Here is a 285,833-nt window from a genome sequence, read left to right as displayed (position 1 = left end):
AGTCCCAAGTGGCTCCTGCAATCTGCCATCCAGAAGTGGGGCAGCTGATTTTTGTTTGCCAGAGAAAAGGTCCGTGGTTTGTTTTTGGGGGCATATGGCTGAGAGTGGCCGGCTGGCCCCTGAAAATCCACGATACACAGGATGGTTCCCAGATCCAAGGTGGCACCTGTGCCAAGTCGGGCTGATTTGATAGTACTAAGTAGCTCCTGCAATCTGCCATGCAGAAGCGGGGCAGCTTACTTTTGTTTGCCAGGGAAACGGGCCGAGGTTTGTGTTTGGGGGCCTATGGCTGAGAGTGACCGGCTGGCTCCTGAAAAGCTACAATAGGCAGGATGGTGACCAGACCCATGGTGGCACCAGTGCCAAGTTGGGCTGGTTTGATAGTACCAAGTGGTTCCTGCAATCTGCCATCCAGAAGCAGGGCAGCTGAGTTTTGTTTGCCAGAGAAAAGGGCCTTGGTTTGTGTTTGGGGGCATATGGCTGGGTGTGGCCAGCTGGCTCCTTAAAATGCACGATATGCAACATGGCTCCCAGACCCAAGGTGGCACAAGTGCCAAGTTGGGCTGGTTTGATAGTACCAAGTGGCTCCTGCAATCTTCCATGATCACGTGGAGAAATACTTTCTGGTTTCAGCCTCATGCTCTTTCTTCTCTCCCTCAACTTCTCTATCACCTCTCATCTGGTTCACATGCGCTGTCTTCAAGGTCCACAGGCTACTTTTCACAGAATCTTCTGGCCTGATGAAGTAAGGATGATGAATAGAACAGAGCTGGGATCTATTTTCCAGTTTGGATAAAATGCATTCTGCACACAAATCCAAGGAGAACGGGCTGCCCCGATGCCCAGAAAATCTTTCACTCCTGCTAGTGTTCTACGTCAACCGCAACTTAGTCTGAAAGAAAAGCTTTTTCTCTGAGAGCATCTGAGAGGTTTGCATGAAGCACTGATATCTGACATATGCAATTTTGAATAGGAGAGGAAAAAGAAAATGGCAAGGAGTTTTTAATTTTAGTGGTTTCAATTTTAATTTCCGTGCACTTTTTCAAAACTTGTCAGCTCAAATGCCCATCAACATCTTTTAGTCATCTGTAAGTCAGTATTCATATAAAATGTGCTTCAAATCCAAAGAATTTCAAATTTGCACTCCAAGCTTCTATGCCTAGATTTATGATTTCCTACACATATTAGATGAAAGGAAGGCCTTTTTTACTGTGGGAGTGCTGGAACACTGGAACAGGTTGCCCAGAGAAGTTGTGGGTGTCCCATCCCTGAAAGTATTCAAGGTCACCCTGGACGGGGCTTGGAGCAGCAACAAAGGAGAAGCTTGATGGTAGAGAAACAAAGTTGGACTATAGAAGAAACTCGGATTGAAGTATAGGATCAAGTTTTCTCTCAGCTCTTGGGGTAAATTCAAAGTTGTACAAAATGACATTTATCTGTGCTATTCACTACTGTAACAGAAAGTTTCATGAAAACTGTACAGAAGATAGTAAATTTTAAAAGAGATCAGAATTACAGCATAAAATCCATGGGATAGGTTACAACATGAGACACTCTCTAAGAGAAAATCTCTGTGTTTCAGCACTTCATCGGGGTAAGATTTCATGAAGTGCCAAAGAAGGCGGCAAAATATCATTCGGGACATTATTTACTGGAATTCAGCCTGGCCATTAGTAGGAACTGCCTTTGAACATATCATGTAGATATACCACACACACTTTCCCTTCACTGAAAAATTACTGTTTACAACAAATAAGCAATTGACAATCAAAATTGATTGAAAGCATCTTAAACATGTCAAGTATTTCATTGTAGATGATCTGTGATCCAAATGCTTCTTCCACCTTCGAGAGGGACAGAAGAATTCTTCCATATCATGATGGTTTAAAATTGTATCAACCAATGTTTTCTGCTGAAAAGATATCATCTATTTTTTTCTATTTTTGGAAGAAAATATTCCTAGACATACAACAGGTGAGAACTAAGTAATTTTAAAGAAACAAATGAAATGAAAATATTCTGTAAATAGAATGAAATGAAAAGCTGTGTTTTAAATAGGAGCTAAATATTAAACAGAATTTTTGTACCAGGCATTTGAATTACTGCACCAGCTCTTTTGCCCATCAAGAGAGGCATTTAGCATTTCAGTCTTTTCCAAGGTGTTCATGATCTGCTATGCTGATCTCTGTGTGTGCCTAGGTGTGTGTGGAGGGGGGGGCATATGAAGGGGAGTGTGTATGTTTGCTTTACAATTGTTGTGGCAGATTCATGCCTCAGCTCCACATTTTGTTTTAAAAAGGTCACACCGAGTGGATATGAAGTTTACTATCAACAAGAGATCGATTCCCAAATCATCCATTTGACTCTCCCTTATAAATCATGTGCTTTGTTGCATATTTTATCAAATATACTTTCAAGCCAGATGGAGGAAGGAGGATGTGGGAATCCCTCCACCATCTTGCAACTTTTATGTAAGTAGGTTTTCAAGAAAATCATCATTTCTCTTTTAAATATGTCTGGAACAGGCATGATGGTAGTGTCAACCTGTTGGAGTTTTTGTTGCTGGAAGAAGTTGTACAAAAGGATTGGTTTTTACATTGACCAGTTACTGAATCAAGCGCAGGAATACATTGGAAATTTAGCTGGGGGTTCCTTTTCCCAGCAGACTACTTCTAGAACGAGCTTGTACACTGAAGCTGACTCTTTTGCTCTCTTTTTGTTTCTTTCCTATTTTCTTGGCTTCTTTGCCACTATCTAGACAATTTTGGAACTTTGTTCCCAACTAAAATGGTTTCAATAGTCTGATTGTGATCATACATTTTTACAAGGAATTTTTAAAATCTTTCCTCGAGTCCAGAAAGTCAAGGACTTAGATCTTTTTCTTCCCTTATCAATATTGCCATGAAATTGATAAATAAAGACCAACTCTTTATTTTTGTTTTTAACCCACGTAGATAATTCCCATCCATTAATCCATTTTGTGGACCAATAGCTGCCATTCTGATGGAAGCTGTCACTTCTTAACAATAGGCATTCTGTGACTATGTTGACAGCACTTTGGGTGAAGATCCTAACTGGTCTTAGATATACATAGGGAGAAATTTGCTCAGCCAGTGTCAGTCTTAAGCATGCGTATCAGAAGATCTTTCTAGAGCTGGGAATTTTCCCATGAAAGGGATTCAGTTAGGGAAGAGACACTTGTGCCAGAGTTTTACATTCTTCTTGAACACTGCTTAAGGAACTTAGATGCCATGTCCATTTGGATCTCTGTCTGCACAGAACTTTGTCATGCCAGCGCTTTGAAATGCATCTTGAAGAGAATTCACTAGCACAGAATGAAAGAGAGTGGAAGGGGTTGGTGGGGCTAACCAGGCCCAACCCCCCTGCCTAAACCAGGATACCTAGAGCCTCTTGCCCAGGATTCTATCTGGGTGTACTTTTAATGTCTTCAAAGATCCAGGCTCCACAATCTTTCTGGGCAGTCTGTGCCGTGGTTCAGTCACCCTGACAGTAAAGAAACATTTACTGATGTTCAAAGGCAATCTCCTGTATTTCAGTGTGTGCCCACTGCCTCTTGTCTTTTCCCTCAGCATCACTGAAAAGACACTGATTCCCTCCCCTTTGCACTATTGCTTCCATATGTATGTGTGATGCCATGTAGAGGTATGTCAAAAACCTCCCTGAAGCCCAGGCAGATAATATTCCCTTCATCTACCAGTCAAGTTGATTCATCAGAGGAGTTTAAAGTGATGTTCAGCATGAAATTCCCCTGAAAAATCATGCTAACTACATTATTTGGTCATCTGTCATGTGCCTGGCAAGGATTTCCAGGAAGAGCTGCTTCATCAACTTCCTGGGGATAAAAAAGAGGCTGGCTGGTTTGTACTATGGCGAGTCCTCTTAATTGCCTTTTTTGAAGATGGGTGTCATTTGCTAACATCCACTCTTTAGCCTCTCTTGTCGTCTACATCTTAGCAAAACGCTTTTCCACTATGTCTGGCTAGGAAAAACTGTGCCAGCACAGAAAACATCTCCCATCGTGTTCTAGAAGTTGCACGGATGTCTGCCAAGTGTTTGGCAGGAAGAAAAGAAAAGTTGTCCAAAACAGCTTCCAATCGAATGTTCCTGTGATTGGAAAAGTCAGGAGAGTGCAAAGTACTGTTTTCTATCAGTTGGCAAGGTGCGCACACAATCCCAGTGTTGTACAGCTTGCTTCTTCACCTTCCCGAAGCTGCCGCTCTCGCCTGCTGCCGGAGCCCAAGAAGCGGCTTCTTCGCGCAAAGACGATTGTGCCGCTCACAGTGCTCTCCTTAGCGCGGCTTCTGCCGAAAGACGCCCGGCAGCGGCTCTTACCTCCGGAGAGCATCCTACCTTCGTCTTTAGCTCCTCTTCTCATCTACACCTCGGCAAAAAGCTTTTCCACTATGTCTGGCTAGGAAAAACTGTGCCAGCACAGAAAACATCTCCCATCGTGTTCTAGACGTTGCACGGATGTCTGCCAAGTGTTTGGCAGGAAGAAAAGAAAAGTTGTCCAAAACAGCTTCCAATCGAATGTTCCTGTGATTGGAAAAGTCAGGAGAGTGCAAAGGTACTGTTTTCTATCAGTTGGCAAGGTGCGCACACAATCCCAGTGTTGTACAGCTTGCTTCTTCACCTTCCCGAAGCTGCCGCTCTCGCCGGCTGCCGGAGCCCAAGAAGCGGCTTCTTCGCGCAAAGACGATTGTGCCTCTCACAGGGCTCTCCTTAGCGCGGCTTCTGCCGAAAGACGCCCGGCAGCGGCTCTTACCTCCGGAGAGCATCCTACCTTCGTCTTTAGCTCCTCTTCTCATCTACACCTCGGCAAAAAGCTTTTCCACTATGTCTGGCTAGGAAAAACTGTGCCAGCACAGAAAACATCTCCCATCGTGTTCTAGAAGTTGCACGGATGTCTGCCAAGTGTTTGGCAGGAAGAAAAGAAAAGTTGTCCAAAACAGCTTCCAATCGAATGTTCCTGTGATTGGAAAAGTCAGGAGAGTGCAAAGGTACTGTTTTCTATCAGTTGGCAAGGTGCGCACACAATCCCAGTGTTGTACAGCTTGCTTCTTCACCTTCCCGAAGCTGCCGCTCTCGCCGGGTGCCGGAGCCGAAGAAGCGGCTTCTTCGCGCAAAGACGATTGTGCCGCTCACAGGGCTCTCCTTAGCGCGGCTTCTGCCGAAAGACACCCGGCAGCGGCTCTTACCTCCGGAGAGCATCCTACCTTCGTCTTTCGCGTCTTTTGTAGTCTACATCTTAGCAAAACGCTTTTCCACTATGTCTGGCTAGGAAAAACTGTGCCAGCACAGAAAACATCTCCCATCGTGTTCTAGAAGTTGCACGGATGTCTGCCAAGTGTTTGGCAGGAAGAAAAGAAAAGTTGTCCAAAACAGCTTCCAATCGAATGTTCCTGTGATTGGAAAAGTCAGGAGAGTGCAAAGGTACTGTTTTCTATCAGTTGGCAAGGTGCGCACACAATCCCAGTGTTGTACAGCTTGCTTCTTCACCTTCCCGAAGCTGCCGCTCTCGCCGGCTGCCGGAGCCCAAGAAGCGGCTTCTTCGCGCAAAGACGATTGTGCCGCTCACAGGGCTCTCCTTAGCGCGGCTTCTGCCGAAAGACGCCCGGCAGCGGCTCTTACCTCCGGAGAGCATCCTACCTTCGTCTTTCGCGTCTTTTGTAGTCTACGTCTTAGCAAAACGCTTTTCCACTATGTCTGGCTAGGAAAAACTGTGCCAGCACAGAAAACATCTCCCATCGTGTTCTAGAAGTTGCACGGATGTCTGCCAAGTGTTTGGCAGGAAGAAAAGAAAAGTTGTCCAAAACAGCTTCCAATCGAATGTTCCTGTGATTGGAAAAGTCAGGAGAGTGCAAAGGTACTGTTTTCTATCAGTTGGCAAGGTGCGCACACAATCCCAGTGTTGTACAGCTTGCTTCTTCACCTTCCCGAAGCTGCCGCTCTCGCCGGCTGCCGGAGCCCAAGAAGCGGCTTCTTCGCGCAAAGACGATTGTGCCGCTCACAGGGCTCTCCTTAGCGCGGCTTCTGCCGAAAGACACCCGGCAGCGGCTCTTACCTCCGGAGAGCATCCTACCTTCGTCTTTCGCGTCTTTTGTAGTCTACATCTTAGCAAAACGCTTTTCCACTATGTCTGGCTAGGAAAAACTGTGCCAGCACAGAAAACATCTCCCATCGTGTTCTAGAAGTTGCACGGATGTCTGCCAAGTGTTTGGCAGGAAGAAAAGAAAAGTTGTCCAAAACGCTTCCAAACAAATGTTCCTGTGATTGGAAAAGTCAGGAGAGTGCAAAGGTACTGTTTTCTATCAGTTGGCAAGGTGCGCACACAATCCCAGTGTTGTACAGCTTGCTTCTTCACCTTCCCGAAGCTGCCGCTCTCGCCGGCTGCCGGAGCCCAAGAAGCGGCTTCTTCGCGCAAAGACGATTGTGCCGCTCACAGTGCTCTCCTTAGCGCGGCTTCTGCCGAAAGACGCCCGGCAGCGGCTCTTACCTCCTGAGAGTGGCAGCTTCGGGAAGGTGAAGAAGCAAGCTGTACAACACTGGGATTGTGTGCGCACCTTGCCAACTGATAGAAAACAGTACCTTTGCACTCCTGACTTTTCCAATCACATGAACATTCGATTGGAAGCTGTTTTGGACAACTTTTCTTTTCTTCCTCCCAAACACTTGGCAGACATCCGTGCAACTTCTAGAAAACGATGGGAGATGTTTTCTGTGCTGGCACGGTTTTTCCTAGCCAGACATAGTGGAAAAGCGTTTTGCTAAGATGTAGACTACAAAAGACGCGAAAGACGAAGGTAGGATGCTCTCCGGAGGTAAGAGCCGCTGCCGGGCGTCTTTCGGCAGAAGCCGCGCTAAGGAGAGCCCTGTGAGCGGCACAATCGTCTTTGCGCGAAGAAGCCGCTTCTTGGGCTCCGGCAGCCGGCGAGAGCGGCAGCTTCGGGAAGGTGAAGAAGCAAGCTGTACAACACTGGGATTGTGTGCGCACCTTGCCAACTGATAGAAAACAGTACCTTTGCACTCTCCTGACTTTTCCAATCACAGGAACATTCGATTGGAAGCTGTTTTGGACAACTTTTCTTTTCTTCCTGCCAAACACTTGGCAGACATCCGTGCAACTTCTAGAACACGATGGGAGATGTTTTCTGTGCTGGCACAGTTTTTCCTAGCCAGACATAGTGGAAAAGCGTTTTGCTAAGATGTAGACGACAAGAGAGGCTAAAGAGTGGATGTTAGCAAATGACACCCATCTTCAAAAAAGGCAATTAAGAGGACTCGCCATAGTACAAACCAGCCAGCCTCTTTTTTATCCCCAGGAAGTTGATGAAGCAGCTCTTCCTGGAAATCCTTGCCAGGCACATGACAGATGACCAAATAATGTAGTTAGCATGATTTTTCAGGGGAATTTCATGCTGAACATCACTTTAAACTCCTCTGATGAATCAACTTGACTGGTAGATGAAGGGAATATTTTCTGCCTGGGCTTCAGGGAGGTTTTTGACATACCTCTACATGGCATCACACATACATATGGAAGCAATAGTGCAAAGGGGAGGGAATCAGTGTCTTTTCAGTGATGCTGAGGGAAAAGACAAGAGGCAGTGGGCACACACTGAAATACAGGAGATTGCCTTTGAACATCAGTAAATGTTTCTTTACTGTCAGGGTGACTGAACCACGGCACAGACTGCCCAGAAAGATTGTGGAGCCTGGATCTTTGAAGACATTAAAAGTACACCCAGATAGAATCCTGGGCAAGAGGCTCTAGGTATCCTGGTTTAGGCAGGGGGGTTGGGCCTGGTTAGCCCCACCAACCCCTTCCACTCTCTTTCATTCTGTGCTAGTGAATTCTCTTCAAGATGCATTTCAAAGCACTGGCATGACAAAGTTCTGTGCAGACAGAGATCCAAATGGACATGGCATCTAAGTTCCTTAAGCAGTGTTCAAGAAGAATGTAAAACTCTGGCACAAGTGTCTCTTCCCTAACTGAATCCCTTTCATGGGAAAATTCCCAGCTCTAGAAAGATCTTCTGATACGCATGCTTAAGACTGACACTGGCTGAGCAAATTTCTCCCTATGTATATCTAAGACCAGTTAGGATCTTCACCCAAAGTGCTGTCAACATAGTCACAGAATGCCTATTGTTAAGAAGTGACAGCTTCCATCAGAATGGCAGCTATTGGTCCACAAAATGGATTAATGGATGGGAATTATCTACGTGGGTTAAAAACAAAAATAAAGAGTTGGTCTTTATTTATCAATTTCATGGCAATATTGATAAGGGAAGAAAAAGATCTAAGTCCTTGACTTTCTGGACTCGAGGAAAGATTTTAAAAATTCCTTGTAAAAATGTATGATCACAATCAGACTATTGAAACCATTTTAGTTGGGAACAAAGTTCCAAAATTGTCTAGATAGTGGCAAAGAAGCCAAGAAAATAGGAAAGAAACAAAAAGAGAGCAAAAGAGTCAGCTTCAGTGTACAAGCTCGTTCTAGAAGTAGTCTGCTGGGAAAAGGAACCCCCAGCTAAATTTCCAATGTATTCCTGCGCTTGATTCAGTAACTGGTCAATGTAAAAACCAATCCTTTTGTACAACTTCTTCCAGCAACAAAAACTCCAACAGGTTGACACTACCATCATGCCTGTTCCAGACATATTTAAAAGAGAAATGATGATTTTCTTGAAAACCTACTTACATAAAAGTTGCAAGATGGTGGAGGGATTCCCACATCCTCCTTCCTCCATCTGGCTTGAAAGTATATTTGATAAAATATGCAACAAAGCACATGATTTATAAGGGAGAGTCAAATGGATGATTTGGGAATCGATCTCTTGTTGATAGTAAACTTCATATCCACTCGGTGTGACCTTTTTAAAACAAAATGTGGAGCTGAGGCATGAATCTGCCACAACAATTGTAAAGCAAACATACACACTCCCCTTCATATGCCCCCCCCTCCACACACACCTAGGCACACACAGAGATCAGCATAGCAGATCATGAACACCTTGGAAAAGACTGAAATGCTAAATGCCTCTCTTGATGGGCAAAAGAGCTGGTGCAGTAATTCAAATGCCTGGTACAAAAATTCTGTTTAATATTTAGCTCCTATTTAAAACACAGCTTTTCATTTCATTCTATTTACAGAATATTTTCATTTCATTTGTTTCTTTAAAATTACTTAGTTCTCACCTGTTGTATGTCTAGGAATATTTTCTTCCAAAAATAGAAAAAAATAGATGATATCTTTTCAGCAGAAAACATTGGTTGATACAATTTTAAACCATCATGATATGGAAGAATTCTTCTGTCCCTCTCGAAGGTGGAAGAAGCATTTGGATCACAGATCATCTACAATGAAATACTTGACATGTTTAAGATGCTTTCAATCAATTTTGATTGTCAATTGCTTATTTGTTGTAAACAGTAATTTTTCAGTGAAGGGAAAGTGTGTGTGGTATATCTACATGATATGTTCAAAGGCAGTTCCTACTAATGGCCAGGCTGAATTCCAGTAAATAATGTCCCGAATGATATTTTGCCGCCTTCTTTGGCACTTCATGAAATCTTACCCCGATGAAGTGCTGAAACACAGAGATTTTCTCTTAGAGAGTGTCTCATGTTGTAACCTATCCCATGGATTTTATGCTGTAATTCTGATCTCTTTTAAAATTTACTATCTTCTGTACAGTTTTCATGAAACTTTCTGTTACAGTAGTGAATAGCACAGATAAATGTCATTTTGTACAACTTTGAATTTACCCCAAGAGCTGAGAGAAAACTTGATCCTATACTTCAATCCGAGTTTCTTCTATAGTCCAACTTTGTTTCTCTACCATCAAGCTTCTCCTTTGTTGCTGCTCCAAGCCCCGTCCAGGGTGACCTTGAATACTTTCAGGGATGGGACACCCACAACTTCTCTGGGCAACCTGTTCCAGTGTTCCAGCACTCCCACAGTAAAAAAGGCCTTCCTTTCATCTAATATGTGTAGGAAATCATAAATCTAGGCATAGAAGCTTGGAGTGCAAATTTGAAATTCTTTGGATTTGAAGCACATTTTATATGAATACTGACTTACAGATGACTAAAAGATGTTGATGGGCATTTGAGCTGACAAGTTTTGAAAAAGTGCACGGAAATTAAAATTGAAACCACTAAAATTAAAAACTCCTTGCCATTTTCTTTTTCCTCTCCTATTCAAAATTGCATATGTCAGATATCAGTGCTTCATGCAAACCTCTCAGATGCTCTCAGAGAAAAAGCTTTTCTTTCAGACTAAGTTGCGGTTGACGTAGAACACTAGCAGGAGTGAAAGATTTTCTGGGCATCGGGGCAGCCCGTTCTCCTTGGATTTGTGTGCAGAATGCATTTTATCCAAACTGGAAAATAGATCCCAGCTCTGTTCTATTCATCATCCTTACTTCATCAGGCCAGAAGATTCTGTGAAAAGTAGCCTGTGGACCTTGAAGACAGCGCATGTGAACCAGATGAGAGGTGATAGAGAAGTTGAGGGAGAGAAGAAAGAGCATGAGGCTGAAACCAGAAAGTATTTCTCCACGTGATCATGGAAGATTGCAGGAGCCACTTGGTACTATCAAACCAGCCCAACTTGGCACTTGTGCCACCTTGGGTCTGGGAGCCATGTTGCATATCGTGCATTTTAAGGAGCCAGCTGGCCACACCCAGCCATATGCCCCCAAACACAAACCAAGGCCCTTTTCTCTGGCAAACAAAACTCAGCTGCCCTGCTTCTGGATGGCAGATTGCAGGAACCACTTGGTACTATCAAACCAGCCCAACTTGGCACTGGTGCCACCATGGGTCTGGTCACCATCCTGCCTATTGTAGCTTTTCAGGAGCCAGCCGGTCACTCTCAGCCATAGGCCCCCAAACACAAACCTCGGCCCGTTTCCCTGGCAAACAAAAGTAAGCTGCCCCGCTTCTGCATGGCAGATTGCAGGAGCTACTTAGTACTATCAAATCAGCCCGACTTGGCACAGGTGCCACCTTGGATCTGGGAACCATCCTGTGTATCGTGGATTTTCAGGGGCCAGCCGGCCACTCTCAGCCATATGCCCCCAAAAACAAACCACGGACCTTTTCTCTGGCAAACAAAAATCAGCTGCCCCACTTCTGGATGGCAGATTGCAGGAGCCACTTGGGACTATCACACCAGCACAACATGGCACTGCTGCCACCTTGGATCTGGGAACAATCCTGCGTATCGTACATATTCAGGAACCAGCCGAACACTCCCAGCCACAGGCCCCCAAACACAAACAACGGCCCTTTTCTCTGGCAAACAAAACTCAACTGCCCCTCTTCTGGATGGCAAATTGCAGGACGCACTTGGTACTACAAAAAGAGCCCGACTTGGCAGTGGTGCCACCTTGGCTCTGGGAACCATCCTGCGTATCGTGCATTTTAAGGAGCCAGCCGGCAATTCCCAGCCGTATGCCCCAAAAAGAAACCATGGACCTTTTCTCTGGCAAAAAAAACTCAGCTGTCCCGCTTCTGGATGGCAGATTGCAGGAGTTACTTTGAACCATACAACCAGCCTTACTTGGCACTGGTGCCACCTTGGATCTGGGAACCATCCTGCCTATCGTTGATTTTCAGGGGCCAGCCGGCCACTCTCAGCCATAGGCCCCCAAACACAAACCACAGCCCTTTTCTCTAGCAAACAAAATTCAACTGCCCCGCTTCTGGATGGCAAATTGCAGGAGCCACTGGGTACTACAAAAACAGCCTGACTTGGCACTGGTGCCACCTTGCGCCTGGTTACCATGCGGCGTATCGTGCATTTTAAGGAGCCAGGTGGCCACTCCCAGCCATATGCCCCCAAACACAACCCACGGCCCTTTTCTCTGGCAAACAAAACTCAGCTGCCCCGCTTCTGGATGGCAGATTGCAGGAGACACTTGGTACTATCAAACCAGCCCGACTTGGCACTGGTGCCACCTTGGGTCTGGGAACCATCCTGCGTATTGTGGATTGTCAGGAGACAGCCGACAACTCTCGGCCACAGAGCCCAATCAAAAACAAAGGTCCGTTTCCCTGGCAAAAAAAACTCAGCTGCCCCGCTTCTGGATGGGAGATTGCAGGAGGCACTTGACACTGTCAAACGAGCCCCACTTGGCACTGGTGCCACCTTGGGTCTGGGAACCATGCTGCGTATCGTGGATTTTCAGGAGCCAGCCGGCCACTGCCAGCCACAGGCCCCCAAACACAAACCACAGCCTTTTTCTCTGGCAAACAAAACTCAGCTGCCCCGCTTCTGGATGGCAGATTGCAGGAGCCACTTGGTACTATCAAACCAGCCCGACTTGGCACTGGTGCCACCTTGGGTCTGGGAACCATCCTGTCTATCGTGGATTTTAAGGAGCCAGCCGGCTACTCCCAGCCACAGGCCCCCAACAAAAACCACGGCCCTTTTTTCTCGCAAACAAAACTTAGCTGCCTCACTTCTGGATGGCAGATTGCAGGAGCCACTTGGTGTAATCAAACCAGCCCGACTTGGCACTGGTGCCACCTTGGGTCTGGGAACCATCCTGCGTATCGTGGATTCTAAGGAGCCACCCGGCCACTCTGAGCCACAGGCCCCCAAACAAAATCAACGGCGCTGTTCCCTGGAAAACAAAACACGCCTGCCAACTTTTTGATGGAGTTTGCAGGAGCCACTTGGTACTATCAAACCAGCCCGACTTGGCACTGGTGCCACCTTGGGTCTGGGAAACATCCTGCGTATCGTGGATTCTTAGGAGCCAGCCGGCCACTCCTAGCCACAGGCCCCCAAACAAAAACCTAGGCCTATTTCTCTGGCAAACAAAAGTAAGCTGCCCTGCTTCTGGATGGCAGATTGCAGGAGACACTTGGTACTATCAAACCAGCCCAACTTGGCACTGGTGCCACCTTGGGTCTGGGAACCATCCTGCGTATCGTGGATTCTAAGGAGCCAGCTGGCCACTCCCAGCCACAGGCCCCCAAACACAAACAACGGCGCTTTTCCCTGGAAAACAAAACTCGCCTGCCAACTTTTTGATGGCAGATTGCAGGAGCCACTTGGTACTATCAAATCAGCCCAACTTGGCACTGGTGCCACCATGGGTCTGGTCACCATCCTGCCTATCGTAGCTTTTCAGGAGCCAGCCGGTCACTCCCAGCCATAGGCCCCCAGACACAAACCTCGGCCCGTTTCCCTGGCAAACAAAAGTAAGCTGCCCCGCTTCTGGATGGCAGATTGCAGTACGCACTTGGTACTATCAAACCAGCCCAACTTGGAAATGGTGCCACCTTGGGTCTGGGAACCATCCTGCGTATCGTGGATTCTAAGGAGCCAGCGGGCCACTCCCAGCCACAGGCCCCCAAATACAAACAACAGCGCTTTTCCCTGGAAAACAAAACTCGCCTGCCAAATTTTTGATGGCAGATTGCAGGAGCCACTTGGTACTATCAAATCAGCCCAACTTGGCACTGGTGCCACCATGGATCTGGTCACCATCCTGCCTATCGTAGCTTTTCAGGAGCCAGCCGGTCACTCCCAGCCATAGGAACCCAGACACAAAGCTCGGCCCGTTTCCCTGGCAAACAAAAGTAAGCTGCCCCGCTTCTGGATGGCAGATTGCAGGAGCCACTTTGCACCATCAAACTGGCCCGACTTGTCACTGGTGCCACCTCAGGTCTGGGAACCCTCCTGCGTATCGTGGATTCCAATTAGCAAGACGGCCACTCCCAGCCACAGGCCCCCAAACACAAACAACGGCGCTTTTCCCTGGAAAACAAAACTCGCCTGCCAACTTTTTGATGGCAGATTGCAGGAGCCACTTGGTACTATCAAACCAGCCCAACTTGGCACTGCTGACACCATGGGTCTGGTCACCATCCTGCCTATCGTAGCTTTTCAGGAGCCAGCCGGTCACTCCCAGCCATAGGCCCCCAGACACAAAGCTCGGCCCGTTTCCCTGGCAAACAAAAGTAAGCTGCCCCGCTTCTGGATGGCAGATTTCAGGATCCACTTGTTATTATCAAACCAGCCCGACTTGGTACTGGTGCCACCTCTGGTCTGGGAACCATCCTGCGTATCTTGGATTCTAAGGAGCCAGCCGGCCACTCCCAGCCACAGGCCCCCAAAAAAAAACATCGGCGCTTTTCCCTGGAAAACAAAACTCCCCTGCCAACATTTTGATTGCAGATTGCAGGAACCACTTGGTACTATCAAACCAGCCCAACTTGGCACTGGTGCCAACTTGGGTCTGGGAACCATCCGGCGTATCGTGTGTTTAAAGGAGCCAGCCGGCCACTCCAGCCACAGGCCCGCAGACACAAACAACGGCGCTTTTCCCTGGAAAACAAAACTCGCCTGCCAACTTTTTGATGGCAGATTGCAGGAGCCACTTGGTACTATCAAACCAGCCCAACTTGGCACTGGTGCCACCATGGGTCTGGTCACCATCCTGCCTATCGTAGCTTTTCAGGAGCCAGCCGGTCACTCCCAGCCATAGGCCCCCAGACACAAACCTCGGCCCGTTTCCCTGGCAAACAAAAGTAATCTGCCCCGCTTCTGGATGGCAGATTGCAGGACGCACTTGGTACTATCAAACCAGCCCGACTTGGCACTGGTGCTACCTCAGGTCTGGGAACCATCCTGCGTATCGTGGATTCTAAGGAGCCAGCCGGCCACTCCCAGCCACAGGCCCCCAAACACAAACATCGGCGCTTTTCCCTGGAAAACAAAACTCGCCTGCCAACTTTTTGATGGCAGATTGCCGGAGCCACTTGGTACTATCAAACCAGCCCAACTTGGCACTGGTGCCACCATGGGTCTGGTCACCATCCTGCCTATCGTAGCTTTTCAGGAGCCAGCCGGTCACTCCCAGCCATAGACCCCAGACACAAACCTCGGCCCGTTTCCCTGGCAAAAAAAAGTAAGCTGCCCCGCTTCTGGATGGCAGATTGCAGGAGCCACTTTGCACCATCAAACTAGCCCGACTTGGCACTGGTGCCACCTCAGGTCTGGGAACCATCCTGCGTATCGTGGATTCTAAGGAGCCAGCCGGACACTCCCAGCCACAGGCCCTCAAACACAAACAGCGGCGCTTTTCCCTGGAAAACAAAACTCGCCTGCCAAATTTTGATGGCAGATTGCCGGAGCAACTTGGTACTATCAAACCAGCCCAACTTGGCACTGGTGCCACCATGGGTCTGGTCACCATCCTGCCTATCGTAGATTTTCAGGACCTAGCCGGTCACTCCCAGCCATAGGCCCCCAGACACAAACCTCGGCCCGTTTCCGTGGCAAACAAAACTAAGCGGCGCCGCTTGTGGATGGCAGATTGCAGGACGCACTTGGTACTATCAAACCAGCCCGACTTGGCACTGGTGCCACCTCTGGTCTGGGAACCATCCTGCGTATCGTGGACTCCAATTAGCAAGCTGGCCACTCCCAGCCACAGGCCCCCAAACACAAACAACGGCGCTTTTCCCTGGAAAACAAAACTTGCCTGCCAACATTTTTATGGCAGATTGCAGGAGCCACTTGGTACTATCAAATCAGCCCAACATGGCACTGGTGCCACCATGGGTCTTGGAACCATCCTGCCTATCGTAGCTGTTCAGGCGCCAGCCGGTCACTCCCAACCATAGGCCCCCAGAGAAAAACCTCGGCCCTTTTCCCTGGAAAACAAAAGTAAGCTGCCCCGCTTCTGGATGGCAGATTGCAGGAGCCACTTTGCACCATCAAACTGGCCCGACTTGTCACTGGTGCCACCTCAGGTCTGGGAACCATCCGGCGTATCGTGGATTCCAATTAGAAGCTGGCCACTCCCAGCCACAGGCACCCAAACACAAACAACGGCGCTTTTCCCTGGAAAACAAAACTCGCCTGCCAACATTTTGATGGCAGATTGCAGGAGCCACTTGGTACTATCAAACCAGCCCAACTTGGCACTGGTGCCACCATGGGTCTGGTCACCATCCTGCCTATCGTAGCTTTTCAGGACCTAGACGGTCACTCCCAGCCATAGGCCCCCAGACACAAAGCTCTGCCCGTTTCCCTGGCAAACAAAAGTAAGCTGCCCCGCTTCTGGATGGCAGATTGCAGTACGCACTTGGTACTATCAAACCAGCCCGACTTGGCACTGGTGCCACCTCTGGTCTGGGAACCATCCTGCGTATCGTGGATTCTAAGGAGCCAGCCGGCCACTCCCAGCCACAGGCCCCCAAACACAAACAACGGCGCTTTTCCCTGGAAAACAAAACTCGCCTGTCAACTTTTTGATGGCAGATTGCAGGAGCCACTTGGTACTATCAAACCAGCCCAACTTGGCACTGGTGCCACCATGGGTCTGGTCACCATCCTGCCTATCGTAGCTTTTCAGGAGCCAGCCGGTCACTCCCAGCCATAGGCCCCCAGACACAAACCTCGGCCCGTTTCCCTGGCAAACAAAAGTAAGCTGCCCCGCTTCTGGATGGCAGATTGCAGGAGCCACTTTGCACCATCAAACTAGCCCGACTTGGCACTGGTGCCACCTCATGTCTGGGAACCATGCTGCGTATCGTGGATTCTAATTAGCCAGCCGGTCACTCCCTGCCATAGGCCCCCAAACACAAACAAGGGCGCTATTCGCTAGAAAACAAAACTCGCCTGCCAACATTTTGATGGCAGATTGCCGGAGCCACTTGGTACTATCAAACCAGCCCAACTTGGCACTGGTGCCACCATGGGTCTGGTCACCATCCTGCCTATCGTAGCTTTTCAGGAGCCAGCCGGTCACTCCCAGCCATAGGCCCCCAGACACAAACCTCGGCCCGTTTCCCTGGCAAACAAAAGTAAGCTGCCCCGCTTCTGGATGGCAGATTGCAGTACGCACTTGGTACTATCAAACCAGCCCGACTTGGCACTGGTGCAACGTCTGGTCTGGGAACCATCCTGCGTATCGTGGATTCTAAGGAGCCAGCCGGCCACTCCCAGCCACAGGCCCCCAAACAAAAACAACGGCGCTTTTCCCTGGAAAACAAAACTCGCCTGCCAACTTTTTGATGGCAGATTGCAGGAGCCACTTGGTACTATCAAACCAGCCCAACTTGGCACTGGTGCCACCATGGGTCTGGTCACCATCCTGCCTATCGTAGCTTTTCAGGACCTAGACGGTCACTCCCAGTCATAGGCCCCCAGACACAAAGCTCTGCCCGTTTCCCTGGCAAACAAAAGTAAGCTGTCCCGCTTCTGGATGGCAGATTGCAGGATCCACTTGGTAGTATCAAACCAGCCCGACTTGGCACTGGTGCCACCTCTGGTCTGGGAACCATCCTGCGTATCGTGGATTCTAAGCAGCCAGCCGGCCACTCCCAGCCACAGGCCCCCAAACACAAACAACGGCGCTTTTCCCTGGAAAACAAAACTCGCCTGCCAACTTTTTGATGGCAGATTGCAGGAGCCACTTGGTACTATCAAACCAGCCCAACTTGGCACTGGTGCCACCATGGGTCTGGTCACCATCCTGCCTATCGTAGCTTTTCAGGAGCCAGCCGGTCACTCCCAGCCATAGGCCCCCAGACACAAACCTCGGCCCGTTTCCCTGGCAAACAAAAGTAAGCTGCCCCGCTTCTGGATGGCAGATTGCAGGAGCCACTTTGCACCATCAAACTAGCCCGACTTGGCACTGGTGCCACCTCAGGTCTGGGAACCATGCTGCGTATCGTGGATTCTAATTAGCCAGCCGGTCACTCCCTGCCATAGGCCCCCCAAACACAAACAAGGGCGCTATTCGCTGGAAAACAAAACTCGCCTGCCAACATTTTGATGGCAGATTGCCGGAGCCACTTGGTACTATCAAACCAGCCCAACTTGGCACTGGTGCCACCATGGGTCTGGTCACCATCCTGCCTATCGTAGCTTTTCAGGAGCCAGCCGGTCACTCCCTGCCATAGGCCCCCAGACACAAACCTCGGCCCGTTTCCCTGGCAAACAAAAGTAAGCTGCCCCGCTTCTGGATGGCAGATTGCAGTACGCACTTGGTACTATCAAACCAGCCCGACTTGGCACTGGTGCCACCTCTGGTCTGGGAACCATCCTGCGTATCGTGGATTCTAAGGAGCCAGCCGGCCACTCCCAGCCACAGGCCCCCAAACACAAACAACGGCGCTTTTCCCTGGAAAACAAAACTCGCCTGCCAACTTTTTGATGGCAGATTGCAGGAGCCACTTGGTACTATCAAACCAGCCCAACTTGGCACTGGTGCCGCCATGGGTCTGGTCACCATCCTGCCTATCGTAGCTTTTCAGGATCTAGACGGTCACTCCCAGCAATAGGCCCCGTGACACAAAGCTCAGCCGGTTTCCCTGACAAAAAAAAGTAAGCTGTCCCGCTTCTGGATGGCAGATTGCAGGATCCACTACGTAGTATCAAACCAGCCCGACTTGGCAGTGGTGCGACCTCTGGTCTGGGAACCATCCTGCGTATCGTGGATTCCAAGCAGCCAGCCGGCCACTCCCAGCCACAGGCCCCCAAACAAAAACAACGGCGCTTTTCCCTGGAAAACAAAACTCGCCTGCCAACATTTTGATGGCAGATTGCAGGAACCACTTGTTACTATCAAACCAGCCCAACTTGGCACTGGTGCCACCATGGGTCTGGTAAACATCCTGCCTATCGTAGCTTTTCAGGAGCCAGCCGGCCACTCCCAGCCATATGCCCCCAAAAACAAACCACGGCCCTTTTCTCTGGCAAACAAAACTCGCCTGCCAACATTTTGATGGCAGATTGCAGGAGCCACTTGGTACTATCAAACCAGCCCGACTTGGCACTGGTGCCACCTCTGGTCTGGGAACCATCCTGCGTATCGTGGATTTTATGGAGCCAGCCGGTCATTCCCAGCCATAGGCCCCCAAACACAAACAACGGTCCGTTTCCCTGGCAAACAAAAGTAAGCTGCCCCGCTTCTGGATGGCAGATTGCAGCAGCCACTTGGTAGTATCAAACCAGCCCAACTTGGCACTGGTGGCACCTCTTGTCTGGGAACCATGCTGCGTATCGTGGTTTCTAAGGAGCCAGCCGGCCACTCCCAACCATAGACCCCCAGACACAAACCTCGGCCCGTTTCCCTGGAAAACAAAAGTAAGCTACTCCGATTCTGGATGGCAGATTGCAGGAGCCACTTGGTACTATCAAATCAGCCCAACTTGGCACTGGTGCCACCATGGGTCTGGTAAACATCCTGCCTATCGTAGCTTTTCAGGAGCCAGCCGGCCACTCTCAGCCATATGCCCCCAAAAACAAACCACGGCCCTTTTCTCTGGCAAACAAAACTCAACTGCCCCTCTTCTGGATGGCAAATTTTAGGACGCACTTTGTACTACGAAAACCGCCCGACGTGGCACTGGTGCCACCTTGTGTCAGGGAACCATCCTGCATATCGAGCTTTTTAAGGAGCCAGCCGGCCACGCCCAGCCATAAACCCCCAAAAACAAACCACGGACCATTTCTCTTGGAAACAAAAATCCGCTGCCCCGCGTCTGGATGGCAGATTGCCGGAGCCACTTTGCACCATCAAACCAGCCCGACTTGGCACTGGTGCCACCTTGGGTCTGGGAACAATCCTGCATATCGTGGATTCTAAGGAGCCAGCCGGCCACTCCCAGCCACAGGCCCCCAAACACAAACAACGGCGCTTTTCCCTGGAAAACAAAATTCGCCTGCCAACTTTTTGATGGCAGATTGCAGGAGCCACTTGGTACTATCAAATCATCCCAACTTGGCACTGGTGCCACTATGGGTCTGGGAACCATCCTGCCTATTGTAGCATTTCAGGAGCCAGCCGGTCACTCCCAGCCATAGGCTCCCAGACACAAACCTCGGACCGTTTCCCTGGCAAACAAAATTAAGCTGCCCCGATTCTGGATGGCAGATTGCAGGAGCCACTTGGTTGTGTCAAACCAGCCCGACTTGGCACTGGTGCCACCTTGGGTCTAGGAACCATCCTGCGTATCGTGGATTCTAAGAAGCCACCCGGCCACTCTGAGCCACAGGCCCCCAAACAAAAACTACGGCGCTTTTCCCTGGAAAACAAAACTCGCCTGCCAACTTTTTGATGGCAGATTGCAGGAGCCACTTGGTACTATCAAACCAGCCCAACTTGGCACTGGTGGCACCTCTTGTCTGGGAACCATCCTGCCTATCGTAGCTTTTCAGGAGCCAGCCGGTCACTCCCAGCCATAGACCCCCAGACACAAACCTCGGCCCGTTTCCCTGGCAAACAAAAGTAAGCTGCCCCGCTTTTGGATGGCAGATTGCAGGAGCCACGTTGCACCATCAAACCAGCCCCACTTGGCACTGGTGCCACCTTGGGTCTGGGAACAAGTTGGGCTGGTTTGATAGTACCAAGTGGCTCCTGCAATCTGCCATCCAGAAGCGGGACAGCTTACTTTTGTTTCCCAGGGAAACGGGCCGAGGTATTTGTCTGGGGGCCTATGGCTGGGAGTGACCGGCTGACTACTGAAAAGCTACGATAGGCAGGATGGTTACCAGACTCATGGTGCCACCAGTGCCAAGTCGGGCTGGTTTGATAATACTAAATAGCTCCTGCAATCTGCCATCCAGACGCGGGGCAGCGGATTTTTGTTTGCTGGAGAAAAGTTCCGTGGTTTTTTTTTGGGGGTATATGACTGGACGTGGCCGGCTGGCTCCTTAAAAAGCTCTATACGCAGGATTGTTCCCTGACCCAAGGTGGCATCAGTGCCAAGTCGGGCTGTTTTCGTAGTACCAAGTGCGTCCTGGAATTTGCCATCCAGAAGCGGGGCAGCCTACTTTTGTTTGCCAGGGAAACGTGCCGAGGTATTTGTCTGGGGGCCGATGGCTGGGAGTGAGCGGCTGGCTCCTGAAAAGCTACGATAGGCAGGATGGTGACCAGACCCATGGTGGCACCAGTGCCAAGTTGGGCTGGTTTGATAGTACCAAGTGGCTCCTGCAATCTGCCATCAAGAAGTTGGCAGGCGAGTTTTGTTTTCCAGGGAAAAGCGCCGTTGTTTTTATTTAGAGGCCTGTGGCTGGGAGTGGCCGCCTGTCCTCGTAGAATCTACGTTACCCAGCATGGTTCCCAGAGCCAAGGTGGCAACAGGGCCAAGTCGGGCTGGTTTGTAAGTACCAAGTGCGTACTGCAATCTGCCATCCAGAAGCGGGGCAGCTTACTTTTGTTTGCCAGGGAAACGGGCAGAGGTTTGTGTCCGGGGGCCTATGGCAGGGAGTGACCGGCTGGCTCCTGAAAAGCTACGATAGGCAGGATGTTTACCAGTCCCATGTTGGCACCAGTGCCAAGTTGGGCTGATTTGATAGTACCAAGTGGCTCCTGCAATCTGCCATCCAGAATCGGGGTAACTTACTTTTGTTTTCCAGGGAAACGGGCCGAGGTTTGTGTCTGGGGGTCTATGGCTGGGAGTGACCGGCTGGCTCCTGAAAAGCTACGATAGGCAGGATGGTTCCCAGACCAGAGGTGGCACCAGTGCCAAGTTGGGCTGGTTTGATAGTACCAAGTGGCTCCTGCAATCTGCCATCAAAAAGTTGGCAGGCGAGTTTTGTTTTCCAGGGAAAAGCGCCGTTGTTTGTGTTTGGGGGCCTGTGGCTCAGAGAGGCCGGGTGGCTGCTTAGAATCCACGTTACGCAGGATGGTTCCCAGATCCAAGATGGCACCAGTGCCAAGTCGGGGTGGTTTGATGGTGCAAAGTGGCTCCTGCAATCTGCCATCCTGACGCGGGGCAGCGGATTTTTGTTTCCAAGAGAAATGGTCCGTGGTTTGTTTTTGGGGGTATATGGCTGGGCGTGGCCTGCTGGCTCCTTAAAAAGCTACGATAGGCAGGATGGTTCCCTGACCCAAGGTGGCACCAGTGCCAAGTCGGGCGGTTTTCGTAGTACAAAGTGCGTCCTAAAATTTGCCATCCAGAAGAGGGGCAGTTGAGTTTTGTTTACCAGAGAAAAGGGCCGTGGTTTGTTTTTGGGGGCATATGGCTGATAGTGGCCGTCTGGCCCCTGAAAATCCACGATGGGCAGGATGGTTCCCAGACCTGAGGTGGCACCAGTGCCAGGTCGGGCTGGTTTGATAGTACTAAATAGCACCTGCAATCTGCCATGCAGAAGCGGGGCAGCTTACTTTTGTTTGCCAGGGAAACGGGCCGAGGTTTGTGTCTGGGGGCCTATGGCTGGGAGTGACCGCCTGGCTCCTGAAAAGCTACGATAGGCAGGATGGTGACCAGACCCATGGTGGCACCAGTGCCAAGTTGGGCTGGTTTGATAGTACCAAGTGGCTCCTGCAATCTGCCATCAAAAAGTTGGCAGGCGAGTTTTGTTTTCCAGGGAAAAGCGCCGTTGTTTGTGTTTGGGGGACTGTGGGTGGGAGTGGCCGGCTGGCTCCTTAGAACACACGATACGCAGGATGGTTCCCAGACCCAAGGTGGCACCAGTGCCACGTCGGGCTGGTTTGATGGTGCCAAGTGGTTCCTGCAATCTGCCATCCTGAAGCGGGTTAGCTTACCTTTGTGTGCCAGGGAAACGGGCCGAGGTTTATGACTGGGGGCCTAGGGCTAGGAGTGACCGGCTGGCTAATTAGAATCCACGATACGCAGCATGGTTCCCAGACATGAGGTGGCACCAGTGCCAAGTCGGGCTAGTTTGATGGTGCAAAGTGGCTCCTGCAATCTGCCATCCAGAAGCGGGGCAGCTTACTTTTGTTTGCCAGGGAAACGGGCCGAGGTTTGTGTCTGGGGGCCTATGGCTGGGAGTGACCGGCTGGCTCCTGAAAAGCTACGATAGGCAGGATGGTGACCAGACCCATGGTGGCACCAGTGCCAAGTTGGGCTGGTTTGATAGTACCAAGTGGCTCCTGCAATCTGCCATCAAAAAGTTGACAGGCGAGTTTTGTTTTCCAGGGAAAAGCGCCGTTGTTTGTGTTTGGGGGCCTGTGGCTGGGAGTGGCCGGCTGGCTGCTTAGAATCCACGATACGCAGGATGGTTCCCAGACCAGAGGTGGCACCAGTGCCAAGTCGGGCTGGTTTGATACTACCAAGTGGATCCTGCAATCTGCCATCCAGAAGCGGGACAGCTTACTTTTGTTTGCCAGGGAAACGGGCAGAGCTTTGTGTCTGGGGGCCTATGGCTGGGAGTGACCGTCTAGGTCCTGAAAAGCTACGATAGGCAGGATGGTGACCAGACCCATGGTGGCACCAGTGCCAAGTTGGGCTGGTTTGATAGTACCAAGTGGCTCCTGCAATCTGCCATCAAAATGTTGGCAGGCGAGTTTTGTTTTCCAGGGAAAAGCGCCGTTGTTTGTGTTTGGGTGCCTGTGGCTGAGAGTGGCCAGCTTCTAATTGGAATCCACGATACGCCGGATGGTTCCCAGACCTGAGGTGGCACCAGTGACAAGTCGGGCCAGTTTGATGGTGCAAAGTGGCTCCTGCAATCTGCCATCCAGAAGCGGGGCAGCTTACTTTTGTTTTCCAGGGAAAAGGGCCGAGGTTTTTCTCTGGGGGCCTATGGCTGGGAGTGACCGGCTGGCGCCTGAACAGCTACGATAGGCAGGATGGTTCCAAGACCCATGGTGGCACCAGTGCCATGTTGGGCTGATTTGATAGTACCAAGTGGCTCCTGCAATCTGCCATCAAAATGTTGGCAGGCGAGTTTTGTTTTCCAGGGAAAAGCGCCGTTGTTTGTGTTTGGGGGCCTGTGGCTGGGAGTGGCCAGCTTGCTAATTGGAATCCACGATACGCAGGATGGTTCCCAGACCAGAGGTGGCACCAGTGCCAAGTCGGGCTGGTTTGATAGTACCAAGTGCGTCCTGCAATCTGCCATCCACAAGCGGCGCCGCTTAGTTTTGTTTGCCACGGAAACGGGCCGAGGTTTGTGTCTGGGGGCCTATGGCTGGGAGTGACCGGCTAGGTCCTGAAAATCTACGATAGACAGGATGGTGACCAGACCCATGGTGGCACCAGTGCCAAGTTGGGCTGGTTTGATAGTACCAAGTTGCTCCGGCAATCTGCCATCAAAATTTGGCAGGCGAGTTTTGTTTTCCAGGGAAAAGCGCCGCTGTTTGTGTTTGAGGGCCTGTGGCTGGGAGTGTCCGGCTGGCTCCTTAGAATCCACGATACGCAGGATGGTTCCCAGACCTGAGGTGGCACCAGTGCCAAGTCGGGCTAGTTTGATGGTGCAAAGTGGCTCCTGCAATCTGCCATCCAGAAGCGGGGCAGCTTACTTTTTTTTGCCAGGGAAACGGGCCGAGGTTTGTGTCTGGGGTCTATGGCTGGGAGTGACCGGCTGGCTCCTGAAAAGCTACGATAGGCAGGATGGTGACCAGACCCATGGTGGCACCAGTGCCAAGTTGGGCTGGTTTGATAGTACCAAGTGGCTCCGGCAATCTGCCATCAAGAAGTTGGCAGGCGAGTTTTGTTTTCCAGGGAAAAGCGCCGATGTTTGTGTTTGGGGGCCTGTGGCTGGGAGTGGCCGGCTGGCTCCTTAGAATCCACGATACGCAGGATGGTTCCCAGACCTGAGGTAGCACCAGTGCCAAGTCGAGCTGGTTTGATAGTGCCAAGTGCGTCCTGCAATCTGCCATCCACAAGCGGCGCCGCTTAGTTTTGTTTGCCACGGAAACGGGCCGAGGTTTGTGTCTGGGGGCCTATGGCTGGGAGTGACCGGCTGGCTCGTGAAAAGCTACGATAGGCAGGATGGTGACCAGACCCATGGTGGCACCAGTGCCAAGTTGGGCTGGTTTGATAGTACCAAGTGGCTCCTGCAATCTGCCATCAAAAGTTGGCAGGCGAGTTTTGTTTTCCAGGGAAAAGCGCCGTTGTTTGTGTCTGCGGGCCTGTGGCTGGAGTGGCCGGCTGGCTCCTTTAAACACACGATACGCCGGATGGTTCCCAGACCCAAGTTGGCACCAGTGCCAAGTTGGGCTGGTTTGATAGTACCAAGTGGTTCCTGCAATCTGCAATCAAAATGTTGGCAGGCGAGTTTTGTTTTCCAGGGAAAAGCGCCGATGTTTTTTTTTGGGGGCCTGTGGCTGGGAGTGGCCGGCTGGCTCCTTAGAATCCAAGATACGCAGGATGGTTCCCAGACCAGAGGTGGCACCAGTACCAAGTCGGGCTGGTTTGATAATAACAAGTGGATCCTGAAATCTGCCATCCAGAAGCGGGGCAGCTTACTTTTGTTTGCCAGGGAAACGGGCCGAGCTTTGTGTCTGGGGGCCTATGGCTGGGAGTGACCGGCTGGCTCCTGAAAAGCTACGATAGGCAGGATGGTGACCAGACCCATGGTGTCAGCAGTGCCAAGTTGGGCTGGTTTGATAGTACCAAGTGGCTCCTGCAATCTGCCATCAAAAAGTTGGCAGGCGAGTTTTGTTTTCCAGGGAAAAACGCCGTTGTTTGTGTTTGGGGGCCTGTGGCTGGGAGTGGCCGTCTTGCTAATTGGAATCCACGATACGCAGGAGGGTTCCCAGACCTGAGGTGGCACCAGTGACAAGTCGGGCCAGTTTGATGGTGCAAAGTGGCTCCTGCAATCTGCCATCCAGAAGCGGGGCAGCTTACTTTTGTTTGCCAGGGAAACGGGCCGAGGTTTGTGTCTGGGTTCCTATGGCTGGGAGTGACCGGCTGGCACCTGAAAAGCTACGATAGGCAGGATGATGACCAGATCCATGGTGGCACCAGTGCCAAGTTGGGCTGATTTGATAGTACCAAGTGGCTCCTGCAATCTGCCATCAAAAATTTGGCAGGCGAGTTTTGTTTTCCAGGGAAAAGCGCCGTTGTTTGTATTTGGGGGCCTGTGGCTGGGAGTGGCCCGCTGGCTCCTTAGAATCCACGATACGCAGGATGGTTCCCAGACCCAAGGTGGCACCATTTCCAAGTTGGGCTGGTTTGATAGTACCAAGTGCGTACTGCAATCTGCCATCCAGAAGCGGGGCAGCTTACTTTTGTTTGCCAGGGAAACGGGCCGAGGTTTTTGTCTGGGGGCCTATGGCTGGGAGTGACCGGCTGGCTCCTGAAAAGCTACGATAGGCAGGATGGTGACCAGACCCATGGTGGCACCAGTGCCAAGTTGGGCTGATTTGATAGTACCAAGTGGCTCCTGCAATCTGCCATCAAAAAGTTGGCAGGCGAGTTTTGTTTTCCAGGGAAAAGCGCCGTTGTTTGTGTTTGGGGGCCTGTGGCTGGGAGTGGCCAGCTGGCTCCTTAGAATCCACGATACGCAGGATGGTTCCCAGACCCAAGGTGGCACCAGTGCCAAGTTGGGCTGGTTTGATAGTACCAAGTGTCTCCTGCAATCTGCCATCCAGAAGCAGGGCAGCTTACTTTTGTTTGCCAGAGAAATAGGCCTAGGTTTTTGTTTGGGGGCCTGTGGCTAGGAGTGGCCGGCTGGCTCCTAAGAATCCACGATACGCAGGATGTTTCCCAGACCCAAGGTGGCACCAGTGCCAAGTCGGGCTGGTTTGATAGTACCAAGTGGCTCCTGCAAACTCCATCAAAAAGTTGGCAGGTGTGTTTTGTTTTCCAGGGAACAGCGCCGTTGATTTTGTTTGGGGGCCTGTGGCTAGGAGTGGCCGGGTGGCTCCTTAGAATCCACGATACGCAGGATGGTTCCCAGACCCAAGGTGGCACCAGTGCCAAGTCGGGCTGGTTTGATTACACCAAGTGGCTCCTGCAATCTGCCATCCAGAAGTGAGGCAGCTAAGTTTTGTTTGCGAGAAAAAAGGGCCGTGGTTTTTGTTGGGGGCCTGTGGCTGGGAGTAGCCGGCTGGCTCCTTAAAATCCACGATAGGCAGGATGGTTCCCAGACCCAAGGTGGCACCAGTGCCAAGTCGGGCTGGTTTGATAGTACCAAGTGGCTCCTGCAATCTGCCATCCAGAAGCGGGGCAGCTGAGTTTTGTTTGCCAGAGAAAAAGGCTGTGGTTTGTGTTTGGGGGCCTGTGGCTGGCAGTGGCCGGCTGGCTCCTGAAAATCCACGATACGCAGCATGGTTCCCAGACCCAAGGTGGCACCAGTGCCAAGTGGGGCTCGTTTGACAGTGCCAAGTGCCTCCTGCAATCTCCCATCCAGAAGCGGGGCAGCTGAGTTTTTTTTGCCAGGGAAACGGACCTTTGTTTTTGATTGGGCTCTGTGGCCGAGAGTGGTCGGCTGTCTCCTGACAATCCACAATACGCAGGATGGTTCCCAGACCCAAGGTGGCACCAGTGCCAAGTCGGGCTGGTTTGATAGTACCAAGTGTCTCCTGCAATCTGCCATCCAGAAGCGGGGCAGCTGAGTTTTGTTTGCCAGAGAAAAGGGCCGTGGGTTGTGTTTGGGGGCATATGGCTGGGAGTGGCCACCTGGCTCCTTAAAATGCACGATACGCCGCATGGTAACCAGGCGCAAGGTGGCACCAGTGCCAAGTCAGGCTGTTTTTGTACTACCCAGTGGCTCCTGCAATTTGCCATCCAGAAGCGGGGCAGTTGAATTTTGTTTGCTAGAGAAAAGGGCTGTGGTTTGTGTTTGGGGGCCTATGGCTGAGAGTGGCCGGCTGGCCCCTGAAAATCAACGATAGGCAGGATGGTTCCCAGATCCAAGGTGGCACCAGTGCCAAGTAAGGCTGGTTGTATGGTTCAAAGTAACTCCTGCAATCTGCCATCCAGAAGCGGGACAGCTGAGTTTTTTTTGCCAGAGAAAAGGTCCATGGTTTCTTTTTGGGGCATACGGCTGGGAATTGCCGGCTGGCTCCTTAAAATGCTCGATACGCAGGATGGTTCCCAGAGCCAAGGTGGCACCACTGCCAAGTCGGGCTCTTTTTGTAGTACCAAGTGCGTCCTGCAATTTGCCATCCAGAAGAGGGGCAGTTGAGTTTTGTTTGCCAGAGAAAAGGGCCGTTGTTTGTGTTTGGGGGCCTGTGGCTGGGAGTGTTCGGCTGGTTCCTGAATATGTACGATACGCAGGATTGTTCCCAGATCCAAGGTGGCAGCAGTGCCATGTTGTGCTGGTGTGATAGTCCCAAGTGGCTCCTGCAATCTGCCATCCAGAAGCGGGGCAGCTGATTTTTGTTTGCCAGAGGAAAGGTCCGTGGTTTGTTTTTGGGGGCATATGGCTGAGAGTGGCCGGCTGGCCCCTGAAAATCCACGATACACAGGATGGTTCCCAGATCCAAGGTGGCACCTGTGCCAAGTCGGGCTGATTTGATAGTACTAAGTAGCTCCTGCAATCTGCCATCCAGAAGCGGGGCAGCTTACTTTTGTTTGCCAGGGAAACGGGCCGAGGTTTGTGTTTGGGGGCCTATGGCTGAGAGTGACCGGCTGGCTCCTGAAAAGCTACAATAGGCAGGATGGTGACCAGACCCATGGTGGCACCAGTGCCAAGTTGGGCTGGTTTGATAGTACCAAGTGGTTCCTGCAATCTGCCATCCAGAAGCAGGGCAGCTGAGTTTTGTTTGCAGAGAAAAGGGCCTTGGTTTGTGTTTGGGGGCATATGGCTGGGTGTGGCCAGCTGGCTCCTTAAAATGCACGATATGCAACATGGCTCCCAGACCCAAGGTGGCACAAGTGCCAAGTTGGGCTGGTTTGATAGTACCAAGTGGCTCCTGCAATCTTCCATGATCACGTGGAGAAATACTTTCTGGTTTCAGCCTCATGCTCTTTCTTCTCTCCCTCAATTTCTCTATCACCTCTCATCTGGTTCACATGCGCTGTCTTCAAGGTCCACAGGCTACTTTTCACAGAATCTTCTGGCCTGATGAAGTAAGGATGATGAATAGAACAGAGCTGGGATCTATTTTCCAGTTTGGATAAAATGCATTCTGCACACAAATCCAAGGAGAACGGGCTGCCCCGATGCCCAGAAAATCTTTCACTCCTGCTAGTGTTCTACGTCAACCGCAACTTAGTCTGAAAGAAAAGCTTTTTCTCTGAGAGCATCTGAGAGGTTTGCATGAAGCACTGATATCTGACATATGCAATTTTGAATAGGAGAGGAAAAAGAAAATGGCAAGGAGTTTTTAATTTTAGTGGTTTCAATTTTAATTTCCGTGCACTTTTTCAAAACTTGTCAGCTCAAATGCCCATCAACATCTTTTAGTCATCTGTAAGTCAGTATTCATATAAAATGTGCTTCAAATCCAAAGAATTTCAAATTTGCACTCCAAGCTTCTATGCCTAGATTTATGATTTCCTACACATATTAGATGAAAGGAAGGCCTTTTTTACTGTGGGAGTGCTGGAACACTGGAACAGGTTGCCCAGAGAAGTTGTGGGTGTCCCATCCCTGAAAGTATTCAAGGTCACCCTGGACGGGGCTTGGAGCAGCAACAAAGGAGAAGCTTGATGGTAGAGAAACAAAGTTGGACTATAGAAGAAACTCGGATTGAAGTATAGGATCAAGTTTTCTCTCAGCTCTTGGGGTAAATTCAAAGTTGTACAAAATGACATTTATCTGTGCTATTCACTACTGTAACAGAAAGTTTCATGAAAACTGTACAGAAGATAGTAAATTTTAAAAGAGATAAGAATTACAGCATAAAATCCATGGGATAGGTTACAACATGAGACACTCTCTAAGAGAAAATCTCTGTGTTTCAGCACTTCATCGGGGTAAGATTTCATGAAGTGCCAAAGAAGGCGGCAAAATATCATTCGGGACATTATTTACTGGAATTCAGCCTGGCCATTAGTAGGAACTGCCTTTGAACATATCATGTAGATATACCACACACACTTTCCCTTCACTGAAAAATTACTGTTTACAACAAATAAGCAATTGACAATCAAAATTGATTGAAAGCATCTTAAACATGTCAAGTATTTCATTGTAGATGATCTGTGATCCAAATGCTTCTTCCACCTTCGAGAGGGACAGAAGAATTCTTCCATATCATGATGGTTTAAAATTGTATCAACCAATGTTTTCTGCTGAAAAGATATCATCTATTTTTTTCTATTTTTGGAAGAAAATATTCCTAGACATACAACAGGTGAGAACTAAGTAATTTTAAAGAAACAAATGAAATGAAAATATTCTGTAAATAGAATGAAATGAAAAGCTGTGTTTTAAATAGGAGCTAAATATTAAACAGAATTTTTGTACCAGGCATTTGAATTACTGCACCAGCTCTTTTGCCCATCAAGAGAGGCATTTAGCATTTCAGTCTTTTCCAAGGTGTTCATGATCTGCTATGCTGATCTCTGTGTGTGCCTAGGTGTGTGTGGAGGGGGGGGCATATGAAGGGGAGTGTGTATGTTTGCTTTACAATTGTTGTGGCAGATTCATGCCTCAGCTCCACATTTTGTTTTAAAAAGGTCACACCGAGTGGATATGAAGTTTACTATCAACAAGAGATCGATTCCCAAATCATCCATTTGACTCTCCCTTATAAATCATGTGCTTTGTTGCATATTTTATCAAATATACTTTCAAGCCAGATGGAGGAAGGAGGATGTGGGAATCCCTCCACCATCTTGCAACTTTTATGTAAGTAGGTTTTCAAGAAAATCATCATTTCTCTTTTAAATATGTCTGGAACAGGCATGATGGTAGTGTCAACCTGTTGGAGTTTTTGTTGCTGGAAGAAGTTGTACAAAAGGATTGGTTTTTACATTGACCAGTTACTGAATCAAGCGCAGGAATACATTGGAAATTTAGCTGGGGGTTCCTTTTCCCAGCAGACTACTTCTAGAACGAGCTTGTACACTGAAGCTGACTCTTTTGCTCTCTTTTTGTTTCTTTCCTATTTTCTTGGCTTCTTTGCCACTATCTAGACAATTTTGGAACTTTGTTCCCAACTAAAATGGTTTCAATAGTCTGATTGTGATCATACATTTTTACAAGGAATTTTTAAAATCTTTCCTCGAGTCCAGAAAGTCAAGGACTTAGATCTTTTTCTTCCCTTATCAATATTGCCATGAAATTGATAAATAAAGACCAACTCTTTATTTTTGTTTTTAACCCACGTAGATAATTCCCATCCATTAATCCATTTTGTGGACCAATAGCTGCCATTCTGATGGAAGCTGTCACTTCTTAACAATAGGCATTCTGTGACTATGTTGACAGCACTTTGGGTGAAGATCCTAACTGGTCTTAGATATACATAGGGAGAAATTTGCTCAGCCAGTGTCAGTCTTAAGCATGCGTATCAGAAGATCTTTCTAGAGCTGGGAATTTTCCCATGAAAGGGATTCAGTTAGGGAAGAGACACTTGTGCCAGAGTTTTACATTCTTCTTGAACACTGCTTAAGGAACTTAGATGCCATGTCCATTTGGATCTCTGTCTGCACAGAACTTTGTCATGCCAGTGCTTTGAAATGCATCTTGAAGAGAATTCACTAGCACAGAATGAAAGAGAGTGGAAGGGGTTGGTGGGGCTAACCAGGCCCAACCCCCCTGCCTAAACCAGGATACCTAGAGCCTCTTGCCCAGGATTCTATCTGGGTGTACTTTTAATGTCTTCAAAGATCCAGGCTCCACAATCTTTCTGGGCAGTCTGTGCCGTGGTTCAGTCACCCTGACAGTAAAGAAACATTTACTGATGTTCAAAGGCAATCTCCTGTATTTCAGTGTGTGCCCACTGCCTCTTGTCTTTTCCCTCAGCATCACTGAAAAGACACTGATTCCCTCCCCTTTGCACTATTGCTTCCATATGTATGTGTGATGCCATGTAGAGGTATGTCAAAAACCTCCCTGAAGCCCAGGCAGATAATATTCCCTTCATCTACCAGTCAAGTTGATTCATCAGAGGAGTTTAAAGTGATGTTCAGCATGAAATTCCCCTGAAAAATCATGCTAACTACATTATTTGGTCATCTGTCATGTGCCTGGCAAGGATTTCCAGGAAGAGCTGCTTCATCAACTTCCTGGGGATAAAAAAGAGGCTGGCTGGTTTGTACTATGGCGAGTCCTCTTAATTGCCTTTTTTGAAGATGGGTGTCATTTGCTAACATCCACTCTTTAGCCTCTCTTGTCGTCTACATCTTAGCAAAATGCTTTTCCACTATGTCTGGCTAGGAAAAACTGTGCCAGCACAGAAAACATCTCCCATCGTGTTCTAGAAGTTGCACGGATGTCTGCCAAGTGTTTGGCAGGAAGAAAAGAAAAGTTGTCCAAAACAGCTTCCAATCGAATGTTCCTGTGATTGGAAAAGTCAGGAGAGTGCAAAGGTACTGTTTTCTATCAGTTGGCAAGGTGCGCACACAATCCCAGTGTTGTACAGCTTGCTTCTTCACCTTCCCGAAGCTGCCGCTCTCGCCGGCTGCCGGAGCCCAAGAAGCGGCTTCTTCGCGCAAAGACGATTGTGCCGCTCACAGGGCTCTCCTTAGCGCGGCTTCTGCCGAAAGACGCCCGGCAGCGGCTCTTACCTCCGGAGAGCATCCTACCTTCGTCTTTAGCTCCTCTTCTCATCTACACCTCGGCAAAAAGCTTTTCCACTATGTCTGGCTAGGAAAAACTGTGCCAGCACAGAAAACATCTCCCATCGTGTTCTAGAAGTTGCACGGATGTCTGCCAAGTGTTTGGCAGGAAGAAAAGAAAAGTTGTCCAAAACAGCTTCCAATCGAATGTTCCTGTGATTGGAAAAGTCAGGAGAGTGCAAAGGTACTGTTTTCTATCAGTTGGCAAGGTGCGCACACAATCCCAGTGTTGTACAGCTTGCTTCTTCACCTTCCCGAAGCTGCCGCTCTCGCCGGCTGCCGGAGCCCAAGAAGCGGCTTCTTCGCGCAAAGACGATTGTGCCGCTCACAGTGCTCACCTTAGCGCGGCTTCTGCCGAAAGACGCCCGGCAGCGGCTCTTACCTCCGGAGAGCATCCTACCTTCGTCTTTCGCGTCTTTTGTAGTCTACATCTTAGCAAAACGCTTTTCCACTATGTCTGGCTAGGAAAAACTGTGCCAGCACAGAAAACATCTCCCATCGTGTTCTAGAAGTTGCACGGATGTCTGCCAAGTGTTTGGCAGGAAGAAAAGAAAAGTTGTCCAAAACAGCTTCCAATCGAATGTTCCTGTGATTGGAAAAGTCAGGAGAGTGCAAAGATACTGTTTTCTATCAGTTGGCAAGGTGCGCACACAATCCCAGTGTTGTACAGCTTGCTTCTTCACCTTCCCGAAGCTGCCGCTCTCGCCGGCTGCCGGAGCCCAAGAAGCGGCTTCTTCGCGCAAAGACGATTGTGCCGCTCACAGGGCTCTCCTTAGCGCGGCTTCTGCCGAAAGACGCCCGGCAGCGGCTCTTACCTCCGGAGAGCATCCTACCTTCGTCTTTCGCGTCTTTTGTAGTCTACATCTTAGCAAAACGCTTTTCCACTATGTCTGGCTAGGAAAAACTGTGCCAGCACAGAAAACATCTCCCATCGTGTTCTAGAAGTTGCACGGATGTCTGCCAAGTGTTTGGCAGGAAGAAAAGAAAAGTTGTCCAAAACAGCTTCCAATCGAATGTTCCTGTGATTGGAAAAGTCAGGAGAGTGCAAAGGTACTGTTTTCTATCAGTTGGCAAGGTGCGCACACAATCCCAGTGTTGTACAGCTTGCTTCTTCACCTTCCCGAAGCTGCCGCTCTCGCCGGCTGCCGGAGCCCAAGAAGCGGCTTCTTCGCGCAAAGACGATTGTGCCGCTCACAGGGCTCTCCTTAGCGCGGCTTCTGCCGAAAGACGCCCGGCAGCGGCTCTTACCTCCGGAGAGCATCCTACCTTCGTCTTTCGCGTCTTTTGTAGTCTACATCTTAGCAAAACGCTTTTCCACTATGTCTGGCTAGGAAAAACTGTGCCAGCACAGAAAACATCTCCCATCGTGTTCTAGAAGTTGCACGGATGTCTGCCAAGTGTTTGGCAGGAAGAAAAGAAAAGTTGTCCAAAACAGCTTCCAATCGAATGTTCCTGTGATTGGAAAAGTCAGGAGAGTGCAAAGGTACTATTTTCTATCAGTTGGCAAGGTGCGCACACAATCCCAGTGTTGTACAGCTTGCTTCTTCACCTTCCCGAAGCTGCCGCTCTCGCCGGCTGCCGGAGCCCAAGAAGCGGCTTCTTCGCGCAAAGACGATTGTGCCGCTCACAGTGCTCTCCTTAGCGCGGCTTCTGCCGAAAGACGCCCGGCAGCGGCTCTTACCTCCGGAGAGCATCCTACCTTCGTCTTTCTCGTCTTTTGTAGTCTACATCTTAGCAAAACGCTTTTCCACTATGTCTGGCTAGGAAAAACTGTGCCAGCACAGAAAACATCTCCCATCGTGTTCTAGAAGTTGCACGGATGTCTGCCAAGTGTTTGGCAGGAAGAAAAGAAAAGTTGTCCAAAACAGCTTCCAATCGAATGTTCCTGTGATTGGAAAAGTCAGGAGAGTGCAAAGGTACTGTTTTCTATCAGTTGGCAAGGTGCGCACACAATCCCAGTGTTGTACAGCTTGCTTCTTCACCTTCCCGAAGCTGCCGCTCTCGCCGGCTGCCGGAGCCCAAGAAGCGGCTTCTTCGCGCAAAGACGATTGTGCCGCTCACAGTGCTCTCCTTAGCGCGGCTTCTGCCGAAAGACGCCCGGCAGCGGCTCTTACCTCCGGAGAGCATCCTACCTTCGTCTTTCGCGTCTTTTGTAGTCTACATCTTAGCAAAACGCTTTTCCACTATGTCTGGCTAGGAAAAACTGTGCCAGCACAGAAAACATCTCCCATCGTGTTCTAGAAGTTGCACGGATGTCTGCCAAGTGTTTGGCAGGAAGAAAAGAAAAGTTGTCCAAAACAGCTTCCAATCGAATGTTCCTGTGATTGGAAAAGTCAGGAGAGTGCAAAGGTACTGTTTTCTATCAGTTGGCAAGGTGCGCACACAATCCCAGTGTTGTACAGCTTGCTTCTTCACCTTCCCGAAGCTGCCGCTCTCGCCGGCTGCCGGAGCCCAAGAAGCGGCTTCTTCGCGCAAAGACAATTGTGCCGCTCACAGGGCTCTCCTTAGCGCGGCTTCTGCCGAAAGACGCCCGGCAGCGGCTCTTACCTCCGGAGAGCATCCTACCTTCGTCTTTCGCGTCTTTTGTAGTCTACATCTTAGCAAAACGCTTTTCCACTATGTCTGGCTAGGAAAAACTGTGCCAGCACAGAAAACATCTCCCATCGTGTTCTAGAAGTTGCACGGATGTCTGCCAAGTGTTTGGCAGGAAGAAAAGAAAAGTTGTCCAAAACAGCTTCCAATCGAATGTTCCTGTGATTGGAAAAGTCAGGAGAGTGCAAAGGTACTGTTTTCTATCAATTGGCAAGGTGCGCACACAATCCCAGTGTTGTACAGCTTGCTTCTTCACCTTCCCGAAGCTGCCGCTCTCGCCGGCTGCCGGAGCCCAAGAAGCGGCTTCTTCGCGCAAAGACGATTGTGCCGCTCACAGTGCTCTCCTTAGCGCAGCTTCTGCCGAAAGACGCCCGGCAGCGGCTCTTACCTCCTGAGAGTGGCAGCTTCGGGAAGGTGAAGAAGCAAGCTGTACAACACTGGGATTGTGTGCGCACCTTGCCAACTGATAGAAAACAGTACCTTTGCACTCTCCTGACTTTTCCAATCACAGGAACATTCGATTGGAAGCTGTTTTGGACAACTTTTCTTTTCTTCCTGCCAAACACTTGGCAGACATCCGTGCAACTTCTAGAAAACGATGGGAGATGTTTTCTGTGCTGGCACGGGTTTTCCTAGCCAGACATAGTGGAAAAGCGTTTTGCTAAGATGTAGACTACAAAAGACGCGAAAGACGAAGGTAGGATGCTCTCCGGAGGTAAGAGCCGCTGCCGGGCGTCTTTCGGCAGAAGCCGCGCTAAGGAGAGCACTGTGAGCGGCACAATCGTCTTTGCGCGAAGAAGCCGCTTCTTGGGCTCCGGCAGCCGGCGAGAGCGGCAGCTTCGGGAAGGTGAAGAAGCAAGCTGTACAACACTGGGATTGTGTGCGCACCTTGCCAACTGATAGAAAACAGTACCTTTGCACTCTCCTGACTTTTCCAATCACAGGAACATTCGATTGGAAGCTGTTTTGGACAACTTTTCTTTTCTTCCTGCCAAACACTTGGCAGACATCCGTGCAACTTCTAGAACACGATGGGAGATGTTTTCTGTGCTGGCACAGTTTTTCCTAGCCAGACATAGTGGAAAAGCGTTTTGCTAAGATGTAGACTACAAAAGACGCGAAAGACGAAGGTAGGATGCTCTCCGGAGGTAAGAGCCGCTGCCGGGCGTCTTTCGGCAGAAGCCGCGCTAAGGAGAGCACTGTGAGCGGCACAATCGTCTTTGCGCGAAGAAGCCGCTTCTTGGGCTCCGGCAGCCGGCGAGAGCGGCAGCTTCGGGAAGGTGAAGAAGCAAGCTGTACAACACTGGGATTGTGTGCGCACCTTGCCAACTGATAGAAAACAGTACCTTTGCACTCTCCTGACTTTTCCAATCACAGGAACATTCGATTGGAAGCTGTTTTGGACAACTTTTCTTTTCTTCCTGCCAAACACTTGGCAGACATCCGTGCAACTTCTAGAACACGATGGGAGATGTTTTCTGTGCTGGCACAGTTTTTACTAGCCAGACATAGTGGAAAAGCGTTTTGCTAAGATGTAGACTACAAAAGACGCGAAAGACGAAGGTAGGATGCTCTCCGGAGGTAAGAGCCGCTGCCGGGCGTCTTTCGGCAGAAGCCGCGCTAAGGAGAGCACTGTGAGCGGCACAATCGTCTTTGCGCGAAGAAGCCGCTTCTTGGGCTCCGGCAGCCGGCGAGAGCGGCAGCTTCGGGAAGGTGAAGAAGCAAGCTGTACAACACTGGGATTGTGTGCGCACCTTGCCAACTGATAGAAAACAGTACCTTTGCACTCTCCTGACTTTTCCAATCACAGGAACATTCGATTGGAAGCTGTTTTGGACAACTTTTCTTTTCTTCCTGCCAAACACTTGGCAGACATCCGTGCAACTTCTAGAACACGATGGGAGATGTTTTCTGTGCTGGCACAGTTTTTCCTAGCCAGACATAGTGGAAAAGCGTTTTGCTAAGATGTAGACTACAAAAGACGCGAAAGACGAAGGTAGGATGCTCTCCGGAGGTAAGAGCCGCTGCCGGGCGTCTTTCGGCAGAAGCCGCGCTAAGGAGAGCACTGTGAGCGGCACAATCGTCTTTGCGCGAAGAAGCCGCTTCTTGGGCTCCGGCAGCCGGCGAGAGCGGCAGCTTCGGGAAGGTGAAGAAGCAAGCTGTACAACACTGGGATTGTGTGCGCACCTTGCCAACTGATAGAAAACAGTACCTTTGCACTCTCCTGACTTTTCCAATCACAGGAACATTCGATTGGAAGCTGTTTTGGACAACTTTTCTTTTCTTCCTGCCAAACACTTGGCAGACATCCGTGCAACTTCTAGAACACGATGGGAGATGTTTTCTGTGCTGGCACAGTTTTTCCTAGCCAGACATAGTGGAAAAGCTTTTTGCCGAGGTGTAGATGAGAAGAGGAGCTAAAGACGAAGGTAGGATGCTCTCCGGAGGTAAGAGCCGCTGCCGGGCGTCTTTCGGCAGAAGCCGCGCTAAGGAGAGCCCTGTGAGCGGCACAATCGTCTTTGCGCGAAGAAGCCGCTTCTTGGGCTCCGGCAGCCGGCGAGAGCGGCAGCTTCGGGAAGGTGAAGAAGCAAGCTGTACAACACTGGGATTGTGTGCGCACCTTGCCAACTGATAGAAAACAGTACCTTTGCACTCTCCTGACTTTTCCAATCACAGGAACATTCGATTGGAAGCTGTTTTGGACAACTTTTCTTTTCTTCCTGCCAAACACTTGGCAGACATCCGTGCAACTTCTAGAACACGATGGGAGATGTTTTCTGTGCTGGCACAGTTTTTCCTAGCCAGACATAGTGGAAAAGCGTTTTGCTAAGATGTAGACTACAAGAGAGGCTAAAGAGTGGATGTTAGCAAATGACACCCATCTTCAAAAAAGGCAATTAAGAGGACTCGCCATAGTACAAACCAGCCAGCCTCTTTTTTATCCCCAGGAAGTTGATGAAGCAGCTCTTCCTGGAAATCCTTGCCAGGCACATGACAGATGACCAAATAATGTAGTTAGCATGATTTTTCAGGGGAATTTCATGCTGAACATCACTTTAAACTCCTCTGATGAATCAACTTGACTGGTAGATGAAGGGAATATTATCTGCCTGGGCTTCAGGGAGGTTTTTGACATACCTCTACATGGCATCACACATACATATGGAAGCAATAGTGCAAAGGGGAGGGAATCAGTGTCTTTTCAGTGATGCTGAGGGAAAAGACAAGAGGCAGTGGGCACACACTGAAATACAGGAGATTGCCTTTGAACATCAGTAAATGTTTCTTTACTGTCAGGGTGACTGAACCACGGCACAGACTGCCCAGAAAGATTGTGGAGCCTGGATCTTTGAAGACATTAAAAGTACACCCAGATAGAATCCTGGGCAAGAGGCTCTAGGTATCCTGGTTTAGGCAGGGGGGTTGGGCCTGGTTAGCCCCACCAACCCCTTCCACTCTCTTTCATTCTGTGCTAGTGAATTCTCTTCAAGATGCATTTCAAAGCACTGGCATGACAAAGTTCTGTGCAGACAGAGATCCAAATGGACATGGCATCTAAGTTCCTTAAGCAGTGTTCAAGAAGAATGTAAAACTCTGGCACAAGTGTCTCTTCCCTAACTGAATCCCTTTCATGGGAAAATTCCCAGCTCTAGAAAGATCTTCTGATACGCATGCTTAAGACTGACACTGGCTGAGCAAATTTCTCCCTATGTATATCTAAGACCAGTTAGGATCTTCACCCAAAGTGCTGTCAACATAGTCACAGAATGCCTATTGTTAAGAAGTGACAGCTTCCATCAGAATGGCAGCTATTGGTCCACAAAATGGATTAATGGATGGGAATTATCTACGTGGGTTAAAAACAAAAATAAAGAGTTGGTCTTTATTTATCAATTTCATGGCAATATTGATAAGGGAAGAAAAAGATCTAAGTCCTTGACTTTCTGGACTCGAGGAAAGATTTTAAAAATTCCTTGTAAAAATGTATGATCACAATCAGACTATTGAAACCATTTTAGTTGGGAACAAAGTTCCAAAATTGTCTAGATAGTGGCAAAGAAGCCAAGAAAATAGGAAAGAAACAAAAAGAGAGCAAAAGAGTCAGCTTCAGTGTACAAGCTCGTTCTAGAAGTAGTCTGCTGGGAAAAGGAACCCCCAGCTAAATTTCCAATGTATTCCTGCGCTTGATTCAGTAACTGGTCAATGTAAAAACCAATCCTTTTGTACAACTTCTTCCAGCAACAAAAACTCCAACAGGTTGACACTACCATCATGCCTGTTCCAGACATATTTAAAAGAGAAATGATGATTTTCTTGAAAACCTACTTACATAAAAGTTGCAAGATGGTGGAGGGATTCCCACATCCTCCTTCCTCCATCTGGCTTGAAAGTATATTTGATAAAATATGCAACAAAGCACATGATTTATAAGGGAGAGTCAAATGGATGATTTGGGAATCGATCTCTTGTTGATAGTAAACTTCATATCCACTCGGTGTGACCTTTTTAAAACAAAATGTGGAGCTGAGGCATGAATCTGCCACAACAATTGTAAAGCAAACATACACACTCCCCTTCATATGCCCCCCCCTCCACACACACCTAGGCACACACAGAGATCAGCATAGCAGATCATGAACACCTTGGAAAAGACTGAAATGCTAAATGCCTCTCTTGATGGGCAAAAGAGCTGGTGCAGTAATTCAAATGCCTGGTACAAAAATTCTGTTTAATATTTAGCTCCTATTTAAAACACAGCTTTTCATTTCATTCTATTTACAGAATATTTTCATTTCATTTGTTTCTTTAAAATTACTTAGTTCTCACCTGTTGTATGTCTAGGAATATTTTCTTCCAAAAATAGAAAAAAATAGATGATATCTTTTCAGCAGAAAACATTGGTTGATACAATTTTAAACCATCATGATATGGAAGAATTCTTCTGTCCCTCTCGAAGGTGGAAGAAGCATTTGGATCACAGATCATCTACAATGAAATACTTGACATGTTTAAGATGCTTTCAATCAATTTTGATCGTCAATTGCTTATTTGTTGTAAACAGTAATTTTTCAGTGAAGGGAAAGTGTGTGTGGTATATCTACATGATATGTTCAAAGGCAGTTCCTACTAATGGCCAGGCTGAATTCCAGTAAATAATGTCCCGAATGATATTTTGCCGCCTTCTTTGGCACTTCATGAAATCTTACCCCGATGAAGTGCTGAAACACAGAGATTTTCTCTTAGAGAGTGTCTCATGTTGTAACCTATCCCATGGATTTTATGCTGTAATTCTTATCTCTTTTAAAATTTACTATCTTCTGTACAGTTTTCATGAAACTTTCTGTTACAGTAGTGAATAGCACAGATAAATGTCATTTTGTACAACTTTGAATTTACCCCAAGAGCTGAGAGAAAACTTGATCCTATACTTCAATCCGAGTTTCTTCTATAGTCCAACTTTGTTTCTCTACCATCAAGCTTCTCCTTTGTTGCTGCTCCAAGCCCCGTCCAGGGTGACCTTGAATACTTTCAGGGATGGGACACCCACAACTTCTCTGGGCAACCTGTTCCAGTGTTCCAGCACTCCCACAGTAAAAAAGGCCTTCCTTTCATCTAATATGTGTAGGAAATCATAAATCTAGGCATAGAAGCTTGGAGTGCAAATTTGAAATTCTTTGGATTTGAAGCACATTTTATATGAATACTGACTTACAGATGACTAAAAGATGTTGATGGGCATTTGAGCTGACAAGTTTTGAAAAAGTGCACGGAAATTAAAATTGAAACCACTAAAATTAAAAACTCCTTGCCATTTTCTTTTTCCTCTCCTATTCAAAATTGCATATGTCAGATATCAGTGCTTCATGCAAACCTCTCAGATGCTCTCAGAGAAAAAGCTTTTCTTTCAGACTAAGTTGCGGTTGACGTAGAACACTAGCAGGAGTGAAAGATTTTCTGGGCATCGGGGCAGCCCGTTCTCCTTGGATTTGTGTGCAGAATGCATTTTATCCAAACTGGAAAATAGATCCCAGCTCTGTTCTATTCATCATCCTTACTTCATCAGGCCAGAAGATTCTGTGAAAAGTAGCCTGTGGACCTTGAAGACAGCGCATGTGAACCAGATGAGAGGTGATAGAGAAGTTGAGGGAGAGAAGAAAGAGCATGAGGCTGAAACCAGAAAGTATTTCTCCACGTGATCATGGAAGATTGCAGGAGCCACTTGGTACTATCAAACCAGCCCAACTTGGCACTTGTGCCACCTTGGGTCTGGGAGCCATGTTGCATATCGTGCATTTTAAGGAGCCAGCTGGCCACACCCAGCCATATGCCCCCAAACACAAACCAAGGCCCTTTTCTCTGGCAAACAAAACTCAGCTGCCCTGCTTCTGGATGGCAGATTGCAGGAACCACTTGGTACTATCAAACCAGCCCAACTTGGCACTGGTGCCACCATGGGTCTGGTCACCATCCTGCCTATTGTAGCTTTTCAGGAGCCAGCCGGTCACTCTCAGCCATAGGCCCCCAAACACAAACCTCGGCCCGTTTCCCTGGCAAACAAAAGTAAGCAGCCCCGCTTCTGCATGGCAGATTGCAGGAGCTACTTAGTACTATCAAATCAGCCCGACTTGGCACAGGTGCCACCTTGGATCTGGGAACCATCCTGTGTATCGTGGATTTTCAGGGGCCAGCCGGCCACTCTCAGCCATATGCCCCCAAAAACAAACCACGGACCTTTTCTCTGGCAAACAAAAATCAGCTGCCCCACTTCTGGATGGCAGATTGCAGGAGCCACTTGGGACTATCACACCAGCACAACATGGCACTGCTGCCACCTTGGATCTGGGAACAATCCTGCGTATCGTACATATTCAGGAACCAGCCGAACACTCCCAGCCACAGGCCCCCAAACAAAAACAACGGCCCTTTTCTCTGGCAAACAAAACTCAACTGCCCCTCTTCTGGATGGCAAATTGCAGGACGCACTTGGTACTACAAAAAGAGCCCGACTTGGCAGTGGTGCCACCTTGGCTCTGGGAACCATCCTGCGTATCGAGCATTTTAAGGAGCCAGCCGGCAATTCCCAGCCGTATGCCCCAAAAAGAAACCATGGACCTTTTCTCTGGCAAAAAAAACTCAGCTGTCCCGCTTCTGGATGGCAGATTGCAGGAGTTACTTTGAACCATACAACCAGCCTTACTTGGCACTGGTGCCACCTTGGATCTGGGAACCATCCTGCCTATCGTTGATTTTCAGGGGCCAGCCGGCCACTCTCAGCCATAGGCCCCCAAACACAAACCACAGCCCTTTTCTCTAGCAAACAAAATTCAACTGCCCCGCTTCTGGATGGCAAATTGCAGGAGCCACTGGGTACTACAAAAACAGCCTGACTTGGCACTGGTGCCACCTTGCGTCTGGTTACCATGCGGCGTATCGTGCATTTTAAGGAGCCAGGTGGCCACTCCCAGCCATATGCCCCCAAACACAACCCACGGCCCTTTTCTCTGGCAAACAAAACTCAGCTGCCCCGCTTCTGGATGGCAGATTGCAGGAGACACTTGGTACTATCAAACCAGCCCGACTTGGCACTGGTGCCACCTTGGGTCTGGGAACCATCCTGCGTATTGTGGATTGTCAGGAGACAGCCAACCACTCTCGGCCACAGAGCCCAATCAAAAACAAAGGTCCGTTTCCCTGGCAAAAAAAACTCAGCTGCCCCGCTTCTGGATGGGAGATTGCAGGAGGCACTTGACACTGTCAAACGAGCCCCACTTGGCACTGGTGCCACCTTGGGTCTGGGAACCATGCTGCGTATCGTGGATTTTCAGGAGCCAGCCGGCCACTGCCAGCCATAGGCCCCCAAACACAAACCACAGCCTTTTTCTCTGGCAAACAAAACTCAGCTGCCCCGCTTCTGGATGGCAGATTGCAGGAGCCACTTGGTACTATCAAACCAGCCCGACTTGGCACTGGTGCCACCTTGGGTCTGGGAACCATCCTGCCTATCGTGGATTTTAAGGAGCCAGCCGGCTACTCCCAGCCACAGGCCCCCAACAAAAACCACGGCCCTTTTTTCTCGCAAACAAAACTTAGCTGCCTCACTTCTGGATGGCAGATTGCAGGAGCCACTTGGTGTAATCAAACCAGCCCGACTTGGCACTGGTGCCACCTTGGGTCTGGGAACCATCCTGCGTATCGTGGATTCTAAGGAGCCAGCCGGCCACTCCTAGCCACAGGCCCCCAAACAAAATCAACGGCGCTGTTCCCTGGAAAACAAAACACGCCTGCCAACTTTTTGATGGAGTTTGCAGGAGCCACTTGGTACTATCAAACCAGCCCGACTTGGCACTGGTGCCACCTTGGGTCTGGGAACCATCCTGCGTATCGTGGATTCTAAGGAGCCAGCCGGCCACTCCTAGCCACAGGCCCCCAAACAAAAACCTAGGCCTATTTCTCTGGCAAACAAAAGTAAGCTGCCCTGCTTCTGGATGGCAGATTGCAGGAGACACTTGGTACTATCAAACCAGCCCAACTTGGCACTGGTGCCACCTTGGATCTGGGAACCATGCTCTGTATCGTGGATATTCAGGGGCCAGCCGGCCGCTCTCAGCCATATGTCCCCAAACAGAAACCTCGGCCCGTTTCTCTGGCAAACAAAACTCAACTGCCCCTCTTCTGGATGGCAAATTGCAGGAGCCACTTGATACTAAAACCGCAGGCCGACTTGGTAGTGGTGACACCTTGGGCCTGGGAATCATCATGCGTATCGAGCATTTTAAGGAGCCAGCCGGCCACTCCCAGCAATATGCCCCCAAAAACAATCCACGGAATTTTCCTCTGGCAAACAAAAATCAGCTGCCTCGCTTCTGGATGGCAGATTGCAGGAGCCACTTTGCACCATCAAACCAGCCCGACTTGGCACTGGTGCCACATTGCATCTGGGAACCATGCTGCCTAGCGTGGATTTTCAGGAGCCAGCCGGCCACTCTCAGCTATATGCCCCCAAACAAAACCCACGGCCCGTTTCCCTGGCAAACAAAATTAAGCTGCCCCGCTTCTGGATGGCAGATTGCAGGACGCACTTGGTAGTATCAAACCAGCCCGAGTTGGCACTGGTGCCACCTTGGGTCTGGGAACCATCCTGCGTATCGTGGGTTCAAAGGAGCCAGCCGGTCACTCCCAGCCACAGGCCCCCAAATACAAACAATGTCGCTTTTCCCTGGAAAACAAAACTCGCCTGCCAACTTTTTGATGGCAGATTGCAGGAGCCACTTGGTACTATCAAACCAGCCCAACTTGGCACTGGTGCCACCATGGGTCTGGTAACCATCCTGCCTATCGTAGCTTTCCAGGAGCCAGCCGGTCACTCCCAGCCATAGGTCCCCAGTCACAAACCTCGGCCCGTTTCCCTGGCAAACAAAAGTAAGCTACCCCGCTTCTGGATGGCAGATTGCAGGAGCCACTTGGTACTATCAAACCAGCCCAACTTGGCACTGGTGCCACCTTGGGTCTGGGAACCATGCTGCGTAACACAGATTCTAAGGCGCCAGTCGGCCACTACGAGCCACAAGCCCCCAAACACAAACAACGGCGCTATTCTCTGGCAAACAAAACTCAACTGCCCCTCTTCTGGATGGCAAATTGCAGGACGCACTTGGTACTATAAAAACAGCCCGACTTGGCACTGGTGCCCCCTTGGGTCTGGGAACCATCCTGCGTATCGATCTTTTTAATGAGACAGCCGGCCACTCCCAGCCATAGGCCCCCAAACACTAACCACAGCCTTTTTCTCTGGCAAACAAAACTCAGCTGCCCCGCTTCTGGATGGCAGATTGCAGGAGCCACTTGGTACTATCAAACCAGCCCGACTTGGCACTGGTGCCACCTTGGGTCTGGGAACCATCCTGCCTATCGTGGATTTTAAGGAGCCAGCCGGCTACTCCCAGCCACAGGCCCCCAACAAAAACCACGGCCCTTTTTTCTCGCAAACAAAACTTAGCTGCCTCACTTCTGGATGGCAGATTGCAGGAGCCACTTGGTGTAATCAAACCAGCCCGACTTGGCACTGGTGCCACCTTGGGTCTGGGAACCATCCTGCGTATCGTGGATTCTAAGGAGCCAGCCGGCCACTCCTAGCCACAGGCCCCCAAACAAAATCAACGGCGCTGTTCCCTGGAAAACAAAACACGCCTGCCAACTTTTTGATGGAGTTTGCAGGAGCCACTTGGTACTATCAAACCAGCCCGACTTGGCACTGGTGCCACCTTGGGTCTGGGAACCATCCTGCGTATCGTGGATTCTAAGGAGCCAGCCGGCCACTCCTAGCCACAGGCCCCCAAACAAAAACCTAGGCCTATTTCTCTGGCAAACAAAAGTAAGCTGCCCTGCTTCTGGATGGCAGATTGCAGGAGACACTTGGTACTATCAAACCAGCCCAACTTGGCACTGGTGCCACCTTGGATCTGGGAACCATGCTCTGTATCGTGGATATTCAGGGGCCAGCCGGCCGCTCTCAGCCATATGTCCCCAAACAGAAACCTCGGCCCGTTTCTCTGGCAAACAAAACTCAACTGCCCCTCTTCTGGATGGCAAATTGCAGGATGAACTTGATACTAAAACCGCAGGCCGACTTGGTAGTGGTGACACCTTGGGCCTGGGAATCATCATGCGTATCGAGCATTTTAAGGAGCCAGCCGGCCACTCCCAGCAATATGCCCCCAAAAACAATCCACGGAATTTTCCTCTGGCAAACAAAAATCAGCTGCCTCGCTTCTGGATGGCAGATTGCAGGAGCCACTTTGCACCATCAAACCAGCCCGACTTGGCACTGGTGCCACATTGCATCTGGGAACCATGCTGCCTAGCGTGGATTTTCAGGAGCCAGCCGGCCACTCTCAGCTATATGCCCCCAAACAAAACCCACGGCCCGTTTCCCTGGCAAACAAAATTAAGCTGCCCCGCTTCTGGATGGCAGATTGCAGGACGCACTTGGTAGTATCAAACCAGCAAAACTTGGCACTGGTGCCACCTTGGGTCTGGGAACCATCCTGCGTATCGTGGGTTCAAAGGAGCCAGCCGGTCACTCCCAGCCACAGGCCCCCAAATACAAACAATGTCGCTTTTCCCTGGAAAACAAAACTCGCCTGCCAACTTTTTGATGGCAGATTGCAGGAGCCACTTGGTACTATCAAACCAGCCCAACTTGGCACTGGTGCCACCATGGGTCTGGTAACCATCCTGCCTATCGTAGCTTTCCAGGAGCCAGCCGGTCACTCCCAGCCATAGGTCCCCAGTCACAAACCTCGGCCCGTTTCCCTGGCAAACAAAAGTAAGCTACCCCGCTTCTGGATGGCAGATTGCAGGAGCCACTTGGTACTATCAAACCAGCCCAACTTGGCACTGGTGCCACCTTGGGTCTGGGAACCATGCTGCGTAACACAGATTCTAAGGCGCCAGTCGGCCACTACGAGCCACAAGCCCCCAAACACAAACAACGGCGCTATTCTCTGGCAAACAAAACTCAACTGCCCCTCTTCTGGATGGCAAATTGCAGGACGCACTTGGTACTATAAAAACAGCCCGACTTGGCACTGGTGCCCCCTTGGGTCTGGGAACCATCCTGCGTATCGATCTTTTTAATGAGACAGCCGGCCACTCCCAGCCATATGCCCCCAAACACAACCCACGGCCCTTTTCTCTGGCAAACAAAACTCAACTGCACCGCTTCTGGATGGCAGATTGCAGGAGCCACTTGGTACTATCAAACCAGCCCGACTTGGCACTGGTGCCACCTTGGGTCTGGGAACCATCCTGCGTATTGTGGGTTGTCAGGAGCCAGCCGAACACTCTCGGCCACAGACCCCAATTAAAAACAACGGCCCGTTTCACAGGCAAACAAAACTCAGCTGCCCCGCTTCTGGATGGGAGATTGCAGGAGCCACTGGGTACTATGAAACCAGCCCTACTTGGCACTGATGCCACCTTGGGTCTGGGAACCATGCTGCGTATCATGGATTTTCAGGAGCCAGCCGGCCACTGCTAGCCACAGGCCCCGAAACACAAACAACAGCCTTTTTGTCTGGCAAACAAAATTCAGCTGCCCCGCTTCTGGATGGCAGATTGCAGGAACCACTTGGTACTAACAAACCAGCCCGACTTGGCACTGATGCCACCTTGGGTCTGGGAACCATCCTGCGTATCGTGGATTCTAAGGAGCCAGCCGGCCACTCCCAGCCACAGGCCCCAAAACACACACAATGGTGCTTTTCCCTGGAAAACAAAACTCGCCTGCCAAACTTTTGATGGCAGATTGCAGGAGCCACTTGGTATTATCAAACCAGCCCAACTTGGCACTGGTGCCACCATGGGTCTGGTCACCATCCTGCCTATCGTAGCTTTTCAGGAGCCAGCCAGCCACCCCCAGCCAGAGGCCCCCAGACAAATATTTCGGCCCGTTTCCCTGGCAAACAAAAGTAAGCTGTCCCGCTTCTGGATGGCAGATTGCAGGAGCCACTTGGTACCATCAAACCAGCCCAACTTGGCACTGGTGCCAACTCAGGTCTGGGAACCATCCTGCCTATCGTGGGTTCTAAGGAGCCAGCTGGCCACTCCCAGCCACAGGCCCCCAAACACAAACAACGGCGCTTTTCCCTGGAAAACAAAACTCGCCTGCCAAATTTTTGATGGCAGATTGCAGGAGCCACTTGGTACTATCAAACCAGCCCAACTTGGCACTGGTGCCACCATGGGTCTGGTCACCATCCTGCCTATCGTAGCTTTTCAGGAGCCAGCCGGCCACTCCCAGCCATAGGCCCCCAGACACAAACCTCGGACCGTTTCCCTGGCAAACAAAAGTAAGCTGCCCCGCTTCTGCATGGCAGATTGCAGGAGCTACTTAGTACTATCAAACCAGCCCGACTTGGCACTGGTGACACCTCTGGTCTGGGAACCATCCTGCCTATCGTGGATTTTCAGGGGCCAGCCGGCCACTCTCAGCCATATGCCCCCAAAAACAAACCACGGCCCTTTTCTCTGGCAAACAAAACTCAACTGCCCCTCTTCTGGATGGCAAATTTTAGGACGCACTTTGTACTACGAAAACCGCCCGACGTGGCACTGGTGCCACCTTGTGTCAGGGAACCATCCTGCATATCGAGCTTTTTAAGGAGCCAGCCGGCCACGCCCAGCCATATACCCCCAAAAACAAACCACGGACCATTTCTCTTGGAAACAAAAATCCGCTGCCCCGCGTCTGGATGGCAGATTGCAGGAGCCACTTTGCACCATCAAACCAGCCCGACTTGGCACTGGTGCCACCTTGGGTCTGGGAACAATCCTGCATATCGTGGATTCTAAGGAGCCAGCCGGCCACTCCCTGCCATAGGCCCCCAAACAAAAACAACGGCGCTTTTCCCTGGAAAACAAAATTCGCCTGCCAGCATTTTGATGGCAGATTGCAGGAGCCACTTGGTACTATCAAATCATCCCAACTTGGCACTGGTGCCACTATGGGTCTGGGAACCATCCTGCCTATTGTAGCATTTCAGGAGCCAGCCGGTCACTCCCAGCCATAGGCCCCCAGACACAAACCTCGGACCGTTTCCCTGGCAAACAAAATTAAGCTGCCCCGATTCTGGATGGCAGATTGCAGGAGCCACTTGGTTGTGTCAAACCAGCCCGACTTGGAACTGGTGCCACCTTGGGTCTGGGAACCATCCTGCGTATCGTGGATTCTAAGCAGCCACCCGGCCACTCTGAGCCACAGGCCCCCAAACACAAACAACGGCGCTTTTCCCTGGAAAACAAAACTCGCCTGCCAACTTTTTGATGGCAGATTGCAGGAGCCACTTGGTACTATCAAACCAGCCCAACTTGGCTCTGGTGCCACCTCTGGTCTGGGAACCATCCTGCCTATCGTAGCTTTTCAGGAGCCAGCCGGTCACTCCCAGCCATAGACCCCCAGACACAAACCTCGGCCCGTTTCCCTGGAAAACAAAAGTAAGTTACCCCGATTCTGGATGGCAGATTGCAGGAGCCACTTGGTACTATCAAATCAGCCCAACTTGGCACTGGTGCCACCATGGGTCTGGTAAACATCCTGCCTATCGTAGCTTTTCAGGAGCCAGCCGGTCACTCCCTGCCATAGGCCCCCGGACACAAACCTCGGCCCGTTTCCCTGGCAAACAAAAGTAAGCTGCCCCGCTTTTGGATGGCAGATTGCAGGATGCAGTTGGTACTTACAAACCAGCCCGACTTGGCCCTGGTGCCACCTCTGGTCTGGGAACCATGCTGCGTAACGTAGATTCTACGAGGACAGGCGGCCACTCCCAGCCACAGGCCTCTAAACAAAAACAACTGCGCTTTTCCCTGGAAAACAAAACTCGCCTGCCAACTTCTTGATGGCAGATTGCAGGAGCCACTTGGTACTATCAAACCAGCCCAACTTGGCACTGGTGCCACCATGGGTCTGGTCACCATCCTGCCTATCGTAGCTTTTCAGGAGCCAGCCGCTCACTCCCAGCCATAGGCCCCCAGACAAATACCTCGGCACGTTTCCCTGGCAAACAAAAGTAGGCTGCCCCGCTTCTGGATGGCAAATTGCAGGACGCACTTGGTACTACGAAAACAGCCCGACTTGGCACTGATGCCACCTTGGGTCAGGGAACAATCCTGTGTATAGAGCTTTTTAAGGAGCCAGCCGGCCACGTCCAGTCATATACCCCCAAAAAAAAAACCACGGAACTTTCCTCCAGCAAACAAAAATCCGCTGCCCCGCGTCTGGATGGCAGATTGCAGGAGCTATTTAGTATTATCAAACCAGCCCGACTTGGCACTGGTGGCACCATGAGTCTGGTAACCATCCTGCCTATCGTAGCTTTTCAGTAGTCAGCCGGTCACTCCCAGCCATAGGCCCCCAGACAAATACCTCGGCCCGTTTCCCTGGGAAACAAAAGTAAGCTGTCCCGCTTCTGGATGGCAGATTGCAGGAGCCACTTGGTACTATCAAACCAGCCCAACTTGTTCCCAGACCCAAGGTGGCACCAGTGCCAAGTGGGGCTGGTTTGATGGTGCAACGTGGCTCCTGCAATCTGCCATCCAAAAGCGGGGCAGCTTACTTTTGTTTGCCAGGGAAACGGGCCGAGGTTTGTGTCTGGGGGTCTATGGCTGGGAGTGACCGGCTGGCTCCTGAAAAGCTACGATAGGCAGGATGGTTCCCAGACCAGTGGTGGCACCAGTGCCAATGTTGGGCTGGTTTGATAGTACCAAGTGGCTCCTGCAATCTGCCATCAAAAAGTTGGCAGGCGAGTTTTGTTTTCCAGGGAAAAGCGCCGTAGTTTTTGTTTGGGGGCCTGTGGCTCAGAGTGGCCGGGTGGCTGCTTAGAATCCACGATACGCAGGATGGTTCCCAGACCCAAGGTGGCACCAGTGCCAAGTCGGGCTGGTTTGACACAACCAAGTGGCTCCTGCAATCTGCCATCCAGAATCGGGGCAGCTTAATTTTGTTTGCCAGGGAAACGGTCCGAGGTTTGTGTCTGGGGGCCTATGGCTGGGAGTGACCGGCTGGCTCCTGAAATGCTACAATAGGCAGGATGGTTCCCAGACCCAGAGTGGCACCAGTGCCAAGTTGGGATGATTTGATAGTACCAAGTGGCTCCTGCAATCTGCCATCAAAATTTGGCAGGCGAGTTTTGTTTTCCAGGGAAAAGCGCCGTTGTTTGTGTTTGGGGGCCTGTGGCTGGGAGTGGCCGGCTGGCTCCTTAGAATCCACGATATGCAGGATTTTTCCCAGACCCAAGGTTGCACCAGTGCCAAGTCGGGCTGGTTTGATGGTGCAAAGTGGCTCCTGCAATCTGCCATACAGACGCGGGGCAGCGGATTTTTGTTTCCAAGAGAAATGGTCCGTGGTTTGTTTTTGGGGGTATATGGCTGGGCGTGGCCGGCTGGCTCCTTAAAAAGCTCGATATGCAGGATGGTTCCCTGACACAAGGTGGCACCAGTGCCACGTCGGGCGGTTTTCGTAGTACAAAGTGCGTCCTAAAATTTGCCATCCAGAAGAGGGGCAGTTGAGATTTGTTTGCCAGAGAAAAGGGCCGTGGTTTGTTTTTGGGGGCATATGGCTGAGAGTGGCCGGCTGGCTCCTGAAAAGCTACGATAGGCAGGATGTTTACCAGACCCATGGTGGCACCAGTGCCAAGTTGGGCTGATTTGATAGTACCAAGTGGCTCCTGCAATCTGCCATCCAGAATCGGGGTAGCTTACTTTTGTTTTCCAGGGAAACGGGCCGAGGTTTGTGTCTGGGGGTCTATGGTTGGGAGTGGCCGGCTGGCTCCTTAGAAACCACGATACGCAGCATGGTTCCCAGACAAGAGGTGCCACCAGTGCCAAGTTGGGCTGGTTTGATACTACCAAGTGGTTCCTGCAATCTGCCATCCAGAAGCGGGGCAGCTTACTTTTGTTTGCCAGGGAAACGGATCGTTGTTTGTGTTTGGGGGCCTATGGCTGGGACTGACCGGCTGGCTCCATAAAATCCACGATACGCAGGATGGTTCCCAGACCAGAGGTGGCACCAGTTCCAAGTCGGGCTGGTTTGATAGTACCAAGTGGATCCTGCAATCTGCCATCCAGAAGCGGGGCAGCTTACTTTTGTTTGCCAGGGAAACGGGCCGAGGTTTTTGTCTGGGGGCCTATGGCTGGGAGTGACCGGCTGGCTCCTGAAAAGCTACGATAGGCAGGATGGTGACCAGACCCATGGTGGCAGCAGTGCCAAGTTGGGCTGGTTTGATAGTACCAAGTGGCTCCTGCAATCTGCCATCAAAAAGTTGGCAGGCGAGTTTTGTTTTCCAGGGAAAAGCGCCGTTGTTTGTGTTTGGCTGCCTGTGGCTGGGAGTGGCCGGCTGGCTCTTTAGAATCCACGATACGCAGGATGGTTCCCAGACCAGTGGTGGCACCAGTGCCAAGTCGGGCGGGTTAGATAGTAACAAGTGCGTCCTACAATCTGCCATCCAGAAGCGGGGCAGCTTACTTTTGTTTGCCAGGGAAACGGGCCGAGGTTTTTGTCTGGGGGCCTATGGCTGGGAGTGACCGGCTGGCTCGTGAAAAGCTACGATAGGCAGGATGGTGACCAGACCCATGGCGGCACCAGTGCCAAGTTGGGCTGGTTTGATAGTAGCAAGTGGCTCCTGCAATCTGCCATCAAAAAGTTGGCAGGCGAGTTTTGTTTTCCAGGGAAAAGCGCCGTTGGTTGTGTTTGGCGGCCTGTGGCTCAGAGTGGCCGGGTGGCTGCTTAGAATCCACGATACGCAGGATGGTTCCCAGACCCAAGGTGGCACCAGTGCCAAGTCGGGCTGGTTTGACACAACCAAGTGGCTCCTGCAATCTGCCATCCAGAATCGGGGCAGCTTAATTTTGTTTGCCAGGGAAACGGTCCGAGGTTTGTGTCTGGGGGCCTATGGCTGGGAGTGACCGGCTGGCTCCTGAAATGCTACAATAGGCAGGATGGTTCCCAGACCCAGAGTGGCACCAGTGCCAAGTTGGGATGATTTGATAGTACCAAGTGGCTCCTGCAATCTGCCATCAAAATTTGGCAGGCGAGTTTTGTTTTCCAGGGAAAAGCGCCGTTGTTTGTGTTTGGGGGCCTGTGGCTGGGAGTGGCCGGCTGGCTCCTTAGAATCCACGATATGCAGGATTGTTCCCAGACCCAAGGTTGCACCAGTGCCAAGTCGGGCTGGTTTGATGGTGCAAAGTGGCTCCTGCAATCTGCCATACAGACGCGGGGCAGCGGATTTTTGTTTCCAAGAGAAATGGTCCGTGGTTTGTTTTTGGGGGTTTATGGCTGGGTGTGGCCGGCTGGCTCCTTAAAAAGCTCGATATGCAGGATGGTTCCCTGACACAAGGTGGCACCAGTGCCACGTCGGGCGGTTTTCGTAGTACAAAGTGCGTCCTAAAATTTGCCATCCAGAAGAGGGGCAGTTGAGTTTTGTTTGCCAGAGAAAAGGGCCGTGGTTTGTTTTTGGGGGCATATGGCTGAGAGTGGCCGGCTGGCTCCTGAAAAGCTACGATAGGCAGGATGTTTACCAGACCCATGGTGGCACCAGTGCCAAGTTGGGCTGATTTGATAGTACCAAGTGGCTCCTGCAATCTGCCATCCAGAATCGGGGTAGCTTACTTTTGTTTTCCAGGGAAACGGGCCGAGGTTTGTGTCTGGGGGTCTATGGTTGGGAGTGGCCGGCTGGCTCCTTAGAAACCACGATACGCAGCATGGTTCCCAGACAAGAGGTGCCACCAGTGCCAAGTTGGGCTGGTTTGATACTACCAAGTGGTTCCTGCAATCTGCCATCCAGAAGCGGGGCAGCTTACTTTTGTTTGCCAGGGAAACGGATCGTTGTTTGTGTTTGGGGGCCTATGGCTGGGACTGACCGGCTGGCTCCATAAAATCCACGATACGCAGGATGGTTCCCAGACCAGAGGTGGCACCAGTTCCAAGTCGGGCTGGTTTGATAGTACCAAGTGGATCCTGCAATCTGCCATCCAGAAGCGGGGCAGCTTACTTTTGTTTGCCAGGGAAACGGGCCGAGGTTTTTGTCTGGGGGCCTATGGCTGGGAGTGACCGGCTGGCTCCTGAAAAGCTACGATAGGCAGGATGGTGACCAGACCCATGGTGGCAGCAGTGCCAAGTTGGGCTGGTTTGATAGTACCAAGTGGCTCCTGCAATCTGCCATCAAAAAGTTGGCAGGCGAGTTTTGTTTTCCAGGGAAAAGCGCCGTTGTTTGTGTTTGGCTGCCTGTGGCTGGGAGTGGCCGGCTGGCTCTTTAGAATCCACGATACGCAGGATGGTTCCCAGACCAGTGGTGGCACCAGTGCCAAGTCGGGCGGGTTAGATAGTAACAAGTGCGTCCTACAATCTGCCATCCAGAAGCGGGGCAGCTTACTTTTGTTTGCCAGGGAAACGGGCCGAGGTTTTTGTCTGGGGGCCTATGGCTGGGAGTGACCGGCTGGCTCGTGAAAAGCTACGATAGGCAGGATGGTGACCAGACCCATGGCGGCACCAGTGCCAAGTTGGGCTGGTTTGATAGTAGCAAGTGGCTCCTGCAATCTGCCATCAAAAAGTTGGCAGGCGAGTTTTGTTTTCCAGGGAAAAGCGCCGTTGTTTGTGTTTGGCGGCCTGTGGCTGGGAGTGGTCGGCTGGCTCCTTAGAATCCACGATACGCAGGATGGTTCCCAGACCAGAGGTGGCACCAGTGCCAAGTCGGGCTGGTTTGATAGTACCAAGTGGCTCCTGCAATCTGCCATCCAGAAGCGGGGCCGCTTACTTTTGTTTGCCAGGGAAACGGGCCGAGCTTTGTGTCTGGGGGCCTATGGCTGGGAGTGACCGGCTGGCTCCTGAAAAGCTACGATAGGCAGGATGGTGACCAGACCCATGGTGGCACCAGTGCCAAGTTGGGCTGGTTTGATAGTACCAAGTGGCTCCTGCAATCTGCCATCAAAAAGTTGGCAGGCAAGTTTTCTTTACCAGGGAAAAGCGCCGTTGTTTTTGTTTGGGGGCCTATGGCTGGGAGTGGCCGGCTGGCTCCTTAGAATCCACGATACGCAGGATGGTTCCTAGACTTGACGTGGCACCAGTGCCAAGTTGGGCTGGTTTGATAGTACCAAGTGCGTCCTGCAATCTGCCATCCAGAAGTGGGGTAGCTTACTTTTGTTTGCCAGGGAAACGGGCCGAGGTTTGTGTCTCGGGGCATATGGCTGGGAGTGACCGGCTGGCTCCTGAAAAGCTACGATAGGCAGGATGGTGACCAGACCCATGGTGGCACCAGTGCCAAGTTGGGCTGGTTTGATAGTACCAAGTGGCTCCTGCAATCTGCCATCAAAAAGTTGGCAGGCGAGTTTGTTATCCAGGGAAAAGCGCCGTTGTTTGTGCCTGGGGCCCTATCGCCTGGAGTGGACGGATGGCTAATTAGAATCCACGATACACAGGATGGTTCCCAGACCCATGGTGGCACCAGTGCCAAGTTGGGCTGGTTTGATAGTACCAAGTGGTTCCTGCAATCTGCCATCCAGAAGCGGGGCAGCTTACTTTTGTTTGCCAGGGAAACGGTCCGAGGTTTGTGTCTGGGGTCCTAAGCCTGGAAGTGACCGGCTGGCTCGTGAAAAGCTACGATAGGCAGGATGGTGACCAGACCCATGACGGCACCAGTGCCAAGTTGGGCTGGTTTGATAGTACCAAGTGGCTCCTGCAATCTGCCATCAAAAACTTGGCAGGCGAGTTTTGTTTTCCAGGGAAAAGCGCCGTTGTTTGTGTTTGGGGGCCTGTGGCTGGGAGTGGCCGGCTGGCTCCTTAGAATCCACGATACGCAGGATGGTTCCCAGACTTGTCGTGGCACCAGTGCCAAGTTGGGCTGGTTTGATAGTACCAAGTGCGTCCTGCAATCTGCCATCCAGAAGCGGGGCAGCTTACATTTGTTGGCCAGGGAAACGGGCCGAGGTTTGTGTCTGGGGGCCTATGGCTGGGAGTGACCGGCTGGCTCCTGAAAAGCTACGATAGGCAGGATGGTGACCAGACCCATGGTGGCACCAGTGCCAAGTTGGGCTGATTTGATTGTACCAAGTGGCTCCTGCAATCTGCCATCAAAAAGTTGGCAGGCGAATTTTGTTTTCCAGGGAAAAGGGCCGTTGTTTGTGTTTGGGGGCCTGTGGCAGGGAGTGGCCGGCTGGCTCCTGAAAAGCTACGATAGGCAGGATGGTGACGAGACCCATGGTGGCACCAGTGCCAAGTTGGGCTGGTTTGATAGTACCAAGTGGCTCCGGCAATCTGCCATCAAAAAGTTGGCAGACGAGATTTGTTTTCAAGGGAAAAGCGCCGTTGTTTGTGTTTGGGGGCCTGTGGCTGGGAGTGGCCGGCTGGCTGCTTAGAATCTACCATACGCAGGATGGTTCCCAGACCAGAGGTGGCACCAGTGCCAAGTCGGGCTGGTTTGATAGTACCAAGTGCGTCCTGCAATCTGCCATCCAGAAGCGGGACAGCTTACTTTTGTTTGTCAGGGTAACGGGCCGAGCTTTGTGTCTGTGGGCCTACGGCTGGGAGTGACCGGCTGGCTCCTGAAAAGCTACGATAGGCAGGATGGTGACCAGACCCATGGTGGCACCAGTGCCAAGTTGGGCTGGTTTGATAGTACCAAGTGGCTCCTGCAATCTGCCATCAAAAATTTGGCAGGCAAGTTTTGTTTTCCAGGGAAAAGTGCCGTTGTTCTTTTTTGGGGGCCTATGGCTGGGAGTGGCCGGCTGGCTCCTTAGAATCCACGATACGCAGGATGGTTCCCAGACCTGAGGTGGCACCAGTGCCAAGTTGGGCTGGTTTGATAGTACCAAGTGCGTCCTGCAATCTGCCATCCAGAAGCGGGGTAGCTTACTTTTGTTTGCCAGGGAAACGGGCCGAGGTTTGTGTCTCGGGGCCTATGGCTGGGAGTGACCGGCTGGCTCCTGAAAAGCTACGATAGGCAGGATGGTGACCAGACCCATGGTGGCACCAGTGCCAAGTTGGGCTGGTTTGATAGTACCAAGTGGCTCCTGCAATCTGCCATCAAAAACTTGGCAGGCGAGTTTGTTATCCAGGGAAAAGCGCCGTTGTTTGTGTTTGGGGGCCTGTGGCTGGGAGTGGCCGGCTGGCTCCTTAGAATCCATGATACGCAGGATGGTTCCCAGACCAGAGGTGGCACCAGTGCCAAGTTGGGCTGGTTTGATGGTGAAAAGTGGCTCCTGCAATCTGCCATCCAGAAGCGGGGCAGCTTACTTTTGTTTGCCAGGGAAACGGGCCGAGGTTTGTGTCTGGGGGCCTATGGCTGGGAGTGACCGGCTGGCTCCTGAAAAGCTACGATAGGCAGGATGGTGACCAGACCCATGGTGGCACCAGTGTCAAGGTGGGCTGGTTTGATAGTACCAAGTGGCTCCGGCAATCTGCCATCAAAATTTGGCAGGCGAGTTTTGTTTTCCAGGGAAAAGCGCCGTTGTTTTTGTTTGGGGGCCTGTGGCTGGGAGTGGCCGGATGGCTAATTAGAATCCACGATACGCAGCATGGTTCCCAGACCTGAGGTGGCATCAGTGCCAAGTCGGGCTAGTTTGATGGTGCAAAGTGGCTCCTGCAATCTGCCATCCAGAAGCGGGGCAGCTTGCTTTTGTTTGCCAGGGAAACGGGCCGAGGTTTGTGTCTGGGGCCTATGGCTGGGAGTGACCGGCTGGCTCCTGAAAAGCTACGATAGGCAGGATGGTGACCAGACCCAAGGTGGCACCAGTGCCAAGTTGGGCTGGTTTGATAGTACCAAGTGGCTCCTGCAATCTGCCATCAAAAACTTGGCAGGCGAGTTTTGTTTTCCAGGGAAAAGCGCCGTTGTTTGTGTTTGGGGGCCTGTGGCTGGGAGTGGCCGGCTGGCTCCTTAGAATCCACGATACCCAGGCTCATTCCCAGACCTGAGGTGGCACCAGTGCCAAGTCGGGCTAGTTTGATGGTGCAAAGTGGCTCCTGCAATCTGCCATCCAGAAGCGGGACAGCTTACTTTTCCTTGCCAGGGAAACGGGCCGAGCTTTGTGTCTGGGGGCCTATGGCTGGGAGTGACCGGCTGGCTCCTGAAAAGCTACGATAGGCAGGATGGTGACCAGACCCATGGTGGCACCAGTGCCAAGTTGGGCTGGTTTGATAGTACCAAGTGGCTCCTGCAATCTGCCATCAAAAATTGGCAGGCGAGTTTTGTTTTCCAGGGAAAAGCGCCGTTGTTTGTGTTTAGGGGCCTGTGGGTGGAAGTGGCCGGCTGGCTGCTTAGAATCTACCATACGCAGGATGGTTCCCAGACCAGAGGTGGCACCAGTGCCAAGTCGGGCTGGTTTGATAGTACCAAGTGCGTCCTGCAATCTGCCATCCAGAAGCGGGACAGCTTACTTTTGTTTGTCAGGGAAACGGGCCGAGGTTTGTGTCTGTGGGCCTACGGCTGGGAGTGACCGGCTGGCTCCTGAAAAGCTACGATAGGCAGGATGGTGACCAGACCCATGGTGGCACCAGTGCCAAGTTGGGCTGGTTTGATAGTACCAAGTGGCTCCTGCAATCTGCCATCAAAAATTTGGCAGGCAAGTTTTGTTTTCCAGGGAAAAGTGCCGTTGTTCTTTTTTGGGGGCCTATGGCTGGGAGTGGCCGGCTGGCTCCTTAGAATCCACGATACGCAGGATGGTTCCCAGACTTGTCGTGGCACCAGTGCCAAGTTGGGCTGGTTTGATAGTACCAAGTGCGTCCTGCAATCTGCCATCCAGAAGCGGGGTAGCTTACTTTTGTTTGCCAGGGAAACGGGCCGAGGTTTGTGTCTGGGGGCCTATGGCTGGGAGTGACCGGCTGGCTCCTGAAAAGCTACGATAGGCAGGATGGTGACCAGACCCATGGTGGCACCAGTGCCAAGTTGGGCTGGTTTGATAGTAGCAAGTGGCTCCTGCAATCTGCCATCAAAAAGTTGGCAGGCGAGTTTGTTATCCAGGGAAAAGCGCCGTTGTTTGTGTTTGGGGGCCTGTGGCTGGGAGTGGCCGGCTGGCTCCTTAGAATCCATGATACGCAGGATGGTTCCCAGACCAGAGGTGGCACCAGTGCCAAGTTGGGCTGGTTTGATGGTGAAAAGTGGCTCCTGCAATCTGCCATCCAGAAGCGGGGCAGCTTACTTTTGTTTGCCAGGGAAACGGGCCGAGCTTTGTGTCTGGGGGCCTATGGCTGGGAGTGACCGGCTGGCTCCTGAAAAGCTACGATAGGCAGGATGGTGACCAGACCCATGGTGGCACCAGTGCCAAGTTGGGCTGGTTTGATAGTACCAAGTGGCTCCTGCAATCTGCCATCAAAAATTGGCAGGCGAGTTTTGTTTTCCAGGGAAAAGCGCCGTTGTTTGTGTTTAGGGGCCTGTGGGTGGAAGTGGCCGGCTGGCTGCTTAGAATCTACCATACGCAGGATGGTTCCCAGACCAGAGGTGGCACCAGTGCCAAGTCGGGCTGGTTTGATAGTACCAAGTGCGTCCTGCAATCTGCCATCCAGAAGCGGGACAGCTTACTTTTGTTTGTCAGGGAAACGGGCCGAGGTTTGTGTCTGTGGGCCTACGGCTGGGAGTGACCGGCTGGCTCCTGAAAAGCTACGATAGGCAGGATGGTGACCAGACCCATGGTGGCACCAGTGCCAAGTTGGGCTGGTTTGATAGTACCAAGTGGCTCCTGCAATCTGCCATCAAAAATTTGGCAGGCAAGTTTTGTTTTCCAGGGAAAAGTGCCGTTGTTCTTTTTTGGGGGCCTATGGCTGGGAGTGGCCGGCTGGCTCCTTAGAATCCACGATACGCAGGATGGTTCCCAGACTTGTCGTGGCACCAGTGCCAAGTTGGGCTGGTTTGATAGTACCAAGTGCGTCCTGCAATCTGCCATCCAGAAGCGGGGTAGCTTACTTTTGTTTGCCAGGGAAACGGGCCGAGGTTTGTGTCTCGGGGCCTATGGCTGGGAGTGACCGGCTGGCTCCTGAAAAGCTACGATAGGCAGGATGGTGACCAGACCCATGGTGGCACCAGTGCCAAGTTGGGCTGGTTTGATAGTACCAAGTGGCTCCTGCAATCTGCCATCAAAAAGTTGGCAGGCGAGTTTGTTATCCAGGGAAAAGCGCCGTTGTTTGTGTTTGGGGGCCTGTGGCTGGGAGTGGCCGGCTGGCTCCTTAGAATCCATGATACGCAGGATGGTTCCCAGACCAGAGGTGGCACCAGTGCCAAGTTGGGCTGGTTTGATGGTGAAAAGTGGCTCCTGCAATCTGCCATCCAGAAGCGGGGCAGCTTACTTTTGTTTGCCAGGGAAACGGGCCGAGGTTTGTGTCTGGGGGCCTATGGCTGGGAGTGACCGGCTGGCTCCTGAAAAGCTACGATAGGCAGGATGGTGACCAGACCCAAGGTGGCACCAGTGCCAAGTTGGGCTGGTTTGATAGTACCAAGTGGCTCCTGCAATCTGCCATCAAAAAGTTGGCAGGCGAGTTTTGTTTTCCAGGGAAAAGCGCCGTTGTTTGTGTTTGGGGGCCTGTGGCTGGGAGTGGCCGGCTGGCTCCTTAGAATCCACGATACCCAGGCTCATTCCCAGACCTGAGGTGGCACCAGTGCCAAGTCGGGCTGGTTTGATGGTGCAAAGTGGCTCCTGCAATCTGCCATCCAGAAGCGGGACAGCTTACTTTTCCTTGCCAGGGAAACGGGCCGAGCTTTGTGTCTGGGGGCCTATGGCTGGGAGTGACCGGCTGGCTCCTGAAAAGCTACGATAGGCAGGATGGTGACCAGACCCATGGTGGCACCAGTGCCAAGTTGGGCTGGTTTGATAGTACCAAGTGGCTCCTGCAATCTGCCATCAAAAATTGGCAGGCGAGTTTTGTTTTCCAGGGAAAAGCGCCGTTGTTTGTGTTTAGGGGCCTGTGGGTGGAAGTGGCCAGATGGCTAATTAGAATCCACGATACGCAGCATGGTTCCCAGACCTGAGGTGGCACCAGTGCCAAGTCGGGCTAGTTGGATGGTGCAAAGTGGCTCCTGCAATCTGCCATCCAGAAGCGGGGCAGCTTACTTTTGTTTTCCAGGGAAAAGTGCCGTTGTTTGTGTTTGGGGGCCTGTGGGTGGGAGTGGCCGGATGGCTCCTTAGAATCCACGATACGCAGGATGGTTCCCAGACCAGAGGTGGCACCAGTGCCAAGTTGGGCTGGTTTGATAGTACCAAGTGGTTCCTGCAATCTGCCATCCAGAAGCGGGGCAGCTTACTTTTGTTTGCCAGGGAAACGGTCCGAGGATTGTGTCTGGGGGCCTAAGCCTGGAAATGACCGGCTGGCTCGCGAAAAGCTACGATAGGCAGGATGGTGACCAGACCCATGACGGCACCAGTGCCAAGTTGGGCTGGTTTGATAGTACCAAGTGGCTCCTGCAATCTGCCATCAAAAACTTGGCAGGCGAGTTTTGTTTTCCAGGGAAAAGCGCCGTTGTTTGTGTTTGGGGGCCTGTGGCTGGGAGTGGCCGGATGGCTCCTTAGAATCCACGATACTCAGCATGGTTCCCAGACCAGAGGTGGCACCAGTGCCAAGTTGGGCTGGTTTGATAGTAGCAAGTGGCTCCTGCAATCTGCCATCCAGAAGCGGGGCAGCTTACTTTTGTTTGCCAGGGAAACGGGCCGAGGTTTGTGTCTGGGGGCCTATGGCTGGGAGTGACCGGCTGGCTCCTGAAAAGCTACGATAGGCAGTATGGTGACCAGACCCATGGTGGCACCAGTGCCAAGTTGGGCTGATTTGATAGTACCAAGTGGCTCCTGCAATCTGCCATCAAAAAATTGGCAGGCGAATTTTGTTATCCAGGGAAAAGCGCCGTTGTTTGTGTTTGGGGGCCTGTGGCAGGGAGTTGCCGGCTGGCTCCTGAAAAGCTACGATAGGCAGGATGGTGACCAGACCCATGGTGGCACCAGTGCCAAGTTGGGCTGGTTTGATAGTACCAAGTGGCTCCGGCAATCTGCCATCAAAATTTGGCAGGCGAGTTTTGTTTTCCAGGGAAAAGCGCCGTTGTTTGTGTTTGGGGGCCTGTGGGTGGGAGTGGCCGGATGGCTAATTAGAATCCACGATACGCAGCATGGTTCCCAGACCTGAGGTGGCACCAGTGCCAAGTCGGGCTAGTTTGATGGTGCGAAGTGGCTCCTGCAATCTGCCATCCAGAAGCGGGGCAGCTTGCTTTTGTTTGCCAGGGAAACGGGCCGAGGTTTGTGTCTGGGGGCCTATGGCTGGGAGTGACCGGCTGGCTCCTGAAAAGCTATGATAGGCAGGATGGTGACCAGACCCATGGTGGCACCAGTGCCAAGTTGGGCTGGTTTGATAGTACCAAGTGGCTCCTGCAATCTGCCATCAAAAAGTTGGCAGGCGAGTTTTGTTTTCCAGGGAAAAGCGCCGTTGTTTGTGTTTGGGGGCCTGTGGCTGGGAGTGGCCGACTGGCTGCTTAGAATCCACGATACGCAGGATGGTTCCCAGACGTGAGGTGGCGCCAGTGCCAAGTCGGGCTGGTTTGATACTACCAAGTGCGTCCTGCAATCTGCCATCCAGAAGCGGGACAGCTTACATTTTTTTGTCAGGGAAACGGGCTGAGCTTTGTGTCACGGGGCCTATGGCTGGGAGTGACCGTCTAGGTCCTGAAAAGCTACGATAGGCAGGATGGTGACCAGACCCATGGTGGCACCAGTGCCAAGTTGGGCTGGTTTGATAGTACCAAGTGGCTCCTGCAATCTGCCATCAAAAATTTGTCAGGCGAGTTTTGTTTTCCAGGGAAAAGCGCCGTTGTTTGTGTTTGGGGGCCTGTGGCTGGGAGTGGCCGGCTTGCTAATTGGAATCCACGATACGCAGCATGGTTCCCAGACTTGAGGTGGCACCAGTGACAAGTCGGGCCAGTTTGATGGTGCAAAGTGGCTCCTGCAATCTGCCATCCAGAAGCGGGGTAGCTTACTTTTCTTTGCCAGGGAAACGGGCCGAGGTTTTTCTCTGGGGGCCTATGGCTGGGAGTGACCGGGTGGCGCCTGAACAGCTACGATAGGCAGGATGGTGACCAGACCCAAGGTGGCACCACTGCCATGTTCGGCTGATTTCATAGTACCAAGTGGCTCCTGCAATCTGCCATCAAAATGTTGGCAGGCGAGTTTTGTTTTCCAGGGAACAGCGCCGTTGATTTTGTTTGGGGGCCTGTGGCTAGGAGTGGCCGGCTGGCTCCTTAGAATCCACGATACGCAGGATGGTTCCCAGACCCAAGGTGGCACCAGTGCCAAGTCGGGCTGGTTTGATTACACCAAGTGGCTCCTGCAATCTGCCATCCAGAAGTGAGGCAGCTAAGTTTTGTTTGCGAGAAAAAAGGGCCGTGGTTTTTGTTGGGGGCCTGTGGCTGGGAGTAGCCGGCTGGCTCCTTAAAATCCACGATAGGCAGGATGGTTCCCAGACCCAAGTTGGCACCAGTGCCAAGTCGGGCTGGTTTGATAGTACCAAGTGGCTCCTGCAATCTGCCATCCAGAAGCGGGGCAGCTGAGTTTTGTTTGCCAGAGAAAAAGGCTGTGGTTTGTGTTTGGGGGCCTATGGCTGGCAGTGGCCGGCTGGCTCCTGAAAATCCACGATACGCAGCATGGTTCCCAGACCCAAGGTGGCACCAGTGCCAAGTGGGGCTCGTTTGACAGTGTCAAGTGCCTCCTGCAATCTCCCATCCAGAAGCGGGGCAGCTGAGTTTTTTTTGCCAGGGAAACGGACCTTTGTTTTTGATTGGGCTCTGTGGCCGAGAGTGGTTGGCTGTCTCCTGACAATCCACAATACGCAGGATGGTTCCCAGACCCAAGGTGGCACCAGTGCCAAGTCGGGCTGGTTTGATAGTACCAAGTGTCTCCTGCAATCTGCCATCCAGAAGCGGGGCAGCTGAGTTTTGTTTGCCAGAGAAAAGGGCCGTGGGTTGTGTTTGGGGGCATATGGCTGGGAGTGGCCACCTGGCTCCTTAAAATGCATGATACGCCGCATGGTAACCAGACGCAAGGTGGCACCAGTGCCAAGTCAGGCTGTTTTTGTAGTACCCAGTGGCTCCTGCAATTTGCCATCCAGAAGCGGGGCAGTTGAATTTTGTTTGCTAGAGAAAAGGGCTGTGGTTTGTGTTTGGGGGCCTATGGCTGAGAGTGGCCGGCTGGCCCCTGAAAATCAACGATAGGCAGGATGGTTCCCAGATCCAAGGTGGCACCAGTGCCAAGTAAGGCTGGTTGTATGGTTCAAAGTAACTCCTGCAATCTGCCATCCAGAAGCGGGACAGCTGAGTTTTTTTTGCCAGAGAAAAGGTCCATGGTTTCTTTTTGGGGCATACGGCTGGGAATTGCCGGCTGGCTCCTTAAAATGCTCGATACGCAGGATGGTTCCCAGAGCCAAGGTGGCACCACTGCCAAGTCGGGCTCTTTTTGTAGTACCAAGTGCGTCCTGCAATTTGCCATCCAGAAGAGGGGCAGTTGAGTTTTGTTTGCCAGAGAAAAGGGCCGTTGTTTGTGTTTGGGGGCCTGTGGCTGGGAGTGTTCGGCTGGTTCCTGAATATGTACGATACGCAGGATTGTTCCCAGATCCAAGGTGGCAGCAGTGCCATGTTGTGCTGGTGTGATAGTCCCAAGTGGCTCCTGCAATCTGCCATCCAGAAGTGGGGCAGCTGATTTTTGTTTGCCAGAGAAAAGGTCCGTGGTTTGTTTTTGGGGGCATATGGCTGAGAGTGGCCGGCTGGCCCCTGAAAATCCACGATACACAGGATGGTTCCCAGATCCAAGGTGGCACCTGTGCCAAGTCGGGCTGATTTGATAGTACTAAGTAGCTCCTGCAATCTGCCATGCAGAAGCGGGGCAGCTTACTTTTGTTTGCCAGGGAAACGGGCCGAGGTTTGTGTTTGGGGGCCTATGGCTGAGAGTGACCGGCTGGCTCCTGAAAAGCTACAATAGGCAGGATGGTGACCAGACCCATGGTGGCACCAGTGCCAAGTTGGGCTGGTTTGATAGTACCAAGTGGTTCCTGCAATCTGCCATCCAGAAGCAGGGCAGCTGAGTTTTGTTTGCCAGAGAAAAGGGCCTTGGTTTGTGTTTGGGGGCATATGGCTGGGTGTGGCCAGCTGGCTCCTTAAAATGCACGATATGCAACATGGCTCCCAGACCCAAGGTGGCACAAGTGCCAAGTTGGGCTGGTTTGATAGTACCAAGTGGCTCCTGCAATCTTCCATGATCACGTGGAGAAATACTTTCTGGTTTCAGCCTCATGCTCTTTCTTCTCTCCCTCAACTTCTCTATCACCTCTCATCTGGTTCACATGCGCTGTCTTCAAGGTCCACAGGCTACTTTTCACAGAATCTTCTGGCCTGATGAAGTAAGGATGATGAATAGAACAGAGCTGGGATCTATTTTCCAGTTTGGATAAAATGCATTCTGCCACAAATCCAAGGAGAACGGGCTGCCCCGATGCCCAGAAAATCTTTCACTCCTGCTAGTGTTCTACGTCAACCGCAACTTAGTCTGAAAGAAAAGCTTTTTCTCTGAGAGCATCTGAGAGGTTTGCATGAAGCACTGATATCTGACATATGCAATTTTGAATAGGAGAGGAAAAAGAAAATGGCAAGGAGTTTTTAATTTTAGTGGTTTCAATTTTAATTTCCGTGCACTTTTTCAAAACTTGTCAGCTCAAATGCCCATCAACATCTTTTAGTCATCTGTAAGTCAGTATTCATATAAAATGTGCTTCAAATCCAAAGAATTTCAAATTTGCACTCCAAGCTTCTATGCCTAGATTTATGATTTCCTACACATATTAGATGAAAGGAAGGCCTTTTTTACTGTGGGAGTGCTGGAACACTGGAACAGGTTGCCCAGAGAAGTTGTGGGTGTCCCATCCCTGAAAGTATTCAAGGTCACCTTGGACGGGGCTTGGAGCAGCAACAAAGGAGAAGCTTGATGGTAGAGAAACAAAGTTGGACTATAGAAGAAACTCGGATTGAAGTATAGGATCAAGTTTTCTCTCAGCTCTTGGGGTAAATTCAAAGTTGTACAAAATGACATTTATCTGTGCTATTCACTACTGTAACAGAAAGTTTCATGAAAACTGTACAGAAGATAGTAAATTTTAAAAGAGATAAGAATTACAGCATAAAATCCATGGGATAGGTTACAACATGAGACACTCTCTAAGAGAAAATCTCTGTGTTTCAGCACTTCATCGGGGTAAGATTTCATGAAGTGCCAAAGAAGGCGGCAAAATATCATTCGGGACATTATTTACTGGAATTCAGCCTGGCCATTAGTAGGAACTGCCTTTGAACATATCATGTAGATATACCACACACACTTTCCCTTCACTGAAAAATTACTGTTTACAACAAATAAGCAATTGACGATCAAAATTGATTGAAAGCATCTTAAACATGTCAAGTATTTCATTGTAGATGATCTGTGATCCAAATGCTTCTTCCACCTTCGAGAGGGACAGAAGAATTCTTCCATATCATGATGGTTTAAAATTGTATCAACCAATGTTTTCTGCTGAAAAGATATCATCTATTTTTTTCTATTTTTGGAAGAAAATATTCCTAGACATACAACAGGTGAGAACTAAGTAATTTTAAAGAAACAAATGAAATGAAAATATTCTGTAAATAGAATGAAATGAAAAGCTGTGTTTTAAATAGGAGCTAAATATTAAACAGAATTTTTGTACCAGGCATTTGAATTACTGCACCAGCTCTTTTGCCCATCAAGAGAGGCATTTAGCATTTCAGTCTTTTCCAAGGTGTTCATGATCTGCTATGCTGATCTCTGTGTGTGCCTAGGTGTGTGTGGAGGGGGGGGCATATGAAGGGGAGTGTGTATGTTTGCTTTACAATTGTTGTGGCAGATTCATGCCTCAGCTCCACATTTTGTTTTAAAAAGGTCACACCGAGTGGATATGAAGTTTACTATCAACAAGAGATCGATTCCCAAATCATCCATTTGACTCTCCCTTATAAATCATGTGCTTTGTTGCATATTTTATCAAATATACTTTCAAGCCAGATGGAGGAAGGAGGATGTGGGAATCCCTCCACCATCTTGCAACTTTTATGTAAGTAGGTTTTCAAGAAAATCATCATTTCTCTTTTAAATATGTCTGGAACAGGCATGATGGTAGTGTCAACCTGTTGGAGTTTTTGTTGCTGGAAGAAGTTGTACAAAAGGATTGGTTTTTACATTGACCAGTTACTGAATCAAGCGCAGGAATACATTGGAAATTTAGCTGGGGGTTCCTTTTCCCAGCAGACTACTTCTAGAACGAGCTTGTACACTGAAGCTGACTCTTTTGCTCTCTTTTTGTTTCTTTCCTATTTTCTTGGCTTCTTTGCCACTATCTAGACAATTTTGGAACTTTGTTCCCAACTAAAATGGTTTCAATAGTCTGATTGTGATCATACATTTTTACAAGGAATTTTTAAAATCTTTCCTCGAGTCCAGAAAGTCAAGGACTTAGATCTTTTTCTTCCCTTATCAATATTGCCATGAAATTGATAAATAAAGACCAACTCTTTATTTTTGTTTTTAACCCACGTAGATAATTCCCATCCATTAATCCATTTTGTGGACCAATAGCTGCCATTCTGATGGAAGCTGTCACTTCTTAACAATAGGCATTCTGTGACTATGTTGACAGCACTTTGGGTGAAGATCCTAACTGGTCTTAGATATACATAGGGAGAAATTTGCTCAGCCAGTGTCAGTCTTAAGCATGCGTATCAGAAGATCTTTCTAGAGCTGGGAATTTTCCCATGAAAGGGATTCAGTTAGGGAAGAGACACTTGTGCCAGAGTTTTACATTCTTCTTGAACACTGCTTAAGGAACTTAGATGCCATGTCCATTTGGATCTCTGTCTGCACAGAACTTTGTCATGCCAGTGCTTTGAAATGCATCTTGAAGAGAATTCACTAGCACAGAATGAAAGAGAGTGGAAGGGGTTGGTGGGGCTAACCAGGCCCAACCCCCCTGCCTAAACCAGGATACCTAGAGCCTCTTGCCCAGGATTCTATCTGGGTGTACTTTTAATGTCTTCAAAGATCCAGGCTCCACAATCTTTCTGGGCAGTCTGTGCCGTGGTTCAGTCACCCTGACAGTAAAGAAACATTTACTGATGTTCAAAGGCAATCTCCTGTATTTCAGTGTGTGCCCACTGCCTCTTGTCTTTTCCCTCAGCATCACTGAAAAGACACTGATTCCCTCCCCTTTGCACTATTGCTTCCATATGTATGTGTGATGCCATGTAGAGGTATGTCAAAAACCTCCCTGAAGCCCAGGCAGATAATATTCCCTTCATCTACCAGTCAAGTTGATTCATCAGAGGAGTTTAAAGTGATGTTCAGCATGAAATTCCCCTGAAAAATCATGCTAACTACATTATTTGGTCATCTGTCATGTGCCTGGCAAGGATTTCCAGGAAGAGCTGCTTCATCAACTTCCTGGGGATAAAAAAGAGGCTGGCTGGTTTGTACTATGGCGAGTCCTCTTAATTGCCTTTTTTGAAGATGGGTGTCATTTGCTAACATCCACTCTTTAGCCTCTCTTGTCGTCTACATCTTAGCAAAACGCTTTTCCACTATGTCTGGCTAGGAAAAACTGTGCCAGCACAGAAAACATCTCCCATCGTGTTCTAGAAGTTGCACGGATGTCTGCCAAGTGTTTGGCAGGAAGAAAAGAAAAGTTGTCCAAAACAGCTTCCAATCGAATGTTCCTGTGATTGGAAAAGTCAGGAGAGTGCAAAGGTACTGTTTTCTATCAGTTGGCAAGGTGCGCACACAATCCCAGTGTTGTACAGCTTGCTTCTTCACCTTCCCGAAGCTGCCGCTCTCGCCGGCTGCCGGAGCCCAAGAAGCGGCTTCTTCGCGCAAAGACGATTGTGCCGCTCACAGGGCTCTCCTTAGCGCGGCTTCTGCCGAAAGACGCCCGGCAGCGGCTCTTACCTCCGGAGAGCATCCTACCTTCGTCTTTAGCTCCTCTTCTCATCTACACCTCGGCAAAAAGCTTTTCCACTATGTCTGGCTAGGAAAAACTGTGCCAGCACAGAAAACATCTCCCATCGTGTTCTAGAAGTTGCACGGATGTCTGCCAAGTGTTTGGCAGGAAGAAAAGAAAAGTTGTCCAAAACAGCTTCCAATCGAATGTTCCTGTGATTGGAAAAGTCAGGAGAGTGCAAAGGTACTGTTTTCTATCAGTTGGCAAGGTGCGCACACAATCCCAGTGTTGTACAGCTTGCTTCTTCACCTTCCCGAAGCTGCCGCTCTCGCCGGCTGCCGGAGCCCAAGAAGCGGCTTCTTCGCGCAAAGACGATTGTGCCGCTCACAGTGCTCACCTTAGCGCGGCTTCTGCCGAAAGACGCCCGGCAGCGGCTCTTACCTCCGGAGAGCATCCTACCTTCGTCTTTCGCGTCTTTTGTAGTCTACATCTTAGCAAAACGCTTTTCCACTATGTCTGGCTAGGAAAAACTGTGCCAGCACAGAAAACATCTCCCATCGTGTTCTAGAAGTTGCACGGATGTCTGCCAAGTGTTTGGCAGGAAGAAAAGAAAAGTTGTCCAAAACAGCTTCCAATCGAATGTTCCTGTGATTGGAAAAGTCAGGAGAGTGCAAAGATACTGTTTTCTATCAGTTGGCAAGGTGCGCACACAATCCCAGTGTTGTACAGCTTGCTTCTTCACCTTCCCGAAGCTGCCGCTCTCGCCGGCTGCCGTAGCCCAAGAAGCGGCTTCTTCGCGCAAAGAAGATTGTGCCGCTCACAGGGCTCTCCTTAGCGCGGCTTCTGCCGAAAGACGCCCGGCAGCGGCTCTTACCTCCGGAGAGCATCCTACCTTCGTCTTTCGCGTCTTTTGTAGTCTACATCTTAGCAAAACGCTTTTCCACTATGTCTGGCTAGGAAAAACTGTGCCAGCACAGAAAACATCTCCCATCGTGTTCTAGCAGTTGCACGGATGTCTGCCAAGTGTTTGGCAGGAAGAAAAGAAAAGTTGTCCAAAACAGCTTCCAATCGAATGTTCCTGTGATTGGAAAAGTCAGGAGAGTGCAAAGGTACTGTTTTCTATCAGTTGGCAAGGTGCGCACACAATCCCAGTGTTGTACAGCTTGCTTCTTCACCTTCCCGAAGCTGCCGCTCTCGCCGGCTGCCGGAGCCCAAGAAGCGGCTTCTTCGCGCAAAGACGATTGTGCCGCTCACAGGGCTCTCCTTAGCGCGGCTTCTGCCGAAAGACGCCCGGCAGCGGCTCTTACCTCCGGAGAGCATCCTACCTTCGTCTTTCGCGTCTTTTGTAGTCTACATCTTAGCAAAACGCTTTTCCACTATGTCTGGCTAGGAAAAACTGTGCCAGCACAGAAAACATCTCCCATCGTGTTCTAGAAGTTGCACGGATGTCTGCCAAGTGTTTGGCAGGAAGAAAAGAAAAGTTGTCCAAAACAGCTTCCAATCGAATGTTCCTGTGATTGGAAAAGTCAGGAGAGTGCAAAGGTACTGTTTTCTATCAGTTGGCAAGGTGCGCACACAATCCCAGTGTTGTACAGCTTGCTTCTTCACCTTCCCGAAGCTGCCGCTCTCGCCGGCTGCCGGAGCCCAAGAAGCGGCTTCTTCGCGCAAAGACGATTGTGCCGCTCACAGTGCTCTCCTTAGCGCGGCTTCCGCCGAAAGACGCCCGGCAGCGGCTCTTACCTCCGGAGAGCATCCTACCTTCGTCTTTCGCGTCTTTTGTAGTCTACATCTTAGCAAAACGCTTTTCCACTATGTCTGGCTAGGAAAAACTGTGCCAGCACAGAAAACATCTCCCATCGTGTTCTAGAAGTTGCACGGATGTCTGCCAAGTGTTTGGCAGGAAGAAAAGAAAAGTTGTCCAAAACAGCTTCCAATCGAATGTTCCTGTGATTGGAAAAGTCAGGAGAGTGCAAAGGTACTGTTTTCTATCAGTTGGCAAGGTGCGCACACAATCCCAGTGTTGTACAGCTTGCTTCTTCACCTTCCCGAAGCTGCCGCTCTCGCCGGCTGCCGGAGCCCAAGAAGCGGCTTCTTCGCGCAAAGACGATTGTGCCGCTCACAGGGCTCTCCTTAGCGCGGCTTCTGCCGAAAGACGCCCGGCAGCGGCTCTTACCTCCGGAGAGCATCCTACCTTCGTCTTTCGCGTCTTTTGTAGTCTACATCTTAGCAAAACGCTTTTCCACTATGTCTGGCTAGGAAAAACTGTGCCAGCACAGAAAACATCTCCCATCGTGTTCTAGAAGTTGCACGGATGTCTGCCAAGTGTTTGGCAGGAAGAAAAGAAAAGTTGTCCAAAACAGCTTCCAATCGAATGTTCCTGTGATTGGAAAAGTCAGGAGAGTGCAAAGGTACTGTTTTCTATCAATTGGCAAGGTGCGCACACAATCCCAGTGTTGTACAGCTTGCTTCTTCACCTTCCCGAAGTTGCCGCTCTCGCCGGCTGCCGGAGCCCAAGAAGCGGCTTCTTCGCGCAAAGACGATTGTGCCGCTCACAGTGCTCTCCTTAGCGCAGCTTCTGCCGAAAGACGCCCGGCAGCGGCTCTTACCTCCTGAGAGTGGCAGCTTCGGGAAGGTGAAGAAGCAAGCTGTACAACACTGGGATTGTGTGCGCACCTTGCCAACTGATAGAAAACAGTACCTTTGCACTCTCCTGACTTTTCCAATCACAGGAACATTCGATTGGAAGCTGTTTTGGACAACTTTTCTTTTCTTCCTGCCAAACACTTGGCAGACATCCGTGCAACTTCTAGAAAACGATGGGAGATGTTTTCTGTGCTGGCACGGGTTTTCCTAGCCAGACATAGTGGAAAAGCGTTTTGCTAAGATGTAGACTACAAAAGACGCGAAAGACGAAGGTAGGATGCTCTCCGGAGGTAAGAGCCGCTGCCGGGCGTCTTTCGGCAGAAGCCGCGCTAAGGAGAGCACTGTGAGCGGCACAATCGTCTTTGCGCGAAGAAGCCGCTTCTTGGGCTCCGGCAGCCGGCGAGAGCGGCAGCTTCGGGAAGGTGAAGAAGCAAGCTGTACAACACTGGGATTGTGTGCGCACCTTGCCAACTGATAGAAAACAGTACCTTTGCACTCTCCTGACTTTTCCAATCACAGGAACATTCGATTGGAAGCTGTTTTGGACAACTTTTCTTTTCTTCCTGCCAAACACTTGGCAGACATCCGTGCAACTTCTAGAAAACGATGGGAGATGTTTTCTGTGCTGGCACGGGTTTTCCTAGCCAGACATAGTGGAAAAGCGTTTTGCTAAGATGTAGACTACAAAAGACGCGAAAGACGAAGGTAGGATGCTCTCCGGAGGTAAGAGCCGCTGCCGGGCGTCTTTCGGCAGAAGCCGCGCTAAGGAGAGCACTGTGAGCGGCACAATCGTCTTTGCGCGAAGAAGCCGCTTCTTGGGCTCCGGCAGCCGGCGAGAGCGGCAGCTTCGGGAAGGTGAAGAAGCAAGCTGTACAACACTGGGATTGTGTGCGCACCTTGCCAACTGATAGAAAACAGTACCTTTGCACTCTCCTGACTTTTCCAATCACAGGAACATTCGATTGGAAGCTGTTTTGGACAACTTTTCTTTTCTTCCTGCCAAACACTTGGCAGACATCCGTGCAACTTCTAGAACACGATGGGAGATGTTTTCTGTGCTGGCACAGTTTTTCCTAGCCAGACATAGTGGAAAAGCGTTTTGCTAAGATGTAGACTACAAAAGACGCGAAAGACGAAGGTAGGATGCTCTCCGGAGGTAAGAGCCGCTGCCGGGCGTCTTTCGGCAGAAGCCGCGCTAAGGAGAGCACTGTGAGCGGCACAATCGTCTTTGCGCGAAGAAGCCGCTTCTTGGGCTCCGGCAGCCGGCGAGAGCGGCAGCTTCGGGAAGGTGAAGAAGCAAGCTGTACAACACTGGGATTGTGTGCGCACCTTGCCAACTGATAGAAAACAGTACCTTTGCACTCTCCTGACTTTTCCAATCACAGGAACATTCGATTGGAAGCTGTTTTGGACAACTTTTCTTTTCTTCCTGCCAAACACTTGGCAGACATCCGTGCAACTTCTAGAACATGATGGGAGATGTTTTCTGTGCTGGCACAGTTTTTCCTAGCCAGACATAGTGGAAAAGCGTTTTGCTAAGATGTAGACTACAAAAGACGCGAAAGACGAAGGTAGGATGCTCTCCGGAGGTAAGAGCCGCTGCCGGGCGTCTTTCGGCAGAAGCCGCGCTAAGGAGAGCACTGTGAGCGGCACAATCGTCTTTGCGCGAAGAAGCCGCTTCTTGGGCTCCGGCAGCCGGCGAGAGCGGCAGCTTCGGGAAGGTGAAGAAGCAAGCTGTACAACACTGGGATTGTGTGCGCACCTTGCCAACTGATAGAAAACAGTACCTTTGCACTCTCCTGACTTTTCCAATCACAGGAACATTCGATTGGAAGCTGTTTTGGACAACTTTTCTTTTCTTCCTGCCAAACACTTGGCAGACATCCGTGCAACTTCTAGAACACGATGGGAGATGTTTTCTGTGCTGGCACAGTTTTTCCTAGCCAGACATAGTGGAAAAGTGTTTTGCTAAGATGTAGACTACAAAAGACGCGAAAGACGAAGGTAGGATGCTCTCCGGAGGTAAGAGCCGCTGCCGGGCGTCTTTCGGCAGAAGCCGCGCTAAGGAGAGCACTGTGAGCGGCACAATCGTCTTTGCGCGAAGAAGCCGCTTCTTGGGCTCCGGCAGCCGGCGAGAGCGGCAGCTTCGGGAAGGTGAAGAAGCAAGCTGTACAACACTGGGATTGTGTGCGCACCTTGCCAACTGATAGAAAACAGTACCTTTGCACTCTCCTGACTTTTCCAATCACAGGAACATTCGATTGGAAGCTGTTTTGGACAACTTTTCTTTTCTTCCTGCCAAACACTTGGCAGACATCCGTGCAACTTCTAGAACACGATGGGAGATGTTTTCTGTGCTGGCACAGTTTTTCCTAGCCAGACATAGTGGAAAAGCGTTTTGCTAAGATGTAGACTACAAAAGACGAGAAAGACGAAGGTAGGATGCTCTCCGGAGGTAAGAGCCGCTGCCGGGCGTCTTTCGGCAGAAGCCGCGCTAAGGATAGCCCTGTGAGCGGCACAATCGTCTTTGCGCGAAGAAGCCGCTTCTTGGGCTCCGGCAGCCGGCGAGAGCGGCAGCTTCGGGAAGGTGAAGAAGCAAGCTGTACAACACTGGGATTGTGTGCGCACCTTGCCAACTGATAGAAAACAGTACCTTTGCACTCTCCTGACTTTTCCAATCACAGGAACATTCGATTGGAAGCTGTTTTGGACAACTTTTCTTTTCTTCCTGCCAAACACTTGGCAGACATCCGTGCAACTTCTAGAACACGATGGGAGATGTTTTCTGTGCTGGCACAGTTTTTCCTAGCCAGACATAGTGGAAAAGCGTTTTGCTAAGATGTAGACTACAAAAGACGAGAAAGACGAAGGTAGGATGCTCTCCGGAGGTAAGAGCCGCTGCCGGGCGTCTTTCGGCAGAAGCCGCGCTAAGGAGAGCCCTGTGAGCGGCACAATCGTCTTTGCGCGAAGAAGCCGCTTCTTGGGCTCCGGCAGCCGGCGAGAGCGGCAGCTTCGGGAAGGTGAAGAAGCAAGCTGTACAACACTGGGATTGTGTGCGCACCTTGCCAACTGATAGAAAACAGTACCTTTGCACTCTCCTGACTTTTCCAATCACAGGAACATTCGATTGGAAGCTGTTTTGGACAACTTTTCTTTTCTTCCTGCCAAACACTTGGCAGACATCCGTGCAACTTCTAGAACACGATGGGAGATGTTTTCTGTGCTGGCACAGTTTTTCCTAGCCAGACATAGTGGAAAAGCTTTTTGCCGAGGTGTAGATGAGAAGAGGAGCTAAAGACGAAGGTAGGATGCTCTCCGGAGGTAAGAGCCGCTGCCGGGCGTCTTTCGGCAGAAGCCGCGCTAAGGAGAGCCCTGTGAGCGGCACAATCGTCTTTGCGCGAAGAAGCCGCTTCTTGGGCTCCGGCAGCCGGCGAGAGCGGCAGCTTCGGGAAGGTGAAGAAGCAAGCTGTACAACACTGGGATTGTGTGCGCACCTTGCCAACTGATAGAAAACAGTACCTTTGCACTCTCCTGACTTTTCCAATCACAGGAACATTCGATTGGAAGCTGTTTTGGACAACTTTTCTTTTCTTCCTGCCAAACACTTGGCAGACATCCGTGCAACTTCTAGAACACGATGGGAGATGTTTTCTGTGCTGGCACAGTTTTTCCTAGCCAGACATAGTGGAAAAGCGTTTTGCTAAGATGTAGACGACAAGAGAGGCTAAAGAGTGGATGTTAGCAAATGACACCCATCTTCAAAAAAGGCAATTAAGAGGACTCGCCATAGTACAAACCAGCCAGCCTCTTTTTTATCCCCAGGAAGTTGATGAAGCAGCTCTTCCTGGAAATCCTTGCCAGGCACATGACAGATGACCAAATAATGTAGTTAGCATGATTTTTCAGGGGAATTTCATGCTGAACATCACTTTAAACTCCTCTGATGAATCAACTTGACTGGTAGATGAAGGGAATATTATCTGCCTGGGCTTCAGGGAGGTTTTTGACATACCTCTACATGGCATCACACATACATATGGAAGCAATAGTGCAAAGGGGAGGGAATCAGTGTCTTTTCAGTGATGCTGAGGGAAAAGACAAGAGGCAGTGGGCACACACTGAAATACAGGAGATTGCCTTTGAACATCAGTAAATGTTTCTTTACTGTCAGGGTGACTGAACCACGGCACAGACTGCCCAGAAAGATTGTGGAGCCTGGATCTTTGAAGACATTAAAAGTACACCCAGATAGAATCCTGGGCAAGAGGCTCTAGGTATCCTGGTTTAGGCAGGGGGGTTGGGCCTGGTTAGCCCCACCAACCCCTTCCACTCTCTTTCATTCTGTGCTAGTGAATTCTCTTCAAGATGCATTTCAAAGCACTGGCATGACAAAGTTCTGTGCAGACAGAGATCCAAATGGACATGGCATCTAAGTTCCTTAAGCAGTGTTCAAGAAGAATGTAAAACTCTGGCACAAGTGTCTCTTCCCTAACTGAATCCCTTTCATGGGAAAATTCCCAGCTCTAGAAAGATCTTCTGATACGCATGCTTAAGACTGACACTGGCTGAGCAAATTTCTCCCTATGTATATCTAAGACCAGTTAGGATCTTCACCCAAAGTGCTGTCAACATAGTCACAGAATGCCTATTGTTAAGAAGTGACAGCTTCCATCAGAATGGCAGCTATTGGTCCACAAAATGGATTAATGGATGGGAATTATCTACGTGGGTTAAAAACAAAAATAAAGAGTTGGTCTTTATTTATCAATTTCATGGCAATATTGATAAGGGAAGAAAAAGATCTAAGTCCTTGACTTTCTGGACTCGAGGAAAGATTTTAAAAATTCCTTGTAAAAATGTATGATCACAATCAGACTATTGAAACCATTTTAGTTGGGAACAAAGTTCCAAAATTGTCTAGATAGTGGCAAAGAAGCCAAGAAAATAGGAAAGAAACAAAAAGAGAGCAAAAGAGTCAGCTTCAGTGTACAAGCTCGTTCTAGAAGTAGTCTGCTGGGAAAAGGAACCCCCAGCTAAATTTCCAATGTATTCCTGCGCTTGATTCAGTAACTGGTCAATGTAAAAACCAATCCTTTTGTACAACTTCTTCCAGCAACAAAAACTCCAACAGGTTGACACTACCATCATGCCTGTTCCAGACATATTTAAAAGAGAAATGATGATTTTCTTGAAAACCTACTTACATAAAAGTTGCAAGATGGTGGAGGGATTCCCACATCCTCCTTCCTCCATCTGGCTTGAAAGTATATTTGATAAAATATGCAACAAAGCACATGATTTATAAGGGAGAGTCAAATGGATGATTTGGGAATCGATCTCTTGTTGATAGTAAACTTCATATCCACTCGGTGTGACCTTTTTAAAACAAAATGTGGAGCTGAGGCATGAATCTGCCACAACAATTGTAAAGCAAACATACACACTCCCCTTCATATGCCCCCCCCTCCACACACACCTAGGCACACACAGAGATCAGCATAGCAGATCATGAACACCTTGGAAAAGACTGAAATGCTAAATGCCTCTCTTGATGGGCAAAAGAGCTGGTGCAGTAATTCAAATGCCTGGTACAAAAATTCTGTTTAATATTTAGCTCCTATTTAAAACACAGCTTTTCATTTCATTCTATTTACAGAATATTTTCATTTCATTTGTTTCTTTAAAATTACTTAGTTCTCACCTGTTGTATGTCTAGGAATATTTTCTTCCAAAAATAGAAAAAAATAGATGATATCTTTTCAGCAGAAAACATTGGTTGATACAATTTTAAACCATCATGATATGGAAGAATTCTTCTGTCCCTCTCGAAGGTGGAAGAAGCATTTGGATCACAGATCATCTACAATGAAATACTTGACATGTTTAAGATGCTTTCAATCAATTTTGATCGTCAATTGCTTATTTGTTGTAAACAGTAATTTTTCAGTGAAGGGAAAGTGTGTGTGGTATATCTACATGATATGTTCAAAGGCAGTTCCTACTAATGGCCAGGCTGAATTCCAGTAAATAATGTCCCGAATGATATTTTGCCGCCTTCTTTGGCACTTCATGAAATCTTACCCCGATGAAGTGCTGAAACACAGAGATTTTCTCTTAGAGAGTGTCTCATGTTGTAACCTATCCCATGGATTTTATGCTGTAATTCTTATCTCTTTTAAAATTTACTATCTTCTGTACAGTTTTCATGAAACTTTCTGTTACAGTAGTGAATAGCACAGATAAATGTCATTTTGTACAACTTTGAATTTACCCCAAGAGCTGAGAGAAAACTTGATCCTATACTTCAATCCGAGTTTCTTCTATAGTCCAACTTTGTTTCTCTACCATCAAGCTTCTCCTTTGTTGCTGCTCCAAGCCCCGTCCAGGGTGACCTTGAATACTTTCAGGGATGGGACACCCACAACTTCTCTGGGCAACCTGTTCCAGTGTTCCAGCACTCCCACAGTAAAAAAGGCCTTCCTTTCATCTAATATGTGTAGGAAATCATAAATCTAGGCATAGAAGCTTGGAGTGCAAATTTGAAATTCTTTGGATTTGAAGCACATTTTATATGAATACTGACTTACAGATGACTAAAAGATGTTGATGGGCATTTGAGCTGACAAGTTTTGAAAAAGTGCACGGAAATTAAAATTGAAACCACTAAAATTAAAAACTCCTTGCCATTTTCTTTTTCCTCTCCTATTCAAAATTGCATATGTCAGATATCAGTGCTTCATGCAAACCTCTCAGATGCTCTCAGAGAAAAAGCTTTTCTTTCAGACTAAGTTGCGGTTGACATAGAACACTAGCAGGAGTGAAAGATTTTCTGGGCATCGGGGCAGCCCGTTCTCCTTGGATTTGTGTGCAGAATGCATTTTATCCAAACTGGAAAATAGATCCCAGCTCTGTTCTATTCATCATCCTTACTTCATCAGGCCAGAAGATTCTGTGAAAAGTAGCCTGTGGACCTTGAAGACAGCGCATGTGAACCAGATGAGAGGTGATAGAGAAGTTGAGGGAGAGAAGAAAGAGCATGAGGCTGAAACCAGAAAGTATTTCTCCACGTGATCATGGAAGATTGCAGGAGCCACTTGGTACTATCAAACCAGCCCAACTTGGCACTTGTGCCACCTTGGGTCTGGGAGCCATGTTGCATATCGTGCATTTTAAGGAGCCAGCTGGCCACACCCAGCCATATGCCCCCAAACACAAACCAAGGCCCTTTTCTCTGGCAAACAAAACTCAGCTGCCCTGCTTCTGGATGGCAGATTGCAGGAACCACTTGGTACTATCAAACCAGCCCAACTTGGCACTGGTGCCACCATGGGTCTGGTCACCATCCTGCCTATCGTAGCTTTTCAGGAGCCAGCCGGTCACTCTCAGCCATAGGCCCCCAAACACAAACCTCGGCCCGTTTCCCTGGCAAACAAAAGTAAGCTGCCCCGCTTCTGGATGGCAGATTGCAGGAGCTACTTAGTACTATCAAATCAGCCCGACTTGGCACAGGTGCCACCTTGGATCTGGGAACCATCCTGTGTATCGTGGATTTTCAGGGGCCAGCCGGCCACTCTCAGCCATATGCCCCCAAAAACAAACCACGGACCTTTTCTCTGGCAAACAAAAATCAGCTGCCCCACTTCTGGATGGCAGATTGCAGGAGCCACTTGGGACTATCACACCAGCACAACATGGCACTGCTGCCACCTTGGATCTGGGAACAATCCTGCGTATCGTACATATTCAGGAACCAGCCGAACACTCCCAGCCACAGGCCCCCAAACACAAACAACGGCCCTTTTCTCTGGCAAACAAAACTCAACTGCCCCTCTTCTGGATGGCAAATTGCAGGACGCACTTGGTACTACAAAAAGAGCCCGACTTGGCAGTGGTGCCACCTTGGCTCTGGGAACCATCCTGCGTATCGAGCATTTTAAGGAGCCAGCCGGCAATTCCCAGCCGTATGCCCCAAAAAGAAACCATGGACCTTTTCTCTGGCAAAAAAAACTCAGCTGTCCCGCTTCTGGATGGCAGATTGCAGGAGTTACTTTGAACCATACAACCAGCCTTACTTGGCACTGGTGCCACCTTGGATCTGGGAACCATCCTGCCTATCGTTGATTTTCAGGGGCCAGCCGGCCACTCTCAGCCATAGGCCCCCAAACACAAACCACAGCCCTTTTCTCTAGCAAACAAAATTCAACTGCCCCGCTTCTGGATGGCAAATTGCAGGAGCCACTGGGTACTACAAAAACAGCCTGACTTGGCACTGGTGCCACCTTGCGCCTGGTTACCATGCGGCGTATCGTGCATTTTAAGGAGCCAGGTGGCCACTCCCAGCCATATGCCCCCAAACAAAACCCACGGCCCTTTTCTCTGGCAAACAAAACTCAGCTGCCCCGCTTCTGGATGGCAGATTGCAGGAGACACTTGGTACTATCAAACCAGCCCGACTTGGCACTGGTGCCACCTTGGGTCTGGGAACCATCCTGCGTATTGTGGATTGTCAGGAGACAGCCGACCACTCTCGGCCACAGAGCCCAATCAAAAACAAAGGTCCGTTTCCCTGGCAAAAAAAACTCAGCTGCCCCGCTTCTGGATGGGAGATTGCAGGAGGCACTTGACACTGTCAAACGAGCCCCACTTGGCACTGGTGCCACCTTGGGTCTGGGAACCATGCTGCGTATCGTGGATTTTCAGGAGCCAGCCGGCCACTGCCAGCCACAGGCCCCCAAACACAAACCACAGCCTTTTTCTCTGGCAAACAAAACTCAGCTGCCCCGCTTCTGGATGGCAGATTGCAGGAGCCACTTGGTACTATCAAACCAGCCCGACTTGGCACTGGTGCCACCTTGGGTCTGGGAACCATCCTGCCTATCGTGGATTTTAAGGAGCCAGCCGGCTACTCCCAGCCACAGGCCCCCAACAAAAACCACGGCCCGTTTTTCTCGCAAACAAAACTTAGCTGCCTCACTTCTGGATGGCAGATTGCAGGAGCCACTTGGTGTAATCAAACCAGCCCCACTTGGCACTGGTGCCACCTTGGGTCTGGGAACCATCCTGCGTATCGTGGATTCTAAGGAGCCACCCGGCCACTCTGAGCCACAGGCCCCCAAACAAAATCAACGGCGCTGTTCCCTGGAAAACAAAACACGCCTGCCAACTTTTTGATGGAGTTTGCAGGAGCCACTTGGTACTATCAAACCAGCCCGACTTGGCACTGGTGCCACCTTGGGTCTGGGAAACATCCTGCGTATCGTGGATTCTTAGGAGCCAGCCGGCCACTCCTAGCCACAGGCCCCCAAACAAAAACCTAGGCCTATTTCTCTGGCAAACAAAAGTAAGCTGCCCTGCTTCTGGATGGCAGCTTGCAGGAGACACTTGGTACTATCAAACCAGCCCAACTTGGCACTGGTGCCACCTTGGGTCTGGGAACCATCCTGCGTATCGTGGATTCTAAGGAGCCAGCGGGCCACTCCCAGCCACAGGCCCCCAAATAAAAACAATGGCGCTTTTCCCTGGAAAACAAAACTCGCCTGCCAAATTTTTGATGGCAGATTGCAGGAGCCACTTGGTACTATCAAATCAGCCCAACTTGGCACTGGTGCCACCATGGATCTGGTCACCATCCTGCCTATCGTAGCTTTTCAGGTGCCAGCCGGTCACTCCCAGCCATAGGAACCCAGACACAAACCTCGGCCCGTTTCCCTGGCAAACAATAGTAAGCTGCCCCGCTTCTGGATGGCAGATTGCAGGAGCCACTTTGCACCATCAAACTGGCCCGACTTGTCACTGGTGCCACCTCAGGTCTGGGAACACTCCTGCGTATCGTGGATTCCAATTAGCAAGACGGCCACTCCCAGCCACAGGCCCCCAAACACAAACAACGGCGCTTTTCCCTGGAAAACAAAACTCGCCTGCCAACTTTTTGATGGCAGATTGCAGGAGCCACTTGGTACTATCAAACCAGCCCAACTTGGCACTGCTGACACCATGGGTCTGGTCACCTTCCTGCCTATCGTAGCTTTTCAGGAGCCAGCCGGTCACTCCCAGCCATAGGCCCCCAGACACAAAGCTCTGCCCGTTTCCCTGGCAAACAAAAGTAAGCTGCCCCGCTTCTGGATGGCAGATTTCAGGATCCACTTGTTATTATCAAACCAGCCCGACTTGGTACTGGTGCCACCTCTGGTCTGGGAACCATCCTGCGTATCTTGGATTCTAAGGAGCCAGCCGGCCACTCCCAGCCACAGGCCCCCAAAAAAAAACATCGGCGCTTTTCCCTGGAAAACAAAACTCGCCTGCCAACATTTTGATTGCAGATTGCAGGAACCACTTGGTACTATCAAACCAGCCCAACTTGGCACTGGTGCCACCTTGGGTCTGGGAACCATCCGGCGTATCGTGTGTTTAAAGGAGCCAGCCGGCCACTCCAGCCACAGGCCCGCAGACACAAACAACGGCGCTTTTCCCTGGAAAACAAAGCTTGCCTGCTGACTTTTGATGGCAGATTGCAGGAGCCACTTTGTACTTTGAAACCAGCCGAACATGGCTCTGGTGCCACCATGGGTCTGGTCACCATCCTGCCTATCGTAGCTTTTCAGGAGCCAGCCGGTCACTCCCAGCCATAGGCCCCCAGACACAAAGCTCGGCCCGTTTCCCTGGCAAACAAAAGTAAGCTACCCCGCTTCTGGATGGCAGATTGCAGGACGCACTTGGTACTATCAAACCAGCCCAACTTATCACTGGTGCCACCTCAGGTCAGGGAACCATCCTGCGTATTGTGGATTCTAAGGAGCCAGCCGGCCACTCCCAGCCACAGGCCCCCAAACACAAACAACGGCGCTTTTCCCTGGAAAACAAAACTCGCCTGCCAACTTTTGATGGCAGATTGCAGGAGCCACTTGGTACTATCAAACCAGCCCAACTTGGCACTGGTGCCACCATGGGTCTGGTCACCATCCTGCCTATCGTAGCTTTTCAGGAGCCAGCCGGTCACTCCCTGCCATAGGCCCCCAGACACAAACCTCGGCCCGTTTCCCTGGCAAACAAAAGTAAGCTGCCCCGCTTCTGGATGGCAGATTGCAGGACGCACTTGGTACTATCAAACCAGCCCGACTTGGCACTGGTGCTACCTCAGGTCTGGGAACCATCCTGCGTATCGTGGATTCTAAGGAGCCAGCCGGTCACTCCCAGCCACAGGCCCCCAAACACAAACATCGGCGCTTTTCCCTGGAAAACAAAACTCGCCTGCCAACTTTTTGATGGCAGATTGCCGGAGCCACTTGGTACTATCAAACCAGCCCAACTTGGCACTGGTGCCACCATGGGTCTGGTCACCATCCTGCCTATCGTAGCTTTTCAGGAGCCAGCCGGTCACTCCCTGCCATAGACCCCAGACACAAACCTCGGCCCGTTTCCCTGGCAAAAAAAAGTAAGCTGCCCCGCTTCTGGATGGCAGATTGCAGGAGCCACTTTGCACCATCAAAGTAGCCCGACTTGGCACTGGTGCCACCTCAGGTCTGGGAACCATCCTGCGTATCGTGGATTCTAAGGAGCCAGCCGGACACTCCCAGCCACAGGCCCTCAAACACAAACAGCGGCGCTTTTCCCTGGAAAACAAAACTCGCCTGCCACATTTTGATGGCAGATTGCCGGAGCAACTTGGTACTATCAAACCAGCCCAACTTGGCACTGGTGCCACCATGGGTCTGGTCACCATCCTGCCTATCGTAGATTTTCAGGACCTAGCCGGTCACTCCCAGCCATAGGCCCCCAGACACAAACCTCGGCCCGTTTCCGAGGCAAACAAAACTAAGCGGCGCCGCTTGTGGATGGCAGATTGCAGGACGCACTTGGTACTATCAAACCAGCCCGACTTGGCACTGGTGCCACCTCTGGTCTGGGAACCATCCTGCGTATCGTGGATTCCAATTAGCAAGCTGGCCACTCCCAGCCACAGGCCCCCAAACACAAACAACGGCGCTTTTCCCTGGAAAACAAAACTCGCCTGCCAACATTTTGATGGCAGATTGCAGGAGCCACTTGGTACTATCAAATCAGCCGAACATGGCACTGGTGCCACCATGGGTCTTGGAACCAACCTGCCTATCGTAGCTGTTCAGGCGCCAGCCGGTCACTCCCAGCCATAGGCCCCCAGAGAAAAACCTCGGCCCTTTTCCCTGGAAAACAAAAGTAAGCTGCCCCGCTTCTGGATGGCAGATTGCAGGAATAACTTGGTATTATCAAACCAGCCCAACTTGGCACTGGTGCCACCTTGGGTCTGGGAACCATCCGGCGTATCGTGGATTCTAAGGAGCCAGCCGGTCACTCCCAGCCACAGGCCCCCAAACACAAACAACGGCGCTTTTCCCTGGAAAACAAAACTCGCCTGCCAACATTTTGATGGCAGATTGCAGGAGCCACTTGCTACTATCAAATCAGCCCAACTTGGCACTGGTGCCACCATGGGTCTGGTCACCATCCTGCCTATCGTAGCTTTTCAGGAGCCAGCCGGTCACTCCCAGCCATAGGCCCCCAGACACAAAGCTCGGCCCGTTTCCCTGGCAAACAAAAGTAAGCTGCCCCGCTTCTGGATGGCAGATTGCAGGACGCGCTTGGTAGTATCAAACCAGCCCGACTTGTCACTGGTGCCAACTCTGGTCTGGGAACCATCCTGCGTATCGTTGATTCTAATTAGCCAGCCGGCCACTCCCAGCCACAGGCCCCCAAACACAAACAAGGGCGCTTTTCCCTGGAAAACAAAACTCGCCTGCCAAATTTTTGATGGCAGATTGCAGGAGCCACTTGGTACTATCAAATCAGCCCAACTCGGCACTGGTGCCACCATGGGTCTGGTCACCATCCTGCCTATCGTAGCTTTTCAGGAGCCAGCCGGTCACCCCCAGCCACAGGCCCCGAGACAAAAACCTCGGCCCGTTTCCCTGGCAAAAAAAAGTAAGCTACCTCGCTTCTGGATGGCAGATTGCAGGAGCCACTTTGCACCATCCAACTAGCCCGACTTGGCACTGGTGCCACCTCAGGTCTGGGAACCATGCTGCGTATCGTGGATTCTAATTAGCCATCCGGCCACTCCCACCCACAGGCCCCTAAACACAAACAACGGCGCTTTTCCCTGGAAAACAAAACTCGCCTGCCAATTTTTGATGGCAGATTGCAGGAGCCACTTGGTACTATCAAACCAGCCCAACTTGGCACTGGTGCCACCATGGGTCTGGTCACCATCCTGCCTATCGTAGCTTTTCAGGAGCCAGCCGGTCACTCCCAGCCATAGGCGCCCAGACCCAAAGCTCGGCCCGTTTCCCTGGCTAGCAAAAGTAAGCTGTCCCGCTTCTGGATGGCAGATTGCAGGACGCACTTGGTAGTATCAAACCAGCCCGACTTGGCACTGGCGCCGCCTCACGTCTGGGAACCATCCTGCGTATCGTGGATTCTAAGCAACCAGCCGGCCACTCCCAGCCACAGGCCCCCAAACACAAACAACGGCGCTTTTCCCTGGAAAACAAAACTCGCCTGCCAACTTTTTGATGGCAGATTGCAGGAGCCACTTGGTACTATCAAACCAGCCCAACTTGGCACTGGTGCCACCTTGGGTCTGGTCACCATCCTGCCTATCATAGCTTTTCAGAGGCAGCCGGTCACTCCCAGCCATAGGCCCCCAGACACAAACCTCGGCCCGTTTCCCTGGCAAACAAAAGCAAGCTGCCCCGCTTCTGGATGGCAGATTGCAGGAGCCACTTTGCACCATCAAACTAGCCCGACTTGGCACTGGTGCCACCTCAGGTCTGGGAACCATGCTGCGTATCGTGGATTCTAATTAGCCATCCGGCCACTCCCACCCACAGGCCCCCAAACAAAAACAACGGCGCTTTTCCCTGGAAAACAAAACTCGCCTGCCAAATTTTGATGGCAGACTGCCGGAGCCACTTGGTACTATCAAACCAGCCCACCTTGACACTGGTGCCACCATGGGTCTGGTCACCATCCTGCCTATCGTAGCTTTTCAGGAGCCAGCCGGTCACTCCCAGCCATAAACCCCCAGACACAAACCTCGGCCCGTTTCCCTGGCAAACAAAAGTAAGCTGCCCCGCTTCTGGATGGCAGATTGCAGGAGCCACTTTTCACCATCAAACCAGCCCGACTTGGCACTGGTGCCACCTCTGGTCTGGGAACCATCCTGCGTATCATGGATTCTAAGGAGCCAGCCGGCCACTCCCAGCCACAGGCCCCCAAACAAAAACAACGGCGCTTTTCCCTGGATAACAAACTCGCCTGCCAAGTTTTTGATGGCAGATTGCAGGAGCCACTTGGTACTATCAAACCAGCCCAACTTGGCACTGGTGCCACCATGGGTCTGGTCACCATCCTGCCTATCGTAGCTTTTCAGGAGCCAGCCAGTCACTCCCAGCCATAGGCCCCGAGACACAAACCTCGGCCCGTTTCCCTGGCAAACAAAAGTAAGCTACCCCGCTTCTGGATGGCAGATTGCAGGACGCACTTGGTACTATCAAACCAGCCCAACTTGGCACTGGTGCCACCTCAGGTCTGGGAACCATCCTGCGTATCGTGGATTCTAAGGAGCCAGCCGGCCACTCCCAGCCATAGGCCCCCAAAAAAAACAACGGCACTTTTCCCTGGAAAACAAAACTTGCCTGCCAAATTTTTGATGGCAGATTGCAGGAGCCACTTGGTACTATCAAACCAGCCCAACTTGGCACTGGTGCCACCATGGGTCTGGTCACCATCCTGCCTATCGTAGCTTTTCAGGAGCCAGCCGGTCACTCCCAGCCGTAGGCCCACAGACACAAAGCTCCGCCTGTTTCCCTGACAAACAATAGTAAGCTACCCCGCTTCTGGATGGCAGATTGCAGGACGCACTTGGTACTATCAAACCAGCCCGACTTGGCACTGGTGCCACCTCTGGTCTGGGAACCATCCTGCGTATGGTAGCTTCTAAGCAGCCAGCCGGCCACTCCCAGCCACAGGCCCCCAAACACAAACAACGGCGCTTATCCCTTGAAAACAAAACTCGTCTGCCAACTTTTTGATGGCAGATTGCCGGAGCCACTTGGTACTATCAAACCAACCCAAATTGGCACTGGTGCCACCATGGGTCTCGTCACCATCCTGCCTATCGTAGCTTTTCAGGAGCCAGCCGGCCACTCCCTGCCACAGGCCCCCAAACACAAACAACGGCGCTTTTCCCTGGAAAACAAAATTCGCCTGCCAAGTTTTTGATGGCAGATTGCAGGAGCCACTTGGTACAATCAAATCAGCCCAACTTGCCACTGGTGCCACCATGGGTCTGGTCACCATCCTGCCTATCGTAGCTTTTCAGGAGCCAGCCGGTCACTCCCAGCCATAGGCCCCCAGACACAAACCTCGGCCCGTTTCCCTGGCCAACAAAAGTAAGCTGCCCCGCTTCTGGATGGCAGATTGCAGGAACCACTTGGTACTATCCAACCAGCCGAACTTGGCACTGGTGCCACCTTTGGTCTGGGAACCATGCTGAGTATCGTGGATTCTAAGGAGCCAGCCGGCCACTCCCAGCCACAGGCCCCCAAACACAAACAACGGCGCTTTTCCCTGGAAAACAAAACTCGCCTGCCAACTTCTTGATGGCAGATTGCAGGAGCCACTTGGTACTATCAAACCAGCCCAACTTGGCACTGGTGCCGTCATGGGTCTGGTCACCATCCTGCCTATCGTAGCTTTTCACGAGCCAGCCGGTCACTCCCAGCCATAGGCCCCCAGACACAATCCTCGGACCGTTTCCCTGGCAAACAAAAGTAAGCTGCCCCGCTTCTGGATGGCAGATTGCAGGAACCACTTGGTAGTATCAAACCAGCCCAACTTGGCACTGGTGCCACCATGGGTCTGGGAACCATCCTGTGTATCGTGGATTCTAATTAGCCATCCGGCCACTCCCAGCCACAGGCCCCCAAACACAAACAAGGGCGCTTTTCCCTGGAAAACAAAACTCGCCTGCCAAATTTTTGATGGCAGATTGCAGGAGCCACTTGGTACTATCAAATCAGCCCAACTCGGCACTGGTGCCACCATGGGTCTGGTCACCATCCTGCCTATCGTAGCTTTTCAGGAGCCAGCCGGTCACCCCCAGCCACAGGCCCCGAGACAAAAACCTCGGCCCGTTTCCCTGGCAAAAAAAAGTAAGCTACCTCGCTTCTGGATGGCAGATTGCAGGAGCCACTTTGCACCATCCAACTAGCCCGACTTGGCACTGTTGCCACCTCAGGTCTGGGAACCATGCTGCGTATCGTGGATTCTAATTAGCCATCCGGCCACTCCCACCCACAGGCCCCTAAACACAAACAACGGCGCTTTTCCCTGGAAAACAAAACTCGCCTGCCAATTTTTGATGGCAGATTGCAGGAGCCACTTGGTACTATCAAACCAGCCCAACTTGGCACTGGTGCCACCATGGGTCTGGTCACCATCCTGCCTATCGTAGCTTTTCAGGAGCCAGCCGGTCACTCCCAGCCATAGGCGCCCAGACCCAAAGCTCGGCCCGTTTCCCTGGCTAGCAAAAGTAAGCTGTCCCGCTTCTGGATGGCAGATTGCAGGACGCACTTGGTAGTATCAAACCAGCCCGACTTGGCACTGGCGCCGCCTCACGTCTGGGAACCATCCTGCGTATCGTGGATTCTAAGCAACCAGCCGGCCACTCCCAGCCACAGGCCCCCAAACACAAACAACGGCGCTTTTCCCTGGAAAACAAAACTCGCCTGCCAAATTTTTGATGGCAGATTGCAGGAGCCACTTGGTACTATCAAACCAGCCCAACTTGGCACTGGTGCCACCTTGGGTCTGGTCACCATCCTGCCTATCATAGCTTTTCAGAGGCAGCCGGTCACTCCCAGCCATAGGCCCCCAGACACAAACCTCGGCCCGTTTCCCTGGCAAACAAAAGCAAGCTGCCCCGCTTCTGGATGGCAGATTGCAGGAGCCACTTGGTGTAATCAAACTAGCCCGACTTGGCACTGGTGCCACCTCAGGTCTGGGAACCATGCTGCGTATCGTGGATTCTAATTAGCCATCCGGCCACTCCCACCCACAGGCCCCCAAACAAAAACAACGGCGCTTTTCCCTGGAAAACAAAACTCGCCTGCCAAGTTTTTGATGGCAGATTGCAGGAGCCACTTGGTACTATCAAACCAGCCCAACTTGGCACTGGTGCCACCATGGGTCTGGTCACCATCCTGCCTATCGTAGCTTTTCAGGAGCCAGCCGGTCACTCCCAGCCATAGGCCCCGAGACACAAACCTCGGCCCGTTTCCCTGGCAAACAAAAGTAAGCTACCCCGCTTCTGGATGGCAGATTGCAGGACGCACTTGGTACTATCAAACCAGCCCAACTTGGCACTGGTGCCACCTCAGGTCTGGGAACCATCCTGCGTATCGTGGATTCTAAGGAGCCAGCCGGCCACTCCCAGCCATAGGCCCCCAAAAAAAACAACGGCACTTTTCCCTGGAAAACAAAACTTGCCTGCCAAATTTTTGATGGCAGATTGCAGGAGCCACTTGGTACTATCAAACCAGCCCAACTTGGCACTGGTTCCACCATGGGTCTGGTCACCATCCTGCCTATCGTAGCTTTTCAGGAGCCAGCCGGTCACTCCCAGCCGTAGGCCCACAGACACAAAGCTCGGCCCGTTTCCCTGACAAACAATAGTAAGCTACCCCGCTTCTGGATGGCAGATTGCAGGACGCACTTGGTACTATCAAACCAGCCCGACTTGGCACTGGTGCCACCTCTGGTCTGGGAACCATCCTGCGTATGGTAGCTTCTAAGCAGCCAGCCGGCCACTCCCAGCCACAGGCCCCCAAACGCAAACAACGGCGCTTTTCCCTTGAAAACAAAACTCGTCTGCCAACTTTTTGATGGCAGATTGCCGGAGCCACTTGGTACTATCAAACCAACCCAACTTGGCACTGGTGCCACCATGGGTCTCGTCACCATCCTGCCTATCGTAGCTTTTCAGGAGCCAGCCGGCCACTCCCTGCCACAGGCCCCCAAACACAAACAACGGCGCTTTTCCCTGGAAAACAAAATTCGCCTGCCAAGTTTTTGATGGCAGATTGCAGGAGCCACTTGGTACAATCAAATCAGCCCAACTTGCCACTGGTGCCACCATGGGTCTGGTCACCATCCTGCCTATCGTAGCTTTTCAGGAGCCAGCCGGTCACTCCCAGCCATAGGCCCCCAGACACAAACCTCGGCCCGTTTCCCTGGCCAACAAAAGTAAGCTGCCCCGCTTCTGGATGGCAGATTGCAGGAACCACTTGGTACTATCCAACCAGCCGAACTTGGCACTGGTGCCACCTTTGGTCTGGGAACCATGCTGAGTATCGTGGATTCTAAGGAGCCAGCCGGCCACTCCCAGCCACAGGCCCCCAAACACAAACAACGGCGCTTTTCCCTGGAAAACAAAACTCGCCTGCCAACTTCTTGATGGCAGATTGCAGGAGCCACTTGGTACTATCAAACCAGCCCAACTTGGCACTGGTGCCGTCATGGGTCTGGTCACCATCCTGCCTATCGTAGCTTTTCACGAGCCAGCCGGTCACTCCCAGCCATAGGCCCCCAGACACAATCCTCGGACCGTTTCCCTGGCAAACAAAAGTAAGCTGCCCCGCTTCTGGATGGCAGATTGCAGGAACCACTTGGTAGTATCAAACCAGCCCAACTTGGCACTGGTGCCACCATGGGTCTGGGAACCATCCTGTGTATCGTGGATTCTAATTAGCCATCCGTCCACTCCAGGCGATAGGGCCCCAGGCACAAACAACGGCGCTTTTCCCTGGATAACAAACTCGCCTGCCAACTTTTTGATGGCAGATTGCAGGAGCCACTTGGTACTATCAAACCAGCCCAACTTGGCACTGGTGCCACCATGGGTCTGGTCACCATCCTGCCTATCGTAGCTTTTCAGGAGCCAGCCGGTCACTCCCAGCCATACGCCCCGAGACACAAACCTCGGCCCGTTTCCCTGGCAAACAAAAGTAAGCTACCCCACTTCTGGATGGCAGATTGCAGGACGCACTTGGTACTATCAAACCAGCCCAACTTGGCACTGGTGCCACGTCAAGTCTAGGAACCATCCTGCGTATCGTGGATTCTAAGGAGCCAGCCGGCCACTCCCAGCCATAGGCCCCCAAACAAAAACAACGGCGCTTTTCCCTGGTAAAGAAAACTACCCTGCCAACTTTTTGATGGCAGATTGCAGGAGCCACTTGGTACTATCAAACCAGCCCAACTTGGCACTGGTGCCACCATGGGTCTGGTCACCATCCTGCCTATCGTAGCTTTTCAGGAGCCAGCCGGTCACTCCCAGCCATAGGCCCCCAGACACAAAGCTCGGCCCGTTCCCCTGGCAAACAAAAGTAAGCTGCCCCGCTTCTGGATGGCAGATTGCAGGAGCCACTTGGTACTATCAAACCAGCCCGACTTGGCACTGGTGCCACCTCTGGTCTGGGAACCATCCTGCGTATCGTGGATTCTAAGGAGCCAGCCGGCCACTCCCAGCCACAGGCCCCCAAACACAAACAACGGCGCTTTTCCCTGGAAAACAAAACTCGCCTGCCAACTTTTTGATGGCAGATTGCAGGAGCCACTTGGTACTATCAAACCAGCCCAACTTGGCACTGGTGCCGCCATGGGTCTGGTCACCATCCTGCCTATCGTAGCTTTTCACGAGCCAGCCGGTCACTCCAAGCCATAGGCCCCCAGACAAAAACCTCGGCCCGTTTCCCTGGAAAACAAAAGTAAGCTGCCCCGCTTCTGGATGGCAGATTGTAGGACGCACTTGTTACTATCAAACCCGCCCGACTTGGCACTCGTGCCACCACTGGTCTGGGAACCATCCTGCGTATCGTGGATTCTAAAGAGCCAGCCGGCCACTCCCAGCCACAGGCACCCAAACACAAACAACGGCGCTTTTCCCTGGAAAACAAAACTCGCCTGCCAACTTTTTGATGGCAGATTGCAGGAGCCACTTGGTACTATCAAACCAGCCCAACTTGGCACTGCTGCCACCATGGGTCTGGTCACCATCCTGCCTATCGTAGCTTTTCAGGAGCCAGCCGGTCACTCCCAGCCATAGGCCCCCAGACAAAAACCTCGGCCCGTTTCCCTGGCAAACAAAAGTAAGCTGCCCCGCTTCTGGATGGCAGATTGCAGGATCCACTTGGTACTATCAAACCAGCCGGACTTGGCACTGGTGCCACGACAAGTCTGGGAACCATCCTGCGTATCGTGGATTCTAAGGAGCCAGCCGGCCACTCACAGCCACAGGCCCCCAAACACAAACAACGGCGCTTTTCCCTGGAAAACAAAACTCGCCTACCAACGTTTTGATGGCAGATTGCAGGAGCCACTTGGTACTATCAAATCAGCCCAACTTGGCACTCGTGCCACCATGGGTCTGGTCACCATCCTGCCTATCGTAACTTTTCAGGAGCCAGCCGGTCACTCCCAGCCATAGGCCCCCAGACACAAATCTCGGCCCGTTTCCCTGACAAAGAAAATTAAGCTGCCCCGCTTCTGGATGGCAGATTGCAGGAGCCACTTGGTACTATCAAACCAGCCCGACTTGGCACTGGTGCCACCTCTGGTCTGGGAACCATCCTGCGTATCGTGGATTCTAAGGAGCCAGTCGGCCACTCCCAGCCACAGGCCCCCAAACACAAACAACGGCCCGTTTCCGTGGCAAACAAAAGTAAGCTGCCCCGCTTCTGGATGGCAGATTGCAGGAGCCACTTGGTACTATCAAACCAGCCCGACTTGGCACTGGTGCCACCTCTGGTCTGGGAACCATCCTGCGTATCGTGGTTTCTAAGGAGCCAGCCGGCCACTCCCAAACACAGGCCCCCAAACACAAACAACGGCGCTTTTCCCTGGAAAACAAAACTCGCCTGCCAACTTCTTGATGGCAGATTGCAGGAGCCACTTGGTACTATCAAACCAGCCCAACTTGGCACTGGTGCCACCATGGGTCTGGTCACCATCCTGCCTATCGTAGTTTTCAGGACCCAGCCGGTCACTCCCAGCCATAGGCCCCCAGACACAAAGCTCGGCCCGTTTCCCTGGCAAACAAAAGTAAGCTGCCCCGCTTCTGGATGGCAGATTGCAGGAGCCACTTGGTACTATCAAACCAGCCCGACTTGGCACTGGTGCCACCTCTGGTCTGGGAACCATCCTGCGTATCGTGGATTCTAAGGAGCCAGCCGGCCACTCCCAGCCACAGGCCCCCAAACACAAACAACGGCGCTTTTCCCAGGAAAACAAAACTCGCCTGCCAACTTTTTGATGGCAGATTGCAGGAGCCACTTGGTACTATCAAACCAGCCCAACTTGGCACTGGTGCCGCCATGGGTCTGGTCACCATCCTGCCTATCGTAGCTTTTCACGAGCCAGCCGGTCACTCCCAGCCATAGGCCCCCAGACAAAAACCTCGGCCCGTTTCCCTGGCAAACAAAAGTAAGCTGCCCCGCTTCTGGATGGCAGATTGTAGGACGCACTTGTTACTATCAAACCCGCCCGACTTGGCACTGGTGCCACCACTGGTCTGGGAACCATCCTGCGTATCGTGGATTCTAAAGAGCCAGCCGGCCACTCCCACCACAGGCACCCAAACACAAACAACGGCGCTTTTCCCTGGAAAACAAAACTCGCCTGCCAACTTTTTGATGGCAGATTGCAGGAGCCACTTGGTACTATCAAACCAGCCCAACTTGGCACTGCTGCCACCATGGGTCTGGTCACCATCCTGCCTATCGTAGCTTTTCAGGAGCCAGCCGGTCACTCCCAGCCATAGGCCCCCAGACAAAAACCTCGGCCCGTTTCCCTGGCAAACAAAAGTAAGCTGCCCCGCTTCTGGATGGCAGATTGCAGGACGCACTTGGTACTATCAAACCAGCCGGACTTGGCACTGGTGCCACGACAAGTCTGGGAACCATCCTGCGTATCGTGGATTCTAAGGAGCCAGCCGGCCACTCACAGCCACAGGCCCCCAAACACAAACAACGGCGCTTTTCCCGGGAAAACAAAACTCGCCTACCAACGCTTTGATGGCAGATTGCAGGAGCCACTTGGTACTATCAAATCAGCCCAACTTGGCACTGGTGCCACCATGGGTCTGGTCACCATCCTGCCTATCGTAACTTTTCAGGAGCCAGCCGGTCACTCCCAGCCATAGGCCCCCAGACACAAAGCTCGGCCCGTTTCCCTGGCAAAGAAAATTAAGCTGCCCCGCTTCTGGATGGCAGATTGCAGGAGCCACTTGGTACTATCAAACCAGCCCGACTTGGCACTGGTGCCACCTCTGGTCTGGGAACCATCCTGCGTATCGTGGATTCTAAGGAGCCAGTCGGCCACTCCCAGCCACAGGCCCCCAAACACAAACAACGGCCCGTTTCCGTGGCAAACAAAAGTAAGCTGCCCTGCTTCTGGATGGCAGATTGCAGGAGCCACTTGGTACTATCAAACCAGCCCGACTTGGCACTGGTGCCACCTCTGGTCTGGGAACCATCCTGCGTATCGTGGTTTCTAAGGAGCCAGCCGGCCACTCCCAACCACAGGCCCCCAAACACAAACAACGGCGCTTTTCCCTGGAAAACAAAACTCGCCTGCCAACTTTTTGATGGCAGATTGCAGGAGCAACTTGGTACTATCAAACCAGCCCAACTTGGCACTGGTGCCACCATGGGTCTGGTCACCATCCTGCCTATCGTAGCTTTTCAGGAGCCAGCCGGTCACTGCCTGCCATAGGCCCCGAGACACAAACCTCGGCCCGTTTCCCTGGCAAACAAAAGTAAGCTGCCCCGCTTCTGGATGGCAGATTGCAGGAGCCACTTGGTACTATCAAACCAGCCCGACTTGGCACTGGTGCCACCTCTGGTCTGGGAACCATCCTGCGTATCGTGGATTTTATGGAGCCAGCCGGTCAGTCCCAGCCATAGGCCCCCAAACACAAACAACGATCCGTTTCCCTGGCAAACAAAAGTAAGCTGCCCCGCTTCTGGATGGCAGATTGCAGGAACCACTTGGTAGTATCAAACCAGCCCAACTTGGCACTGGTGGCACCTCTTGTCTGGGAACCATGCTGCGTATCGTGGTTTCTAAGGAGCCAGCCGGCCACTCCCAACCATAGACCCCCAGACACAAACCTCGGCCCGTTTCCCTGGCAAACAAAAGTAAGCTACCCCGATTCTGGATGGCAGATTGCAGGAGCCACTTGGTACTATCAAATCAGCCCAACTTGGCACTGGTGCCACCATGGGTCTGGTAAACATCCTGCCTATCGTAGCTTTTCAGGAGCCAGCCGGCCACTCTCAGCCATATGCCCCCAAAAACAAACCACGGCCCTTTTCTCTGGCAAACAAAACTCAACTGCCCCTCTTCTGGATGGCAAATTTTAGGACGCACTTTGTACTACGAAAACCGCCCGACGTGGCACTGGTGCCACCTTGTGTCAGGGAACCATCCTGCATATCGAGCTTTTTAAGGAGCCAGCCGGCCACGCCCAGCCATAAACCCCCAAAAACAAACCACGGACCATTTCTCTTGGAAACAAAAATCCGCTGCCCCGCGTCTGTATGGCATATTGCACGAGCCACTTTGCACCATCAAACCAGCCCGACTTGGCACTGGTGCCACCTTGGGTCTGGGAACAATCCTGCATATCGTGGATTCTAAGGAGCCAGCCGGCCACTCCCAGCCACAGGCCCCCAAACACAAACAACGGCGCTTTTCCCTGGAAAACAAAATTCGCCTGCCAAATTTTGATGGCAGATTGCAGGAGCCACTTGGTACTATCAAATCATCCCAACTTGGCACTGGTGCCACTCTGGGTCTGGGAACCATCCTGCCTATTGTAGCATTTCAGGAGCCAGCCGGTCACTCCCAGCCATAGGCCCCCAGACACAAACCTCGGACCGTTTCCCTGGTAAACAAAATTAAGCTGCCCCGATTCTGGATGGCAGATTGCAGGAGCCACTTGGTTGTGTCAAACCAGCCCGACTTGGCACTGGTGCCACCTTGGGTCTGGGAACCATCCTGCGTATCGTGGATTCTAAGCAGCCACCCGGCCACTCTGAGCCACAGGCCCCCAAACAAAATCTACGGCGCTTTTCCCTGGAAAACAAAACTCGCCTGCCAACTTTTTGATGGCAGATTGCAGGAGCCACTTGGTACTATCAAACCAGCCCAACTTGGCACTGGTGCCACCTCTGGTCTGGGAACCATCCTGCCTATCGTAGATTTTCAGGAGCCAGCCGGTCACTCCCAGCCATAGACCCCCAGACACAAACCTCGGCCCGTTTCCCTGGCAAACAAAAGTAAGCTGCCCCGCTTTTGGATGGCAGATTGCAGGAGCCACGTTGCACCATCAAACCAGCCCCACTTGGCACTGGTGCCACCTTGGGTCTGGGAACAAGTTGGGCTGGTTTGATAGTACCAAGTGGCTCCTGCAATCTGCCATCCAGAAGCGGGACAGCTTACTTTTGTTTCCCAGGGAAACGGGCCGAGGTATTTGTCTGGGGGCCTATGGCTGGGAGTGACCGGCTGACTACTGAAAAGCTACGATAGGCAGGATGGTTACCAGACTCATGGTGCCACCAGTGCCAAGTCGGGCTGGTTTGATAATACTAAATAGCTCCTGCAATCTGCCATCCAGACGCGGGGCAGCGGATTTTTGTTTGCTGGAGAAAAGTTCCGTGGTTTTTTTTTTGGGGGTATATGACTGGACGTGGCCGGCTGGCTCCTTAAAAAGCTCTATACACAGGATTGTTCCCTGACCCAAGGTGGCATCAGTGCCAAGTCGGGCTGTTTCCGTAGTACCAAGTGCGTCCTGCAATTTGCCATCCAGAAGCGGGGCAGCCTACTTTTGTTTGCCAGGGAAACGTGCCGAGGTATTTGTCTGGGGGCCTATGGCTGGGAGTGAGCGGCTGGCTCCTGAAAAGCTACGATAGGCAGGATGGTGACCAGACCCATGGTGGCACCAGTGCCAAGTTGGGCTGGTTTGATAGTACCAAGTGGCTCCTGCAATCTGCCATCAAGAAGTTGGCAGGCGAGTTTTGTTTTCCAGGGAAAAGCGCCGTTGTTTTTGTTTAGAGGCCTGTGGCTGGGAGTGGCCGCCTGTCCTCGTAGAATCTACGTTACGCAGCATGGTTCCCAGAGCCAAGGTGGCACCAGGGCCAAGTCGGGCTGGTTTGTAAGTACCAAGTGCATCCTGCAATCTGCCATCCAAAAGCGGGGCAGCTTACTTTTGTTTGCCAGGGAAACGGGCCGAGGTTTGTGTCCGGGGGCCTATGGCAGGGAGTGACCGGCTGGCTCCTGAAAAGCTACGATAGGCAGGATGTTTACCAGACCCATGGTGGCACCAGTGCCAAGTTGGGCTGATTTGATAGTACCAAGTGGCTCCTGCAATCTGCCATCCAGAAGCGGGGTAACTTACTTTTGTTTTCCAGGGAAACGGGCCGAGGTTTGTGTCTGGGTGTCTATGGCTGGGAGTGACCGGCTGGCTCCTGAAAAGCTACGATAGGCAGGATGGTTCCCAGACCAGAGGTGGCACCAGTGCCAAGTTGGGCTGGTTTGATAGTACCATGTGGCTCCTGCAATCTGCCATCAAAAAGTTGGCAGGCGAGTTTTGTTTTCCAGGGAAAAGCGCCGTTGTTTGTGTTTGGGGGCCTGTGGCAGGGAGTGGCCGGCTGGCTCCTTAGAATCCACGATATGCAGGATTGTTCCCAGACCCAAGGTGGCACCAGTGCCAAGTCGGGCTGGTTTGATGGTGCAAAGTGGCTCCTGCAATCTGCCATCCAGACGCGGGGCAGCGGATTTTTGTTTCCAAGAGAAATGGTCCGTGGTTTGTTTTTGTGGGTATATAGCTGGGCGTGGCCGGCTGGCTCCTTAAAAAGCTCGATATGCAGGATGGTTCCCTGACACAAGGTGGCACCAGTGCCACGTCGGGCGGTTTTCGTAGTACAAAGTGCGTCCTAAAATTTGCCATCCAGAAGAGGGGCAGTTGAGTTTTGTTTGCCAGAGAAAAGGGCCGTGGTTTGTTTTTGGGGCATATGGCTGAGAGTGGCCGGCTGGCCCCTGAAAATCCACGATAGGCAGGATGGTTCCCAGACCACAGGTGTCACCAGTGCCAAGTCGGGCTGGTTTGATAGTACTAAGTAGCTCCTGCAATCTGCCATGCAGAAGCGGGGCAGCTTACTTTTGTTTGCCAGGGAAACGGGCCGAGGTTTGTGTCTGGGGGCCTATGGCTGGGAGTGACCGGCTGGCTCCTGAAAAGCTACGATAGGCAGGATGGTGACCAGACCCATGGTGGCACCAGCTCCAAGTTGGGCTGGTTTGATAGTACCAAGTGGCTCCTGCAATCTGCCATCAAAAAGTTGGCAGGCGAGTTTTGTTTTCCAGGGAAAAGCGCCGTTGTTTGTGTTTGGGTGCCTGTGGCTGGGAGTGGCCAGCTGGCTCCTTAGAACCCACGATACGCAGGATGGTTCCCAGACCTGAGTTGGCACCAGTGCCAAGTTGGGCTGGTTTGATGGTACCAAGTGGCTCCTGCAATCTGCCATCCAGAAGCGGGGCAGCTTACTTTTGTTTGCCAGGGAAACGGGCCGAAATATTTGTCTGGGGGCCTCTGGCTGGGGGTGGCTGGCTGGCTCCTGAAAAGCTACGATAGGCAGGATGGTGACCAGACCCATGGTGGCACCAGTGCCAAGTTGGGCTGGTTTGATAATACCAAGTGGCTCCTGCAATCTGCCATCAAAAGTTTGGCAGGCGAGTTTTGTTTTCCAGGGAAAAGCACCGTTGTGTGTGTTTTGGGGCCTGTGGCTGGGAGTGGCCAGCTGGCTCCTTAGAATCCACGATACGCAGGATGGTTCCCAGACCCAAGGTGGCATCAGTGCCAAGTCGGGCTGGTTTGTTAGTACCAAGTGGTTCCTGCAATCTGCCATCCAGAAGCGGGGCAGCTGAATTTTGTTTGCCATAGAAAAAGGCTCTTTTTTGTGTTTCGGGGCCTGTGGCTGGCAGTGGCCGGCTGGCTCCTGAAAATCCATGATACGCAGCATGGTTCCCAGACCCAAGGTGGCATCAGTGCCAAGTAGGGCTGGTTTCATAGTACCCAGTGGCTCCTGCAATCTCCCATCCAGAAGCGGGGCAGCTGAGTTTTGTTTGCCTGTGAAACGGGCCGTTATTTTTAATTGGGGTCTGTGGCCGAGAGTGTTCGGCTGGCTCCTGACAACCCACAATACGCAGGATGGTTCCCAGACCCAAGGTGGCACCAGTGCCAAGTTGGGCTGGTTTGATAGTACCAAGTGGCTCCTGCAATCTGCCATCCAGAAGCGGTGCAGTTGAGTTTTGTTTGCCAGAGAAAAGGGCCGTGGGTTGTGTTTGGGGGCATATGGCTGGGAGTGGCCGGCTGTCTCATTAAAAAGTTCGATACGCAGGATGGTTCCCAGACCCAAGAGGGCACCAGTGCCAAGTCGGGCTGTTTTTATAGTACCAAGTGCGTCCTGCAATTTGCCATCCAGAAGAGGGGCAGTTGAGTTTTGTTTGCCAGAGAATAGCGCCGTTGTTTGTGTTTGGGGGCTTGTGGCTCGTAGTGGCCGACTGGCGCCTTAGAATCTGTGTTACGCAGCATGGTTCCCAGACCCAAGGTGGCACCAGTGCCAAGTTGGGCTGGTTTGATAGTACCAAGTGGCTCCTGCAATCTGCCATCCAGAAGCGGGGTAGCTTACTTTTGTTTGCCAGGGAAACGGGCCGAGGTTTGTGACTGGGGACCTATGGCTGGGAGTGACCGGCTGGCTCCTGGAAAGCTACGATAGGCAGGATGGTTACCAGACCCATGGTGGCACCAGTGCCAAGTTGGGCTGGTTTGATAGTACCAAGTGGCTCCTGCAATCTGCCATCAAAAAGTTGGCAGGCGAGTTTTGTTTTCCAGGGAAAAGCGACATTGTTTGTATTTGGGGGCCTGTGGCTGGGAGTGACCGGCTGGCTCCTTTGAACCCACGATACGCAGGATGGTTCCCAGACCCAAGGTGGCACCAGTGCCAAGTTTTGCTGGTTTGATACTACCAAGTGCGTCCTGCAATCTGCCATCCAGAAGCGGGGCAGCTTAATTTTGCTTGCCAGGGAAACGGGCCGTGGGTTTTGTTTGGGGGCATATAGCTGAGAGTGGCCGGCTGGCTCCTGAAAATCCACGCTAGGCAGCATGGTTCCCAGATGCAATGTGGCACCAGTGCCAAGTCGGGCTGGTTTGATGGTGCAAAGTGGCTCCTGCAATCTGCCATCCAGAAGCGAGGCAGCTGATTTTTGTTTGCCAGAGGAAAATTCCGTGGATTGTTTTTGGGGGCATATTGCTGGGAGTGGCCGGCTGGCTCCTTAAAATGCTCGATACGCATGATGGTTCCCAGGCCCAAGGTGTCACCACTACCAAGTCGGCCTGCGGTTTTAGTATCAAGTTCATCCTGCAATTTGCCATCCAGAAGAGGGGCAGTTGAGTTTTGTTTGCCAGAGAAACGGGCCGAGGTTTCTGTTTGGGGACATATGGCTGAGAGTGGCCGGCTGGCCCCTGAATATCCACGATACAGAGCATGGTTCCCAGATCCAAGGTGGCACCAGTGCCAAGTCGGGCTGGTTTGATAGTACCAAGTGTCTCCTGCAATCTGCCATCCAGAAGCAGGGCAGCTTACTTTTGTTTGCCAGAGAAATAGGCCTAGGTTTTTGTTTGGGGGCCTGTGGCTAGGAGTGGCCGGCTGGCTCCTTAGAATCCACGATACGCAGCATGGTTCCCAGACCCAAGGTGGCACCAGTGCCAAGTCGGGCTGGTTTGATTACACCAAGTGCCTCCTGCAATCTCCCATCCAGAAGCGGGGCAGCTGAGTTTTGTTTCCCTGTGAAACGGGCCGTTGTTTTTAATTGGGGTCTGTGGCCGAGAGTGTTCGGCTGGCTCCTGACAACCCACAATACGCAGGATGGTTCCAAGACCCAAGGTGGCACCAGTGCCAAGTCGGGCTGGTTTGATAGTACCAAGTGGCTCCTGCAATCTGCCATCCAGAAGCGGTGCAGTTGAGTTTTGTTTGCCAGAGAAAAGGGCCGTGGGTTGTGTTTGGGGGCATATGGCTGGGAGTGGCCGGCTGTCTCATTAAAAAGATCGATACGCAGGATGGTTCCCAGACCCAAGGGGGCACCAGTGCCAAGTCGGGCTGTTTTTATAGTACCAAGTGCGTCCTGCAATTTGCCATCCAGAAGAGGGGCAGTTGAGTTTTGTTTGCCAGAGAATAGCGCCGTTGTTTGTGTTTGGGGGCTTGTGGCTCGTAGTGGCTGACTGGCGCCTTAGAATCTGTGTTACGCAGCATGGTTCCCAGACCCAAGGTGGCACCAGTGCCAAGTTGGGCTGGTTTGATAGTACCAAGTGTCTCCTGCAATCTGCCATCCAGAAGCGGGGTAGCTTACTTTTGTTTGCCAGGGAAACGGGCCGAGGTTTGTGACTGGGGACCTATGGCTGGGAGTGAGCGGCTGGCTCCTGGAAAGCTACAATAGGCAGGATGGTTACCAGACCCATGGTGGCACCAGTGCCAAGTTGGGCTGGTTTGATAGTACCAAGTGGCTCCTGCAATCTGCCATCAAAAAGTTGGCAGGCGAGTTTTGTTTTCCAGGGAAAAGCGACATTGTTTGTATTTGGGGGCCTGTGGCTGGGAGTGACCGGCTGGCTCCTTTGAACCCACGATACGCAGGATGGTTCCCAGACCAGTGGTGGCACCAGTGCCAAGTTTTGCTGGTTTGATACTACCAAGTGCGTCCTGCAATCTGCCATCCAGAAGCGGGGCAGCTTAATTTTGTTTGCCAGGGAAACAGGCCGTGGGTTTTGTTTGGGGGCATATAGCTGAGAGTGGCCGGCTGGCTCCTGAAAATCCACGCTAGGCAGCATGGTTCCCAGATCCAATGTGGCACCAGTGCCAAGTCGGGCTGGTTTGATGGTGCAAAGTGGCTCCTGCAATCTGCCATCCAGAAGCGAGGCAGCTGATTTTTGTTTGCCAGAGGAAAATTCCGTGGATTGTTTTTGGGGGCATATTGCTGGGAGTGGCCGGCTGGCTCCTTAAAATGCTCGATACGCATGATGGTTCCCAGGCCCAAGGTGTCACCACTACCAAGTCGGCCTGCGGTTTTAGTATCAAGTGGCTCCTGCAATTTGCCATCCAGAAGAGGGGCAGTTGAGTTTTGTTTGCCAGAGAAACGGGCCGAGGTTTCTGTTTGGGGACATATGGCTGAGAGTGGCCGGCTGGCCCCTGAATATCCACGATACAGAGCATGGTTCCCAGATCCAAGGTGGCACCAGTGCCAAGTTGGGCTGGTTTGATAGTACCAAGTGTCTCCTGCAATCTGCCATCCAGAAGCAGGGCAGCTTACTTTTGTTTGCCAGAGAAATAGGCCTAGGTTTTTGTTTGGGGGCCTGTGGCTAGGAGTGGCCGGCTGGCTCCTTAGAATCCACGATACGCAGGATGGTTCCCAGACCCAAGGTGGCACCAGTGCCAAGTTGTGCTGGTTTGATAGTACCAAGTGGCTCCTGCAAACTCCATCAAAAAGTTGGCAGGCGTGTTTTGTTTTCCAGGGAACAGCGCCGTTGATTTTGTTTGGGGGCCTGTGGCTGGGAGTGGCCGGCTGGCTCCTTAGAATCCACGATACGCAGGATGGTTCCCAGACCCAAGGTGGCACCAGTGCCAAGTCGGGCTGGTTTGATTACACCAAGTGGCTCCTGCAATCTGCCATCCAGAAGTGAGGCAGCTAAGTTTTGTTTGCGAGAAAAAAGGGCCGTGGTTTTTGTTGGGGGCCTGTGGCTGGGAGTAGCCGGCTGGCTCCTTAAAATCCACGATAGGCAGGATGGTTCCCAGACCCAAGGTGGCACCAGTGCCAAGTCGGGCTGGTTTGATAGTACCAAGTGGCTCCTGCAATCTGCCATCCAGAAGCGGGGCAGCTGAGTTTTGTTTGCCAGAGAAAAAGGCTGTGGTTTGTGTTTGGGGGCCTGTGGCTGGCAGTGGCCGGCTGGCTCCTGAAAATCCACGATACGCAGCATGGTTCCCAGACCCAAGGTGGCACCAGTGCCAAGTGGGGCTCGTTTGACAGTGTCAAGTGCCTCCTGCAATCTCCCATCCAGAAGCGGGGCAGCTGAGTTTTTTTTGCCAGGGAAACGGACCTTTGTTTTTGATTGGGCTCTGTGGCCGAGAGTGGTTGGCTGTCTCCTGACAATCCACAATACGCAGGATGGTTCCCAGACCCAAGGTGGCACCAGTGCCAAGTCGGGCTGGTTTGATAGTACCAAGTGTCTCCTGCAATCTGCCATCCAGAAGCGGGGCAGCTGAGTTTTGTTTGCCAGAGAAAAGGGCCGTGGGTTGTGTTTGGGGGCATATGGCTGGGAGTGGCCACCTGGCTCCTTAAAATGCACGATACGCCGCATGGTAACCAGACGCAAGGTGGCACCAGTGCCAAGTCAGGCTGTTTTTGTAGTACCCAGTGGCTCCTGCAATTTGCCATCCAGAAGCGGGGCAGTTGAATTTTTTTTGCTAGAGAAAAGGGCTGTGGTTTGTGTTTGGGGGCCTATGGCTGAGAGTGGCCGGCTGGCCCCTGAAAATCAACGATAGGCAGGATGGTGCCCAGATCCAAGGTGGCACCAGTGCCAAGTAAGGCTGGTTGTATGGTTCAAAGTAACTCCTGCAATCTGCCATCCAGAAGCGGGACAGCTGAGTTTTTTTTGCCAGAGAAAAGGTCCATGGTTTCTTTTTGGGGCATACGGCTGGGAATTGCCGGCTGGCTCCTTAAAATGCTCGATACGCAGGATGGTTCCCAGAGCCAAGGTGGCACCACTGCCAAGTCGGGCTCTTTTTGTAGTACCAAGTGCGTCCTGCAATTTGCCATCCAGAAGAGGGGCAGTTGAGTTTTGTTTGCCAGAGAAAAGGGCCGTTGTTTGTGTTTGGGGGCCTGTGGCTGGGAGTGTTCGGCTGGTTCCTGAATATGTACGATACGCAGGATTGTTCCCAGATCCAAGGTGGCAGCAGTGCCATGTTGTGCTGGTGTGATAGTACCAAGTGGCTCCTGCAATCTGCCATCCAGAAGTGGGGCAGCTGATTTTTGTTTGCCAGAGAAAAGGTCCGTGGTTTGTTTTTGGGGGCATATGGCTGAGAGTGGCCGGCTGGCCCCTGAATATCCACGATACAGAGCATGGTTCCCAGATCCAAGGTGGCACCAGTGCCAAGTTGGGCTGGTTTGATAGTACCAAGTGTCTCCTGCAATCTGCCATCCAGAAGCAGGGCAGCTTACTTTTGTTTGCCAGAGAAATAGGCCTAGGTTTTTGTTTGGGGGCCTGTGGCTAGGAGTGGCCGGCTGGCTCCTTAGAATCCACGATACGCAGGATGGTTCCCAGACCCAAGGTGGCACCAGTGCCAAGTCGGGCTGGTTTGATAGTACCAAGTGGCTCCTGCAAACTCCATCAAAAAGTTGGCAGGCGTGTTTTGTTTTCCAGGGAACAGCGCCGTTGATTTTGTTTGGGGGCCTGTGGCTGGGAGTGGCCGGCTGGCTCCTTAGAATCCACGATACGCAGGATGGTTCCCAGACCCAAGGTGGCACCAGTGCCAAGTCGGGCTGGTTTGATTACACCAAGTGGCTCCTGCAATCTGCCATCCAGAAGTGAGGCAGCTAAGTTTTGTTTGCGAGAAAAAAGGGCCGTGGTTTTTGTTGGGGGCCTGTGGCTGGGAGTAGCCGGCTGGCTCCTTAAAATCCACGATAGGCAGGATGGTTCCCAGACCCAAGGTGGCACCAGTGCCAAGTCGGGCTGGTTTGATAGTACCAAGTGGCTCCTGCAATCTGCCATCCAGAAGCGGGGCAGCTGAGTTTTGTTTGCCAGAGAAAAAGGCTGTGGTTTGTGTTTGGGGGCCTGTGGCTGGCAGTGGCCGGCTGGCTCCTGAAAATCCACGATACGCAGCATGGTTCCCAGACCCAAGGTGGCACCAGTGCCAAGTGGGGCTCGTTTGACAGTGTCAAGTGCCTCCTGCAATCTCCCATCCAGAAGCGGGGCAGCTGAGTTTTTTTTGCCAGGGAAACGGACCTTTGTTTTTGATTGGGCTCTGTGGCCGAGAGTGGTTGGCTGTCTCCTGACAATCCACAATACGCAGGATGGTTCCCAGACCCAAGGTGGCACCAGTGCCAAGTCGGGCTGGTTTGATAGTACCAAGTGTCTCCTGCAATCTGCCATCCAGAAGCGGGGCAGCTGAGTTTTGTTTGCCAGAGAAAAGGGCCGTGGGTTGTGTTTGGGGGCATATGGCTGGGAGTGGCCACCTGGCTCCTTAAAATGCACGATACGCCGCATGGTAACCAGACGCAAGGTGGCACCAGTGCCAAGTCAGGCTGTTTTTGTAGTACCCAGTGGCTCCTGCAATTTGCCATCCAGAAGCGGGGCAGTTGAATTTTGTTTGCTAGAGAAAAGGGCTGTGGTTTGTGTTTGGGGGCCTATGGCTGAGAGTGGCCGGCTGGCCCCTGAAAATCAACGATAGGCAGGATGGTTCCCAGATCCAAGGTGGCACCAGTGCCAAGTAAGGCTGGTTGTATGGTTCAAAGTAACTCCTGCAATCTGCCATCCAGAAGCGGGACAGCTGAGTTTTTTTTGCCAGAGAAAAGGTCCATGGTTTCTTTTTGGGGCATACGGCTGGGAATTGCCGGCTGGCTCCTTAAAATGCTCGATACGCAGGATGGTTCCCAGAGCCAAGGTGGCACCACTGCCAAGTCGGGCTCTTTTTGTAGTACCAAGTGCGTCCTGCAATTTGCCATCCAGAAGAGGGGCAGTTGAGTTTTGTTTGCCAGAGAAAAGGGCCGTTGTTTGTGTTTGGGGGCCTGTGGCTGGGAGTGTTCGGCTGGTTCCTGAATATGTACGATACGCAGGATTGTTCCCAGATCCAAGGTGGCAGCAGTGCCATGTTGTGCTGGTGTGATAGTCCCAAGTGGCTCCTGCAATCTGCCATCCAGAAGTGGGGCAGCTGATTTTTGTTTGCCAGAGGAAAGGTCCGTGGTTTGTTTTTGGGGGCATATGGCTGAGAGTGGCCGGCTGGCCCCTGAAAATCCACGATACACAGGATGGTTCCCAGATCCAAGGTGGCACCTGTGCCAAGTCGGGCTGATTTGATAGTACTAAGTAGCTCCTGCAATCTGCCATGCAGAAGCGGGGCAGCTTACTTTTGTTTGCCAGGGAAACGGGCCGAGGTTTGTGTTTGGGGGCCTATGGCTGAGAGTGACCGGCTGGCTCCTGAAAAGCTACAATAGGCAGGATGGTGACCAGACCCATGGTGGCACCAGTGCCAAGTTGGGCTGGTTTGATAGTACCAAGTGGTTCCTGCAATCTGCCATCCAGAAGCAGGGCAGCTGAGTTTTGTTTGCCAGAGAAAAGGGCCTTGGTTTGTGTTTGGGGGCATATGGCTGGGTGTGGCCAGCTGGCTCCTTAAAATGCACGATATGCAACATGGCTCCCAGACCCAAGGTGGCACAAGTGCCAAGTTGGGCTGGTTTGATAGTACCAAGTGGCTCCTGCAATCTTCCATGATCACGTGGAGAAATACTTTCTGGTTTCAGCCTCATGCTCTTTCTTCTCTCCCTCAACTTCTCTATCACCTCTCATCTGGTTCACATGCGCTGTCTTCAAGGTCCACAGGCTACTTTTCACAGAATCTTCTGGCCTGATGAAGTAAGGATGATGAATAGAACAGAGCTGGGATCTATTTTCCAGTTTGGATAAAATGCATTCTGCACACAAATCCAAGGAGAACGGGCTGCCCCGATGCCCAGAAAATCTTTCACTCCTGCTAGTGTTCTACGTCAACCGCAACTTAGTCTGAAAGAAAAGCTTTTTCTCTGAGAGCATCTGAGAGGTTTGCATGAAGCACTGATATCTGACATATGCAATTTTGAATAGGAGAGGAAAAAGAAAATGGCAAGGAGTTTTTAATTTTAGTGGTTTCAATTTTAATTTCCGTGCACTTTTTCAAAACTTGTCAGCTCAAATGCCCATCAACATCTTTTAGTCATCTGTAAGTCAGTATTCATATAAAATGTGCTTCAAATCCAAAGAATTTCAAATTTGCACTCCAAGCTTCTATGCCTAGATTTATGATTTCCTACACATATTAGATGAAAGGAAGGCCTTTTTTACTGTGGGAGTGCTGGAACACTGGAACAGGTTGCCCAGAGAAGTTGTGGGTGTCCCATCCCTGAAAGTATTCAAGGTCACCTTGGACGGGGCTTGGAGCAGCAACAAAGGAGAAGCTTGATGGTAGAGAAACAAAGTTGGACTATAGAAGAAACTCGGATTGAAGTATAGGATCAAGTTTTCTCTCAGCTCTTGGGGTAAATTCAAAGTTGTACAAAATGACATTTATCTGTGCTATTCACTACTGTAACAGAAAGTTTCATGAAAACTGTACAGAAGATAGTAAATTTTAAAAGAGATAAGAATTACAGCATAAAATCCATGGGATAGGTTACAACATGAGACACTCTCTAAGAGAAAATCTCTGTGTTTCAGCACTTCATCGGGGTAAGATTTCATGAAGTGCCAAAGAAGGCGGCAAAATATCATTCGGGACATTATTTACTGGGATTCAGCCTGGCCATTAGTAGGAACTGCCTTTGAACATATCATGTAGATATACCACACACACTTTCCCTTCACTGAAAAATTACTGTTTACAACAAATAAGCAATTGACGATCAAAATTGATTGAAAGCATCTTAAACATGTCAAGTATTTCATTGTAGATGATCTGTGATCCAAATGCTTCTTCCACCTTCGAGAGGGACAGAAGAATTCTTCCATATCATGATGGTTTAAAATTGTATCAACCAATGTTTTCTGCTGAAAAGATATCATCTATTTTTTTCTATTTTTGGAAGAAAATATTCCTAGACATACAACAGGTGAGAACTAAGTAATTTTAAAGAAACAAATGAAATGAAAATATTCTGTAAATAGAATGAAATGAAAAGCTGTGTTTTAAATAGGAGCTAAATATTAAACAGAATTTTTGTACCAGGCATTTGAATTACTGCACCAGCTCTTTTGCCCATCAAGAGAGGCATTTAGCATTTCAGTCTTTTCCAAGGTGTTCATGATCTGCTATGCTGATCTCTGTGTGTGCCTAGGTGTGTGTGGAGGGGGGGGCATATGAAGGGGAGTGTGTATGTTTGCTTTACAATTGTTGTGGCAGATTCATGCCTCAGCTCCACATTTTGTTTTAAAAAGGTCACACCGAGTGGATATGAAGTTTACTATCAACAAGAGATCGATTCCCAAATCATCCATTTGACTCTCCCTTATAAATCATGTGCTTTGTTGCATATTTTATCAAATATACTTTCAAGCCAGATGGAGGAAGGAGGATGTGGGAATCCCTCCACCATCTTGCAACTTTTATGTAAGTAGGTTTTCAAGAAAATCATCATTTCTCTTTTAAATATGTCTGGAACAGGCATGATGGTAGTGTCAACCTGTTGGAGTTTTTGTTGCTGGAAGAAGTTGTACAAAAGGATTGGTTTTTACATTGACCAGTTACTGAATCAAGCGCAGGAATACATTGGAAATTTAGCTGGGGGTTCCTTTTCCCAGCAGACTACTTCTAGAACGAGCTTGTACACTGAAGCTGACTCTTTTGCTCTCTTTTTGTTTCTTTCCTATTTTCTTGGCTTCTTTGCCACTATCTAGACAATTTTGGAACTTTGTTCCCAACTAAAATGGTTTCAATAGTCTGATTGTGATCATACATTTTTACAAGGAATTTTTAAAATCTTTCCTCGAGTCCAGAAAGTCAAGGACTTAGATCTTTTTCTTCCCTTATCAATATTGCCATGAAATTGATAAATAAAGACCAACTCTTTATTTTTGTTTTTAACCCACGTAGATAATTCCCATCCATTAATCCATTTTGTGGACCAATAGCTGCCATTCTGATGGAAGCTGTCACTTCTTAACAATAGGCATTCTGTGACTATGTTGACAGCACTTTGGGTGAAGATCCTAACTGGTCTTAGATATACATAGGGAGAAATTTGCTCAGCCAGTGTCAGTCTTAAGCATGCGTATCAGAAGATCTTTCTAGAGCTGGGAATTTTCCCATGAAAGGGATTCAGTTAGGGAAGAGACACTTGTGCCAGAGTTTTACATTCTTCTTGAACACTGCTTAAGGAACTTAGATGCCATGTCCATTTGGATCTCTGTCTGCACAGAACTTTGTCATGCCAGTGCTTTGAAATGCATCTTGAAGAGAATTCACTAGCACAGAATGAAAGAGAGTGGAAGGGGTTGGTGGGGCTAACCAGGCCCAACCCCCCTGCCTAAACCAGGATACCTAGAGCCTCTTGCCCAGGATTCTATCTGGGTGTACTTTTAATGTCTTCAAAGATCCAGGCTCCACAATCTTTCTGGGCAGTCTGTGCCGTGGTTCAGTCACCCTGACAGTAAAGAAACATTTACTGATGTTCAAAGGCAATCTCCTGTATTTCAGTGTGTGCCCACTGCCTCTTGTCTTTTCCCTCAGCATCACTGAAAAGACACTGATTCCCTCCCCTTTGCACTATTGCTTCCATATGTATGTGTGATGCCATGTAGAGGTATGTCAAAAACCTCCCTGAAGCCCAGGCAGATAATATTCCCTTCATCTACCAGTCAAGTTGATTCATCAGAGGAGTTTAAAGTGATGTTCAGCATGAAATTCCCCTGAAAAATCATGCTAACTACATTATTTGGTCATCTGTCATGTGCCTGGCAAGGATTTCCAGGAAGAGCTGCTTCATCAACTTCCTGGGGATAAAAAAGAGGCTGGCTGGTTTGTACTATGGCGAGTCCTCTTAATTGCCTTTTTTGAAGATGGGTGTCATTTGCTAACATCCACTCTTTAGCCTCTCTTGTCGTCTACATCTTAGCAAAACGCTTTTCCACTATGTCTGGCTAGGAAAAACTGTGCCAGCACAGAAAACATCTCCCATCGTGTTCTAGAAGTTGCACGGATGTCTGCCAAGTGTTTGGCAGGAAGAAAAGAAAAGTTGTCCAAAACAGCTTCCAATCGAATGTTCCTGTGATTGGAAAAGTCAGGAGAGTGCAAAGGTACTGTTTTCTATCAGTTGGCAAGGTGCGCACACAATCCCAGTGTTGTACAGCTTGCTTCTTCACCTTCCCGAAGCTGCCGCTCTCGCCGGCTGCCGGAGCCCAAGAAGCGGCTTCTTCGCGCAAAGACGATTGTGCCGCTCACAGTGCTCTCCTTAGCGCGGCTTCTGCCGAAAGACGCCCGGCAGCGGCTCTTACCTCCGGAGAGCATCCTACCTTCGTCTTTCGCGTCTTTTGTAGTCTACATCTTAGCAAAACGCTTTTCCACTATGTCTGGCTAGGAAAAACTGTGCCAGCACAGAAAACATCTCCCATCGTGTTCTAGAAGTTGCACGGATGTCTGCCAAGTGTTTGGCAGGAAGAAAAGAAAAGTTGTCCAAAACAGCTTCCAATCGAATGTTCCTGTGATTGGAAAAGTCAGGAGAGTGCAAAGGTACTGTTTTCTATCAGTTGGCAAGGTGCGCACACAATCCCAGTGTTGTACAGCTTGCTTCTTCACCTTCCCGAAGCTGCCGCTCTCGCCGGCTGCCGGAGCCCAAGAAGCGGCTTCTTCGCGCAAAGACGATTGTGCCGCTCACAGTGCTCTCCTTAGCGCGGCTTCTGCCGAAAGACGCCCGGCAGCGGCTCTTACCTCCGGAGAGCATCCTACCTTCGTCTTTCTCGTCTTTTGTAGTCTACATCTTAGCAAAACGCTTTTCCACTATGTCTGGCTAGGAAAAACTGTGCCAGCACAGAAAACATCTCCCATCGTGTTCTAGAAGTTGCACGGATGTCTGCCAAGTGTTTGGCAGGAAGAAAAGAAAAGTTGTCCAAAACAGCTTCCAATCGAATGTTCCTGTGATTGGAAAAGTCAGGAGAGTGCAAAGGTACTGTTTTCTATCAGTTGGCAAGGTGCGCACACAATCCCAGTGTTGTACAGCTTGCTTCTTCACCTTCCCGAAGCTGCCGCTCTCGCCGGCTGCCGGAGCCCAAGAAGCGGCTTCTTCGCGCAAAGACGATTGTGCCGCTCACAGTGCTCTCCTTAGCGCGGCTTCTGCCGAAAGACGCCCGGCAGCGGCTCTTACCTCCGGAGAGCATCCTACCTTCGTCTTTCGCGTCTTTTGTAGTCTACATCTTAGCAAAACGCTTTTCCACTATGTCTGGCTAGGAAAAACTGTGCCAGCACAGAAAACATCTCCCATCGTGTTCTAGAAGTTGCACGGATGTCTGCCAAGTGTTTGGCAGGAAGAAAAGAAAAGTTGTCCAAAACAGCTTCCAATCGAATGTTCCTGTGATTGGAAAAGTCAGGAGAGTGCAAAGGTACTGTTTTCTATCAGTTGGCAAGGTGCGCACACAATCCCAGTGTTGTACAGCTTGCTTCTTCACCTTCCCGAAGCTGCCGCTCTCGCCGGCTGCCGGAGCCCAAGAAGCGGCTTCTTCGCGCAAAGACGATTGTGCCGCTCACAGTGCTCTCCTTAGCGCGGCTTCTGCCGAAAGACGCCCGGCAGCGGCTCTTACCTCCGGAGAGCATCCTACCTTCGTCTTTCGCGTCTTTTGTAGTCTACATCTTAGCAAAACGCTTTTCCACTATGTCTGGCTAGGAAAAACTGTGCCAGCACAGAAAACATCTCCCATCGTGTTCTAGAAGTTGCACGGATGTCTGCCAAGTGTTTGGCAGGAAGAAAAGAAAAGTTGTCCAAAACAGCTTCCAATCGAATGTTCCTGTGATTGGAAAAGTCAGGAGAGTGCAAAGGTACTGTTTTCTATCAGTTGGCAAGGTGCGCACACAATCCCAGTGTTGTACAGCTTGCTTCTTCACCTTCCCGAAGCTGCCGCTCTCGCCGGCTGCCGGAGCCCAAGAAGCGGCTTCTTCGCGCAAAGACGATTGTGCCGCTCACAGTGCTCTCCTTAGCGCGGCTTCTGCCGAAAGACGCCCGGCAGCGGCTCTTACCTCCGGAGAGCATCCTACCTTCGTCTTTCGCGTCTTTTGTAGTCTACATCTTAGCAAAACGCTTTTCCACTATGTCTGGCTAGGAAAAACTGTGCCAGCACAGAAAACATCTCCCATCGTGTTCTAGAAGTTGCACGGATGTCTGCCAAGTGTTTGGCAGGAAGAAAAGAAAAGTTGTCCAAAACAGCTTCCAATCGAATGTTCCTGTGATTGGAAAAGTCAGGAGAGTGCAAAGGTACTGTTTTCTATCAGTTGGCAAGGTGCGCACACAATCCCAGTGTTGTACAGCTTGCTTCTTCACCTTCCCGAAGCTGCCGCTCTCGCCGGCTGCCGGAGCCCAAGAAGCGGCTTCTTCGCGCAAAGACGATTGTGCCGCTCACAGTGCTCTCCTTAGCGCGGCTTCTGCCGAAAGACGCCCGGCAGCGGCTCTTACCTCCGGAGAGCATCCTACCTTCGTCTTTCTCGTCTTTTGTAGTCTACATCTTAGCAAAACGCTTTTCCACTATGTCTGGCTAGGAAAAACTGTGCCAGCACAGAAAACATCTCCCATCGTGTTCTAGAAGTTGCACGGATGTCTGCCAAGTGTTTGGCAGGAAGAAAAGAAAAGTTGTCCAAAACAGCTTCCAATCGAATGTTCCTGTGATTGGAAAAGTCAGGAGAGTGCAAAGGTACTGTTTTCTATCAGTTGGCAAGGTGCGCACACAATCCCAGTGTTGTACAGCTTGCTTCTTCACCTTCCCGAAGCTGCCGCTCTCGCCGGCTGCCGGAGCCCAAGAAGCGGCTTCTTCGCGCAAAGACGATTGTGCCGCTCACAGTGCTCTCCTTAGCGCGGCTTCTGCCGAAAGACGCCCGGCAGCGGCTCTTACCTCCGGAGAGCATCCTACCTTCGTCTTTCGCGTCTTTTGTAGTCTACATCTTAGCAAAACGCTTTTCCACTATGTCTGGCTAGGAAAAACTGTGCCAGCACAGAAAACATCTCCCATCGTGTTCTAGAAGTTGCACGGATGTCTGCCAAGTGTTTGGCAGGAAGAAAAGAAAAGTTGTCCAAAACAGCTTCCAATCGAATGTTCCTGTGATTGGAAAAGTCAGGAGAGTGCAAAGGTACTGTTTTCTATCAGTTGGCAAGGTGCGCACACAATCCCAGTGTTGTACAGCTTGCTTCTTCACCTTCCCGAAGCTGCCGCTCTCGCCGGCTGCCGGAGCCCAAGAAGCGGCTTCTTCGCGCAAAGACGATTGTGCCGCTCACAGTGCTCTCCTTAGCGCGGCTTCTGCCGAAAGACGCCCGGCAGCGGCTCTTACCTCCGGAGAGCATCCTACCTTCGTCTTTCGCGTCTTTTGTAGTCTACATCTTAGCAAAACGCTTTTCCACTATGTCTGGCTAGGAAAAACTGTGCCAGCACAGAAAACATCTCCCATCGTGTTCTAGAAGTTGCACGGATGTCTGCCAAGTGTTTGGCAGGAAGAAAAGAAAAGTTGTCCAAAACAGCTTCCAATCGAATGTTCCTGTGATTGGAAAAGTCAGGAGAGTGCAAAGGTACTGTTTTCTATCAGTTGGCAAGGTGCGCACACAATCCCAGTGTTGTACAGCTTGCTTCTTCACCTTCCCGAAGCTGCCGCTCTCGCCGGCTGCCGGAGCCCAAGAAGCGGCTTCTTCGCGCAAAGACGATTGTGCCGCTCACAGTGCTCTCCTTAGCGCGGCTTCTGCCGAAAGACGCCCGGCAGCGGCTCTTACCTCCGGAGAGCATCCTACCTTCGTCTTTCTCGTCTTTTGTAGTCTACATCTTAGCAAAACGCTTTTCCACTATGTCTGGCTAGGAAAAACTGTGCCAGCACAGAAAACATCTCCCATCGTGTTCTAGAAGTTGCACGGATGTCTGCCAAGTGTTTGGCAGGAAGAAAAGAAAAGTTGTCCAAAAAAGCTTCCAATCGAATGTTCCTGTGATTGGAAAAGTCAGGAGAGTGCAAAGGTACTGTTTTCTATCAATTGGCAAGGTGCGCACACAATCCCAGTGTTGTACAGCTTGCTTCTTCACCTTCCCGAAGCTGCCGCTCTCGCCGGCTGCCGGAGCCCAAGAAGCGGCTTCTTCGCGCAAAGACGATTGTGCCGCTCACAGTGCTCTCCTTAGCGCGGCTTCTGCCGAAAGACGCCCGGCAGCGGCTCTTACCTCCTGAGAGTGGCAGCTTCGGGAAGGTGAAGAAGCAAGCTGTACAACACTGGGATTGTGTGCGCACCTTGCCAACTGATAGAAAACAGTACCTTTGCACTCTCCTGACTTTTCCAATCACAGGAACATTCGATTGGAAGCTGTTTTGGACAACTTTTCTTTTCTTCCTGCCAAACACTTGGCAGACATCCGTGCAACTTCTAGAAAACGATGGGAGATGTTTTCTGTGCTGGCACGGGTTTTCCTAGCCAGACATAGTGGAAAAGCGTTTTGCTAAGATGTAGACTACAAAAGACGCGAAAGACGAAGGTAGGATGCTCTCCGGAGGTAAGAGCCGCTGCCGGGCGTCTTTCGGCAGAAGCCGCGCTAAGGAGAGCACTGTGAGCGGCACAATCGTCTTTGCGCGAAGAAGCCGCTTCTTGGGCTCCGGCAGCCGGCGAGAGCGGCAGCTTCGGGAAGGTGAAGAAGCAAGCTGTACAACACTGGGATTGTGTGCGCACCTTGCCAACTGATAGAAAACAGTACCTTTGCACTCTCCTGACTTTTCCAATCACAGGAACATTCGATTGGAAGCTGTTTTGGACAACTTTTCTTTTCTTCCTGCCAAACACTTGGCAGACATCCGTGCAACTTCTAGAACACGATGGGAGATGTTTTCTGTGCTGGCACAGTTTTTCCTAGCCAGACATAGTGGAAAAGCGTTTTGCTAAGATGTAGACTACAAAAGACGCGAAAGACGAAGGTAGGATGCTCTCCGGAGGTAAGAGCCGCTGCCGGGCGTCTTTCGGCAGAAGCCGCGCTAAGGAGAGCACTGTGAGCGGCACAATCGTCTTTGCGCGAAGAAGCCGCTTCTTGGGCTCCGGCAGCCGGCGAGAGCGGCAGCTTCGGGAAGGTGAAGAAGCAAGCTGTACAACACTGGGATTGTGTGCGCACCTTGCCAACTGATAGAAAACAGTACCTTTGCACTCTCCTGACTTTTCCAATCACAGGAACATTCGATTGGAAGCTGTTTTGGACAACTTTTCTTTTCTTCCTGCCAAACACTTGGCAGACATCCGTGCAACTTCTAGAACACGATGGGAGATGTTTTCTGTGCTGGCACAGTTTTTACTAGCCAGACATAGTGGAAAAGCGTTTTGCTAAGATGTAGACTACAAAAGACGCGAAAGACGAAGGTAGGATGCTCTCCGGAGGTAAGAGCCGCTGCCGGGCGTCTTTCGGCAGAAGCCGCGCTAAGGAGAGCACTGTGAGCGGCACAATCGTCTTTGCGCGAAGAAGCCGCTTCTTGGGCTCCGGCAGCCGGCGAGAGCGGCAGCTTCGGGAAGGTGAAGAAGCAAGCTGTACAACACTGGGATTGTGTGCGCACCTTGCCAACTGATAGAAAACAGTACCTTTGCACTCTCCTGACTTTTCCAATCACAGGAACATTCGATTGGAAGCTGTTTTGGACAACTTTTCTTTTCTTCCTGCCAAACACTTGGCAGACATCCGTGCAACTTCTAGAACACGATGGGAGATGTTTTCTGTGCTGGCACAGTTTTTCCTAGCCAGACATAGTGGAAAAGCGTTTTGCTAAGATGTAGACTACAAAAGACGAGAAAGACGAAGGTAGGATGCTCTCCGGAGGTAAGAGCCGCTGCCGGGCGTCTTTCGGCAGAAGCCGCGCTAAGGAGAGCCCTGTGAGCGGCACAATCGTCTTTGCGCGAAGAAGCCGCTTCTTGGGCTCCGGCAGCCGGCGAGAGCGGCAGCTTCGGGAAGGTGAAGAAGCAAGCTGTACAACACTGGGATTGTGTGCGCACCTTGCCAACTGATAGAAAACAGTACCTTTGCACTCTCCTGACTTTTCCAATCACAGGAACATTCGATTGGAAGCTGTTTTGGACAACTTTTCTTTTCTTCCTGCCAAACACTTGGCAGACATCCGTGCAACTTCTAGAACACGATGGGAGATGTTTTCTGTGCTGGCACAGTTTTTCCTAGCCAGACATAGTGGAAAAGCGTTTTGCTAAGATGTAGACGACAAGAGAGGCTAAAGAGTGGATGTTAGCAAATGACACCCATCTTCAAAAAAGGCAATTAAGAGGACTCGCCATAGTACAAACCAGCCAGCCTCTTTTTTATCCCCAGGAAGTTGATGAAGCAGCTCTTCCTGGAAATCCTTGCCAGGCACATGACAGATGACCAAATAATGTAGTTAGCATGATTTTTCAGGGGAATTTCATGCTGAACATCACTTTAAACTCCTCTGATGAATCAACTTGACTGGTAGATGAAGGGAATATTATCTGCCTGGGCTTCAGGGAGGTTTTTGACATACCTCTACATGGCATCACACATACATATGGAAGCAATAGTGCAAAGGGGAGGGAATCAGTGTCTTTTCAGTGATGCTGAGGGAAAAGACAAGAGGCAGTGGGCACACACTGAAATACAGGAGATTGCCTTTGAACATCAGTAAATGTTTCTTTACTGTCAGGGTGACTGAACCACGGCACAGACTGCCCAGAAAGATTGTGGAGCCTGGATCTTTGAAGACATTAAAAGTACACCCAGATAGAATCCTGGGCAAGAGGCTCTAGGTATCCTGGTTTAGGCAGGGGGGTTGGGCCTGGTTAGCCCCACCAACCCCTTCCACTCTCTTTCATTCTGTGCTAGTGAATTCTCTTCAAGATGCATTTCAAAGCACTGGCATGACAAAGTTCTGTGCATACAGAGATCCAAATGGACATGGCATCTAAGTTCCTTAAGCAGTGTTCAAGAAGAATGTAAAACTCTGGCACAAGTGTCTCTTCCCTAACTGAATCCCTTTCATGGGAAAATTCCCAGCTCTAGAAAGATCTTCTGATACGCATGCTTAAGACTGACACTGGCTGAGCAAATTTCTCCCTATGTATATCTAAGACCAGTTAGGATCTTCACCCAAAGTGCTGTCAACATAGTCACAGAATGCCTATTGTTAAGAAGTGACAGCTTCCATCAGAATGGCAGCTATTGGTCCACAAAATGGATTAATGGATGGGAATTATCTACGTGGGTTAAAAACAAAAATAAAGAGTTGGTCTTTATTTATCAATTTCATGGCAATATTGATAAGGGAAGAAAAAGATCTAAGTCCTTGACTTTCTGGACTCGAGGAAAGATTTTAAAAATTCCTTGTAAAAATGTATGATCACAATCAGACTATTGAAACCATTTTAGTTGGGAACAAAGTTCCAAAATTGTCTAGATAGTGGCAAAGAAGCCAAGAAAATAGGAAAGAAACAAAAAGAGAGCAAAAGAGTCAGCTTCAGTGTACAAGCTCGTTCTAGAAGTAGTCTGCTGGGAAAAGGAACCCCCAGCTAAATTTCCAATGTATTCCTGCGCTTGATTCAGTAACTGGTCAATGTAAAAACCAATCCTTTTGTACAACTTCTTCCAGCAACAAAAACTCCAACAGGTTGACACTACCATCATGCCTGTTCCAGACATATTTAAAAGAGAAATGATGATTTTCTTGAAAACCTACTTACATAAAAGTTGCAAGATGGTGGAGGGATTCCCACATCCTCCTTCCTCCATCTGGCTTGAAAGTATATTTGATAAAATATGCAACAAAGCACATGATTTATAAGGGAGAGTCAAATGGATGATTTGGGAATCGATCTCTTGTTGATAGTAAACTTCATATCCACTCGGTGTGACCTTTTTAAAACAAAATGTGGAGCTGAGGCATGAATCTGCCACAACAATTGTAAAGCAAACATACACACTCCCCTTCATATGCCCCCCCCTCCACACACACCTAGGCACACACAGAGATCAGCATAGCAGATCATGAACACCTTGGAAAAGACTGAAATGCTAAATGCCTCTCTTGATGGGCAAAAGAGCTGGTGCAGTAATTCAAATGCCTGGTACAAAAATTCTGTTTAATATTTAGCTCCTATTTAAAACACAGCTTTTCATTTCATTCTATTTACAGAATATTTTCATTTCATTTGTTTCTTTAAAATTACTTAGTTCTCACCTGTTGTATGTCTAGGAATATTTTCTTCCAAAAATAGAAAAAAATAGATGATATCTTTTCAGCAGAAAACATTGGTTGATACAATTTTAAACCATCATGATATGGAAGAATTCTTCTGTCCCTCTCGAAGGTGGAAGAAGCATTTGGATCACAGATCATCTACAATGAAATACTTGACATGTTTAAGATGCTTTCAATCAATTTTGATCGTCAATTGCTTATTTGTTGTAAACAGTAATTTTTCAGTGAAGGGAAAGTGTGTGTGGTATATCTACATGATATGTTCAAAGGCAGTTCCTACTAATGGCCAGGCTGAATTCCAGTAAATAATGTCCCGAATGATATTTTGCCGCCTTCTTTGGCACTTCATGAAATCTTACCCCGATGAAGTGCTGAAACACAGAGATTTTCTCTTAGAGAGTGTCTCATGTTGTAACCTATCCCATGGATTTTATGCTGTAATTCTTATCTCTTTTAAAATTTACTATCTTCTGTACAGTTTTCATGAAACTTTCTGTTACAGTAGTGAATAGCACAGATAAATGTCATTTTGTACAACTTTGAATTTACCCCAAGAGCTGAGAGAAAACTTGATCCTATACTTCAATCCGAGTTTCTTCTATAGTCCAACTTTGTTTCTCTACCATCAAGCTTCTCCTTTGTTGCTGCTCCAAGCCCCGTCCAGGGTGACCTTGAATACTTTCAGGGATGGGACACCCACAACTTCTCTGGGCAACCTGTTCCAGTGTTCCAGCACTCCCACAGTAAAAAAGGCCTTCCTTTCATCTAATATGTGTAGGAAATCATAAATCTAGGCATAGAAGCTTGGAGTGCAAATTTGAAATTCTTTGGATTTGAAGCACATTTTATATGAATACTGACTTACAGATGACTAAAAGATGTTGATGGGCATTTGAGCTGACAAGTTTTGAAAAAGTGCACGGAAATTAAAATTGAAACCACTAAAATTAAAAACTCCTTGCCATTTTCTTTTTCCTCTCCTATTCAAAATTGCATATGTCAGATATCAGTGCTTCATGCAAACCTCTCAGATGCTCTCAGAGAAAAAGCTTTTCTTTCAGACTAAGTTGCGGTTGACGTAGAACACTAGCAGGAGTGAAAGATTTTCTGGGCATCGGGGCAGCCCGTTCTCCTTGGATTTGTGTGCAGAATGCATTTTATCCAAACTGGAAAATAGATCCCAGCTCTGTTCTATTCATCATCCTTACTTCATCAGGCCAGAAGATTCTGTGAAAAGTAGCCTGTGGACCTTGAAGACAGCGCATGTGAACCAGATGAGAGGTGATAGAGAAGTTGAGGGAGAGAAGAAAGAGCATGAGGCTGAAACCAGAAAGTATTTCTCCACGTGATCATGGAAGATTGCAGGAGCCACTTGGTACTATCAAACCAGCCCAACTTGGCACTTGTGCCACCTTGGGTCTGGGAGCCATGTTGCATATCGTGCATTTTAAGGAGCCAGCTGGCCACACCCAGCCATATGCCCCCAAACACAAACCAAGGCCCTTTTCTCTGGCAAACAAAACTCAGCTGCCCTGCTTCTGGATGGCAGATTGCAGGAACCACTTGGTACTATCAAACCAGCCCAACTTGGCACTGGTGCCACCATGGGTCTGGTCACCATCCTGCCTATTGTAGCTTTTCAGGAGCCAGCCGGTCACTCTCAGCCATAGGCCCCCAAACACAAACCTCGGCCCGTTTCCCTGGCAAACAAAAGTAAGCTGCCCCGCTTCTGCATGGCAGATTGCAGGAGCTACTTAGTACTATCAAATCAGCCCGACTTGGCACAGGTGCCACCTTGGATCTGGGAACCATCCTGTGTATCGTGGATTTTCAGGGGCCAGCCGGCCACTCTCAGCCATATGCCCCCAAAAACAAACCACGGACCTTTTCTCTGGCAAACAAAAATCAGCTGCCCCACTTCTGGATGGCAGATTGCAGGAGCCACTTGGGACTATCACACCAGCACAACATGGCACTGCTGCCACCTTGGATCTGGGAACAATCCTGCGTATCGTACATATTCAGGAACCAGCCGAACACTCCCAGCCACAGGCCCCCAAACACAAACAACGGCCCTTTTCTCTGGCAAACAAAACTCAACTGCCCCTCTTCTGGATGGCAAATTGCAGGACGCACTTGGTACTACAAAAAGAGCCCGACTTGGCAGTGGTGCCACCTTGGCTCTGGGAACCATCCTGTGTATCGAGCATTTTAAGGAGCCAGCCGGCAATTCCCAGCCGTATGCCCCAAAAAGAAACCATGGACCTTTTCTCTGGCAAAAAAAACTCAGCTGTCCCGCTTCTGGATGGCAGATTGCAGGAGTTACTTTGAACCATACAACCAGCCTTACTTGGCACTGGTGCCACCTTGGATCTGGGAACCATCCTGCCTATCGTTGATTTTCAGGGGCCAGCCGGCCACTCTCAGCCATAGGCCCCCAAACACAAACCACAGCCCTTTTCTCTAGCAAACAAAATTCAACTGCCCCGCTTCTGGATGGCAAATTGCAGGAGCCACTGGGTACTACAAAAACAGCCTGACTTGGCACTGGTGCCACCTTGCGCCTGGTTACCATGCGGCGTATCGTGCATTTTAAGGAGCCAGGTGGCCACTCCCAGCCATATGCCCCCAAACACAACCCACGGCCCTTTTCTCTGGCAAACAAAACTCAGCTGCCCCGCTTCTGGATGGCAGATTGCAGGAGACACTTGGTACTATCAAACCAGCCCGACTTGGCACTGGTGCCACCTTGGGTCTGGGAACCATCCTGCGTATTGTGGATTGTCAGGAGACAGCCGACCACTCTCGGCCACAGAGCCCAATCAAAAACAAAGGTCCGTTTCCCTGGCAAAAAAAACTCAGCTGCCCCGCTTCTGGATGGGAGATTGCAGGAGGCACTTGACACTGTCAAACGAGCCCCACTTGGCACTGGTGCCACCTTGGGTCTGGGAACCATGCTGCGTATCGTGGATTTTCAGGAGCCAGCCGGCCACTGCCAGCCACAGGCCCCCAAACACAAACCACAGCCTTTTTCTCTGGCAAACAAAACTCAGCTGCCCCGCTTCTGGATGGCAGATTGCAGGAGCCACTTGGTACTATCAAACCAGCCCGACTTGGCACTGGTGCCACCTTGGGTCTGGGAACCATCCTGCCTATCGTGGATTTTAAGGAGCCAGCCGGCTACTCCCAGCCACAGGCCCCCAACAAAAACCACGGCCCTTTTTTCTCGCAAACAAAACTTAGCTGCCTCACTTCTGGATGGCAGATTGCAGGAGCCACTTGGTGTAATCAAACCAGCCCGACTTGGCACTGGTGCCACCTTGGGTCTGGGAACCATCCTGCGTATCGTGGATTCTAAGGAGCCACCCGGCCACTCTGAGCCACAGGCCCCCAAACAACATCAACGGCGCTGTTCCCTGGAAAACAAAACACGCCTGCCAACTTTTTGATGGAGTTTGCAGGAGCCACTTGGTACTATCAAACCAGCCCGACTTGGCACTGGTGCCACCTTGGGTCTGGGAAACATCCTGCGTATCGTGGATTCTTAGGAGCCAGCCGGCCACTCCTAGCCACAGGCCCCCAAACAAAAACCTAGGCCTATTTCTCTGGCAAACAAAAGTAAGCTGCCCTGCTTCTGGATGGCAGATTGCAGGAGACACTTGGTACTATCAAACCAGCCCAACTTGGCACTGGTGCCACCTTGGGTCTGGGAACCATCCTGCGTATCGTGGATTCTAAGGAGCCAGCTGGCCACTCCCAGCCACAGGCCCCCAAACACAAACAACGGCGCTTTTCCCTGGAAAACAAAACTCGCCTGCCAACTTTTTGATGGCAGATTGCAGGAGCCACTTGGTACTATCAAATCAGCCCAACTTGGCACTGGTGCCACCATGGGTCTGGTCACCATCCTGCGTATCGTAGCTTTTCAGGAGCCAGCCGGTCACTCCCAGCCATAGGCCCCCAGACACAAACCTCGGCCCGTTTCCCTGGCAAACAAAAGTAAGCTGCCCCGCTTCTGGATGGCAGATTACAGTACGCACTTGGTACTATCAAACCAGCCCAACTTGGAAATGGTGCCACCTTGGGTCTGGGAACCATCCTGCGTATCGTGGATTCTAAGGAGCCAGCGGGCCACTCCCAGCCACAGGCCCCCAAATACAAACAACGGCGCTTTTCCCTGGAAAACAAAACTCGCCTGCCAAATTTTTGATGGCAGATTGCAGGAGCCACTTGGTACTATCAAATCAGCCCAACTTGGCACTGGTGCCACCATGGATCTGGTCACCATCCTGCCTATCGTAGCTTTTCAGGTGCCAGCCGGTCACTCCCAGCCATAGGAACCCAGACATAAACCTCGGCCCGTTTCCCTGGCAAACAAAAGTAAGCTGCCCCGCTTCTGGATGGCAGATTGCAGGAGCCACTTTGCACCATCAAACTGGCCCGACTTGTCACTGGTGCCACCTCAGGTCTGGGAACCCTCCTGCGTATCGTGGATTCCAATTAGCAAGACGGCCACTCCCAGCCACAGGCCCCCAAACACAAACAACGGCGCTTTTCCCTGGAAAACAAAACTCGCCTGCCAAATTTTGATGGCAGATTGCAGGAGCCACTTGGTACTATCAAACCAGCCCAACTTGGCACTGCTGACACCATGGGTCTGGTCACCATCCTGCCTATCGTAGCTTTTCAGGAGCCAGCCGGTCACTCCCAGCCATAGGCCCCCAGACACAAAGCTCGGCCCGTTTCCCTGGCAAACAAAAGTAAGCTGCCCCGCTTCTGGATGGCAGATTTCAGGATCCACTTGTTATTATCAAACCAGCCCGACTTGGTACTGGTGCCACCTCTGGTCTGGGAACCATCCTGCGTATCTTGGATTCTAAGGAGCCAGCCGGCCACTCCCAGCCACAGGCCCCCAAAAAAAAACATCGGCGCTTTTCCCTGGAAAACAAAACTCGCCTGCCAACATTTTGATTGCAGATTGCAGGAACCACTTGGTACTATCAAACCAGCCCAACTTGGCACTGGTGCCACCTTGGGTCTGGGAACCATCCGGCGTATCGTGTGTTTAAAGGAGCCAGCCGGCCACTCCAGCCACAGGCCCGCAGACACAAACAACGGCGCTTTTCCCTGGAAAACAAAGCTTGCCTGCTGACTTTTGATGGCAGATTGCAGGAGCCACTTTGTACTTTGAAATCAGCCGAACATGGCTCTGGTGCCACCATGGGTCTGGTCACCATCCTGCCTATCGTAGCTTTTCAGGAGCCAGCCGGTCACTCCCAGCCATAGGCCCCCAGACACAAAGCTCGGCCTGTTTCCCTGGCAAACAAAAGTAAGCTACCCCGCTTCTGGATGGCAGATTGCAGGACGCACTTGGTACTATCAAACCAGCCCAACTTATCACTGGTGCCACCTCAGGTCAGGGAACCATCCTGCGTATTGTGGATTCTAAGGAGCCAGCCGGCCACTCCCAGCCACAGGCCCCCAAACACAAACAACGGCGCTTTTCCCTGGAAAACAAAACTCGCCTGCCAACTTTTGATGGCAGATTGCAGGAGCCACTTGGTACTATCAAACCAGCCCAACTTGGCACTGGTGCCACCATGGGTCTGGTCACCATCCTGCCTATCGTAGCTTTTCAGGAGCCAGCCGGTCACTCCCTGCCATAGGCCCCCAGACACAAACCTCGGCCCGTTACCCTGGCAAACAAAAGTAAGCTGCCCCGCTTCTGGATGGCAGATTGCAGGACGCACTTGGTACTATCAAACCAGCCCGACTTGGCACTGGTGCTACCTCAGGTCTGGGAACCATCCTGCGTATCGTGGATTCTAAGGAGCCAGCCGGCCACTCCCAGCCACAGGCCCCCAAACACAAACATCGGCGCTTTTCCCTGGAAAACAAAACTCGCCTGCCAACTTTTTGATGGCAGATTGCCGGAGCCACTTGGTACTATCAAACCAGCCCAACTTGGCACTGGTGCCACCATGGGTCTGGTCACCATCCTGCCTATCGTAGCTTTTCAGGAGCCAGCCGGTCACTCCCAGCCATAGACCCCAGACACAAACCTCGGCCCGTTTCCCTGGCAAAAAAAAGTAAGCTGCCCCGCTTCTGGATGGCAGATTGCAGGAGCCACTTTGCACCATCAAACTAGCCCGACTTGGCACTGGTGCCACCTCAGGTCTGGGAACCATCCTGCGTATCGTGGATTCTAAGGAGCCAGCCGGACACTCCCAGCCACAGGCCCTCAAACACAAACAGCGGCGCTTTTCCCTGGAAAACAAAACTCGCCTGCCAAATTTTGATGGCAGATTGCCGGAGCAACTTGGTACTATCAAACCAGCCCAACTTGGCACTGGTGCCACCATGGGTCTGGTCACCATCCTGCCTATCGTAGATTTTCAGGACCTAGCCGGTCACTCCCAGCCATAGGCCCCCAGACACAAACCTCGGCCCGTTTCCGTGGCAAACAAAACTAAGCGGCGCCGCTTGTGGATGGCAGATTGCAGGACGCACTTGGTACTATCAAACCAGCCCGACTTGGCACTGGTGCCACCTCTGGTCTGGGAACCATCCTGCGTATCGTGGATTCCAATTAGCAAGCTGGCCACTCCCAGCCACAGGCCCCCAAACACAAACAACGGCGCTTTTCCCTGGAAAACAAAACTCGCCTGCCAACATTTTGATGGCAGATTGCAGGAGCCACTTGGTACTATCAAATCAGCCGAACATGGCACTGGTGCCACCATGGGTCTTGGAACCATCCTGCCTATCGTAGCTGTTCAGGCGCCAGCCGGTCACTCCCAGCCATAGGCCCCCAGAGAAAAACCTCGGCCCTTTTCCCTGGAAAACAAAAGTAAGCTGCCCCGCTTCTGGATGGCAGATTGCAGGAATAACTTGGTACTATCAAACCAGCCCAACTTGGCACTGGTGCCACCTTGGGTCTGGGAACCATCCGGCGTATCGTGGATTCTAAGGAGCCAGCCGGTCACTCCCAGCCACAGGCCCCCAAACACAAACAACGGCGCTTTTCCCTGGAAAACAAAACTCGCCTGCCAACATTTTGATGGCAGATTGCAGGAGCCACTTGCTACTATCAAATCAGCCCAACTTGGCACTGGTGCCACCATGGGTCTGGTCACCATCCTGCCTATCGTAGCTTTTCAGGAGCCAGCCGGTCACTCCCAGCCATAGGCCCCCAGACACAAAGCTCGGCCCGTTTCCCTGGCAAACAAAAGTAAGCTGCCCCGCTTCTGGATGGCAGATTGCAGGACGCGCTTGGTAGTATCAAACCAGCCCGACTTGTCACTGGTGCCAACTCTGGTCTGGGAACCATCCTGCGTATCGTTGATTCTAATTAGCCAGCCGGCCACTCCCAGCCACAGGCCCCCAAACACAAACAAGGGCGCTTTTCCCTGGAAAACAAAACTCGCCTGCCAAATTTTTGATGGCAGATTGCAGGAGCCACTTGGTACTATCAAACCAGCCCAACTTGGCACTGGTGCCACCATGGGTCTGGTCACCATCCTGCCTATCGTAGCTTTTCAGGAGCCAGCAGGTCACCCCCAGCCACAGGCCCCGAGACAAAAACCTCGGCCCGTTTCCCTGGCAAAAAAAAGTAAGCTACCCCGCTTCTGGATGGCAGATTGCAGGACGCACTTCGTAATATCAAACCAGCCCAACTTGGCACTGGTGCCACCTTGGGTCTGGGAACCATCCTGCGTATCGTGGATTCTAAGCAGCCAGCCGGCCACTCCCTGCCACAGGCACTCAAACACAAACAACGGCGCTTTTCCCTGGAAAACAAAACTCGCCTGCCAACTTTTTGATGGCGGATTGCAGGAGCCACTTGATACTATCAAACCAGCCCAACTTGGCACTGGTGCCACCATGGGTCTGGTCACCATCCTGCCTATCGTAGCTTTTCAGGAGCCAGCCGGTCACCCCCAGCCACAGGCGCCGAGACAAACACCTCGGCCCGTTTCCCTGGCAAACAATAGTAAGCTACCCCGCTTCTGGATGGCAGATTGCAGGACGCACTTGGTAGTATCAAACCAGCCCGACTTGTCACTGGGGTCACCTCTGGTCTGGGAACCATCCTGCGTATCGTGGATTCTAATTAGCCAGCCGGCCACTCCCAGCCACAGGCCCCCAAACACAAACAACGGCGCTTTTCCCTGGAAAACAAAACTCGCCTGCCAAATTTTTGATGGCAGATTGCAGGAGCCACTTGGTACTATCAAACCAGCCCAACTTGGCACTGGTGCCACCATGGGTCTGGTCACCATCCTGCCTATCGTAGCTTTTCAGGAGCCAGCCGGTCACCCCCAGCCTTATACCCCGAGACAAAAACCTCGGCCCGTTTCCCTGGCAAAAAAAAGTAAGCTACCCCGCTTCTGGATGGCAGATTGCAGGACGCACTTGGTAGTATCAAACCAGCCCAACTTGGCACTGGTGCCACCTTGGGTCTGGGAACCATCCTGCGTATCGTGGATTCTAAGGAGCCAGCCGGCCACTCCCTGCCACAGGCACCCAAACACAAACAACGGCGCTTTTCCCTGGAAAACAAAACTCGCCTGCCAACTTTTTCATGGCGGATTGCAGGAGCCACTTGGTACTATCAAACCAGCCCAACTTGGCACTGGTGCCACCATGGATGTGGTCACCATCCTGCCTATCGTAGCTTTTCAGTACCTAGCAGGTCACTCCCAGCCATAGGCGCCCAGACACAAAGCTCGGCCCGTTTCCCTGGCAAACAAAATTAAGCTGCCCCGCTTCTGGATGGCAGATTGCATGAAACACTTGGTACTATAAAACCAGCCCGACTTGGCACTGGTGCCACCTCTGGTCTGGGAACCATCCTGCGTATCGTGGATTCTAAGGAGCCAGCCGGTCACTCCCAGCCACAGGCCCCCAAACACAAACAACAGCGCTTTTCCCTGGAAAACAAAACTCGCCTGCCAACATTTTGATGGCAGATTGCAGGAGCCACTTGGTACTATCAAACCAGCCCAACTTGGCACTGGTGCCACCATGGGTCTGGTCACCATCCTGCCTATCGTAGCTGTTCAGGCGCCACCCGGTCACTCCCAGCCATAGGCCCCCAGAGAAAAACCTCGGCCCGTTTCCCTGGCAAAGAAAAGTAAGCTACCCCGCTTCTGGATGGCAGATTGCAGGAGCCACTTTGCACCATCAAACTGGCCCGACTTGTCACTGGTGCCACCTCAAGTCTGGGAACCATCCTGCGTATCGTGGATTCTAAGGAGCCAGCCGGTCACTCCCACCCACAGGCCCCCAGTCACAAACAACGGCGCTTTTCCCTGGAAAACAAAACTCGCCTGCCGACTATTTGATGGCAGATTGCAGGAGCCACTTGGTACTATCAAATCAGCCCAACTTGGCTCTGGTGCCACCATGGGTCTGGTCACCATCCTGCCTATCGTAGCTTTTCAGGAGCCAGCCGGTCACTCCCAGCCATAGGCCCCCAGACACAAACCTCGGCCAGTTTCCCTGGAAAACAAAAGTAAGCTGCCCCGCTTCTGGATGGCAGATTGCAGGAGCCACTTTTCACCATCCAACTAGCCCGACTTGGCACTGGTGCCACCTCAGGTCTGGGAACCATGCTGCGTATCGTGGATTCTAATTAGCCATCCGGCCACTCCCACCCACAGGCCCCTAAACACAAACAACGGCGCTTTTCCCTGGAAAACAAAACTCGCCTGCCAATTTTTGATGGCAGATTGCAGGAGCCACTTGGTACTATCAAACCAGCCCAACTTGGCACTGGTGCCACCATGGGTCTGGTCACCATCCTGCCTATCGTAGCTTTTCAGGAGCCAGCCGGTCACTCCCAGCCATAGGCGCCCAGACCCAAAGCTCGGCCCGTTTCCCTGGCAAGCAAAAGTAAGCTGTCCCGCTTCTGGATGGCAGAATGCAGGACGCACTTGGTAGTATCAAACCAGCCCGACTTGGCACTGGCGCCGCCTCACGTCTGGGAACCATCCTGCGTATCGTGGATTCTAAGCAACCAGCCGGCCACTCCCAGCCACAGGCCCCCAAACACAAACAACGGCGCTTTTCCCTGGAAAACAAAACTCGCCTGCCAAGTTTTTGATGGCAGATTGCAGGAGCCACTTGGTACTATCAAACCAGCCCAACTTGGCACTGGTGCCACCTTGGGTCTGGTCACCATCCTGCCTATCATAGCTTTTCAGGAGCCAGCCGGTCACTCCCAGCCATAGGCCCCCAGACACAAACCTCGGCCCGTTTCCCTGGCAAACAAAAGCAAGCTGCCCCGCTTCTGGATGGCAGATTGCAGGAGCCACTTTGCAACATCAAACTAGCCCGACTTGGCACTGGTGCCACCTCAGGTCTGGGAACCATGCTGCGTATCGTGGATTCTAATTAGCCATCCGGCCACTCCCACCCACAGGCCCCTAAACAAAAACAACGGCGCTTTTCCCTGGAAAACAAAACTCGCCTGCCAAATTTTGATGGCAGACTGCCGGAGCCACTTGGTACTATCAAACCAGCCCACCTTGACACTGGTGCCACCATGGGTCTGGTCACCATCCTGCCTATCGTAGCTTTTCAGGAGCCAGCCGGTCACTCCCAGCCATAAACCCCCAGACACAAACCTCGGCCCGTTTCCCTGGCAAACAAAAGTAAGCTGCCCCGCTTCTGGATGGCAGATTGCAGGAGCCACTTTTCACCATCAAACCAGCCCGACTTGGCACTGGTGCCACCTCTGGTCTGGGAACCATCCTGCGTATCATGGATTCTAAGGAGCCAGCCGGCCACTCCCAGCCACAGGCCCCCAAACAAAAACAACGGCGCTTTTCCCTGGATAACAAACTCGCCTGCCAAGTTTTTGATGGCAGATTGCAGGAGCCACTTGGTACTATCAAACCAGCCCAACTTGGCACTGGTGCCACCATGGGTCTGGTCACCATCCTGCCTATCGTAGCTTTTCAGGAGCCAGCCGGTCACTCCCAGCCATAGGCCCCGAGACACAAAGCTCGGCCCGTTTCCCTGGCAAACAAAAGTAAGCTACCCCGCTTCTGGATGGCAGATTGCAGGACGCACTTGGTACCATCAAACCAGCCCAACTTGGCACTGGTGCCACCTCAGGTCTGGGAACCATCCTGCGTATCGTGGATTCTAAGGAGCCAGCCGGCCACTCCCAGCCATAGGCCCCCAAACAAAACAACGGCACTTTTCCCTGGAAAACAAAACTTGCCTGCCAAATTTTTGATGGCAGATTGCAGGAGCCACTTGGTACTATCAAACCAGCCCAACTTGGCACTGGTTCCACCATGGGTCTGGTCACCATCCTGCCTATCGTAGCTTTTCAGGAGCCAGCCGGTCACTCCCAGCCGTAGGCCCACAGACACAAAGCTCGGCCCGTTTCCCTGACAAACAAAAGTAAGCTGTCCCGCTTCTGGATGGCAGATTGCAGGACGCACTTGGTACTATCAAACCAGCCCGACTTGGCACTGGTGCCACCTCTGGTCTGGGAACCATCCTGCGTATGGTAGATTCTAAGCAGCCAGCCGGCCACTCCCAGCCACAGGCCCCCAAACACAAACAACGGCGCTTTTCCCTTGAAAACAAAACTCGTCTGCCAACTTTTGGATGGCAGATTGCCGGAGCCACTTGGTACTATCAAACCAACCCAACTTGGCACTGGTGCCACCATGGGTCTCGTCACCATCCTGCCTATCGTAGCTTTTCAGGAGCCAGCCGGCCACTCCCTGCCACAGGCCCCCAAACACAAACAACGGCGCTTTTCCCTGGAAAACAAAATTCGCCTGCCAACTTTTTGATGGCAGATTGCAGGAGCCACTTGGTACAATCAAATCAGCCCAACTTGCCACTGGTGCCACCATGGGTCTGGTCACCATCCTGCCTATCGTAGCTTTTCAGGAGCCAGCCGGTCACTCCCAGCCATAGGCCCCCAGACACAAACCTCGGCCCGTTTCCCTGGCCAACAAAAGTAAGCTGCCCCGCTTCTGGATGGCAGATTGCAGGAACCACTTGGTACTATCCAACCAGCCCAACTTGGCACTGGTGCCACCTTTGGTCTGGGAACCATGCTGAGTATCGTGGATTCTAAGGAGCCAGCCGGCCACTCCCAGCCACAGGCCCCCAAACACAAACAACGGCGCTTTTCCCTGGAAAACAAAACTCGCCTGCCAACTTTTTGATGGCAGATTGCAGGAGCCACTTGGTACTATCAAACCAGCCCAACTTGGCACTGGTGCCACCATGGGTCTGGTCACCATCCTGCCTATCGTAGCTTTTCAGGAGCCAGCCGGTCACTGCCTGCCATAAACCCCCAGACACAAACCTCGGCCCGTTTCCCTGGCAAACAAAAGTAAGCTGCCCCGCTTCTGGATGGCAGATTGCAGGAGCCACTTTTCACCATCAAACCAGCCCGACTTGGCACTGGTGCCACCTCTGGTCTGGGAACCATCCTGCGTATCATGGATTCTAAGGAGCCAGCCGGCCACTCCCAGCCACAGGCCCCCAAACAAAAACAACGGCGCTTTTCCCTGGATAACAAACTCGCCTGCCAAGTTTTTGATGGCAGATTGCAGGAGCCACTTGGTACTATCAAACCAGCCCAACTTGGCACTGGTGCCACCATGGGTCTGGTCACCATCCTGCCTATCGTAGCTTTTCAGGAGCCAGCCGGTCACTCCCAGCCATAGGCCCCCAGACAAAAACCTCGGCCCGTTTCCCTGGCAAACAAAAGTAAGCTGCCCCGCTTCTGGATGGCAGATTGCAGGAGCCACTTGGTACTATCAAACCAGCCGGACTTGGCACTGGTGCCACGACAAGTCTGGGAACCATCCTGCGTATCGTGGATTCTAAGGAGCCAGCCGGCCACTCACAGCCACAGGCCCCCAAACACAAACAACGGCGCTTTTCCCTGGAAAACAAAACTCGCCTACCAACGTTTTGATGGCAGATTGCAGGAGCCACTTGGTACTATCAAATCAGCCCAACTTGGCACTGGTGCCACCATGGGTCTGGTCACCATCCTGCCTATCGTAACTTTTCAGGAGCCAGCCGGTCACTCCCAGCCATAGGCCCCCAGACACAAATCTCGGCCTGTTTCCCTGGCAAAGAAAATTAAGCTGCCCCGCTTCTGGATGGCAGATTGCAGGAGCCACTTGGTACTATCAAACCAGCCCGACTTGGCACTGGTGCCACCTCTGGTCTGGGAACCATCATGCGTATCGTGGATTCTAAGGAGCCAGTCGGCCACTCCCAGCCACAGGCCCCCAAACACAAACAACGGCCCGTTTCCGTGGCAAACAAAAGTAAGCTGCCCCGCTTCTGGATGGCAGATTGCAGGAGCCACTTGGTACTATCAAACCAGCCCGACTTGGCACTGGTGCCACCTCTGGTCTGGGAACCATCCTGCGTATCGTGGTTTCTAAGGAGCCAGCCGGCCACTCCCAACCACAGGCCCCCAAACACAAACAACGGCGCTTTTCCCTGGAAAACAAAACTCGCCTGCCAACTTTTTGATGGCAGATTGCAGGAGCCACTTGGTACTATCAAACCAGCCCAACTTGGCACTGGTGCCACCATGGGTCTGGTCACCATCCTGCCTATCGTAGCTTTTCAGGAGCCAGCCGGTCACTGCCTGCCATAGGCCCCGAGACACAAACCTCGGCCCGTTTCCCTGGCAAACAAAAGTAAGCTGCCCCGCTTCTGGATGGCAGATTGCAGGAGCCACTTGGTACTATCAAACCAGCCCGACTTGGCACTGGTGCCACCTCTGGTCTGGGAACCATCCTGCGTATCGTGGATTTTATGGAGCCAGCCGGTCAGTCCCAGCCATAGGCCCCCAAACACAACCAACGATCCGTTTCCCTGGCAAACAAAAGTAAGCTGCCCCGCTTCTGGATGGCAGATTGCAGGAACCACTTGGTAGTATCAAACCAGCCCAACTTGGCACTGGTGGCACCTCTTGTCTGGGAACCATGCTGCGTATCGTGGTTTCTAAGGAGCCAGCCGGCCACTCCCAACCATAGACCCCCAGACACAAACCTCGGCCCGTTTCCCTGGAAAACAAAAGTAAGCTACCCCGATTCTGGATGGCAGATTGCAGGAGCCACTTGGTACTATCAAATCAGCCCAACTCGGCACTGGTGCCACCATGGGTCTGGTAAACATCCTGCCTATCGTAGCTTTTCAGGAGCCAGCCGGCCACTCTCAGCCATATGCCCCCAAAAACAAACCACGGCCCTTTTCTCTGGCAAACAAAACTCAACTGCCCCTCTTCTGGATGGCAAATTTTAGGACGCACTTTGTACTACGAAAACCGCCCGACGTGGCACTGGTGCCACCTTGTGTCAGGGAACCATCCTGCATATCGAGCTTTTTAAGGAGCCAGCCGGCCACGCCCAGCCATAAACCCCCAAAAACAAACCACGGACCATTTCTCTTGGAAACAAAAATCCGCTGCCCCGCGTCTGTATGGCAGATTGCAGGAGCCACTTTGCACCATCAAACCAGCCCGACTTGGCACTGGTGCCACCTTGGGTCTGGGAACAATCCTGCATATCGTGGATTCTAAGGAGCCAGCCGGCCACTCCCTGCCACAGGCCCCCAAACACAAACAACGGCGCTTTTCCCTGGAAAACAAAACTCGCCTGCCAACTTTTTGATGGCAGATTGCAGGAGCCACTTGGTACTATCAAACCAGCCCAACTTGGCACTGGTGCCACCTCTGGTCTGGGAACCATCCTGCCTATCGTAGCTTTTCAGGAGCCAGCCGGTCACTCCCAGCCATAGACACCCAGACACAAACCTCGGCCCGTTTCCCTGGAAAACAAAAGTAAGTTACCCCGATTCTGGATGGCAGATTGCAGGAGCCACTTGGTACTATCAAATCAGCCCAACTTGGCACTGGTGCCACCATGGGTCTGGTAAACATCCTGCCTATCGTAGCTTTTCAGGAGCCAGCCGGTCACTCCCTGCCATAGGCCCCCGGACACAAACCTCGGCCCGTTTCCCTGGCAAACAAAAGTAAGCTGCCCCGCTTTTGGATGGCAGATTGCAGGATGCACTTGGTACTACGAAACCAGCCCGACTTGGCCCTGGTGCCACCTTGGCTCTGGGAACCATGCTGCGTAACGTAGATTCTACGAGGACAGGCGGCCACTCCCAGCCACAGGCCTCTAAACAAAAACAACGGCGCTTTTCCCTGGAAAACAAAACTCGCCTGCCAACTTCTTGATGGCAGATTGCAGGAGCCACTTGGTACTATCAAACCAGCCCAACTTGGCACTGGTGCCACCATGGGTCTGGTCACCATCCTGCCTATCGTAGCTTTTCAGGAGCCAGCCGCTCACTCCCAGCCATAGGCCCCCAGACAAATACCTCGGCACGTTTCCCTGGCAAACAAAAGTAGGCTGCCCCGCTTCTGGATGGCAAATTGCAGGACGCACTTGGTACTACGAAAACAGCCCGACTTGGCACTGATGCCACCTTGGGTCAGGGAACAATCCTGTGTATAGAGCTTTTTAAGGAGCCAGCCGGCCACGTCCAGTCATATACCCCCAAAAAAAAAACCACGGAACTTTTCTCCAGCAAACAAAAATCCGCTGCCCCGCGTCTGGATGGCAGATTGCAGGAGCTATTTAGTAATATCAAACCAGCCCGACTTGGCACTGGTGGCACCATGAGTCTGGTAACCATCCTGCCTATCGTAGCTTTTCAGTAGTCAGCCGGTCACTCCCAGCCATAGGCCCCCAGACAAATACCTCGGCCCGTTTCCCTGGGAAACAAAAGTAAGCTGTCCCGCTTCTGGATGGCAGATTGCAGGAGCCACTTGGTACTATCAAACCAGCCCAACTTTTTCCCAGACCCAAGGTGGCACCAGTGCCAAGTGGGGCTGGTTTGATGGTGCAACGTGGCTCCTGCAATCTGCCATCCAAAAGCGGGGCAGCTTACTTTTGTTTGCCAGGGAAACGGGCCGAGGTTTGTGTCTGGGGGTCTATGGCTGGGAGTGACCGGCTGGCTCCTGAAAAGCTACGATAGGCAGCATGGTTCCCAGACCAGAGGTGGCACCAGTGCCAAGTTGGGCTGGTTTGATAGTACCAAGTGGCTCCTGCAATCTGCCATCAAAAAGTTGGCAGGCGAGTTTTGTTTTCCAGGGAAAAGCGCCGTAGTTTTTGTTTGGGGGCCTGTGGCTCAGAGTGGCCGGGTGGCTGCTTAGAATCCACGATACGCAGGATGGTTCCCAGACCCAAGGTGGCACCAGTGCCAAGTCGGGCTGGTTTGATGGTGCAAAGTGGCTCGTGCAATATGCCATACAGACGCGGGGCAGCGGATTTTTGTTTCCAAGAGAAATGGTCCGTGGTTTGTTTTTGGGGGGTTTATGGCTGGGCGTGGCCGGCTGGCTCCTTAAAAAGCTCGATATGCAGGATGGTTCCCTGACACAAGGTGGCACCAGTGCCACGTCGGGCGGTTTTCGTAGTACAAAGTGCGTCCTAAAATTTGCCATCCAGAAGAGGGGCAGTTGAGTTTTGTTTGCCAGAGAAAAGGGCCGTGGTTTGTTTTTGGGGGCATATGGCTGAGAGTGGCCGGCTGGCTCCTGAAAAGCTACGATAGGCAGGATGTTTACCAGACCCATGGTGGCACCAGTGCCAAGTTGGGTTGATTTGATAGTACCAAGTGGCTCCTGCAATCTGCCATCCAGAATCGGGGTAGCTTACTTTTGTTTTCCAGGGAAACGGGCCGAGGTTTGTGTCTGGGGGTCTATGGTTGGGAGTGGCCGGCTGGCTCCTTAGAAACCACGATACGCAGCATGGTTCCCAGACAAGAGGTGCCACCAGTGCCAAGTCGGGCTGGTTTGATACTACCAAGTGGTTCCTGCAATCTGCCATCCAGAAGCGGGGCAGCTTACTTTTGTTTGCCAGGGAAACGGATCGTTGTTTGTGTTTGGGGGCCTATGGCTGGGACTGACCGGCTGGCTCCATAAAATCCACGATACGCAGGATGGTTCCCAGACCAGAGGTGGCACCAGTGCCAAGTCGGGCTGGTTTGATAGTACCAAGTGGCTCCTGCAATCTGCCATCCAGAAGCGGGGCAGCTTACTTTTGTTTGCCAGGGAAACGGGCCGAGGTTTGTGTCTCGGGGCCTATGGCAGGCAGTGACCGGCTGGCTCCTGAAAAGCTACGATAGGCAGGATGGTGACCAGACCCATGGTGGCACCAGTGCCAAGTTGGGCTGGTTTGATAGTACCAAGTGGCTCCTGCAATCTGCCATCAAAAAGTTGGCAGGCGAGTTTTGTTTTCCAGGGAAAAGCGCCGTTGTTTTTGTTTGGGGGCCTGTGGTGGGAGTGGCCGGCTGGCTCCTTAGAAACCACGATACGCAGGATGGTTCCCAGACCAGAGGTGGCACCAGTGCCAAGTCGGGCTGGTTTGATAGTACCAAGTGGCTCCTGCAATCTGCCATCCAGAAGCGGGGCAGCTTACTTTTGTTTGCCACGGAAACGGGCCGTTGTTTGTCTTTGGGGGCCTGTGGCTGGGAGTGGCCGACTGGCTCCTTAGAATCCACGATACGCAGGATGGTTCCCAGACCAGAGGTGGCACCAGTGCCAAGTCGGGCTGGTTTGATAGTACCAAGTGGCTCCTGCAATCTGCCATCCAGAAGCGGGGCAGCTTAATTTTCTTTGCCAGGGAAACGGGCCGAGCTTTGTGTCTGGGGGCCTATGGCTGGGAGTGACCGGCTGGCTCCTGAAAAGTTACGATAGGCAGGATGGTGACCAGACCCATGGTGGCACCAGTGCCAAGTTGGGCTGATTTGATAGTACCAAGTGGCTCCTGCAATCTGCCATCAAAACGTTGGTAGGCGAGTTTTGTTTTCCAGGGAAAAGCGCCGTTGTTTGTGTTTGGGGGCCTGTGGCTGTGAGTGGCCGGCTGGCTCCTTAGAATCCACGATACGCAGGATGGTTCCCAGACTTGTCGTGGCACCAGTGCCAAGTCCGGCTGGTTTGATAGTACCAAGTGGATCCTGCAATCTGCCATCCAGAAGCGGGGCAGCTTACTTTTGTTTGCCAGGGAAACGGGCCGAGGTTTTTGTCTGGGGGCCTATGGCTGGGAGTGACCGGCTGGCTCCTGAAAAGCTACGATAGGCAGGATGGTGACCAGACCCATGGTGGCAGCAGTGCCAAGTTGGGCTGGTTTGATAGTACCAAGTGGCTCCTGCAATCTGCCATCAAAAAGTTGGCAGGCGAGTTTTGTTTTCCAGGGAAAAGCGCCGTTGTTTGTGTTTGGGTGCCTGTGGTGGGAGTGGCCGGCTGGCTCTTTAGAATCCACGATACGCAGGATGGTTCCCAGACCAGTGGTGGCACCAGTGCCAAGTCGGGCGGGTTTGATAGTAACAAGTGCGTCCTACAATCTGCCATCCAGAAGCGGGGCAGCTTACTTTTGTTTGCCAGGGAAACGGGCCGAGGTTTTTGTCTGGGGGCCTATGGCTGGGAGTGACCGGCTGGCTCGTGAAAAGCTACGATAGGCAGGATGGTGACCAGACCCATGGCGGCACCAGTGCCAAGTTGGGCTGGTTTGATAGTACCAAGTGGCTCCTGCAATCTGCCATCAAAAAGTTGGCAGGCGAGTTTTGTTTTCCAGGGAAAAGCGCCGTTGTTTGTGTTTGGGGGCCTGTGGCTGGGAGTGGCCGGCTGGCTCCTTAGAATCCACGATACGCAGGATGGTTCCCAGACCAGAGGTGGCACCAGTGCCAAGTCGGGCTGGTTTGATAGTACCAAGTGCGTCCTGCAATCTGCCATCCACAAGCGGGGCAGCTTACTTTTGTTTGCCAGGGAAACGGGCCGAGCTTTGTGTCTGGGGGCCTATGGCTGGGAGTGACCGGCTGGCTCCTGAAAAGCTACGATAGGCAGGATGGTGACCAGACCCATGGTGGCACCAGTGCCAAGTTGGGCTGGTTTGATAGTACCAAGTGGCTCCTGCAATCTGCCATCAAAAAGTTGGCAGGCGAGTTTTGTTTTCCAGGGAAAAGCGCCGTTGTTTGTGTTTGGGTGCCTGTGGTGGGAGTGGCCGGCTGGCTCCTTAGAAACCACGATACGCAGGATGGTTCCCAGACCAGAGGTGGCACCAGTGCCAAGTCGGGCTGGTTTGATAGTACCAAGTGGCTCCTGCAATCTGCCATCCAGAAGCGGGGCAGCTTACTTTTGTTTGCCACGGAAACGGGCCGTTGTTTGTGTTTGGGGGCCTGTGGCTGGGAGTGGCCGACTGGCTCCTTAGAATCCACGATACGCAGGATGGTTCCCAGACCAGAGGTGGCACCAGTGCCAAGTCGGGCTGGTTTGATAGTACCAAGTGGCTCCTGCAATCTGCCATCCAGAAGCGGGGCAGCTTAATTTTCTTTGCCAGGGAAACGGGCCGAGATTTGTGTCTGGGGGCCTAAGGCTGGGAGTGACCGGCTGGCTCCTGAAAAGCTACGATAGGCAGGATGGTGACCAGACCCATGGTGGCACCAGTGCCAAGTACGGCTGGTTTGATAGTACCAAGTGGCTCCTGCAATCTGCCATCAAAAAGTTGGCAGGGAAGTTTTGTTTTCCAGGGAAAAGCGCCGTTGTTTGTGTTTGGGGGCCTGTGGCTGTGAGTGGCCGGCTGGCTCCTTAGAATCCACGATACGCAGGATGGTTCCCAGACTTGTCGTGGCACCAGTGCCAAGTCCGGCTGGTTTGATAGTACCAAGTGGATCCTGCAATCTGCCATCCAGAAGCGGGGCAGCTTACTTTTGTTTGCCAGGGAAACGGGCCGAGGTTTTTGTCTGGGGGCCTATGGCTGGGAGTGACCGGCTGGCTCCTGAAAAGCTACGATAGGCAGGATGGTGACCAGACCCATGGTGGCAGCAGTGCCAAGTTGGGCTGGTTTGATAGTACCAAGTGGCTCCTGCAATCTGCCATCAAAAACTTGGCAGGCGAGTTTTGTTTTCCAGGGAAAAGCGCCGTTGTTTGTGTTTGGGTGCCTGTGGTGGGAGTGGCCGGCTGGCTCCTTAGAAACCACGATACGCAGGATGGTTCCCAGACCAGTGGTGGCACCAGTGCCAAGTCGGGCGGGTTTGATAGTAACAAGTGCGTCCTACAATCTGCCATCCAGAAGCGGGGCAGCTTACTTTTGTTTTCCAGGGAAACGGGCCGAGGTTTTTGTTTGGGGGCCTATGGCTGGGAGTGACCGGCTGGCTCGTGAAAAGCTACGATAGGCAGGATGGTGACCAGACCCATGGCGGCACCAGTGCCAAGTTGGGCTGGTTTGATAGTACCAAGTGGCTCCTGCAATCTGCCATCAAAAAGTTGGCAGGCGAGTTTTGTTTTCCAGGGAAAAGCGCCGTTGTTTGTGTTTGGGGGCCTGTGGCTGGGAGTGGCCGGCTGGCTCCTTAGAATCCACGATACGCAGGATGGTTCCCAGACCAGAGGTGGCACCAGTGCCAAGTCGGGCTGGTTTGATAGTACCAAGTGGCTCCTGCAATCTGCCATCCAGAAGCGGGGCAGCTTACTTTTGTTTGCCAGGGAAACGGGCCGAGCTTTGTGTCTGGGGGCCTATGGCTGGGAGTGACCGGCTGGCTCCTGAAAAGCTACGATAGGCAGGATGGTGACCAGACCCATGGTGGCACCAGTGCCAAGTTGGGCTGGTTTGATAGTACCAAGTGGCTCCTGCAATCTGCCATCAAAAAGTTGGCAGGGAAGTTTTCTTTACCAGGGAAAAGCGCCGTTGTTTTTGTTTGGGGGCCTATGGCTGGGAGTGGCCGGCTGGCTCCTTAGAATCCACGATACGCAGGATGGTTCCTAGACTTGACGTGGCACCAGTGCCAAGTTGGGCTGGTTTGATAGTACCAAGTGCGTCCTGCAATCTGCCATCCAGAAGTGGGGTAGCTTACTTTTGTTTGCCAGGGAAACGGGCCGAGGTTTGTGTCTCGGGGCATATGGCTGGGAGTGACCGGCTGGCTCCTGAAAAGCTACGATAGGCATGATGGTGACCAGACCCATGGTGGCACCAGTGCCAAGTTGGGCTGGTTTGATAGTACCAAGTGGCTCCTGCAATCTGCCATCAAAAAGTTGGCAGGCGAGTTTGTTATCCAGGGAAAAGCGCCGTTGTTTGTGCCTGGGGCCCTATCGCCTGGAGTGGACGGATGGCTAATTAGAATCCACGATACACAGGATGGTTCCCAGACCCATGGTGGCACCAGTGCCAAGTTGGGCTGGTTTGATAGTACCAAGTGGTTCCTGCAATCTGCCATCCAGAAGCGGGGCAGCTTACTTTTGTTTGCCAGGGAAACGGTCCGAGGATTGTGTCTGGGGGCCTAAGCCTGGAAGTGACCGGCTGGCTCGTGAAAAGCTACGATAGGCAGGATGGTGACCAGACCCATGACGGCACCAGTGCCAAGTTGGGCTGGTTTGATAGTACCAAGTGGCTCCTGCAATCTGCCATCAAGAAGTTGGCAGGCGAGTTTTGTTTTCCAGGGAAAAGCGCCGTTGTTTGTGTTTGGGGGCCTGTGGCTGGGAGTGGCCGGCTGGCTCCTTAGAATCCACGATACTCAGCATGGTTCCCAGACCAAAGGTGGCACCAGTGGCAAGTTGGGCTGATTTGATTGTACCAAGTGGCTCCTGCAATCTGCCATCAAAAAGTTGGCAGGCGAATTTTGTTTTCCAGGGAAAAGCGCCGTTGTTTGTGTTTGGGGGCCTGTGGCAGGGAGTGGCCGGCTGGCTCCTGAAAAGCTACGATAGGCAGGATGGTGACGAGACCCATGGTGGCACCAGTGCCAAGTTGGGTTGGTTTGATAGTACCAAGTGGCTCCGGCAATCTGCCATCAAAAAGTTGGCAGACGAGTTTTGTTTTCAAGGGAAAAGCGCCGTTGTTTGTGTTTGGGGGCCTGTGGCTGGGAGTGGCCGGCTGGCTGCTTAGAATCTACCATGCGCAGGATGGTTCCCAGACCAGAGGTGGCACCAGTGCCAAGTCGGGCTGGTTTGATAGTACCAAGTGCGTCCTGCAATCTGCCATCCAGAAGCGGGACAGCTTACTTTTGTTTGTCACGGAAACGGGCCGAGCTTTGTGTCTGTGGGCCTACGGCTGGGAGTGACCGGCTGGCTCCTGAAAAGCTACGATAGGCAGGATGGTGACCAGACCCATGGTGGAACCAGTGCCAAGTTGGGCTGGTTTGATAGTACCAAGTGGCTCCTGCAATCTGCCATCAAAAATTTGGCAGGCAAGTTTTGTTTTCCAGGGAAAAGTGCCGTTGTTTTGTTTGGGGGCCTATGGCTGGGAGTGGCCGGCTGGCTCCTTAGAATCCACGATACGCAGGATGGTTCCCAGACCTGAGGTGGCACCAGTGCCAAGTCGGGCTGGTTTGATGGTGAAAAGTGGCTCCTGCAATCTGCCATCCAGAAGCGGGGCAGCTTACTTTTGTTTGCCAGGGAAACGGGCCGAGGTTTGTGTCTGGGGGTTTATGGCTGGGAGTGACCGGCTGGCTCCTGAAAAGCTACGATAGGCAGGATGGTGACCAGACCCATGGTGGCACCAGTGTCAAGGTGGGCTGGTTTGATAGTACCAAGTGGCTCCGGCAGTCTGCCATCAAAATTTGGCAGGCGAGTTTTGTTTTCCAGGGAAAAGCGCCGTTGTTTTTGTTTGGGGGCCTGTGGGTGGGAGTGGCCGGATGGCTAATTAGAATCCACGATACGCAGCATGGTTCCCAGACCTGAGGTGGCACCAGTGCCAAGTCGGGCTAGTTTGATGGTGCAAAGTGGCTCCTGCAATCTGCCATCCAGAAGCGGGGCAGCTTGCTTTTGTTTGCCAGGGAAACGGGCCGAGGTTTGTGTCTGGGGGCCTATGGCTGGGAGTGACCGGCTGGCTCCTGAAAAGCTATGATAGGCAGGATGGTGACCAGACCCAAGGTGGCACCAGTGCCAAGTTGGGCTGGTTTGATAGTACCAAGTGGCTCCTGCAATCTGCCATCAAAAAGTTGGCAGGCGAGTTTTGTTTTCCAGGGAAAAGCGCCGTTGTTTGTGTTTGGGGGCCTGTGGCTGGGAGTGGCCGGCTGGTTGCTTAGAATCCACGATACGCAGGATGGTTCCCAGACGTGAGGCGGCGCCAGTGCCAAGTCGGGCTGGTTTGATACTACCAAGTGCGTCCTGCATTCTGCCATCCAGAAGCGGGACAGCTTACTTTTGCTTGCCAGGGAAACGGGCCGAGCTTTGGGTCTGGGCGCCTATGGCTGGGAGTGACCGGCTGGCTCCTGAAAAGCTACGATAGGCAGGATGGTGACCAGACCCATGGTGGCACCAGTGCCAAGTTGGGCTGGTTTGATAGTACCAAGTGGCTCCTGCAATCTGCCATCAAAAATTGGCAGGCGAGTTTTGTTTTCCAGGGAAAAGCGCCGTTGTTTGTGTTTAGGGGCCTGTGGGTGGGAGTGGCCGGATGGCTAATTAGAATCCACGATACGCAGCATGGTTCCCAGACCTGAGGTGGCACCAGTGCCAAGTCGGGCTAGTTGGATGGTGCAAAGTGGCTCCTGCAATCTGCCATCCAGAAGCGGGGCAGCTTACTTTTGTTTTCCAGGGAAACTGGCCGAGGTTTGTGTCTGGGGGCCTATGGCTGGGAGTGACCGGCTGGCTCCTGAAAAGCTACGATAGGCAGGATGGTGACCAGACCCATGGTGGCACCAGAGCCAAGTTGGGCTGATTTGATAGTACCAAGTGGCTCCTGCAATCTGCCATCAAATAGTCGGCAGGCGAGTTTTGTTTTCCAGGGAAATGCGCCGTTGTTTGTGACTGGGGGCCTGTGGGTGGGAGTGGCCGGCTGGCTCCTTAGAATCCACGATACGCAGGATGGTTCCCAGACTTGAGGTGGCACCAGTGACAAGTCGGGACAGTTTGATGGTGCAAAGTGGCTCCTGCAATCTGCCATCCAGAAGCGGGGTAGCTTACTTTTCTTTGCCAGGGAAACGGGCCGAGGTTTTTCTCTGGGGGCCTATGGCTGGGAGTGACCGGGTGGCGCCTGAACAGCTACGATAGGCAGGATGGTGACCAGACCCATGGTGGCACCAGTGCCAAGTTGGGCTGGTTTGATAGTACCAAGTGGCTCCTGCAATCTGCCATCAAAATGTTGGCAGGCGAGTTTTGTTTTCCAGGGAAAAGCGCTGTTGTTTGTGTTTGGGGGCCTGTGGCTGGGAGTGACCGGATGGCTCCTTAGAATCCACGATACGCAGGATGGTTCCCAGACCAGAGGTGGCACCAGTGCCAAGTCGGGCTGGTTTTATAGTACCAAGTGGTTCATGCAATCTGCCATCCAGAAGCGGGGCAGCTTAATTTTGTTTGCCAGGGAAACGGGCCGAGCTTTGTGTCTGGGCGCCTATGGCTGGGAGTGACCTGCTAGGTACTGAAAAGCTACGATAGGCAGGATGGTGACCACATCCATGGTGGCACCAGTGCCAAGTTGGGCTGGTTTGATAGTACCAAGTGGCTCCTGCAATCCGCCATCAAAAAGTTGGCAGGCGAGTTTTGTTTTCCAGGGAAAAGCGCCGTTGTTTGTGTTTGGGTGCCTGTGGCAGGGAGTGGCCGGCTGGCTCCTTAGAATCCACGATACGCAGGATGGTTCCCAGACCCAAGGTGGCACCAGTGCCAAGTTGGGCTGGTTTGATACTACCAAGTGCGTCCTGCAATCTGCCATCCAGAAGCGGGGTAGCTTACTTTTTTTTGCCAGGGAAACGGGCCGAGGTTTTTGTCTCGGGGTATAAGTCTGGGGGTGACCGGCTGGCTCCTGAAAAGCTACGATAGGCAGGATGGTGACCAGACCCATGGTGGCACCAGTGCCAAGTTGGGCTGGTTTGATAGTACCAAGTGGCTCCTGCAATCTGCCATCAAAAATTTGGCAGGCGAGTTTTGTTTTCCAGGGAAAAGCGCCGTTGTTTGTGTTTGGGGGCCTGTGGCTGGGAGTGGCCGGCTGGCTAATTAGAATCCACGATACGCAGGATGGTTCCCAGACCAGAGGTGACCCCAGTGACAAGTCGGGCTGGTTTGATACTACCAAGTGCGTCCTGCAATCGGCCATCCAGAAGCGGGGTAGCTTACTATTGTTTGCCAGGGAAACGGGCCGAGGTGTTTGTCTCGGCGCCTGTGGCTGGGGGTGACCGGCTGGCTCCTGAAAAGCTACGATAGGCAGGATGGTGACCAGACCCATGGTGGCACCAGTGCCAAGTTGGGCTGGTTTGATAGTATCAAGTGGCTCCTGCAATCCGCCATCAAAAAGTTGGCAGGCGAGTTTTGTTTTCCAGGGAAAAGCGCCGTTGTTTGTGTTTGAGTGCCTGTGGCAGGGAGTGGCCGGCTGGCTGCTTAGAATCCACGTTACGCAGGATGGTTCCCAGACCCAAGGTGGCACCAGTGCCAAGTTTGGCTGGTTTGATACTACGAAGTGCGTCCTGCAATCTGCCATCCAGAAGCGGGGTAGCTTACTTTTTTTTGCCAGGGAAACGGGCCGAGGTTTTTGTCTCGGGGCCTGTGGCTGGGGGTGACCGGCTGGCTCCTGAAAAGCTACGATAGGCAGGATGGTAACCAGACCCATGGTGGCACCAGTGCCGAGTTGGGCTGATTTCATAGTACCAAGTGGCTCCTGCAATCTGCCATCAAAAATTTGGCAGGCGAGTTTTGTTTTCCAGGGAAAAGCGCCCTTGTTTGTGTTTGGGGGCCTGTGGCTGGGAGTGGCCGGCTGGCTAATTAGAATCAACGATACGCAGGATGGTTCCCAGACCAGAGTTGGCACCAGTGACAAGTCGGGCTGGTTTGATACTACCAAGCGCGTCCTGCAATCTGCCATCCAGAAGCGGGGCAGCTTACTTTTGTTTGCCAGGGAAACGGGCCGAGCTTTGTGTCTGGGGGCCTATGGCTGGGAGTGACCGGCTGGCTCCTGAAAAGCTACGATAGGCAGGATGGTGACCAGACCCATGGTGGCACCAGTGCCAAGTTGGGCTGATTTGATAGTAGCAAGTGGCTCCTGCAATCTGCCATCAAAATGTTGGCAGGCGAGTTTTGTTTTCCAGGGAAAAGCGCCGTTGTTTGTGTTTGGGGGCCTGTGGCTGGGAGTGACCGGCTGGCTCCTTAGAATCCACGATACGCCGGATGGTTCCCAGACCCAAGGTGGCACCAGTGCCAAGTTGGGCTGGTTTGATAGTACCAAGTTATTCCTGCAATCTGCCATCCAGAAGCGGGGCAGCTTACTTTTGTTTTCCAGGGAAAAGGGCCGAGGTTTTTCTCTGGGGGCCTATGGCTGGGAGTGACCGGCTGGCGCCTGAACAGCTACGATAGGCAGGATGGTTCCAAGACCCATGGTGGCACCAGTGCCATGTTCGGCTGATTTGATAGTACCAAGTGGCTCCTGCAATCTGCCATCAAAATGTTGGCAGGCGAGTTTTGTTTTCCAGGGAAAAGCGCCGTTGTTTGTGTTTGGGGGCCTGTGGCTGGGAGTGGCCAGCTTGCTAATTGGAATCCACGATACGCAGGATGGTTCCCAGACCAGAGGTGGCACCAGTGCCAAGTCGGGCTGGTTTGATAGTACCAAGTGCGTCCTGCAATCTGCCATCCACAAGCGGCGCCGCTTAGTTTTGTTTGCCACGGAAACGGGCCGAGGTTTGTGTCTGGGGGCCTATGGCTGGGAGTGACCGGCTAGGTCCTGAAAATCTACGATAGGCAGGATGGTGACCAGACCCATGGTGGCACCAGTGCCAAGTTGGGCTGGTTTGATAGTACCAAGTTGCTCCGGCAATCTGCCATCAAAATTTGGCAGGCGAGTTTTGTTTTCCAGGGAAAAGCGCCGCTGTTTGTGTTTGAGGGCCTGTGGCTGGGAGTGTCCGGCTGGCTCCTTAGAATCCACGATACGCAGGATGGTTCCCAGACCTGAGGTGGCACCAGTGCCAAGTCGGGCTAGTTTGATGGTGCAAAGTGGCTCCTGCAATCTGCCATCCAGAAGCGGGGCAGCTTACTTTTTTTTGCCAGGGAAACGGGCCGAGGTTTGTGTCTGGGGTCTATGGCTGGGAGTGACCGGCTGGCTCCTGAAAAGCTACGATAGGCAGGATGGTGACCAGACCCATGGTGGCACCAGTGCCAAGTTGGGCTGGTTTGATAGTACCAAGTGGCTCCGGCAATCTGCCATCAAAAAGTTGGCAGGCGAGTTTTGTTTTCCAGGGAAAAGCGCCGTTGTTTGTGTTTGGGGGCCTGTGGCTGGGAGTGGCCGGCTGGCTCCTTAGAATCCACGATACGCAGGATGGTTCCCAGACCTGAGGTGGCACCAGTGCCAAGTCGGGCTGGTTTGATAGTACCAAGTGCGTCCTGCAATCTGCCATCCAGAAGCGGGGCAGCTTACTTTTGTTTGCCAGGGAAACGGGCCGAGGTTTTTGTCTGGGGGCCTATGGCAGGGAGTGACCGGCTGGCTCCTGAAAAGCTACGATAGGCAGGATGGTGACCAGACCCATGGTGGCACCAGTGCCAAGTTGGGCTGGTTTGATAGTACCAAGTGGCTCCTGCAATCTGCCATCAAAATATTGGCAGGCGAGTTTTGTTTTCCAGGGAAAAGCGCCGTTGTTTGTGTTTGGGGGCCTGTGGCTGGGAGTGGCCGGCTGGCTCCTTAGAATCCACAATACGCAGGATGGTTCCCTGACCTGAGGTGGCACCAGTGATAAGTTGGGCTGGTTTGATAGTACCAAGTGCGTCCTGCAATCTGCCATCCAGAAGCGGGGTAGCTTACTTTTGTTTGCCAGGGAAACGGGCCGAGCTTTGTGTCTGGGGGCCTATGGCTGGGAGTGACCGGCTGGCTCCTGAAAAGCTACGATAGGCAGGATGGTGACCAGACCCATGGTGGCACCAGAGCCATGTTCGGCTGATTTCAAAGTACAAAGTGGCTCCTGCAATCTGCCATCAAAAGTCAGCAGGCAAGCTTTGTTTTCCAGGGAAAAGCGCCGTTGTTTGTGTCTGCGGGCCTGTGGCTGGAGTGGCCGGCTGGCTCCTTTAAACACACGATACGCCGGATGGTTCCCAGACCCAAGGTGGCACCAGTGCCAAGTTGGGCTGGTTTGATAGTACCAAGTGGTTCCTGCAATCTGCAATCAAAATGTTGGCAGGCGAGTTTTGTTTTCCAGGGAAAAGCGCCGATGTTTTTTTTTGGGGGCCTGTGGCTGGGAGTGGCCGGCTGGCTCCTTAGAATCCAAGATACGCAGGATGGTTCCCAGACCAGAGGTGGCACCAGTACCAAGTCGGGCTGGTTTGATAATAACAAGTGGATCCTGAAATCTGCCATCCAGAAGCGGGGCAGCTTACTTTTGTTTGCCAGGGAAACGGGCAGAGCTTTGTGTCTGGGGGCCTATGGCTGGGAGTGACCGGCTGGCTCCTGAAAAGCTACGATAGGCAGGAAGGTGACCAGACCCATGGTGTCAGCAGTGCCAAGTTGGGCTGGTTTGATAGTACCAAGTGGCTCCTGCAATCTGCCATCAAAAAGTTGGCAGGCGAGTTTTGTTTTCCAGGGAAAAGCGCCGTTGTTTGTGTTTGGGGGCCTGTGGCTGGGAGTGGCCGTCTTGCTAATTGGAATCCACGATACGCAGGAGGGTTCCCAGACCTGAGGTGGCACCAGTGACAAGTCGGGCCAGTTTGATGGTGCAAAGTGGCTCCTGCAATCTGCCATCCAGAAGCGGGGCAGCTTACTTTTGTTTGCCAGGGAAACGGGCCGAGGTTTGTGTCTGGGTTCCTATGGCTGGGAGTGACCGGCTGGCACCTGAAAAGCTACGATAGGCAGGATGGTGACCAGATCCATGGTGGCACCAGTGCCAAGTTGGGCTGATTTGATAGTACCAAGTGGCTCCTGCAATCTGCCATCAAAAATTTGGCAGGCGAGTTTTGTTTTCCAGGGAAAAGCGCGGTTGTTTGTATTTGGGGGCCTGTGGCTGGGAGTGGCCCGCTGGCTCCTTAGAATCCACGATACGCAGGATGGTTCCCAGACCCAAGGTGGCACCATTTCCAAGTTGGGCTGGTTTGATAGTACCAAGTGCGTACTGCAATCTGCCATCCAGAAGCGGGGCAGCTTACTTTTGTTTGCCAGGGAAACGGGCCGAGGTTTTTGTCTGGGGGCCTATGGCTGGGAGTGACCGGCTGGCTCCTGAAAAGCTACGATAGGCAGGATGGTGACCAGACCCATGGTGGCACCAGTGCCAAGTTGGGCTGATTTGATAGTACCAAGTGGCTCCTGCAATCTGCCATCAAAAAGTTGGCAGGCGAGTTTTGTTTTCCAGGGAAAAGCGCCGTTGTTTGTGTTTGGGGGCCTGTGGCTGGGAGTGGCCAGCTGGCTCCTTAGAATCCACGATACGCAGGATGGTTCCCAGACCCAACGTGGCACCAGTGCCAAGTTGGGCTGGTTTGATAGTACCAAGTGTCTCCTGCAATCTGCCATCCAGAAGCAGGGCAGCTTACTTTTGTTTGCCAGAGAAATAGGCCTAGGTTTTTGTTTGGGGGCCTGTGGCTAGGAGTGGCCGGCTGGCTCCTAAGAATCCACGATACGCAGGATGTTTCCCAGACCCAAGGTGGCACCAGTGCCAAGTCGGGCTGGTTTGATAGTACCAAGTGGCTCCTGCAAACTCCATCAAAAAGTTGGCAGGCGAGTTTTGTTTTCCAGGGAACAGCGCCGTTGATTTTGTTGGGGGGCCTGTGGCTCAGAGTGGCCGGGTGGCTCCTTAGAATCCACGATACGCAGGATGGTTCCCAGACCCAAGGTGGCACCAGTGCCAAGTCGGGCTGGTTTGATTACACCAAGTGGCTCCTGCAATCTGCCATCCAGAAGTGAGGCAGCTAAGTTTTGTTTGCGAGAAAAAAGGGCCGTGGTTTTTGTTGGGGGCCTGTGGCTGGGAGTAGCCGGCTGGCTCCTTAAAATCCACGATAGGCAGGATGGTTCCCAGACCCAAGGTGGCACCAGTGCCAAGTCGGGCTGGTTTGATAGTACCAAGTGGCTCCTGCAATCTGCCATCCAGAAGCGGGGCAGCTGAGTTTTGTTTGCCAGAGAAAAAGGCTGTGGTTTGTGTTTGGGGGCCTGTGGCTGGCAGTGGCCGGCTGGCTCCTGAAAATCCACGATACGCAGCATGGTTCCCAGACCCAAGGTGGCACCAGTGCCAAGTGGGGCTCGTTTGACAGTGTCAAGTGCCTCCTGCAATCTCCCATCCAGAAGCGGGGCAGCTGAGTTTTTTTTGCCAGGGAAACGGACCTTTGTTTTTGATTGGGCTCTGTGGCCGAGAGTGGTCGGCTGTCTCCTGACAATCCACAATACGCAGGATGGTTCCCAGACCCAAGGTGGCACCAGTGCCAAGTCGGGCTGGTTTGATAGTACCAAGTGTCTCCTGCAATCTGCCATCCAGAAGCGGGGCAGCTGAGTTTTGTTTGCCAGAGAAAAGGGCCGTGGGTTGTGTTTGGGGGCATATGGCTGGGAGTGGCCACCTGGCTCCTTAAAATGCACGATACGCCGCATGGTAACCAGGCGCAAGGTGGCACCAGTGCCAAGTCAGGCTGTTTTTGTAGTACCCAGTGGCTCCTGCAATTTGCCATCCAGAAGCGGGGCAGTTGAATTTTGTTTGCTAGAGAAAAGGGCTGTGGTTTGTGTTTGGGGGCCTATGGCTGAGAGTGGCCGGCTGGCCCCTGAAAATCAACGATAGGCAGGATGGTTCCCAGATCCAAGGTGGCACCAGTGCCAAGTAAGGCTGGTTGTATGGTTCAAAGTAACTCCTGCAATCTGCCATCCAGAAGCGGGACAGCTGAGTTTTTTTTGCCAGAGAAAAGGTCCATGGTTTCTTTTTGGGGCATACGGCTGGGAATTGCCGGCTGGCTCCTTAAAATGCTCGATACGCAGGATGGTTCCCAGAGCCAAGGTGGCACCACTGCCAAGTCGGGCTCTTTTTGTAGTACCAAGTGCGTCCTGCAATTTGCCATCCAGAAGAGGGGCAGTTGAGTTTTGTTTGCCAGAGAAAAGGGCCGTTGTTTGTGTTTGGGGGCCTGTGGCTGGGAGTGTTCGGCTGGTTCCTGAATATGTACGATACGCAGGATTGTTCCCAGATCCAAGGTGGCAGCAGTGCCATGTTGTGCTGGTGTGATAGTCCCAAGTGGCTCCTGCAATCTGCCATCCAGAAGTGGGGCAGCTGATTTTTGTTTGCCAGAGAAAAGGTCCGTGGTTTGTTTTTGGGGGCATATGGCTGAGAGTGGCCGGCTGGCCCCTGAAAATCCACGATACACAGGATGGTTCCCAGATCCAAGGTGGCACCTGTGCCAAGTCGGGCTGATTTGATAGTACTAAGTAGCTCCTGCAATCTGCCATGCAGAAGCGGGGCAGCTTACTTTTGTTTGCCAGGGAAACGGGCCGAGGTTTGTGTTTGGGGGCCTATGGCTGAGAGTGACCGGCTGGCTCCTGAAAAGCTACAATAGGCAGGATGGTGACCAGACCCATGGTGGCACCAGTGCCAAGTTGGGCTGGTTTGATAGTACCAAGTGGTTCCTGCAATCTGCCATCCAGAAGCAGGGCAGCTGAGTTTTGTTTGCCAGAGAAAAGGGCCTTGGTTTGTGTTTGGGGGCATATGGCTGGGTGTGGCCAGCTGGCTCCTTAAAATGCACGATATGCAACATGGCTCCCAGACCCAAGGTGGCACAAGTGCCAAGTTGGGCTGGTTTGATAGTACCAAGTGGCTCCTGCAATCTTCCATGATCACGTGGAGAAATACTTTCTGGTTTCAGCCTCATGCTCTTTCTTCTCTCCCTCAACTTCTCTATCACCTCTCATCTGGTTCACATGCGCTGTCTTCAAGGTCCACAGGCTACTTTTCACAGAATCTTCTGGCCTGATGAAGTAAGGATGATGAATAGAACAGAGCTGGGATCTATTTTCCAGTTTGGATAAAATGCATTCTGCACACAAATCCAAGGAGAACGGGCTGCCCCGATGCCCAGAAAATCTTTCACTCCTGCTAGTGTTCTACGTCAACCGCAACTTAGTCTGAAAGAAAAGCTTTTTCTCTGAGAGCATCTGAGAGGTTTGCATGAAGCACTGATATCTGACATATGCAATTTTGAATAGGAGAGGAAAAAGAAAATGGCAAGGAGTTTTTAATTTTAGTGGTTTCAATTTTAATTTCCGTGCACTTTTTCAAAACTTGTCAGCTCAAATGCCCATCAACATCTTTTAGTCATCTGTAAGTCAGTATTCATATAAAATGTGCTTCAAATCCAAAGAATTTCAAATTTGCACTCCAAGCTTCTATGCCTAGATTTATGATTTCCTACACATATTAGATGAAAGGAAGGCCTTTTTTTACTGTGGGAGTGCTGGAACACTGGAACAGGTTGCCCAGAGAAGTTGTGGGTGTCCCATCCCTGAAAGTATTCAAGGTCACCCTGGACGGGGCTTGGAGCAGCAACAAAGGAGAAGCTTGATGGTAGAGAAACAAAGTTGGACTATAGAAGAAACTCGGATTGAAGTATAGGATCAAGTTTTCTCTCAGCTCTTGGGGTAAATTCAAAGTTGTACAAAATGACATTTATCTGTGCTATTCACTACTGTAACAGAAAGTTTCATGAAAACTGTACAGAAGATAGTAAATTTTAAAAGAGATAAGAATTACAGCATAAAATCCATGGGATAGGTTACAACATGAGACACTCTCTAAGAGAAAATCTCTGTGTTTCAGCACTTCATCGGGGTAAGATTTCATGAAGTGCCAAAGAAGGCGGCAAAATATCATTCGGGACATTATTTACTGGAATTCAGCCTGGCCATTAGTAGGAACTGCCTTTGAACATATCATGTAGATATACCACACACACTTTCCCTTCACTGAAAAATTACTGTTTACAACAAATAAGCAATTGACAATCAAAATTGATTGAAAGCATGTTAAACATGTCAAGTATTTCATTGTAGATGATCTGTGATCCAAATGCTTCTTCCACCTTCGAGAGGGACAGAAGAATTCTTCCATATCATGATGGTTTAAAATTGTATCAACCAATGTTTTCTGCTGAAAAGATATCATCTATTTTTTTCTATTTTTGGAAGAAAATATTCCTAGACATACAACAGGTGAGAACTAAGTAATTTTAAAGAAACAAATGAAATGAAAATATTCTGTAAATAGAATGAAATGAAAAGCTGTGTTTTAAATAGGAGCTAAATATTAAACAGAATTTTTGTACCAGGCATTTGAATTACTGCACCAGCTCTTTTGCCCATCAAGAGAGGCATTTAGCATTTCAGTCTTTTCCAAGGTGTTCATGATCTGCTATGCTGATCTCTGTGTGTGCCTAGGTGTGTGTGGAGGGGGGGGCATATGAAGGGGAGTGTGTATGTTTGCTTTACAATTGTTGTGGCAGATTCATGCCTCAGCTCCACATTTTGTTTTAAAAAGGTCACACCGAGTGGATATGAAGTTTACTATCAACAAGAGATCGATTCCCAAATCATCCATTTGACTCTCCCTTATAAATCATGTGCTTTGTTGCATATTTTATCAAATATACTTTCAAGCCAGATGGAGGAAGGAGGATGTGGGAATCCCTCCACCATCTTGCAACTTTTATGTAAGTAGGTTTTCAAGAAAATCATCATTTCTCTTTTAAATATGTCTGGAACAGGCATGATGGTAGTGTCAACCTGTTGGAGTTTTTGTTGCTGGAAGAAGTTGTACAAAAGGATTGGTTTTTACATTGACCAGTTACTGAATCAAGCGCAGGAATACATTGGAAATTTAGCTGGGGGTTCCTTTTCCCAGCAGACTACTTCTAGAACGAGCTTGTACACTGAAGCTGACTCTTTTGCTCTCTTTTTGTTTCTTTCCTATTTTCTTGGCTTCTTTGCCACTATCTAGACAATTTTGGAACTTTGTTCCCAACTAAAATGGTTTCAATAGTCTGATTGTGATCATACATTTTTACAAGGAATTTTTAAAATCTTTCCTCGAGTCCAGAAAGTCAAGGACTTAGATCTTTTTCTTCCCTTATCAATATTGCCATGAAATTGATAAATAAAGACCAACTCTTTATTTTTGTTTTTAACCCACGTAGATAATTCCCATCCATTAATCCATTTTGTGGACCAATAGCTGCCATTCTGATGGAAGCTGTCACTTCTTAACAATAGGCATTCTGTGACTATGTTGACAGCACTTTGGGTGAAGATCCTAACTGGTCTTAGATATACATAGGGAGAAATTTGCTCAGCCAGTGTCAGTCTTAAGCATGCGTATCAGAAGATCTTTCTAGAGCTGGGAATTTTCCCATGAAAGGGATTCAGTTAGGGAAGAGACACTTGTGCCAGAGTTTTACATTCTTCTTGAACACTGCTTAAGGAACTTAGATGCCATGTCCATTTGGATCTCTGTCTGCACAGAACTTTGTCATGCCAGTGCTTTGAAATGCATCTTGAAGAGAATTCACTAGCACAGAATGAAAGAGAGTGGAAGGGGTTGGTGGGGCTAACCAGGCCCAACCCCCCTGCCTAAACCAGGATACCTAGAGCCTCTTGCCCAGGATTCTATCTGGGTGTACTTTTAATGTCTTCAAAGATCCAGGCTCCACAATCTTTCTGGGCAGTCTGTGCCGTGGTTCAGTCACCCTGACAGTAAAGAAACATTTACTGATGTTCAAAGGCAATCTCCTGTATTTCAGTGTGTGCCCACTGCCTCTTGTCTTTTCCCTCAGCATCACTGAAAAGACACTGATTCCCTCCCCTTTGCACTATTGCTTCCATATGTATGTGTGATGCCATGTAGAGGTATGTCAAAAACCTCCCTGAAGCCCAGGCAGATAATATTCCCTTCATCTACCAGTCAAGTTGATTCATCAGAGGAGTTTAAAGTGATGTTCAGCATGAAATTCCCCTGAAAAATCATGCTAACTACATTATTTGGTCATCTGTCATGTGCCTGGCAAGGATTTCCAGGAAGAGCTGCTTCATCAACTTCCTGGGGATAAAAAAGAGGCTGGCTGGTTTGTACTATGGCGAGTCCTCTTAATTGCCTTTTTTGAAGATGGGTGTCATTTGCTAACATCCACTCTTTAGCCTCTCTTGTCGTCTACATCTTAGCAAAACGCTTTTCCACTATGTCTGGCTAGGAAAAACTGTGCCAGCACAGAAAACATCTCCCATCGTGTTCTAGAAGTTGCACGGATGTCTGCCAAGTGTTTGGCAGGAAGAAAAGAAAAGTTGTCCAAAACAGCTTCCAATCGAATGTTCCTGTGATTGGAAAAGTCAGGAGAGTGCAAAGGTACTGTTTTCTATCAGTTGGCAAGGTGCGCACACAATCCCAGTGTTGTACAGCTTGCTTCTTCACCTTCCGAAGCTGCCGCTCTCGCCGGCTGCCGGAGCCCAAGAAGCGGCTTCTTCGCGCAAAGACGATTGTGCCGCTCACAGGGCTCTCCTTAGCGCGGCTTCTGCCGAAAGACGCCCGGCAGCGGCTCTTACCTCCGGAGAGCATCCTACCTTCGTCTTTAGCTCCTCTTCTCATCTACACCTCGGCAAAAAGCTTTTCCACTATGTCTGGCTAGGAAAAACTGTGCCAGCACAGAAAACATCTCCCATCGTGTTCTAGAAGTTGCACGGATGTCTGCCAAGTGTTTGGCAGGAAGAAAAGTTGTCCAAAACAGCTTCCAATCGAATGTTCCTGTGATTGGAAACGTCAGGAGAGTGCAAAGGTACTGTTTTCTATCAGTTGGCAAGGTGCGCACACAATCCCAGTGTTGTACAGCTTGCTTCTTCACCTTCCCGAAGCTGCCGCTCTCGCCGGCTGCCGGAGCCCAAGAAGCGGCTTCTTCGCGCAAAGACGATTGTGCCGCTCACAGTGCTCTCCTTAGCGCGGCTTCTGCCGAAAGACGCCCGGCAGCGGCTCTTACCTCCGGAGAGCATCCTACCTTCGTCTTTCGCGTCTTTTGTAGTCTACATCTTAGCAAAACGCTTTTCCACTATGTCTGGCTAGGAAAAACTGTGCCAGCACAGAAAACATCTCCCATCGTGTTCTAGAAGTTGCACGGATGTCTGCCAAGTGTTTGGCAGGAAGAAAAGAAAAGTTGTCCAAAACAGCTTCCAATCGAATGTTCCTGTGATTGGAAAAGTCAGGAGAGTGCAAAGGTACTGTTTTCTATCAGTTGGCAAGGTGCGCACACAATCCCAGTGTTGTACAGCTTGCTTCTTCACCTTCCCGAAGCTGCCGCTCTCGCCGGCTGCCGGAGCCCAAGAAGCGGCTTCTTCGCGCAAAGACGATTGTGCCGCTCACAGTGCTCTCCTTAGCGCGGCTTCTGCCGAAAGACGCCCGGCAGCGGCTCTTACCTCCGGAGAGCATCCTACCTTCGTCTTTCGCGTCTTTTGTAGTCTACATCTTAGCAAACGCTTTTCCACTATGTCTGGCTAGGAAAAACTGTGCCAGCACAGAAAACATCTCCCATCGTGTTCTAGAAGTTGCACGGATGTCTGCCAAGTGTTTGGCAGGAAGAAAAGAAAAGTTGTCCAAAACAGCTTCCAATCGAATGTTCCTGTGATTGGAAAAGTCAGGAGAGTGCAAAGGTACTGTTTTCTATCAGTTGGCAAGGTGCGCACACAATCCCAGTGTTGTACAGCTTGCTTCTTCACCTTCCCGAAGCTGCCGCTCTCGCCGGCTGCCGGAGCCCAAGAAGCGGCTTCTTCGCGCAAAGACGATTGTGCCGCTCACAGTGCTCTCCTTAGCGCGGCTTCTGCCGAAAGACGCCCGGCAGCGGCTCTTACCTCCGGAGAGCATCCTACCTTCGTCTTTCGCGTCTTTTGTAGTCTACATCTTAGCAAAACGCTTTTCCACTATGTCTGGCTAGGAAAAACTGTGCCAGCACAGAAAACATCTCCCATCGTGTTCTAGAAGTTGCACGGATGTCTGCCAAGTGTTTGGCAGGAAGAAAAGAAAAGTTGTCCAAAACAGCTTCCAATCGAATGTTCCTGTGATTGGAAAAGTCAGGAGAGTGCAAAGGTACTGTTTTCTATCAGTTGGCAAGGTGCGCACACAATCCCAGTGTTGTACAGCTTGCTTCTTCACCTTCCCGAAGCTGCCGCTCTCGCCGGCTGCCGGAGCCCAAGAAGCGGCTTCTTCGCGCAAAGACGATTGTGCCGCTCACAGTGCTCTCCTTAGCGCGGCTTCTGCCGAAAGACGCCCGGCAGCGGCTCTTACCTCCGGAGAGCATCCTACCTTCGTCTTTCGCGTCTTTTGTAGTCTAGATCTTAGCAAAACGCTTTTCCACTATGTCTGGCTAGGAAAAACTGTGCCAGCACAGAAAACATCTCCCATCGTGTTCTAGAAGTTGCACGGATGTCTGCCAAGTGTTTGGCAGGAAGAAAAGAAAAGTTGTCCAAAACAGCTTCCAATCGAATGTTCCTGTGATTGGAAAAGTCAGGAGAGTGCAAAGGTACTGTTTTCTATCAGTTGGCAAGGTGCGCACACAATCCCAGTGTTGTACAGCTTGCTTCTTCACCTTCCCGAAGCTGCCGCTCTCGCCGGCTGCCGGAGCCCAAGAAGCGGCTTCTTCGCGCAAAGACGATTGTGCCGCTCACAGTGCTCTCCTTAGCGCGGCTTCTGCCGAAAGACGCCCGGCAGCGGCTCTTACCTCCGGAGAGCATCCTACCTTCGTCTTTCGCGTCTTTTGTAGTCTACATCTTAGCAAAACGCTTTTCCACTATGTCTGGCTAGGAAAAACTGTGCCAGCACAGAAAACATCTCCCATCGTGTTCTAGAAGTTGCACGGATGTCTGCCAAGTGTTTGGCAGGAAGAAAAGAAAAGTTGTCCAAAACAGCTTCCAATCGAATGTTCCTGTGATTGGAAAAGTCAGGAGAGTGCAAAGGTACTGTTTTCTATCAGTTGGCAAGGTGCGCACACAATCCCAGTGTTGTACAGCTTGCTTCTTCACCTTCCCGAAGCTGCCGCTCTCGCCGGCTGCCGGAGCCCAAGAAGCGGCTTCTTCGCGCAAAGACGATTGTGCCGCTCACAGGGCTCTCCTTAGCGCGGCTTCTGCCGAAAGACGCCCGGCAGCGGCTCTTACCTCCGGAGAGCATCCTACCTTCGTCTTTCGCGTCTTTTGTAGTCTACATCTTAGCAAAACGCTTTTCCACTATGTCTGGCTAGGAAAAACTGTGCCAGCACAGAAAACATCTCCCATCGTGTTCTAGAAGTTGCACGGATGTCTGCCAAGTGTTTGGCAGGAAGAAAAGAAAAGTTGTCCAAAACAGCTTCCAATCGAATGTTCCTGTGATTGGAAAAGTCAGGAGAGTGCAAAGGTACTGTTTTCTATCAGTTGGCAAGGTGCGCACACAATCCCAGTGTTGTACAGCTTGCTTCTTCACCTTCCCGAAGCTGCCGCTCTCGCCGGCTGCCGGAGCCCAAGAAGCGGCTTCTTCGCGCAAAGACGATTGTGCCGCTCACAGGGCTCTCCTTAGCGCGGCTTCTGCCGAAAGACGCCCGGCAGCGGCTCTTACCTCCGGAGAGCATCCTACCTTCGTCTTTCGCGTCTTTTGTAGTCTACATCTTAGCAAAACGCTTTTCCACTATGTCTGGCTAGGAAAAACTGTGCCAGCACAGAAAACATCTCCCATCGTGTTCTAGAAGTTGCACGGATGTCTGCCAAGTGTTTGGCAGGAAGAAAAGAAAAGTTGTCCAAAACAGCTTCCAATCGAATGTTCCTGTGATTGGAAAAGTCAGGAGAGTGCAAAGGTACTGTTTTCTATCAGTTGGCAAGGTGCGCACACAATCCCAGTGTTGTACAGCTTGCTTCTTCACCTTCCCGAAGCTGCCGCTCTCGCCGGCTGCCGGAGCCCAAGAAGCGGCTTCTTCGCGCAAAGACGATTGTGCCGCTCACAGTGCTCTCCTTAGCGCGGCTTCTGCCGAAAGACGCCCGGCAGCGGCTCTTACCTCCGGAGAGCATCCTACCTTCGTCTTTCGCGTCTTTTGTAGTCTACATCTTAGCAAAACGCTTTTCCACTATGTCTGGCTAGGAAAAACTGTGCCAGCACAGAAAACATCTCCCATCGTGTTCTAGAAGTTGCACGGATGTCTGCCAAGTGTTTGGCAGGAAGAAAAGAAAAGTTGTCCAAAACAGCTTCCAATCGAATGTTCCTGTGATTGGAAAAGTCAGGAGAGTGCAAAGGTACTGTTTTCTATCAGTTGGCAAGGTGCGCACACAATCCCAGTGTTGTACAGCTTGCTTCTTCACCTTCCCGAAGCTGCCGCTCTCGCCGGCTGCCGGAGCCCAAGAAGCGGCTTCTTCGCGCAAAGACGATTGTGCCGCTCACAGGGCTCTCCTTAGCGCGGCTTCTGCCGAAAGACGCCCGGCAGCGGCTCTTACCTCCGGAGAGCATCCTACCTTCGTCTTTCGCGTCTTTTGTAGTCTACATCTTAGCAAAACGCTTTTCCACTATGTCTGGCTAGGAAAAACTGTGCCAGCACAGAAAACATCTCCCATCGTGTTCTAGAAGTTGCACGGATGTCTGCCAAGTGTTTGGGAGGAAGAAAAGAAAAGTTGTCCAAAACAGCTTCCAATCGAATGTTCCTGTGATTGGAAAAGTCAGGAGAGTGCAAAGGTACTGTTTTCTATCAGTTGGCAAGGTGCGCACACAATCCCAGTGTTGTACAGCTTGCTTCTTCACCTTCCCGAAGCTGCCACACTCAGGAGGTAAGAGCCGCTGCCGGGCGTCTTTCGGCAGAAGCTGCGCTAAGGAGAGCACTGTGAGCGGCACAATCGTCTTTGCGCGAAGAAGCCGCTTCTTGGGCTCCGGCAGCCGGCGAGAGCGGCAGCTTCGGGAAGGTGAAGAAGCAAGCTGTACAACACTGGGATTGTGTGCGCACCTTGCCAACTGATAGAAAACAGTACCTTTGCACTCTCCTGACTTTTCCAATCACAGGAACATTCGATTGGAAGCTGTTTTGGACAACTTTTCTTTTCTTCCTGCCAAACACTTGGCAGACATCCGTGCAACTTCTAGAACACGATGGGAGATGTTTTCTGTGCTGGCACAGTTTTTCCTAGCCAGACATAGTGGAAAAGCGTTTTGCTAAGATGTAGACTACAAAAGACGCGAAAGACGAAGGTAGGATGCTCTCCGGAGGTAAGAGCCGCTGCCGGGCGTCTTTCGGCAGAAGCCGCGCTAAGGAGAGCACTGTGAGCGGCACAATCGTCTTTGCGCGAAGAAGCCGCTTCTTGGGCTCCGGCAGCCGGCGAGAGCGGCAGCTTCGGGAAGGTGAAGAAGCAAGCTGTACAACACTGGGATTGTGTGCGCACCTTGCCAACTGATAGAAAACAGTACCTTTGCACTCTCCTGACTTTTCCAATCACAGGAACATTCGATTGGAAGCTGTTTTGGACAACTTTTCTTTTCTTCCTGCCAAACACTTGGCAGACATCCGTGCAACTTCTAGAACACGATGGGAGATGTTTTCTGTGCTGGCACAGTTTTTCCTAGCCAGACATAGTGGAAAAGCGTTTTGCTAAGATGTAGACTACAAAAGACGCGAAAGACGAAGGTAGGATGCTCTCCGGAGGTAAGAGCCGCTGCCGGGCGTCTTTCGGCAGAAGCCGCGCTAAGGAGAGCCCTGTGAGCGGCACAATCGTCTTTGCGCGAAGAAGCCGCTTCTTGGGCTCCGGCAGCCGGCGAGAGCGGCAGCTTCGGGAAGGTGAAGAAGCAAGCTGTACAACACTGGGATTGTGTGCGCACCTTGCCAACTGATAGAAAACAGTACCTTTGCACTCTCCTGACTTTTCCAATCACAGGAACATTCGATTGGAAGCTGTTTTGGACAACTTTTCTTTTCTTCCTGCCAAACACTTGGCAGACATCCGTGCAACTTCTAGAACACGATGGGAGATGTTTTCTGTGCTGGCACAGTTTTTCCTAGCCAGACATAGTGGAAAAGCGTTTTGCTAAGATGTAGACTACAAAAGACGCGAAAGACGAAGGTAGGATGCTCTCCGGAGGTAAGAGCCGCTGCCGGGCGTCTTTCGGCAGAAGCTGCGCTAAGGAGAGCACTGTGAGCGGCACAATCGTCTTTGCGCGAAGAAGCCGCTTCTTGGGCTCCGGCAGCCGGCGAGAGCGGCAGCTTCGGGAAGGTGAAGAAGCAAGCTGTACAACACTGGGATTGTGTGCGCACCTTGCCAACTGATAGAAAACAGTACCTTTGCACTCTCCTGACTTTTCCAATCACAGGAACATTCGATTGGAAGCTGTTTTGGACAACTTTTCTTTTCTTCCTGCCAAACACTTGGCAGACATCCGTGCAACTTCTAGAACACGATGGGAGATGTTTTCTGTGCTGGCACAGTTTTTCCTAGCCAGACATAGTGGAGAAGCTTGTTGCCGAGGTGTAGATGAGAAGAGGAGCTAAAGACGAAGGTAGGATGCTCTCCGGAGGTAAGAGCCGCTGCCGGGCGTCTTTCGGCAGAAGCCGCGCTAAGGAGAGCCCTGTGAGCGGCACAATCGTCTTTGCGCGAAGAAGCCGCTTCTTGGGCTCCGGCAGCCGGCGAGAGCGGCAGCTTCGGGAAGGTGAAGAAGCAAGCTGTACAACACTGGGATTGTGTGCGCACCTTGCCAACTGATAGAAAACAGTATCTTTGCACTCTCCTGACTTTTCCAATCACAGGAACATTCGATTGGAAGCTGTTTTGGACAACTTTTCTTTTCTTCCTGCCAAACACTTGGCAGACATCCGTGCAACTTCTAGAACACGATGGGAGATGTTTTCTGTGCTGGCACAGTTTTTCCTAGCCAGACATAGTGGAAAAGCGTTTTGCTAAGATGTAGACTACAAAAGACGCGAAAGACGAAGGTAGGATGCTCTCCGGAGGTAAGAGCCGCTGCCGGGCGTCTTTCGGCAGAAGCCGCGCTAAGGAGAGCACTGTGAGCGGCACAATCGTCTTTGCGCGAAGAAGCCGCTTCTTGGGCTCCGGCAGCCGGCGAGAGCGGCAGCTTCGGGAAGGTGAAGAAGCAAGCTGTACAACACTGGGATTGTGTGCGCACCTTGCCAACTGATAGAAAACAGTACCTTTGCACTCTCCTGACTTTTCCAATCACAGGAACATTCGATTGGAAGCTGTTTTGGACAACTTTTCTTTTCTTCCTGCCAAACACTTGGCAGACATCCGTGCAACTTCTAGAACACGATGGGAGATGTTTTCTGTGCTGGCACAGTTTTTCCTAGCCAGACATAGTGGAAAAGCGTTTTGCTAAGATGTAGACTACAAAAGACGCGAAAGACGAAGGTAGGATGCTCTCCGGAGGTAAGAGCCGCTGCCGGGCGTCTTTCGGCAGAAGCCGCGCTAAGGAGAGCACTGTGAGCGGCACAATCGTCTTTGCGCGAAGAAGCCGCTTCTTGGGCTCCGGCAGCCGGCGAGAGCGGCAGCTTCGGGAAGGTGAAGAAGCAAGCTGTACAACACTGGGATTGTGTGCGCACCTTGCCAACTGATAGAAAACAGTACCTTTGCACTCTCCTGACTTTTCCAATCACAGGAACATTCGATTGGAAGCTGTTTTGGACAACTTTTCTTTTCTTCCTGCCAAACACTTGGCAGACATCCGTGCAACTTCTAGAACACGATGGGAGATGTTTTCTGTGCTGGCACAGTTTTTCCTAGCCAGACATAGTGGAAAAGCGTTTTGCTAAGATGTAGACTACAAAAGACGCGAAAGACGAAGGTAGGATGCTCTCCGGAGGTAAGAGCCGCTGCCGGGCGTCTTTCGGCAGAAGCCGCGCTAAGGAGAGCACTGTGAGCGGCACAATCGTCTTTGCGCGAAGAAGCCGCTTCTTGGGCTCCGGCAGCCGGCGAGAGCGGCAGCTTCGGGAAGGTGAAGAAGCAAGCTGTACAACACTGGGATTGTGTGCGCACCTTGCCAACTGATAGAAAACAGTACCTTTGCACTCTCCTGACTTTTCCAATCACAGGAACATTCGATTGGAAGCTGTTTTGGACAACTTTTCTTTTCTTCCTGCCAAACACTTGGCAGACATCCGTGCAACTTCTAGAACACGATGGGAGATGTTTTCTGTGCTGGCACAGTTTTTCCTAGCCAGACATAGTGGAAAAGCGTTTTGCTAAGATGTAGACTACAAAAGACGCGAAAGACGAAGGTAGGATGCTCTCCGGAGGTAAGAGCCGCTGCCGGGCGTCTTTCGGCAGAAGCTGCGCTAAGGAGAGCACTGTGAGCGGCACAATCGTCTTTGCGCGAAGAAGCCGCTTCTTGGGCTCCGGCAGCCGGCGAGAGCGGCAGCTTCGGGAAGGTGAAGAAGCAAGCTGTACAACACTGGGATTGTGTGCGCACCTTGCCAACTGATAGAAAACAGTACCTTTGCACTCTCCTGACTTTTCCAATCACAGGAACATTCGATTGGAAGCTGTTTTGGACAACTTTTCTTTTCTTCCTGCCAAACACTTGGCAGACATCCGTGCAACTTCTAGAACACGATGGGAGATGTTTTCTGTGCTGGCACAGTTTTTCCTAGCCAGACATAGTGGAGAAGCTTGTTGCCGAGGTGTAGATGAGAAGAGGAGCTAAAGACGAAGGTAGGATGCTCTCCGGAGGTAAGAGCCGCTGCCGGGCGTCTTTCGGCAGAAGCCGCGCTAAGGAGAGCCCTGTGAGCGGCACAATCGTCTTTGCGCGAAGAAGCCGCTTCTTGGGCTCCGGCAGCCGGCGAGAGCGGCAGCTTCGGGAAGGTGAAGAAGCAAGCTGTACAACACTGGGATTGTGTGCGCACCTTGCCAACTGATAGAAAACAGTACCTTTGCACTCTCCTGACTTTTCCAATCACAGGAACATTCGATTGGAAGCTGTTTTGGACAACTTTTCTTTTCTTCCTGCCAAACACTTGGCAGACATCCGTGCAACTTCTAGAACACGATGGGAGATGTTTTCTGTGCTGGCACAGTTTTTCCTAGCCAGACATAGTGGAAAAGCGTTTTGCTAAGATGTAGACGACAAGAGAGGCTAAAGAGTGGATGTTAGCAAATGACACCCATCTTCAAAAAAGGCAATTAAGAGGACTCGCCATAGTACAAACCAGCCAGCCTCTTTTTTATCCCCAGGAAGTTGATGAAGCAGCTCTTCCTGGAAATCCTTGCCAGGCACATGACAGATGACCAAATAATGTAGTTAGCATGATTTTTCAGGGGAATTTCATGCTGAACATCACTTTAAACTCCTCTGATGAATCAACTTGACTGGTAGATGAAGGGAATATTATCTGCCTGGGCTTCAGGGAGGTTTTTGACATACCTCTACATGGCATCACACATACATATGGAAGCAATAGTGCAAAGGGGAGGGAATCAGTGTCTTTTCAGTGATGCTGAGGGAAAAGACAAGAGGCAGTGGGCACACACTGAAATACAGGAGATTGCCTTTGAACATCAGTAAATGTTTCTTTACTGTCAGGGTGACTGAACCACGGCACAGACTGCCCAGAAAGATTGTGGAGCCTGGATCTTTGAAGACATTAAAAGTACACCCCGATAGAATCCTGGGCAAGAGGCTCTAGGTATCCTGGTTTAGGCAGGGGGGTTGGGCCTGGTTAGCCCCACCAACCCCTTCCACTCTCTTTCATTCTGTGCTAGTGAATTCTCTTCAAGATGCATTTCAAAGCACTGGCATGACAAAGTTCTGTGCAGACAGAGATCCAAATGGACATGGCATCTAAGTTCCTTAAGCAGTGTTCAAGAAGAATGTAAAACTCTGGCACAAGTGTCTCTTCCCTAACTGAATCCCTTTCATGGGAAAATTCCCAGCTCTAGAAAGATCTTCTGATACGCATGCTTAAGACTGACACTGGCTGAGCAAATTTCTCCCTATGTATATCTAAGACCAGTTAGGATCTTCACCCAAAGTGCTGTCAACATAGTCACAGAATGCCTATTGTTAAGAAGTGACAGCTTCCATCAGAATGGCAGCTATTGGTCCACAAAATGGATTAATGGATGGGAATTATCTACGTGGGTTAAAAACAAAAATAAAGAGTTGGTCTTTATTTATCAATTTCATGGCAATATTGATAAGGGAAGAAAAAGATCTAAGTCCTTGACTTTCTGGACTCGAGGAAAGATTTTAAAAATTCCTTGTAAAAATGTATGATCACAATCAGACTATTGAAACCATTTTAGTTGGGAACAAAGTTCCAAAATTGTCTAGATAGTGGCAAAGAAGCCAAGAAAATAGGAAAGAAACAAAAAGAGAGCAAAAGAGTCAGCTTCAGTGTACAAGCTCGTTCTAGAAGTAGTCTGCTGGGAAAAGGAACCCCCAGCTAAATTTCCAATGTATTCCTGCGCTTGATTCAGTAACTGGTCAATGTAAAAACCAATCCTTTTGTACAACTTCTTCCAGCAACAAAAACTCCAACAGGTTGACACTACCATCATGCCTGTTCCAGACATATTTAAAAGAGAAATGATGATTTTCTTGAAAACCTACTTACATAAAAGTTGCAAGATGGTGGAGGGATTCCCACATCCTCCTTCCTCCATCTGGCTTGAAAGTATATTTGATAAAATATGCAACAAAGCACATGATTTATAAGGGAGAGTCAAATGGATGATTTGGGAATCGATCTCTTGTTGATAGTAAACTTCATATCCACTCGGTGTGACCTTTTTAAAACAAAATGTGGAGCTGAGGCATGAATCTGCCACAACAATTGTAAAGCAAACATACACACTCCCCTTCATATGCCCCCCCCTCCACACACACCTAGGCACACACAGAGATCAGCATAGCAGATCATGAACACCTTGGAAAAGACTGAAATGCTAAATGCCTCTCTTGATGGGCAAAAGAGCTGGTGCAGTAATTCAAATGCCTGGTACAAAAATTCTGTTTAATATTTAGCTCCTATTTAAAACACAGCTTTTCATTTCATTCTATTTACAGAATATTTTCATTTCATTTGTTTCTTTAAAATTACTTAGTTCTCACCTGTTGTATGTCTAGGAATATTTTCTTCCAAAAATAGAAAAAAATAGATGATATCTTTTCAGCAGAAAACATTGGTTGATACAATTTTAAACCATCATGATATGGAAGAATTCTTCTGTCCCTCTCGAAGGTGGAAGAAGCATTTGGATCACAGATCATCTACAATGAAATACTTGACATGTTTAAGATGCTTTCAATCAATTTTGATCGTCAATTGCTTATTTGTTGTAAACAGTAATTTTTCAGTGAAGGGAAAGTGTGTGTGGTATATCTACATGATATGTTCAAAGGCAGTTCCTACTAATGGCCAGGCTGAATCCCAGTAAATAATGTCCCGAATGATATTTTGCCGCCTTCTTTGGCACTTCATGAAATCTTACCCCGATGAAGTGCTGAAACACAGAGATTTTCTCTTAGAGAGTGTCTCATGTTGTAACCTATCCCATGGATTTTATGCTGTAATTCTTATCTCTTTTAAAATTTACTATCTTCTGTACAGTTTTCATGAAACTTTCTGTTACAGTAGTGAATAGCACAGATAAATGTCATTTTGTACAACTTTGAATTTACCCCAAGAGCTGAGAGAAAACTTGATCCTATACTTCAATCCGAGTTTCTTCTATAGTCCAACTTTGTTTCTCTACCATCAAGCTTCTCCTTTGTTGCTGCTCCAAGCCCCGTCCAAGGTGACCTTGAATACTTTCAGGGATGGGACACCCACAACTTCTCTGGGCAACCTGTTCCAGTGTTCCAGCACTCCCACAGTAAAAAAGGCCTTCCTTTCATCTAATATGTGTAGGAAATCATAAATCTAGGCATAGAAGCTTGGAGTGCAAATTTGAAATTCTTTGGATTTGAAGCACATTTTATATGAATACTGACTTACAGATGACTAAAAGATGTTGATGGGCATTTGAGCTGACAAGTTTTGAAAAAGTGCACGGAAATTAAAATTGAAACCACTAAAATTAAAAACTCCTTGCCATTTTCTTTTTCCTCTCCTATTCAAAATTGCATATGTCAGATATCAGTGCTTCATGCAAACCTCTCAGATGCTCTCAGAGAAAAAGCTTTTCTTTCAGACTAAGTTGCGGTTGACGTAGAACACTAGCAGGAGTGAAAGATTTTCTGGGCATCGGGGCAGCCCGTTCTCCTTGGATTTGTGTGCAGAATGCATTTTATCCAAACTGGAAAATAGATCCCAGCTCTGTTCTATTCATCATCCTTACTTCATCAGGCCAGAAGATTCTGTGAAAAGTAGCCTGTGGACCTTGAAGACAGCGCATGTGAACCAGATGAGAGGTGATAGAGAAGTTGAGGGAGAGAAGAAAGAGCATGAGGCTGAAACCAGAAAGTATTTCTCCACGTGATCATGGAAGATTGCAGGAGCCACTTGGTACTATCAAACCAGCCCAACTTGGCACTTGTGCCACCTTGGGTCTGGGAGCCATGTTGCATATCGTGCATTTTAAGGAGCCAGCTGGCCACACCCAGCCATATGCCCCCAAACACAAACCAAGGCCCTTTTCTCTGGCAAACAAAACTCAGCTGCCCTGCTTCTGGATGGCAGATTGCAGGAACCACTTGGTACTATCAAACCAGCCCAACTTGGCACTGGTGCCACCATGGGTCTGGTCACCATCCTGCCTATTGTAGCTTTTCAGGAGCCAGCCGGTCACTCTCAGCCATAGGCCCCCAAACACAAACCTCGGCCCGTTTCCCTGGCAAACAAAAGTAAGCTGCCCCGCTTCTGCATGGCAGATTGCAGGAGCTACTTAGTACTATCAAATCAGCCCGACTTGGCACAGGTGCCACCTTGGATCTGGGAACCATCCTGTGTATCGTGGATTTTCAGGGGCCAGCCGGCCACTCTCAGCCATATGCCCCCAAAAACAAACCACGGACCTTTTCTCTGGCAAACAAAAATCAGCTGCCCCACTTCTGGATGGCAGATTGCAGGAGCCACTTGGGACTATCACACCAGCACAACATGGCACTGCTGCCACCTTGGATCTGGGAACAATCCTGCGTATCGTACATATTCAGGAACCAGCCGAACACTCCCAGCCACAGGCCCCCAAACACAAACAACGGCCCTTTTCTCTGGCAAACAAAACTCAACTGCCCCTCTTCTGGATGGCAAATTGCAGGACGCACTTGGTACTACAAAAAGAGCCCGACTTGGCAGTGGTGCCACCTTGGCTCTGGGAACCATCCTGCGTATCGAGCATTTTAAGGAGCCAGCCGGCAATTCCCAGCCGTATGCCCCAAAAAGAAACCATGGACCTTTTCTCTGGCAAAAAAAACTCAGCTGTCCCGCTTCTGGATGGCAGATTGCAGGAGTTACTTTGAACCATACAACCAGCCTTACTTGGCACTGGTGCCACCTTGGATCTGGGAACCATCCTGCCTATCGTTGATTTTCAGGGGCCAGCCGGCCACTCTCAGCCATAGGCCCCCAAACACAAACCACAGCCCTTTTCTCTAGCAAACAAAATTCAACTGCCCCGCTTCTGGATGGCAAATTGCAGGAGCCACTGGGTACTACAAAAACAGCCTGACTTGGCACTGGTGCCACCTTGGATCTGGGAACCATGCGGCGTATCGTGCATTTTAAGGAGCCAGGTGGCCACTCCCAGCCATATGCCCCCAAACACAACCCACGGCCCTTTTCTCTGGCAAACAAAACTCAGCTGCCCCGCTTCTGGATGGCAGATTGCAGGAGACACTTGGTACTATCAAACCAGCCCGACTTGGCACTGGTGCCACCTTGGGTCTGGGAACCATCCTGCGTATTGTGGATTGTCAGGAGACAGCCAACCACTCTCGGCCACAGAGCCCAATCAAAAACAAAGGTCCGTTTCCCTGGCAAAAAAAACTCAGCTGCCCCGCTTCTGGATGGGAGATTGCAGGAGGCACTTGACACTGTCAAACGAGCCCCACTTGGCACTGGTGCCACCTTGGGTCTGGGAACCATGCTGCGTATCGTGGATTTTCAGGAGCCAGCCGGCCACTGCCAGCCATAGGCCCCCAAACACAAACCACAGCCTTTTTCTCTGGCAAACAAAACTCAGCTGCCCCGCTTCTGGATGGCAGATTGCAGGAGCCACTTGGTACTATCAAACCAGCCCGACTTGGCACTGGTGCCACCTTGGGTCTGGGAACCATCCTGCGTATCGTGGATTCTAAGGAGCCAGCCGGCCACTCCTAGCCACAGGCCCCCAAACAAAATCAACGGCGCTGTTCCCTGGAAAACAAAACACGCCTGCCAACTTTTTGATGGAGTTTGCAGGAGCCACTTGGTACTATCAAACCAGCCCGACTTGGCACTGGTGCCACCTTGGGTCTGGGAACCATCCTGCGTATCGTGGATTCTAAGGAGCCAGCCGGCCACTCCTAGCCACAGGCCCCCAAACAAAAACCTAGGCCTATTTCTCTGGCAAACAAAAGTAAGCTGCCCTGCTTCTGGATGGCAGATTGCAGGAGACACTTGGTACTATCAAACCAGCCCAACTTGGCACTGGTGCCACCTTGGATCTGGGAACCATGCTCTGTATCGTGGATATTCAGGGGCCAGCCGGCCACTCTCAGCCATATGTCCCCAAACAGAAACCTCGGCCCGTTTCTCTGGCAAACAAAACTCAACTGCCCCTCTTCTGGATGGCAAATTGCAGGATGAACTTGATACTAAAACCGCAGGCCGACTTGGTAGTGGTGACACCTTGGGCCTGGGAACCATCATGCGTATCGAGCATTTTAAGGAGCCAGCCGGCCACTCCCAGCAATATGCCCCCAAAAACAATCCACGGAATTTTCCTCTGGCAAACAAAAATCAGCTGCCTCGCTTCTGGATGGCAGATTGCAGGAGCCACTTTGCACCATCAAACCAGCCCGACTTGGCACTGGTGCCACATTGCATCTGGGAACCATGCTGCCTAGCGTGGATTTTCAGGAGCCAGCCGGCCACTCTCAGCTATATGCCCCCAAACAAAACCCACGGCCCGTTTCCCTGGCAAACAAAATTAAGCTGCCCCGCTTCTGGATGGCAGATTGCAGGACGCACTTGGTAGTATCAAACCAGCAAAACTTGGCACTGGTGCCACCTTGGGTCTGGGAACCATCCTGCGTATCGTGGGTTCAAAGGAGCCAGCCGGTCACTCCCAGCCACAGGCACCCAAATACAAACAATGTCGCTTTTCCCTGGAAAACAAAACTCGCCTGCCAACTTTTTGATGGCAGATTGCAGGACCCACTTGGTACTATCAAACCAGCCCAACTTGGCACTGGTGCCACCATGGGTCTGGTAACCATCCTGCCTATCGTAGCTTTCCAGGAGCCAGCCGGTCACTCCCAGCCATAGGTCCCCAGTCACAAACCTCGGCCCGTTTCCCTGGCAAACAAAAGTAAGCTACCCCGCTTCTGGATGGCAGATTGCAGGAGCCACTTGGTACTATCAAACCAGCCCAACTTGGCACTGGTGCCACCTTGGGTCTGGGAACCATGCTGCGTAACACAGATTCTAAGGCGCCAGTCGGCCACTACGAGCCACAAGCCCCCAAACACAAACAACGGCGCTATTCTCTGGCAAACAAAACTCAACTGCCCCTCTTCTGGATGGCAAATTGCAGGACGCACTTGGTACTATAAAAACAGCCCGACTTGGCACTGGTGCCCCCTTGGGTCTGGGAACCATCCTGCGTATCGATCTTTTTAATGAGACAGCCGGCCACTCCCAGCCATATGCCCCCAAACACAACCCACGGCCCTTTTCTCTGGCAAACAAAACTCAACTGCACCGCTTCTGGATGGCAGATTGCAGGAGCCACTTGGTACTATCAAACCAGCCCGACTTGGCACTGGTGCCACCTTGGGTCTGGGAACCATCCTGCGTATTGTAGGTTGTCAGGAGCCAGCCGAACACTCTCGGCCACAGACCCCAATTAAAAACAACGGCCCGTTTCACAGGCAAACAAAACTCAGCTGCCCCGCTTCTGGATGGGAGATTGCAGGAGCCACTGGGTACTATAAAACCAGCCCTACTTGGCACTGATGCCACCTTGGGTCTGGGAACCATGCTGTGTATCATGGATTTTCAGGAGCCAGCCGGCCACTGCCAGCCACAGGCCCCGAAACACAAACAACAGCCTTTTTGTCTGGCAAACAAAATTCAGCTGCCCCGCTTCTGGATGGCAGATTGCAGGAACCACTTGGTACTAACAAACCAGCCCGACTTGGCACTGGTGCCACCTTGGGTCTGGGAACCATCCTGCGTATCGTGGATTCTAAGGAGCCAGCTGGCCACTCCCAGCCACAGGCCCCAAAACACACACAACGGCGCTTTTCCCTGGAAAACAAAACTCGCCTGCCAACATTTTGATGGCAGATTGCAGGAGCCACTTGGTACTATCAAACCAGCCCAACTTGGCACTGGTGCCACCATGGGTCTGGTCACCATCCTGCCTATCGTAGCTTTTCAGGAGCCAGCCGGTCACTCCCAGCCATAGGCCCCCAGACACAAACCTCGGCCTGTTTCCCTGGCACACAAAAGTAAGCTACCGCACTTCTGGATGGCAGATTGCAGGAGCCACTTTGCACCATCAAACCAGCCCGACTTGGCACTGGTGCCACCTCTGGTCTGGGAACCATGCTGCGTATCGTGGATTCTAAGGAGCCAGCCGGTCACTCCCAGCCATAGGCCCCCAAAAAAAACCTCGGTCCGTTTCCCTGGCAAACAAAAGTAAGCTTCCCCGCTTCTGGATGGCAGATTGCAGGAGCCACTTGGTACTATCAAACCAGCCCGACTTGGCACTAGTGCCACCTTGGGTCTGGGAACCATCCTGCGTATCGTGTGTTCTAAGGAGCCAGCCGGCCACTCCCACCCACAGTCCCCCAAACACAAACAACGGCGCTTTTCCCTGGAAAACAAAACTCGCCTGCCAACTTTTTGATGGCAGATTGCAGGAGCCACTTGGTACTATCAAACCAGCCCAACTTGGCACTGGTGCCACCATGGATCTGGTCACCATCCTGCCTATCGTAGCTTTTCAGGAGCCAGCCGGTCACTCCTAGCCCTAGGCCCCCAGTCATAAACCTCGGCCCGTTTCCCTGGCACACAAAGGTAAGCTACCCCGCTTCAGGATGGCAGATTGCAGGAACCACTTGGCACCATCAAACCAGCCCGACGTGGCACTGGTGCCACCTTGGGTCTGGGAACCATCCTGCGTATCGTGTGTTCTAAGGAGCCAGCCGGCCACTCCCAGCCACAGTCCCCCAAACACAAACAACGGCGCTTTTCCCTGGAAAACAAAATTCGCCTGCCAACTTTTTGATGGCAGATTGCAGGAGCCACTTGGTACTATCAAACCAGCCCAACTTGGCACTGGTGCCACCATGGGTCTGGTCACCATCCTGCCTATCGTAGCTTTTCAGGAGCCAGGCGGTCACTCCCAGCCATAGGCCCCCAGACACAAACCTCGGCCCGTTTCCCTGGCAAACAAAAGTAAGCTGCCCCGCTTCTGCATGGCACATTGCAGGTGCTATTTAGTACTATCAAACCAGCCCAACCTGGCACTGGTGCCACCTCAGGTCTGGGAACCATCCTGCCCATCGTGGATTTTCAGGGGCCAGACGGCCACTATCAGCCATATGCCCCCAAAAACAAACCACGGCCCTTTTCTCTGGTAAACAAAACTCAACTGCCCCTCTTCTGGATGGCAAATTTTAGGACGCACTTTGTACTACGAAAACCGCCCGACTTGGCACTGGTGCCACCTTGGGTCAGGGAACCATCCTGCCTATCGTAGCTTTTTAAGGAGCCAGCAGGCCACGCCCAGCCATATACCCCCAAAAACAAACCACGGACCATTTCTCTTGGAAACAAAAATCCGCTGCCCCGCGTCAGGATGGCAGATTGCAGGAGCCACTTTGCACCATCAAACCACCCCGACTTGGCACTGGTGCCATCTTGGATCTGGGAACCATCCTGCCTATCGTAGCTTTTCAGGAGCCAGCCGGTTACTCCCAACCATAGGCCCCCAGACAGAAAGCTCTGCCCGTTTCCCTGGCAAACAAAAGTAAGCTACCCCGCTTCTGGATGGCAGATTGCAGGAGCCACTTGGTACTATCAAACCAGCCCAACTTGACACTGGTGCCACTTTGGGTCTGGGAACCATGCTGCGTAACGTAGATTCTAAGGCGCCAGGCGGCGACTCCCAGCCACAGGCCCCCAAATACAAACAACGGCGCTTTTCCCTGGAAAACAAAACTCGCCTGCCAAATTTTTGATGGCAGATTGCAGGAGCCACTTGGTACTATCAAACCAGCCCAACTTGGCACTGGTGCCACCATGGGTCTGGTCACCATCCTGCCTATCGTAGCTTTTCAGGAGCCAGCCGGTCACTCCCAGCCATAGGCCCCCAGACACAAACCTCGGCCCGTTTCCCTGGCAAACAAAACTAAGTTATCCCGCATGTGGATGGCAGATTGCAGGAGCCACTTTGCACCATCAAACCAGCAAAACTTGGCACTGGTGCCACCTCTGGTCTGGGAACCATCCTCCGTATCGTGGATTCTAAGGAGCCAGCCGGCCACTCCCAGCCACAGGCCCCCAAACAAAAACAACGGCGCTTTTCCCTGGATAACAAACTCGCGTGCCAACTTTTTGATGGCAGATTGCAGGAGCCACTTGGTACTATCAAATCAGCCCAACTTGGCACTGGTGCCACCTTGGGTCTGGTCACCATCCTGCCTATCATAGCTTTTCAGGAGCCAGCCGGTCACTCCCAGCCATAGGCCCCCAGACACAAAGCTCGGCCCGTTTCCCTGGCAAACAAAATTAAGCTACCCCGCTTCTGGATGGCAGATTGCAGGAGTCACTTTGCACCATCAAACTAGCCCGACTTGGCACTGGTGCAACGTCTGGTCTGGGAACCATCCTGCGTATCGTGGATTCTAAGGAGCCAGCCGGCCACTCCCAGCCACAGGCCCCCAAACAAAAACAACGGCGCTTTTCCCTGGAAAACAAAACTCGCCTGCCAACTTTTTGATGGCAGATTACAGGAGCCACTTGGTACTATCAAACCAGCCCAACTTGGCACTGGTGCCACCATGGGTCTGGTCACCATCCTGCCTATCGTAGATTTTCAGGAGCCTGCCGGTCACTCCCAGCCATAGGCCCCCAGACACAAACCTCGGCCCGTTTCCCTAGCAAACAAAAGTAAGCTGCCCCGCTTCTGGATGGCAGATTGCAGGACGCACTTGGTAGTATCAAACCAGACCGACTTGTCACTGGTGCCACCTCTGGTCTGGGAACCATCCTGCGTATCGTTGATTCTAATTAGCCAGCCGGCCACTCCCATCCACAGGCCCCCAAACACAAACAACGGCGCTTTTCCCTGGAAAACAAAACTCGCCTGCCAAATTTTTGATGGCAGATTGCAGGAGCCACTTGGTACTATCAAATCAGCCCAACTTGGCACTGGTGCCACCATGGGTCTGGTCACCATCCTGCCTATCGTAGCTTTTCAGGAGCCAGCCGGTCACCCCCAGCCACAGGCCCCGAGACAAAAACCTCGGCCCGTTTCCCTGGCAAAAAAAAGTAAGCTACCCAGCTTCTGGATGGCAGATTGCAGGACGCACTTGGTAGTATCAAACCAGCCCAACTTGGCACTGGTGCCACCTCACGTCTGGGAACCATCCTGCGTATCGTGGATTCTAAGCAGCCAGCCAGCCACTCCGTGCCACAGGCACCCAAACACAAACAACGGCGCTTTTCCCTGGAAAACAAAACTCGCCTGCCAACTTTTTGATGGCGGATTGCAGGAGCCACTTGGTACTATCAAACCAGCCCAACTTGGCACTGGTGCCACCATGGATATGGTCACCATCCTGCCTATCGTAGCTTTTCAGGACCTAGCAGGTCACTCCCAGCCATAGGCGCCCAGACACAAAGCTTGGCCCGTTTCCCTGGCAAACAAAAGTAAGCTGCCCCGCTTCTGGATGGCAGATTGCAGGAACCACTTGGTACTATAAAACCAGCCCGACTTGGCACTGGTGCCACGTCAGGTCTGGGAACCATCCTGCGTATCGTGGATTCTAAGGAGCCAGCCGGCCACTCCCTGCCACAGTCCCCCAAACACAAACAACGGCGCTTTTCCCTGGAAAACAAAACTCGCCTGCCAAATTTTGAGGGCAGATTGCAGGAGCCACTTGGTACTATCAAACCAGCCCAACTTGGCACTGGTGCCACCATGGGTCTGGTCACCATCCTGCCTATCGTAGCTTTTCAGGAGCCAGCCGGTCACTCCCAGCCATAGGCCCCCAGAGAAAAACCTCGGCCCGTTTCCCTGGCAAACAAAAGTAAGCTACCCCGCTTCTGGATGGCAGATTGCAGGACGCACTTGGTAGTATCAAACCAGCCCGACTTGTCACTGGTGTCACCTCTGGTCTGGGAACCATCCTGCGTATCGTGGATTCTAAGCAGCCAGCCGGCCACTCCCAGCCACAGGCCCCCAAACACAAACAACGGCGCTTTTCCCTGGAAAACAAAACTCACCTGCCAAATTTTTGATGGCAGATTGCAGGAGCCACTTGGTACTATCAAACGAGCCCAACTTGGCACTGGTGCCACCATGGGTCTGGTCACCATCCTGCCTATCGTAGCTTTTCAGGAGCCAGCCGGTCACCCCCAGCCATATACCCCGAGACAAAAAGCTCGGCCCGTTTCCCTGGCAAAAAAAAGTAAGCTACCCCGCTTCTGGATGGCAGATTGCAGGACGCACTTGGGAGTATCAAACCAGCCCAACTTGGCACTGGTGCCACCTCAGGTCTGGGAACCATCCTGCGTATCGTGGATTCTAAGGAGCCAGCCGGCCACTCCCAGCCATAGGCCCCCAAACAAAAACAACGGCACTTTTCCCTGGAAAACAAAACTTGCCTGCCAACTTTTTGATGGCAGATTGCAGGAGCCACTTGGTACTATCAAACCAGCCCAACTTGGCACTCGTGCCACCTCTGGTCTGGGAACCATGCTGAGTATCGTGGATTCTAAGGAGCCAGCCGGCCACTCCCAACCACAGGCCCCCAAACACAAACAACGGCGCTTTTCCCTGGAAAACAAAACTCGCCTGCCAAGTTTTTGATGGCAGATTGCAGGAGCCACTTGGTACTATCAAACCAGCCCAACTTGGCACTGGTGCCGTCATGGGTCTGGTCACCATCCTGCCTATCGTAGCTTTTCACGAGCCAGCCGGTCACTTCCAGGCTTAGGCCCCCAGACACAAACCTCGGACCGTTTCCCTGGCAAACAAAAGTAAGCTGCCCCGCTTCTGGATGGCAGATTGCAGGAACCACTTGGTACTATCAAACCAGCCCAACTTGGCACTGATGCCACCTCAGGTCTGGGAACCATGCTGCGTATCATGGATTTTCAGAAGCCAGCCGGGCACTGCCAGCCACAGGCCCCGAAACACAAACAACAGCCTTTTTCTCTGGCAAACAAAATTCAGCTGCCCCGCTTCTGGATGGCAGATTGCAGGAACCACTTGGTACTAACAAACCAGCCCGACTTGGCACTGGTGCCACCTCAGGTCTGGGAACCATCCGGCGTATCGTGGATTCCAATTAGCAAGCTGGCCACTCCCAGCCACAGGCCCCAAAACACACACAACGGTGCTTTTCCCTGGAAAACAAAACTCGCCTGCCAAACTTTTGATGGCAGATTGCAGGAGCCACTTGGTATTATCAAACCAGCCCAACTTGGCACTGGTGCCACCATGGGTCTGGTCACCATCCTGCCTATCGTAGCTTTTCAGGAGCCAGCCAGCCACCCCCAGCCAGAGGCCCCCAGACAAATATTTCGGCCCGTTTCCCTGGCAAACAAAAGTAAGCTGCCCCGCTTCTGGATGGCAGATTGCAGGAGCCACTTTGCACCATCAAACCAGCCCAACTTGGCACTGGTGCCAACTCAGGTCTGGGAACCATCCTGCGTAACGTGGATTCTAAGCAGCCACCCGGCCTCTCTGAGCCACAGGCCCCCAAACACAAACAACGGCGCTTTTCCCTGGAAAACAAAACTCGCCTGCCAACTTTTTGATGGCAGATTGCAGGAGCCACTTGGTACTATCAAACCAGCCCAACTTGGCACTGGTGCCACCTCTGGTCTGGGAACCATCCTGCCTATCGTAGCTTTTCAGGAGCCAGCCGGTCACTCCCAGCCATAGACCCCCAGACACAAACCTCGGCCCGTTTCCCTGGAAAACAAAAGTAAGTTACCCCGATTCTGGATGGCAGATTGCAGGAGCCACTTGGTACTATCAAATCAGCCCAACTTGGCACTGGTGCCACCATGGGACTGGTAAACATCCTGCCTATCGTAGCTTTTCAGGAGCCAGCCGGTCACTCCCTGCCATAGGCCCCCGGACACAAACCTCTGCCCGTTTCCCTGGCAAACAAAAGTAAGCTGCCCCGCTTTTGGATGGCAGATTGCAGGATGCACTTGGTACTTACAAACCAGCCCGACTTGGCCCTGGTGCCACCTTGGCTCTGGGAACCATGCTGGGTAACGTAGATTCTACGAGGACAGGCGGCCACTCCCAGCCACAGGCCTCTAAATAAAATCAACGGCGCTTTTCCCTGGAAAACAAAACTCGCCTGCCAACTTCTTGATGGCAGATTGCAGGAGCCACTTGGTACTATCAAACCAGCCCAACTTGGCACTGGTGCCACCATGGGTCTGGTCACCATCCTGCCTATCGTAGCTTTTCAGGAGCCAGCCGCTCACTCCCAGCCATAGGCCCCCAGACAAATACCTCGGCACGTTTCCCTGGCAAACAAAAGTAGGCTGCCCCGCTTCTGGATGGCAAATTGCAGGACGCACTTGGTACTACGAAAACAGCCCGACTTGGCACTGATGCCACCTTGGGTCAGGGAACAATCCTGCGTATAGAGCTTTTTAAGGAGCCAGCCGGCCACGTCCAGTCATATACCCCCAAAAAAAACCCACGGAACTTTTATCCAGCAAACAAAAATCCGCTGCCCCGCGTCTGGATGGCAGATTGCAGGAGCTATTTAGTATTATCAAACCAGCCCGACTTGGCACTGGTGGCACCATGAGTCTGGTAACCATCCTGCCTATCGTAGCTTTTCAGTAGTCAGCCGGTCACTCCCAGCCATAGGCCCGCAGACAAATACCTCGGCCCGTTTCCCTGGGAAACAAAAGTAAGCTGTCCCGCTTCTGGATGGCAGATTGCAGGAGCCACTTGGTACTATCAAACCAGCCCAACTTGTTCCCAGACCCAAGGTGGCACCAGTGCCAAGTGGGGCTGGTTTGATGGTGCAACGTGGCTCCTGCAATCTGCCATCCAAAAGCGGGGCAGCTTACTTTTGTTTGCCAGGGAAACGGGCCGAGGTTTGTGTCTGGGGGTCTATGGCTGGGAGTGACCGGCTGGCTCCTGAAAAGCTACGATAGGCAGGATGGTTCCCAGACAAGAGGTGCCACCAGTGCCAAGTTGGGCTGGTTTGATAGTACCAAGTGGCTCCTGCAATCTGCCATCAAAAAGTTGGCAGGCGAGTTTTGTTTTCCAGGGAAAAGCGCCGTAGTTTTTGTTTGGGGGCCTGTGGCTCAGAGTGGCCGGGTGGCTTCTTAGAATCCACGATACGCAGGATGGTTCCTAGACCCAAGGTGGCACCAGTGCCAAGTCGGGCTGGTTTGACACAACCAAGTGGCTCCTGCAATCTGCCATCCAGAATCGGGGCAGCTTAATTTTGTTTGCCAGGGAAACGGTCCGAGGTTTGTGTCTGGGAGCCTATGGCTGGGAGTGACCGGCTGGCTCCTGAAATGCTACAATAGGCAGGATGGTTCCCAGACCCATAGTGGCACCAGTGCCAAGTTGGGATGATTTGATAGTACCAAGTGGCTCCTGCAATCTGCCATCAAAAAGTTGGCAGGCGAATTTTGTTTTCCAGGGAAAAGCGCCGTTGTTTGTGTTTGGGGGCCTGTGGCTGGGAGTGGCCGGCTGGCTCCTTAGAATCCACGATATGCAGGATTGTTCCCAGACCCAAGGTGGCACCAGTGCCAAGTCGGGCTGGTTTGATGGTGCAAAGTGGCTCCGGCAATCTGCCATCCAGACGCGGGGCAGCGGATTTTTGTTTCCAAGAGAAATGGTCCGTGGTTTGTTTTTGGGGGTTTATGGCTGGGCGTGGCCGGCTGGCTCCTTAAAAAGCTCGATATGCAGGATGGTTCCCTGACACAAGGTGGCACCAGTGCCACGTCGGGCGGTTTTCGTAGTACAAAGTGCGTCCTAAAATTTGCCATCCAGAAGAGGGGCAGTTGAGTATTGTTTGCCAGAGAAAAGGGCCGTGGTTTGTTTTTGGGGGCATATGGCTGAGAGTGGCCGGCTGGCTCCTGAAAAGCTACGATAGGCAGGATGTTTACCAGACCCATGGTGGCACCAGTGCCAAGTTGGGCTGATTTGATAGTACCAAGTGGCTCCTGCAATCTGCCATCCAGAATCGGAGTAGCTTACTTTTGTTTTCCAGGGAAACGGGCCGAGGTTTGTGTCTGGGGGTCTATGGTTGGGAGTGGCCGGCTGGCTCCTTAGAAACCACGATACGCAGCATGGTTCCCAGACAAGAGGTGCCACCAGTGCCAAGTTGGGCTGGTTTGATACTACCAAGTGGCTGCTGCAATCTGCCATCCAGAAGCGGGGCAGCTTACTTTTGTTTGCCAGGGAAACGGACCGTTGTTTGTGTTTGGGGGCCTATGGCTGGGAATGACCGGCTGGCTCCATAAAATCCACGATACGCAGGATGGTTCCCAGACCAGAGGTGGCACCAGTGCCAAGTCGGGCTGGTTTGATAGTACCAAGTGTCTCCTGCAATCTGCCATCCAGAAGCGGGGCAGCTTACTTTTGTTTGCCAGGGAAACGGGCCGAGGTGTGTATCTCGGGGCCTATGGCAGGGAGTGACCGGCTGGCTCCTGAAAAGCTACGATAGGCAGGATGGTGACCAGACCCATGGTGGCACCAGTGCCAAGTTGGGCTGGTTTGATAGTAACAAGTGGTTCCTGCAATCTGCCAACAAAATGTTGGCAGGCGAGTTTTGTTTTCCAGGGAAAAGCGCCGTTGTTTTTGTTTGGGGGCCTGTGGCTGGGAGTGGCCGGCTGGATGCTTAGAATCCACGATACGCAGGATGGTTCCCAGACCTGACGTGGCACCAGTGCCAAGTCGGGCTGGTTTGATACTACCTAGTGGATCCTGCAATCTGCCATCCAGAAGCGGGACAGCTTACTTTTTTTTGTCAGGGAAACCGGCTGAGCTTTGTGTCACGGGGCCTATTGCTGGGAGTGACCGTCTAGATCCTGAAAAGCTACGATAGGCAGGATGGTGACCAGACCCATGGTGGCACCAGTGCCAAGTTGGGCTGGTTTGATAGTACCAAGTGGCTCCTGCAATCTGCCATCAAAAAGTTGGCAGGCGAGTTTGTTATCCAGGGAAAAGCGCCGTTGTTTGTGTTTGGGGGCCTGTGACTGGGAGTGGCCGGCTGGCTCCTTAGAATCCACGATCGGGAGGATGGTTCCCAGACCTGAGGTGGCACCAGTGCCAAGTCGGGCTAGTTTGATGGTGCAAAGTGGCTCCTGCAATCTGCCATCCAGAAGCGGGGCAGCTTACTTTTGTTTGCCAGGGAAACGGGCCGAGGTTTGTGTCTGGGGGCCTATGGCTGGGAGTGACCGGCTGGCTCCTGAAAAGCTACGATAGGCAGGATGGTGACCAGACCCATGGTGGCACCAGTGCCAAGTTGGGCTGGTTTGATAGTACCAAGTGGCTCCTGCAATCTGCCATCAAAAAGTTGGCAGGCGAGTTTTGTTTTCCAGGGAAAAGCGCCGTTGTTTTTGTTTGGGGGCCTGTGGCTGGGAGTGGCCGGCTGGCTCCTTAGAATCCACGATACGCAGGATGGTTCCCAGACCAGAGGTGGCACCAGTGCCAAGTCGGGCTGGTTTGATAGTACCAAGTGCGTACTGCAATCTGCCATCCAGAAGCGGGGCAGCTTACTTTTGTTTGCCAGGGAAACGGGCCGAGGTTTGTGTCTGGGGGCCTATGGCTGGGAGTGACCGGCTGGCTCCTGAAAAGCTACGATAGGCAGGATGGTGACCAGACCCATGGTGGCACCACTGTCAAGTTGGGCTGGTTTGATAGTACCAATTGGCTCCGGCAATCTGCCATCAAAATTTGGCAGGCGAGTTTTGTTTTCCAGTGAATAGCGACCTTGTTTGTGTTTGGGGGCCTATGGCAGGGAGTGACCGGCTGGCTAATTAGAATCCATGGTACGCAGCATGGTTCCCAAACCTGAGGTGGCACCAGTGCCAAGTCGGGCTAGTTTGATGGTGCAAAGTGGCTCCTGCAATCTGCCATCCAGAAGCGGGGCAGCTTACTTTTGTTTGCCAGGGAAACGGGCCGAGGTTTGTGTCTGGGGGCCTATGGCTGGGAGTGACCGGCTGGCTCCTGAAAAGCTACGATAGGCAGGATGGTGACCAGACCCATGGTGGCACCAGTGCCAAGTTGGGCTGGTTTGATAGTACCAAGTGGCTCCTGCAATCTGCCATCAAAAAGTTGGCAGGCGAGTTTTGTTTTCCAGGGAAAAGCGCCGTTGTTTGTGTTTGGGGGCCTGTGGCTGGGAGTGGCCGGCTGGCTGCTTAGAATCCACGATACGCAGGATGGTTCCCAGACCAGAGGTGGCACCAGTGCCAAGTCGGGCTGGTTTGATACTACCTAGTGGATCCTGCAATCTGCCATCCAGAAGCGGGACAGCTTACTTTTGTTTGCCAGGGAAACGGGCAGAGCTTTGTGTCTGGGGGCCTATGACTGGGAGTGACCGTCTAGGTCCTGAAAAGCTACGATAGGCAGGATGGTGACCAGACCCATGGTGGCACCAGTGCCAAGTTGGGCTGGTTTGATAGTACCAAGTGGCTCCTGCAATCTGCCATCAAAAAGTTGGCAGGCGAGTTTTGTTTTCCAGGGAAAAGCGCCGTTGTTTTTGTTTGGGGGCCTATGGCTGGGAGTGGCCGGCTGGCTCCTTAGAATCCACGATACGCAGGATGGTTCCCAGACCAGAGGTGGCACCAGTGCCAAGTCGGGCTGGTTTGATAGTACCAAGTGCGTACTGCAATCTGCCATCCAGAAGCGGGGCAGCTTACTTTTGTTTGCCAGGGAAACGGGCCGAGGTTTGTGTCTGGGGGCCTATGGCTGGGAGTGACCGGCTGGCTCCTGAAAAGCTACGATAGGCAGGATGGTGACCAGACCCATGGTGGCACCAGTGCCAAGTTGGGCTGGTTTGATAGTACCAAGTGGCTCCGGCAATCTGCCATCAAAAAGTTGGCAGGCGAGTTTTGTTTTCCAGCGAATAGCGCCCTTGTTTGTGTTTGGGGGCCTATGGCAGGGAGTGACCGGCTGGCTAATTAGAATCCACGATACGCAGCATGGTTCCCAGACCTGAGGTGGCACCAGTGCCAAGTCGGGCTAGTTTGATGGTGCAAAGTGGCTCCTGCAATCTGCCATCCAGAAGCGGGGCAGCTTACTTTTGTTTGCCAGGGAAACGGGCCGAGGTTTGTGTCTGGGGGCCTATGGCTGGGAGTGACCGGCTGGCTCCTGAAAAGCTACGATAGGCAGGATGGTGACCAGACCCATGGTGGCACCAGTGCCAAGTTGGGCTGGTTTGATAGTACCAAGTGGCTCCTGCAATCTGCCATCAAAAAGTTGGCAGGCGAGTTTTGTTTTCCAGGGAAAAGCGCCGTTGTTTGTGTTTGGGGGCCTGTGGCTGGGAGTGGCCGGCTGGCTGCTTAGAATCCACGATACGCAGGATGGTTCCCAGACCAGAGGTGGCACCAGTGCCAAGTCGGGCCAGTTTGATACTACCAAGTGGATCCTGCAATCTGCCATCCAGAAGCGGGACAGCTTACTTTTGTTTGCCAGGGAAACGGGCAGAGCTTTGTGTCTGGGGGCCTATGGCTGGGAGTGACCGTCTAGGTCCTGAAAAGCTACGATAGGCAGGATGGTGACCAGACCCATGGTGGCACCAGTGCCAAGTTGGGCTGGTTTGATAGTACCAAGTGGCTCCTGCAATCTGCCATCAAAAAGTTGGCAGGCGAGTTTTGTTTTCCAGGGAAAAGCGCCGTTGTTTGTGTTTGGGGGCCTGTGGCTGGGAGTGGCCAGCTTCTAATTGGAATCCACGATACGCCGGATGGTTCCCAGACCTGAGGTGGCACCAGTGACAAGTCGGGCCAGTTTGATGGTGCAAAGTGGCTCCTGCAATCTGCCATCCAGAAGCGGGGCAGCTTACTTTTGTTTTCCAGGGAAAAGGGCCGAGGTTTTCTCTGGGGGCCTATGGCTGGGAGTGACCGGCTGGCGCCTGAACAGCTACGATAGGCAGGATGGTTCCAAGACCCATGGTGGCACCAGTGCCATGTTGGGCTGATTTGATAGTACCAAGTGGCTCCTGCAATCTGCCATCAAAATGTTGGCAGGCGAGTTTTGTTTTCCAGGGAAAAGCGCCGTTGTTTGTGTTTGGGGGCCTGTGGCTGGGAGTGGCCAGCTTGCTAATTGGAATCCACGATACGCAGGATGGTTCCCAGACCAGAGGTGGCACCAGTGCCAAGTCGGGCTGGTTTGATAGTACCAAGTGCGTCCTGCAATCTGCCATCCACAAGCGGCGCCGCTTAGTTTTGTTTGCCACGGAAACGGGCCGAGGTTTGTGTCTGGGGGCCTATGGCTGGGAGTGACCGGCTAGGTCCTGAAAATCTACGATAGGCAGGATGGTGACCAGACCCATGGTGGCACCAGTGCCAAGTTGGGCTGGTTTGATAGTACCAAGTTGCTCCGGCAATCTGCCATCAAAATTTGGCAGGCGAGTTTTGTTTTCCAGGGAAAAGCGCCGCTGTTTGTGTTTGAGGGCCTGTGGCTGGGAGTGTCCGGCTGGCTCCTTAGAATCCACGATACGCAGGATGGTTCCCAGACCTGAGGTGGCACCAGTGCCAAGTCGGGCTAGTTTGATGGTGCAAAGTGGCTCCTGCAATCTGCCATCCAGAAGCGGGGCAGCTTACTTTTTTTTGCCAGGGAAACGGGCCGAGGTTTGTGTCTGGGGTCTATGGCTGGGAGTGACCGGCTGGCTCCTGAAAAGCTACGATAGGCAGGATGGTGACCAGACCCATGGTGGCACCAGTGCCAAGTTGGGCTGGTTTGATAGTACCAAGTGGCTCCGGCAATCTGCCATCAAAAAGTTGGCAAGCGAGTTTTGTTTTCCAGGGAAAAGCGCCGATGTTTGTGTTTGGGGGCCTGTGGCTGGGAGTGGCCGGCTGGCTCCTTAGAATCCACGATACGCAGGATGGTTCCCAGACCTGAGGTAGCACCAGTGCCAAGTCGGGCTGGTTTGATAGTACCAAGTGCGTCCTGCAATCTGCCATCCAGAAGCGGGGCAGCTTACTTTTGTTTGCCAGGGAAACGGGCCGAGGTTTGTGTCTGGGGGCCTATGGCTGGGAGTGACCGGCTGGCTCCTGAAAAGCTACGATAGGCAGGATGGTGACCAGACCCATGGTGGCACCAGTGCCAAGTTGGGCTGGTTTGATAGTACCAAGTGGCTCCTGCAATCTGCCATCAAAAGTTGGCAGGCGAGTTTTGTTTTCCAGGGAAAAGCGCCGTTGTTTGTGTCTGCGGGCCTGTGGCTGGAGTGGCCGGCTGGCTCCTTTAAACACACGATACGCCGGATGGTTCTCAGACCCAAGTTGGCACCAGTGCCAAGTTGGGCTGGTTTGATAGTACCAAGTGGTTCCTGCAATCTGCAATCAAAATGTTGGCAGGCGAGTTTTGTTTTCCAGGGAAAAGCGCCGATGTTTTTTTTTGGGGGCCTGTGGCTGGGAGTGGCCGGCTGGCTCCTTAGAATCCAAGATACGCAGGATGGTTCCCAGACCAGAGGTGGCACCAGTACCAAGTCGGGCTGGTTTGATAATAACAAGTGGATCCTGAAATCTGCCATCCAGAAGCGGGGCAGCTTACTTTTGTTTGCCAGGGAAACGGGCCGAGCTTTGTGTCTGGGGGCCTATGGCTGGGAGTGACCGGCTGGCTCCTGAAAAGCTACGAAAGGCAGGATGGTGACCAGACCCATGGTGTCAGCAGTGCCAAGTTGGGCTGGTTTGATAGTACCAAGTGGCTCCTGCAATCTGCCATCAAAAAGTTGGCAGGCGAGTTTTGTTTTCCAGGGAAAAGCGCCGTTGTTTGTGTTTGGGGGCCTGTGGCTGGGAGTGGCCGTCTTGCTAATTGGAATCCACGATACGCAGGAGGGTTCCCAGACCTGAGGTGGCACCAGTGACAAGTCGGGCCAGTTTGATGGTGCAAAGTGGCTCCTGCAATCTGCCATCCAGAAGCGGGGCAGCTTACTTTTGTTTGCCAGGGAAACGGGCCGAGGTTTGTGTCTGGGTTCCTATGGCTGGGAGTGACCGGCTGGCACCTGAAAAGCTACGATAGGCAGGATGGTGACCAGATCCATGGTGGCACCAGTGCCAAGTTGGGCTGATTTGATAGTACCAAGTGGCTCCTGCAATCTGCCATCAAAAATTTGGCAGGCGAGTTTTGTTTTCCAGGGAAAAGCGCCGTTGTTTGTATTTGGGGGCCTGTGGCTGGGAGTGGCCCGCTGGCTCCTTAGAATCCACGATACGCAGGATGGTTCCCAGACCCAAGGTGGCACCATTTCCAAGTCGGGCTGGTTTGATAGTACCAAGTGCGTACTGCAATCTGCCATCCAGAAGCGGGGCAGCTTACTTTTGTTTGCCAGGGAAACGGGCCGAGGTTTTTGTCTGGGGGCCTATGGCTGGGAGTGACCGGCTGGCTCCTGAAAAGCTACGATACGCAGGATGGTGACCAGACCCATGGTGGCACCAGTGCCAAGTTGGGCTGATTTGATAGTACCAAGTGGCTCCTGCAATCTGCCATCAAAAAGTTGGCAGGCGAGTTTTGTTTTCCAGGGAAAAGCGCCGTTGTTTGTGTTTGGGGGCCTGTGGCTGGGAGTGGCCAGCTGGCTCCTTAGAATCCACGATACGCAGGATGGTTCCCAGACCCAAGGTGGCACCAGTGCCAAGTTGGGCTGGTTTGATAGTACCAAGTGTCTCCTGCAATCTGCCATCCAGAAGCAGGGCAGCTTACTTTTGTTTGCCAGAGAAATAGGCCTAGGTTTTTGTTTGGGGGCCTGTGGCTAGGAGTGGCCGGCTGGCTCCTAAGAATCCACGATACGCAGGATGTTTCCCAGACCCAAGGTGGCACCAGTGCCAAGTCGGGCTGGTTTGATAGTACCAAGTGGCTCCTGCAAACTCCATCAAAATGTTGGCAGGCGTGTTTTGTTTTCCAGGGAACAGCGCCGTTGATTTTGTTTGGGGGCCTGTGGCTCAGAGTGGCCGGGTGGCTCCTTAGAATCCACGATACGCAGGATGGTTCCCAGACCCAAGGTGGCACCAGTGCCAAGTCGGGCTGGTTTGATTACACCAAGTGGCTCCTACAATCTGCCATCCAGAAGTGAGGCAGCTAAGTTTTGTTTGCGAGAAAAAAGGGCCGTGGTTTTTGTTGGGGGCCTGTGGCTGGGAGTAGCCGGCTGGCTCCTTAAAATCCACGATAGGCAGGATGGTTCCCAGACCCAAGGTGGCACCAGTGCCAAGTCGGGCTGGTTTGATAGTACCAAGTGGCTCCTGCAATCTGCCATCCAGAAGCGGGGCAGCTGAGTTTTGTTTGCCAGAGAAAAAGGCTGTGGTTTGTGTTTGGGGGCCTGTGGCTGGCAGTGGCCGGCTGGCTCCTGAAAATCCACGATACGCAGCATGGTTCCCAGACCCAAGGTGGCACCAGTGCCAAGTGGGGCTCGTTTGACAGTGTCAAGTGCCTCCTGCAATCTCCCATCCAGAAGCGGGGCAGCTGAGTTTTTTTTGCCAGGGAAACGGACCTTTGTTTTTGATTGGGCTCTGTGGCCGAGAGTGGTCGGCTGTCTCCTGACAATCCACAATACGCAGGATGGTTCCCAGACCCAAGGTGGCACCAGTGCCAAGTCGGGCTGGTTTGATAGTACCAAGTGTCTCCTGCAATCTGCCATCCAGAAGCGGGGCAGCTGAGTTTTGTTTGCCAGAGAAAAGGGCCGTGGGTTGTGTTTGGGGGCATATGGCTGGGAGTGGCCACCTGGCTCCTTAAAATGCACGATACGCCGCATGGTAACCAGGCGCAAGGTGGCACCAGTGCCAAGTCAGGCTGTTTTTGTAGTACCCAGTGGCTCCTGCAATTTGCCATCCAGAAGCGGGGCAGTTGAATTTTGTTTGCTAGAGAAAAGGGCTGTGGTTTGTGTTTGGGGGCCTATGGCTGAGAGTGGCCGGCTGGCCCCTGAAAATCAACGATAGGCAGGATGGTTCCCAGATCCAAGGTGGCACCAGTGCCAAGTAAGGCTGGTTGTATGGTTCAAAGTAACTCCTGCAATCTGCCATCCAGAAGCGGGACAGCTGAGTTTTTTTTGCCAGAGAAAAGGTCCATGGTTTCTTTTTGGGGCATACGGCTGGGAATTGCCGGCTGGCTCCTTAAAATGCTCGATACGCAGGATGGTTCCCAGAGCCAAGGTGGCACCACTGCCAAGTCGGGCTCTTTTTGTAGTACCAAGTGCGTCCTGCAATTTGCCATCCAGAAGAGGGGCAGTTGAGTTTTGTTTGCCAGAGAAAAGGGCCGTTGTTTGTGTTTGGGGGCCTGTGGCTGGGAGTGTTCGGCTGGTTCCTGAATATGTACGATACGCAGGATTGTTCCCAGATCCAAGGTGGCAGCAGTGCCATGTTGTGCTGGTGTGATAGTCCCAAGTGGCTCCTGCAATCTGCCATCCAGAAGTGGGGCAGCTGATTTTTGTTTGCCAGAGGAAAGGTCCGTGGTTTGTTTTTGGGGGCATATGGCTGAGAGTGGCCGGCTGGCCCCTGAAAATCCACGATACACAGGATGGTTCCCAGATCCAAGGTGGCACCTGTGCCAAGTCGGGCTGATTTGATAGTACTAAGTAGCTCCTGCAATCTGCCATCCAGAAGCGGGGCAGCTTACTTTTGTTTGCCAGGGAAACGGGCCGAGGTTTGTGTTTGGGGGCCTATGGCTGAGAGTGACCGGCTGGCTCCTGAAAAGCTACAATAGGCAGGATGGTGACCAGACCCATGGCGGCACCAGTGCCAAGTTGGGCTGGTTTGATAGTACCAAGTGGTTCCTGCAATCTGCCATCCAGAAGCAGGGCAGCTGAGTTTTGTTTGCCAGAGAAAAGGGCCTTGGTTTGTGTTTGGGGGCATATGGCTGGGTGTGGCCAGCTGGCTCCTTAAAATGCACGATATGCAACATGGCTCCCAGACCCAAGGTGGCACAAGTGCCAAGTTGGGCTGGTTTGATAGTACCAAGTGGCTCCTGCAATCTTCCATGATCACGTGGAGAAATACTTTCTGGTTTCAGCCTCATGCTCTTTCTTCTCTCCCTCAACTTCTCTATCACCTCTCATCTGGTTCACATGCGCTGTCTTCAAGGTCCACAGGCTACTTTTCACAGAATCTTCTGGCCTGATGAAGTAAGGATGATGAATAGAACAGAGCTGGGATCTATTTTCCAGTTTGGATAAAATGCATTCTGCACACAAATCCAAGGAGAACGGGCTGCCCCGATGCCCAGAAAATCTTTCACTCCTGCTAGTGTTCTACGTCAACCGCAACTTAGTCTGAAAGAAAAGCTTTTTCTCTGAGAGCATCTGAGAGGTTTGCATGAAGCACTGATATCTGACATATGCAATTTTGAATAGGAGAGGAAAAAGAAAATGGCAAGGAGTTTTTAATTTTAGTGGTTTCAATTTTAATTTCCGTGCACTTTTTCAAAACTTGTCAGCTCAAATGCCCATCAACATCTTTTAGTCATCTGTAAGTCAGTATTCATATAAAATGTGCTTCAAATCCAAAGAATTTCAAATTTGCACTCCAAGCTTCTATGCCTAGATTTATGATTTCCTACACATATTAGATGAAAGGAAGGCCTTTTTTACTGTGGGAGTGCTGGAACACTGGAACAGGTTGCCCAGAGAAGTTGTGGGTGTCCCATCCCTGAAAGTATTCAAGGTCACCCTGGACGGGGCTTGGAGCAGCAACAAAGGAGAACCTTGATGGTAGAGAAACAAAGTTGGACTATAGAAGAAACTCGGATTGAAGTATAGGATCAAGTTTTCTCTCAGCTCTTGGGGTAAATTCAAAGTTGTACAAAATGACATTTATCTGTGCTATTCACTACTGTAACAGAAAGTTTCATGAAAACTGTACAGAAGATAGTAAATTTTAAAAGAGATAAGAATTACAGCATAAAATCCATGGGATAGGTTACAACATGAGACACTCTCTAAGAGAAAATCTCTGTGTTTCAGCACTTCATCGGGGTAAGATTTCATGAAGTGCCAAAGAAGGCGGCAAAATATCATTCGGGACATTATTTACTGGAATTCAGCCTGGCCATTAGTAGGAACTGCCTTTGAACATATCATGTAGATATACCACACACACTTTCCCTTCACTGAAAAATTACTGTTTACAACAAATAAGCAATTGACAATCAAAATTGATTGAAAGCATCTTAAACATGTCAAGTATTTCATTGTAGATGATCTGTGATCCAAATGCTTCTTCCACCTTCGAGAGGGACAGAAGAATTCTTCCATATCATGATGGTTTAAAATTGTATCAACCAATGTTTTCTGCTGAAAAGATATCATCTATTTTTTTCTATTTTTGGAAGAAAATATTCCTAGACATACAACAGGTGAGAACTAAGTAATTTTAAAGAAACAAATGAAATGAAAATATTCTGTAAATAGAATGAAATGAAAAGCTGTGTTTTAAATAGGAGCTAAATATTAAACAGAATTTTTGTACCAGGCATTTGAATTACTGCACCAGCTCTTTTGCCCATCAAGAGAGGCATTTAGCATTTCAGTCTTTTCCAAGGTGTTCATGATCTGCTATGCTGATCTCTGTGTGTGCCTAGGTGTGTGTGGAGGGGGGGGCATATGAAGGGGAGTGTGTATGTTTGCTTTACAATTGTTGTGGCAGATTCATGCCTCAGCTCCACATTTTGTTTTAAAAAGGTCACACCGAGTGGATATGAAGTTTACTATCAACAAGAGATCGATTCCCAAATCATCCATTTGACTCTCCCTTATAAATCATGTGCTTTGTTGCATATTTTATCAAATATACTTTCAAGCCAGATGGAGGAAGGAGGATGTGGGAATCCCTCCACCATCTTGCAACTTTTATGTAAGTAGGTTTTCAAGAAAATCATCATTTCTCTTTTAAATATGTCTGGAACAGGCATGATGGTAGTGTCAACCTGTTGGAGTTTTTGTTGCTGGAAGAAGTTGTACAAAAGGATTGGTTTTTACATTGACCAGTTACTGAATCAAGCGCAGGAATACATTGGAAATTTAGCTGGGGGTTCCTTTTCCCAGCAGACTACTTCTAGAACGAGCTTGTACACTGAAGCTGACTCTTTTGCTCTCTTTTTGTTTCTTTCCTATTTTCTTGGCTTCTTTGCCACTATCTAGACAATTTTGGAACTTTGTTCCCAACTAAAATGGTTTCAATAGTCTGATTGTGATCATACATTTTTACAAGGAATTTTTAAAATCTTTCCTCGAGTCCAGAAAGTCAAGGACTTAGATCTTTTTCTTCCCTTATCAATATTGCCATGAAATTGATAAATAAAGACCAACTCTTTATTTTTGTTTTTAACCCACGTAGATAATTCCCATCCATTAATCCATTTTGTGGACCAATAGCTGCCATTCTGATGGAAGCTGTCACTTCTTAACAATAGGCATTCTGTGACTATGTTGACAGCACTTTGGGTGAAGATCCTAACTGGTCTTAGATATACATAGGGAGAAATTTGCTCAGCCAGTGTCAGTCTTAAGCATGCGTATCAGAAGATCTTTCTAGAGCTGGGAATTTTCCCATGAAAGGGATTCAGTTAGGGAAGAGACACTTGTGCCAGAGTTTTACATTCTTCTTGAACACTGCTTAAGGAACTTAGATGCCATGTCCATTTGGATCTCTGTCTGCACAGAACTTTGTCATGCCAGTGCTTTGAAATGCATCTTGAAGAGAATTCACTAGCACAGAATGAAAGAGAGTGGAAGGGGTTGGTGGGGCTAACCAGGCCCAACCCCCCTGCCTAAACCAGGATACCTAGAGCCTCTTGCCCAGGATTCTATCTGGGTGTACTTTTAATGTCTTCAAAGATCCAGGCTCCACAATCTTTCTGGGCAGTCTGTGCCGTGGTTCAGTCACCCTGACAGTAAAGAAACATTTACTGATGTTCAAAGGCAATCTCCTGTATTTCAGTGTGTGCCCACTGCCTCTTGTCTTTTCCCTCAGCATCACTGAAAAGACACTGATTCCCTCCCCTTTGCACTATTGCTTCCATATGTATGTGTGATGCCATGTAGAGGTATGTCAAAAACCTCCCTGAAGCCCAGGCAGATAATATTCCCTTCATCTACCAGTCAAGTTGATTCATCAGAGGAGTTTAAAGTGATGTTCAGCATGAAATTCCCCTGAAAAATCATGCTAACTACATTATTTGGTCATCTGTCATGTGCCTGGCAAGGATTTCCAGGAAGAGCTGCTTCATCAACTTCCTGGGGATAAAAAAGAGGCTGGCTGGTTTGTACTATGGCGAGTCCTCTTAATTGCCTTTTTTGAAGATGGGTGTCATTTGCTAACATCCACTCTTTAGCCTCTCTTGTCGTCTACATCTTAGCAAAACGCTTTTCCACTATGTCTGGCTAGGAAAAACTGTGCCAGCACAGAAAACATCTCCCATCGTGTTCTAGAAGTTGCACGGATGTCTGCCAAGTGTTTGGCAGGAAGAAAAGAAAAGTTGTCCAAAACAGCTTCCAATCGAATGTTCCTGTGATTGGAAAAGTCAGGAGAGTGCAAAGGTACTGTTTTCTATCAGTTGGCAAGGTGCGCACACAATCCCAGTGTTGTACAGCTTGCTTCTTCACCTTCCCGAAGCTGCCGCTCTCGCCGGCTGCCGGAGCCCAAGAAGCGGCTTCTTCGCGCAAAGACGATTGTGCCGCTCACAGTGCTCTCCTTAGCGCGGCTTCTGCCGAAAGACGCCCGGCAGCGGCTCTTACCTCCGGAGAGCATCCTACCTTCGTCTTTCGCGTCTTTTGTAGTCTACATCTTAGCAAAACGCTTTTCCACTATGTCTGGCTAGGAAAAACTGTGCCAGCACAGAAAACATCTCCCATCGTGTTCTAGAAGTTGCACGGATGTCTGCCAAGTGTTTGGCAGGAAGAAAAGAAAAGTTGTCCAAAACAGCTTCCAATCGAATGTTCCTGTGATTGGAAAAGTCAGGAGAGTGCAAAGGTACTGTTTTCTATCAGTTGGCAAGGTGCGCACACAATCCCAGTGTTGTACAGCTTGCTTCTTCACCTTCCCGAAGCTGCCGCTCTCGCCGGCTGCCGGAGCCCAAGAAGCGGCTTCTTCGCGCAAAGACGATTGTGCCGCTCACAGTGCTCTCCTTAGCGCGGCTTCTGCCGAAAGACGCCCGGCAGCGGCTCTTACCTCCGGAGAGCATCCTACCTTCGTCTTTCGCGTCTTTTGTAGTCTACATCTTAGCAAAACGCTTTTCCACTATGTCTGGCTAGGAAAAACTGTGCCAGCACAGAAAACATCTCCCATCGTGTTCTAGAAGTTGCACGGATGTCTGCCAAGTGTTTGGCAGGAAGAAAAGAAAAGTTGTCCAAAACAGCTTCCAATCGAATGTTCCTGTGATTGGAAAAGTCAGGAGAGTGCAAAGGTACTGTTTTCTATCAGTTGGCAAGGTGCGCACACAATCCCAGTGTTGTACAGCTTGCTTCTTCACCTTCCCGAAGCTGCCGCTCTCGCCGGCTGCCGGAGCCCAAGAAGCGGCTTCTTCGCGCAAAGACGATTGTGCCGCTCACAGTGCTCTCCTTAGCGCGGCTTCTGCCGAAAGACGCCCGGCAGCGGCTCTTACCTCCGGAGAGCATCCTACCTTCGTCTTTCGCGTCTTTTGTAGTCTACATCTTAGCAAAACGCTTTTCCACTATGTCTGGCTAGGAAAAACTGTGCCAGCACAGAAAACATCTCCCATCGTGTTCTAGAAGTTGCACGGATGTCTGCCAAGTGTTTGGCAGGAAGAAAAGAAAAGTTGTCCAAAACAGCTTCCAATCGAATGTTCCTGTGATTGGAAAAGTCAGGAGAGTGCAAAGGTACTGTTTTCTATCAATTGGCAAGGTGCGCACACAATCCCAGTGTTGTACAGCTTGCTTCTTCACCTTCCCGAAGCTGCCGCTCTCGCCGGCTGCCGGAGCCCAAGAAGCGGCTTCTTCGCGCAAAGACGATTGTGCCGCTCACAGTGCTCTCCTTAGCGCGGCTTCTGCCGAAAGACGCCCGGCAGCGGCTCTTACCTCCGGAGAGCATCCTACCTTCGTCTTTCGCGTCTTTTGTAGTCTACATCTTAGCAAAACGCTTTTCCACTATGTCTGGCTAGGAAAAACTGTGCCAGCACAGAAAACATCTCCCATCGTGTTCTAGAAGTTGCACGGATGTCTGCCAAGTGTTTGGCAGGAAGAAAAGAAAAGTTGTCCAAAACAGCTTCCAATCGAATGTTCCTGTGATTGGAAAAGTCAGGAGAGTGCAAAGGTACTGTTTTCTATCAATTGGCAAGGTGCGCACACAATCCCAGTGTTGTACAGCTTGCTTCTTCACCTTCCCGAAGCTGCCGCTCTCGCCGGCTGCCGGAGCCCAAGAAGCGGCTTCTTCGCGCAAAGACGATTGTGCCGCTCACAGTGCTCTCCTTAGCGCGGCTTCTGCCGAAAGACGCCCGGCAGCGGCTCTTACCTCCGGAGAGCATCCTACCTTCGTCTTTCGCGTCTTTTGTAGTCTACATCTTAGCAAAACGCTTTTCCACTATGTCTGGCTAGTAAAAACTGTGCCAGCACAGAAAACATCTCCCATCGTGTTCTAGAAGTTGCACGGATGTCTGCCAAGTGTTTGGCAGGAAGAAAAGAAAAGTTGTCCAAAACAGCTTCCAATCGAATGTTCCTGTGATTGGAAAAGTCAGGAGAGTGCAAAGGTACTGTTTTCTATCAGTTGGCAAGGTGCGCACACAATCCCAGTGTTGTACAGCTTGCTTCTTCACCTTCCCGAAGCTGCCGCTCTCGCCGGCTGCCGGAGCCCAAGAAGCGGCTTCTTCGCGCAAAGACGATTGTGCCGCTCACAGGGCTCTCCTTAGCGCGGCTTCTGCCGAAAGACGCCCGGCAGCGGCTCTTACCTCCGGAGAGCATCCTACCTTCGTCTTTCGCGTCTTTTGTAGTCTACATCTTAGCAAAACGCTTTTCCACTATGTCTGGCTAGGAAAAACTGTGCCAGCACAGAAAACATCTCCCATCGTGTTCTAGAAGTTGCACGGATGTCTGCCAAGTGTTTGGCAGGAAGAAAAGAAAAGTTGTCCAAAACAGCTTCCAATCGAATGTTCCTGTGATTGGAAAAGTCAGGAGAGTGCAAAGGTACTGTTTTCTATCAGTTGGCAAGGTGCGCACACAATCCCAGTGTTGTACAGCTTGCTTCTTCACCTTCCCGAAGCTGCCGCTCTCGCCGGCTGCCGGAGCCCAAGAAGCGGCTTCTTCGCGCAAAGACGATTGTGCCGCTCACAGTGCTCTCCTTAGCGCGGCTTCTGCCGAAAGACGCCCGGCAGCGGCTCTTACCTCCGGAGAGCATCCTACCTTCGTCTTTCGCGTCTTTTGTAGTCTACATCTTAGCAAAACGCTTTTCCACTATGTCTGGCTAGGAAAAACTGTGCCAGCACAGAAAACATCTCCCATCGTGTTCTAGAAGTTGCACGGATGTCTGCCAAGTGTTTGGCAGGAAGAAAAGAAAAGTTGTCCAAAACAGCTTCCAATCGAATGTTCCTGTGATTGGAAAAGTCAGGAGAGTGCAAAGGTACTGTTTTCTATCAATTGGCAAGGTGCGCACACAATCCCAGTGTTGTACAGCTTGCTTCTTCACCTTCCCGAAGCTGCCGCTCTCGCCGGCTGCCGGAGCCCAAGAAGCGGCTTCTTCGCGCAAAGACGATTGTGCCGCTCACAGTGCTCTCCTTAGCGCGGCTTCTGCCGAAAGACGCCCGGCAGCGGCTCTTACCTCCGGAGAGCATCCTACCTTCGTCTTTCGCGTCTTTTGTAGTCTACATCTTAGCAAAACGCTTTTCCACTATGTCTGGCTAGTAAAAACTGTGCCAGCACAGAAAACATCTCCCATCGTGTTCTAGAAGTTGCACGGATGTCTGCCAAGTGTTTGGCAGGAAGAAAAGAAAAGTTGTCCAAAACAGCTTCCAATCGAATGTTCCTGTGATTGGAAAAGTCAGGAGAGTGCAAAGGTACTGTTTTCTATCAGTTGGCAAGGTGCGCACACAATCCCAGTGTTGTACAGCTTGCTTCTTCACCTTCCCGAAGCTGCCGCTCTCGCCGGCTGCCGGAGCCCAAGAAGCGGCTTCTTCGCGCAAAGACGATTGTGCCGCTCACAGGGCTCTCCTTAGCGCGGCTTCTGCCGAAAGACGCCCGGCAGCGGCTCTTACCTCCGGAGAGCATCCTACCTTCGTCTTTCGCGTCTTTTGTAGTCTACATCTTAGCAAAACGCTTTTCCACTATGTCTGGCTAGGAAAAACTGTGCCAGCACAGAAAACATCTCCCATCGTGTTCTAGAAGTTGCACGGATGTCTGCCAAGTGTTTGGCAGGAAGAAAAGAAAAGTTGTCCAAAACAGCTTCCAATCGAATGTTCCTGTGATTGGAAAAGTCAGGAGAGTGCAAAGGTACTGTTTTCTATCAATTGGCAAGGTGCGCACACAATCCCAGTGTTGTACAGCTTGCTTCTTCACCTTCCCGAAGCTGCCGCTCTCGCCGGCTGCCGGAGCCCAAGAAGCGGCTTCTTCGCGCAAAGACGATTGTGCCGCTCACAGTGCTCTCCTTAGCGCAGCTTCTGCCGAAAGACGCCCGGCAGCGGCTCTTACCTCCTGAGAGTGGCAGCTTCGGGAAGGTGAAGAAGCAAGCTGTACAACACTGGGATTGTGTGCGCACCTTGCCAACTGATAGAAAACAGTACCTTTGCACTCTCCTGACTTTTCCAATCACAGGAACATTCGATTGGAAGCTGTTTTGGACAACTTTTCTTTTCTTCCTCCCAAACACTTGGCAGACATCCGTGCAACTTCTAGAAAACGATGGGAGATGTTTTCTGTGCTGGCACGGGTTTTCCTAGCCAGACATAGTGGAAAAGCGTTTTGCTAAGATGTAGACTACAAAAGACGCGAAAGACGAAGGTAGGATGCTCTCCGGAGGTAAGAGCCGCTGCCGGGCGTCTTTCGGCAGAAGCCGCGCTAAGGAGAGCACTGTGAGCGGCACAATCGTCTTTGCGCGAAGAAGCCGCTTCTTGGGCTCCGGCAGCCGGCGAGAGCGGCAGCTTCGGGAAGGTGAAGAAGCAAGCTGTACAACACTGGGATTGTGTGCGCACCTTGCCAACTGATAGAAAACAGTACCTTTGCACTCTCCTGACTTTTCCAATCACAGGAACATTCGATTGGAAGCTGTTTTGGACAACTTTTCTTTTCTTCCTGCCAAACACTTGGCAGACATCCGTGCAACTTCTAGAACACGATGGGAGATGTTTTCTGTGCTGGCACAGTTTTTCCTAGCCAGACATAGTGGAAAAGCGTTTTGCTAAGATGTAGACTACAAAAGACGCGAAAGACGAAGGTAGGATGCTCTCCGGAGGTAAGAGCCGCTGCCGGGCGTCTTTCGGCAGAAGCCGCGCTAAGGAGAGCACTGTGAGCGGCACAATCGTCTTTGCGCGAAGAAGCCGCTTCTTGGGCTCCGGCAGCCGGCGAGAGCGGCAGCTTCGGGAAGGTGAAGAAGCAAGCTGTACAACACTGGGATTGTGTGCGCACCTTGCCAACTGATAGAAAACAGTACCTTTGCACTCTCCTGACTTTTCCAATCACAGGAACATTCGATTGGAAGCTGTTTTGGACAACTTTTCTTTTCTTCCTGCCAAACACTTGGCAGACATCCGTGCAACTTCTAGAACACGATGGGAGATGTTTTCTGTGCTGGCACAGTTTTTCCTAGCCAGACATAGTGGAAAAGCGTTTTGCTAAGATGTAGACTACAAAAGACGCGAAAGACGAAGGTAGGATGCTCTCCGGAGGTAAGAGCCGCTGCCGGGCGTCTTTCGGCAGAAGCCGCGCTAAGGAGAGCACTGTGAGCGGCACAATCGTCTTTGCGCGAAGAAGCCGCTTCTTGGGCTCCGGCAGCCGGCGAGAGCGGCAGCTTCGGGAAGGTGAAGAAGCAAGCTGTACAACACTGGGATTGTGTGCGCACCTTGCCAACTGATAGAAAACAGTACCTTTGCACTCTCCTGACTTTTCCAATCACAGGAACATTCGATTGGAAGCTGTTTTGGACAACTTTTCTTTTCTTCCTGCCAAACACTTGGCAGACATCCGTGCAACTTCTAGAACACGATGGGAGATGTTTTCTGTGCTGGCACAGTTTTTCCTAGCCAGACATAGTGGAAAAGCTTTTTGCCGAGGTGTAGATGAGAAGAGGAGCTAAAGACGAAGGTAGGATGCTCTCCGGAGGTAAGAGCCGCTGCCGGGCGTCTTTCGGCAGAAGCCGCGCTAAGGAGAGCCCTGTGAGCGGCACAATCGTCTTTGCGCGAAGAAGCCGCTTCTTGGGCTCCGGCAGCCGGCGAGAGCGGCAGCTTCGGGAAGGTGAAGAAGCAAGCTGTACAACACTGGGATTGTGTGCGCACCTTGCCAACTGATAGAAAACAGTACCTTTGCACTCTCCTGACTTTTCCAATCACAGGAACATTCGATTGGAAGCTGTTTTGGACAACTTTTCTTTTCTTCCTGCCAAACACTTGGCAGACATCCGTGCAACTTCTAGAACACGATGGGAGATGTTTTCTGTGCTGGCACAGTTTTTCCTAGCCAGACATAGTGGAAAAGCGTTTTGCTAAGATGTAGACGACAAGAGAGGCTAAAGAGTGGATGTTAGCAAATGACACCCATCTTCAAATAAGGCAATTAAGAGGACTCGCCATAGTACAAACCAGCCAGCCTCTTTTTTATCCCCAGGAAGTTGATGAAGCAGCTCTTCCTGGAAATCCTTGCCAGGCACATGACAGATGACCAAATAATGTAGTTAGCATGATTTTTCAGGGGAATTTCATGCTGAACATCACTTTAAACTCCTCTGATGAATCAACTTGACTGGTAGATGAAGGGAATATTATCTGCCTGGGCTTCAGGGAGGTTTTTGACATACCTCTACATGGCATCACACATACATATGGAAGCAATAGTGCAAAGGGGAGGGAATCAGTGTCTTTTCAGTGATGCTGAGGGAAAAGACAAGAGGCAGTGGGCACACACTGAAATACAGGAGATTGCCTTTGAACATCAGTAAATGTTTCTTTACTGTCAGGGTGACTGAACCACGGCACAGACTGCCCAGAAAGATTGTGGAGCCTGGATCTTTGAAGACATTAAAAGTACACCCAGATAGAATCCTGGGCAAGAGGCTCTAGGTATCCTGGTTTAGGCAGGGGGGTTGGGCCTGGTTAGCCCCACCAACCCCTTCCACTCTCTTTCATTCTGTGCTAGTGAATTCTCTTCAAGATGCATTTCAAAGCACTGGCATGACAAAGTTCTGTGCAGACAGAGATCCAAATGGACATGGCATCTAAGTTCCTTAAGCAGTGTTCAAGAAGAATGTAAAACTCTGGCACAAGTGTCTCTTCCCTAACTGAATCCCTTTCATGGGAAAATTCCCAGCTCTAGAAAGATCTTCTGATACGCATGCTTAAGACTGACACTGGCTGAGCAAATTTCTCCCTATGTATATCTAAGACCAGTTAGGATCTTCACCCAAAGTGCTGTCAACATAGTCACAGAATGCCTATTGTTAAGAAGTGACAGCTTCCATCAGAATGGCAGCTATTGGTCCACAAAATGGATTAATGGATGGGAATTATCTACGTGGGTTAAAAACAAAAATAAAGAGTTGGTCTTTATTTATCAATTTCATGGCAATATTGATAAGGGAAGAAAAAGATCTAAGTCCTTGACTTTCTGGACTCGAGGAAAGATTTTAAAAATTCCTTGTAAAAATGTATGATCACAATCAGACTATTGAAACCATTTTAGTTGGGAACAAAGTTCCAAAATTGTCTAGATAGTGGCAAAGAAGCCAAGAAAATAGGAAAGAAACAAAAAGAGAGCAAAAGAGTCAGCTTCAGTGTACAAGCTCGTTCTAGAAGTAGTCTGCTGGGAAAAGGAACCCCCAGCTAAATTTCCAATGTATTCCTGCGCTTGATTCAGTAACTGGTCAATGTAAAAACCAATCCTTTTGTACAACTTCTTCCAGCAACAAAAACTCCAACAGGTTGACACTACCATCATGCCTGTTCCAGACATATTTAAAAGAGAAATGATGATTTTCTTGAAAACCTACTTACATAAAAGTTGCAAGATGGTGGAGGGATTCCCACATCCTCCTTCCTCCATCTGGCTTGAAAGTATATTTGATAAAATATGCAACAAAGCACATGATTTATAAGGGAGAGTCAAATGGATGATTTGGGAATCGATCTCTTGTTGATAGTAAACTTCATATCCACTCGGTGTGACCTTTTTAAAACAAAATGTGGAGCTGAGGCATGAATCTGCCACAACAATTGTAAAGCAAACATACACACTCCCCTTCATATGCCCCCCCCTCCACACACACCTAGGCACACACAGAGATCAGCATAGCAGATCATGAACACCTTGGAAAAGACTGAAATGCTAAATGCCTCTCTTGATGGGCAAAAGAGCTGGTGCAGTAATTCAAATGCCTGGTACAAAAATTCTGTTTAATATTTAGCTCCTATTTAAAACACAGCTTTTCATTTCATTCTATTTACAGAATATTTTCATTTCATTTGTTTCTTTAAAATTACTTAGTTCTCACCTGTTGTATGTCTAGGAATATTTTCTTCCAAAAATAGAAAAAAATAGATGATATCTTTTCAGCAGAAAACATTGGTTGATACAATTTTAAACCATCATGATATGGAAGAATTCTTCTGTCCCTCTCGAAGGTGGAAGAAGCATTTGGATCACAGATCATCTACAATGAAATACTTGACATGTTTAAGATGCTTTCAATCAATTTTGATCGTCAATTGCTTATTGTAAACAGTAATTTTTCAGTGAAGGGAAAGTGTGTGTGGTATATCTACATGATATGTTCAAAGGCAGTTCCTACTAATGGCCAGGCTGAATTCCAGTAAATAATGTCCCGAATGATATTTTGCCGCCTTCTTTGGCACTTCATGAAATCTTACCCCGATGAAGTGCTGAAACACAGAGATTTTCTCTTAGAGAGTGTCTCATGTTGTAACCTATCCCATGGATTTTATGCTGTAATTCTTATCTCTTTTAAAATTTACTATCTTCTGTACAGTTTTCATGAAACTTTCTGTTACAGTAGTGAATAGCACAGATAAATGTCATTTTGTACAACTTTGAATTTACCCCAAGAGCTGAGAGAAAACTTGATCCTATACTTCAATCCGAGTTTCTTCTATAGTCCAACTTTGTTTCTCTACCATCAAGCTTCTCCTTTGTTGCTGCTCCAAGCCCCGTCCAAGGTGACCTTGAATACTTTCAGGGATGGGACACCCACAACTTCTCTGGGCAACCTGTTCCAGTGTTCCAGCACTCCCACAGTAAAAAAGGCCTTCCTTTCATCTAATATGTGTAGGAAATCATAAATCTAGGCATAGAAGCTTGGAGTGCAAATTTGAAATTCTTTGGATTTGAAGCACATTTTATATGAATACTGACTTACAGATGACTAAAAGATGTTGATGGGCATTTGAGCTGACAAGTTTTGAAAAAGTGCACGGAAATTAAAATTGAAACCACTAAAATTAAAAACTCCTTGCCATTTTCTTTTTCCTCTCCTATTCAAAATTGCATATGTCAGATATCAGTGCTTCATGCAAACCTCTCAGATGCTCTCAGAGAAAAAGCTTTTCTTTCAGACTAAGTTGCGGTTGACGTAGAACACTAGCAGGAGTGAAAGATTTTCTGGGCATCGGGGCAGCCCGTTCTCCTTGGATTTGTGGCAGAATGCATTTTATCCAAACTGGAAAATAGATCCCAGCTCTGTTCTATTCATCATCCTTACTTCATCAGGCCAGAAGATTCTGTGAAAAGTAGCCTGTGGACCTTGAAGACAGCGCATGTGAACCAGATGAGAGGTGATAGAGAAGTTGAGGGAGAGAAGAAAGAGCATGAGGCTGAAACCAGAAAGTATTTCTCCACGTGATCATGGAAGATTGCAGGAGCCACTTGGTACTATCAAACCAGCCCAACTTGGCACTTGTGCCACCTTGGGTCTGGGAGCCATGTTGCATATCGTGCATTTTAAGGAGCCAGCTGGCCACACCCAGCCATATGCCCCCAAACACAAACCAAGGCCCTTTTCTCTGGCAAACAAAACTCAGCTGCCCTGCTTCTGGATGGCAGATTGCAGGAACCACTTGGTACTATCAAACCAGCCCAACTTGGCACTGGTGCCACCATGGGTCTGGTCACCATCCTGCCTATTGTAGCTTTTCAGGAGCCAGCCGGTCACTCTCAGCCATAGGCCCCCAAACACAAACCTCGGCCCGTTTCCCTGGCAAACAAAAGTAAGCTGCCCCGCTTCTGCATGGCAGATTGCAGGAGCTACTTAGTACTATCAAATCAGCCCGACTTGGCACAGGTGCCACCTTGGATCTGGGAACCATCCTGTGTATCGTGGATTTTCAGGGGCCAGCCGGCCACTCTCAGCCATATGCCCCCAAAAACAAACCACGGACCTTTTCTCTGGCAAACAAAAATCAGCTGCCCCACTTCTGGATGGCAGATTGCAGGAGCCACTTGGGACTATCACACCAGCACAACATGGCACTGCTGCCACCTTGGATCTGGGAACAATCCTGCGTATCGTACATATTCAGGAACCAGCCGAACACTCCCAGCCACAGGCCCCCAAACACAAACAACGGCCCTTTTCTCTGGCAAACAAAACTCAACTGCCCCTCTTCTGGATGGCAAATTGCAGGACGCACTTGGTACTACAAAAAGAGCCCGACTTGGCAGTGGTGCCACCTTGGCTCTGGGAACCATCCTGCGTATCGAGCATTTTAAGGAGCCAGCCGGCAATTCCCAGCCGTATGCCCCAAAAAGAAACCATGGACCTTTTCTCTGGCAAAAAAAACTCAGCTGTCCCGCTTCTGGATGGCAGATTGCAGGAGTTACTTTGAACCATACAACCAGCCTTACTTGGCACTGGTGCCACCTTGGATCTGGGAACCATCCTGCCTATCGTTGATTTTCAGGGGCCAGCCGGCCACTCTCAGCCATAGGCCCCCAAACACAAACCACAGCCCTTTTCTCTAGCAAACAAAATTCAACTGCCCCGCTTCTGGATGGCAAATTGCAGGAGCCACTGGGTACTACAAAAACAGCCTGACTTGGCACTGGTGCCACCTTGCGTCTGGTTACCATGCGGCGTATCGTGCATTTTAAGGAGCCAGGTGGCCACTCCCAGCCATATGCCCCCAAACACAACCCACGGCCCTTTTCTCTGGCAAACAAAACTCAGCTGCCCCGCTTCTGGATGGCAGATTGCAGGAGACACTTGGTACTATCAAACCAGCCCGACTTGGCACTGGTGCCACCTTGGGTCTGGGAACCATCCTGCGTATTGTGGATTGTCAGGAGACAGCCAACCACTCTCGGCCACAGAGCCCAATCAAAAACAAAGGTCCGTTTCCCTGGCAAAAAAAACTCAGCTGCCCCGCTTCTGGATGGGAGATTGCAGGAGGCACTTGACACTGTCAAACGAGCCCCACTTGGCACTGGTGCCACCTTGGGTCTGGGAACCATGCTGCGTATCGTGGATTTTCAGGAGCCAGCCGGCCACTGCCAGCCATAGGCCCCCAAACACAAACCACAGCCTTTTTCTCTGGCAAACAAAACTCAGCTGCCCCGCTTCTGGATGGCAGATTGCAGGAGCCACTTGGTACTATCAAACCAGCCCGACTTGGCACTGGTGCCAACTTGGGTCTGGGAACCATCCTGCCTATCGTGGATTTTAAGGAGCCAGCCGGCTACTCCCAGCCACAGGCCCCCAACAAAAACCACGGCCCTTTTTTCTCGCAAACAAAACTTAGCTGCCTCACTTCTGGATGGCAGATTGCAGGAGCCACTTGGTGTAATCAAACCAGCCCGACTTGGCACTGGTGCCACCTTGGGTCTGGGAACCATCCTGCGTATCGTGGATTCTAAGGAGCCAGCCGGCCACTCCTAGCCACAGGCCCCCAAACAAAATCAACGGCGCTGTTCCCTGGAAAACAAAACACGCCTGCCAACTTTTTGATGGAGTTTGCAGGAGCCACTTGGTACTATCAAACCAGCCCGACTTGGCACTGGTGCCACCTTGGGTCTGGGAACCATCCTGCGTATCGTGGATTCTAAGGAGCCAGCCGGCCACTCCTAGCCACAGGCCCCCAAACAAAAACCTAGGCCTATTTCTCTGGCAAACAAAAGTAAGCTGCCCTGCTTCTGGATGGCAGATTGCAGGAGACACTTGGTACTATCAAACCAGCCCAACTTGGCACTGGTGCCACCTTGGATCTGGGAACCATGCTCTGTATCGTGGATATTCAGGGGCCAGCCGGCCGCTCTCAGCCATATGTCCCCAAACAGAAACCTCGGCCCGTTTCTCTGGCAAACAAAACTCAACTGCCCCTCTTCTGGATGGCAAATTGCAGGATGAACTTGATACTAAAACCGCAGGCCGACTTGGTAGTGGTGACACCTTGGGCCTGGGAACCATCATGCGTATCGAGCATTTTAAGGAGCCAGCCGGCCACTCCCAGCAATATGCCCCCAAAAACAATCCACGGAATTTTCCTCTGGCAAACAAAAATCAGCTGCCTCGCTTCTGGATGGCAGATTGCAGGAGCCACTTTGCACCATCAAACCAGCCCGACTTGGCACTGGTGCCACATTGCATCTGGGAACCATGCTGCCTAGCGTGGATTTTCAGGAGCCAGCCGGCCACTCTCAGCTATATGCCCCCAAACAAAACCCACGGCCCGTTTCCCTGGCAAACAAAATTAAGCTGCCCCGCTTCTGGATGGCAGATTGCAGGACGCACTTGGTAGTATCAAACCAGCAAAACTTGGCACTGGTGCCACCTTGGGTCTGGGCACCATCCTGCGTATCGTGGGTTCAAAGGAGCCAGCCGGTCACTCCCAGCCACAGGCCCCCAAATACAAACAATGTCGCTTTTCCCTGGAAAACAAAACTCGCCTGCCAACTTTTTGATGGCAGATTGCAGGAGCCACTTGGTACTATCAAACCAGCCCAACTTGGCACTGGTGCCACCATGGGTCTGGTCACCATCCTGCCTATCGTAGCTTTCCAGGAGCCAGCCGCTCACTCCCAGCCATAGGTCCCCAGTCACAAACCTCGGCCCGTTTCCCTGGCAAACAAAAGTAAGCTACCCCGCTTCTGGATGGCAGATTGCAGGAGCCACTTGGTACTATCAAACCAGCCCAACTTGGCACTGGTGCCACCTTGGGTCTGGGAACCATGCTGCGTAACACAGATTCTAAGGCGCCAGTCGGCCACTACGAGCCACAAGCCCCCAAACACAAACAACGGCGCTATTCTCTGGCAAACAAAACTCAACTGCCCCTCTTCTGGATGGCAAATTGCAGGACGCACTTGGTACTATAAAAACAGCCCGACTAGGCACTGGTGCCCCCTTGGGTCTGGGAACCATCCTGCGTATCGATCTTTTTAATGAGACAGCCGGCCACTCCCAGCCATATGCCCCCAAACACAACCCACGGCCCTTTTCTCTGGCAAACAAAACTCAACTGCACCGCTTCTGGATGGCAGATTGCAGGAGCCACTTGGTACTATCAAACCAGCCCGACTTGGCACTGGTGCCACCTTGGGTCTGGGAACCATCCTGCGTATTGTGGGTTGTCAGGAGCCAGCCGAACACTCTCGGCCACAGACCCCAATTAAAAACAACGGCCCGTTTCACAGGCAAACAAAACTCAGCTGCCCCGCTTCTGGATGGGAGATTGCAGGAGCCACTGGGTACTATGAAACCAGCCCTACTTGGCACTGGTGCCACATTGCATCTGGGAACCATGCTGCGTATCATGGATTTTCAGGAGCCAGCCGGCCACTGCCAGCCACAGGCCCCGAAACACAAACAACAGCCTTTTTGTCTGGCAAACAAAATTCAGCTGCCCCGCTTCTGGATGGCAGATTGCAGGAACCACTTGGTACTAACAAACCAGCCCGACTTGGCACTGATGCCACCTTGGGTCTGGGAACCATCCTGCGTATCGTGGATTCTAAGGAGCCAGCTGGCCACTCCCAGCCACAGGCCCCAAAACACACACAACGGTGCTTTTCCCTGGAAAACAAAACTCGCCTGCCAAACTTTTGATGGCAGATTGCAGGAGCCACTTGGTATTATCAAACCAGCCCAACTTGGCACTGGTGCCACCATGGGTCTGGTCACCATCCTGCCTATCGTAGCTTTTCAGGAGCCAGCCAGCCACCCCCAGCCAGAGGCCCCCAGACAAATATTTCGGCCCGTTTCCCTGGCAAACAAAAGTAAGCTGCCCCGCTTCTGGATGGCAGATTGCAGGAGCCACTTGGTACCATCAAACCAGCCCAACTTGGCACTGGTGCCAACTCAGGTCTGGGAACCATCCTGCCTATCGTGGGTTCTAAGGAGCCAGCTGGCCACTCCCAGCCACAGGCCCCCAAACACAAACAACGGCGCTTTTCCCTGGAAAACAAAACTCGCCTGCCAACTTTTTGATGGCAGATTGCAGGAGCCACTTGGTACTATCAAACCAGCCCAACTTGGCACTGGTGCCACCATGGGTCTGGTCACCATCCTGCCTATCGTAGCTTTTCAGGAGCCAGCCGGTCACTCCCAGCCATAGGCCCCCAGACACAAACCTCGGCCCGTTTCCCTGGCAAACAAAAGTAAGCTGCCCCGCTTCTGGATGGCAGATTGCAGGAGCTACTTAGTACTATCAAACCAGCCCGACTTGGCACTGGTGACACCTCTGGTCTGGGAACCATCCTGCCTATCGTGGATTTTCAGGGGCCAGCCGGCCACTCTCAGCCATATGCCCCAAAAACAAACCACGGCCCTTTTCTCTGGCAAACAAAACTCAACTGCCCCTCTTCTGGATGGCAAATTTTAGGACGCACTTTGTACTACGAAAACCGCCCGACGTGGCACTGGTGCCACCTTGTGTCAGGGAACCATCCTGCATATCGAGCTTTTTAAGGAGCCAGCCGGCCACGCCCAGCCATATACCCCCAAAAACAAACCACGGACCATTTCTCTTGGAAACAAAAATCCGCTGCCCCGCGTCTGGATGGCAGATTGCAGGAGCCACTTTGCACCATCAAACCAGCCCGACTTGGCACTGGTGCCACCTTGGGTCTGGGAACCATCCTGCATATTGTAGCATTTCAGGAGCCAGCCGGTCACTCCCAGCCATAGGCCCCCAGACACAAACCTCGGACCGTTTCCCTGGCAAACAAAATTAAGCTGCCCCGATTCTGGATGGCAGATTGCAGGAGCCACTTGGTTGTGTCAAACCAGCCCGACTTGGAACTGGTGCCACCTTGGGTCTGGGAACCATCCTGCGTAACGTGGATTCTAAGCAGCCACCCGGCCACTCTGAGCCACAGGCCCCCAAACACAAACAACGGCGCTTTTCCCTGGAAAACAAAACTCGCCTGCCAACTTTTTGATGGCAGATTGCAGGAGCCACTTGGTACTATCAAACCAGCCCAACTTGGCACTGGTGCCACCTCTGGTCTGGGAACCATCCTGCCTATCGTAGCTTTTCAGGAGCCAGCCGGTCACTCCCAGCCATAGACCCCCAGACACAAACCTCGGCCCGTTTCCCTGGAAAACAAAAGTAAGTTACCCCGATTCTGGATGGCAGATTGCAGGAGCCACTTGGTACTATCAAATCAGCCCAACTTGGCACTGGTGCCACCATGGGTCTGGTAAACATCCTGCCTATCGTAGCTTTTCAGGAGCCAGCCGGTCACTCCCTGCCATAGGCCCCCGGACACAAACCTCGGCCCGTTTCCCTGGCAAACAAAAGTAAGCTGCCCCGCTTTTGGATGGCAGATTGCAGGATGCAGTTGGTACTTACAAACCAGCCCGACTTGGCCCTGGTGCCACCTCTGGTCTGGGAACCATGCTGCGTAACGTAGATTCTACGAGGACAGGCGGCCACTCCCAGCCACAGGCCTCTAAACAAAAACAACGGCGCTTTTCCCTGGAAAACAAAACTCGCCTGCCAACTTCTTGATGGCAGATTGCAGGAGCCACTTGGTACTATCAAACCAGCCCAACTTGGCACTGGTGCCACCATGGGTCTGGTCACCATCCTGCCTATCGTAGCTTTTCAGGAGCCAGCCGCTCACTCCCAGCCATAGGCCCCCAGACAAATACCTCGGCACGTTTCCCTGGCAAACAAAAGTAGGCTGCCCCGCTTCTGGATGGCAAATTGCAGGACGCACTTGGTACTACGAAAACAGCCCGACTTGGCACTGATGCCACCTTGGGTCAGGGAACAATCCTGTGTATAGAGCTTTTTATGGAGCCAGCCGGCCACGTCCAGTCATATACCCCCAAAAAAAAAACCACGGAACTTTCCTCCAGCAAACAAAAATCCGCTGCCCCGCGTCTGGATGGCAGATTGCAGGAGCTATTTAGTATTATCAAACCAGCCCGACTTGGCACTGGTGGCACCATGAGTCTGGTAACCATCCTGCCTATCGTAGCTTTTCAGTAGTCAGCCGGTCACTCCCAGCCATAGGCCCCCAGACAAATACCTCGGCCCGTTTCCCTGGGAAACAAAAGTAAGCTGTCCCGCTTCTGGATGGCAGATTGCAGGAGCCACTTGGTACTATCAAAACAGCCCAACTTGTTCCCAGACCCAAGGTGGCACCAGTGCCAAGTGGGGCTGGTTTGATGGTGCAACGTGGCTCCTGCAATCTGCCATCCAAAAGCGGGGCAGCTTACTTTTGTTTGCCAGGGAAACGGGCCGAGGTTTGTGTCTGGGGGTCTATGGCTGGGAGTGACCGGCTGGCTCGTGAAAAGCTACGATAGGCAGGATGGTTCCCAGACCAGTGGTGGCACCAGTGCCAATGTTGGGCTGGTTTGATAGTACCAAGTGGCTCCTGCAATCTGCCATCAAAAAGTTGGCAGGCGAGTTTTGTTTTCCAGGGAAAAGCGCCGTAGTTTTTGTTTGGGGGCCTGTGGCTCAGAGTGGCCGGGTGGCTGCTTAGAATCCACGATACGCAGGATGGTTCCCAGACCCAAGGTGGCACCAGTGCCAAGTCGGGCTGGTTTGACACAACCAAGTGGCTCCTGCAATCTGCCATCCAGAATCAGGGCAGCTTAATTTTGTTTGCCAGGGAAACGGTCCGAGGTTTGTGTCTGGGGGCCTATGGCTGGGAGTGACCGGCTGGCTCCTGAAATGCTACAATAGGCAGGATGGTTCCCAGACCCAGAGTGGCACCAGTGCCAAGTTGGGATGATTTGATAGTACCAAGTGGCTCCTGCAATCTGCCATCAAAATTTGGCATGCGAATTTTGTTTTCCAGGGAAAAGCGCCGTTGTTTGTGTTTGGGGGCCTGTGGCTGGGAGTGGCCGGCTGGCTCCTTAGAATCCACGATATGCAGGATTGTTCCCAGACCCAAGGTGGCACCAGTGCCAAGTCGGGCTGGTTTGATGGTGCAAAGTGGCTCCTGCAATCTGCCATACAGACGCGGGGCAGCGGATTTTTGTTTCCAAGAGAAATGGTCCGTGGTTTGTTTTTGGGGGTTTATGGCTGGGTGTGGCCGGCTGGCTCCTTAAAAAGCTCGATATGCAGGATGGTTCCCTGACACAAGGTGGCACCAGTGCCACGTCGGGCGGTTTTCGTAGTACAAAGTGCGTCCTAAAATTTGCCATCCAGAAGAGGGGCAGTTGAGTTTTGTTTGCCAGAGAAAAGGGACGTGGTTTGTTTTTGGGGGCATATGGCTGAGAGTGGCCGGCTGGCTCCTGAAAAGCTACGATAGGCAGGATGTTTACCAGACCCATGGTGGCACCAGTGCCAAGTTGGGCTGATTTGATAGTACCAAGTGGCTCCTGCAATCTGCCATCCAGAATCGGGGTAGCTTACTTTTGTTTTCCAGGGAAACGGGCCGAGGTTTGTGTCTGGGGGTCTATGGTTGGGAGTGGCCGGCTGGCTCCTTAGAAACCACGATACGCAGCATGGTTCCCAGACAAGAGGTGCCACCAGTGCCAAGTTGGGCTGGTTTGATACTACCAAGTGGTTCCTGCAATCTGCCATCCAGAAGCGGGGCAGCTTACTTTTGTTTGCCAGGGAAACGGATCGTTGTTTGTGTTTGGGGGCCTATGGCTGGGACTGACCGGCTGGCTCCATAAAATCCACGATACGCAGGATGGTTCCCAGACCAGAGGTGGCACCAGTGCCAAGTCGGGCTGGTTTGATAGTACCAAGTGGATCCTGCAATCTGCCATCCAGAAGCGGGGCACCTTACTTTTGTTTGCCAGGGAAACGGGCCGAGGTTTTTGTCTGGGGGCCTATGGCTGGGAGTGACCGGCTGGCTCCTGAAAAGCTACGATAGGCAGGATGGTGACCAGACCCATGGTGGCAGCAGTGCCAAGTTGGGCTGGTTTGATAGTACCAAGTGGCTCCTGCAATCTGCCATCAAAAAGTTGGCAGGCGAGTTTTGTTTTCCAGGGAAAAGCGCCGTTGTTTGTGTTTGGGTGCCTGTGGCTGGGAGTGGCCGGCTGGCTCTTTAGAATCCACGATACGCAGGATGGTTCCCAGACCAGTGGTGGCACCAGTGCCAAGTCGGGCGGGTTAGATAGTAACAAGTGCGTCCTACAATCTGCCATCCAGAAGCGGGGCAGCTTACTTTTGTTTGCCAGGGAAACGGGCCGAGGTTTTTGTCTGGGGGCCTATGGCTGGGAGTGACCGGCTGGCTCGTGAAAAGCTACGATAGGCAGGATGGTGACCAGACCCATGGCGGCACCAGTGCCAAGTTGGGCTGGTTTGATAGTACCAAGTGGCTCCTGCAATCTGCCATCAAAAAGTTGGCAGGCGAGTTTGTTATCCAGGGAAAAGCGCCGTTGTTTGTGCCTGGGGCCCTATCGCCTGGAGTGGACGGATGGCTAATTAGAATCCACGATACACAGGATGGTTCCCAGACCCATGGTGGCACCAGTGCCAAGTTGGGCTGGTTTGATAGTACCAAGTGCGTCCTGCAATCTGCCATCCAGAAGCGGGGCAGCTTACTTTTGTTTGCCAGGGAAACGGTCCGAGGTTTGTGTCTGGGGTCCTAAGCCTGGAAGTGACCGGCTGGCTCGTGAAAAGCTACGATAGGCAGGATGGTGACCAGACCCATGACGGCACCAGTGCCAAGTTGGGCTGGTTTGATAGTACCAAGTGGCTCCTGCAATCTGCCATCAAAAACTTGGCAGGCGAGTTTTGTTTTCCAGGGAAAAGCGCCGTTGTTTTTGTTTGGGGGCCTGTGGCTGGGAGTGGCCGGCTGGCTCCTTAGAATCCACGATACTCAGCATGGTTCCCAGACCAAAGGTGGCACCAGTGCCAAGTTGGGCTGGTTTGATAGTACCAAGTGGTTCCTGCAATCTGCCATCCAGAAGCGGGGCAGCTTACATTTGTTGGCCAGGGAAACGGGCCGAGGTTTGTGTCTGGGGGCCTATGGCTGGGAGTGACCGGCTGGCTCCTGAAAAGCTACGATAGGCAGGATGGTGACCAGACCCATGGTGGCACCAGTGCCAAGTTGGGCTGATTTGATTGTACCAAGTGGCTCCTGCAATCTGCCATCAAAAAGTTGGCAGGCGAATTTTGTTTTCCAGGGAAAAGCGCCGTTGTTTGTGTTTGGGGGCCTGTGGCAGGGAGTGGCCGGCTGGCTCCTGAAAAGCTACGATAGGCAGGATGGTGACGAGACCCATGGTGGCATTAGTGCCAAGTTGGGCTGGTTTGATAGTACCAAGTGGCTCCGGCAATCTGCCATCAAAAAGTTGGCAGACGAGTTTTGTTTTCAAGGGAAAAGCGCCGTTGTTTGTGTTTGGGGGCCTGTGGCTGGGAGTGGCCGGCTGGCTGCTTAGAATCTACCATACGCAGGATGGTTCCCAGACCAGAGGTGGCACCAGTGCCAAGTCGGGCTGGTTTGATAGTACCAAGTGCGTCCTGCAATCTGCCATCCAGAAGCGGGACAGCTTACTTTTGTTTGTCAGGGAAACGGGCCGAGCTTTGTGTCTGTGGGCCTACGGCTGGGAGTGACCGGCTGGCTCCTGAAAAGCTACGATAGGCAGGATGGTGACCAGACCCATGGTGGCACCAGTGCCAAGTTGGGCTGGTTTGATAGTACCAAGTGGCTCCTGCAATCTGCCATCAAAAATTTGGCAGGCAAGTTTTGTTTTCCAGGGAAAAGTGCCGTTGTATTTTTTTGGGGGCCTATGGCTGGGAGTGGCCGGCTGGCTCCTTAGAATCCACGATACGCAGGATGGTTCCCAGACCTGAGGTGGCACCAGTGCCAAGTTGGGCTGGTTTGATAGTACCAAGTGCGTCCTGCAATCTGCCATCCAGAAGCGGGGCAGCTTACTTTTGTTTGCCAGGGAAACGGGCCGAGGTTTGTGTCTCGGGGCCTATGGCTGGGAGTGACCGGCTGGCTCCTGAAAAGCTACGATAGGCAGGATGGTGACCAGACCCATGGTGGCACCAGTGCCAAGTTGGGCTGGTTTGATAGTACCAAGTGGCTCCTGCAATCTGCCATCAAAAACTTGGCAGGCGAGTTTGTTATCCAGGGAAAAGCGCCGTTGTTTGTGTTTGGGGGCCTGTGGCTGGGAGTGGCCGGCGGGCTCCTTAGAATCCATGATACGCAGGATGGTTCCCAGACCAGTGGTGGCACCAGTGCCAAGTTGGGCTGGTTTGATGGTGAAAAGTGGCTCCTGCAATCTGCCATCCAGAAGCGGGGCAGCTTACTTTTGTTTGCCAGGGAAACGGGCCGAGCTTTGTGTCTGGGGGCCTATGGCTGGGAGTGACCGGCTGGCTCCTGAAAAGCTACGATAGGCAGGATGGTGACCAGACCCATGGTGGCACCAGTGTCAAGGTGGGCTGGTTTGATAGTACCAAGTGGCTCCGGCAATCTGCCATCAAAATTTGGCAGGCGAGTTTTGTTTTCCAGGGAAAAGCGCCGTTGTTTGTGTTTGGGGGCCTGTGGCTGGGAGTGGCCGGATGGCTAATTAGAATCCACGATACGCAGCATGGTTCCCAGACCTGAGGTGGCACCAGTGCCAAGTCGGGCTAGTTTGATGGTGCAAAGTGGCTCCTGCAATCTGCCATCCAGAAGCGGGGCAGCTTGCTTTTGTTTGCCAGGGAAACGGGCCGAGGTTTGTGTCTGGGGCCTATGGCTGGGAGTGACCGGCTGGCTCCTGAAAAGCTACGATAGGCAGGATGGTGACCAGACCCAAGGTGGCACCAGTGCCAAGTTGGGCTGGTTTGATAGTACCAAGTGGCTCCTGCAATCTGCCATCAAAAAGTTGGCAGGCGAGATTTGTTTTCCAGGGAAAAGCGCCGTTGTTTGTGTTTGGGGGCCTGTGGCTGGGAGTGGCCGGCTGGCTCCTTAGAATCCACGATACCCAGGCTCATTCCCAGACCTGAGGTGGCACCAGTGCCAAGTCGGGCTAGTTTGATGGTGCAAAGTGGCTCCTGCAATCTGCCATCCAGAAGCGGGACAGCTTACTTTTCCTTGCCAGGGAAACGGGCCGAGCTTTGTGTCTGGGGGCCTATGGCTGGGAGTGACCGGCTGGCTCCTGAAAAGCTACGATAGGCAGGATGGTGACCAGACCCATGGTGGCACCAGTGCCAAGTTGGGCTGGTTTGATAGTACCAAGTGGCTCCTGCAATCTGCCATCAAAAATTGGCAGGCGAGTTTTGTTTTCCAGGGAAAAGCGCCGTTGTTTGTGTTTAGGGGCCTGTGGGTGGAAGTGGCCGGATGGCTAATTAGAATCCACGATACGCAGGATGGTTCCCAGACCTGAGGTGGCACCAGTGCCAAGTCGGGCTAGTTGGATGGTGCAAAGTGGCTCCTGCAATCTGCCATCCAGAAGCGGGGCAGCTTACTTTTGTTTTCCAGGGAAAAGCGCCGTTGTTTGTGTTTGGGGGCCTGTGGGTGGGAGTGGCCGGATGGCTCCTTAGAATCCACGATACGCAGGATGGTTCCCAGACCCATGGTGGCACCAGTGCCAAGTTGGGCTGGTTTGATAGTACCAAGTGGTTCCTGCAATCTGCCATCCAGAAGCGGGGCAGCTTACTTTTGTTTGCCAGGGAAACGGTCCGAGGATTGTGTCTGGGGGCCTAAGCCTGGAAGTGACCGGCTGGCTCGTGAAAAGCTACGATAGGCAGGATGGTGACCAGACCCATGACGGCACCAGTGCCAGGTTGGGCTGGTTTGATAGTACCAAGTGGCTCCTGCAATCTGCCATCAAAAACTTGGCAGGCGAGTTTTGTTTTCCAGGGAAAAGCGCCGTTGTTTGTGTCTGGGGGCCTGTGGCTGGGAGTGGCCGGATGGCTCCTTAGAATCCACGATACTCAGCATGGTTCCCAGACCAGAGGTGGCACCAGTGCCAAGTTGGGCTGGTTTGATAGTACCAAGTGGCTCCTGCAATCTGCCATCCAGAAGCGGGGCAGCTTACTTTTGTTTGCCAGGGAAACGGGCCGAGGTTTGTGTCTGGGGGCCTATGGCTGGGAGTGACCGGCTGGCTCCTGAAAAGCTACGATAGGCAGTATGGTGACCAGACCCATGGTGGCACCAGTGCCAAGTTGGGCTGATTTGATAGTACCAAGTGGCTCCTGCAATCTGCCATCAAAAAATTGGCAGGCGAATTTTGTTATCCAGGGAAAAGCGCCGTTGTTTGTGTTTGGGGGCCTGTGGCAGGGAGTTGCCGGCTGGCTCCTGAAAAGCTACGATAGGCAGGATGGTGACCAGACCCATGGTGGCACCAGTGCCAAGTTGGGCTGGTTTGATAGTACCAAGTGGCTCCGGCAATCTGCCATCAAAATTTGGCAGGCGAGTTTTGTTTTCCAGGCAAAAGCGCCGTTGTTTGTGTTTGGGGGCCTGTGGGTGGGAGTGGCCGGATGGCTAATTAGAATCCACGATACGCAGCATGGTTCCCAGACCTGAGGTGGCACCAGTGCCAAGTCGGGCTAGTTTGATGGTGCGAAGTGGCTCCTGCAATCTGCCATCCAGAAGCGGGGCAGCTTGCTTTTGTTTGCCAGGGAAACGGGCCGAGGTTTGTGTCTGGGGGCCTATGGCTGGGAGTGACCGGCTGGCTCCTGAAAAGCTATGATAGGCAGGATGGTGACCAGACCCATGGTGGCACCAGTGCCAAGTTGGGCTGGTTTGATAGTACCAAGTGGCTCCTGCAATCTGCCATCAAAAAGTTGGCAGGCGAGTTTTGTTTTCCAGGGAAAAGCGCCGTTGTTTGTGTTTGGGGGCCTGTGGGTGGGAGTGGCCGGATGGCTGCTTAGAATCCACGATACGCAGGATGGTTCCCAGACGTGAGGTGGCGCCAGTGCCAAGTCGGGCTGGTTTGATACTACCAAGTGCGTCCTGCAATCTGCCATCCAGAAGCGGGACAGCTTACTTTTTTTTGTCAGGGAAACGGGCTGAGCTTTGTGTCACGGGGCCTATGGCTGGGAGTGACCGTCTAGGTCCTGAAAAGCTACGATAGGCAGGATGGTGACCAGACCCATGGTGGCACCAGTGCCAAGTTGGGCTGGTTTGATAGTACCAAGTGGCTCCTGCAATCTGCCATCAAAAATTTGGCAGGCGAGTTTTGTTTTCCAGGGAAAAGCGCCGTTGTTTGTGTTTGGGGGCCTGTGGCTGGGAGTGGCCGGCTTGCTAATTGGAATCCACGATACGCAGGGTGGTTCCCAGACTTGAGGTGGCACCAGTGACAAGTCGGGCCAGTTTGATGGTGCAAAGTGGCTCCTGCAATCTGCCATCCAGAAGCGGGGTAGCTTACTTTTCTTTGCCAGGGAAACGGGCCGAGGTTTTTCTCTGGGGGCCTATGGCTGGGAGTGACCGGGTGGCGCCTGAACAGCTACGATAGGCAGGATGGTGACCAGACCCAAGGTGGCACCAGTGCCAAGTTGGGCTGATTTGATAGTACCAAGTGGCTCCTGCAATCTGCCATCAAAATGTTGGCAGGCGAGTTTTGTTTTCCAGGGAAAAGCGCTGTTGTTTGTGTTTGGGGGCCTGTGGCTGGGAGTGACCGGCTGGCTCCTTAGAATCCACGATACACAGGATGGTTCCCAGACCAGAGGTGGCACCAGTGCCAAGTCGGGCTGGTTTTATACTACCAAGTGGTTCATGCAATCTGCCATCCAGAAGCGGGGCAGCTTAATTTTGTTTGCCAGGGAAACGGGCCGAGCTTTGTGTCTGGGCGCCTATGGCTGGGAGTGACCTGCTAGGTACTGAAAAGCTACGATAGGCAGGATGGTGACCACATCCATGGTGGCACCAGTGCCAAGTTGGGCTGGTTTGATAGTACCAAGTGGCTCCTGCAATCCGCCATCAAAAAGTTGGCAGGCGAGTTTTGTTTTCCAGGGAAAAGCGCCGTTGTTTGTGTTTGCGTGCCTGTGGCAGGGAGTGGCCGGCTGGCTCCTTAGAATCCACGATACGCAGGATGGTTCCCAGACTTGTCGTGGCACCAGTGCCAAGTCGGGCTGGTTTGATAGTACCAAGTGCGTCCTGCAATCTGCCATCCAGAAGCGGGGCAGCTAACTTTTGTTTGCCAGGGAAACGGGCCGAGGTTTGTGTCTAAGGGCCTATGGCTGGGAGTGACCGGTTGGCTCCTGAAAAGCTACGATAGGCAGGATGGTGACCAGACCCATGGTGGCACCAGTGCCAAGTTGGGCTGGTTTGATAGTACCTAGTGGCTCCTGCAATCTGCCATCAAAAAGTTGGCAGGCGAGTTTGTTATCCAGGGAAAAGCGCCGTTGTTTGTGTTTGGGGGCCTGTGGCTGGGAGTGGCCGGCTGGCTCCTTAGAATCCACGATACGGAGGATGGTTCCCAGACCAGTGGTGGTACCAGTGCCAAGTTTTGCTGGTTTGATGGAGAAAACTGGCTCCTGCAATCTGCCATCCACATGCGGGATAACTTACTTTTGTTTGCCAGGGAAACGGGTCGAGGTTTTTGTCTGGGGGCCTATGGCTGGGAGTGACCGGCTGGCTCCTGAAAAGCTACGATAGGCAGGATGGTGACCAGACCCATGGTGGCACCACTGTCAAGTTGGGCTGGTTTGATAGTACCAAGTGGCTCCGGCAATCTGCCATCAAAATTTGGCAGGCGAGTTTTGTTTTCCAGTGAATAGCGCCCTTGTTTGTGTTTGGGGGCCTATGGCAGGGACTGACCGGCTGGCTAATTAGAATCCACGATACGCAGCATGGTTCCCAGACCTGAGGTGGCACCAGTGCCAAGTCGGGCTAGTTTGATGGTGTAAAGTGGCTCCTGCAATCTGCCATCCAGAAGCGGGGCAGCTTACTTTTGTTTGCCAGGGAAACGGGCCGAGCTTTGTGTCTGGGGGCCTATGGCTGGGAGTGACCGGCTGGCTCCTGAAAAGCTACGATAGGCAGGAAGGTGACCAGACCCATGGTGGCACCAGTGCCAAGTTGGGCTGGTTGGATAGTACCAAGTGGCTCCTGCAATCTGCCATCAAAAAGTTGGCAGGCGAGTTTTGTTTTCCAGGGGAAAGCGCCGTTGTTTGTGTTTGGGGGCCTGTGGCTGGGAGTGGCCGGCTGGCTCCTTAGAATCCACCATACCCAGGCTCATTCCCAGACCTGAGGTGGCACCAGTGCCAAGTCGGGCTAGTTTGATGGTGCAAAGTGGCTCCTGCAATCTGCCATCCAGAAGCGGGGTAGCTTACTTTTGTTTGCCAGGGAAACGGGCCGAGCTTTGTGTCTGGGGGCCTATGGCTGCGAGTGACCGGCTGGCTCCTGAAAAGCTACGATAGGCAGGATGGTGACCAGACCCATGGTGGCACCAGTGCCAAGTTGGGCTGGTTTGATAGTACCAAGTGGCTCCTGCAATCTGCCATCAAAAACTTGGCAGGCGAGTTTTGTTTTCCAGGGAAAAGCGCCGTTGTTTGTGTTTGGGGGCCTGTGGCTGGGAGTGGCCGGCTGGCTGCTTAGAATCCACGATACGCAGGATGGTTCCCAGACGTGAGGTGGCGCCAGTGCCAAGTCGGGCTGGTTTGATACTACCAAGTGCGTCCTGCAATCTGCCATCCAGAAGCGGGACAGCTTACTTTTTTTTGTCAGGGAAACGGGCTGAGCTTTGTGTCACGGGGCCTATGGCTGGGAGTGACCGTCTAGGTCCTGAAAAGCTACGATAGGCAGGATGGTGACCAGACCCATGGTGGCACCAGTGCCAAGTTGGGCTGGTTTGATAGTACCAAGTGGCTCCTGCAATCTGCCATCAAAAATTTGGCAGGCGAGTTTTGTTTTCCAGGGAAAAGCGCCGTTGTTTGTGTTTGGGGGCCTGTGGCTGGGAGTGGCCGGCTTGCTAATTGGAATCCACGATACGCAGGATGGTTCCCAGACTTGAGGTGGCACCAGTGACAAGTCGGGCCAGTTTGATGGTGCAAAGTGGCTCCTGCAATCTGCCATCCAGAAGCGGGGTAGCTTACTTTTCTTTGCCAGGGAAACGGGCCGAGGTTTTTCTCTGGGGGCCTATGGCTGGGAGTGACCGGGTGGCGCCTGAACAGCTACGATAGGCAGGATGGTGACCAGACCCAAGGTGGCACCAGTGCCAAGTTGGGCTGATTTGATAGTACCAAGTGGCTCCTGCAATCTGCCATCAAAATGTTGGCAGGCGAGTTTTGTTTTCCAGGGAAAAGCGCTGTTGTTTGTGTTTGGGGGCCTGTGGCTGGGAGTGACCGGCTGGCTCCTTAGAATCCACGATACACAGGATGGTTCCCAGACCAGAGGTGGCACCAGTGCCAAGTCGGGCTGGTTTTATACTACCAAGTGGTTCATGCAATCTGCCATCCAGAAGCGGGGCAGCTTAATTTTGTTTGCCAGGGAAACGGGCCGAGCTTTGTGTCTGGGGGCCTATGGCTGCGAGTGACCGGCTGGCTCCTGAAAAGCTACGATAGGCAGGATGGTGACCAGACCCATGGTGGCACCAGTGCCAAGTTGGGCTGGTTTGATAGTACCAAGTGGCTCCTGCAATCTGCCATCAAAAACTTGGCAGGCGAGTTTTGTTTTCCAGGGAAAAGCGCCGTTGTTTGTGTTTGGGGGCCTGTGGCTGGGAGTGGCCGGCTGGCTGCTTAGAATCCACGATACGCAGGATGGTTCCCAGACGTGAGGTGGCGCCAGTGCCAAGTCGGGCTGGTTTGATACTACCAAGTGCGTCCTGCAATCTGCCATCCAGAAGCGGGACAGCTTACTTTTTTTTGTCAGGGAAACGGGCTGAGCTTTGTGTCACGGGGCCTATGGCTGCGAGTGACCGTCTAGGTCCTGAAAAGCTACGATAGGCAGGATGGTGACCAGACCCATGGTGGCACCAGTGCCAAGTTGGGCTGGTTTGATAGTACCAAGTGGCTCCTGCAATCTGCCATCAAAAATTTGGCAGGCGAGTTTTGTTTTCCAGGGAAAAGCGCCGTTGTTTGTGTTTGGGGGCCTGTGGCTGGGAGTGGCCGGCTTGCTAATTGGAATCCACGATACGCAGGATGGTTCCCAGACTTGAGGTGGCACCAGTGACAAGTCGGGCTAGTTTGATGGTGCAAAGTGGCTCCTGCAATCTGCCATCCAGAAGCGGGACAGCTTACTTTTCTTTGCCAGGGAAACGGGCCGAGGTTTTTCTCTGGGGGCCTATGGCTGGGAGTGACCGGGTGGCGCCTGAACAGCTACGATAGGCAGGATGGTGACCAGACCCAAGGTGGCACCAGTGCCAAGTTGGGCTGATTTGATAGTACCAAGTGGCTCCTGCAATCTGCCATCAAAATGTTGGCAGGCGAGTTTTGTTTTCCAGGGAAAAGCGCTGTTGTTTGTGTTTGGGGGCCTGTGGCTGGGAGTGACCGGCTGGCTCCTTAGAATCCACGATACGCAGGATGGTTCCCAGACCTGAGGTGGCACCAGTGCCAAGTCGGGCTAGTTTGATGGTGCGAAGTGGCTCCTGCAATCTGCCATCCAGAAGCGGGGCAGCTTGCTTTTGTTTGCCAGGGAAACGGGCCGAGGTTTGTGTCTGGGGGCCTATGGCTGGGAGTGACCGGGTGGCGCCTGAACAGCTACGATAGGCAGGATGGTGACCAGACCCATGGTGGCACCAGTGCCAAGTTGGGCTGGTTTGATAGTACCAAGTTGCTCCGGCAATCTGCCATCAAAATTTGGCAGGCGAGTTTTGTTTTCCAGGGAAAAGCGCCGTTGTTTGTGTTTGGGGGCCTGTGGGTGGGAGTGGCCGGATGGCTGCTTAGAATCCACGATACGCAGGATGGTTCCCAGACGTGAGGTGGCGCCAGTGCCAAGTCGGGCTGGTTTGATACTACCAAGTGCGTCCTGCAATCTGCCATCCAGAAGCGGGACAGCTTACTTTTTTTTGTCAGGGAAACGGGCTGAGCTTTGTGTCACGGGGCCTATGGCTGGGAGTGACCGTCTAGGTCCTGAAAAGCTACGATAGGCAGGATGGTGACCAGACCCATGGTGGCACCAGTGCCAAGTTGGGCTGGTTTGATAGTACCAAGTGGCTCCTGCAATCTGCCATCAAAAATTTGGCAGGCGAGTTTTGTTTTCCAGGGAAAAGCGCCGTTGTTTGTGTTTGGGGGCCTGTGGCTGGGAGTGGCCGGCTTGCTAATTGGAATCCACGATACGCAGGGTGGTTCCCAGACTTGAGGTGGCACCAGTGACAAGTCGGGCCAGTTTGATGGTGCAAAGTGGCTCCTGCAATCTGCCATCCAGAAGCGGGGTAGCTTACTTTTCTTTGCCAGGGAAACGGGCCGAGGTTTTTCTCTGGGGGCCTATGGCTGGGAGTGACCGGGTGGCGCCTGAACAGCTACGATAGGCAGGATGGTGACCAGACCCAAGGTGGCACCAGTGCCAAGTTGGGCTGATTTGATAGTACCAAGTGGCTCCTGCAATCTGCCATCAAAATGTTGGCAGGCGAGTTTTGTTTTCCAGGGAAAAGCGCTGTTGTTTGTGTTTGGGGGCCTGTGGCTGGGAGTGACCGGCTGGCTCCTTAGAATCCACGATACACAGGATGGTTCCCAGACCAGAGGTGGCACCAGTGCCAAGTCGGGCTGGTTTTATACTACCAAGTGGTTCATGCAATCTGCCATCCAGAAGCGGGGCAGCTTAATTTTGTTTGCCAGGGAAACGGGCCGAGCTTTGTGTCTGGGCGCCTATGGCTGGGAGTGACCTGCTAGGTACTGAAAAGCTACGATAGGCAGGATGGTGACCACATCCATGGTGGCACCAGTGCCAAGTTGGGCTGGTTTGATAGTACCAAGTGGCTCCTGCAATCCGCCATCAAAAAGTTGGCAGGCGAGTTTTGTTTTCCAGGGAAAAGCGCCGTTGTTTGTGTTTGCGTGCCTGTGGCAGGGAGTGGCCGGCTGGCTCCTTAGAATCCACGATACGCAGGATGGTTCCCAGACTTGTCGTGGCACCAGTGCCAAGTCGGGCTGGTTTGATAGTACCAAGTGCGTCCTGCAATCTGCCATCCAGAAGCGGGGCAGCTAACTTTTGTTTGCCAGGGAAACGGGCCGAGGTTTGTGTCTAAGGGCCTATGGCTGGGAGTGACCGGTTGGCTCCTGAAAAGCTACGATAGGCAGGATGGTGACCAGACCCATGGTGGCACCAGTGCCAAGTTGGGCTGGTTTGATAGTACCTAGTGGCTCCTGCAATCTGCCATCAAAAAGTTGGCAGGCGAGTTTGTTATCCAGGGAAAAGCGCCGTTGTTTGTGTTTGGGGGCCTGTGGCTGGGAGTGGCCGGCTGGCTCCTTAGAATCCACGATACGGAGGATGGTTCCCAGACCAGTGGTGGTACCAGTGCCAAGTTTTGCTGGTTTGATGGAGAAAACTGGCTCCTGCAATCTGCCATCCACATGCGGGATAACTTACTTTTGTTTGCCAGGGAAACGGGTCGAGGTTTTTGTCTGGGGGCCTATGGCTGGGAGTGACCGGCTGGCTCCTGAAAAGCTACGATAGGCAGGATGGTGACCAGACCCATGGTGGCACCACTGTCAAGTTGGGCTGGTTTGATAGTACCAAGTGGCTCCGGCAATCTGCCATCAAAATTTGGCAGGCGAGTTTTGTTTTCCAGTGAATAGCGCCCTTGTTTGTGTTTGGGGGCCTATGGCAGGGACTGACCGGCTGGCTAATTAGAATCCACGATACGCAGCATGGTTCCCAGACCTGAGGTGGCACCAGTGCCAAGTCGGGCTAGTTTGATGGTGTAAAGTGGCTCCTGCAATCTGCCATCCAGAAGCGGGGCAGCTTACTTTTGTTTGCCAGGGAAACGGGCCGAGCTTTGTGTCTGGGGGCCTATGGCTGGGAGTGACCGGCTGGCTCCTGAAAAGCTACGATAGGCAGGAAGGTGACCAGACCCATGGTGGCACCAGTGCCAAGTTGGGCTGGTTGGATAGTACCAAGTGGCTCCTGCAATCTGCCATCAAAAAGTTGGCAGGCGAGTTTTGTTTTCCAGGGGAAAGCGCCGTTGTTTGTGTTTGGGGGCCTGTGGCTGGGAGTGGCCGGCTGGCTCCTTAGAATCCACCATACCCAGGCTCATTCCCAGACCTGAGGTGGCACCAGTGCCAAGTCGGGCTAGTTTGATGGTGCAAAGTGGCTCCTGCAATCTGCCATCCAGAAGCGGGGTAGCTTACTTTTGTTTGCCAGGGAAACGGGCCGAGCTTTGTGTCTGGGGGCCTATGGCTGCGAGTGACCGGCTGGCTCCTGAAAAGCTACGATAGGCAGGATGGTGACCAGACCCATGGTGGCACCACTGCCAAGTTGGGCTGGTTTGATAGTACCAAGTGGCTCCTGCAATCTGCCATCAAAAACTTGGCAGGCGAGTTTTGTTTTCCAGGGAAAAGCGCCGTTGTTTGTGTTTGGGGGCCTGTGGCTGGGAGTGGCCGGCTGGCTGCTTAGAATCCACGATACGCAGGATGGTTCCCAGACGTGAGGTGGCGCCAGTGCCAAGTCGGGCTGGTTTGATACTAACAAGTGCGTCCTGCAATCTGCCATCCAGAAGCGGGACAGCTTACTTTTTTTTGTCAGGGAAACGGGCTGAGCTTTGTGTCACGGGGCCTATGGCTGGGAGTGACCGTCTAGGTCCTGAAAAGCTACGATAGGCAGGATGGTGACCAGACCCATGGTGGCACCAGTGCCAAGTTGGGCTGGTTTGATAGTACCAAGTGGCTCCTGCAATCTGCCATCAAAAATTTGGCAGGCGAGTTTTGTTTTCCAGGGAAAAGCGCCGTTGTTTGTGTTTGGGGGCCTGTGGCTGGGAGTGGCCGGCTTGCTAATTGGAATCCACGATACGCAGGATGGTTCCCAGACTTGAGGTGGCACCAGTGACAAGTCGGGCCAGTTTGATGGTGCAAAGTGGCTCCTGCAATCTGCCATCCAGAAGCGGGGTAGCTTACTTTTCTTTGCCAGGGAAACGGGCCGAGGTTTTTCTCTGGGGGCCTATGGCTGGGAGTGACCGGGTGGCGCCTGAACAGCTACGATAGGCAGGATGGTGACCAGACCCAAGGTGGCACCAGTGCCAAGTTGGGCTGATTTGATAGTACCAAGTGGCTCCTGCAATCTGCCATCAAAATGTTGGCAGGCGAGTTTTGTTTTCCAGGGAAAAGCGCTGTTGTTTGTGTTTGGGGGCCTGTGGCTGGGAGTGACCGGCTGGCTCCTTAGAATCCACGATACACAGGATGGTTCCCAGACCAGAGGTGGCACAGGTGCCAAGTCGGGCTGGTTTTATACTACCAAGTGGTTCATGCAATCTGCCATCCAGAAGCGGGGCAGCTTAATTTTGTTTGCCAGGGAAACGGGCCGAGCTTTGTGTCTGGGGGCCTATGGCTGCGAGTGACCGGCTGGCTCCTGAAAAGCTACGATAGGCAGGATGGTGACCAGACCCATGGTGGCACCAGTGCCAAGTTGGGCTGGTTTGATAGTACCAAGTGGCTCCTGCAATCTGCCATCAAAAACTTGGCAGGCGAGTTTTGTTTTCCAGGGAAAAGCGCCGTTGTTTGTGTTTGGGGGCCTGTGGCTGGGAGTGGCCGGCTGGCTGCTTAGAATCCACGATACGCAGGATGGTTCCCAGACGTGAGGTGGCGCCAGTGCCAAGTCGGGCTGGTTTGATACTACCAAGTGCGTCCTGCAATCTGCCATCCAGAAGCGGGACAGCTTACTTTTTTTTGTCAGGGAAACGGGCTGAGCTTTGTGTCACGGGGCCTATGGCTGGGAGTGACCGTCTAGGTCCTGAAAAGCTACGATAGGCAGGATGGTGACCAGACCCATGGTGGCACCAGTGCCAAGTTGGGCTGGTTTGATAGTACCAAGTGGCTCCTGCAATCTGCCATCAAAAATTTGGCAGGCGAGTTTTGTTTTCCAGGGAAAAGCGCCGTTGTTTGTGTTTGGGGGCCTGTGGCTGGGAGTGGCCGGCTTGCTAATTGGAATCCACGATACGCAGGATGGTTCCCAGACTTGAGGTGGCACCAGTGACAAGTCGGGCCAGTTTGATGGTGCAAAGTGGCTCCTGCAATCTGCCATCCAGAAGCGGGGTAGCTTACTTTTCTTTGCCAGGGAAACGGGCCGAGGTTTTTCTCTGGGGGCCTATGGCTGGGAGTGACCGGGTGGCGCCTGAACAGCTACGATAGGCAGGATGGTGACCAGACCCAAGGTGGCACCAGTGCCAAGTTGGGCTGATTTGATAGTACCAAGTGGCTCCTGCAATCTGCCATCAAAATGTTGGCAGGCGAGTTTTGTTTTCCAGGGAAAAGCGCTGTTGTTTGTGTTTGGGGGCCTGTGGCTGGGAGTGACCGGCTGGCTCCTTAGAATCCACGATACACAGGATGGTTCCCAGACCAGAGGTGGCACCAGTGCCAAGTCGGGCTGGTTTTATACTACCAAGTGGTTCATGCAATCTGCCATCCAGAAGCGGGGCAGCTTAATTTTGTTTGCCAGGGAAACGGGCCGAGCTTTGTGTCTGGGCGCCTATGGCTGGGAGTGACCTGCTAGGTACTGAAAAGCTACGATAGGCAGGATGGTGACCACATCCATGGTGGCACCAGTGCCAAGTTGGGCTGGTTTGATAGTACCAAGTGGCTCCTGCAATCCGCCATCAAAAAGTTGGCAGGCGAGTTTTGTTTTCCAGGGAAAAGCGCCGTTGTTTGTGTTTGGGTGCCTGTGGCAGGGAGTGGCCGGCTGGCTCCTTAGAATCCACGATACGCAGGATGGTTCCCAGACTTGTCGTGGCACCAGTGCCAAGTCGGGCTGGTTTGATAGTACCAAGTGCGTCCTGCAATCTGCCATCCAGAAGCGGGGCAGCTAACTTTTGTTTGCCAGGGAAACGGGCCGAGGTTTGTGTCTAAGGGCCTATGGCTGGGAGTGACCGGTTGGCTCCTGAAAAGCTACGATAGGCAGGATGGTGACCAGACCCATGGTGGCACCACTGTCAAGTTGGGCTGGTTTGATAGTACCAAGTGGCTCCGGCAATCTGCCATCAAAATTTGGCAGGCGAGTTTTGTTTTCCAGTGAATAGCGCCCTTGTTTGTGTTTGGGGGCCTATGGCAGGGACTGACCGGCTGGCTAATTAGAATCCACGATACGCAGCATGGTTCCCAGACCTGAGGTGGCACCAGTGCCAAGTCGGGCTAGTTTGATGGTGTAAAGTGGCTCCTGCAATCTGCCATCCAGAAGCGGGGCAGCTTACTTTTGTTTGCCAGGGAAACGGGCCGAGCTTTGTGTCTGGGGGCCTATGGCTGGGAGTGACCGGCTGGCTCCTGAAAAGGTACGATAGGCAGGAAGGTGACCAGACCCATGGTGGCACCAGTGCCAAGTTGGGCTGGTTGGATAGTACCAAGTGACTCCTGCAATCTGCCATCAAAAAGTTGGCAGGCGAGTTTTGTTTTCCAGGGGAAAGCGCCGTTGTTTGTGTTTGGGGGCCTGTGGCTGGGAGTGGCCGGCTGGCTCCTTAGAATCCACCATACCCAGGCTCATTCCCAGACCTGAGGTGGCACCAGTGCCAAGTCGGGCTAGTTTGATGGTGCAAAGTGGCTCCTGCAATCTGCCATCCAGAAGCGGGGTAGCTTACTTTTGTTTGCCAGGGAAACGGGCCGAGCTTTGTGTCTGGGGGCCTATGGCTGCGAGTGACCGGCTGGCTCCTGAAAAGCTACGATAGGCAGGATGGTGACCAGACCCATGGTGGCACCAGTGCCAAGTTGGGCTGGTTTGATAGTACCAAGTGGCTCCTGCAATCTGCCATCAAAAACTTGGCAGGCGAGTTTTGTTTTCCAGGGAAAAGCGCCGTTGTTTGTGTCTGGGGGCCTGTGGCTGGAGTGGCCGTCTGGTTCCTTAGTCTCCACGATACGCAGGATGGTTCCCAGACCAGAGGTGGCACCAGTACCAAGTCGGGCTAGTTTGATGGTGCAAAGTGGCTCCTGCAATCTGCCATCCAGAAGCGGAGCAGCTTACTTTTGTTTGCCAGGGAAACGGGCCGAGGTTTTTCTCTGGGGGCCTATGGCAGGGAGGGACCGGCTGGCTCCTGAAAAGCTACGATAGGCAGGATGGTGACCAGACCCATGGTGGCACCAGTGGCATGTTGGGCTGATTTGATAGTACCAAGTGGCTCCTGCAATCTGCCATCAAAATATTGGCAGGCCAGTTTTGTTTTCCAGGGAAAAGCGCCGTTGTTTGTGTTTGGGGGCCTGTGGCTGGGAGTGACCGGCTGGCTCCTTAGAATCCACGATACGCAGGATGGTTCCCAGACCCAAGGTGGCACCAGTGCCAAGTTGGGCTGGTTTCATAGTACCAAGTTATTCCTGCAATCTGCCGTCCAGAAGCGGGGCAGCTTACTTTTGTTTGCCAGGGAAACGGGCCGAGGTTTGTGTCTGGGGGCCTATGGCTGAGAGTGACCGGCTGGCTCCTGAAAAGCTACGATAGGCAGGATGGTGACCAGACCCAAGGTGGCACCAGTGCCAAGTTGGGCTGGTTTGATAGTACCAAGTGGCTCCTGCAATCTGCCATCAAAAAGTTGGCAGGCGATTTTTGTTTTCCAGGGAAAAGCGCCGTTGTTTGTGTTTGGGGGCCTGTGGCTGGGAGTGGCCGGCTGGCTCCTTAGAATCCACGATACGCACCATGGTTCCCAGACCAGAGGTGGCACCAGTGCCAAGTAGGGCTGGTTTTATAGTACCAAGTGGCTCCTGCAATCTTCCATCCAGAAGCGGGGCAGCTTACTTTTGTTTGCCAGGGAAACGGGCCGAGGTTTGTGTCTGGGGGCCTATGGCTTGGAGTGACAGGCTGGCTCCTGAAAAGCTACGATAGGCAGGATGGTGACCAGACCCATGGTGGCACCAGTGCCAAGTTGGGCTGGTTTGATAGTACCAAGTGGCTCCTGCAATCTGCCATCAAAATGTTGGCAGGCGAGTTTTGTTTTCCAGGGGAAAGCGCCGTTGTTTGTGTTTGGGCGCCTGTGGGTGGGAGTGGCCGGCTGGCTAATTAGAATCCACGATACGCAGCATGGTTCCCAGACCAGAGGTGGCACCAGTGCCAAGTCGGGCAGGTTTGATAATACCTATTGGATCCTGCAATCTGCCATCCAGAAGCGGGACAGCTTACTTTTGTTTGCCAGGGAAACGGGCAGAGCTTTGTGTCTGGGGGCCTATGGCTGGGAGTGACCTGCTAGGTCCTGAAAAGCTACGATAGGCAGGATGGTGACCAGACCCATGGTGGCACCAGTGCCAAGTTGGACTGGTTTGATAGTACCAAGTGGCTCCTGCAATCCGCCATCAAAAAGTTGGCAGGCGAGTTTTGTTTTCCAGGGAAAAGCGCCGTTGTTTGTGTTTGGGTGCCTGTGGGTGGGAGTGGCCGGATGGCTCCTTAGAATCCACGATAGGCAGGATGGTTCCCAGACCTGAGGTGGCACCAGTGCCAAGTTGGGCTGGTTTGATAGTACCAAGTGGTTCCTGCAATCTGCCATCCAGAAGCGGGGCAGCTTACTCGTTTGCCAGGGAAACGGGCCGAGCTTTGTGTCTGGGGGCCTATGGCTGCGAGTGACCGTCTAGGTCCTGAAAAGCTACGATAGGCAGGATGGTGACCAGACCCATGGTGGCACCAGTGCCAAGTTGGGCTGGTTTGATAGTACCAAGTGGCTCCTGCAATCTGCCATCAAAAATTTGGCAGGCGAGTTTTGATTTCCAGGGGAAAGCGCCGTTGTTTGTGTTTGGGGGCCTGTGGCTGGGAGTGGCCGGCTTTATAATTGGAATCCACGATACGCAGGATGGTTCCCAGACCTGACGTGGCACCAGTGCCAAGTCGGGCTAGTTGGATGCTGCAAAGTGGCTCCTGCAATCATCCATGCAGAAGCGGAGTGGCTTACTTTTGTTTGCCAGGGAAAATGGCCGAGGTTTTGTCTGGGGGCCTATGGCTTGGATTGACCGGCTGGCTCCTGAAAAGCTACGATAGGCAGGATGGTGACCAGACCCATGGTGGCACCAGTGCCAAGTTGGGCTGGTTTGATAGTACCAAGTTGCTCCGGCAATCTGCCATCAAAATTTGGCAGGCGAGTTTTGTTTTCCAGGGAAAAGCGCCGCTGTTTGTGTTTGAGGGCCTGTGGCTGGGAGTGTCCGGCTGGCTCCTTAGAATCCACGATACGCAGGATGGTTCCCAGACCTGAGGTGGCACCAGTGCCAAGTCGGGCTAGTTTGATGGTGCAAAGTGGCTCCTGCAATCTGCCATCCAGAAGCGGGGCAGCTTACTTTTTTTTGCCAGGGAAACGGGCCGAGGATTGTGTCTGGGGTCTATGGCTGGGAGTGACCGGCTGGCTCCTGAAAAGCTACGATAGGCAGGATGGTGACCAGACCCATGGTGGCACCAGTGCCAAGTTGGGCTGGTTTGATAGTACCAAGTGGCTCCGGCAATCTGCCATCAAAAAGTTGGCAGGCGAGTTTTGTTTTCCAGGGAAAAGCGCCGATGTTTGTGTTTGGGGGCCTGAGGCTGGGAGTGGCCGGCTGGCTCCTTAGACTCCACGATACGCAGGATGGTTCCCAGACCTGAGGTAGCACCAGTGCCAAGTCGGGCTGGTTTGATAGTACCAAGTGCGTCCTGCAATCTGCCATCCAGAAGCGGGGCAGCTTACTTTTGTTTGCCAGGGAAACGGGCCGAGGTTTGTGTTTGGGGGCCTATGGCAGGGAGTGACCGGCTGGCTCCTGAAAAGCTACGATAGGCAGGAAGGTGACCAGACCCATGGTGGCACCAGTGCCAAGTTGGGCTGGTTTGATAGTACCAAGTGGCTCCTGCAATCTGCCATCAAAAAGTTGGCAGGCGAGTTTTGTTTTCCAGGGAAAAGCGCCGTTGTTTGTGTTTGGGGGCCTGTGGCTGGGAGTGGCCGGCTGGCTCCTTAGAATCCACAATACGCAGGATGGTTCCCTGACCTGAGGTGGCACCAGTGATAAGTTGGGCTGGTTTGATAGTACCAAGTGCGTCCTGCAATCTGCCATCCAGAAGTGGGGTAGCTTACTTTTGTTTGCCAGGGAAACGGGCCGAGCTTTGTGTCTGGGGGCCTATGGCTGGGAGTGACCGGCTGGCTCCTGAAAAGCTACGATAGGCAGGATGGTGACCAGACCCATGGTGGCACCAGAGCCATGTTCGGCTGATTTCAAAGTACAAAGTGGCTCCTGCAATCTGCCATCAAAAGTCAGCAGGCAAGCTTTGTTTTCCAGGGAAAAGCGCCGTTGTTTGTGTCTGCGGGCCTGTGGCTGGAGTGGCCGGCTGGCTCCTTTAAACACACGATACGCCGGATGGTTCCCAGACCCAAGGTGGCACCAGTGCCAAGTTGGGCTGGTTTGATAGTACCAAGTGGCTCCGGCAATCTGCCATCAAAAAGTTGGCAGGCGAGTTTTGTTTTCCAGGGAAAAGCGCCGATGTTTGTGTTTGGGGGCCTGAGGCTGGGAGTGGCCGGCTGGCTCCTTAGACTCCACGATACGCAGGATGGTTCCCAGACCTGAGGTAGCACCAGTGCCAAGTCGGGCTGGTTTGATAGTACCAAGTGCGTCCTGCAATCTGCCATCCAGAAGCGGGGCAGCTTACTTTTTTTTGTCAGGGAAACGGGCTGAGCTTTGTGTCACGGGGCCTATGGCTGGGAGTGACCGTCTAGGTCCTGAAAAGCTACGATAGGCAGGATGGTGACCAGACCCATGGTGGCACCAGTGCCAAGTTGGGCTGGTTTGATAGTACCAAGTGGCTCCTGCAATCTGCCATCAAAATGCTGGCAGGCGAATTTTGTTTTCCAGGGAAAAGCGCCGTTGTTTTTGTTTGGGGGCCTGTGGCAGGGAGTGGCCGGCTGGCTCCTTAGAATCCACGATATGCAGGATTGTTCCCAGACCTGAGTTGGCACCAGTGCCAAGTCGGGCTAGTTTGATGGTGCAAAGTGGCTCCTGCAATCTGCCATCCAGACGCGGGGCAGCGGATTTTTGTTTCCAAGAGATATGGTCCGTGGTTTGTTTTTAGGGGTGTATGGCTGGGCGTGGCCGGCTGGCTCCTTAAAAAGCTCGATATGCAGGATGGTTCCCTGACACAAGGTGGCACCAGTGCCACGTCGGGCGGTTTTCGTAGTACAAAGTGCGTCCTAAAATTTGCCATCCAGAAGAGGGGCAGTTGAGTTTTGTTTGCCAGAGAAAAGGGCCGTGGTTTGTTTTTGGGGCATATGGCTGAGAGTGGCCGGCTGGCCCCTGAAAATCCACGATAGGCAGGATGGTTCCCAGACCAGAGGTGTCACCAGTGCCAAGTCGGGCTGGTTTGATAGTACTAAGTAGCTCCTGCAATCTGCCATGCAGAAGCGGGGCAGCTTACTTTTGTTTGCCAGGGAAACGGGCCGAGGTTTGTGTCTGGGGGCCTATGGCTGGGAGTGACCGGCTGGCTCCTGAAAAGCTACGATAGGCAGGATGGTGACCAGACCCATGGTGGCACCAGTGCCAAGTTGGGCTGGTTTGATAGTACCAAGTGGCTCCTGCAATCTGCCATCAAAAAGTTGGCAGGCGAGTTTTGTTTTCCAGGGAAAAGCGCCGTTGTTTGTGTTTGGGTGCCTGTGGCTGGGAGTGGCCAGCTGGCTCCTTAGAACCCACGATACGCAGCATGGTTCCCAGACCTGAGTTGGCAGCAGTGCCAAGTTGGGCTGGTTTGATGGTACCAAGTGGCTCCTGCAATCTGCCATCCAGAAGCAGGGCAGCTTACTTTTGTTTGCCAGGGAAACGGGCCGAAATATTTGTCTGGGGGCCTCTGGCTGGGGGTGGCTGGCTGGCTCCTGAAAAGCTACGATAGGCAGGATGGTGACCAGACCCATGGTGGCACCAGTGCCAAGTTGGGCTGGTTTGATAATACCAAGTGGCTCCTGCAATCTGCCATCAAAAGTTTGGCAGGCGAGTTTTGTTTTCCAGGGAAAAGCACCGTTGTGTGTGTTTTGGGGCCTGTGGCTGGGAGTGGCCAGCTGGCTCCTTAGAATCCACGATACGCAGGATGGTTCCCAGACCCAAGGTGGCATCAGTGCCAAGTCGGGCTGGTTTGTTAGTACCAAGTGGTTCCTGCAATCTGCCATCCAGAAGTGGGGCAGCTGAATTTTGTTTGCCAGAGAAAAAGGCTGTTTTTTGTGTTTCGGGGCCTGTGGCTGGCAGTGGCCGGCTGGCTCCTGAAAATCCATGATACGCAGCATGGTTCCCAGACCCAAGGTGGCATCAGTGCCAAGTAGGGCTGGTTTCATAGTACCCAGTGGCTCCTGCAATCTCCCATCCAGAAGCGGGGCAGCTGAGTTTTGTTTGCCTGTGAAACGGGCCGTTGTTTTTAATTGGGGTCTGTGGCCGAGAGTGTTCGGCTGGCTCCTGATAACCCACAATACGCAGGATGGTTCCCAGACCCAAGGTGGCACCAGTGCCAAGTCGGGCTGGTTTGATAGTACCAAGTGGCTCCTGCAATCTGCCATCCAGAAGCGGTGCAGTTGAGTTTTGTTTGCCAGAGAAAAGGGCCGTGGGTTGTGTTTGGGGGCATATGGCTGGGAGTGGCCGGCTGTCTCATTAAAAAGATCGATACCCAGGATGGTTCCCAGACCCAAGAGGGCACCAGTGCCAAGTCGGGCTGTTTTTATAGTACCAAGTGCGTCCTGCAATTTGCCATCCAGAAGAGGGGCAGTTGAGTTTTGTTTGCCAGAGAATAGCGCCGTTGTTTGTGTTTGGGGGCTTGTGGCTCGTAGTGGCCGACTGGCGCCTTAGAATCTGTGTTACGCAGCATGGTTCCCAGACCCAAGGTGGCACCAGTGCCAAGTTGGGCTGGTTTGATAGTACCAAGTGGCTCCTGCAATCTGCCATCCAGAAGCGGGGTAGCTTACTTTTGTTTGCCAGGGAAACGGGCCGAGGTTTGTGACTGGGGACCTATGGCTGGGAGTGACCGGCTGGCTCCTGGAAAGCTACGATAGGCAGGATGGTGACCAGACCCATGGTGGCACCAGTGCCAAGTTGGGCTGGTTTGATAGTACCAAGTGGCTCCTGCAATCTGCCATCAAAAAGTTGGCAGGCGAGTTTTGTTTTCCAGGGAAAAGCGACATTGTTTGTATTTGGGGGCCTGTGGCTGGGAGTGACCGGCTGGCTCCTTTGAACCCACGATACGCAGGATGGTTCCCAGACCCAAGGTGGCACCAGTGCCAAGTTTTGCTGGTTTGATAGTACCAAGTGCGTCCTGCAATCTGCCATCCAGAAGCGGGGCAGCTTAATTTTGTTTGCCAGGGAAACGGGCCGTGGGTTTTGTTTGGGGGCATATAGCTGAGAGTGGCCGGCTGGCTCCTGAAAATCCACGCTAGGCAGCATGGTTCCCAGATGCAATGTGGCACCAGTGCCAAGTCGGGCTGGTTTGATGGTGCAAAGTGGCTCCTGCAATCTGCCATCCAGAAGCGAGGCAGCTGATTTTTGTTTGCCAGAGGAAAATTCCGTGGATTGTTTTTGGGGGCATATTGCTGGGAGTGGCCGGCTGGCTCCTTAAAATGCTCGATACGCATGATGGTTCCCAGGCCCAAGGTGTCACCACTACCAAGTCGGCCTGCGGTTTTAGTATCAAGTTCATCCTGCAATTTGCCATCCAGAAGAGGGGCAGTTGAGTTTTGTTTGCGAGAGAAACGGGCCGAGGTTTCTGTTTGGGGACATATGGCTGAGAGTGGCCGGCTGGCCCCTGAATATCCACGATACAGAGCATGGTTCCCAGATCCAAGGTGGCACCAGTGCCAAGTCGGGCTGGTTTGATAGTACCAAGTGTCTCCTGCAATCTGCCATCCAGAAGCAGGGCAGCTTACTTTTGTTTGCCAGAGAAATAGGCCTAGGTTTTTGTTTGGGGGCCTGTGGCTAGGAGTGGCCGGCTGGCTCCTTAGAATCCACGATACGCAGGATGGTTCCCAGACCCAAGGTGGCACCAGTGCCAAGTCGGGCTGGTTTGATTACACCAAGTGCCTCCTGCAATCTCCCATCCAGAAGCGGGGCAGCTGAGTTTTGTTTGCCTGTGAAACCGGCCGTTGTTTTTAATTGGGGTCTGTGGCCGAGAGTGTTCGGCTGGCTCCTGATAACCCACAATACGCAGGATGGTTCCCAGACCCAAGGTGGCACCAGTGCCAAGTCGGGCTGGTTTGATAGTACCAAGTGGCTCCTGCAATCTGCCATCCAGAAGCGGTGCAGTTGAGTTTTGTTTGCCAGAGAAAAGGGCCGTGGGTTGTGTTTGGGGGCATATGGCTGGGAGTGGCCGGCTGTCTCATTAAAAAGATCGATACGCAGGATGGTTCCCAGACCCAAGGGGGCACCAGTGCCAAGTCGGGCTGTTTTTATAGTACCAAGTGCGTCCTGCAATTTGCCATCCAGAAGAGGGGCAGTTGAGTTTTGTTTGCCAGAGAATAGCGCCGTTGTTTGTGTTTGGGGGCTTGTGGCTCGTAGTGGCCGACTGGCGCCTTAGAATCTGTGTTACGCAGCATGGTTCCCAGACCCAAGGTGGCACCAGTGCCAAGTTGGGCTGGTTTGATAGTACCAAGTGGCTCCTGCAATCTGCCATCCAGAAGCGGGGTAGCTTACTTTTGTTTGCCAGGGAAACGGGCCGAGGTTTGTGACTGGGGACCTATGGCTGGGAGTGTCCGGCTGGCTCCTGGAAAGCTACAATAGGCAGGATGGTTACCAGACCCATGGTGGCACCAGTGCCAAGTTGGGCTGGTTTGATAGTACCAAGTGGCTCCTGCAATCTGCCATCAAAAAGTTGGCAGGCGAGTTTTGTTTTCCAGGGAAAAGCGACATTGTTTGTATTTGGGGGCCTGTGGCTGGGAGTGACCGGCTGGCTCCTTTGAACCCACGATACACAGGATGGTTCCCAGACCCAAGGTGGCACCAGTGCCAAGTTTTGCTGGTTTGATACTACCAAGTGCGTCCTGCAATCTGCCATCCAGAAGCGGGGCAGCTTAATTTTGTTTGCCAGGGAAACGGGCCGTGGGTTTTGTTTGGGGGCATATAGCTGAGAGTGGCCGGCTGGCTCCTGAAAATCCACGCTAGGCAGCATGGTTCCCAGATGCAATGTGGCACCAGTGCCAAGTCGGGCTGGTTTGATGGTGCAAAGTGGCTCCTGCAATCTGCCATCCAGAAGCGAGGCAGCTGATTTTTGTTTGCCAGAGGAAAATTCCGTGGATTGTTTTTGGGGGCATATTGCTGGGAGTGGCCGGCTGGCTCCTTAAAATGCTCGATACGCATGATGGTTCCCAGGCCCAAGGTGTCACCACTACCAAGTCGGCCTGCGGTTTTAGTATCAAGTTCATCCTGCAATTTGCCATCCAGAAGAGGGGCAGTTGAGTTTTGTTTGCCAGAGAAACGGGCCGAGGTTTCTGTTTGGGGACATATGGCTGAGAGTGGCCGGCTGGCCCCTGAATATCCACGATACAGAGCATGGTTCCCAGATCCAAGGTGGCACCAGTGCCAAGTTGGGCTGGTTTGATAGTACCAAGTGTCTCCTGCAATCTGCCATCCAGAAGCAGGGCAGCTTACTTTTGTTTGCCAGAGAAATAGGCCTAGGTTTTTGTTTGGGGGCCTGTGGCTAGGAGTGGCCGGCTGGCTCCTTAGAATCCACGATACGCAGGATGGTTCCCAGACCCAAGGTGGCACCAGTGCCAAGTCGGGCTGGTTTGATAGTACCAAGTGGCTCCTGCAATCTGCCATCCAGAAGCGGGGCAGCTAAGTTTTGTTTGCGAGAAAAAAGGGCCGTGGTTTTTGTTGGGGGCCTGTGGCTGGGAGTAGCCGGCTGGCTCCTTAGAATCCACGATACGCAGGATGGTTCCCAGACCCAAGGTGGCACCAGTGCCAAGTCGGGCTGGTTTGATTACACCAAGTGGCTCCTGCAATCTGCCATCCAGAAGTGAGGCAGCTAAGTTTTGTTTGCGAGAAAAAAGGGCCGTGGTTTTTGTTGGGGGCCTGTGGCTGGGAGTAGCCGGCTGGCTCCTTAAAATCCACGATAGGCAGGATGGTTCCCAGACCCAAGGTGGCACCAGTGCCAAGTCGGGCTGGTTTGATAGTACCAAGTGGCTCCTGCAATCTGCCATCCAGAAGCGGGGCAGCTGAGTTTTGTTTGCCAGAGAAAAAGGCTGTGGTTTGTGTTTGGGGGCCTGTGGCTGGCAGTGGCCGGCTGGCTCCTGAAAATCCACGATACGCAGCATGGTTCCCAGATGCAATGTGGCACCAGTGCCAAGTAGGGCTGGTTTCATAGTACCCAGTGGCTCCTGCAATCTCCCATCCAGAAGCGGGGCAGCTGAGTTTTTTTTGCCAGGGAAACGGACCTTTGTTTTTGATTGGGCTCTGTGGCCGAGAGTGGTTGGCTGTCTCCTGACAATCCACAATACGCAGGATGGTTCCCAGACCCAAGGTGGCACCAGTGCCAAGTCGGGCTGGTTTGATAGTACCAAGTGTCTCCTGCAATCTGCCATCCAGAAGCAGGGCAGCTGAGTTTTGTTTGCCAGAGAAAAGGGCCGTGGGTTGTGTTTGGGGGCATATGGCTGGGAGTGGCCACCTGGCTCCTTAAAATGCACGATACGCCGCATGGTAACCAGACGCAAGGTGGCACCAGTGCCAAGTCAGGCTGTTTTTGTAGTACCCAGTGGCTCCTGCAATTTGCCATCCAGAAGCGGGGCAGTTGAATTTTGTTTGCTAGAGAAAAGGGCTGTGGTTTGTGTTTGGGGGCCTATGGCTGAGAGTGGCCGGCTGGCCCCTGAAAATCAACGATAGGCAGGATGGTTCCCAGATCCAAGGTGGCACCAGTGCCAAGTAAGGCTGGTTGTATGGTTCAAAGTAACTCCTGCAATCTGCCATCCAGAAGCGGGACAGCTGAGATTTTTTTGCCAGAGAAAAGGTCCATGGTTTCTTTTTGGGGCATACGGCTGGGAATTGCCGGCTGGCTCCTTAAAATGCTCGATACGCAGGATGGTTCCCAGAGCCAAGGTGGCACCACTGCCAAGTCGGGCTCTTTTTGTAGTACCAAGTGCGTCCTGCAATTTGCCATCCAGAAGAGGGGCAGTTGAGTTTTGTTTGCCAGAGAAAAGGGCCGTTGTTTGTGTTTGGGGGCCTGTGGCTGGGAGTGTTCGGCTGGTTCCTGAATATGTACGATACGCAGGATTGTTCCCAGATCCAAGGTGGCAGCAGTGCCATGTTGTGCTGGTGTGATAGTCCCAAGTGGCTCCTGCAATCTGCCATCCAGAAGTGGGGCAGTTGAGTTTTGTTTGCCAGAGAAAAGGTCCGTGGTTTGTTTTTGGGGGCATATGGCTGAGAGTGGCCGGCTGGCCCCTGAATATCCACGATACAGAGCATGGTTCCCAGATCCAAGGTGGCACCAGTGCCAAGTTGGGCTGGTTTGATAGTACCAAGTGTCTCCTGCAATCTGCCATCCAGAAGCAGGGCAGCTTACTTTTGTTTGCCAGAGAAATAGGCCTAGGTTTTTGTTTGGGGGCCTGTGGCTAGGAGTGGCCGGCTGGCTCCTTAGAATCCACGATACGCAGGATGGTTCCCAGACCCAAGGTGGCACCAGTGCCAAGTCGGGCTGGTTTGATAGTACCAAGTGGCTCCTGCAAACTCCATCAAAAAGTTGGCAGGCGTGTTTTGTTTTCCAGGGAACAGCGCCGTTGATTTTGTTTGGGGGCCTGTGGCTGGGAGTGGCCGGCTGGCTCCTTAGAATCCACGATACGCAGGATGGTTCCCAGACCCAAGGTGGCACCAGTGCCAAGTCGGGCTGGTTTGATTACACCAAGTGGCTCCTGCAATCTGCCATCCAGAAGTGAGGCAGCTAAGTTTTGTTTGCGAGAAAAAAGGGCCGTGGTTTTTGTTGGGGGCCTGTGGCTGGGAGTAGCCGGCTGGCTCCTTAAAATCCACGATAGGCAGGATGGTTCCCAGACCCAAGGTGGCACCAGTGCCAAGTCGGGCTGGTTTGATAGTACCAAGTGGCTCCTGCAATCTGCCATCCAGAAGCGGGGCAGCTGAGTTTTGTTTGCCAGAGAAAAAGGCTGTGGTTTGTGTTTGGGGGCCTGTGGCTGGCAGTGGCCGGCTGGCTCCTGAAAATCCACGATACGCAGCATGGTTCCCAGACCCAAGGTGGCACCAGTGCCAAGTCGGGCTGGTTTGATAGTACCAAGTGTCTCCTGCAATCTGCCATCCAGAAGCGGGGCAGCTGAGTTTTGTTTGCCAGAGAAAAGGGCCGTGGGTTGTGTTTGGGGGCATATGGCTGGGAGTGGCCACCTGGCTCCTTAAAATGCACGATACGCCGCATGGTAACCAGACGCAAGGTGGCACCAGTGCCAAGTCAGGCTGTTTTTGTAGTACCCAGTGGCTCCTGCAATTTGCCATCCAGAAGCGGGGCAGTTGAATTTTGTTTGCTAGAGAAAAGGGCTGTGGTTTGTGTTTGGGGGCCTATGGCTGAGAGTGGCCGGCTGGCCCCTGAAAATCAACGATAGGCAGGATGGTTCCCAGATCCAAGGTGGCACCAGTGCCAAGTAAGGCTGGTTGTATGGTTCAAAGTAACTCCTGCAATCTGCCATCCAGAAGCGGGACAGCTGAGTTTTTTTTGCCAGAGAAAAGGTCCATGGTTTCTTTTTGGGGCATACGGCTGGGAATTGCCGGCTGGCTCCTTAAAATGCTCGATACGCAGGATGGTTCCCAGAGCCAAGGTGGCACCACTGCCAAGTCGGGCTCTTTTTGTACTACCAAGTGCGTCCTGCAATTTGCCATCCAGAAGAGGGGCAGTTGAGTTTTGTTTGCCAGAGAAAAGGGCCGTTGTTTGTGTTTGGGGGCCTGTGGCTGGGAGTGTTCGGCTGGTTCCTGAATATGTACGATACGCAGGATTGTTCCCAGATCCAAGGTGGCAGCAGTGCCATGTTGTGCTGGTGTGATAGTCCCAAGTGGCTCCTGCAATCTGCCATCCAGAAGTGGGGCAGCTGATTTTTGTTTGCCAGAGAAAAGGTCCGTAGTTTGTTTTTGGGGGCATATGGCTGAGAGTGGCCGGCTGGCCCCTGAAAATCCACGATACACAGGATGGTTCCCAGATCCAAGGTGGCACCTGTGCCAAGTCGGGCTGATTTGATAGTACTAAGTAGCTCCTGCAATCTGCCATGCAGAAGCGGGGCAGCTTACTTTTGTTTGCCAGGGAAACGGGCCGAGGTTTGTGTTTGGGGGCCTATGGCTGAGAGTGACCGGCTGGCTCCTGAAAAGCTACAATAGGCAGGATGGTGACCAGACCCATGGTGGCACCAGTGCCAAGTTGGGCTGGTTTGATAGTACCAAGTGATTCCTGCAATCTGCCATCCAGAAGAGGGGCAGTTGAGTTTTGTTTGCCAGAGAAAAGGGCCTTGGTTTGTGTTTGGGGGCATATGGCTGGGTGTGGCCAGCTGGCTCCTTAAAATGCACGATATGCAACATGGCTCCCAGACCCAAGGTGGCACAAGTGCCAAGTTGGGCTGGTTTGATAGTACCAAGTGGCTCCTGCAATCTTCCATGATCACGTGGAGAAATACTTTCTGGTTTCAGCCTCATGCTCTTTCTTCTCTCCCTCAACTTCTCTATCACCTCTCATCTGGTTCACATGCGCTGTCTTCAAGGTCCACAGGCTACTTTTCACAGAATCTTCTGGCCTGATGAAGTAAGGATGATGAATAGAACAGAGCTGGGATCTATTTTCCAGTTTGGATAAAATGCATTCTGCACACAAATCCAAGGAGAACGGGCTGCCCCGATGCCCAGAAAATCTTTCACTCCTGCTAGTGTTCTACGTCAACCGCAACTTAGTCTGAAAGAAAAGCTTTTTCTCTGAGAGCATCTGAGAGGTTTGCATGAAGCACTGATATCTGACATATGCAATTTTGAATAGGAGAGGAAAAAGAAAATGGCAAGGAGTTTTTAATTTTAGTGGTTTCAATTTTAATTTCCGTGCACTTTTTCAAAACTTGTCAGCTCAAATGCCCATCAACATCTTTTAGTCATCTGTAAGTCAGTATTCATATAAAATGTGCTTCAAATCCAAAGAATTTCAAATTTGCACTCCAAGCTTCTATGCCTAGATTTATGATTTCCTACACATATTAGATGAAAGGAAGGCCTTTTTTACTGTGGGAGTGCTGGAACACTGGAACAGGTTGCCCAGAGAAGTTGTGGGTGTCCCATCCCTGAAAGTATTCAAGGTCACCCTGGACGGGGCTTGGAGCAGCAACAAAGGAGAAGCTTGATGGTAGAGAAACAAAGTTGGACTATAGAAGAAACTCGGATTGAAGTATAGGATCAAGTTTTCTCTCAGCTCTTGGGGTAAATTCAAAGTTGTACAAAATGACATTTATCTGTGCTATTCACTACTGTAACAGAAAGTTTCATGAAAACTGTACAGAAGATAGTAAATTTTAAAAGAGATAAGAATTACAGCATAAAATCCATGGGATAGGTTACAACATGAGACACTCTCTAAGAGAAAATCTCTGTGTTTCAGCACTTCATCGGGGTAAGATTTCATGAAGTGCCAAAGAAGGCGGCAAAATATCATTCGGGACATTATTTACTGGAATTCAGCCTGGCCATTAGTAGGAACTGCCTTTGAACATATCATGTAGATATACCACACACACTTTCCCTTCACTGAAAAATTACTGTTTACAACAAATAAGCAATTGACAATCAAAATTGATTGAAAGCATCTTAAACATGTCAAGTATTTCATTGTAGATGATCTGTGATCCAAATGCTTCTTCCACCTTCGAGAGGGACAGAAGAATTCTTCCATATCATGATGGTTTAAAATTGTATCAACCAATGTTTTCTGCTGAAAAGATATCATCTATTTTTTTCTATTTTTGGAAGAAAATATTCCTAGACATACAACAGGTGAGAACTAAGTAATTTTAAAGAAACAAATGAAATGAAAATATTCTGTAAATAGAATGAAATGAAAAGCTGTGTTTTAAATAGGAGCTAAATATTAAACAGAATTTTTGTACCAGGCATTTGAATTACTGCACCAGCTCTTTTGCCCATCAAGAGAGGCATTTAGCATTTCAGTCTTTTCCAAGGTGTTCATGATCTGCTATGCTGATCTCTGTGTGTGCCTAGGTGTGTGTGGAGGGGGGGGCATATGAAGGGGAGTGTGTATGTTTGCTTTACAATTGTTGTGGCAGATTCATGCCTCAGCTCCACATTTTGTTTTAAAAAGGTCACACCGAGTGGATATGAAGTTTACTATCAACAAGAGATCGATTCCCAAATCATCCATTTGACTCTCCCTTATAAATCATGTGCTTTGTTGCATATTTTATCAAATATACTTTCAAGCCAGATGGAGGAAGGAGGATGTGGGAATCCCTCCACCATCTTGCAACTTTTATGTAAGTAGGTTTTCAAGAAAATCATCATTTCTCTTTTAAATATGTCTGGAACAGGCATGATGGTAGTGTCAACCTGTTGGAGTTTTTGTTGCTGGAAGAAGTTGTACAAAAGGATTGGTTTTTACATTGACCAGTTACTGAATCAAGCGCAGGAATACATTGGAAATTTAGCTGGGGGTTCCTTTTCCCAGCAGACTACTTCTAGAACGAGCTTGTACACTGAAGCTGACTCTTTTGCTCTCTTTTTGTTTCTTTCCTATTTTCTTGGCTTCTTTGCCACTATCTAGACAATTTTGGAACTTTGTTCCCAACTAAAATGGTTTCAATAGTCTGATTGTGATCATACATTTTTACAAGGAATTTTTAAAATCTTTCCTCGAGTCCAGAAAGTCAAGGACTTAGATCTTTTTCTTCCCTTATCAATATTGCCATGAAATTGATAAATAAAGACCAACTCTTTATTTTTGTTTTTAACCCACGTAGATAATTCCCATCCATTAATCCATTTTGTGGACCAATAGCTGCCATTCTGATGGAAGCTGTCACTTCTTAACAATAGGCATTCTGTGACTATGTTGACAGCACTTTGGGTGAAGATCCTAACTGGTCTTAGATATACATAGGGAGAAATTTGCTCAGCCAGTGTCAGTCTTAAGCATGCGTATCAGAAGATCTTTCTAGAGCTGGGAATTTTCCCATGAAAGGGATTCAGTTAGGGAAGAGACACTTGTGCCAGAGTTTTACATTCTTCTTGAACACTGCTTAAGGAACTTAGATGCCATGTCCATTTGGATCTCTGTCTGCACAGAACTTTGTCATGCCAGTGCTTTGAAATGCATCTTGAAGAGAATTCACTAGCACAGAATGAAAGAGAGTGGAAGGGGTTGGTGGGGCTAACCAGGCCCAACCCCCCTGCCTAAACCAGGATACCTAGAGCCTCTTGCCCAGGATTCTATCTGGGTGTACTTTTAATGTCTTCAAAGATCCAGGCTCCACAATCTTTCTGGGCAGTCTGTGCCGTGGTTCAGTCACCCTGACAGTAAAGAAACATTTACTGATGTTCAAAGGCAATCTACTGTATTTCAGTGTGTGCCCACTGCCTCTTGTCTTTTCCCTCAGCATCACTGAAAAGACACTGATTCCCTCCCCTTTGCACTATTGCTTCCATATGTATGTGTGATGCCATGTAGAGGTATGTCAAAAACCTCCCTGAAGCCCAGGCAGATAATATTCCCTTCATCTACCAGTCAAGTTGATTCATCAGAGGAGTTTAAAGTGATGTTCAGCATGAAATTCCCCTGAAAAATCATGCTAACTACATTATTTGGTCATCTGTCATGTGCCTGGCAAGGATTTCCAGGAAGAGCTGCTTCATCAACTTCCTGGGGATAAAAAAGAGGCTGGCTGGTTTGTACTATGGCGAGTCCTCTTAATTGCCTTTTTTGAAGATGGGTGTCATTTGCTAACATCCACTCTTTAGCCTCTCTTGTCGTCTACATCTTAGCAAAACGCTTTTCCACTATGTCTGGCTAGGAAAAACTGTGCCAGCACAGAAAACATCTCCCATCGTGTTCTAGAAGTTGCACGGATGTCTGCCAAGTGTTTGGCAGGAAGAAAAGAAAAGTTGTCCAAAACAGCTTCCAATCGAAAGTTCCTGTGATTGGAAAAGTCAGGAGAGTGCAAAGGTACTGTTTTCTATCAGTTGGCAAGGTGCGCACACAATCCCAGTGTTGTACAGCTTGCTTCTTCACCTTCCCGAAGCTGCCGCTCTCGCCGGCTGCCGGAGCCCAAGAAGCGGCTTCTTCGCGCAAAGACGATTGTGCCGCTCACAGGGCTCTCCTTAGCGCGGCTTCTGCCGAAAGACGCCCGGCAGCGGCTCTTACCTCCGGAGAGCATCCTACCTTCGTCTTTAGCTCCTCTTCTCATCTACACCTCGGCAAAAAGCTTTTCCACTATGTCTGGCTAGGAAAAACTGTGCCAGCACAGAAAACATCTCCCATCGTGTTCTAGAAGTTGCACGGATGTCTGCCAAGTGTTTGGCAGGAAGAAAAGAAAAGTTGTCCAAAACAGCTTCCAATCGAATGTTCCTGTGATTGGAAAAGTCAGGAGAGTGCAAAGGTACTGTTTTCTATCAGTTGGCAAGGTGCGCACACAATCCCAGTGTTGTACAGCTTGCTTCTTCACCTTCCCGAAGCTGCCGCTCTCGCCGGCTGCCGGAGCCCAAGAAGCGGCTTCTTCGCGCAAAGACGATTGTGCCGCTCACAGTGCTCTCCTTAGCGCGGCTTCTGCCGAAAGACGCCCGGCAGCGGCTCTTACCTCCGGAGAGCATCCTACCTTCGTCTTTCGCGTCTTTTGTAGTCTACATCTTAGCAAAACGCTTTTCCACTATGTCTGGCTAGGAAAAACTGTGCCAGCACAGAAAACATCTCCCATCGTGTTCTAGAAGTTGCACGGATGTCTGCCAAGTGTTTGGCAGGAAGAAAAGAAAAGTTGTCCAAAACAGCTTCCAATCGAATGTTCCTGTGATTGGAAAAGTCAGGAGAGTGCAAAGATACTGTTTTCTATCAGTTGGCAAGGTGCGCACACAATCCCAGTGTTGTACAGCTTGCTTCTTCACCTTCCCGAAGCTGCCGCTCTCGCCGGCTGCCGGAGCCCAAGAAGCGGCTTCTTCGCGCAAAGACGATTGTGCCGCTCACAGTGCTCTCCTTAGCGCGGCTTCTGCCGAAAGACGCCCGGCAGCGGCTCTTACCTCCGGAGAGCATCCTACCTTCGTCTTTCGCGTCTTTTGTAGTCTACATCTTAGCAAAACGCTTTTCCACTATGTCTGGCTAGGAAAAACTGTGCCAGCACAGAAAACATCTCCCATCGTGTTCTAGAAGTTGCACGGATGTCTGCCAAGTGTTTGGCAGGAAGAAAAGAAAAGTTGTCCAAAACAGCTTCCAATCGAATGTTCCTGTGATTGGAAAAGTCAGGAGAGTGCAAAGGTACTGTTTTCTATCAATTGGCAAGGTGCGCACACAATCCCAGTGTTGTACAGCTTGCTTCTTCACCTTCCCGAAGCTGCCGCTCTCGCCGGCTGCCGGAGCCCAAGAAGCGGCTTCTTCGCGCAAAGACGATTGTGCCGCTCACAGTGCTCTCCTTAGCGCGGCTTCTGCCGAAAGACGCCCGGCAGCGGCTCTTACCTCCGGAGAGCATCCTACCTTCGTCTTTCGCGTCTTTTGTAGTCTACATCTTAGCAAAACGCTTTTCCACTATGTCTGGCTAGGAAAAACTGTGCCAGCACAGAAAACATCTCCCATCGTGTTCTAGAAGTTGCACGGATGTCTGCCAAGTGTTTGGCAGGAAGAAAAGAAAAGTTGTCCAAAACAGCTTCCAATCGAATGTTCCTGTGATTGGAAAAGTCAGGAGAGTGCAAAGGTACTGTTTTCTATCAGTTGGCAAGGTGCGCACACAATCCCAGTGTTGTACAGCTTGCTTCTTCACCTTCCCGAAGCTGCCGCTCTCGCCGGCTGCCGGAGCCCAAGAAGCGGCTTCTTCGCGCAAAGACGATTGTGCCGCTCACAGTGCTCTCCTTAGCGCGGCTTCTGCCGAAAGACGCCCGGCAGCGGCTCTTACCTCCGGAGAGCATCCTACCTTCGTCTTTCGCGTCTTTTGTAGTCTACATCTTAGCAAAACGCTTTTCCACTATGTCTGGCTAGGAAAAACTGTGCCAGCACAGAAAACATCTCCCATCGTGTTCTAGAAGTTGCACGGATGTCTGCCAAGTGTTTGGCAGGAAGAAAAGAAAAGTTGTCCAAAACAGCTTCCAATCGAATGTTCCTGTGATTGGAAAAGTCAGGAGAGTGCAAAGGTACTGTTTTCTATCAGTTGGCAAGGTGCGCACACAATCCCAGTGTTGTACAGCTTGCTTCTTCACCTTCCCGAAGCTGCCGCTCTCGCCGGCTGCCGGAGCCCAAGAAGCGGCTTCTTCGCGCAAAGACGATTGTGCCGCTCACAGTGCTCTCCTTAGCGCGGCTTCTGCCGAAAGACGCCCGGCAGCGGCTCTTACCTCCGGAGAGCATCCTACCTTCGTCTTTCGCGTCTTTTGTAGTCTACATCTTAGCAAAACGCTTTTCCACTATGTCTGGCTAGGAAAAACTGTGCCAGCACAGAAAACATCTCCCATCGTGTTCTAGAAGTTGCACGGATGTCTGCCAAGTGTTTGGCAGGAAGAAAAGAAAAGTTGTCCAAAACAGCTTCCAATCGAATGTTCCTGTGATTGGAAAAGTCAGGAGAGTGCAAAGGTACTGTTTTCTATCAGTTGGCAAGGTGCGCACACAATCCCAGTGTTGTACAGCTTGCTTCTTCACCTTCCCGAAGCTGCCGCTCTCGCCGGCTGCCGGAGCCCAAGAAGCGGCTTCTTCGCGCAAAGACGATTGTGCCGCTCACAGGGCTCTCCTTAGCGCGGCTTCTGCCGAAAGACGCCCGGCAGCGGCTCTTACCTCCGGAGAGCATCCTACCTTCGTCTTTCGCGTCTTTTGTAGTCTACATCTTAGCAAAACGCTTTTCCACTATGTCTGGCTAGGAAAAACTGTGCCAGCACAGAAAACATCTCCCATCGTGTTCTAGAAGTTGCACGGATGTCTGCCAAGTGTTTGGCAGGAAGAAAAGAAAAGTTGTCCAAAACAGCTTCCAATCGAATGTTCCTGTGATTGGAAAAGTCAGGAGAGTGCAAAGGTACTGTTTTCTATCAGTTGGCAAGGTGCGCACACAATCCCAGTGTTGTACAGCTTGCTTCTTCACCTTCCCGAAGCTGCCGCTCTCGCCGGCTGCCGGAGCCCAAGAAGCGGCTTCTTCGCGCAAAGACGATTGTGCCGCTCACAGGGCTCTCCTTAGCGCGGCTTCTGCCGAATGACGCCCGGCAGCGGCTCTTACCTCCGGAGAGCATCCTACCTTCGTCTTTCGCGTCTTTTGTAGTCTACATCTTAGCAAAACGCTTTTCCACTATGTCTGGCTAGGAAAAACTGTGCCAGCACAGAAAACATCTCCCATCGTATTCTAGAAGTTGCACGGATGTCTGCCAAGTGTTTGGCAGGAAGAAAAGAAAAGTTGTCCAAAACAGCTTCCAATCGAATGTTCCTGTGATTGGAAAAGTCAGGAGAGTGCAAAGGTACTGTTTTCTATCAATTGGCAAGGTGCGCACACAATCCCAGTGTTGTACAGCTTGCTTCTTCACCTTCCCGAAGCTGCCACTCTCAGGAGGTAAGAGCCGCTGCCGGGCGTCTTTCGGCAGAAGCCGCGCTAAGGAGAGCACTGTGAGCGGCACAATCGTCTTTGCGCGAAGAAGCCGCTTCTTGGGCTCCGGCAGCCGGCGAGAGCGGCAGCTTCGGGAAGGTGAAGAAGCAAGCTGTACAACACTGGGATTGTGTGCGCACCTTGCCAACTGATAGAAAACAGTACCTTTGCACTCTCCTGACTTTTCCAATCACAGGAACATTCGATTGGAAGCTGTTTTGGACAACTTTTCTTTTCTTCCTGCCAAACACTTGGCAGACATCCGTGCAACTTCTAGAACACGATGGGAGATGTTTTCTGTGCTGGCACAGTTTTTCCTAGCCAGACATAGTGGAAAAGCGTTTTGCTAAGATGTAGACTACAAAAGACGCGAAAGACGAAGGTAGGATGCTCTCCGGAGGTAAGAGCCGCTGCCGGGCGTCTTTCGGCAGAAGCCGCGCTAAGGAGAGCACTGTGAGCGGCACAATCGTCTTTGCGCGAAGAAGCCGCTTCTTGGGCTCCGGCAGCCGGCGAGAGCGGCAGCTTCGGGAAGGTGAAGAAGCAAGCTGTACAACACTGGGATTGTGTGCGCACCTTGCCAACTGATAGAAAACAGTACCTTTGCACTCTCCTGACTTTTCCAATCACAGGAACATTCGATTGGAAGCTGTTTTGGACAACTTTTCTTTTCTTCCTGCCAAACACTTGGCAGACATCCGTGCAACTTCTAGAACACGATGGGAGATGTTTTCTGTGCTGGCACAGTTTTTACTAGCCAGACATAGTGGAAAAGCGTTTTGCTAAGATGTAGACTACAAAAGACGCGAAAGACGAAGGTAGGATGCTCTCCGGAGGTAAGAGCCGCTGCCGGGCGTCTTTCGGCAGAAGCCGCGCTAAGGAGAGCACTGTGAGCGGCACAATCGTCTTTGCGCGAAGAAGCCGCTTCTTGGGCTCCGGCAGCCGGCGAGAGCGGCAGCTTCGGGAAGGTGAAGAAGCAAGCTGTACAACACTGGGATTGTGTGCGCACCTTGCCAACTGATAGAAAACAGTACCTTTGCACTCTCCTGACTTTTCCAATCACAGGAACATTCGATTGGAAGCTGTTTTGGACAACTTTTCTTTTCTTCCTGCCAAACACTTGGCAGACATCCGTGCAACTTCTAGAACACGATGGGAGATGTTTTCTGTGCTGGCACAGTTTTTCCTAGCCAGACATAGTGGAAAAGCGTTTTGCTAAGATGTAGACTACAAAAGACGCGAAAGACGAAGGTAGGATGCTCTCCGGAGGTAAGAGCCGCTGCCGGGCGTCTTTCGGCAGAAGCCGCGCTAAGGAGAGCACTGTGAGCGGCACAATCGTCTTTGCGCGAAGAAGCCGCTTCTTGGGCTCCGGCAGCCGGCGAGAGCGGCAGCTTCGGGAAGGTGAAGAAGCAAGCTGTACAACACTGGGATTGTGTGCGCACCTTGCCAACTGATAGAAAACAGTACCTTTGCACTCTCCTGACTTTTCCAATCACAGGAACATTCGATTGGAAGCTGTTTTGGACAACTTTTCTTTTCTTCCTGCCAAACACTTGGCAGACATCCGTGCAACTTCTAGAACACGATGGGAGATGTTTTCTGTGCTGGCACAGTTTTTCCTAGCCAGACATAGTGGAAAAGCGTTTTGCTAAGATGTAGACTACAAAAGACGCGAAAGACGAAGGTAGGATGCTCTCCGGAGGTAAGAGCCGCTGCCGGGCGTCTTTCGGCAGAAGCCGCGCTAAGGAGAGCACTGTGAGCGGCACAATCGTCTTTGCGCGAAGAAGCCGCTTCTTGGGCTCCGGCAGCCGGCGAGAGCGGCAGCTTCGGGAAGGTGAAGAAGCAAGCTGTACAACACTGGGATTGTGTGCGCACCTTGCCAACTGATAGAAAACAGTACCTTTGCACTCTCCTGACTTTTCCAATCACAGGAACATTCGATTGGAAGCTGTTTTGGACAACTTTTCTTTTCTTCCTGCCAAACACTTGGCAGACATCCGTGCAACTTCTAGAACACGATGGGAGATGTTTTCTGTGCTGGCACAGTTTTTCCTAGCCAGACATAGTGGAAAAGCGTTTTGCTAAGATGTAGACTACAAAAGACGCGAAAGACGAAGGTAGGATGCTCTCCGGAGGTAAGAGCCGCTGCCGGGCGTCTTTCGGCAGAAGCCGCGCTAAGGAGAGCACTGTGAGCGGCACAATCGTCTTTGCGCGAAGAAGCCGCTTCTTGGGCTCCGGCAGCCGGCGAGAGCGGCAGCTTCGGGAAGGTGAAGAAGCAAGCTGTACAACACTGGGATTGTGTGCGCACCTTGCCAACTGATAGAAAACAGTACCTTTGCACTCTCCTGACTTTTCCAATCACAGGAACATTCGATTGGAAGCTGTTTTGGACAACTTTTCTTTTCTTCCTGCCAAACACTTGGCAGACATCCGTGCAACTTCTAGAACACGATGGGAGATGTTTTCTGTGCTGGCACAGTTTTTCCTAGCCAGACATAGTGGAGAAGCTTGTTGCCGAGGTGTAGATGAGAAGAGGAGCTAAAGACGAAGGTAGGATGCTCTCCGGAGGTAAGAGCCGCTGCCGGGCGTCTTTCGGCAGAAGCCGCGCTAAGGAGAGCACTGTGAGCGGCACAATCGTCTTTGCGCGAAGAAGCCGCTTCTTGGGCTCCGGCAGCCGGCGAGAGCGGCAGCTTCGGGAAGGTGAAGAAGCAAGCTGTACAACACTGGGATTGTGTGCGCACCTTGCCAACTGATAGAAAACAGTACCTTTGCACTCTCCTGACTTTTCCAATCACAGGAACATTCGATTGGAAGCTGTTTTGGACAACTTTTCTTTTCTTCCTGCCAAACACTTGGCAGACATCCGTGCAACTTCTAGAACACGATGGGAGATGTTTTCTGTGCTGGCACAGTTTTTCCTAGCCAGACATAGTGGAAAAGCGTTTTGCTAAGATGTAGACGACAAGAGAGGCTAAAGAGTGGATGTTAGCAAATGACACCCATCTTCAAAAAAGGCAATTAAGAGGACTCGCCATAGTACAAACCAGCCAGCCTCTTTTTTATCCCCAGGAAGTTGATGAAGCAGCTCTTCCTGGAAATCCTTGCCAGGCACATGACAGATGACCAAATAATGTAGTTAGCATGATTTTTCAGGGGAATTTCATGCTGAACATCACTTTAAACTCCTCTGATGAATCAACTTGACTGGTAGATGAAGGGAATATTATCTGCCTGGGCTTCAGGGAGGTTTTTGACATACCTCTACATGGCATCACACATACATATGGAAGCAATAGTGCAAAGGGGAGGGAATCAGTGTCTTTTCAGTGATGCTGAGGGAAAAGACAAGAGGCAGTGGGCACACACTGAAATACAGGAGATTGCCTTTGAACATCAGTAAATGTTTCTTTACTGTCAGGGTGACTGAACCACGGCACAGACTGCCCAGAAAGATTGTGGAGCCTGGATCTTTGAAGACATTAAAAGTACACCCAGATAGAATCCTGGGCAAGAGGCTCTAGGTATCCTGGTTTAGGCAGGGGGGTTGGGCCTGGTTAGCCCCACCAACCCCTTCCACTCTCTTTCATTCTGTGCTAGTGAATTCTCTTCAAGATGCATTTCAAAGCACTGGCATGACAAAGTTCTGTGCAGACAGAGATCCAAATGGACATGACATCTAAGTTCCTTAAGCAGTGTTCAAGAAGAATGTAAAACTCTGGCACAAGTGTCTCTTCCCTAACTGAATCCCTTTCATGGGAAAATTCCCAGCTCTAGAAAGATCTTCTGATACGCATGCTTAAGACTGACACTGGCTGAGCAAATTTCTCCCTATGTATATCTAAGACCAGTTAGGATCTTCACCCAAAGTGCTGTCAACATAGTCACAGAATGCCTATTGTTAAGAAGTGACAGCTTCCATCAGAATGGCAGCTATTGGTCCACAAAATGGATTAATGGATGGGAATTATCTACGTGGGTTAAAAACAAAAATAAAGAGTTGGTCTTTATTTATCAATTTCATGGCAATATTGATAAGGGAAGAAAAAGATCTAAGTCCTTGACTTTCTGGACTCGAGGAAAGATTTTAAAAATTCCTTGTAAAAATGTATGATCACAATCAGACTATTGAAACCATTTTAGTTGGGAACAAAGTTCCAAAATTGTCTAGATAGTGGCAAAGAAGCCAAGAAAATAGGAAAGAAACAAAAAGAGAGCAAAAGAGTCAGCTTCAGTGTACAAGCTCGTTCTAGAAGTAGTCTGCTGGGAAAAGGAACCCCCAGCTAAATTTCCAATGTATTCCTGCGCTTGATTCAGTAACTGGTCAATGTAAAAACCAATCCTTTTGTACAACTTCTTCCAGCAACAAAAACTCCAACAGGTTGACACTACCATCATGCCTGTTCCAGACATATTTAAAAGAGAAATGATGATTTTCTTGAAAACCTACTTACATAAAAGTTGCAAGATGGTGGAGGGATTCCCACATCCTCCTTCCTCCATCTGGCTTGAAAGTATATTTGATAAAATATGCAACAAAGCACATGATTTATAAGGGAGAGTCAAATGGATGATTTGGGAATCGATCTCTTGTTGATAGTAAACTTCATATCCACTCGGTGTGACCTTTTTAAAACAAAATGTGGAGCTGAGGCATGAATCTGCCACAACAATTGTAAAGCAAACATACACACTCCCCTTCATATGCCCCCCCCTCCACACACACCTAGGCACACACAGAGATCAGCATAGCAGATCATGAACACCTTGGAAAAGACTGAAATGCTAAATGCCTCTCTTGATGGGCAAAAGAGCTGGTGCAGTAATTCAAATGCCTGGTACAAAAATTCTGTTTAATATTTAGCTCCTATTTAAAACACAGCTTTTCATTTCATTCTATTTACAGAATATTTTCATTTCATTTGTTTCTTTAAAATTACTTAGTTCTCACCTGTTGTATGTCTAGGAATATTTTCTTCCAAAAATAGAAAAAAATAGATGATATCTTTTCAGCAGAAAACATTGGTTGATACAATTTTAAACCATCATGATATGGAAGAATTCTTCTGTCCCTCTCGAAGGTGGAAGAAGCATTTGGATCACAGATCATCTACAATGAAATACTTGACATGTTTAAGATGCTTTCAATCAATTTTGATCGTCAATTGCTTATTTGTTGTAAACAGTAATTTTTCAGTGAAGGGAAAGTGTGTGTGGTATATCTACATGATATGTTCAAAGGCAGTTCCTACTAATGGCCAGGCTGAATCCCAGTAAATAATGTCCCGAATGATATTTTGCCGCCTTCTTTGGCACTTCATGAAATCTTACCCCGATGAAGTGCTGAAACACAGAGATTTTCTCTTAGAGAGTGTCTCATGTTGTAACCTATCCCATGGATTTTATGCTGTAATTCTTATCTCTTTTAAAATTTACTATCTTCTGTACAGTTTTCATGAAACTTTCTGTTACAGTAGTGAATAGCACAGATAAATGTCATTTTGTACAACTTTGAATTTACCCCAAGAGCTGAGAGAAAACTTGATCCTATACTTCAATCCGAGTTTCTTCTATAGTCCAACTTTGTTTCTCTACCATCAAGCTTCTCCTTTGTTGCTGCTCCAAGCCCCGTCCAAGGTGACCTTGAATACTTTCAGGGATGGGACACCCACAACTTCTCTGGGCAACCTGTTCCAGTGTTCCAGCACTCCCACAGTAAAAAAGGCCTTCCTTTCATCTAATATGTGTAGGAAATCATAAATCTAGGCATAGAAGCTTGGAGTGCAAATTTGAAATTCTTTGGATTTGAAGCACATTTTATATGAATACTGACTTACAGATGACTAAAAGATGTTGATGGGCATTTGAGCTGACAAGTTTTGAAAAAGTGCACGGAAATTAAAATTGAAACCACTAAAATTAAAAACTCCTTGCCATTTTCTTTTTCCTCTCCTATTCAAAATTGCATATGTCAGATATCAGTGCTTCATGCAAACCTCTCAGATGCTCTCAGAGAAAAAGCTTTTCTTTCAGACTAAGTTGCGGTTGACGTAGAACACTAGCAGGAGTGAAAGATTTTCTGGGCATCGGGGCAGCCCGTTCTCCTTGGATTTGTGTGCAGAATGCATTTTATCCAAACTGGAAAATAGATCCCAGCTCTGTTCTATTCATCATCCTTACTTCATCAGGCCAGAAGATTCTGTGAAAAGTAGCCTGTGGACCTTGAAGACAGCGCATGTGAACCAGATGAGAGGTGATAGAGAAGTTGAGGGAGAGAAGAAAGAGCATGAGGCTGAAACCAGAAAGTATTTCTCCACGTGATCATGGAAGATTGCAGGAGCCACTTGGTACTATCAAACCAGCCCAACTTGGCACTTGTGCCACCTTGGGTCTGGGAGCCATGTTGCATATCGTGCATTTTAGGGAGCCAGCTGGCCACACCCAGCCATATGCCCCCAAACACAAACCAAGGCCCTTTTCTCTGGCAAACAAAACTCAACTGCCCCTCTTCTGGATGGCAGATTGCAGGAACCACTTGGTACTATCAAACCAGCCCAACTTGGCACTGGTGCCACCATGGGTCTGGTCACCATCCTGCCTATTGTAGCTTTTCAGGAGCCAGCCGGTCACTCTCAGCCATAGGCCCCCAAACACAAACCTCGGCCCGTTTCCCTGGCAAACAAAAGTAAGCTGCCCCGCTTCTGCATGGCAGATTGCAGGAGCTACTTAGTACTATCAAATCAGCCCGACTTGGCACAGGTGCCACCTTGGATCTGGGAACCATCCTGTGTATCGTGGATTTTCAGGGGCCAGCCGGCCACTCTCAGCCATATGCCCCCAAAAACAAACCACGGACCTTTTCTCTGGCAAACAAAAATCAGCTGCCCCACTTCTGGATGGCAGATTGCAGGAGCCACTTGGGACTATCACACCAGCACAACATGGCACTGCTGCCACCTTGGATCTGGGAACAATCCTGCGTATCGTACATATTCAGGAACCAGCCGAACACTCCCAGCCACAGGCCCCCAAACACAAACAACGGCCCTTTTCTCTGGCAAACAAAACTCAACTGCCCCTCTTCTGGATGGCAAATTGCAGGACGCACTTGGTACTACAAAAAGAGCCCGACTTGGCAGTGGTGCCACCTTGGCTCTGGGAACCATCCTGCGTATCGAGCATTTTAAGGAGCCAGCCGGCAATTCCCAGCCGTATGCCCCAAAAAGAAACCATGGACCTTTTCTCTGGCAAAAAAAACTCAGCTGTCCCGCTTCTGGATGGCAGATTGCAGGAGTTACTTTGAACCATACAACCAGCCTTACTTGGCACTGGTGCCACCTTGGATCTGGGAACCATCCTGCCTATCGTTGATTTTCAGGGGCCAGCCGGCCACTCTCAGCCATAGGCCCCCAAACACAAACCACAGCCCTTTTCTCTAGCAAAAAAAATTCAACTGCCCCGCTTCTGGATGGCAAATTGCAGGAGCCACTGGGTACTACAAAAACAGCCTGACTTGGCACTGGTGCCACCTTGCGTCTGGTTACCATGCGGCGTATCGTGCATTTTAAGGAGCCAGGTGGCCACTCCCAGCCATATGCCCCCAAACACAACCCACGGCCCTTTTCTCTGGCAAACAAAACTCAGCTGCCCCGCTTCTGGATGGCAGATTGCAGGAGACACTTGGTACTATCAAACCAGCCCGACTTGGCACTGGTGCCACCTTGGGTCTGGGAACCATCCTGCGTATTGTGGATTGTCAGGAGACAGCCAACCACTCTCGGCCACAGAGCCCAATCAAAAACAAAGGTCCGTTTCCCTGGCAAAAAAAACTCAGCTGCCCCGCTTCTGGATGGGAGATTGCAGGAGGCACTTGACACTGTCAAACGAGCCCCACTTGGCACTGGTGCCACCTTGGGTCTGGGAACCATGCTTGCGTATCGTGGATTTTCAGGAGCCAGCCGGCCACTGCCAGCCACAGGCCCCCAAACACAAACCACAGCCTTTTTCTCTGGCAAACAAAACTCAGCTGCCCCGCTTCTGGATGGCAGATTGCAGGAGCCACTTGGTACTATCAAACCAGCCCGACTTGGCACTGGTGCCACCTTGGGTCTGGGAACCATCCTGCCTATCGTGGATTTTAAGGAGCCAGCCGGCTACTCCCAGCCACAGGCCCCCAACAAAAACCACGGCCCTTTTTTCTCGCAAACAAAACTTAGCTGCCTCACTTCTGGATGGCAGATTGCAGGAGCCACTTGGTGTAATCAAACCAGCCCGACTTGGCACTGGTGCCACCTTGGGTCTGGGAACCATCCTGCGTATCGTGGATTCTAAGGAGCCAGCCGGCCACTCCCAGCCACAGGCCCCCAAACAAAATCAACGGCGCTGTTCCCTGGAAAACAAAACACGCCTGCCAACTTTTTGATGGAGTTTGCAGGAGCCACTTGGTACTATCAAACCAGCCCGACTTGGCACTGGTGCCACCTTGGGTCTGGGAACCATCCTGCGTATCGTGGATTCTAAGGAGCCAGCCGGCCACTCCTAGCCACAGGCCCCCAAACAAAAACCTAGGCCTATTTCTCTGGCAAACAAAAGTAAGCTGCCCTGCTTCTGGATGGCAGATTGCAGGAGACACTTGGTACTATCAAACCAGCCCAACTTGGCACTGGTGCCACCTTGGATCTGGGAACCATGCTCTGTATCGTGGATATTCAGGGGCCAGCCGGCCACTCTCAGCCATATGCCCCCAAAAACAAACCACGGACCTTTTCTCTGGCAAACAAAAATCAGCTGCCCCACTTCTGGATGGCAGATTGCAGGAGCCACTTGGTACTATCACACCAGCACAACATGGCACTGCTGCCACCTTGGATCTGGGAACAATCCTGCGTATCGTACATATTCAGGAACCAGCCGAACACTCCCAGCCACAGGCCCCCAAACACAAACAACGGCCCTTTTCTCTGGCAAACAAAACTCAACTGCCCCTCTTCTGGATGGCAAATTGCAGGACGCACTTGGTACTACAAAAAGAGCCCGACTTGGCAGTGGTGCCACCTTGGCTCTGGGAACCATCCTGCGTATCGAGCATTTTAAGGAGCCAGCCGGCAATTCCCAGCCGTATGCCCCAAAAAGAAACCATGGACCTTTTCTCTGGCAAAAAAAACTCAGCTGTCCCGCTTCTGGATGGCAGATTGCAGGAGTTACTTTGAACCATACAACCAGCCTTACTTGGCACTGGTGCCACCTTGGATCTGGGAACCATCCTGCCTATCGTTGATTTTCAGGGGCCAGCCGGCCACTCTCAGCCATAGGCCCCCAAACACAAACCACAGCCCTTTTCTCTAGCAAACAAAATTCAACTGCCCCGCTTCTGGATGGCAAATTGCAGGAGCCACTGGGTACTACAAAAACAGCCTGACTTGGCACTGGTGCCACCTTGCGTCTGGTTACCATGCGGCGTATCGTGCATTTTAAGGAGCCAGGTGGCCACTCCCAGCCATATGCCCCCAAACACAACCCACGGCCCTTTTCTCTGGCAAACAAAACTCAGCTGCCCCGCTTCTGGATGGCAGATTGCAGGAGACACTTGGTACTATCAAACCAGCCCGACTTGGCACTGGTGCCACCTTGGGTCTGGGAACCATCCTGCGTATTGTGGATTGTCAGGAGACAGCCAACCACTCTCGGCCACAGAGCCCAATCAAAAACAAAGGTCCGTTTCCCTGGCAAAAAAAACTCAGCTGCCCCGCTTCTGGATGGGAGATTGCAGGAGGCACTTGACACTGTCAAACGAGCCCCACTTGGCACTGGTGCCACCTTGGGTCTGGGAACCATGCTGCGTATCGTGGATTTTCAGGAGCCAGCCGGCCACTGCCAGCCACAGGCCCCCAAACACAAACCACAGCCTTTTTCTCTGGCAAACAAAACTCAGCTGCCCCGCTTCTGGATGGCAGATTGCAGGAGCCACTTGGTACTATCAAACCAGCCCGACTTGGCACTGGTGCCACCTTGGGTCTGGGAACCATCCTGCCTATCGTGGATTTTAAGGAGCCAGCCGGCTACTCCCAGCCACAGGCCCCCAACAAAAACCACGGCCCTTTTTTCTCGCAAACAAAACTTAGCTGCCTCACTTCTGGATGGCAGATTGCAGGAGCCACTTGGTGTAATCAAACCAGCCCGACTTGGCACTGGTGCCACCTTGGGTCTGGGAACCATCCTGCGTATCGTGGATTCTAAGGAGCCAGCCGGCCACTCCCAGCCACAGGCCCCCAAACAAAATCAACGGCGCTGTTCCCTGGAAAACAAAACACGCCTGCCAACTTTTTGATGGAGTTTGCAGGAGCCACTTGGTACTATCAAACCAGCCCGACTTGGCACTGGTGCCACCTTGGGTCTGGGAACCATCCTGCGTATCGTGGATTCTAAGGAGCCAGCCGGCCACTCCTAGCCACAGGCCCCCAAACAAAAACCTAGGCCTATTTCTCTGGCAAACAAAAGTAAGCTGCCCTGCTTCTGGATGGCAGATTGCAGGAGACACTTGGTACTATCAAACCAGCCCGACTTGGCACTGGTGCCACCTTGGATCTGGGAACCATGCTCTGTATCGTGGATATTCAGGGGCCAGCCGGCCACTCTCAGCCATATGTCCCCAAACAGAAACCTCGGCCCGTTTCTTTGGCAAACAAAACTCAACTGCCCCTCTTCTGGATGGCAAATTGCAGGATGAACTTGATACTAAAACCGCAGGCCGACTTGGTAGTGGTGACACCTTGGGCCTGGGAACCATCATGCGTATCGAGCATTTTAAGGAGCCAGCCGGCCACTCCCAGCAATATGCCCCCAAAAACAATCCACGGAATTTTCCTCTGGCAAACAAAAATCAGCTGCCTCGCTTCTGGATGGCAGATTGCAGGAGCCACTTTGCACCATCAAACCAGCCCGACTTGGCACTGGTGCCACATTGCATCTGGGAACCATGCTGCCTAGCGTGGATTTTCAGGAGCCAGCCGGCCACTCTCAGCTATATGCCCCCAAACAAAACCCACGGCCCGTTTCCCTGGCAAACAAAATTAAGCTGCCCCGCTTCTGGATGGCAGATTGCAGGACGCACTTGGTAGTATCAAACCAGCAAAACTTGGCACTGGTGCCACCTTGGGTCTGGGAACCATCCTGCGTATCGTGGGTTCAAAGGAGCCAGCCGGTCACTCCCAGCCACAGGCCCCCAAATACAAACAATGTCGCTTTTCCCTGGAAAACAAAACTCGCCTGCCAACTTTTTGATGGCAGATTGCAGGAGCCACTTGGTACTATCAAACCAGCCCAACTTGGCACTGGTGCCACCATGGGTCTGGTAACCATCCTGCCTATCGTAGCTTTCCAGGAGCCAGCCGGTCACTCCCAGCCATAGGTCCCCAGTCACAAACCTCGGCCCGTTTCCCTGGCAAACAAAAGTAAGCTACCCCGCTTCTGGATGGCAGATTGCAGGAGCCACTTGGTACTATCAAACCAGCCCAACTTGGCACTGGTGCCACCTTGGGTCTGGGAACCATGCTGCGTAACACAGATTCTAAGGCGCCAGTCGGCCACTACGAGCCACAAGCCCCCAAACACAAACAACGGCGCTATTCTCTGGCAAACAAAACTCAACTGCCCCTCTTCTGGATGGCAAATTGCAGGACGCACTTGGTACTATAAAAACAGCCCGACTTGGCACTGGTGCCCTCTTGGGTCTGGGAACCATCCTGCGTATCGAAATTTTAATGAGACAGCCGGCCACTCCCAGCCATATGCCCCCAAACACAACCCACGGCCCTTTTCTCTGGCAAACAAAACTCAACTGCACCGCTTCTGGATGGCAGATTGCAGGAGCCACTTGGTACTATCAAACCAGCCCAACTTGGCACTGGTGCCACCTTGGGTCTGGGAACCATCCTGCGTATTGTGGGTTGTCAGGAGCCAGCCGAACACTCTCGGCCACAGACCCCAATTAAAAACAACGGCCCGTTTCACAGGCAAACAAAACTCAGCTGCCCCGCTTCTGGATGGGAGATTGCAGGAGCCACTGGGTACTATGAAACCAGCCCTACTTGGCACTGATGCCACCTTGGGTCTGGGAACCATGCTGCGTATCATGGATTTTCAGGAGCCAGCCGGCCACTGCCAGCCACAGGCCCCGAAACACAAAAAACAGCCTTTTTCTCTGGCAAACAAAATTCAGCTGCCCCGCTTCTGGATGGCAGATTGCAGGAACCACTTGGTACTAACAAACCAGCCCGACTTGGCACTGATGCCACCTTGGGTCTGGGAACCATCCTGCGTATCGTGGATTCTAAGGAGCCAGCTGGCCACTCCCAGCCACAGGCCCCAAAACACACACAACGGTGCTTTTCCCTGGAAAACAAAACTCGCCTGCCAAATTTTGATGGCAGATTGCAGGAGCCACTTGGTATTATCAAACCAGCCCAACTTGGCACTGGTGCCACCATGGGTCTGGTCACCATCCTGCCTATCGTAGCTTTTCAGGAGCCAGCCAGCCACCCCCAGCCAGAGGCCCCCAGACAAATATTTCGGCCCGTTTCCCTGGCAAACAAAAGTAAGCTGCCCCGCTTCTGGATGGCAGATTGCAGGAGCCACTTGGTACCATCAAACCAGCCCAACTTGGCACTGGTGCCAACTCAGGTCTGGTCACCATCCTGCGTATCGTGGGTTCTAAGGAGCCAGCTGGCCACTCCCAGCCACAGGCACCCAAACACAAACAACGGCGCTTTTCCCTGGAAAACAAAACTCGCCTGCCAAGTTTTTGATGGCAGATTGCAGGAGCCACTTGGTACTATCAAACCAGCCCAACTTGGAGCTGGTGCCACCATGGGTCTGGTCACCATCCTGCCTATCGTAGCTTTTCAGGAGCCAGCCAGTCACTCCCAGCCATAGGCCCCCAGACACAAACCTCGGCCCGTTTCCCTGGCAAACAAAAGTAAGCTGCCCCGCTTCTGCATGGCAGATTGCAGGAGCTACTTAGTACTATCAAACCAGCCCGACTTGGCACTGGTGACACCTCTGGTCTGGGAACCATCCTGCCTATCGTGGATTTTCAGGGGCCAGCCGGCCACTCTCAGCCATATGCCCCAAAAACAAACCACGGCCCTTTTCTCTGGCAAACAAAACTCAACTGCCCCTCTTCTGGATGGCAAATTTTAGGACGCACTTTGTACTACGAAAACCGCCCGACGTGGCACTGGTGCCACCTTTTGTCAGGGAACCATCCTGCATATCGAGCTTTTTAAGGAGCCAGCCGGCCACGCCCAGCCATATACCCCCAAAAACAAACCACGGACCATTTCTCTTGGAAACAAAAATCCGCTGCCCCGCGTCTGGATGGCAGATTGCAGGAGCCACTTTGCACCATCAAACCAGCCCGACTTGGCACTGGTGCCACCTTGGGTCTGGGAACAATCCTGCATATCGTGGATTCTAAGGAGCCAGCCGGCCACTCCCTGCCACAGGCCCCCAAACACAAACAACGGCGCTTTTCCCTGGAAAACAAAACTCGCCTGCCAACTTTTTGATGGCAGATTGCAGGAGCCACTTGGTACTATCAAACCAGCCCAACTTGGCACTGGTGCCACCTCTGGTCTGGGAACCATCCTGCCTATCGTAGCTTTTCAGGAGCCAGCCGGTCACTCCCAGCCATAGACACCCAGACACAAACCTCGGCCCGTTTCCCTGGAAAACAAAAGTAAGTTACCCCGATTCTGGATGGCAGATTGCAGGAGCCACTTGGTACTATCAAATCAGCCCAACTTGGCACTGGTGCCACCATGGGTCTGGTAAACATCCTGCCTATCGTAGCTTTTCAGGAGCCAGCCGGTCACTCCCTGCCATAGGCCCCCGGACACAAACCTCGGCCCATTTCCCTGGCAAACAAAAGTAAGCTGCCCCGCTTTTGGATGGCAGATTGCAGGATGCACTTGGTACTTACAAACCAGCCCGACTTGGCCCTGGTGCCACCTTGGCTCTGGGAACCATCCTGCGTAACGTAGATTCTACGAGGACAGGCGGCCACTCCCAGCCACAGGCCTCTAAACAAAAACAACGGCGCTTTTCCCTGGAAAACAAAACTCGCCTGCCAACTTCTTGATGGCAGATTGCAGGAGCCACTTGGTACTATCAAACCAGCCCAACTTGGCACTGGTGCCACCATGGGTCTGGTCACCATCCTGCCTATCGTAGCTTTTCAGGAGCCAGCCGCTCACTCCCAGCCATAGGCCCCCAGACAAATACCTCGGCACGTTTCCCTGGCAAACAAAAGTAGGCTGCCCCGCTTCTGGATGGCAAATTGCAGGACGCACTTGGTACTACGAAAACAGCCCGACTTGGCACTGATGCCACCTTGGGTCAGGGAACAATCCTGTGTATAGAGCTTTTTAAGGAGCCAGCCGGCCACGTCCAGTCATATACCCCCAAAAAAAAAACCACGGAACTTTTCTCCAGCAAACAAAAATCCGCTGCCCCGCGTCTGGATGGCAGATTGCAGGAGCTATTTAGTATTATCAAACCAGCCCGACTTGGCACTGGTGGCACCATGAGTCTGGTAACCATCCTGCCTATCGTAGCTTTTCAGTAGTCAGCCGGTCACTCCCAGCCATAGGCCCCCAGACAAATACCTCGGCCCGTTTCCCTGGGAAACAAAAGTAAGCTGTCCCGCTTCTGGATGGCAGATTGCAGGAGCCACTTGGTACTATCAAACCAGCCCAACTTGTACCCAGACCCAAGGTGGCACCAGTGCCAAGTGGGGCTGGTTTGATGGTGCAACGTGGCTCCTGCAATCTGCCATCCAAAAGCGGGGCAGCTTACTTTTGTTTGCCAGGGAAACGGGCCGAGGTTTGTGTCTGGGGGTCTATGGCTGGGAGTGACCGGCTGGCTCCTGAAAAGCTACGATAGGCAGCATGGTTCCCAGACCAGAGGTGGCACCAGTGCCAAGTTGGGCTGGTTTGATAGTACCAAGTGGCTCCTGCAATCTGCCATCAAAAAGTTGGCAGGCGAGTTTTGTTTTCCAGGGAAAAGCGCCGTAGTTTTTGTTTGGGGGCCTGTGGCTCAGAGTGGCCGGGTGGCTGCTTAGAATCCACGATACGCAGGATGGTTCCCAGACCCAAGGTGGCACCAGTGCCAAGTCGGGCTGGTTTGACACAACCAAGTGGCTCCTGCAATCTGCCATCCAGAATCGGGGCAGCTTAATTTTGTTTGCCAGGGAAACGGTCCGAGGTTTGTGTCTGGGGGCCTATGGCTGGGAGTGACCGGCTGGCTCCTGAAATGCTACAATAGGCAGGATGGTTCCCAGACCCAGAGTGGCACCAGTGCCAAGTTGGGATGATTTGATAGTACCAAGTGGCTCCTGCAATCTGCCATCAAAATTTGGCAGGCGAATTTTGTTTTCCAGGGAAAAGCGCCGTTGTTTGTGTTTGGGGGCCTGTGGCTGGGAGTGGCCGGCTGGCTCCTTAGAATCCACGATATGCAGGATTGTTCCCAGACCCAAGGTGGCACCAGTGCCAAGTCGGGCTGGTTTGATGGTGCAAAGTGGCTCGTGCAATATGCCATACAGACGCGGGGCAGCGGATTTTTGTTTCCAAGAGAAATGGTCCGTGGTTTGTTCTTGGGGGTTTATGGCTGGGCGTGGCCGGCTGGCTCCTTAAAAAGCTCGATATGCAGGATGGTTCCCTGACACAGGGTGGCACCAGTGCCACGTCGGGCGGTTTTCGTAGTACAAAGTGCGTCCTAAAATTTGCCATCCAGAAGAGGGGCAGTTGAGTTTTGTTTGCCAGAGAAAAGGGCCGTGGTTTGTTTTTGGGGGCATATGGCTGAGAGTGGCCGGCTGGCTCCTGAAAAGCTACGATAGGCAGGATGTTTACCAGACCCATGGTGGCACCAGTGCCAAGTTGGGCTGATTTGATAGTACCAAGTGGCTCCTGCAATCTGCCATCCAGAATCGGGGTAGCTTACTTTTGTTTTCCAGGGAAACGGGCCGAGGTTTGTGTCTGGGGGTCTATGGTTGGGAGTGGCCGGCTGGCTCCTTAGAAACCACGATACGCAGCATGGTTCCCAGACAAGAGGTGCCACCAGTGCCAAGTTGGGCTGGTTTGATACTACCAAGTGGTTCCTGCAATCTGCCATCCAGAAGCGGGGCAGCTTACTTTTGTTTGCCAGGGAAACGGATCGTTGTTTGTGTTTGGGGGCCTATGGCTGGGACTGACCGGCTGGCTCCATAAAATCCACGATACGCAGGATGGTTCCCAGACCAGAGGTGGCACCAGTGCCAAGTCGGGCTGGTTTGATAGTACCAAGTGGCTCCTGCAATCTGCCATCCAGAAGCGGGGCAGCTTACTTTTGTTTGCCAGGGAAACGGGCCGAGGTTTGTGTCTCGGGGCCTATGGCTGGGAGTGACCGGCTGGCTCCTGAAAAGCTACGATAGGCAGGATGGTGACCAGACCCATGGTGGCACCAGTGCCAAGTTGGGCTGGTTTGATAGTACCAAGTGGCTCCTGCAATCTGCCATCAAAAAGTTGGCAGGCGAGTTTTGTTTTCCAGGGAAAAGCGCCGTTGTTTGTGTTTGGGGGCCTGTGGTTGGGAGTGGCCGGCTGGCTCCTTAGAAACCACGATACGCAGGATGGTTCCCAGACCAGAGGTGGCACCAGTGCCAAGTCGGGCTGGTTTGATAGTACCAAGTGGCTCCTGCAATCTGCCATCCAGAAGCGGGGCAGCTTACTTTTGTTTGCCACGGAAACGGGCCGTTGTTTGTGTTTGGGGGCCTGTGGCTGGGAGTGGCCGACTGGCTCCTTAGAATCCACGATACGCAGGATGGTTCCCAGACCAGAGGTGGCACCAGTGCCAAGTCGGGCTGGTTTGATAGTACCAAGTGGCTCCTGAAATCTGCCATCCAGAAGCGGGGCAGCTTAATTTTCTTTGCCAGGGAAACGGGCCGAGCTTTGTGTCTGGGGGCCTATGGCTGGGAGTGACCGGCTGGCTCCTGAAAAGTTACGATAGGCAGGATGGTGACCAGACCCATGGTGGCACCAGTGCCAAGTTGGGCTGATTTGATAGTACCAAGTGGCTCCTGCAATCTGCCATCAAAAAGTTGGCAGGCGAGTTTTGTTTTCCAGGGAAAAGCGCCGTTGTTTGTGTTTGGGGGCCTGTGGCTGTGAGTGGCCGGCTGGCTCCTTAGAATCCACGATACGCAGGATGGTTCCCAGACCAAAGGTGGCACCAGTGCCAAGTCCGGCTGGTTTGATAGTACCAAGTGGATCCTGCAATCTGCCATCCAGAAGCGGGGCAGCTTACTTTTGTTTGCCAGGGAAACGGGCCGAGGTTTTTGTATGGGGGCCTATGGCTGGGAGTGACCGGCTGGCTCCTGAAAAGCTACGATAGGCAGGATGGTGACCAGACCCATGGTGGCAGCAGTGCCAAGTTGGGCTGGTTTGATAGTACCAAGTGGCTCCTGCAATCTGCCATCAAAAAGTTGGCAGGCGAGTTTTGTTTTCCAGGGAAAAGCGCCGTTGTTTGTGTTTGGGTGCCTGTGGTGGGAGTGGCCGGCTGGCTCTTTAGAATCCACGATACGCAGGATGGTTCCCAGACCAGTGGTGGCACCAGTGCCAAGTCGGGCGGGTTTGATAGTAACAAGTGCGTCCTACAATCTGCCATCCAGAAGCGGGGCAGCTTACTTTTGTTTTCCAGGGAAACGGGCCGAGGATTTTGTCTGGGGGCCTATGGCTGGGAGTGACCGGCTGGCTCGTGAAAAGCTACGATAGGCAGGATGGTGACCAGACCCATGGCGGCACCAGTGCCAAGTTGGGCTGGTTTGATAGTACCAAGTGGCTCCTGCAATCTGCCATCAAGAAGTTGGCAGGCGAGTTTTGTTTTCCAGGGAAAAGCGCCGTTGTTTGTGTTTGGGGGCCTGTGGTTGGGAGTGGCCGGCTGGCTCCTTAGAAACCACGATACGCAGGATGGTTCCCAGACCAGAGGTGGCACCAGTGCCAAGTCGGGCTGGTTTGATAGTACCAAGTGGCTCCTGCAATCTGCCATCCAGAAGCGGGGCAGCTTATTTTTGTTTGCCACGGAAACGGGCCGTTGTTTGTGTTTGGGGGCCTGTGGCTGGGAGTGGCCGACTGGCTCCTTAGAATCCACGATACGCAGGATGGTTCCCAGACCAGAGGTGGCACCAGTGCCAAGTCGGGCTGGTTTGATAGTACCAAGTGGCTCCTGCAATCTGCCATCCAGAAGCGGGGCAGCTTAATTTTCTTTGCCAGGGAAACGGGCCGAGATTTGTGTCTGGGGGCCTATGGCTGGGAGTGACCGGCTGGCTCCTGAAAAGTTACGATAGGCAGGATGGTGACCAGACCCATGGTGGCACGAGTGCCAAGTTGGGCTGATTTGATAGTACCAAGTGGCTCCTGCAATCTGCCATCAAAACTTTGGTAGGCAAGTTTTGTTTTCCAGGGAAAAGCGCCGTTGTTTGTGTTTGGGGGCCTGTGGCTGTGAGTGGCCGGCTGGCTCCTTAGAATCCACGATACGCAGGATGGTTCCCAGACTTGTCGTGGCACCAGTGCCAAGTCCGGCTGGTTTGATAGTACCAAGTGGATCCTGCAATCTGCCATCCAGAAGCGGGGCAGCTTACTTTTGTTTGCCAGGGAAACGGGCCGAGGTTTTTGTCTGGGGGCCTATGGCTGGGAGTGACCGGCTGGCTCCTGAAAAGCTACGATAGGCAGGATGGTGACCAGACCCATGGTGGCACCAGTGCCAAGTTGGGCTGGTTTGATAGTACCAAGTGGCTCCTGCAATCTGCCATCAAAAAGTTGGCAGGCGAGTTTTGTTTTCCAGGGAAAAGCGCCGTTGTTTGTGTTTGGGTGCCTGTGGCTGGGAGTGGCCGGCTGGCTCTTTAGAATCCACGATACGCAGGATGGTTCCCAGACCAGTGGTGGCACCAGTGCCAAGTCGGGCGGGTTTGATAGTAACAAGTGCGTCCTACAATCTGCCATCCAGAAGCGGGGCAGCTTACTTTTGTTTTCCAGGGAAACGGGCCGAGGTTTTTGTCTGGGGGCCTATGGCTGGGAGTGACCGGCTGGCTCGTGAAAAGCTACGATAGGCAGGATGGTGACCAGACCCATGGCGGCACCAGTGCCAAGTTGGGCTGGTTTGATAGTACCAAGTGGCTCCTGCAATCTGCCATCAAAAAGTTGGCAGGCGAGTTTTGTTTTCCAGGGAAAAGCGCCGTTGTTTGTGTTTGGGGGCCTGTGGCTGGGAGTGGCCGGCTGGCTCCTTAGAATCCACGATACGCAGGATGGTTCCCAGACCAGAGGTGGCACCAGTGCCAAGTCGGGCTGGTTTGATAGTACCAAGTGGCTCCTGCAATCTGCCATCCAGAAGCGGGGCAGCTTACTTTTGTTTGCCAGGGAAACGGGCCGAGCTTTGTGTCTGGGGGCCTATGGCTGGGAGTGACCGGCTGGCTCCTGAAAAGCTACGATAGGCAGGATGGTGACCAGACCCATGGTGGCACCAGTGCCAAGTTGGGCTGGTTTGATAGTACCAAGTGGCTCCTGCAATCTGCCATCAAAAAGTTGGCAGGCAAGTTTTCTTTACCAGGGAAAAGCGCCGTTGTTTTTCTTTGGGGGCCTATGGCTGGGAGTGGCCGGCTGGCTCCTTGGAATCCACGATACGCAGGATGGTTCCTAGACTTGACGTGGCACCAGTGCCAAGTTGGGCTGGTTTGATAGTACCAAGTGCGTCCTGCAATCTGCCATCCAGAAGTGGGGTAGCTTACTTTTGTTTGCCAGGGAAACGGGCCGAGGTTTGTGTCTCGGGGCATATGGCTGGGAGTGACCGGCTGGCTCCTGAAAAGCTACGATAGGCAGGATGGTGACCAGACCCATGGTGGCACCAGTGCCAAGTTGGGCTGGTTTGATAGTACCAAGTGGCTCCTGCAATCTGCCATCAAAAAGTTGGCAGGCGAGTTTGTTATCCAGGGAAAAGCGCCGTTGTTTGTGCCTGGGGCCCTATCGCCTGGAGTGGACGGATGGCTAATTAGAATCCACGATACACAGGATGGTTCCCAGACCCATGGTGGCACCAGTGCCAAGTTGGGCTGGTTTGATAGTACCAAGTGGTTCCTGCAATCTGCCATCCAGAAGCGGGGCAGCTTACTTTTGTTTGCCAGGGAAACGGTCCGAGGATTGTGTCTGGGGGCCTATGGCTGGGAGTGACCGGCTGGCTCGTGAAAAGCTACGATAGGCAGGATGGTGACCAGACCCATGACGGCACCAGTGCCAAGTTGGGCTGGTTTGATAGTACCAAGTGGCTCCTGCAATCTGCCATCAAGAAGTTGGCAGGCGAGTTTTGTTTTCCAGGGAAAAGCGCCGTTGTTTGTGTTTGGGGGCCTGTGGCTGGGAGTGGCCGGCTGGCTCCTTAGAATCCACGATACTCAGCATGGTTCCCAGACCAAAGGTGGCACCAGTGCCAAGTTGGGCTGGTTGGATAGTACCAAGTGGTTCCTGCAATCTGCCATCCAGAAGCGGGGCAGCTTACTTTTGTTGGCCAGGGAAACGGGCCGAGGTTTGTGTCTGGGGGCCTATGGCTGGGAGTGACCGGCTGGCTCCTGAAAAGCTACGATAGGCAGGATGGTGACCAGACCCATGGTGGCACCAGTGGCAAGTTGGGCTGATTTGATTGTACCAAGTGGCTCCTGCAATCTGCCATCAAAAAGTTGGCAGGCGAATTTTGTTTTCCAGGGAAAAGCGCCGTTGTTTGTGTTTGGGGGCCTGTGGCAGGGAGTGGCCGGCTGGCTCCTGAAAAGCTACGATAGGCAGGATGGTGACGAGACCCATGGTGGCACCAGTGCCAAGTTGGGTTGGTTTGATAGTACCAAGTGGCTCCGGCAATCTGCCATCAAAAAGTTGGCAGACGAGTTTTGTTTTCAAGGGAAAAGCGCCGTTGTTTGTGTTTGGGGGCCTGTGGCTGGGAGTGGCCGGCTGGCTGCTTAGAATCTACCATACGCAGGATGGTTCCCAGACCAGAGGTGGCACCAGTGCCAAGTCGGGCTGGTTTGATAGTACCAAGTGCGTCCTGCAATCTGCCATCCAGAAGCGGGGTAGCTTACTATTGTTTGTCAGGGAAACGGGCCGAGCTTTGTGTCTGTGGGCCTACGGCTGGGAGTGACCGGCTGGCTCCTGAAAAGCTACGATAGGCAGCATGGTGACCAGACCCATGGTGGAACCAGTGCCAAGTTGGGCTGGTTTGATAGTACCAAGTGGCTCCTGCAATCTGCCATCAAAAATTTGGCAGGCAAGTTTTGTTTTCCAGGGAAAAGTGCCGTTGTTTTGTTTGGGGGCCTATGGCTGGGAGTGGCCGGCTGGCTCCTTAGAATCCACGATACGCAGGATGGTTCCCAGACCTGAGGTGGCACCAGTGCCAAGTTGGGCTGGTTTGATAGTACCAAGTGCGTCCTGCAATCTGCCATCCAGAAGCGGGGTAGCTTACTTTTGTTTGCCAGGGAAACGGGCCGAGGTTTGTGTCTCGGGGCCTATGGCTGGGAGTGACCGGCTGGCTCCTGAAAAGCTACGATAGGCAGGATGGTGACCAGACCCATGGTGGCACCAGTGCCAAGTTGGGCTGGTTTGATAGTACCAAGTGGCTCCTGCAATCTGCCATCAAAAACTTGGCAGGCGAGTTTGTTATCCAGGGAAAAGCGCCGTTGTTTTTGTTTGGGGGCCTGTGGCTGGGAGTGGCCGGCTGGCTCCTTAGAATCCATGATACGCAGGATGGTTCCCAGACCAGAGATGGCACCAGTGCCAAGTCGGGCTGGTTTGATGGTGAAAAGTGGCTCCTGCAATCTGCCATCCAGAAGCGGGGCAGCTTACTTTTGTTTGCCAGGGAAACGGGCCGAGGTTTGTGTCTGGGGGTTTATGGCTGGGAGTGACCGGCTGGCTCCTGAAAAGCTACGATAGGCAGGATGGTGACCAGACCCATGGTGGCACCAGTGTCAAGGTGGGCTGGTTTGATAGTACCAAGTGGCTCCGGCAGTCTGCCATCAAAATTTGGCAGGCGAGTTTTGTTTTCCAGGGAAAAGCGCCGTTGTTTTTGTTTGGGGGCCTGTGGGTGGGAGTGGCCGGATGGCTAATTAGAATCCACGATACGCAGCATGGTTCCCAGACCTGAGGTGGCACCAGTGCCAAGTCGGGCTAGTTTGATGGTGCAAAGTGGCTCCTGCAATCTGCCATCCAGAAGCGGGGCAGCTTGCTTTTGTTTGCCAGGGAAACGGGCTGAGGTTTGTGTCTGGGGGCCTATGGCTGGGAGTGACCGGCTGGCTCCTGAAAAGCTATGATAGGCAGGATGGTGACCAGACCCAAGGTGGCACCAGTGCCAAGTTGGGCTGGTTTGATAGTACCAAGTGGCTCCTGCAATCTGCCATCAAAAACTTGGCAGGCGAGTTTTGTTTTCCAGGGAAAAGCGCCGTTGTTTGTGTTTGGGGGCCTGTGGCTGGGAGTGGCCGGCTGGTTCCTTAGAATCCACGATACGCAGGATGGTTCCCAGACGTGAGGCGGCGCCAGTGCCAAGTCGGGCTGGTTTGATACTACCAAGTGGCTCCTGCAATCTGCCATCCAGAAGCGGGACAGCTTACTTTTGCTTGCCAGGGAAACGGGCCGAGCTTTGGGTCTGGGCGCCTATGGCTGGGAGTGACCGGCTGGCTCCTGAAAAGCTACGATAGGCAGGATGGTGACCAGACCCATGGTGGCACCAGTGCCAAGTTGGGCTGGTTTGATAGTACCAAGTGGCTCCTGCAATCTGCCATCAAAAATTGGCAGGCGAGTTTTGTTTTCCAGGGAAAAGCGCCGTTGTTTGTGTTTAGGGGCCTGTGGGTGGGAGTGGCCGGATGGCTAATTAGAATCCACGATACGCAGCATGGTTCCCAGACCTGAGGTGGCACCAGTGCCAAGTCGGGCTAGTTGGATGGTGCAAAGTGGCTCCTGCCATCTGCCATCCAGAAGCGGGGCAGCTTACTTTTGTTTTCCAGGGAAACGGGCCGAGGTTTGTGTCTGGGGGCCTATGGCTGGGAGTGACCGGCTGGCTCCTGAAAAGCTACGATAGGCAGGATGGTGACCAGACCCATGGTGGCACCAGAGCCAAGTTGGGCTGATTTGATAGTACCAAGTGGCTCCTGCAATCTGCCATCAAATAGTCGGCAGGCGAGTTTTGTTTTCCAGGGAAAAGCGCCGTTGTTTGTGACTGGGGGCCTGTGGGTGGGAGTGACCGGCTGGCTCCTTAGAATCCACGATACGCAGGATGGTTCCCAGACTTGAGGTGGCACCAGTGACAAGTCGGGCCAGTTTGATGGTGCAAAGTGGCTCCTGCAATCTGCCCTCCAGAAGCGGGGTAGCTTACTTTTCTTTGCCAGGGAAACGGGCCGAGGTTTTTCTCTGGGGGCCTATGGCTGGGAGTGACCGGGTGGCGCCTGAACAGCTACGATAGGCAGGATGGTGACCAGACCCATGGTGGCACCAGTGCCAAGTTGGGCTGGTTTGATAGTACCAAGTGGCTCCTGCAATCTGCCATCAAAATGTTGGCAGGCGAGTTTTGTTTTCCAGGGAAAAGCGCTGTTGTTTGTGTTTGGGGGCCTGTGGCTGGGAGTGACCGGCTGGCTCCTTAGAATCCACGATACGCAGGATGGTTCCCAGACCCAAGGTGGCACCAGTGCCAAGTTGGGCTGGTTTGATACTACCAAGTGCGTCCTGCAATCTGCCATCCAGAAGCGGGGTAGCTTACTTTTTTTTGCCAGGGAAACGGGCCGAGGTTTTTGTCTCGGGGTATAAGGCTGGGGGTGACCGGCTGGCTCCTGAAAAGCTACGATAGGCAGGATGGTGACCAGACCCATGGTGGCACCAGTGCCAAGTTGGGCTGGTTTGATAGTACCAAGTGGCTCCTGCAATCTGCCATCAAAAATTTGGCAGGCGAGTTTTGTTTTCCAGGGAAAAGCGCCGTTGTTTGTGTTTGGGGGCCTGTGGATGGGAGTGGCCGGCTGGCTAATTAGAATCCACGATACGCAGGATGGTTCCCAGACCAGAGGTGACCCCAGTGACAAGTCGGGCTGGTTTGATACTACCAAGTGCGTCCTGCAATCTGCCATCCAGAAGCGGGGTAGCTTACTATTGTTTGCCAGGGAAACGGGCCGAGGTGTTTGTCTCGGCGCCTGTGGCTGGGGGTGACCGGCTGGCTCCTGAAAAGCTACGATAGGCAGGATGGTGACCAGACCCATGGTGGCACCAGTGCCAAGTTGGGCTGGTTTGATAGTATCAAGTGGCTCCTGCAATCCGCCATCAAAAAGTTGGCAGGCGAGTTTTGTTTTCCAGGGAAAAGCGCCGTTGTTTGTGTTTGAGTGCCTGTGGCAGGGAGTGGCCGGCTGGCTGCTTAGAATACACGATACGCAGGATGGTTCCCAGACCCAAGGTGGCACCAGTGCCAAGTTGGGCTGGTTTGATACTACGAAGTGCGTCCTGCAATCTGCCATCCAGAAGCGGGGTAGCTTACTTTTTTTTGCCAGGGAAACGGGCCGAGGTTTTTGTCTCGGGGCCTGTGGCTGGGGGTGACCGGCTGGCTCCTGAAAAGCTACGATAGGCAGGATGGTGACCAGACCCATGGTGGCACCAGTGCCGAGTTGGGCTGGTTTGATAGTACCAAGTGGCTCCTGCAATCTGCCATCAAAAATTTGGCAGGCGAGTTTTGTTTTCCAGGGAAAAGCGCCCTTGTTTGTGTTTGGGGGACTGTGGGTGGGAGTGGCCGGCTGGCTAATTAGAATCAACGATACGCAGGATGGTTCCCAGACCAGAGTTGGCACCAGTGACAAGTCGGGCTGGTTTGATACTACCAAGCGCGTCCTGCAATCTGCCATCCAGAAGCGGGGCAGCTTACTTTTGTTTGCCAGGGAAACGGGCCGAGCTTTGTGTCTGGGGGCCTATGGCTGGGAGTGACCGGCTGGCTCCTGAAAAGCTACGATAGGCAGGATGGTGACCAGACCCATGGTGGCACCAGTGCCAAGTTGGGCTGATTTGATAGTAGCAAGTGGCTCCTGCAATCTGCCATCAAAATGTTGGCAGGCGAGTTTTGTTTTCCAGGGAAAAGCGCCGTTGTTTGTGTTTGGGGGCCTGTGGCTGGGAGTGACCGGCTGGCTCCTTAGAATCCACGATACGCCGGATGGTTCCCAGACCCAAGGTGGCACCAGTGCCAAGTTGGGCTGGTTTGATAGTACCAAGTTATTCCTGCAATCTGCCATCCAGAAGCGGGGCAGCTTACTTTTGTTTTCCAGGGAAAAGGGTCGAGGTTTTTCTCTGGGGGCCTATGGCTGGGAGTGACCGGCTGGCGCCTGAACAGCTACGATAGGCAGGATGGTTCCAAGACCCATGGTGGCACCAGTGCCATGTTCGGCTGATTTGATAGTACCAAGTGGCTGCTGCAATCTGCCATCAAAATGTTGGCAGGCGAGTTTTGTTTTCCAGGGAAAAGCGCCGTTGTTTGTGTTTGGGGGCCTGTGGCTGGGAGTGGCCAGCTTGCTAATTGGAATCCACGATACGCAGGATGGTTCCCAGACCAGAGGTGGCACCAGTGCCAAGTCGGGCTGGTTTGATAGTACCAAGTGCGTCCTGCAATCTGCCATCCACAAGCGGCGCCGCTTAGTTTTGTTTGCCTCGGAAACGGGCCGAGGTTTGTGTCTGGGGGCCTATGGCTGGGAGTGACCGGCTAGGTCCTGAAAAGCTACAATAGGCAGGATGGTTCCCAGACCCATGGTGGCACCAGTGCCAAGTTGGGCTGGTTTGATAGTACCAAGTTGCTCCGGCAATCTGCCATCAAAATTTGGCAGGCGAGTTTTGTTTTCCAGGGAAAAGCGCCGCTGTTTGTGTTTGAGGGCCTGTGGCTGGGAGTGTCCGGCTGGCTCCTTAGAATCCACGATACGCAGGATGGTTCCCAGACCTGAGGTGGCACCAGTGCCAAGTCGGGCTAGTTTGATGGTGCAAAGTGGCTCCTGCAATCTGCCATCCAGAAGCGGGGCAGCTTACTTTTTTTTGCCAGGGAAACGGGCCGAGGTTTGTGTCTGGGGTCTATGGCTGGGAGTGACCGGCTGGCTCCTGAAAAGCTACGATAGGCAGGATGGTGACCAGACCCATGGTGGCACCAGTGCCAAGTTGGGCTGGTTTGATAGTACCAAGTGGCTCCGGCAATCTGCCATCAAAAAGTTGGCAGGCGAGTTTTGTTTTCCAGGGAAAAGCGCCGATGTTTGTGTTTGGGGGCCTGTGGCTGGGAGTGGCCGGCTGGCTCCTTAGAATCCACGATACGCAGGATGGTTCCCAGACCTGAGGTAGCACCAGTGCCAAGTCGGGCTGGATTTATAGTACCAAGTGCGTCCTGCAATCTGCCATCCAGAAGCGGGGCAGCTTACTTTTGTTTGCCAGGGAAACGGGCCGAGGTTTGTGTCTGGGGGCCTATGGCAGGGAGTGACCGGCTGGCTCCTGAAAAGCTACGATAGGCAGGATGGTGACCAGACCCATGGTGGCACCAGTGCCAAGTTGGGCTGGTTTGATAGTACCAAGTGGCTCCTGCAATCTGCCATCAAAAGTTGGCAGGCGAGTTTTGTTTTCCAGGGAAAAGCGCCGTTGTTTGTGTTTGGGGGCCTGTGGCTGGGAGTGGCCGGCTGGCTCCTTAGAATCCACAATACGCAGGATGGTTCCCTGACCTGAGGTGGCACCAGTGATAAGTTGGGCTGGTTTGATAGTACCAAGTGCGTCCTGCAATCTGCCATCCAGAAGCGGGGTAGCTTACTTTTGTTTGCCAGGGAAACGGGCCGAGCTTTGTGTCTGGGGGCCTATGGCTGGGAGTGACCGGCTGGCTCCTGAAAAGCTACGATAGGCAGGATGGTGACCAGACCCATGGTGGCACCAGAGCCATGTTCGGCTGATTTCAAAGTACAAAGTGGCTCCTGCAATCTGCCATCAAAAGTCAGCAGGCAAGCTTTGTTTTCCAGGGAAAAGCGTCGTTGTTTGTGTCTGCGGGCCTGTGGCTGGAGTGGCCGGCTGGCTCCTTTAAACACACGATACGCCGGATGGTTCCCAGACCCAAGGTGGCACCAGTGCCAAGTTGGGCTGGTTTGATAGTACCAAGTGGTTCCTGCAATCTGCAATCAAAATGTTGGCAGGCGAGTTTTGTTTTCCAGGGAAAAGCGCCGATGTTTTTTTTTGGGGGCCTGTGGCTGGGAGTGGCCGGCTGGCTCCTTAGAATCCAAGATACGCAGGATGGTTCCCAGACCAGAGGTGGCACCAGTACCAAGTCGGGCTGGTTTGATAATAACAAGTGGATCCTGAAATCTGCCATCCAGAAGCGGGGCAGCTTACTTTTGTTTGCCAGGGAAACGGGCAGAGCTTTGTGTCTGGGGGCCTATGGCTGGGAGTGACCGGCTGGCTCCTGAAAAGCTACGATAGGCAGGAAGGTGACCAGACCCATGGTGTCATCAGTGCCAAGTTGGGCTGGTTTGATAGTACCAAGTGGCTCCTGCAATCTGCCATCAAAAAGTTGGCAGGCGAGTTTTGTTTTCCAGGGAAAAGCGCCGTTGTTTGTGTTTGGGGGCCTGTGGCTGGGAGTGGCCGTCTTGCTAATTGGAATCCACGATACGCAGGAGGGTTCCCAGACCTGAGGTGGCACCAGTGACAAGTCGGGCCAGTTTGATGGTGCAAAGTGGCTCCTGCAATCTGCCATCCAGAAGCGGGGCAGCTTACTTTTGTTTGCCAGGGAAACGGGCCGAGGTTTGTGTCTGGGTTCCTATGGCTGGGAGTGACCGGCTGGCACCTGAAAAGCTACGATAGGCAGGATGGTGACCAGATCCATGGTGGCACCAGTGCCAAGTTGGGCTGATTTGATAGTACCAAGTTGCTCCGGCAATCTGCCATCAAAATTTGGCAGGCGAGTTTTGTTTTCCAGGGAAAAGCGCCGCTGTTTGTGTTTGAGGGCCTGTGGCTGGGAGTGTCCGGCTGGCTCCTTAGAATCCACGATACGCAGGATGGTTCCCAGACCTGAGGTGGCACCAGTGCCAAGTCGGGCTAGTTTGATGGTGCAAAGTGGCTCCTGCAATCTGCCATCCAGAAGCGGGGCAGCTTACTTTTTTTTGCCAGGGAAACGGGCCGAGGTTTGTGTCTGGGGTCTATGGCTGGGAGTGACCGGCTGGCTCCTGAAAAGCTACGATAGGCAGGATGGTGACCAGACCCATGGTGGCACCAGTGCCAAGTTGGGCTGGTTTGATAGTACCAAGTGGCTCCGGCAATCTGCCATCAAAAAGTTGGCAGGCGAGTTTTGTTTTCCAGGGAAAAGCGCCGATGTTTGTGTTTGGGGGCCTGTGGCTGGGAGTGGCCGGCTGGCTCCTTAGAATCCACGATACGCAGGATGGTTCCCAGACCTGAGGTAGCACCAGTGCCAAGTCGGGCTGGTTTGATAGTACCAAGTGCGTCCTGCAATCTGCCATCCAGAAGCGGGGCAGCTTACTTTTGTTTGCCAGGGAAACGGGCCGAGGTTTGTGTCTGGGGGCCTATGGCAGGGAGTGACCGGCTGGCTCCTGAAAAGCTACGATAGGCAGGATGGTGACCAGACCCATGGTGGCACCAGTGCCAAGTTGGGCTGGTTTGATAGTACCAAGTGGCTCCTGCAATCTGCCATCAAAAGTTGGCAGGCGAGTTTTGTTTTCCAGGGAAAAGCGCCGTTGTTTGTGTTTGGGGGCCTGTGGCTGGGAGTGGCCGGCTGGCTCCTTAGAATCCACAATACGCAGGATGGTTCCCTGACCTGAGGTGGCACCAGTGATAAGTTGGGCTGGTTTGATAGTACCAAGTGCGTCCTGCAATCTGCCATCCAGAAGCGGGGTAGCTTACTTTTGTTTGCCAGGGAAACGGGCCGAGCTTTGTGTCTGGGGGCCTATGGCTGGGAGTGACCGGCTGGCTCCTGAAAAGCTACGATAGGCAGGATGGTGACCAGACCCATGGTGGCACCAGAGCCATGTTCGGCTGATTTCAAAGTACAAAGTGGCTCCTGCAATCTGCCATCAAAAGTCAGCAGGCAAGCTTTGTTTTCCAGGGAAAAGCGCCGTTGTTTGTGTCTGCGGGCCTGTGGCTGGAGTGGCCGGCTGGCTCCTTTAAACACACGATACGCCGGATGGTTCCCAGACCCAAGGTGGCACCAGTGCCAAGTTGGGCTGGTTTGATAGTACGAAGTGGTTCCTGCAATCTGCAATCAAAATGTTGGCAGGCGAGTTTTGTTTTCCAGGGAAAAGCGCCGATGTTTTTTTTTGGGGGCCTGTGGCTGGGAGTGGCCGGCTGGCTCCTTAGAATCCAAGATACGCAGGATGGTTCCCAGACCAGAGGTGGCACCAGTACCAAGTCGGGCTGGTTTGATAATAACAAGTGGATCCTGAAATCTGCCATCCAGAAGCGGGGCAGCTTACTTTTGTTTGCCAGGGAAACGGGCAGAGCTTTGTGTCTGGGGGCCTATGGCTGGGAGTGACCGGCTGGCTCCTGAAAAGCTACGATAGGCAGGAAGGTGACCAGACCCATGGTGTCATCAGTGCCAAGTAGGGCTGGTTTGATAGTACCAAGTGGCTCCTGCAATCTGCCATCAAAAAGTTGGCAGGCGAGTTTTGTTTTCCAGGGAAAAGCGCCGTTGTTTGTGTTTGGGGGCCTGTGGCTGGGAGTGGCCGTCTTGCTAATTGGAATCCACGATACGCAGGAGGGTTCCCAGACCTGAGGTGGCACCAGTGACAAGTCGGGCCAGTTTGATGGTGCAATGTGGCTCCTGCAATCTGCCATCCAGAAGCGGGGCAGCTTACTTTTGTTTGCCAGGGAAACGGGCCGAGGTTTGTGTCTGGGTTCCTATGGCTGGGAGTGACCGGCTGGCACCTGAAAAGCTACGATAGGCAGGATGGTGACCAGATCCATGGTGGCACCAGTGCCAAGTTGGGCTGATTTGATAGTACCAAGTGGCTCCTGCAATCTGCCATCAAAAATTTGGCAGGCGAGTTTTGTTTTCCAGGGAAAAGCGCCGTTGTTTGTATTTGGGGGCCTGTGGCTGGGAGTGGCCGGCTGGCTCCTTAGAATCCACGATACGCAGGATGGTTCCCAGACCCAAGGTGGCACCATTTCCAAGTTGGGCTGGTTTGATAGTACCAAGTGCGTACTGCAATCTGCCATCCAGAAGCGGGGCAGCTTACTTTTGTTTGCCAGGGAAACGGGCCGAGGTTTTTGTCTGGGGGCCTATGGCTGGGAGTGACCGGCTGGCTCCTGAAAAGCTACGATAGGCAGGATGGTGACCAGACCCATGGTGGCACCAGTGCCAAGTTGGGCTGATTTGATAGTACCAAGTGGCTCCTGCAATCTGCCATCAAAAAGTTGGCAGGCGAGTTTTGTTTTCCAGGGAAAAGCGCCGTTGTTTGTGTTTGGGGGCCTGTGGCTGGGAGTGGCCAGCTGGCTCCTTAGAATCCACGATACGCAGGATGGTTCCCAGACCCAAGGTGGCACCAGTGCCAAGTTGGGCTGGTTTGATAGTACCAAGTGTCTCCTGCAATCTGCCATCCAGAAGCAGGGCAGCTTACTTTTGTTTGCCAGAGAAATAGGCCTAGGTTTTTGTTTAGGGGCCTGTGGCTAGGAGTGGCCGGCTGGCTCCTAAGAATCCACGATACGCAGGATGTTTCCCAGACCCAAGGTGGCACCAGTGCCAAGTCGGGCTGGTTTGATAGTACCAAGTGGCTCCTGCAAACTCCATCAAAAAGTTGGCAGGCGTGTTTTGTTTTCCAGGGAACAGCGCCGTTGATTTTGTTTGGGGGCCTGTGGCTCAGAGTGGCCGGGTGGCTCCTTAGAATCCACGATACGCAGGATGGTTCCCAGACCCAAGGTGGCACCAGTGCCAAGTCGGGCTGGTTTGATAGTACCAAGTGTCTCCTGCAATCTGCCATCCAGAAGCGGGGCAGCTGAGTTTTGTTTGCGAGAAAAAAGGGCCGTGGTTTTTGTTGGGGGCCTGTGGCTGGGAGTAGCCGGCTGGCTCCTTAAAATGCACGATACGCCGCATGGTAACCAGACGCAAGGTGGCACCAGTGCCAAGTCAGGCTGTTTTTGTAGTACCCAGTGGCTCCTGCAATTTGCCATCCAGAAGCGGGGCAGTTGAATTTTGTTTGCTAGAGAAAAGGGCTGTGGTTTGTGTTTGGGGGCCTATGGCTGAGAGTGGCCGGCTGGCCCCTGAAAATCAACGATAGGCAGGATGGTGCCCAGATCCAAGGTGGCACCAGTGCCAAGTAAGGCTGGTTGTATGGTTCAAAGTAACTCCTGCAATCTGCCATCCAGAAGCGGGACAGCTGAGTTTTTTTTGCCAGAGAAAAGGTCCATGGTTTCTTTTTGGGGCATACGGCTGGGAATTGCCGGCTGGCTCCTTAAAATGCTCGATACGCAGGATGGTTCCCAGAGCCAAGGTGGCACCACTGCCAAGTCGGGCTCTTTTTGTAGTACCAAGTGCGTCCTGCAATTTGCCATCCAGAAGAGGGGCAGTTGAGTTTTGTTTGCCAGAGAAAAGGGCCGTTGTTTGTGTTTGGGGGCCTGTGGCTGGGAGTGTTCGGCTGGTTCCTGAATATGTACGATACGCAGGATTGTTCCCAGATCCAAGGTGGCAGCAGTGCCATGTTGTGCTGGTGTGATAGTCCCAAGTGGCTCCTGCAATCTGCCATCCAGAAGTGGGGCAGCTGATTTTTGTTTGCCAGAGAAAAGGTCCGTGGTTTGTTTTTGGGGGCATATGGCTGAGAGTGGCCGGCTGGCCCCTGAAAATCCACGATACACAGGATGGTTCCCAGATCCAAGGTGGCACCTGTGCCAAGTCGGGCTGATTTGATAGTACTAAGTAGCTCCTGCAATCTGCCATCCAGAAGCGGGGCAGCTTACTTTTGTTTGCCAGGGAAACGGGCCGAGGTTTGTGTTTGGGGGCCTATGGCTGAGAGTGACCGGCTGGCTCCTGAAAAGCTACGATAGGCAGGATGGTGACCAGACCCATGGTGGCACCAGTGCCAAGTTGGGCTGGTTTGATAGTACCAAGTGGTTCCTGCAATCTGCCATCCAGAAGCAGGGCAGCTGAGTTTTGTTTGCCAGAGAAAAGGGCCTTGGTTTGTGTTTGGGGGCATATGGCTGGGTGTGGCCAGCTGGCTCCTTAAAATGCACGATATGCAACATGGCTCCCAGACCCAAGGTGGCACAAGTTCCAAGTTGGGCTGGTTTGATAGTACCAAGTGGCTCCTGCAATCTTCCATGATCACGTGGAGAAATACTTTCTGGTTTCAGCCTCATGCTCTTTCTTCTCTCCCTCAACTTCTCTATCACCTCTCATCTGGTTCACATGCGCTGTCTTCAAGGTCCACAGGCTACTTTTCACAGAATCTTCTGGCCTGATGAAGTAAGGATGATGAATAGAACAGAGCTGGGATCTATTTTCCAGTTTGGATAAAATGCATTCTGCACACAAATCCAAGGAGAACGGGCTGCCCCGATGCCCAGAAAATCTTTCACTCCTGCTAGTGTTCTATGTCAACCGCAACTTAGTCTGAAAGAAAAGCTTTTTCTCTGAGAGCATCTGAGAGGTTTGCATGAAGCACTGATATCTGACATATGCAATTTTGAATAGGAGAGGAAAAAGAAAATGGCAAGGAGTTTTTAATTTTAGTGGTTTCAATTTTAATTTCCGTGCACTTTTTCAAAACTTGTCAGCTCAAATGCCCATCAACATCTTTTAGTCATCTGTAAGTCAGTATTCATATAAAATGTGCTTCAAATCCAAAGAATTTCAAATTTGCACTCCAAGCTTCTATGCCTAGATTTATGATTTCCTACACATATTAGATGAAAGGAAGGCCTTTTTTACTGTGGGAGTGCTGGAACACTGGAACAGGTTGCCCAGAGAAGTTGTGGGTGTCCCATCCCTGAAAGTATTCAAGGTCACCCTGGACGGGGCTTGGAGCAGCAACAAAGGAGAAGCTTGATGGTAGAGAAACAAAGTTGGACTATAGAAGAAACTCGGATTGAAGTATAGGATCAAGTTTTCTCTCAGCTCTTGGGGTAAATTCAAAGTTGTACAAAATGACATTTATCTGTGCTATTCACTACTGTAACAGAAAGTTTCATGAAAACTGTACAGAAGATAGTAAATTTTAAAAGAGATAAGAATTACAGCATAAAATCCATGGGATAGGTTACAACATGAGACACTCTCTAAGAGAAAATCTCTGTGTTTCAGCACTTCATCGGGGTAAGATTTCATGAAGTGCCAAAGAAGGCGGCAAAATATCATTCGGGACATTATTTACTGGAATTCAGCCTGGCCATTAGTAGGAACTGCCTTTGAACATATCATGTAGATATACCACACACACTTTCCCTTCACTGAAAAATTACTGTTTACAACAAATAAGCAATTGACAATCAAAATTGATTGAAAGCATCTTAAACATGTCAAGTATTTCATTGTAGATGATCTGTGATCCAAATGCTTCTTCCACCTTCGAGAGGGACAGAAGAATTCTTCCATATCATGATGGTTTAAAATTGTATCAACCAATGTTTTCTGCTGAAAAGATATCATCTATTTTTTTCTATTTTTGGAAGAAAATATTCCTAGACATACAACAGGTGAGAACTAAGTAATTTTAAAGAAACAAATGAAATGAAAATATTCTGTAAATAGAATGAAATGAAAAGCTGTGTTTTAAATAGGAGCTAAATATTAAACAGAATTTTTGTACCAGGCATTTGAATTACTGCACCAGCTCTTTTGCCCATCAAGAGAGGCATTTAGCATTTCAGTCTTTTCCAAGGTGTTCATGATCTGCTATGCTGATCTCTGTGTGTGCCTAGGTGTGTGTGGAGGGGGGGGCATATGAAGGGGAGTGTGTATGTTTGCTTTACAATTGTTGTGGCAGATTCATGCCTCAGCTCCACATTTTGTTTTAAAAAGGTCACACCGAGTGGATATGAAGTTTACTATCAACAAGAGATCGATTCCCAAATCATCCATTTGACTCTCCCTTATAAATCATGTGCTTTGTTGCATATTTTATCAAATATACTTTCAAGCCAGATGGAGGAAGGAGGATGTGGGAATCCCTCCACCATCTTGCAACTTTTATGTAAGTAGGTTTTCAAGAAAATCATCATTTCTCTTTTAAATATGTCTGGAACAGGCATGATGGTAGTGTCAACCTGTTGGAGTTTTTGTTGCTGGAAGAAGTTGTACAAAAGGATTGGTTTTTACATTGACCAGTTACTGAATCAAGCGCAGGAATACATTGGAAATTTAGCTGGGGGTTCCTTTTCCCAGCAGACTACTTCTAGAACGAGCTTGTACACTGAAGCTGACTCTTTTGCTCTCTTTTTGTTTCTTTCCTATTTTCTTGGCTTCTTTGCCACTATCTAGACAATTTTGGAACTTTGTTCCCAACTAAAATGGTTTCAATAGTCTGATTGTGATCATACATTTTTACAAGGAATTTTTAAAATCTTTCCTCGAGTCCAGAAAGTCAAGGACTTAGATCTTTTTCTTCCCTTATCAATATTGCCATGAAATTGATAAATAAAGACCAACTCTTTATTTTTGTTTTTAACCCACGTAGATAATTCCCATCCATTAATCCATTTTGTGGACCAATAGCTGCCATTCTGATGGAAGCTGTCACTTCTTAACAATAGGCATTCTGTGACTATGTTGACAGCACTTTGGGTGAAGATCCTAACTGGTCTTAGATATACATAGGGAGAAATTTGCTCAGCCAGTGTCAGTCTTAAGCATGCGTATCAGAAGATCTTTCTAGAGCTGGGAATTTTCCCATGAAAGGGATTCAGTTAGGGAAGAGACACTTGTGCCAGAGTTTTACATTCTTCTTGAACACTGCTTAAGGAACTTAGATGCCATGGCCATTTGGATCTCTGTCTGCACAGAACTTTGTCATGCCAGTGCTTTGAAATGCATCTTGAAGAGAATTCACTAGCACAGAATGAAAGAGAGTGGAAGGGGTTGGTGGGGCTAACCAGGCCCAACCCCCCTGCCTAAACCAGGATACCTAGAGCCTCTTGCCCAGGATTCTATCTGGGTGTACTTTTAATGTCTTCAAAGATCCAGGCTCCACAATCTTTCTGGGCAGTCTGTGCCGTGGTTCAGTCACCCTGACAGTAAAGAAACATTTACTGATGTTCAAAGGCAATCTCCTGTATTTCAGTGTGTGCCCACTGCCTCTTGTCTTTTCCCTCAGCATCACTGAAAAGACACTGATTCCCTCCCCTTTGCACTATTGCTTCCATATGTATGTGTGATGCCATGTAGAGGTATGTCAAAAACCTCCCTGAAGCCCAGGCAGATAATATTCCCTTCATCTACCAGTCAAGTTGATTCATCAGAGGAGTTTAAAGTGATGTTCAGCATGAAATTCCCCTGAAAAATCATGCTAACTACATTATTTGGTCATCTGTCATGTGCCTGGCAAGGATTTCCAGGAAGAGCTGCTTCATCAACTTCCTGGGGATAAAAAAGAGGCTGGCTGGTTTGTACTATGGCGAGTCCTCTTAATTGCCTTTTTTGAAGATGGGTGTCATTTGCTAACATCCACTCTTTAGCCTCTCTTGTCGTCTACATCTTAGCAAAACGCTTTTCCACTATGTCTGGCTAGGAAAAACTGTGCCAGCACAGAAAACATCTCCCATCGTGTTCTAGAAGTTGCACGGATGTCTGCCAAGTGTTTGGCAGGAAGAAAAGAAAAGTTGTCCAAAACAGCTTCCAATCGAATGTTCCTGTGATTGGAAAAGTCAGGAGAGTGCAAAGGTATTGTTTTCTATCAGTTGGCAAGGTGCGCACACAATCCCAGTGTTGTACAGCTTGCTTCTTCACCTTCCCGAAGCTGCCGCTCTCGCCGGCTGCCGGAGCCCAAGAAGCGGCTTCTTCGCGCAAAGACGATTGTGCCGCTCACAGGGCTCTCCTTAGCGCGGCTTCTGCCGAAAGACGCCCGGCAGCGGCTCTTACCTCCGGAGAGCATCCTACCTTCGTCTTTAGCTCCTCTTCTCATCTACACCTCGGCAAAAAGCTTTTCCACTATGTCTGGCTAGGAAAAACTGTGCCAGCACAGAAAACATCTCCCATCGTGTTCTAGAAGTTGCACGGATGTCTGCCAAGTGTTTGGCAGGAAGAAAAGAAAAGTTGTCCAAAACAGCTTCCAATCGAATGTTCCTGTGATTGGAAAAGTCAGGAGAGTGCAAAGGTACTATTTTCTATCAGTTGGCAAGGTGCGCACACAATCCCAGTGTTGTACAGCTTGCTTCTTCACCTTCCCGAAGCTGCCGCTCTCGCCGGCTGCCGGAGCCCAAGAAGCGGCTTCTTCGCGCAAAGACGATTGTGCCGCTCACAGTGCTCTCCTTAGCGCGGCTTCTGCCGAAAGACGCCCGGCAGCGGCTCTTACCTCCGGAGAGCATCCTACCTTCGTCTTTCGCGTCTTTTGTAGTCTACATCTTAGCAAAACGCTTTTCCACTATGTCTGGCTAGGAAAAACTGTGCCAGCACAGAAAACATCTCCCATCGTGTTCTAGAAGTTGCACGGATGTCTGCCAAGTGTTTGGCAGGAAGAAAAGAAAAGTTGTCCAAAACAGCTTCCAATCGAATGTTCCTGTGATTGGAAAAGTCAGGAGAGTGCAAAGGTACTGTTTTCTATCAGTTGGCAAGGTGCGCACACAATCCCAGTGTTGTACAGCTTGCTTCTTCACCTTCCCGAAGCTGCCGCTCTCGCCGGCTGCCGGAGCCCAAGAAGCGGCTTCTTCGCGCAAAGACGATTGTGCCGCTCACAGTGCTCTCCTTAGCGCGGCTTCTGCCGAAAGACGCCCGGCAGCGGCTCTTACCTCCGGAGAGCATCCTACCTTCGTCTTTCGCGTCTTTTGTAGTCTACATCTTAGCAAAACGCTTTTCCACTATGTCTGGCTAGGAAAAACTGTGCCAGCACAGAAAACATCTCCCATCGTGTTCTAGAAGTTGCACGGATGTCTGCCAAGTGTTTGGCAGGAAGAAAAGCAAAGTTGTCCAAAACAGCTTCCAATCGAATGTTCCTGTGATTGGAAAAGTCAGGAGAGTGCAAAGGTACTGTTTTCTATCAGTTGGCAAGGTGCGCACACAATCCCAGTGTTGTACAGCTTGCTTCTTCACCTTCCCGAAGCTGCCGCTCTCGCCGGCTGCCGGAGCCCAAGAAGCGGCTTCTTCGCGCAAAGACGATTGTGCCGCTCACAGTGCTCTCCTTAGCGCGGCTTCTGCCGAAAGACGCCCGGCAGCGGCTCTTACCTCCGGAGAGCATCCTACCTTCGTCTTTCGCGTCTTTTGTAGTCTACATCTTAGCAAAACGCTTTTCCACTATGTCTGGCTAGGAAAAACTGTGCCAGCACAGAAAACATCTCCCATCGTGTTCTAGAAGTTGCACGGATGTCTGCCAAGTGTTTGGCAGGAAGAAAAGCAAAGTTGTCCAAAACAGCTTCCAATCGAATGTTCCTGTGATTGGAAAAGTCAGGAGAGTGCAAAGGTACTGTTTTCTATCAGTTGGCAAGGTGCGCACACAATCCCAGTGTTGTACAGCTTGCTTCTTCACCTTCCCGAAGCTGCCGCTCTCGCCGGCTGCCGGAGCCCAAGAAGCGGCTTCTTCGCGCAAAGACGATTGTGCCGCTCACAGTGCTCTCCTTAGCGCGGCTTCTGCCGAAAGACGCCCGGCAGCGGCTCTTACCTCCGGAGAGCATCCTACCTTCGTCTTTCGCGTCTTTTGTAGTCTACATCTTAGCAAAACGCTTTTCCACTATGTCTGGCTAGGAAAAACTGTGCCAGCACAGAAAACATCTCCCATCGTGTTCTAGAAGTTGCACGGATGTCTGCCAAGTGTTTGGCAGGAAGAAAAGAAAAGTTGTCCAAAACAGCTTCCAATCGAATGTTCCTGTGATTGGAAAAGTCAGGAGAGTGCAAAGGTACTGTTTTCTATCAGTTGGCAAGGTGCGCACACAATCCCAGTGTTGTACAGCTTGCTTCTTCACCTTCCCGAAGCTGCCGCTCTCGCCGGCTGCCGGAGCCCAAGAAGCGGCTTCTTCGCGCAAAGACGATTGTGCCGCTCACAGTGCTCTCCTTAGCGCGGCTTCTGCCGAAAGACGCCCGGCAGCGGCTCTTACCTCTGGAGAGCATCCTACCTTCGTCTTTCGCGTCTTTTGTAGTCTACATCTTAGCAAAACGCTTTTCCACTATGTCTGGCTAGGAAAACCCGTGCCAGCACAGAAAACATCTCCCATCGTTTTCTAGAAGTTGCACGGATGTCTGCCAAGTGTTTGGCAGGAAGAAAAGAAAAGTTGTCCAAAACAGCTTCCAATCGAATGTTCCTGTGATTGGAAAAGTCAGGAGAGTGCAAAGGTACTGTTTTCTATCAGTTGGCAAGGTGCGCACACAATCCCAGTGTTGTACAGCTTGCTTCTTCACCTTCCCGAAGCTGCCACTCTCAGGAGGTAAGAGCCGCTGCCGGGCGTCTTTCGGCAGAAGCTGCGCTAAGGAGAGCACTGTGAGCGGCACAATCGTCTTTGCGCGAAGAAGCCGCTTCTTGGGCTCCGGCAGCCGGCGAGAGCGGCAGCTTCGGGAAGGTGAAGAAGCAAGCTGTACAACACTGGGATTGTGTGCGCACCTTGCCAATTGATAGAAAACAGTACCTTTGCACTCTCCTGACTTTTCCAATCACAGGAACATTCGATTGGAAGCTGTTTTGGACAACTTTTCTTTTCTTCCTGCCAAACACTTGGCAGACATCCGTGCAACTTCTAGAACACGATGGGAGATGTTTTCTGTGCTGGCACAGTTTTTCCTAGCCAGACATAGTGGAAAAGCGTTTTGCTAAGATGTAGACTACAAAAGACGCGAAAGACGAAGGTAGGATGCTCTCCGGAGGTAAGAGCCGCTGCCGGGCGTCTTTCGGCAGAAGCCGCGCTAAGGAGAGCCCTGTGAGCGGCACAATCGTCTTTGCGCGAAGAAGCCGCTTCTTGGGCTCTGGCAGCCGGCGAGAGCGGCAGCTTCGGGAAGGTGAAGAAGCAAGCTGTACAACACTGGGATTGTGTGCGCACCTTGCCAACTGATAGAAAACAGTACCTTTGCACTCTCCTGACTTTTCCAATCACAGGAACATTCGATTGGAAGCTGTTTTGGACAACTTTTCTTTTCTTCCTGCCAAACACTTGGCAGACATCCGTGCAACTTCTAGAACACGATGGGAGATGTTTTCTGTGCTGGCACAGTTTTTCCTAGCCAGACATAGTGGAAAAGCGTTTTGCTAAGATGTAGACTACAAAAGACGCGAAAGACGAAGGTAGGATGCTCTCCGGAGGTAAGAGCCGCTGCCGGGCGTCTTTCGGCAGAAGCCGCGCTAAGGAGAGCACTGTGAGCGGCACAATCGTCTTTGCGCGAAGAAGCCGCTTCTTGGGCTCCGGCAGCCGGCGAGAGCGGCAGCTTCGGGAAGGTGAAGAAGCAAGCTGTACAACACTGGGATTGTGTGCGCACCTTGCCAACTGATAGAAAACAGTACCTTTGCACTCTCCTGACTTTTCCAATCACAGGAACATTCGATTGGAAGCTGTTTTGGACAACTTTTCTTTTCTTCCTGCCAAACACTTGGCAGACATCCGTGCAACTTCTAGAACACGATGGGAGATGTTTTCTGTGCTGGCACAGTTTTTCCTAGCCAGACATAGTGGAAAAGCGTTTTGCTAAGATGTAGACTACAAAAGACGCGAAAGACGAAGGTAGGATGCTCTCCGGAGGTAAGAGCCGCTGCCGGGCGTCTTTCGGCAGAAGCCGCGCTAAGGAGAGCACTGTGAGCGGCACAATCGTCTTTGCGCGAAGAAGCCGCTTCTTGGGCTCCGGCAGCCGGCGAGAGCGGCAGCTTCGGGAAGGTGAAGAAGCAAGCTGTACAACACTGGGATTGTGTGCGCACCTTGCCAACTGATAGAAAATAGTACCTTTGCACTCTCCTGACTTTTCCAATCACAGGAACATTCGATTGGAAGCTGTTTTGGACAACTTTTCTTTTCTTCCTGCCAAACACTTGGCAGACATCCGTGCAACTTCTAGAACACGATGGGAGATGTTTTCTGTGCTGGCACAGTTTTTCCTAGCCAGACATAGTGGAAAAGCGTTTTGCTAAGATGTAGACTACAAAAGACGCGAAAGACGAAGGTAGGATGCTCTCCGGAGGTAAGAGCCGCTGCCGGGCGTCTTTCGGCAGAAGCCGCGCTAAGGAGAGCCCTGTGAGCGGCACAATCGTCTTTGCGCGAAGAAGCCGCTTCTTGGGCTCCGGCAGCCGGCGAGAGCGGCAGCTTCGGGAAGGTGAAGAAGCAAGCTGTACAACACTGGGATTGTGTGCGCACCTTGCCAACTGATAGAAAACAGTACCTTTGCACTCTCCTGACTTTTCCAATCACAGGAACATTCGATTGGAAGCTGTTTTGGACAACTTTTCTTTTCTTCCTGCCAAACACTTGGCAGACATCCGTGCAACTTCTAGAACACGATGGGAGATGTTTTCTGTGCTGGCACAGTTTTTCCTAGCCAGACATAGTGGAAAAGCGTTTTGCTAAGATGTAGACTACAAAAGACGCGAAAGACGAAGGTAGGATGCTCTCCGGAGGTAAGAGCCGCTGCCGGGCGTCTTTCGGCAGAAGCCGCGCTAAGGAGAGCCCTGTGAGCGGCACAATCGTCTTTGCGCGAAGAAGCCGCTTCTTGGGCTCCGGCAGCCGGCGAGAGCGGCAGCTTCGGGAAGGTGAAGAAGCAAGCTGTACAACACTGGGATTGTGTGCGCACCTTGCCAACTGATAGAAAACAGTACCTTTGCACTCTCCTGACTTTTCCAATCACAGGAACATTCGATTGGAAGCTGTTTTGGACAACTTTTCTTTTCTTCCTGCCAAACACTTGGCAGACATCCGTGCAACTTCTAGAACACGATGGGAGATGTTTTCTGTGCTGGCACAGTTTTTCCTAGCCAGACATAGTGGAAAAGCGTTTTGCTAAGATGTAGACTACAAAAGACGCGAAAGACGAAGGTAGGATGCTCTCCGGAGGTAAGAGCCGCTGCCGGGCGTCTTTCGGCAGAAGCCGCGCTAAGGTGAGCACTGTGAGCGGCACAATCGTCTTTGCGCGAAGAAGCCGCTTCTTGGGCTCCGGCAGCCGGCGAGAGCGGCAGCTTCGGGAAGGTGAAGAAGCAAGCTGTACAACACTGGGATTGTGTGCGCACCTTGCCAACTGATAGAAAACAGTACCTTTGCACTCTCCTGACTTTTCCAATCACAGGAACATTCGATTGGAAGCTGTTTTGGACAACTTTTCTTTTCTTCCTGCCAAACACTTGGCAGACATCCGTGCAACTTCTAGAACACGATGGGAGATGTTTTCTGTGCTGGCACAGTTTTTCCTAGCCAGACATAGTGGAAAAGCTTTTTGCCGAGGTGTAGATGAGAAGAGGAGCTAAAGACGAAGGTAGGATGCTCTCCGGAGGTAAGAGCCGCTGCCGGGCGTCTTTCGGCAGAAGCCGCGCTAAGGAGAGCACTGTGAGCGGCACAATCGTCTTTGCGCGAAGAAGCCGCTTCTTGGGCTCCGGCAGCCGGCGAGAGCGGCAGCTTCGGGAAGGTGAAGAAGCAAGCTGTACAACACTGGGATTGTGTGCGCACCTTGCCAACTGATAGAAAACAGTACCTTTGCACTCTCCTGACTTTTCCAATCACAGGAACATTCGATTGGAAGCTGTTTTGGACAACTTTTCTTTTCTTCCTGCCAAACACTTGGCAGACATCCGTGCAACTTCTAGAACACGATGGGAGATGTTTTCTGTGCTGGCACAGTTTTTCCTAGCCAGACATAGTGGAAAAGCGTTTTGCTAAGATGTAGACGACAAGAGAGGCTAAAGAGTGGATGTTAGCAAATGACACCCATCTTCAAAAAAGGCAATTAAGAGGACTCGCCATAGTACAAACCAGCCAGCCTCTTTTTTATCCCCAGGAAGTTGATGAAGCAGCTCTTCCTGGAAATCCTTGCCAGGCACATGACAGATGACCAAATAATGTAGTTAGCATGATTTTTCAGGGGAATTTCATGCTGAACATCACTTTAAACTCCTCTGATGAATCAACTTGACTGGTAGATGAAGGGAATATTATCTGCCTGGGCTTCAGGGAGGTTTTTGACATACCTCTACATGGCATCACACATACATATGGAAGCAATAGTGCAAAGGGGAGGGAATCAGTGTCTTTTCAGTGATGCTGAGGGAAAAGACAAGAGGCAGTGGGCACACACTGAAATACAGGAGATTGCCTTTGAACATCAGTAAATGTTTCTTTACTGTCAGGGTGACTGAACCACGGCACAGACTGCCCAGAAAGATTGTGGAGCCTGGATCTTTGAAGACATTAAAAGTACACCCAGATAGAATCCTGGGCAAGAGGCTCTAGGTATCCTGGTTTAGGCAGGGGGGTTGGGCCTGGTTAGCCCCACCAACCCCTTCCACTCTCTTTCATTCTGTGCTAGTGAATTCTCTTCAAGATGCATTTCAAAGCACTGGCATGACAAAGTTCTG

The sequence above is a fragment of the Melospiza melodia genome, chromosome 1, assembly GCF_035770615.1.
Source record: "Melospiza melodia melodia isolate bMelMel2 chromosome 1, bMelMel2.pri, whole genome shotgun sequence".
In the NCBI taxonomy this organism is placed as follows: domain Eukaryota; kingdom Metazoa; phylum Chordata; class Aves; order Passeriformes; family Passerellidae; genus Melospiza; species Melospiza melodia.
Note: the sequence above shows the minus strand (reverse complement) of the source record.